Source organism: Hippopotamus amphibius, chromosome 9 (genome assembly GCF_030028045.1).
Source record: "Hippopotamus amphibius kiboko isolate mHipAmp2 chromosome 9, mHipAmp2.hap2, whole genome shotgun sequence".
NCBI classification, from domain to species: Eukaryota; Metazoa; Chordata; class Mammalia; order Artiodactyla; family Hippopotamidae; genus Hippopotamus; species Hippopotamus amphibius.
The window spans coordinates 11,478,802-11,767,159 of record NC_080194.1 but is presented as its reverse complement, the minus strand read 5'-3'; the positions used below and the strand labels follow the sequence as shown (position 1 = coordinate 11,767,159).

Genomic DNA, 288,358 nt, shown 5'->3' with positions numbered 1-288,358 from the left:
GCTAGTTCCAACATTTGCTTATCAATTTTTTGATGTAATATCCTCTACCTCCTTTATTTTTCCTATTTATTTATTTATTTGTTTCTTTCTTTGTTTGTTTTTGGCTGCGTTGGGTCTTCCTTGCTGCATGTGGGCTTTCCCTAGTTGCAGTGAGTGGAGGCTACTCTTCATTGTGGTACATGGGCTCCAGGTGCGCGAGCTTCAATAGCTGTGGCTCGCAGGCTCTAGAGCGCAGGCTCAGTAGTTGTGGCGCACGGGCTTAGTTGCTCCAGGGCACGTGGGATCTTCCCGGACCAGGGATCGAACCCATGTCCTCTGCATTGGCAGGCAGATTCTTAACCGCTGTGCCACCAAGGAAGTCCTCTACCTCCCTTATTCAACAAATATTGAGGCAATGCTTACTAAGTGCCAGCACTGTACAGACATACCTTGTTTTATTGAGCTTCACTGAATTGCCCTTCGCAGAGTCTGTGTTTTTTTGCAAATTGAAGGTTTGTGGCAACTCTGCATTGAGCGAGACTATCAGCGCCGTTTTTCCAACAGCATTTGCTCACTTTGTGTCTCGGTGTTACATTTTGGGAATTCTCACAGTATTTCAAACTTTTATATTATGATCGTATTTGTTATGGTGACCTGTGATCAGTGATTTTTAATGCTACTGCTACAACTTGCTGAAGGCTCAGGTGGCGGTTAGCATTTTTTTGGCAATGAAGTATTATTTTCAAATTAAGGTATGAGCATTGCTTTTCTTAGACATGATGCTATATTGCCCACTTAATAGATGACAGTATAGTATAAACAGAACTTTTATATGCGTTGGAAAACCAAAAACTTTGCATGGCTCACTTTGTTGTGATACCTGCTTTATTGTTGTGGTCTGGACCCGAACCTGCAATGTCTCCGAGTATCCCTATACTGTGTATTGATTACCCATGAAACACTTATCTACTCTGTGGTGCTGACAGCTTTGGAGAAGTGACTGGTATTAAACATATAATTGTACAAAGGATTATTTAAATAGCTATTGTGATAAGAGCTACTGTGGAGAATCACAGGGGATGTAGACCTGACCGGAGGTTATGGAAGAGCTTCCCTGAAGAAGGGGTGTTTTGGCTGTGGTGCCTGGTGGGGAACATAGTCTGTTTGAGACAAATCAAAACCCTCATAGGCTGTGTTTTGTAAACTCTGACCCCACAAGCCCAGCCACTTTTAGAGTCAGCTGCTTGCGAGACCGAAGTGACTCCAGTCCAGGCCTGCAGAAAGGGGCCACGTGGTCCCGGGGACATTCTCTCCTGAGGTCAGCCAGTTCTAGTTTGATAAAGCCAAACATTTTTCCTAGAATTGAATGTCACTGGGAGGCATATTCTGTGACCTGATGTCATGATACCCCAGAGCGGAGAAGGCATTTGGCAACGCACCAAGTGCCTTGGTCTCTTTCTCTGACTCCACCCAGGGCTCTGGGACAGAATACCAATTGCTGAGCCTCTTGGGGCCAGACGTGGCCTGTCCATTGGAAAACGGGCACACTCCACATTTTCGGTTTTGAGGATTATATCAGGAATGAGTCTCTCCAGCACAAGGTAGAGAAAAGCATTTCAGGTTGCTCTGGTCATTCTCAAAGTGACTCACTACTGCAGTTGCTCCTTTCATCCCCCTCCCCCCACCCCACCATCACACCATGACGCTGAAACAGATCTTCCCTGGGCAAGAGTTTCCAGGATCTTGGGACTTTCATCTGTTTTAGCAGCAGAAGCCAGAGAATGATTATACTGGTTTCTTCCTCTTTGGAGGATTCTAGACAAACTCTGACACTGTGTGAGATCACCCACTGGCCAGGTCCAGGGTGCTAGCAAGCCTGGCCACACTACAGATGGAGAAGAAACGCTTTTTCAGGGGCTGTAGAGCCTAAAAGGAGGACAACCAGGGCTCTGTCTCCAGGGCCCTGTCCTAGTGTCCTGTCCAAGGAAAGCCCACAGCGCATACTGTGCCCTGTCCACCAACTGGTTTTCTAATCAGGAATGCTGAGAGCACTTTTAAAATCCATCTTTATGGAATATTTCCACAACTCTGAATAAGCGCCCATAGCAAGGCAATGCAGTGCGATGACTAGGTGAACAGATTCTGCAGCCAGACTTCTTGGATTCAAATTTTAAACCTTGTGACTTCAGACAAATCATCCTCTAAGTTTTTCTTTCCATATCTGTATGTGGAGCTAGTAAAAGCACACCTTTCATAGGTTGTTGATTTTTTTAATTAAGATATAATTGGCATATAACATTATATTAGTTTCAAGTATCCCTATCGTAGGTTCTTAATGTAAAGAAATTAATGAACGGGTGTCGGTAATGTATACAGCACAGGGTCTGAGCTCCATCACGGATGTCATGTCTCCTGCCCTTGCTGCCCACTGCTGAGGATGCTCTAGTCCCTAGCTAATGAGCACAGGTGGCCACGTGATCACTGGAAGGGTTTACAGATGGAAAGCAGATCTGTCACCCATTCTCCCTGTGTCCTTGGCCAGGACACTACATCTGAAGAGGAAAAGAATGAAAGACAAAGGACTCTAAGATTCTAATTAGCACTTTATCATTTTCCAAGAGGGCTCAAATTAGTCAATGGGAGGAACATAAAAGTTTCAAATCAGTGGTGTCATTTTTAAGGCCTCCTTTTCCCTTTCAGCATCTTCATCCCACAGGACATTCCCACCACCCCATGCTTCCCAGGTGCTCCTGGCAGGAGGAGCCCAGTTGCCCATGGCAGAATGTTCTCTACTGAACATTAGAACTATGGGTAACTCTGGAGATCACCTGTCCTGGCTTTTTCTTTGCAGGTGATGAAACCAAGGTCCAAAGACATGAAGGGATGGACCTATCATCATACAACTACGGGGCCCAGAGCCCACACTGGAACCTGCCTTCTCTTACTCTAAGTTTGCCACACCTCCTTGCTTCTCCTCTTCCACCAAGTAAGTAGCAGGGGCACGGGGAAGGAGGCATGCCTGGCTCCTCATGTGAGGAGCCTTGCTGGGAACAGAATAACCACCAAAGAGGCCAAAGCACAAGAATCGGGAGGCCTGTCTTGCCTCCAGTTCCGGGCCAAGCTGGATGTGTGTTTCGAGTCAACTACCTAATTCCTCTGTGTCTTGCTCATCTTAACTCCAGCTGCCCTTCAAGCGTGGCTTTCCCCTACCTATCCAATCACATGAAAACGCCCTACGGTGATAGAAACTTGTTTCATATACAAAGTCACTCAAAGGGATTATTCAGCCCCTGACTCCTGAGGGAATCTGTTTGAAGATTTAAGCTGTCTTCCCAGGATATCGTGCTCAGCTTTGGCACTTTCTCTTCCAGTGAGTGAACAAAGCCCATTGAGAAACCCAAGCCTACTCCCCAGCCCCTCAGGTCCAGGCCCAGCTTCTGGATTTGTGCAGCCCAGAGAGGAAAGTGCCTGCCGCCGGCTTGAATGAGCCCATTATGCATGGCTAATTCCACAGCAGAACACTGTGTCTCTGAGGGCTTGGCAGCAACTGGTCCTACCTGTTTAGAGTCAGTACATTCTGTTTGTAGGAAGGATGAAGGGAGCGCAGCACATACCACCTCTCACCATCGTAAATGCCAGTTCGGGTTAATGATTACTACCTACAGTAGTACTGTAGTCAGACTCTGCACACACCAAGCACCCTTCCCAGGGAGGCCGGCGGGCAGCTCATAAAGGGGGTTATTGTGTGCGCCAGGTGAGGGAGGGAGAGGCGCCTACAGGTGCCAAGTGTGGTCTCATAGCTCATATGCTCGGGAGGGAGAGGTTGGGACACTGCGCACGTATGTTCTCATTTTATAAGACAATCTATTTACATCCACTGTTGACACTGGGGTACTGTTACTGAAGCTGGAATTTGGGTCATTCAATAAAATACCGTATCAGACTCACCCGACATTACAGCACATCAGTTAGATCCCACAAAAAAAAAGTTCCCAGCTTTGGCCAGAGCTGACTCTTTCGTAGCCAGAGCCAGCTCCTTCCGCTGGGGAGCCGTGTGGACCTGCCTGCAGACTGAGAGTTGGGGGGTGTTTCTCACCACCTGAGTAACTGAAGTTGACGGCTCTCAGGCCCCAACCAGCCTCTGCTGTCTGCCAGAGAGCAAGCAAAAATGTTCCCCTCCTGAGATCTCAATTTACAGGCTTCAGGCTTTTCACACTGACAAACAGACACGGTTTGCCACCTGTACTCCTGGTTAGAGGTTCCTCCCAAGAGAGTCCTGACATTGCCTTGAGTCAGCCCAGCTGTGACTCCACCTGTTTCCACTGCCACCTCCAGAAAGAGGGGATTGCTCTAGGGCTAGAAGGCTGTGACCTTGGCCAACTTTATAGGTCCGCAAAACCAGGTGGATGACTTGGCAGGACCAAGGAGATCCTCCTCGCTTAGGGGAAAAAAAAAATCCCCCAGCGCCTGAAATTCCATCTTTAGTGTACAATTACTTTGTGTCAAGCCCTGCTCTCTGTTGCCATTCTCACTTTAAGTCCAAGGAACTCTGGGAGAATAGGAATATAAATGTTTAGCGTTGAAATACATTTGTCAGACTGGGAAAGGTAGCATGAAAATCTTGGGTGTTGGAGGAGGTGGGGGCTGACTGAAAACAGGGGAAAGAAGTCCAAGGAGCTTTGAAACAGGCTGAGTGCTTAGGAGGAGCTGAGGCATTTAAGGCACAATGAGAATGTTTCCTGAGTGGTCAGAGTTGCAGATTCTTGTTTCCCCTTCCCCCTTGAAAACCTAAAACAAAAACATAGGCTTTCATGCACATGAATTCATAGTGACTGCAGTGGACACTGTTGTTTGCCCACTCAGCAAACAACATTCCCCCTTCTTTTGGGAACTTTTCCTTCTGTACTTTAAGTCCATGTGGTTCAGGTGAAGCTGACTTCACCCCCAGCCTATAAGCATCATCTAGGCTTGGTGCATCAGATAACTGCATCCCACAGGCCCACTGGCCACAGTCACTGTTACATGGATTGGCAGACATGTGGCCTGAGCTAAGCCAGTGAAGTTCAAATGTATGGCTTTTGATGAAACTATTGGAAAAGGGGACCTGCCTTTTTGCTTGTGGGGCTAAGCTGATCCAATGTGGGCCTAGACCAGCTAGTGATCTTCTAATTATGGTATGTGAAGAGCCTGCCTGGGAGTGAAACCAATTTAGAGGAGTACAGAATTAAAACTTTCAGAGAGCCATGTTGCCTATGATAGCATTCAAACACGTAGATCCAACCACACCTGCAGCCAGTATAACCTTGGAGTTTTTACTTACATGAGCCAAAAAATGTTCCCCTCTTCCTTAGGCCAGTTTGAGTTTCTGATACAATAGAACATGTTCTCAGTATTACATGGGCTCTATAATACAGTTCAAAATGGTGCATGTCCCCAGCTGCTGGCAGCATTCTTTTCTACCTGATTCTGCCACATTCCAGGGAACTTGGCTCAAACCTGAGCCTCAGTGTACCCATTAGCCAGCTGGGGGTAATAATAGGGCAGATAGAAAGGAGGAAAAGAGAATTACTGATATGGAAGAACTTTGCTCTCCTTAGAAGAAATACACTGTAGAAATCCAAAGTCTTATGTTGATGAAGGTAGACCTCACATTTTGGCCTTGAGAGAACTCTGGAGCTTTGCCACTCAAAGTGAGTTCCCTGGAAAAGCAGTGGGCATCATTTGGAACTTGTTAGAACTGCAGGACCTCATCTTTATTCCAGACCTACAAATCAGCATCTACATTTTTATAAGGGCCTCAAGTGATTTGTGTACACGTGAAAGATAGGGAAACACTGCTCTCAAGACCCCAGGAGGATAGGGCCCCAAGAACACGTCTATTTTACATGCTGGGGTACCATGCATGATCTCAGTTAAGAGTACATTCCCTTGCCGTCAAGTAGTTTGAAAATACTTATCATTTTAATCTCCACATTTCACAGAGGGGTAAACTAAGGCTGAGAAAAGATGAATGACTCTATAATAGGATGAGAATCAGCTGCTTAGTCAGGATGAAGAGTAGGTATTCTAAACTTTGTGACCTTGGGTAAAGGTTTCTTAGATATGACACCAAAAGCACAATCCATTCAATTTTTTTGATAAATTGGACTACCTCCAGACATAAAACTTCTGCTCTTCAAAAGATACCATTAAGAAAATAAAAAGACAAGCCATAGTCTGGTAGAGAATATTTGCAAAACACATATTTGTTAAAGGACTTTATCCTCTCAAACTCAAAAAAAAAAAAAAAAAAAAAAAAAAAAAAAAACCTGATTAAAAATGGGGAAAGCACTTGCAGATACTTCACAAAAAAGTTATATAGATGGCAAATGATCACACAAAAAGATGCTCAACATCTTTAGCTATTAGGAAAATGCAAATAAAACCACAATGAGATACCTGTACTTAGCTACTGTTGGCAAAAACAAAAAACAGACCAAGTGCAGCGAGGAGGATGTGAAACACCTAAAATGTTCATGCATTTCTGGCAAGAATGCAAAAAATGGAACAGCCAATTTGGAAACAATTTGGTGGTTTCATACAAATGTAAACATATACTTATCATGTGACCCAGGAACCCCACCCTTAGGCATTTATCCAAGAGAAAGGCAAAAAGTGTTACATGTGAATATTTATGGAGGTTTTACTCACAATATCTGGACATCACCTAAACATCCTTCAGCCAGTGAATGGATAAATAAAATTGTGGTACATCCATAAAACGAATCCTCCTCAGCAATAAAAAGAATGAAAAAAAGAAGAAAAAAGGACTGTGGATGAATCTCAAAAGCACTGTACTGTATGAAGCTAGACTCAAAAAGCTACATACTACATGATCCCACTTACATAACATTCTGCAAAAAAGCAAAACTATAGGCACAAAAATCGGATCAGCACCTACCAGGGGCTGAGATGGGGGGAGGTGGTGGACTGTGAACGGACTGTGTTAGTTTGCTAGGGCTGCTCTAATAAAGTGCCACAAACTGGGTGGCTTAATCGATAGAAATGTATTATCTTACAGTTCTCAAAGTCTGAAATCAAAGTGTTGGCAGTGTTGGTTCCTCCTGAGGGCTCTAAGGGCAAGATCTGTTTGACGCCTCTCTCCTTGACTTGTAGGCGGCCACCTTCATGTTCACATGGTGTCCTCTGTGTGTGCGTGTGTGCGCGCGCGCGTGTGCAAATGTCCCCTTTTACAAGGAAGCCAGTCATACTGGATTAGGGCCCCCTCTAATGGACCTCATTTTGACTTGATTTCCACTGTAAAGTCTCTATCTCGAAATAAGGCCATATTCTAAGGTACTGAGGGTTAGGAGTTCACATAGGAATTTTGGAGGGACAAAATTAAATCCTCAAAAGGGGGCACAAGAAAACTTCTTGGGACTGAAGAACTGTTCTGTACCTTAATTGTGGTTGTGGGCCCATGTATGTATGCATTTGTCAAAACTCACAAAACTGTGCACTAAAAAGGATGCATTTTACCACATGTAACATAATTTCTAAACTCTAAAAAATATGGTACATCTCCTAAATTCTTCTTCAAAAGATCGTTACTCTGCCCAATCTGCTGTGCTGTCCTGACTATACCATGTGTTCCAGGCATCCGTGAAGGTAAGGGATTGTTTCTCAGGATCCCAAAGAGCTCACAGTTTCACAGAAAAAGCTATTTTTCCACTGTGTGAATTTATCTAAAGCAATATTCCGCCAAAGCATGAAGATTCCATCTCATCAAATAGCACGTTTAATGAATTGTCCTTCTTGAGGGGGGATGAAGTACAAAGGGAGGGTCAGCTGGGACAATCTGGTCTGGGACCTGCCCAGGGTAGCTGGAGCTGGGCTCCACTCCCAACAGGTAGAAGCTGCACATTTTGCCCACAAGCCTCTGGAGTCTCACCTGAGGCCACTCAGAGGACACCTGCGGGAGAGGGAGACAGGCGATCAAACAGCCTGCCAGCTACACTCAGATGCACAGGAAAGAACTCAGGAGGTGACCTCATCTTCATGGAGGGGACTGAGTGGGTGCACCTGCTCCACACACTTCATTGGGTCTGGGGCTGGGGCTGGGGCAGGGGCGGGGGCGTGGGGTGGCTTAGATACGAATAGACGTGGCTTCATAATGGTGGAAATATGTTCAAAGGGGCCAGAGATAACAAAACTTGGAGCCCACCCACCAGTCCCTGGCAACTTTTCCCGCCCCTCTGCTTTCTTATCTGTCTTATTCTGCCACCATCTGACTTTGAGCAGTCCTGCAGGTCACTGACCGTACCTGCCCAGGCCAAATGGAATTGCTTGACCGTAGTGGAATCAGAGAGTCAGTCTCTGTTCCTTCTTCTTTTTCTGTGCGTGTGTGTGTGTGTGTGTGTGTGTGTGTGTGTGTGTGTGTGTAACCCAAGTCAAGGTATACAGGGATGACTGGAGAAGAGGAGCCATGTTTCTGGAAGGATCTAGAATGTGCTACAGCATATGCTGATTCTCTGGCCCCCAGCTTTCAGAAAAGATGTTTTCTTTGCAGACGGTGCCTTCTGAACACCCCAGCTTCATCGTCCACAGGGGAGGGTGTCGCTGAGGACAAGTGCAGCCAACAGGGAGCTAACTGGAAAAAAGGGAACTCAGAGTGAAACTTCTTGAGAAGCTTGATAGGAACACCCCCCAGACCTGAGCGGGGTAAGGAGTGTGCAGGCTCACGGCAGTGCTCGGGGTGGGGGAAGGCACGGGGGAGTGCTGTTGGCGTGTCGGCAGCTGCCGGGCCAGCCCCTGAGGGGTATGACAGCACGGCTTGTTCTTTCCGGTTACCTGTCAGAAATGAGCTCACTGTTTTGTTAACCTTCTCAGACTTCACATTTTCGTGGATGCTCTGTCTAGCTTCTATTTAGTCTGGCCCTGCTGTTTTGTCTCTTTTTGTTTTTATTTCAGGTACTTTTTTTTTAATCTCCTAAATTTTATTTTTCCTAATTTTATTTCCTAAACTGAAACCAAAAAGGTTTCCATTTTCATGGGCTTAGTTTTCTTGTCTGTAAAATGGGGCTAGAGGAAGGGTGCTTCTTTCAGTCAATTCTGTGTCCATAAAGCAGGACATTTGGACTCAGAAGTTCTGGATTTCCAAGGTTTTATTTCCCATACATTCATAAAGACTACAAGGGACTATGTGTCCCCTCCCATTTAGTCCTCACAGTCTCACTATATGGTACATTATTTTTTTTATGTTTATTTATTTATTGGCTGTGTTGGGTTTCATTGCTGCACATGGGCTTTCTCTAGTTGCGGCGAGCAGGGGCCGCTCCCCACTGCGGTGAGCGGGCTCCTCACTGCAGTGGCTTCTCCGGTTGCGGAGCACAGGCTCTAGGCACGTGGGCTCCAGTAGTTGCAGCACATGGGCTCAACAGTTGTGGCTCACAGACTCTAGAGCACAGGCTCAATAGTTGTGGCGCTCGGGTTCAGCTGCTCCGTGGCATGTGGGATCCCCCTGGAGCAGGGATCGAACCCATGTCCCCTGCATTGGCAGGCAGATTCCCAACCACTGTGCCTCCTAGGAAGTCCTATGGCACTACTATTATCTTTACTTTATATGGGAGTAACTGAGATACAGAATTTAATAGACTGCCCCCACATCACACAGCTAGTCCAAGGTGGCAGGCAGGCAGGATTTGAACACCAACGTTCATACTCTTTTTTTTTTTCAGCTTTATTGAGATACAATTGACATTTAACAATGCATTAGTCTAAGGCGTACAATGTGATGGTTTGGAATATGTATATATTGTGAAATGATCACCACAGTAGTGTTAGTTTACACATCCATCACCTCACCTAGTTACAATTTTGTGTGTAACTGAAAGTTTAAAAGTTCAGATATACAGTGCAGCATTGTTAGCTCTCGTCACCTTGCTGTACGTTGAAGAGTTATCTGTACTCCTCATGTTTATTGCAGCATTACTCGCAAAAGCCAGAATATGGAAGCAACCGACGTGTCCACTGATGAATGAATGGATAAGAAAATGAGGTATGTTTGTACAATGGAATATTATTCGGCTGTAAAAAAGATAGAACTCCTGCCATTTGGGACAACATGAATAATCCTTAAGGGCATTATGCTACGTGAAATAAGTATGACAAATACTGTATGATCTCACTTACATGTGGAACCTAAAATAAATGAACTCACAGAAACAGAGAATAGATTTGTTGTTGCCAAGGATGGGGGTTGGGGGCGAGGAAACAGGCGAAGGCGGTCAAAATGTACAAACTTCCGAGGTTCATACTCTTAACCACTCCATTCCGCCATTTCAAGGCCAGTTTTACTTTTTTTTTTTTTTTTTTTTTTTGCTGTGTCATAGCTGGTACATCATTTGGACTCTCTGAGCTTTCCACTTTCCTCATTTGGCAAATGGAGACAATTATATAGTTCTTGTTAGAAATAACAAGCAGGGACTTCCCTGGTGGCACAGTGGTTAAGAATCTGCCTGCCAATGCAGGGGACACAGGTTGCATCCCTGGGCCAGGAAGATCCCACATGTCATGGAGCAACTAAGCCTGTGTGCCACAACTACTGAACCTGTGTGCTGCAACTACTGAAGCCCATGCACCTAGAACCCGTGCTCCTCAACAAGAGAAGCCACCACAATGAGAAGCCAGTGCACTGCAATGAAGAGTAGCCCGGGCTTGCCACAACTAGAGAAAACCTGCGTGCAGCAATGAAGACCCAATGCAGCCAATGAATAAATAAATAAATCTCAAAGAAAAAGAGAGAGAAATAACAAGCAGTTGATCGTTAAAGGTGGTGCCCACAGTGTCAATCTCCCATAAAAGCTGTCTTTTGATTCTTAACGCTTCTCTTCCCTTGTTTCCATGTTGGTAGCCATTTGGGTGATGATAATATTGCCATTCCCTGACCATTCTACGTAACAAGAGCTAAACATTTGAAGCGCTTACTATATACCAGGTACTGCGCAAGGCACTTTGCATGGTTTCGAAGGAAAGCAGAATTATGCCACCCCAAAATATGTCCCTTTGGCAAAGGATTACCTTGAGCTGGTTATTTTTAAGAAATTGCAGACACAGGAGAAGCTCTGAAAACCAAATAGAAGTGACCCTTTTGTAAAAGACATTTCCAAATGAACTCTCCATTTGAAAGGAGAGTTCCCTCTCTGTACCAGGAAGAGGAAGATGACTCTAAATCCCTAGAACCTCTTCTCATTGCAGAAGGCAACAACTTTAAGAAATCTGAGTAACAACCTTACCCTTGTTTACTTTGCTTTTCCTGGCCGCCTCCCATAACTGACTCCACCATCCCAAACATCTTCTTTTGTCTTTTTTTGTCTTTAGCTGAAGACAGTATTTAAGGTGATGACTGAAGCCGTTTAGGAGAGTTACTCAGTTTTCCTGGGAACCTCTTATGTATACAGAAGGTATACACGTTATTGTCCTTGTTTTTCTCCTGTTAGTCTTTTTATTACAGGGGTATCTCGGCCAAGAACCTAGAAGGGTAAAGGGAAAATTATTTTTCCTCCCCTACACTTTGCTTCCTGTCTTTTCTTTAACCTCACAACTACCGTGGGAGGCATGTGCCACAATTATCCCCATTTCACAGGTGAAGTTGAGGCACAAAGAGGCTGAGTAACTTGCCCAAGCTCCCAGGACCAGTTAGTGGCAGAGCCAGGACTCAAATGAGGTCTGTTTGGTCCATCCTATTACCCAACTATGCTGTAGCACCAAGAAAAGCACTAGGGTGAGGACAGGGGCATATTGTGTGGCTAATATTAGGGGCATCTTGTAAACTTTACCCACAAGAAAAACAAGAATCTAAGGTAGGGAAACATTCTCATTTTTTTTTTAAATAACCAAACCTCTCATCTTTTTTCTGATTATTTATGTTATCAGTCAATAAGTGGAATTCTCTAAACATGCAGAGAAAAGACAAGTAACTCGTACATGAAATTTTGTATATGCACATCCAAATATGTAAAAGTATGGAGAAGAAAATAAGCTAGTTGATCTCTCATAGCCTGTGGTCCTTTTTTTTTTTTTTAATGAATTTATTTACTTATTTATTTATTTTATTTTATTAGCTGTGTTGGGTCTTCGTTGCTGCACACGGGCTTTCTCTAGTTGTGGTGAGCGGGGGCTACACTTCATTGTGGTGTGCGGGCTTCTCATTGCAGTGGCTTCTCTTGTTGCAGAGCACAGGCTCTAGGCACATGGGCTTCAGTAGTTGCGGCACATGGGCTCAACAGTTGGGACTCACAGGCTCTAGTTGCTCCACAGCATGTGGGATCTTCCTGGAGCAGGGATCGAACCCATGTACCCTGCATTGGCGGGTGGATTCTTACCCACTGCGCCACCTAGGAAGTCCCAGTGGTCCATTTTTGAGTATAAAACAAGGTTGAAAATACTGCCTCTGCTGTGTTTCGATGTCAACTCTTCACTTTCAAATCCCGACTTAGCACTTTGCAAAAAGACGCTCTTTAATAAACTGGTGGCAGAGTTTGTTCCCGCCTCTCTTTCCCATCCACTACCGAGGATCTGGGTTACCCACATTCTGGACAGGAATGAGGCAGATCCAGTAGAGTGGCCCAAGTTAGCAACATGGTGGGCTCTGCTGGGCTCACAGACCCATGATGCCAGGGAGCCCTGGGATGGTGGGCGGAGGGCTGTCATATAACTGAGCAGTAAGAGTCAGGGCCTATCACAGGCAGGGCCCAGCCCAAGATGTAAGATGGATAAATCTAGCAGCAAAGCCTGGCCAGACTTCCCTTAGAGGTGCCTGTCCTTCTCCCTACCGCCTTCTCACCTCCAGGCACTCTTTTTCTAACTAGCCTGTGAGGCTTTCCTCCCTATCAATTAATTTCTGCTAAGATGTTTATCTGTGAATTGGTTCACATGAACTAGCTACCTGACAGTATTTGAATTTTAATGGAGGATTTCTGCAGACCCCAAAGAATTTATCACCAAGTTACAGTCTCTGAGAGGGCAACGGATTGAACCATTAGCTAATCCAGGGGTTACAGAGTCTCATGTCTCCAGGGACAGGCAGTAAATGCAGATGTCTGAAGCCAGCACAGGACAGCAGGGAGTGGTGGGAGACTGTGGCAGAATGGAGAACCATGCCCTATTTAATGGCTTTCAAATTCCAGCTCTTAAAAACATTCTTCAGGCAAAATAACAGAAATACGAACAAAGCAAAACAAACAAAAACAGCTACACCCTAAATGCAATATGGTATCCTTGCTTATATCCTAGGATAGCAAAGGGACATTAGTGGGAAAACCAGTGATATGCAAATAAAGTCTGTAGTTTAGATAATAATGTATCGATGTTAATTTCTTAAATGTAACGTAATTGTGTAGATGTTAATATTAGAGGGAGTTGGGTACATGGGAATTCTCTGTTATCTTTGCAACATTCTTATAAATCTGAAAGTATTCCAAAGTGATAGCTTTATTAAGAAAACAAAACAGCTACATCCATAGGGTAAGATCTTTGATAATAGAAGCTATCACTTATTCAGATATGAGGGTTATGATGTATATGAGTTCTCTATATACGAATCTACTTAATTCTCACAACCATTCTATCAGGTAAATAGAAGTGCTTACCTCCTTTTATCAATGAGGAAACTAAGGCACAGACAAGTTAAGTATCTTGCCCAGGGCCACACAGGTAGAAACCAGGCTTCTAATCCAACTGCACAGTGTTTATTCCTACACCAGCCCACTTGTGGGATGTAACACGTCTGTCAGGAGGTCAAGTTGTAACTAGGGGGCAAGGTGGGAACTACAGTGAGATGAGTGACACACCTCTTTGGGTGCAAAATTTAAGAGGCACACCCACCTCACACCCACCTCACATCATCAGGATGGCTACTATCAGGACTTCCCTGGTGGCGCAGTGGTTAAGACTTTGAGCACCCGATGCGGGGGGCTGGGTTCCATCCCTGGTTAGGGAACTAGATCCCACCTGCATGTCGCAACTAAGAGTTCACATGCCGCAACTAAGGAGCCTGCAAGCTACAACTAAGACCCGTCCCAACCAAATAGATAAATAGATAAATATTTAAAAAATAGAAATGTATTTCTTATTTTTTTTTTAAAAAAAGGATGGCTACTATCAAGAGGAGAGGAAAGGGAAGGGAAGGGAAGGGAAGGGAAGGGAAGGGAAGGGAAGGGAAGGAAAACTTGTTGGCAAGGATGAGGAGGAACTGGAACACTTGTGCAGCCACTCTGGAAAACAATATATTTCCTCAGGAAATTAAAAATAAAATTACCTGAGGATTCAGCAATTCCACGTCTATGTGTAGAAAAGAATTGAAAGCAGGATCTCAAATAGATATGTGCACACCTATGTTTATAGCAGTACTATTCCCAATAACTAAAAGGTGGAAGCAACCCAAGTGTCCATGGATGGATGAATGGATAAGCAAACTGTGGTCTATACATGCAATGGAATAGTACCCAGTCTTAAAAAGGGTGGAAATTCTTATACATGCTACAACATGGATGACGCTTGAAGACATTATGTTAAGTGAAATAAGCCAGTCACAAAAAGGCAAGTGTTGTATGATTCCACTTCTATCAAGCATCTAGAGTTGCAAATTTATAGAGACAGAAAGTAAAATGGTGGCTGCTGGGGCTAGGGGGGGAAGGAACAGGGAGTTATTGTTTAACGGCTATAGTGTTTCAGTTTGGGAAGATGAAAGCTGGTGATAGTTCCACAACAATGTGAATGTACTTAATACCACTGTACAGCACACTTAAAATTAGTTAGGATGGTAAATTTTATGTTAGGTGGGTTTTACCACAATTAAATATAAGATAAAGTAAAATAAAATAAAATAAAAATGTAAGGGGGCCCCCAAATTTGCAGTCATCAAGATAAATAGTATCCTAATGCAATATGTTTTTAAAAATGCAAAATAATGCAAAAAAGTCCACAAGGAAAAAGATGCCAAAATTTTAAATAGACAGGATCAGGGACAGTGTCGTATCAAATTACACGGGTGAGTCAAAGATTATCCGCACTCCAGTTATATGAAAACTTCTATAGAGGCTACAGCCAGAGTGCGGATAATTTTTGACTCACCCTCGTCTATTGGAGTCTGAGGCAAGAGGAAATGTGGTGACACTGATCCTGAAGGCCACACCCTCTTGAGAGCACATGGGACTCTTAGGGCTGACGGGGCGTGGGGTCTACCCTGAAAAATCTCCCTCCATGATTCTGGTATTCAGCATTCCCTGCCCTACCCTCCACCACCCCACCCTGCCCCCCAAAAAAAGAAAAGAAAAAAATTTTCAGCGTGGACTGGAAGAAAGTGCAATCCGAAGTGGTTAACTTTCACTTACTGGCGATCCTCGCTGGTTAGCAAATGAATTCACGGAATTCATTGGAACGTCTGGGAGCTGAGTAGCCCAAGAAGGAGGCATCTGGGGGCTGGATACCCTGGTGCCCCGTTCCAGGGCAGTTCTGTCCCGGGGACCCTGGGACCCAGACTTCGAGGTGCTCGTTACACACGTGCGGCCAGATCTTTTGGACATGTCGTTATCCACCAGCTCCAGGCTGATGTTAAAATGTTTCAGACCTCACCACCCAGCACCCTGCTACCCTTTGCCAACTCCCTTGGGAGTTACAAACGGGGAGGCAGCAGCGGGACAAGTTTCTGCAGCAACACCTGGGGTTTAGGTACCGCCATTAGCAATGCAAATGCCGGGGAGTGTCAGCTGATTTATTAGTGGGGCCCTTGGCACGTCTTCTTGCCCCCCTCGAGTCCATCTGTCATCCTCTCATCAGCTCTGGGAGCCGGGTGCATAGCCTACATGTGCTAACCCAGCTCAGCTAATATTGTCTCAGGGCTCTGGATTTATGGAGGCTTATTTCTTAATATTTGGATTCCAGTGATGAGAGTCATGAGATCCTGTCAGTACCCTGGTAGGCTCCCACCCTCTCTCTCTCTCTCTGCGATTTTCTGTTTTCTTTACCAGGGAGCAGACAACGCATTTCCTCCTTTCTCAGCCTGCAGAGTTTGACCCTGTCCACCCGCCCCTCCAGCCACGCTGCTTTCTCACCTTGGGGTCTTTACAGATATGGCTCCTTCCTCCTGACACACTTTCCCCTTCCTGCCCTCCTGCCTTCCCCAGACACCTCAACTATTCTCGTTGTTCAGTGGTTCTCAACTGGGAGTGATTTTTCCCTCCCGGGGACACTTGGCAATGTTCAGAGACACTGCGATTGACACAACTGCGGCCTGGGGGGCGGTGCTACTAACAACTAGTGAGTAGAGGTCAAGCCTGCTGCTAAAGCTTGTACAGTGCACCAGACAGCCCCCCCACAAGCAAGAATTATCTGGGCCCCAATGTCAACAGTCCTGAGGTTGAGATACGCTGGCCCAGCTAACCAGATCCATCAGCTGTAGCGCGAGCATCACCTCCTCCGACAGGGAAGCCATGTCTGACCAAACTTCCCTGACATCCTCACTCCACCCCCAGCCGCACCCCAAATACACACCAGACGCTGCGATATTCAGGGCATGCCCCTACTTTCCTTTAGAGTACTTACTGTCATGTGTCGATATATTTTTGTGCTTTTGTTTCATTAATACCTGCTCCCAGCTTCCAAGCTGCACAAGCTCAGGGACCTTGTCTATTTTCACACACCTTTGCAACCCCAGAGCAGAGCAGGTTACTTGATACATAGTAGGTTCTATGGGATTTATTGGATGAGCCAATGGATATATACTCCGTCCATATTCTCTGTGAAGGACCCTCCAGTTTCAAGGCAGTCCTTAGGACCTGCTGGACCAAAATAGCTGGGAAAGGGCTCAGCCTGTGTGTACCATTGGCTGCTGAGAATGAGGTGGGCAGATCCTGATTAAGCCTCTCCCCCTTCTTGACCCTCCCTCCCTCTCTTTTTCCTTCTCCTCCTCTTCTCCCTCTCCCGCTTTCCCTCCCAATAGGCAATTATTTACTGAGCATCTCCTGGATATCAGGAACTATTGGGTGTTAAGCATACAACGATGAATAAGACAGACACTGAACTTGGCTTCATTGATGATTTTCACAAGGCAGTGGTTAAACAAGTTTCCACAAGTGTGATGAATGTTTCAAAGAAGGAAATGGGGCTATGAGTGTCTATGCCCAGGGAATCTGAACTGGGTGAGAAAGATCAGGGAAGGACTCCCTTTTCTTCTTTCTCCTCCTCACAGTCCTCCTACCAGTCCTCAGTTCCTATCCCGGGGCTGGGATAAATGTTGAATAATGTGTTCATTTCTAAGCCTTTGGAATTATCTCCAAAGTGTGTAGGCACAGCCCAGTGTGCACAAGAAAACTGCTGGGTGTAAATAGAAAATGTTACAGCTTTTCATATTTATTTTCACCCCACCCCTGTCTGAGTTTTAATTTGGAGGTCTATTTGATTGGGTCTCCAGAAACAGACTGAAATATAAAGCTGCATGCAGCTTTACTGGGGGGTGGTCTCAGGTGACACACCTGTGAGGAAGGGAGGAAGCCAGGATTGGGCAGAGGGGGAAGCTGACCTGAGCGCACGTGTGACAGAGGCCTCAGCCATCTATGGGGAGCTCTGGAGCTGGGATGGCCCTCAGAGCAGTCCTTAATTAAAGCAAAGGTGTTGGGCTTTTGCACCCCTGTCAATCACTGGCTGCAGGCCGCACCCTGGGAGGGCATGACCTTGGATGAGCAGTTTCCTTCAGCCAAGGGCAGTTCCCAGTGAGGACTGCAGCTGTGAGGTTTCAGCAATTGACCTTCCCACTTCTATGAGATGGAGGCATCAGCTCTAAAGAGGGGGTCTGGGCAGATCACCACAGTACCTACCACAAGGATCTAATCATACAGCCATGCATGCGAATTTCACACAGATAGACACACACACACAGACACACACATACATTCATGCTTTGGGGATTGTGTGCCCCCAAATTGAGTGTTATGCTGATGGGGTCATGCCACTCAGAAAGTTTGAAGACCACCAATTTAGAGTAGGGGTACCCAGTTGTTAAAATGACCAGTTTTTCTCAGTTTATCCCTACACTTCCATTTCTAGCATGGGTCCTATGTTTTAGAAAAGGTCCTTCCAAACTGCTGTAAGTAACGCATTTATTTCTCCCTTTTGAAATTAATGAAACAACCCTGGATGATGGAAACCAAGAGAGGGAACACCGAAAGCAATCCGATTTGGACTCTTACTATGATTAAATTTTAGGTACTACAATGGTTAAGAGTGTGGGTTTGGAGCCTAGCTATCTGGGTTCAGATACCAGTTCTACTAGTTACCCTGTGAACTTGAGTAAGCGAATTGATTTGCCCCATTCCTGTTTCCTCATCTACAAAACAAGAATAACATAGCACTTATTTCATGGGATTATTGTAAGGATTAAACGAACTAATGCACTTTGTCCTAAGTGCTTAGACAAAGTCTGAGACATAGTAAACCCTCAACAGATGTTAATCAATATCATGAAACGGCAAGGTTTTTTCCCCAGGGAAATGGAGGATTTTTGGCTTTTAAAACTATTGAGGAGGCCCTTTATCAGTTAAGATTAAGCTCCGCGGTAAGTGACAAAAAACCCAAAGTAAGAGGTAGAAGTTTAACGCTCTTTCATGGCATTGCCACCTAGTATGGCAACTCCAGTTTTCAGAGACCAAGAGTTCTTCTAGCTTGTTGCTCCTTTACCTTCAACATGAAGATCCTACCTCATAGTCTCGTGCGGCTGCTCCAACCCCAACCATCACGTGTACATTCCAAGCCAATAGGAAGGAGAAGGGCACACCCCCTACCTTTAAGAACATTTCATGGAAGTTGCACACTGGTTTCTGCATCTATCCTATGGGCCAGAACTTAGTCTCACAGCCAGCCTTAGCTGCAAGGGAGGCCGGGAAATGTAGTGTTTGTTCTGGGTAGTTGCATGTTCAGGGAAAATATGGAGCGTGGTCTTCTGCTTAGGTAGAAGGAGAGAATGGATATTAGAGAATAACCAGCAGTCTCTGCCAAATGTCCTGACTTCGCTCTTTTTTTTTAAATTTTTTTTAGAGATTTTTATTTTTTGTTTTGTTTATTTATTTATTTTTGGCTGTGTTGAGTCTTCGTTGATGCGCTTGGGCTTTCTCTAGTTGGGGCAAGTGGGGCTACTCTTGGTTATGGTGCATGGACTTCTCATTGTGGTGGCTTCTCTTGTTGCAGAGTACCAGCTCTAGGCTCTCGGGCTTCCGTAGTTTTGGCACTCAGGCTCAGTAGTTGTGGCTCGCCGGCTCTAGAGCACAGGCCCAGTAGTTGTGGCACATGGGCTTAGTTGCTCTGCGACATGTGGGATCTTTCCAGACCAGGGATTGGATCCATGTCCCCTGCATTGGCAGGCGGATTCTTAACAACTGTGCCACCAGGGAAGTCCCGTGACTTCGCTCTTAATATCGGAAAGGCAAAGAAGTCACAGCCCCTTACCTGCAGTATTGCACTGCTAACTAATGGTGACCCCAGCACACATAGAACGGTCCTTTCCTTTGGTTTGAAGCTGACCACTGTGGTCCCTCAGAGTCCAGAAATGGATTCTGACTAAGACACCAGTTGAAGGGCATCTCTTCTCCTTGCCCCGCAGGGAACCTCTCATTTTTGGGGACCTCTCTAATCACATAGCCCTCTCCACCCAAGGACCCTAGACCCCTAAATCCTTCTACTCTTGTCCTCATCCTACCTGTTCCCTTCCTTGGCCTGTAAGCTGGTTGGCAGTGTTGTGATTTTCCTCCCAGGCTGGAGATGGAGTAGCCTTAGAACGGGGGATGAGGCAAACCTGAGCACGGGGTAGTCTGTAGTGCTTCCTACAGCCACTCCCATTGCTCCTCAAGGTTGTCTCAGTCTCTTCTCCACCTTGAGGTCCTTTTGACAAAAGTCTCCTTTCATCAGCCTGCCTGGATGTGCGCCCACCCCAGAAGGAGGTGGTGGGAGTTCCCAGCTACGTCCTGGAACAGGTTCCCCACACCCCACTTCAGGAACCACTGAGGACCCCAGCTGAGAGTTGAGCACATGGCACTCGCATGGCCCAAGTTACTCAAAAAACCCCACAGGGCAGCAGACCTTATTTCTTTCCAAGGCCCAGGCAAGTCCCTGGTCCTGCCAGCCTTCGCATGGCCTTTTCCAATAATTTGTTACTACAGGAAACTAATAGTTACTGGGTATCCACTACATGCCAGGAACCATGCCAGGAACTTAAATTAGATCTCTGAATCCTTACAGCAGTTCTTTGAAATGGAGGATTTTAACTCCACTCACAAATGAGGAAACCAAAGCTCAGAGAGGTTGAGTAACTCACCCAAGGCTATAGGTCTTAAAAGTGGTGGGGCCAGCACTAGGACTCAGGTCTGATCCTAGACTCTGTTCTTTAGTCCAGTAAGGGTTGCCTGTTACTTAAGCGCATGTGATTAGTCAGTGGTGTGGGGTGTAGAGAATCAACTAAATTAACGCCCCGGGTATTTGCCAGGCATTGGGGAGACAAAGAATAAGACACAGCAGGAATTTCCTGGCCGTCCAGTGGTTAGGACTCTGCACTTTTACTGCCGAGGGCCTTGGTTCAATTCCTGGCTGGGGAACTAAGATCCCACAAGCTGCGCGGCGAGGCCAAAAAAAAATAAGGCACAGCCCTTCAAGGAATGTCTGCTTAGCCAGGGAGACAGTCATAGATACAGATTGTTTGGAATCAGTTTATGAAGGGCAAAGCCATCGCACAGGGTATTACAGATACCCCCCAGCATAGTCCATACCTGGCTGGGGATTTAAGGGGTAGAGGGTGGCAGGAAGCATAGGGGGCTGCCTGGAGGGCATAATCTCTGAGTCGAGTCTTAAAGGGTGAATTTGATGTAGCCAGGTTAAGAGTGGAAAGGCCTTCAGGAAGAGGGCACAGCACGTGCAAAGGTCAGGAGGTAGGGCCAACATAACATTCCAATCATATGCGCTACAGGTATTGGCTGCAGTGTAGCATTCTAACACACACTCAGCAAACGTCATTCACCAAATAAATCCATTTTTCTCCTGCAGTGCCTGAAAAAACCTTTCCAGTCACTCAGTTGATTTGTTGGTCACGTTCTTCTTGACGTTTTCATTTGTTGGCCTGGTTCCTACTTCCACCTGCCACCCCCACCTCCTAGTTCTTTATGGAAAGTATTCTTATTCATCAGCAGACATTTTTTGTCATGTTCCTGGGACTCTGTCTTGCTTGCGTTCATTGGAAGCAGAATGGATATTGTACTGCTTGGGGTTCTGCTGAGATGGGTTAATGAAAGCCGCCATCTTGATGGAGCAAGGTTTTCGCAGGGACTTTGACCGACTTAAGGAAGACTGAGCCCATCTGCTTCCTCCATCCTTCTCAGACATGGTTTCCAGGGAGCTCTGGTGTCGGCTCAGCTTGTTAAGAGAGCTTTGCCTTCTACTAGTTCTCAGATTTCAGTTGCCAGGACAGCTGGGAGGGAGAGATGGTTGTTTGTGTCTTCAATTCCTCCAGCTTCTTGTTGCTATGGCTCCTCCAGACCTCCATGGTGGGTCCTAACCTCTCCATTTCCCTTCTCAACTTACTCCAGGTTCCTTCTTGCCTCTTCCCGCCTCCTCCATCCCCACACACATTGTAACCTATATTCAGAAAATTATATCTTACAAGTTTCAATCAGAAGCAGGAATTTCTAAGGGTGAGATTTTACAATCAGAGTTCCAGGTGATCTTTCCCGGCATTTTGGGCTGGTGGCCTCCTCAGACACCCTGAAATCATAGAAGCCTGTTAAGAAGGTGGAGTCAGGAACATGAGCTCTGCCCTTGGACAAACCTGAATTCAAACCTGTGCTCTGCTATTTCGTAGCTGGGTGTCCTCGAGCAAGTGACTGAAACTCTCTAAGCGTCTGTATTCTTGTCTGGAAAGTGGGGATGATAAGAGTTCCACTTCAGTGAATTACAGGTGGTTGAGATGAGACCATGTGTGTAAAGCACTTGACATGGAAACTATTATTATAGCGCCTCTTGCCAGCTTGTAGACGGCTCTCACTTACGCATTGATTCACTTAACAAATGCTGAATGCGTACTGTGCATCAGGTGCTGTACATGGCCCTGAGAACACAGGCGTAAACACAATAAAGGGACCACGGATTGTGACCATGTGGTCACAATACATGAAGACTCTGGGAACAGGCTTCTTTGCCTCTGCGGCTAAATTGCTTATAAGGGCGAATGCCCCCACTCTGTGCCTAAGCACGTAAGAGAAAGTCTGCCCATCAGCAACTCTCCCAGTCTGACCTGGCTTCTTCCTGAAAGTTTCTAAAGCATTTTCTTTAATAGATTCTTGGATATGTGAAAAGCATCCTAAATAAGTTCAATTATAGAACCACTGGTTCCTGTGTTCTTGGATGTCTCACAAAATTGAGGAACACGCTTCTTGGAACTCAGGAAAATGCAGGGCTGTCATTTACATAAAAGACTCTCTGATCTAACTGACTGTGTGTTTACCTGGCATAACTATAATAAATACATTTTTAAATTATGCTTACATTTTGTGATTATAAAATCATATATGCTCATGATAGAAATGTTGAAAAATGCATAAGATAGTAAAGAAAAATATATAAATGATTTATACTAGTAGTTAGTGGTTTAGTGCAACATTCTCAAAGTGTGGTTCAAAGACCCTCTGCGGGCCCCTAAGATTCTTTTAGGAGGTCCACAGGGCCAGAATTCTTTTAATAATAATAATACCAAACCATTATTTCTTTGTTCTACTCTTATTCTCTCTTGAGTATACACTGAGCTTTCCTGGAGCTACAGGACTTGTGATGACATTATCACTCTAAAAGCTTATGTGCTGGTGCATACCTATGTTTTTAAATTTTATAATTTTAATTTTTTTAATTAATTTATTTTTTATTTATTGGCTGCATTAGGTCTTTGTTGCTGCATGCAGGCTTTCTCTAGTTGTGGCAAGCGGGGGCTACTCTTCATTGCAGTGCACAGGCTTCTTATTGCGGTGGCTTCTCTCGTGGAGCACGGGCTCTAGGCTCACGGGCTTCAGTAGTTGCAGCATATGGGCTCAGTAGTTGTGGCTCACGGGCTTTAGAGCGCAGGCTCAGTAGATGCGGCACACAGGTGTAGTTGCTCCGTGGCATGTGCGATCTTCTCAGACTGGGGCTCGAACCCATGTCTCCTGCACTGGCAGGAGGATTCTTAACCTCTGTGCCACAAGGGAAGCCCTTCTAATTTTAATTTTGAATATAATACCTATCCATAGATATAATTCAAACAAAATTTCTTTGTGATAATTTTCAAGAGAATAAAGGTGTTCTGAGAGCAAAGTGTTTGTGGTTTAGTGGTTTATTTCCAGTCTTTGACTATGAATATGTCTAATCATAAAAAAATTGGTACCCTTTATATGTACTTTGTATCCTGCTTTTTCACTGAGCTAATATATTATATAAATAGTTACATAAGACATTAATATGTCTTTATGTTGCATCTCCTAAACAATAGTAATAACACTTCCATGAGCCAGGCACTGTTCTAAGTACTTCACATGGCAACCCTCTGAGATAGGAACTGTTATAATCTCCATTTTAAGAAAAGTAATTAATGTTAATTAATTCTCCCAGGGTTATAGAGCTAGGGAAAGACAAAACTGGAATTCAAACTTTGGCGATCCTGATGTATGGTAGTTCATCACCTGAATGTTCCAGAATTTCTGTACTCATTTCATAATTTTTGGACATTTAAGTCTTCAACTGTTTTCAATTTTTCACTAACACAAAATAATACCATGTGAATGTCCTTGAACATACAGTTTTTCTGGGATCACTGGTTATTTCCTTGTAATCAGTTCTTAGAAGTAGAATTATTAGGTTGGGGGAGGGGGGTATCAATTTTTTCAGAATTTTGATACGCATTGCCAAATTATCTTCCAAAAAGTCTGTGCTCATTCACACTTCCACCCTAGATACTTGAAGAGCATTTTTCTCACTTCATCCTCACTGATATTTTTGCAAACATGATAAGCAAAGGAAAGATAGCTCCTTTATTTACTAGATGTTTCTTTAATCTCTGGAGAAGCCAAATGGCATTTAAAATCTTTTTTCGGCCATGTGCTCTTCTAGTGTAAATTGTCCATTGTATGATCTATCCTTATCTAATGAGAATAACCTGACTTTCATTCACACATTCTTGTGTTTATGCCTCAAAGTAAGTGTTGCCAACACCAGAGTGATCACTTGGACACTTAGTCTAACGATAATACCACTTGATAAAAAATATTTGGGACTCCTTTATGGGACTTGCATGCAGAGTGGTTTATAAGCCACAAAGGAAAAGAGGAAACTCTTTGTATAAAACCTTATTATCATCTTTAAAAAATGTTATTTGTATATAAAAATAAAAACCCATAATGCTATATATTTACTAAGCTAAGTTATCAGGTGGGATCCAAAGCACTTTTTGGCTGTCTGCTAATATCAACTCTTCTCCCACGGGACTAGGAGTGATAACAGAAGTTATCTGGAGTGGACACCGTGGGTGCCCTGCCTATTTCCCCTTCACCTAGCTGGTGTGCCCATCCCCCAGGTAAAGCTGCCCCTTCTGCAGAGCACTCTCGGCTGACCAAGAGTGGTCAGCCCCACAGGTTAGACACCCCTTCACACTGAGGGCAGCCAATAGCCAATGACTAACACAGAGATACAAAAGGCTGACGTCCTTGCCTCAAGGGAAACCCAACTATGTGGTGCAATTCCTGCTCCAGAGCTTTCTGTGGGGCCAGAATGATGCTAGGCTTCAGCTGAAACCATATTCTTACCTCACTTTTTCTCTTGTCCTATTCTGTTTCCCTCACCTCTCTTCTCCTGAGAGCACTTTTTCAATAAAGCATCCCTGCCTTAAGCTCTGCTTTTAGGGAATTCTACCTAAGACAGTTTGTAGCAACAGTGGCCATCGTCTCCAGCTTGCTACAGCAGTGCAATGGCTAAGAATTCTGCCTTTGGTGAGCAGGGGCATGCGGGAGATAATGTCCCTGGCATTTGAGAGGCACGGAGCAAAACCAAAGACTGTGGAATTGGAAGATTGCTACGAAGTGCTATTGATTCACTGAAGAGAGAAAATGCAAGGCTCAGATGTGTTACTCAGCAACGTAAAGCCGAGGGCCTCTTGGGTGGCACGTAGAGACGGTCCTCTTCTGCAGCCAGAGAGCAGACGAGCTGAAGGGCAAGCACAGAACCTAATTACAAGGGTAGCAGGACTTTAGAGTCAGCTGAATTCTCAGCTTAGGCAAGCATCCTATGCTGAAGACGGGACCCTGGTAACCATAAAAGAACCCTGAAAAGAACCCTAAGGCTTGGGATACAGATACCTGGGGACATACACTTGAGAACCTTGAACTCCCAGATTTCGGATTTCCCTAAGTACCCTCGGCATGAATGGCTCAATCCCTGTTGTTAGAAGCTTGAGTCCCCCTCCCTCTTCTTGAAGATAACACTGTCTTAAATGAGGCTGGTGCCGTTAAGAGATAATGTTTGCCCTTCTCAGGATCAGCTATCATCTTCTTCCTCTAGGTCACCACACCTATAATTATGGTCAAATCCCAGCATAACACCACTAGGGGAGTGACAAAGCCTGCAAAGGGAGGAGAGGAATTATATGTCAAAGAAGGTACAGAAACTGGTTAGTATGTATCAGCAGGAACTGGGGGAGTATGTTTAGAAGGGGATCGTGAGGATGCTGGATTAAGGTGGAGGCTTAAGGGAACACTTGTCAATACAGGTGAAGGGCCTCAGGAGACCTCAGCAGTTTAACATACTGCTGTGGGAGTTGTTAGCATCTTGCAAAAAGTGATAGGTTGAATTAATGAGATAGAGATGCCAGGCCGGCTGGTAACTGCAGGGAAGGAATTAAAAGTCTCAGAGTTCAACTTGCTAGAATGGGTCAACTACTGAGAAACCAGGAGCTGACTCTTTTCCTCCATTTACGAAGGTGAAAGGGAATGCGCTGGAAGGGGCTGTACGAGAACCATGGAGAAGCGCTATAGAGGCTGATTTCTTAAGTCTGGGGCTGACAATAGAAGATGCTGTTCCAGAACTAGGCTCCCTAGTATTGGTGAGAATCATAGGGTCCCAGAAGAGCAGAGGCTAGCTGGTAACTCTTAACCATCAGAAGCAATGTGGATGTAACTACTGAATGCCATATGATCCGAATATCACCCAGGGAGATCTGACCTGAAGCTACCTATGAAGGTGGCTAGTAGGTCATGTTTCTAGGGCCAAGATAGATTGTAGTCAATAAGAATATTTGCATAACATATAAAATCAAAAGAGGGGCTTCCCTGCTAGCACAGTGGTTAAGATTCCGCCTGCTAATGCAAGGGACAAAGGTTCGATCCCTGGTCCGGGAAGATCCCACATACTGCGGAGCAGCTAAGTCCGTGTGGCTCCAGAGCCGGCGAGCCACAGCTAATGAGCCCATGCTCCGCAGCTACTGAAGCCCGCATGCCTAGAGCCAGTGCTCCACAACAAGAGAAGCCACTGCAATGAGAAGCCTGCGCACCACAACAAAAGAGTAGCCCCCATTCTCTGCAACTAGAGAAAGCCCACACACAGCAAAGAAGATCCAAAGCAGCTAATAAAAATAAATAAATTTATAAAAAAAAATCAAAAGAGATCAAGAATGGATGAAAAGAAGGCTGAGGTCAGCCATCCCAATGGAAAATCAGAATTTCTTGCTCAGTTTCCAGGTATGAGTCAATTCTCAGATCCAGAACCCATTGACAGCAAGAGAGGTTGGGTTCCCTTGTGAGAAGATACTGCAGCATCAGCATAAGTGTAGATACTATAGAGATTCGCCACCACCTATGGCTATTTACCCAGGTAACTATACATAGGGAAAGGGAAGTACCCAGTTCTTTCAAGTGCTTTTGGATGTAATGTCAGAGGTGATCCTGATCCTGAGAATCGAAAGTGCCACCATGACCCCTTTTAAAGTAGGGGCAGAGGTAAGTCAGGTGATAAGTTGAATCGTGATCCAGGTTTGTCTCATTATTAGTAAACTGAGCCCATGGATCCACCCAGTGATCACTTCCTCAGCTCCCAAATGTATAAACGGAATGGACATTCTTAGCAATTTGCAGAATAATTACACTGGATCTTTGACCTATAGAATAAATGTAATTATGATATGAAAGGCCATGTGTAAATCTCCAAAACTGCACCCTTTGGTCAGATAGTATATCAAAACACTGTGCATGCCTTACAGGGAATGGCAGATTGGTGCCAACCTAGAAGACATAAAGGATGTAGGAGTGGTGGTCTCCATCATATCCTCATTTAATTTATCAGTCTGGCCCCTGAAAAACTGGATCATGGAGGAAGACAGTGTACTGCTGCAAACTTAGCCAAGTAAGACCCCCAACTGCAGCTATTTCTCACTGGAGCATATCAATACATCTTCATGTATACGGTATTCAGTTATTACCTGGAAAATACGTGGTTTTAAATACCCATCAGAAAGAAAGATCAGAAGCAGCTGACATGTATATGCATTGAACAATAATATACATTCACACTTTTGCCTATGGGCTATGTCCATGTCCCTCCTCTCTGTCACAGTGTAGTCCAAAGGGACCTAAACCCTCTGACAATTGTGCAGAATTATAATGGACCTTGGTCCACTATATTGATGACATCATGTTATTAATGATGAGAGGTGGCAAATTCTCTGGATGCCTTGGCAACATTCATGTGCTTCAGGGGGTAGGAGAAACACACTACAAAGATTCAATGACTTACCACAATGGTGAAGTTTTTAGGGGTCCAGTGATCTGAGCATGCCGGGTTATGCTATCTAAAATCAAGGTCAAGATTTTGCACTTTGTACCTTATACAATTAAGAATGGGTCTCCTTGGGTTTAGGAGAAAGCATATTCCACCCCAAAACTGATGCATTTATTGGGTGACACAGAGGGTCCTCGACTGAGTGGGGTCTACAACACTCTTCCAACAAATCTCCTATACTAGAATTCCCATCTCAGGCTCTGCATCCAGGGAACAAGACCTGAGACAGGTGCTTCAAATGAGGCCAAGTTGTTCAGAGCCAGAAAATAGGACACGTGGGTCTTAGTTCTACTGGGTTTTCTTCTGGCTAAGTGATCCAGACATGTTATTTTGCCCCTCCAGGCCTCCATGTTCTCAAATGCAAAATATGGTATTTGTGTTGGTTCAGCATTTCTTAACCTTATTTCATCAGGTAACAGACGCGACAGAAAAGATTTACATGCACGACACACTCCCAAGGGTGTGCCCCTCAGCACCCATAAGAGAAGCTGCCGCTTATATGCGATTCCCAGCAGGCTGGTTGTAACCCCCTCCCTCCCTCCCACTGAAGAATCCGTATTGGACTGCAGTAGGGTAGATACAGGATAACGCAGCAGCGTAACATCGACCTTGTTCTAATTCATTCTTAAAAACATTATTCACAATCTATAGTACTTTAATGTGTTTTAAAAACATTTTCAACGAGTTTCACCATGTCTTGACACCATGGTTCAGAACTGGTGGTTAAAAATGTTAAGATGACTTTCCACCTCCAAACTTTTAGATTCTGAAAATTAATCCCCAAAAAACAGAGTTCCAAAAGCTTTCTATGTCAGTGCCCCTCTGATACGTGAAGCAAGAGCACTCACTTGTATATAAAAATTTGAATATAAGTGAATGTACATTTGACAGGAGCTCCACCTGTTGTGACCGCCTGTATGGAGTCATTCACCCCATATTTACCACTTGCTTACTCTTGTGCTGTTTCTAAGATTCTGGAAGTCTAAGTTGGGATGAGTTGATTAAAATTTAGTGTCTTTATAGTAGCATTTCAAAAAGTGCAGTGTTAAGTGTTAAAAAGTGCAAATTAATAAATATTAAGAAGGAAAGGGGTTCTGTGATCAGAGAATTTTGGGTCAATTAGGGATAATAAGATTAGTTTTCTGCAGAACTTCTCAAGTCCTTTAATCTAATTTGTTAATATGTCTTGTGAATCTCCAGGAGAGAAATTTAGTTTGCAGTGTTTCCCAAAGATTTTGAACATGGAATTCCATAGAACAGATGTTTCCAGAAACACACTTTGGAAAAGTCTGTTCTGTACTCTTAGGAGGTTTCAATGGCTCCCAAGTAGTTTGAGGTAATGCTGCAGTGATACCATCCATGCTGGGTTACCCACCACCAATAGAATGATGTTCCTGAGTGGTAAACAGTGCTGCTACTAGACGTGCTTCACTCTCCTTCCCGTTACCTCTTTCCCCACATGTAGAAAGTGTATTGCTACCTTTCTCAAGTACTGACAGACATACATGGGGTAATGTACCAGTGGTCAAAACACCCAGTTCTGGACCTTGCTCTGGCACCCAGCAGAAAGGCAACCGGGGGTAGAGACTAAGAATGAATGAGATACAATAATTAAAATAAGAGTGGTTTTGTTTGTGAAGTGAGTTGACATTTTTTTTTTTTTTGCAACACATTTACAGGGATTGTTTATTTAATGTAAAAATTTCTTTACGTATTTTTTTTCTTTTTCATATATACATTACTAATAAGAAAAAATATCAAGTCATACACTTTAAATATATGCAGTTTATTATATGTCAATTGTATCTCAATAAAAGTGTTTAAAAAAAATAAAGCACAGGAAGAGAAGCATTGATTTTTTTGAATGTTGTTTAATAGATATGTATTTTTAAACATAAAACAAAGCACCTACTGCATTTTCAGGCATATCGTCTATGAGATGAGAACCTGGAAAGTAATATTATTAATGGGTCTTTTATGGAATACTCTATGTTTGAACTATGCTAAATATTTTACAAGCAGGTCTTCGCTCAGAGGCTACCTCCTCAAACAAGTCTTTCTTGACTATCCTATATCAAATAGTTTCCCTGTCATTCTCCACATCCTAATCAGGCTTTATGCTTTATAGAATTTGTCTCTGCCCAACATTATATTGTTTTTCTGCTTATTGTTCATTTCCCCAGCTAGGATTTAGGCTCCATGAGGACAAAGGTTTGGGGCATTTTGCTCTGTTCTATATCCCTAACATCTAAAACAGTGCTTGACACACTACAGTCCCTCAATAAAGTATTTATACAAGGAAGCTGTACATGAATGATCTTGTGGAATTCTAACCACAGCCCTGTGAGCTAAGTCCTATTATCATCTCCATGTAGTAACTGAGGAGACTGGGCCACAAAGACATTAAGCCACTTGCCTAAGGACGTAGCAAGTGGGAGAGCCTGTGTTCAGATCCAGGTGTGACGCGTGGCTTCAGCCACCAGGCTGTACAGCCTCTTAATGAACGCAATGTTGCTTCTCAGAAGGTGGTATCTGGCCTCCCTGGGGACTCATTAAAACGTAGCTTAGTGGGCTTCACTCTGATACATTGAAACAGAATGAGTGAGGGAGGGCTGGGGGAGAATAAAGGGTAGGGAAAGGGAAGAGGTGGAGAGAAAAAAAGCATATCTGTCTCAGGTATCAGTCCCCAAACGGACAAGTCTGATCCCTTGGGACTCCTGTCTGAACCCTCCCAAGAGAAAAGAAAGAAGACGCTCTGTGACATCTGGGATGCTTTGTTGCCCAGGTAAAAAGATACTACCAATTTGGCCCCTTTCAGGTTAGCAGCTCTGGCGGCACCATGAGACAAAGCCTTGGCCCAGATGCTAGGATTGCATGGAGCCCATAGAGGCAGGCTTGGGAACTGGACATCATCAACGGAGAGACTGGATGGAAAACAACAGAACCGTATGCAGATGCCTGTGGAACATCCCCTGGGGGCTCCCAGAAAAGCTTGGAAGGGGGGCAGCATTTGCTGGGATCTGAGGTCCCACGTTTAAGGAAGCGTGGGCCAGTGCTAGCTACGGATAATTGAATTGTTATTGTTACAGTGATTCCATCAGTACCTATAAATACTGTTTTTCCTCTTTGAAGGTCCCTTTGTCTGGCTGGACCTGGGGGGGTTCTACCCCCTCAGGTCTTGCTGGCCTATTGGGCTTTCACTCTGATGTGAATCAGAGGGCAAGACACAAGTTCGTCACTGACCTCATTTTCTCTGAAACCATCTGTAATGCTCTGGTGTTTTTAAACAGGAAAGAAAAAAAAAAAAAAGTCTGGGGAATAGAAATGACATGGGAGGATTCAGAGTCAGCTCTGGAGCCCACATCCTGGTGCCCCGTCTCTATGGACGTGGGTGAGGCTCCAGAGAAAGGAGCCCTTTGTCCTCCCCTTGGTCCAGGCCCAACGACCTAGCTGAGCCTAAATTCCAGTGTCACAGGATTTGAGCGAAGTTGCCCTTGAGTTCTAGTAGCTGAGCTTTCTTGAGAGGTCCCTCCAGTATTGAGCTGTTCCCTCACCACTCCTTTATTTACATATTAGTTCCATGAAGTACACCCACTCAGATTGTGAAACACCATTCATTGTTTTTGGCGAGTTGCTCTCAGGTGTTGTCAAGAAGTCTTATTCTGAGGGGTTCGAAAGTGTTTCATAGCAATGTCAACTCCGTAGTTATGGCCCTAAGTAAAAACCTTGACCCGAGAAATGAGAAAAACTCCCAATAGGTGAGGTAAGTAATTAAGCAAGGGACTGCATTTTATTGTGTAAATTATAGTACATTTACTGTAAAGCTAAACTTCCAATAACCCTTATAAAGTCCTCACAGGGCATGACTTAACCATGAATAGTGAGTTCCAAGGCTGCAGAACAGAACACGTCTGTCCTTTAAATGCTATTGGGAAAGAGAAACTAGAAAATTGAAAAGAGCCGTTTTCCCAGGTTCTAGTCATTGGCTTGGGTTCAGGGGTGGAATCCTGGTTTTTCCCCCAAACCTCCCTAGTACTGTATGCAAATCTTAGGTGTAGCAAGAGTTGGGCATGAAATCAATTGCAGTTCTGGAATGTCTGTAACACACACATGCGACTTGGTAGAATATTCTCTCTTCTCCTGGGCCATTTTGCTCCTCGTTTTCCTGGAAATGAAAGGCCTGTGACCCATTGCTTTCAGACCCCCAACTCCAGGGGGCACCGTGACCTTGTGTGAATGTTACCCCCCAGAGTTGTGCAAAATGCCAACCCTGATTCCTGTGTAATGGAGCCATTCATACCACTGCCTGCAAAAATGAAGTTCATTCCAGCTAGCTGTTCCATTCCACGATTCGTTTCCCACAGCCTGCTTCAGGTTAAATGATGTGTTTAACCTCATGAGTCTATTGTTACCTTTTCCTGGGCATCATTCAAAGATGGGACCTTTCCTCCATCCCAAGCGATGTGATACACCACATCTAGCACAAGGGCCACCGAGGGGTGAAAAGAGGAAAGGTTCTAAGTTGCTCCAAAGAACCTAAACAAGGTATGAGAATTTGTCCCGGAAAAGGTGTAAGAACTGGCTCTGTGATAGAAAATCGTATCTGAGACCCCAGACCTTGCATCTGGTACTGAGTGTTGATAGACTTGGACATGAAGTGAGGGCTTGGGGCTCCTGGCAGGGGATGCGATGTCCCCCCCACCCCCACCTCCCAACTGAAATTGGTTTTTTGTTCTTTTTGCAACAGGCCTTACTTACAGAAACAGCGGGTTCCCTTAGGAAGTATGCACCCAACTCATCCTCCACATAAATCCTTGGCTTCAACAGAGAAAATACGTTTGTCAGATTCAGCATAAAACTTGATTGCACTTGTCTCCAGGCCTTTGAACAAGTAGGGCTGTTTTCCCCATGAGGCACCGCAGACATAGTGCCTAGGCTGGGGCCCAAGAACATTTCAAGAGCTGATTAAAATACCTGAAACCAGGAAAGAAAGGAAAGAAAAGAAAAGAAAGAAACTTTTTGCTTCCAAAATATGGAAATTGTGAAATCAGAATTTTCAAATATTTAGTGTCATTACTGCAAATTATAGCGTATGTCAACTTTGATAATTAAATTCAATATTCATAAGCATCTCATTACAATTAAAAATAATTTGTGGATTAGATTTTATTACTTAAAATTTCTTGTGGGTACCCAATGATGGCTGAGAAATCATAACCAAGTATAAATTGAAGGAGTTACTCACAGAAAATAATTTCGAAAGCCAAACTGGAAACTGCCTGTCAAATTTTTTTGTCCCCAAATTATGGTAGATGTGGGTCTTTTTGAAGGTTTGGTAAGATATATGTGGAGCTGCCTAGGACTTAAGAGGATCCTCAAGTGGCCCCATATGTGGGTCATTTCCGCTGCCTGGGATCTCTTCAATTGTCTCTACAATCCTTATTCTTTCTCTGCTTTAAATCTTTAAAGGAAATTCCCTCGAGAACTTTTCTTTGTTCAGCTCCACTGGTCTCCCTGACTGTTTCTTCCACAATCACAGATAGAAGGACCTTGTACTTGCTTGTGTTACAAACAACTTACATTTCTTTATTTTCATTTTGAGGGCTTTCTTAAATTTATTTTATGTATTGATACTGTGTTTCAACTAAAGCGAGAGCCTTGGAAAGGAAAGCACTTATTCATTCTTTTACTCATTCTATGAAGCCACCGTGTATTGTGTGCTTGGGAGACAAAGTTGAGTGAAGCACGATATCTGGCCCCTTCCTTCGTGATGCTCACAGTCTAGGAAAGAAGACAGGAAAGCAAATAAATGATAGCACGGCTGCCTCCTGGAGGTTTTCTCTCTGTTGCTTAGACTGGAACTGGGTTTGATATGTTTTTATTTATATAATAAGCATTTTCTCTGTGTCGGACACTGTTGTCAACACAGGTACTGGTCAACCCTTTTGCAACTATTAACCTGTTTAATTCCTAAAGCAATCCTATGAGGCATTATTACCACCCCCACTTTACAGATGAGGGCATTAAACACAGAGAAGTGAAGTAATTTGCTCAAGGTCTGTTGCACAGCAAATAAGTAGCCGAGCCAGGATGTGAACCCTGATAGCCTGGCTCCAGAGCCCATGCTATTGCCTAGGTTATGAACTGAGCCAGAGGGGTTTGCAGAGGGGTTTGCAGAAAATGCTACGTAACTAATCATGCACAGAAAGATGAAACAGGCAGGGAATTCTTCACAGAGGAGATGATATTTGAATCGCTTTGAATGAAACAGGAATTTGCCCATTAGATAAATTTGGAGTACAGGACTGAGAAATGCTTTCCAAGTAGAAAGAAGAGCCTATTCATCATCTATATGTATGAAAAAAAAAAAAAAGGAAGAAAAAAACCAAACAGATATGAAGACTTGCTTTGGGAAATGCAAATAGTTTATTTGGCTGGAACTTTATGTGCTTGGGGAGGGTTTAGAGAGATGGGGCTTGAAAAGGCAGCAAGGGAAAAACAGACTTGTTGGTTATTTTGAGGAGTTTGGCTTTTGTTCAGTTTTGACTTTGGTCAGTTAAATGTCGATGGCCTCTCCTCACTTCCACCCATTCAAAACCATGAAAGAAAAACGTGGTAAATTCAATTACGCAAAAGAAATTTTTTTAACATGCTTGGAAAAAAATGACACAAAGTCAAAATCAAACAACAAACTAGAATAAAAATATTTGCACTGCACAGCACAATTTTTCTAATGTACTAAGTGTGTTTACAAATCACTAAGAGAACTATGTGCAGTGATGGATGTGAACTAGAATTATTGTGGTGATCATTTCGCAATACGTACAAATATCGAGTCATTATGTTGTGCACCTGAAACTCATATAATGTTATGTGCCAGTTATACATCAATGAAAAAAAATAAGGAAAAAAAAAAAGACCAACAGCTCGAGAGATGAAGGACACGAACAAACGGTTTAAAGAAGAGACATCTAAATATTTGTAAAAATGCTGTTTCCACTTACAATAAGAAAAAGCAAATGAAGTCAAGAGTAAGATGTAATTGTCACTGTTGGTTTGGCAAAAATCAGAAAGTTTGATAACATACTGGCCCTGCCAGGGTTTGGGGAAACAGCCTGTCTCATACCCTGGTAGGAGGGTAAATTGGCAAACCTCTATGAGGATAATTGGGCAATATGTATTCAAATTACTCGTGTACATTTTTTAACCTGACAAGTTCTCTCTGAGGAATTTATTCTGCAGGTATATTCATACATGGATATGATGTTGTACATACAAGGACGTCTATCTTACAACATTGTTTGTAATAGCAATAGATTGGGACAAAAACCTAAATGTCCTTCACTAAGGAACTGGTTGGAACTGGTTAAGTCCATTATGATGCACTCATACCATAGAATTCTTTGATGTCTTTAAAAAGAGCACGTCCTGTATGTATTGATGTGACAGAATCTCCAACATTAGTGAAAAAAAGCAAGGTACAGAGCAGTGAGTTACTTTTGTTACCATTTGTATGTGCATGTGTGTTAAAGGAAATACATGCACGTGTAGGCTTGAATATGCATTAGACACTTTTAGAAGAATCAAAAGAAATTAATAACACCAGTTGCCTCTATGGAGGGAAACTAGGTAGCTGGGGAGAGGGGAATTAGGTAAACCTACTTTTTTTGTATCATTGTGGTTCTTTGGCATTTTTTTTTTGCCATGTGTTTTTTTTTTTTTAATTTTTATTGGAGTATAGTTGCTTTACAATGTTGTGTTAGGTTCTATTGTACAGTAAAGTGAATCAGCTATATGTATACATATATCCCCTCTTTTTTGGATTTCCTTCCCACTTAGGTCACCACAGAGCACTGAGTAGAGTTCCCTGTGCTATACAGTAGGTTCTCATAAGTTATCTATTTTAAACATAGTATCAATAGTGTATATATATCAATCCCCTCTCCCAATTCACCCCACCCCCTTTCCGCTTTGATATCCATACATTTGTTCTCTACATCTGTTTCTTATTTTTAGTTTTTTTGCATATATTATCTGATTTTTAACGGTGAAGTTTTCAAATTTTGATTGACCGACTCCCATCCTTCACCATTACCTTGTTTTACATTTGGTAGGACGATCAATTGAGATATACGTTTCTAATTTTCTATAAAACTCAAAACTAAGCTATCTCCTTGCAGGAGGGAGCAGAGGGAAGAACTTTGCTGCAGTCAGCTGGAACTGCAGGTTGAAGATGGCGTGGGGAGTTGGCTGCTTCTGTTCACTTAGTGTGAGACCAGATACTTGGCCTCCCTGTAGGTGGGGCAAGTCAGAGAGATCATATGTCAGGGCGGGTGGGGGGGGAAGGTGTGCAGGAGAGTTCGTTGGGAGTCTTTGGTTTAAACACCTTTCCAAACCCTGGCTTTCTGGTTCCTTAAACCCAGAGACAAATTTGTGAAAGTCCTGTCTGGCTTCAGTTTTGGTTACAACCCTGGGTATGTGTTCGCTGACACATTCTGGGGTGGACATAATCTGCACTGACCTTAGCTGGAGCAAAGTTCAATTTTGCTGAAAGGGATGAATTTATGTATCTATTTTTAGTGAAGTATCTGGTATCACTCTGCTTTGCTTTCACATGCTTATGTAACCTCGCCAAAGGACCAATTTCCTCAGCAAATAAGACCAAGTGCCGAAGACCCAAGTGCCCAGAGACTGTGTTTAGACCTCTCAGAGTATAATTAATAAAGAGAATAAAGGATCAAAGATGATTTTCAACTGACAAGGCCAGGCCCTTCTAATTAGTGAAAACTGCCCAACAGCCTTGCAATATTTTCTTTGCCAGGAGACAACTCCTATCCTAAATGTTTATGCGACTTCTTGTTGATCTGGTTTCGGAGGATTAAGCTCAGTGTAATTTCATCTTTCCCAGGTGTGAGACACTTGTGTGTGCAGTAATATGATTCTGTACTGTCAGGGAAAACAGTGTGTCTTTGTCAGCACTGTTTGACAGAGTCAAACCCCTGAATCACGACCGCATTCTCGACAGGCCTAAATCCTGTGTGGTTGCCAGCTTGCCCTTCTCCTGAGCGCTGCGGGGCTTCAGCTGCTGGGTGGCGATCCCGGTCATCAGGGCAGAGGTGGCGGATACCAGCAGCCATGCTAGACTGCAGAAAGCAATTCCTTTCTGATTCCTTTGGATTCAGCATCTAAGGGCTGAGCGATACTACCTCTATTTTCGTCAAGGGTTAAAACCAAACACTCAGTAATTAATGTGCGTTTGTGTTAACTAGTAAGTGAAGTCAATTATTTTTCTGATTCTTTGGGTAATACCCTCAATGATGATTTCCTGATGAATATTTGCGTTTTTGATATATAATATGCACTCTAATATAAAAAGTATTAGCTACCATTTGTTAATAATAACCACTAACTCTTATTGAGTGCTAGGAGTCATGTACTGTTCTACGTGTGTACATGGATTATTGCTTTGATACCCACCACTGTAATTATAATGTCCATTTTACAGATTGGAAAGTCAAATGCAGGGACAGTTAAGTAACCTGACCAAGAGCTCAGGGCTGGTAAGTGGTGGATGTGGGATTTGAACCCAAGAGTCTGAGTTTAGCATTTTAGCAGATAACCACAAAGTTATCTACTGCTGTTTATTATATGCCAGGGCCATGACAACCCTGAGAGGTAATAATTGTCATCCCCATTCTACAGATGGGCAAAGAGAGTCTCAGAAAGTTGAAATAAGTTACTCTGCTCACACAGGTAGTAAATGGTGAATGCTAGGTAGCTGAGATCCAGATCTGAGCTCTTCACTTACAAATCATGTGACCAAAAAAAGGGAAATCTATTCCTGTCTTGGTCCATGTGGAACCTAGCATTTGTGATGCACAGAGAGATATGGGCCGTATGGTTATTTGTCTGCACCTGTCCACATCGAGAGGAGCTGGAAGTGGGAGATAGCTGTATTCTGAGCTGGGGATTCCAGAAATGTGTTACTCTAAGTCTTGCTGTCTTACAGGAGCAAGAAGCAAGAAGAATCTTGAAGGGATGGAACCTAAAATATCACAGCTCAAACCCCACAGTTTCACAGATGAGGAACTATTGTTTCAGAGACGGAAAGCAACTTATGCAAAGTCACAGAGGAAATGTTAGTGGCCTTGCTGGGGTTAAAGCCAAAGTCTCCTGACACCAAGCCTAACGGGTCTTTCTTTTATACCTTTTTGTTTCCACAGAGTTTTCCTAACTCCTGTCCTACAGTAATACTGTGTGGGTGGGTTTCCTCATCACGTGGTTTAAGGTCAGTGTGTTCTTCAACATTGCACGTTAAAGTTCCTTATCTGAAGTCTCTATATAGGTAGCCCAATCCACATGAATTTGCTGCTTTCATGGTTCAAAAAGATTGCTTAAGATTCCACTTAATGATTTTTCATTTAGAAAGTAGCAACTAGCCTAGTCCGCCTTGAAGTTAGTACATCAAGAAATCATGTTCTCTTGTTGAATAACTTCTTTGTCCAAATGTATCCCCTAAACCTATGTGGATACTTTCTAGCGTTTCTTTTCCATCCAGAAAGAAACGTGGAACAACTTGACAATAGAGGCGGGTCATCATAGCTAAGACTTGCCCAAGGCTACCAAGTGTGATGAGCTATCAATGGCCTCTGTGTTCTTGGCAATTCAACTTTAAGATATTCCTTCGCTCTACCATCATGACCACCAAAACCAGGTCAAGCTTCTTTATCATACATTCTCATAGCACCATAGCTCTCTTTTGTAGCACGTACACTCTTCTATTTGCTTGTGAGATGATTTGACTAATTTCTTCCAGCTCCATGAGGGTAGGAACCTGATTGGCTTCACTCATCCTGCACCTCCAGCACTTAGCACAGTACCCAGTACATAGTAGGTACTCAACAAACACATGTTGAATGAATGAATAAACAAAAATAAAACCATAATACTTTGTTTTACTCCTGTCTTCATCATCCAACAATGTAATGTTAGAATGTTTTATTTAAATTTAAATCTAAGAGTAGAAATCTATAGGAAGATCCCATTTTATTACTTTGAGAGGCTCACATGTCTCATGCCAGTCAATGACCTACACCAGATGTCAATGTACTCAGAAGGCAGGCCTGGAAAGGATTCCCCTTGTATGGCCATGAGGCTAGTATGTAGATTAACTTAAAATTTGGATCTCAAGCTTTAGAGGGCTTTAAAACCCAACAGCCAGACATCACCATAAATATTTGGTCATCATGCTTTCTGACCATTGGGGAGAATATTCTGGAAACTTCCCTTACCACCCTGACTGGCGTATATGCACACACAGCAGATCAAAGGCAGACCCTGTGGTAAATTCAGCCATGTAGACATGGGCTGGTAGAGCCACTCCAGCAAGCAAGGGCAGGGATTGAAAGTGAGAATAGCAGAAATGGAAGGTCCAGTCTCTCCTAGTTCATTAAAGTCGGAGTTAGGACCAATTGGGGCATAGTGAAAGATGCTCTGGAGTAGATTTGGGATAGGAGCCCATTACTGATTAGTCTTTCTTTGAGAAAATGATCTTATCCTAGAGTTACTCCATAGCCTGTCAGTGATTTAGAAGGCCAAATCCACACAGATAACCTAGATACTGCCATATCTGCATCCCAGAGTAGGACCTGACGTGAAACCTGGCGTCACTGCAGAGACTTATAGTAATTATTTATTTTCCTAAGCTAAGGCATAGAAAGAATGCTCTTTCCTCAGTTGGAATGAGGACAGTATGACCTGGCGCCTTAACTACTCTTAACTGCCTTGTAATCTTCTAGTTGAGATCATTATCTGCAGGCTGGGCATACTAGAAAGTAGAGTCTTTCCACTGACATCTCAGCAAGGATTATGACCCTCTCTGCTTCAGGAACATGAGAAAGCCAGGCCCTGGGAAATAGAGACAGATTGCTTGCTTGAGACGCCAACCCATCAAACAGAACTTGGTTTAAGTAATTGGTCAAAGTCTAGGTTGAATTTGACAGCAGCGCAGCCAGAAGTCTCTGTCTCTGTCTTTTCACTACCAAACTTCTGCCTGCTTCTCAAGGTCTTCTCCTTGACCCTCAGGCGTCTGCCTTCTATTTTTTCAGCCTTCCCGGAGCTTGGCCATCTCCTCTTTGGGATCCAGGTTTGCCGGCTCTTTCTATATTCGCCCCTGCTGTTTCTCTTAATGGTTCCCTGCTACTATCCCTGACTCTAAAGTCCAAGTAAGGGTGAGAGAAAAATAGTTTGTAGCTTTCTAAATTGAGGTTAGTCTGATGCTTGATTTATGGAAAGGTTTATGAGGAAGAGCATATTGAATTTTGAAGTTTAAGGACTTCAGGCAAATTTCCTAGAATGCACCAGTTCTCCTTTTCGCCAAATTCAAAGGTGCCCCCAAAAAACAAAATAAAAAACCCAAACAACCCTTTATTAAGCAGTATACTTGACGCTTTGCATAACTTATCTCATTTATGCAGTCTTTAAATGAGGCGTTTCCACCCTCACCAAAGGCACATCACCGATAAATGGTAGAGGTAAGACTCACAGTTATGTATTTCTGAGGCTAGAGTCCATGTTTTTAATAATACTATCTACACTTCTTTTTAGCAGTAGATATTTTACCTTTTCTCTCCTTTTGAAACTCTCACATCTTAAACTAAATGCTATGCTCTTCTGGTTTTCTACCTACTTCCTCTTTCTCTATTTCCTTTGCTAGTTTCTCTTCTCTCTTTTACACTCTGGAATGTGCCCCAAAGTTTAGTGTTTCTCCACATCCTTGGAAAGATCACCTATACTGATGGCTTCAATGAACTCTTCCATGATCCTATCAGAGTCTAAATACCAGTATAACAGAGACAAGATCTGTCTTATTCACTGGAAAATCTTGAGCACCCTGCAGAGTGCTTGACACACAGTAGCCGTTCAATAAATATTGCTGAATAAATGAACGAATGGAAGAATCGTTGATCTGCTGAAAATTCTCAGATACTCTTTTCCCCAATGTCTAGACCCATATCTGTGGCTACCTACTGGATATTTTCACCAAAGTTTCCTGCCATTGCTATGAAATGGCAGTACGAGTTTTGTGAAACCATTGAGGGTTTAAACAATTTTCTGGGAAAGCCACAACAGTTGGAGCCACTCATGGTTTTCCATTGGAGGCAGCTGTATTACCATAGTGGTTTATAGACTTTCTACAGGGCAGAATAGAAGCTTGGTTCCTTCCAGTGATGCGGGTTTGGGCGCATTTGGGAGGGCCCCAATACAGCTTATGGGTGGAGTCCTTGCTAAGACTACATGGATGGAGAAGGATTTCTGTATCTGAAGCCACTGGTAGCTCATTTAAAGGTGACAATATCACCACACTTGTCGGGTAAAAGCATCTTTGTGTTGAGTGCACAGGGAGACTTTAATGCCTGGTCAAGTCTAGGCGTGGAAGAACAATGAGCTCATAGCCATGAAGAGTCACGATCCTATCAGGGCCTTCAGATCTTGACTCTTGGTTCCTCCTCCTGCTGTGAGTCCTCAGATATTCCCATAAAGCTTGGCCATGAGTGCCAAAGTTGGTGGCTGTCCTCAGTTATTACGGGTGTGATCAACTGAAGATTTGTTTAGTCTGAAGTAATTAATCAAATGACTTGTGGGAGGTGCTATCACAGAGAGACTTAGATGCTGGATGACATCTACTGGCTGAGTCGTCCTGCCCACTTAATTGTCTCATACCTGTTCTGCAGTACGTGCCCTGTGGTCGGCTTTAACCTGTGATTCACAGATCTTTACACTTCATGCTGCTGTCATAGGTCTCTCCTCATGCTTCTACCTCAGACCAATTTGATCCCAGTTTTTCAGTCTTGCTGCTTCCAGGCACCTGAGCAGCCAGCCAGGCCATTTGCCACTGCCAGTGAGCCTGTATATATTTTAACCTTGACCACTTCTTTTGTCCGCGCAAAGTGAGTGACCAGATTCATCACCTGACACTCTTCCCCCGGAAGAATTTTTGCCTCACCACTATTTTTCGAGCATAGCCCTGGGTGAGGATATAGTGCAGTTTATGGCTGTTTCTGACTTGCATGCACACGCTAAGTTAACCATCCATAAGTCAAGCCCAGGCTTTTCCTCCTCTGTCAGCTGGTTGAGGAACTCACCATGTGACCATAGGTGTGCGATAAGGGAGAAGTGCTTGTGCAACAAGGAATGGATGAAAGCCTGAGCTCTCTGCTATTGCAACTGCCTTGTGACCTCTGGCTCAACTCATGCTTGACTCCAGAGGTACCACAGCCATCTTATGTGTTGTGGGTGTGTCTAAGCGACAACTCGGTGGGTCTGACAAAAGCCAGCTCATGACGATGATGGGTGTTCTGGATGCATGGTCACTTGGTGTATTAGTCAGGGTTCTCCAGAGAAGGAGAACCAAGAGAATGTGTGTGTGTATATATATACACTCGCACGCACATTTATACACACACATACACACATATATGTATATACCCATACACACACACACACACACACACACACACACGGAGATGGAAAGAGAGATTTATTTTAAGGAACTGGCTCACATAATTGTGGGGCTGTCAAGTCCAAAATCTGCAGTGCAGGCCAGCCAGCTAGAGACACTGGGTAAAGTCAGTGTTGTAATCTTGAGTCCAAAGCTGTCTGGAGGCAGAATTTCTCTTTAAAGCGCTTCAGTCTTTTCCCTTAAGGCCTTCAACTGATTGGGTGAGGCCCACCCTCATGTGGAGGGTCATCTACTTTACTGAAAGTCTACTGATTTAAATGTTAATCACATCTAAAAAATACCTTTAGAGCAACATTTAGACTGGTGTTTGACCAGCCCTCTGGGCACCATAGCCTAAGCAAGTTGCGCATAAAATTAACCATCATCCTTGGTATCTCAAAGGCCTAGGAGCACACTGTGGGTTTTCAAAAGGCAAATAATCCTTCATTGAGAACCTCGGGACCTGCACAGAGATTCTGCCATTGGGACTTGCCATAAATGACACTTGATAACTTTTTCCACCACGAATTCTCAAATATCACAGAATCTTGTTGGTCCTGTGGCCCAAGTAGCAGGACTGCTTCCACCGCAAGCTGGAGCTGCTGCAGAATTCTTTCCTGCTCTGGGTGTCATTCAAAGCTGGCAGCCTTCCATGACAAGCAGTGTATATACTGGAGCAGTATTCCCAAGTGTGGAATATGTTACCTCCAGAACCCAAAGAGATCTATGAGGCATGTGCTTCCTTCTTCTTAGTGGGAAATACAGGATGTAAAAAATTGTCTTTCACTTTAGATGGGATATGCTAGCATGCCTCTGACCATTGGACCTTTAGCATTTTTCCTCATGTGTTAAGCTCCTGAGTCTCCATAAGATTGATCTTGCGCCACTGGAGCAGATGCTAGCTAGTTCTTGCTCATCTGGCTCGTTTAGCATAATGTCATCAAGCTAGTGGGGCAATACGATGTTTTGTGAGATACACAGAGTCCAAATCTCTTTGGACAATCATTTGAAAGTGAGCGCTAACACAGCCCCAGGGGAAAGTATTGCCTGTGTCACACAAAGTCGAACTGTTTGTGATCCTCTTTTCTGATATACAAGGGTGAGTCAAAAATTATCCGCACTCCAATTATATTAAAACTTCTGTTGGCCGCACTGTCTTATCAGCACTTTCCATTCAAGGCTTCTGTCTCCCCAGTCACTGCTGTGCAGGTGTGAACGTGCTACATCAGTTCATTTGTACCTGCGTTGTGAGCCAAAATGGATGCCCCGCTTGTGATTTGCACGAAAGAAGAGCAACGTGCAGTGATTCTTTTTTTGTGGTCTGAGGGTGTGCGGGGTATGGTTATTTATGGAAGACTTTGTGCGCAGTATGGAGAAAGTGTTTTATTGCGAAGAAGTGTGTATGAATGGGTAGAGAAGTTCAAGGAAGGTCACACAACTGTTAGTCATCAACAAGGAGCCGGATTCACTTCTGATGAAAAAGTGAAGACAGCGGAGGCTTCGTGGCTCTCAGCTCAGCCTAAAATATTTTTAAATGAGGGAATACGAAAGCTTATTGACAGATGGACAATGTGTATTGAAAAGCAAGGAGATTATGTCGAAAAATGATGTATTTGTCTTTTCTAAAAGTTAATTAAAAAAAATTCCACAGCCAGAGTGTGGATAATTTTTGACTCACCCTCATAGAAATTGGTGGCTCCGTAACATGTATCCGAGGCCACGTTCACCTTCTCATATCTGTCATGGCAGCTGCAGTTGGATTTGTGGTAGTCTGTTGTCATCCTCCAGGACATATGACTGATTTCTGCAAGGGTCCCAATGGGTGAATTAGGTGGAGATGAAATGGGGATCTCTACCACCTCCTTTAGATCCTTAAGGGTGGCATTCATTTCTGTCATCCCTCTGAGGATATGAATTTGTTTTTTATTTAGTGTCTTGGCTGGGAGCAGGATGGGAGTAGGTAGCAGTTTCAAAGGGTTCTACTTGGTCTCCTCTACTCTGATAGATGGTTTTTACCCCACAGGCCAAAGATCCAATATGAGGGTTGCATCATCTCCCAACTGTGTCTATTCCAAATATACATCTGTAATGTACAGGGGACCCACAGGCAGCCAGACCTGGTCAACAGGCTGTTTGTAGCCCGGCTGCTTCTGAACCCACTGTAACAGGGAGGCCATGATACTTTGGGTCTCTAGCTACCAATGTCACCTCAGACCCTGTGTCCAACAATGGTTAAGTGCTTGAGTGTTCCCCCCTGCTCCCCCCCCCCCCCAAATAAACCAACTCTCCCATAACCCGTCTTACATCCCAGCTGTCTTTGTCAAGCACTCTTGGAATTCATTCCCACCGAACTTCCCTGGCCGTAACTACGCGTTGCAGCTCCTTGGGGTCCATTTCTTCTCTTACCTAACCTAACACAAAGCCTGGCTGGATTATTCTGTGACTTAACCCTACTTATGTGCCTTGTGGCCAGGAGGGGAGGTAGGACAGATCCTGGGAGATGCTGTCTTGAGTGCGGAGAGGCAAGGGAGGAGTGCCAGCTCCTAATAGCAGAGGAGTTCACTTCTGCAGGCTCAGAAAGTTCAGAGAATCTGGGAATTAAAGATTTTCAGGGACATCTAAACTGATTTCTCTGTTGACTGTGTCAAGGTCCCATTCTTTCCTAACAAAAGTTTTGAACACTCTTTGAATCTCAGATACTCTGATAATCAAAACCCAGTCCTGTTCTTCAGCTTTCTTTGCTTCGCTACTGCAGGAGATGAGAGTCTCCTGGCTACCAAGGAAACGCTTTGGCTTTCACCATTGACTTTCAGTTGCCTATTAATCACTGTCAGCCTTTTGTTATCTTTTACTGAAGCAATTATCACAGTAGCTACCCAATCCCATTGTTGTTATGGTGACTAATTTCCTCCATAATTTTCAAATGCCCGATTTACTGTGGGAGCCAGTGCTTTCCCTTCCTTGGTATATAATCCCACTTCACCACTGGTGAAAGTTCACAACTGGACTGTCCCCTTGTGTCAGGGGCTATTTGCTCCACCTATAACTTGATGGGGTCTGCAATGCCAACCTGCTGGTAAGAGATTCAGCTCTAAAACTGGCTTATACCTACTTTCTCAGATCACTCTTGCTGCTGACTGTCACAAGCTGAGGACTCCGGGAAGCAGACTCTGAGACCGAGTTTAGTGTACCTGATATTTATTAGGTGGTGTCTTTGGGATCAACATATGTGGTTAGGGTGACCAATTCATCCTGGTTTTCCTGGGACATTTTTGTTTTTAGCACTGAAAATCCAGCATCCTGAGAACTCCCTCAGTCCTTGGAAAACCAGGACTGTTGGTACCCTACCCGTGGTAGACAGGGGGCAGAAGCAGGGCTGAACGAAGGGAGAGGCCACGCTGTAATGCAGGACGGATGGTCTCAGCTGACCCCATAGAGAAAGAATTCTAGAATTAAATGGGCCCTTCAGACATGTCCAGCATCGGGCTGAAATGGCCAGGCCTTTATACTCCTGTGGCCTCAGACATTGGATGTGGGCTGCCCTGGGAAGGACATGGCTTTGGGTGGGCAATCTCTGAATGGGGCTGACAGCTAAAGGCTATCTGCTGACAGCACTTCTAGGAGTCTGGGCCACAAACCCTTCCATGGAAGGGATCTAGGTGTTGTGTCTAATACAGATGTATGTTGATATATTCTTATATTTGTATACACTATCTGTGGAGGAATGCACAGGAAACTGATATTAGTGGTTGCTCCCAAAGAGAGGATGTAGGTGATCAGGAGACCAGAGTAGGTGGAGGAAATATTCTCAGGAGATAGTCCTTTGCACAGTTTGAAATTTTCTATCATGTTAAATGTACGTGTACATTGCAAACATGAACTTGAGTTGAAATATCAGTAAATAAATAAAAAGAAAACTAAATTAAGAAATAATTCAGAACCTGAGGAAATAAAGTGTTTTGTTTTTAAAACACTTTCATTTAACAGGTATTTATGGAATACCTATTACACGCCACGATCCTGGAGACCCAAACGCGACATATAGACAAAACTCCTGTTATTATGGATCTAAAGATCCCTAGTGACATCCCTAGTTAACCAAACTGGTACAAATATTTAATGCTACCAAGTTTACATTCTTATTTTTCAATTCAAACCAACATAGCCATTTGGGTTACAGGAGATGGATAGTTTGTTACGGAATTGCCACCTGACTTCACACAAAATCCAAAGAGTATATCCACGCCACAGGGCTTTACAACATTCATTTTGTCTTAGCTTTAACATTATCCTTTGACGTTAATGCCTGTATTTCTATTTCTTCCTTTCCCTGTTCCCGCAAATCATCTTATTATGTGAATTTTTATATGGTCCTCAATCCTTTTCAGAATGAGTGCGGGTATATATAAATGAAATATAAATGCTCTAATACCATATTTATGTTCTGTGTTGTGTTGAATAGAATAAGACATATGGGATCAACGAGGCTGAAGCGGACCACTAAATATTTATGGTACCATGTAACTAGAACACCAGTAAAAGCAATATTACTACTAATAAAAATGCTAGCAGTTAGCTCTCTTCCAGTATTTGCACCAAGCATCACTGTTAGTTAAGCATTTACTTCCTTATAATTCCATGAGGTTGCTCTTCTACCTTTAAGTCGTGGGCCTTAGAGAGCATTTGCTTCGAAAAGACTATTTTCATCAAATTTAGAAATCTGAACCAGTCTGAAGCCTTCTTTGACCCATTGTTTTGTACAGGAGGAAATGTAGCTTAACAGGTGGAAACACTGAGGGCGTGTGAAGCTACTAAATCAGCACCCCCCTTTTTTTGCAATAAAGAATGAACATGTGTCCACTTTTCAGCTTTCCTTCCAAAGTTTTCATATAATTCTAAAGCGTCCCCATTCATTGTGAGAGCTTGTCCTGATTGCTTTAAACAATGTGCTGGAAAAAAAAACTGCACGAACCAACACATTTTCCATATTATACCAATATACCAACATCATGTCTCTATTTATCAATTCTGTAGAAAGTAATGTGTATACAAAACTCTGGTCCCATTCACATTAATGTGAATTAGCGTTTTTATTTCCTGCAGTCGCATAGCATCTACTCTTAGGTATCGTATCAGTTAAGACTCTGTTAGGAAAGAACTCATCTCAAAATAACTTAAGTTAAAAAAATAAAAAGCAAATTTATTCATCCCTTCTGACTTAAAGGTTGAGGTGAATCCGAAGACATGGCCGAAATGAGGTACTGAAACTCACTATTTCAGTAGATAGTTCTCCATTAGAACTTTCTATTTCTATATCTGCTTTTAATGTTTCTCTTTGTGTCTGTTTCATTCTCTTCCACCGAAGACACCTTTCCTCTATGTGGTAGGGAAGCTGGACCCTGGCAGCATTCCTTGCATCAGGAACCTCATACTTGGAACCATCCCTATGGACAGCGGAATAGTGCCCCATAGTTGGCCAGGCCTGGGTCATGTGCTGAAGCCTGCAGCCAGAGGGCAGGCAGGGCATTGCGACTGGCAGTCATTCCAAAGTTTCATGGGATGGCCAGGATGTGGAAGTGCGTCCAGTGAATGAATAGAACTTGGCAGAGAGTTCAAGCGACAGTTTACCACTACATGAGTGCCAATACCTGAGTACTGAAGAAGTTCTGAGTATAAAAGAAGAGTAGCTGAACTTAGGACTCAACCAATCTTTAGTAAATGTCAGCCAAGATATAGAAGAAAGTTACGTGATTCTTCTCAAGGTCAATGTCAAAATATTAAAAATGCTGAAACATACGCAGAGAACACAGATGTGCGGAGAGAAAGTAGAAGTCAGGACGGAAGACTAAAAGAACGAAATAAAAGATATATGTTCAAAGAATAAAAAGGGAGACAAACAAGAAAAAGGCAAGAAGGGGAAAAAAAGTAATAAAGAGTAAAATCTCCCTTGTTAGGAAGGACAGGGAGGAGGAATTGAAGAAAAGGAAAACTAGTAGGAAAACCTCAGTCCCCGGGTGTGAAAGCATTCAGAAAGATTATAAGCATAATAGATACTTTAGTATAGTGTGAATTTCTTTTAAGGTAAAGTTTTTTTTCATATTGGAACTATAGGTGGTGATTTGTTTCTTAAGTAAATAGGAAAAATGCCTGAAGAATATATGAATGGTGCTGCATGATTGAAGATAAACATCTAGAGGCAGTTTAAGGCCTGGGTTAAATCACATTTATCTGTAAGCTTGGTGAGTCAGAATCATTGTAAATGCTAAATGAAAATTCTTATGAAGTTACCCGAGGGGAAAGTATTATCCCTAACACAACACAGCAAGGTTTTAATAGGCATTCTTGGCTGGGAATGGAAACCAGCACTGGAAGTAAGAATCCAATTTTGCTTTCTGGATAAAAAGAGACAAAGGAGAAAATTATAATAGGTTCTGAAATTTAGGAAAATGGAGGAAAGAAGTCTTTTTCAGAGACTTTCTATAAAAAGCACATGTGATTGCTGGTGTGACATTGATGAATACAGATTGAAATGAGTGTATTCATTCCGTTTTGTGATCAGATCACTCACTACTTAGAGATGCCATGCAATTAAATTAACTGCAAAATTGCTAACAACAAGGGAATTGAAAGGGCAGAATTCTACCTGACATCCTGTAAAATGAATGGCTTTGAAAGTGTCATTGGAAAGTGTCACTTAAGTGCAAAGCCTTGGAGGTTGGAATTTAAAACAGAATGAACACATTTCTAAGTTATATGAGACAGCAGTTATCAGGGTCCTCACATCCATGAAGAGCTACTAGAAGAAGATGGAAATGGCAGAAATACACGGGTTTATCAACTTGTGTAAGTTCATTCTTAAGAAACGTAGAGGGATATAGGGAAATAATTGCTTTTTTAATGATATCCTATATGTGTATAAATGAATTACTGTGCTGTACACTTGAAACTAACACATTTTAAATAATTATTCAATTAAAGAAAGTTAAAAAATGTCAGTCTGAAAATGTCCCTATGTGCATTATGTTGAACAATTATAAAAAATTAGGCATCAAATGCATATGTCTACATTTGCTGGGATATATTTGTTCACCCAGGTTGGGCAAATGTCACAGAATTTAGAGCCAAAGGCCTAGGACAAATTCCTACCTCTACCACTCACAGGCCTTGGACCAGTTAACTTTTTGGAACCTATGTTTTCATTTGTAACAGGGGGGATTCTTCAAGAAACAAACATTTTTGATTGTCTTACTACACGTGGGCACAGGGATACGGAAATCCACAGGACATGGCTGTGGTTTGCTAGAAGCTTGTATTCTTTGGCAGATGGTGATAATACTGCAATCACAGGATTGTCGAGATGACTAGAGGAGTGAAAGTGTTTGCTATACTATAAGATTTTATGCAATTGTTATTAATGAGTGAAGTGATTCATAGTTTGTTAAAGGGAAGACATAAAAATTATACATTTAATAAAGAGATATTAGATAAGCTTTATTGCCTCCACAAGATTTTATAATTCTATTCTTCCCAACCCCTTCCTTTGTGATGCAATATAACTGATTTGTTTATTTATAACCCCCCCCCCCTTTTGATTCTGTTCCAAACAGGGATTTAAGACTCTCCCAGTCCTACTCCATTATATTATGACCAACTACGTCCATGATATAAAAGCTAACATAACATTTATTCTTCCAAGGCTCAATTCTTTCCCTGTGAAATTGGGAGGAGGAGGTGAGGAAGACATTTTATCTTACTCCTAATTCCCATCTGCTTTTTTTTTTTAAAGCTCTTTATTGGAATATAATTGCTTTATACTATTGTGCCAGTTTTCGCTGTACGACAAAGTGAATCAGCTGTGTTTATACATATATCCCCATATCCCCTCCCTCCCGTGACTCCCCCCTACCCTCCCTATTCCACTCCTCTGAGTCATCACCCATCATTAAATTGATCTCCCTGTTCTATGCAGCAGCTTCCTACTAGCTCCCATCTGCTTTAATATTGTTGGCAGGCCCAGAGATATTCGTTCAATATCTCTTGACATCTACTTACTATCCTAGGTTTGCAGCAATATCATTCGAGGGGTAAAGATTTCCCATTTGGGCAGGAACACTCAGTGCCCTGGGGATGTCTATTCCACTCTCTTGTCCATGGTGTCTTCTTGTGGCGTCTTTTAGATCGTTTACATCAAACTGACAAGCTTACAGATGGGCATTAGTGCTTCGACTGGGAACCTTACGGTTGACACTAACACAGCTGCCTGCTTCGAGAAAGTACTTGCTATCCTAATATATTGTATTTCCTTGGGATAGGGTATTTTGGTTTTCACCCAGTTTTTATAAAATAATACAAACCTAAATAAGCATAAGATTTTTGTATTTAGAGCATGGGAAAGAAGTTTATTCATTGCCAAGCATGCATAAGGGAAGAGCGCAGATCTTAGCTAGCCAGTGAGTTCCAATTACAGTGGTATTGAATAATGCTGAAGTTGACTTAAAGAGATCATACACCAGGGCAATTCCCCTTTTTTCCTTATATTAAAAGTGATGATGCAATGAAACCTGAAACCAAGAATGAACACTTCTAAAACAAATGGAAACATTTGTGGGTAATTTTGACACATTGTTCTAGTAGTAGATAAATGGTTGGTGATGGCTTGATAAATATCCTTAAGAAAGGAAACAAGTATGATTGAGGGTCATAGATAAACACTTACTATTGAAAGAATGAAAGAAACTAGGTTAAATTCACAAATCACATGTATAGGACTATATGGGTGATTTAAAGGGTTTTTAAAGGTAATTTTGCCTATTGGAGATTTTCACTTTACTCATTAATCTTCAAAACTAAGATAAAGCTTTGCTGTATCCAAAAAAAAAAAAATCTTAGTTTCATTTGCAAAGATGTGACTCTTATTGCAATAAAAAATAATATCAAGTATGAAAGTAAAATGTACTTAGTAAAATTATAAGTAAAATAATGAAGAAAGAATATATTTTAAAAGGGTAAAAATTAATCATACAGTTGAATAATAAATGGAAACCCAATGCATGATTAGCAAATGGTACCCACAGAAATTTTGAGAACTATTAGATCAGTAAAGCCAAAGAGGCTTCTCTTCCTAAGTCCCTAATGCCTATCTCAGAAGCCACATATGCTTTAGGAGGAAAACTTTCTTTACACCCATAAGAGCAATTAGTATCATATTGATGAGAAAAAATTAAGTTGAGTGGGAAAGTGTAGAGGGCTTGCTGTGTGGTCTTGGTAAATATTTTATTTGGGTAATTTAACCTCTTAATTTAATTTTCTTCATCTATAAAATGGGGGTAATAATACCTTCAAGGGTTAATATAAGAATTGGGTATAATGGATTTAAAGATCCTTATCATACTGCTTGGGCTCCAAAAAATAAAGACTGCTATAATTATTACAATTATACCTGGTCTGGGCTGGGCACTGTCTAATGACTTTAAGAAATTCATCTTATCCTCACAACATTTACTTCAAAATCAGAAAGTTTCAAGAATAATCAGAGAGGAGATTAATACAATATTTAATCTTGTTTATTCTCTGACTTCTAAAATTCCAATAATAAAAAAACTATAGAATTTTAAACAAGGAGAAAATAAATGGAGGAAAACTGTATTTTTTCTTTAGTCAGGTTTATTTCATTTTCAGAAAACATGTTTTCAAACAATAAAATCACATGATTAGAGACAACTGTGACAGATAGAGAGATGAACACTGCTTATAACTTATTACCACAAAAGAAGAATACTTATTTCAGTGATTATCATTCAAAACACGATGACTCAGTGATTATAGATTTTAGGTCAATAAAATCAATACCAAATTCTCTTCTCTTTTAGTCCTGTTTTAAAGAACTTTGGTAGAATTCTTACTGCTTGTTGAAGTGATGTCAGTGTTATAAGTCCCATATCTGACTACCTTGACTGGATTGCTGATGAGACACAGCAGTTTTCTTCATCAAAAGGGAAGTATTTGAGCCAATTGAAATATGAGATGAAACTCTCCTTAAGGTTATGACTTTACTGTTCTGATTGTTTGAGACATTCTCTGGGGAACTATAGTTATTCTGAGTTGCTTCTCACAAAAGAGAGCTGGGTGGAATCAGAAGGCTCTAAAATCATTTGAGAAAGAAATTGCATACTCTTGACTAAAACGTTAATCCCTTATTCAGTCTAGAAGTGAATGGAATGTTCTGCACTTAATGGAATAAAAGTGTTTGATCTAGATCTCTTACCAGTGTAATCTTTCATTCATAACCCACCTTTCCCCTCCTTATTTAAAGAAGTGGGGATAATTGAGAGAAAAACAGACACAAGGGCATGTGAAGAATGCCTGTTATTCCCTTACACAAATATTCACTGAACACCCATGTGCCAAGAACTGAGAATAAGCCCTCCCTGAGCTGTACGTGTATCACCTTTGGACCTCAGCTCCTAATGATCACATTGTAGGCATCATATTCTTCTTTAAAACACACCTAACTGGGAGACACAGACTTCTACCAGCCACCCGCCCCCACCCCCACCATCTCTCAACCAGTTTTCGCATATCTTTTCTGCGTGTCCAGTGGTTAAAAAAAAAAAAAAAAAGCATACAACTGGAGACATGCTGTCCTACTGCACAGCTTAAATGACTTACTTGCATAACAATTACCTCGAGGGTACCTAAGTGAGGGGTGTTTAGGAAAGGAACTTTATAGTTTGAATGCTTTCCTAGTATATGACAGGCACTGCAGTAAGACGTTTACATCCTTTCTCTTAAATTCTGCATATTTATTATTCCTATCTGAGCTCAATTCCCTCATCTAAAAAAAGGGGATAATACCTCAAACCCTCTCATGAGGATTACATGGGACTTATAAAAAAGGAGGGTGGTTAATATTTATTGAATACCTACTATGGGTTGAACACTGCGGTTTGTTCCTTCACATACTTTATCTCATTCATTAGCTCCATGTTAAGAATGAGGAAAATGAGGTTAAGCAGAAGTGACCAAAACGGTTTGTCCCTGGTGGAGGGACCTTCACCAAGAACCCAGAAAACACTTATTTATGGAGTGCTTAGAATGTCAGGCATTTTTCTTGGTTGTAATGAATAAGACAGAGGTCTGTCTCAAAAGAGTTTTTGGCATAGTCATCCAGAAGATGTTTGGGGGTGGGGTGGGGTGGGCGTTAATGGCTCGTACAGAAGAAAAATCAATGGCACTGGTTTGGGCCACGGTAGGTTTAAGATGCCTATAAGACACCCAAAGGGGGAGGTGTAGGAGGTGGAGAGATACTTCTGGAACATCAGGGAGACATATGGACTAGATATAAAACACTGAGGCATCAGGATATAGATAATATTTAAAGCTATATGCTGAAAGAAATTTCCTGGAGAAAAAGTATAGGTGGAGAACTCGGTTAAGGGAAGAGAGCCCCGAGGCCCTCCAACATTTAGACGTCTGATAGAGGAGACATATTCAAGAACCACAGACGTGACCACTGAGGTAAGTAGAAAATCATGAGTTTGGGGTCATGGAAGCCTTAGAGAAAACAGTTTCAAGGAGGTTGTCACCACCAGTGAAACTACCACAAAGTCACATAAAATACAAAGAACTGACCACTAGTTTTGGCACTTTCATTGAGCAGATATTTATTGAGTACCAGCTCTGTACTAAATACTGCTCAAGGGACTAGGGATACACCTGTGAACAAATAAGAAGAAAATTCCGTGGTGGCGCAGTGGTTAAGAATCTGCCTGCCAACACAAGGACCACAGGTTCGAGCCCTGGTCCGCGAAGATCTCACATGCCACGGAATGACTGAGCCAGTGCACCACAACTACTGAGCCCACGTGCTACAATGCCCCACAAGAAAAGCCAGCGTACTGCAATGAAGAGTAGCCCCACTGGCTGCAACTAGAGAAAGCCTGTGCGCAGCAACAAAGACCCAATGCAGCCATAAATAAATAAATAAATAAGAGGGGATATATGTATATGTATAGCTGAATCACTTTGCTGTATAGTAGAAACTAACACAACATTGTAAAGCAACTATACTCCCATAAAAATGGATTAAAAAAAAGAATTTTAAAAAAAAAGAGGAAAATTCCTGTCCTCATGGGGTTCACATGCTACAGAGGGAAAAAATACAAACAATTAAATCATCGTACGCTAGTTGACTCTGAGCACTTTACAGAGACTGAAGCAGGGGAGAGAGCACCAGGTGTGGAAGGCGGGGTTGCATTTTAAAATAAGCGTAATCAGGCTCTGGACCGGGAGCTTGTGCCTGTTCATTACTCCATCAAGAATGAAACTTTCCTTTGCTTCTAAACCTGATGTGGTCTCCTTCAATTGGCTTGAAGGATACCAGGTGGAAGGGTCCCTGCTGGGGTCCAACTTGAAAGATTCAGCCTGAGCAAATGGAATCTTGCCCGTAGCGTTGGGAGAGCAAGCCCTCCTCATTGTCAGTTGCTGGCGGTCGGAGGAGGATCTCATACAAGGAAGACCTTTAGAAGATAGCCGTGGAGCTACACACAGGCCGGGCATCCCAGCAAGAGGGGCCAGCAGGGGCAAAGGCTCTGAGGCTAGAGCTAGCAGGCATTTAAAAAATAGATAAATAAAATAAAATGATGGCACAGAAATGACCTCTGAAGTCCTGAATGAGCAGAGGGAATGAGCTATGCAGCTGGCTGCAGGAAGAGCATTTAAAGAGGGAAGAACACGTGAAGGTGCCTGCTAAGTTTAAAGACTCAGGAGGATGCCAGAGTGGCTGCAGCAGAGTAAGTGAGGAGGAGGGTGAGTGAATGAGGTCGCGGGGCTGGGACAGGGGAGGGAGCCAGGGATACTGTGTGGAGCCTTCATTGTGAGAGAGGAAGCCCAGGTTTTGAGCAGAGGAGCACCACGCAGGCTGCTGTGTTGAAGCAGATACCCACAGGGATGAGCGTGGGCAACAAAGGCAGGGAAATTGGTTAAGAAGCAACTGCTATAATTCAGGCAAGAAATGATGGGCCTTGGGCCAGGGGGTAACTGAATGCAGTGAGAAGTCGAGACTATTCTCAGTGTAAAGCTGATGGGATTTGCTGATTAGCTGGATGTAGCCTGTGAAAGAAACCACCAAGCAGGATGCCAAGATTATCTGCCCGAGTGACTAGAAGGATGGAGTCACCATTGAGTTGGAGAAGACACCAGGAAATTTGGAATTGGAAGGACCTCTACAGCTTAAAGGGAGAGGCTGGCCTTAGAGGGAGGCATGGGCAGTGCATCATACAGTACATGCAGGCAGGGGACAAGCAAGTTCTCTCTTGGTGGTTTCTGTTTTTTTCCGTGACATAGCAATCCAGGTCATCAGCCAAGAGTGAATACGCAGGGAGGTGTTTGAAGTTTGAAGAGAGAAACAGCTGTCAAGGGGAGGAGAGGGAATGAAGAGACCAGGGTAATTAAGTCAAATTCACGGGTAGCATTGAAGGCCCACTTAACCTTGATGTGGCTGTTTTCCTTCAGCCATATTAAGGTGCACAGGTATGGGTTTGGAGTCAGAAGAGAGCTGGAATTAACTGTGATTGACATTTATTGAGTACAATGGAACAGGAGGGGGAAGGCATTTAGTGTTCAAGGAATTTACTCACCCCACCCCAGGGGTAAAAGAGGAAGTGAAAGCAACCACCACTGAGAGCTTCTGGGAAAATCCTGTTCCCAGGGGAGAGACAAGTTTCACTTAGAGCAAAGAAAGCAAAGGAAGCATTCAAAAGGATGAAGACATGGGGGGTTTCTCATTCCTGGTAAAGCAGTTTCAGTGGCCCTTGTGCGATGGGTTTGGAGTGGGTCAAGGAGCGGGTGAGAGAACAGAAGTTGACAGAAAGAGGGTAACTCTTTTAAAAAGCTTTGCTCTAAAGGTGCTGGAGTTAGCTGCAGGTTGGTTGAGGGCAAGGTTAAGATGAAAGGTATTACAGCACATTTTTATACCAATGGAAGAGAGTAAACAATTGATAATGAAAGAAAGAAATGGGATAAATGTGGGGATCTTTGCAGACACAAGGCCCTTGAGAAGGTCAGCAGACATTGGATCCGAGGCCTAAGTGGAAGAACTGACCTTAAAATTTGGTGGAAGGAACGTGGCAAAGAAGCCTGGAGGCAGGAAGGTTGGCAGAAACATGAAATGGGAAGATTGGTTCGTTCTTTGAAATGAATCTACTTACCTGTAAGAGTATGAGGTTATCATCTGAGAAGTGATGGAGGGAAGAAGGTTGGGTATTTGATGTCAGATAAATAAAGCTGTGAGGAGAAATGGTCACCAGGCAGGGAAAATGAGCTTACTAGGGAATTGGAGTGGGTTTGGCTGGCAGCATCAAGTGCCCACCCGAGAAGTGAGATCAGTCAACACAGTTGTGTACTTTTTCCGGTCAGGACTTGCTCCTTGGGTACAGGTGCCAAATAAGTGGCTCACAAGGACTGAGGGTTTTGCCAGGTGAGTATGATGGAGGGGGTAAGGTGCAAGGGGATTGGGATGTCTGCAATAAAGTGGCACAAATGCTGGGCCACCATCTATGCTTCGTAAGGAAGGAAGCAAGGATGTGAAGGGAGGCACGGACAATGACAGACGGTAATATCAAGGGACTGGAAGTTTGGATGATGGTAAAGACTTGCTGGAGTGAAAGAACTGGGGTAAATGAACTCAAGTGGTTGAAAATGGTAAACTGAGAGGGGGGTATATGAGATTATGATTTTGAAGATGGTGCATTATTTTCTCCCCCAATTAAATAAAAGCATTAACTAAATAAAACCTCATAATCAAGATGCCGCTGCTTTTAGCTACATTAAAAAAAAAGCACTTTCTGATTACATCACTGGGTTGGTCACAGCTTATTCTGCCAGGAGATTTTGAGTTAATATCACTTGATCTGAATTTTACAACCAACCCCAATATAAAGTGAGTGCCCTGTGTTACAAAACAGGGAAGCACTACAGCATATAGGAGAAATCTATAAAATTGTTTTGACATCAACATTGAGGGATACATCTGGCCTTAAGTTTCCATATAAATTTATGATACCAATATTTTAAAAAGAAAATGCTCATTCTGTAATTAAGTAGAAATTTTCCAATGAATTATATCATCAACAACAACTTTAAAGAGTAATAGGAATTCTCTGGGAGTACATATAAAAAAAGTTAAAGGAAAATATTTTGCTGTTAAGCAATTTAGAAATAAAACATAAAAAACATTCATTATAAAATTTTTATTCCATTGCATTGTCATTTAAAATTACAAGAATATAAGCAAATATCATCCAGTGTCAGAAGATCTGCAATATTTAGTGATAAATCAATAGCTTCATGGAAATTTTCAATTCATTAAAAAAAAAAGTCATATCATTTAATAATTAGGATAAGATTTGTCTCTCTATATCATAAACTCCCACTTGGCTTATACAATTCCATTTTCTCCAACGGGAAGCTTTGTAGGATCCAGTCCTACTTTCTTCATCGATACGGCAATATCAAACAAATAGTCATAACACTCACACCTGTAAAAAAAACAAAACACAAAAAACTAAAACTGTTTGGTGAAAGAGAGTTCTCCAGTCCTCTGCATCAAGTTAACCCTGCTCCCAGCAGATTTTTTTCCTCTCAATTCTAGGCAAAGTTTTTCTTATTTTGTTTCCAACATTATTAAAACATGGACTCATACTAAAACATGCCACCATACTATATACTTCTCAGGAAATGAGAGTTTAAAATATACTACTCATATAACTTTACTTTTTCTATTATGTGCCGTTTTTTGAAATAAATGCAGCAAGTCATTTTATAACTTGGGTTAGCTTTATTCTAGCCCTCAACTCAGAGAACAAGAGCTGTATCTCCTCTGTCTAACAGAGCACGGTGCTTTGCCAAGTAACAGCTCATCCGAAAAATATTTCTTAACAAAAGAATATATAATACAAATAAAATATCTAGAAATAATAATGATAAACTATTTAAATTTAAATCAGTTTGACCAGTAACACACACACAAAATCATACTTCATTTTAAATCATAAAAGATATTTTGTTCCCTTTTAGAGTGTAGTGACTTGCCCCAGAGGCTCTTTGGTTTCCACTTACATGGTTTTAGCCTTCTCCCACGTGTCTCCCCAGACATAGACCCCATGCCGTCTGACCAGCACTGCGCAGGAGTCTGGGTAATCATTCATTGCCCGAGCCATTCGCTCTTTGAGGTCTTTTTCCTCAGGTGTATTCTCAATAATGGGTACTACTAGCATATCGTCATATCTGTAAGACAAAACAAACCATTTGTTTTCCTTTTTAAAACAAATAAAGATATTCATATACAAAATTTATAATTTTTTCAAATAACAAGTGAGGCACTTTCTTCATATCTGAAAAGCCAAATTATGAACAAGATGTTGCATGTTATTCTGCCTATCTTGCATAAACAACTGTAACAAAAGACGCCTCGGGAATTTGGCAGGCATTGTTCTAATCCTAAGTACAAGTGGCAGACATGTGCACAGGGTACTAAAACTTAACACAGAAATTGTCAAGATCATACAAGTATTTCTTTGAAGCATAGAGAATCATAGTATTTCTGATTGGAGAAATGATAAATCTCAGAATTAGAAGTGTAGGAAGGATTAACAGTTGAACTACTTATTAAAGCAGGAATTTTCCAACGATACGAAATCATTATATTCTATCTTGAAGGACCTGTGTCTTGGATAGGCAAATAAATAAATGCAGGTGTGGTTTATGGCCCTGGGATAGCAAAAAGCTAACTATTCTGGAGCTAACTATTAAAGCTATGATAATATTTTCAGAACATTCACAATTCTGTGATGTTAGAACTCTATCTTATTTTTAGTACGTACATGTGAAGACATCAGAATATGCATTTTTCATTTTTGTTTCTGTAATATTTCAGCAAATAACTTGTTACTGGTAAAATTATGTCTGTTTCTGAGGTCATTTACAACCAATCAAAACTCAGACATGTTTTCCTTTTAATATGAATTTCTCTTGCCTTGTTAATGTAACTTCTGTTTTTTCACTACCTCTGTAATGGCTAAACTTTACCAAAATAAATTCCATCCATTTATCATCAGCAGTTACTACTTTAGGGAAGGTACAGACTAAGTAGCTGCCGTGTGTTAAAGAATTTGGCCAGCCATTATCACTCATAGTACGAGGTTACCTATTATTTCACTTAAGTAAAATAGTAACTGTAAAATATCCTTAAAGATGGAGGGAAGAAATTGCTAGTCCCAAATCTTTCTCAGTATTGGCCAGGAAAATCACAAACTTATATTTTCCTCTACTATATACTGAACAGTCAGAAGTATCTCCAGGTGCAAAATAATTCACAGCAAAATAAGACCTGAAAGCTAGCCCATTCTGATCTACCCATTTTATAGGAACAGAGCCAGGTTAGTCATCTGACCATCAAACAGTGTTCTTTTCACTCTATCATAGGCATATTGCTTCCAAAAGTTAGGACAATTATACTTAATACGGTAAGCTCCCCTGATAAGAATTAGGCATTTGAAAGTTTTTTTTGTTTGTTTTAAAGATGGACTTAAAAACTTAAATAGGAGAGAAGAAAATGTAAAAACTCCATCCTTTCTTAATTCATCCAGCTTTTATTGCCCCTTCTTTTGACTGGACACTTAGGATTCTCCCCAAATACTGATGAAATATCACTGCCTCTGCGCTGTGATAATGACCCTGTTACTGATTTCCCAGCCAGGCTCAAAGAGAACTGCAAAAGCATCTCAAAACACTTTGTACTCTTTCAATTCTGAAATATTCAAAGTAATATATAAAGTTTATACATTGTGATGCATAACAATTGGCATCTTCTCATTCACATCATTCTTTTTTCCACAAAGTTCCAAAGGTTCTCTATTGTGCTCTGCTCCTCTCTCCATCATTGCACACATTCTTCTGACCTATTTTTATTTCCTCACCAAAGTAATCAAATGCCGCTGAAATTAATAGCACACATAATGCCGCTCCTTCAAGACCTAGATATGGAAAAGGTAATATGTGGCCATGCTTTTTTTAGTATGTACACTTTCATAATTTAAATATTTAACTCTTGTAAATAGGTGTTTCCCAGTGCTGAGGAATGCTTTAGGCACACAATAAATATTAACTAAAATGAAGTCAAATTAACTTCTTAGCACACTAGTTTAAACACGTACAGTCTATTATGTGTAGTAACAGTAAGATACTGCTTGAAGAACCCTTTAGAAAAATTGGCACCCCTTTTCTCTGAAACAAGGCAAAGTGGATTCAGCCCCTTTAGGAAATGAAGAAGGGTGAAGGCTCAGGAACAAGAATGCCTGTACGTTCAAACCAAGTGCTGAGCTTGTCCCTGAGCCCGGGAACATGTTTCTTCATGTCACTATACTCTAGATTGATGAACAATTGCTACATTTTTGTGGGCTGGTGGATCGAGTTGATTTTGTCCAGAAGGCCTCTGTTCTATACTATCTATGCCACCTTCCACACTGAAAAATTATAAATGTATAGTGATCTACTTAATTAAAATAATTATGAAACTTTCTTTAAAAATGAAAATAGTCCAGAAATACTCCATGAAATCAAAATGAAGTATAAACTTTAGTCAGAGCTGAAACTTCCTGAAGACAAAGTGAAGGTGAGGAGAGCTTGCTCTTGGGGTTCTTTAATAGAGGAACACAATCTTTCCATCTCTATAGAAATCTCGGCCAAGGTGTTTTCATTTTACTCTGACAAACATTTCATTATTCATGTTGGCAATAATTTACCAAGGCTGGGCTGGGGATGGGGAGGAGGAGGGGAGGCATCCGATTGGTGTCACTGAGAGCAGCTCTGGGAGTATAATATTAAGTTACCTAACATTACCTAACACAGAGCTGAAACATCTCATTAACTACACAAAAACATCAGTATCCTGTTCATCACAAGAGGGAGAAATACTGTTCCAAGTATTTAAGCAAAAAATAGGGGGCAATACCTGTAATACCCTCCTGAGGTACTTTTCTTTATTCCCTTGATCATCTCTTGATGTGTAATTTTAAACTCCCTTCCTGGAAAGAGAAGGGTGGCCATGACAGCAGCTTTAGAATGGGTATGAATCACAGCACCTGCTCCTGGAGGAGGAAGAATACAGTCACATGCTCAGTGAAAACCAAATTATACCTTTTAAAGAAAAAAAAAATATATATATATATATATATATATATACATATACACACATACATACACACAAACACCCACACTTATTTGTATATGGTTATGGAGTTGTTTTTCTTGGCATGGAATAATAAGTTGGCAGTGGGTAGGAGGCGAGAAAGGGAGGTAGGAAGGAGAAATACTAATAGAAGAGTCAGAAAGCAAAAAGAAAAAAAAAATTAAACTTTAGCATCAGGACAATGCACAATACTTTACACATGCTCAAGAAATATCTTTTAGATGGTCTGAAGTACAACTATAATAATCATGGAAATCATAATCGTAACACTACTGCCACTCAATTAGGGATTCCTATTGCCAGGCACTGGGCAAATCCCCTTTATAGATGTCATCTCTTTGTATCATCACAACAACCATCTCCCCCATTTAATGGTCAAGGACATGAGGCTCAGAGATGTTAAAAAACTTGTCCATGGTTATTTAACTACATTGTCCAACTGTAGACACTCATTGAAGAACTTGGATTTGAACTCAGTTCAGTCTGACCCTTAGTCACCAAGATAGGCTTCATAGTGTAGCCCACATGTTGGTAACATAAGGGATGGTAGGGATTTTAAGATATAGATGCAAGGGATTTACCTAAAAAAGAATTTGTATGCTCTGAAACTCAGTAATGGCTGTTTTGGCAATTGGAAGTTTATTTAGCTTTCCGCTAGGAAAGATTCTTCATGCTGTTAGAATCTGTTGCTGAAGTTTCATCCTTTCAGTAGTAGCTGAAAATGTCTGGGAACGGAACACAGCATGATTACTCACTCTGTATTTATTTCATTCAGGGAATGTACTAAAGCATGGTCCCAATGACTTCACTGCTATAGCTGAGCCAGTACTTCAGTTATTCTTTCCTATTTTTACATTGTCCTCTAGGTTCAACCTTTTCAGGTTGGTTTTCTACCACAATTTCTGGCAATTAAGAGTCCTTTTATCATAAAGTAAATTTATCAAAAAAGAGGACCACTCCCATTTAAGTGAAGAAAAGGCCATGATTTTCTCTCACTTGTATTTTGATTAACTTATACTACAAGTTTCCAGAGGTATAACTCTAAGAGCAGGAACTGGATTGTAAATATAATATTTAGTTGGTGGACAATCCACTAGAGTCATAATGATCTAGGTTGGAATTCTGGCCTCAGTACTCACTAGCTGTTTATTTTGGGAAAATCTTCCCGGAACCTCTGTCCTCTCATATATAAAATGAAGTAATAATGGACCTTCCACAGAGGCTGATGTGAGAACTGAATGAGTTAACATATTTAAAGTTCTTGCACATAGTAGGTATTCAAGAAATGTGAACTACAACAATAATTGCCATTATTTAGAGGAGGCTACATTGCAAATATTCTTTACGTTGAATACATTTTCTGCCTACCTCTCATTGTGTAAGCATTCATGAAAAGAGGAGTACACTGGCTTTTTTTAAGATTCTTATATGGCGGAGGTCCACTTATGTCCCGTTCACTGATGTCACAAACAAACATGTCTTCAGGCTATTTAAAGGGGGAAAAAGAAAAAAAGAAGCCTTATACAATATCAGCTAGAAATGTCCCCTTTCTAGAATGTGTGTGTGTATGTATACACACAATTCCATTTATATATAGTATACACATACAGTGCTAATATATATACACATATTTAACTCATATTTTAATCATTTATATAATTATAGTTCCTCTCAAAATTTTTCAGCCACTTTGAGAAATAAAAAAATGTTCTCTACTAATAAAAATAATCTCAAGAAAGTTAAAAAGAAATCAACCTTTAGAATTTGAAGAAAAAAGTGATATGGAAAATTTAATATGCATGCAATGATGTTGTCATTTAATTCTCAGCTTTGCCACATAATCACTGTATTCAGAGAGACTAATCATTTTAGAATGGGTGTTATAATTTTTTTCACATTTCATAATATAAGAGGGAAAATACACAGTAAAATTTTCTTATCCTTTGAGAAACTTAAATGGTACTCAGAAATGTTCATCTCAATGAGGTACATTATATTTAAAGTTCTAAGGATTATGTATATCCACAGGTTTTTCCTAGTAATACATGCATATTTCTGACTTGTAACTTTCATTTGCCAGGGTTTATTACAAACTACAATGTAAATGTTTTATTAATGAAGCACTATGCCTTAGATAGAATTAAGTATTATGTGCTTGTTTTAACTCTATAGTGGGTATTATTCTAGCATTAATACAGAATGGATCTCAAAATTTTGAAACAAAGTTTTAAAATTTCAAATTGAAAGAGCTTTCCCGTTATTAAATATGAATCAGTTTGGTCCATTTGAGACCACCAATCTGATTACCCCAGCAGCCTGATAAAGATGGTATTATAATGCTGCAAAGTTAGAATCATTTTTATTATGACTTAAGATTGCACTATTCACTTTTGCCCTCTAGAGGCTGAATGAGAATTCAAAACACCTGGCTGCATGCAGGATCCTTACCACCTTAAAAAAGTTAATAGTTACTTAACAAATGTTTGTTGATTAGTTATTTAAATGATCACAATATAACCTCCCTTAAAAATTAACATCTCTTTTAATATTAATTTCATTTCACGAAACAATAATCAAGTGGAGAAGAACAGACATTTGGGTTTAAGAAGGATCCCTTTTTCATACCTGAATCCGTTCCTTTTGCACTCCTGAAGGAGCAATGTAGATTTCATTGCTGGTAACACAAAACATAGAAATTGGTATTTAACTCTAATGTTCTGCTTTTGCAAAAAGAAATGCACATCCTTTCAATCGAATTATTAACGATCTTTATAAACCAAGTCATACAAATAGCTGCTTTATTTAATTAATGGTATAGGCTGTATAGAAAGAATACCAAATTACTTTAATGTCTCTATAATGCTGGTGACACAGTAAAATGTTGATAATTGCTTTTGTTATATCTTCATATATATTTCTTTATTTCTTTTTATGGTGCAAAATCAATGCTAACCAGGCTTTTATCTGGTTAGGGGAAATAAAAATCTGAAAACACAAATCTTTAGCATCTTTAAGCATGAATAAGCGGAGTTTATCTTAGTATATATGGAACACAGTTATTCTAAAGTCTAATCAGAGGAAACATGCTCACTTGGAGTAGATCTCTGTCTTGCAAGGAATTAGGTTTAAGTTTACTGTTGGAAATGCTATTATAAAACATGAAGTTCAGAGACCTCTGCTGGACAGTTTGTTAAATTACAGCATTAGCTCTGGGCTACTTTCTGGGTGGAATAGTAAGCTTCCTGATTGAAAAACACTCTACCTTGTGAAAACATTTGGTAACAAAGCTAAAACAATTGCAGACAGTTAAATATATAAAAGACATGGCTACATCTGGGGATCTCTCTGTTAAGCAGCATGTTGTGCTAAGGGAGATGCTACAGCGTATACCGTTCACTACAGGTGCTTTCAAATTTGATTTGGAAATTAATGTACAATCTCCAAATTCTCTCACCCTCAACAAAGGTCCTTTGGCTCAGGTATCAGTTTCAGTTGCTGCCAGAGGGTGGTAAAGAGCTGTCACATAATGCAAACGAAGGAAATACCAGCACCTGCATGCTCCAGCTTCTGCCCCGGAGGTGTGGATGTAGGGATGCTGAATGAATGTTAACTGTTTCTCAGTGGAAATGAAGATGACTGACTGTACTGCATCGAGCCGTTGAAGTTGGGGTTTGGTTACCGATAAACCTACAGACTTGGAACTGACAAAAATGTAAGAAAGTTCCTTTAAGGGTCTACTCATTAACTTAGGTCTAGGAAATAAATGCCTGTTAACGGGAGTAAATCCAAAGCACAGTAAGCTTTGTTCAAGCATTCGTTTTCACAAAGTAGCTATTGCTTTAGAACTCGGCTGCATAAGAAAACCATAAAGTGGCATTCCTCTGGAACCAGTGGGAATGCACAGGGACCATATTGTTACAAAGGGCCTCTTATAAACACCACGGATCCAAATATTTTGTCCGCATGTAACATGAAAGAGACTCTAGAATCATGTGTGGTACGTAGTCCAGTCACCTCCGCTCTAAGCGCATTTGCAGGTCTTCCAGTATGGGGAGATATTTATGTAGTCCTGGGAACAGACTCAAATAGAGTTCAAAACAGTGTGCTGCTAAATAAACTCTACCTACAAAGTGGAAAAATCCAGGGATTTTATTCAGTTTGTTCAAATGATTTGGAATGCTAAATCTCACTCCCCCCCCCCCCCGCCCCCACCTTTTTTTTTTTTGGCCGTGCTGCACAGCTTGAGGAATCTTAGTTCCCCGACCAGGGATTGAACCTGTGTCCTCCAGTGAAACTGATGAGTCCTAACCACTTAGCTGCCAGGGAATTCCCTAGTATGCTAAATCTATTTTTATTACTGTCTTTATAAAATGGAAATCAGTTTAGACTTTGATCAACTTTGAGTAATTAAAAGATTAGCTGAATAGATTTTAGAAAAAAATATACTACAAAGAAGGAGATACCTGGATAAAAACGAAGATGACAGAGCTCTTATTTTAGGAGCAAAACATGCCAAAGACTAAAAGTGAAGTATTTACTTAGTATTGTAAGCCACAAACAAAAAGCATTTTGAGTTTCAAGTATTAAGTTTTGGAATTTATTTTCTCTATACGCCCTGCTCGTTCACAATGTGGTGAACAGGGGGACAAACCCCAAGAGTTCATAATACAGGTTCTGTTTTTATTTACTTAAAAAAAATCCTTTAAGTCTTACTATGTTTCAATTATCTAGTCTACAATATGGGTTTATTAATTTTAATTCTAATAGCCTACAACAGGATGAGTGTCTCTGATACATAAAAATATTATGCTGTGAAAAACGGAAATGCTAAATCTGAAAGGTAGGAACCCAACCTAAGCACAATGGCTGCTCAGTACCCTGGAATTGCCTTGATTACTGTTATTTTCTTGGCCCTCCATTTCTTGCCTCTGATTTAACTCTTATACATGGCTTAAGCTGTCTTTCATTGTACACATCCTTTGGCACCATCCACCAGTAGCATAAGCTGCCAAACCTTGGAATCAGTAAATAATTTCATATTCCCCAAAGGGCTTGTTGCCAGAATTATTCCAAATTTATATGCTTCATTCCAAATTTATTTGCTCTTAGCATCAGATAAAGAAAACCAAACTTTCACTAACATGAGAATAGTATCGCTGATAAAATTATTGACATGTGTCTGCAAAGTCATTTAAATATTAGGGAGAAACATCAACATTTTTCTACAAATTACCCATTTTACTTTGTGAAGCACAAATTTAGCCAAGATTCCTCTTACAGGGCCATAAAATTGTGGCTGTTTTCACCTGTGACCTCCAGGAGGCGCTCCTCACCAATTAAGAATCTAAGGAGAAAGCATTTTACAAACACAACGCAACTTTCCTATAAATTGACTGTAATGCCATAAAGCCAATTAATTTTAAAAGGTGTCTGTGAGTGTTTTAGGGTGACCACACACAATTGTAGTGCATGGCTCTACAAAGAATTTTAGTTTTACAAAGAATATAGTCTTTTATAAGTCTTTTATAAGTCTTTATGATCAAAAAAAATTTCCTTTTGAGATCTGTAATGGTCCCTTTACTGCAATCTATTTTTAACTTTGCTGTTTTCTTTTTTAAAGAGTCAGTTGGAAAAAATTATTTTAACTCAGTTTGGTAGAAAGCTCTCTTTTGCACGTATACAAACTATTTCTGCAAATGCAAAAAAAAAAAAGCAGTTTAATAAGGGCAATGTTTAGAATATTACAGGAGAGAAACCAAATTACTAGGACTCAACTCCTAAATGAATAAAACAACAAGTGTTGTTATCATAGGACTTTGCTGTGAACAGGTCAACTTGAAAGTTTTGGCAAAATAATCTGAAAACCTGCAAAATGCTGATTGACACATCAGCACTGTGTTGATGGTAAGAGAGGACGCATGTGACAGATGTACTGTGTACCATGTGGAGCAGGACCTTTCCAGACTGACAGCCTCCTCCTATTGTATCCCACAGTTTGATGAGTATTTCATGAATTCCTTGGTAATCTGAAGCAGATGAAATTTCAATGGCATAATCTTGTGTTGTGCCATCAAATCCCTTTTGTTCAAAATGTTCTGATTCTATTTTACATTCCATTCTTTTCTAAACAATGCACCTCCTCAGGGGCGGTACCGTATATATTCAATATTACATAAACATTGTAGTAATCCAGTTTTGTTAAAGAAAGTGAATTAGGATAAAGAAATAAATCAAGTCACTCAGTTTAACATTCAGCCTCCAGACAATAATATTCCTAAAATATTTCAGGAAGAAGTACATTAATCCTGTTCCAGCAACACTTAAAAGAATGAGATTCTACAATCTCTATTTTCATTGTTAGTAGGTTACTGATATCTTCACCCCCTTAAAGGAAAGACAGTGAATAAGTCTAAAGAACAATTAAATACTATTCATTCCTTCTGTTTTAAGTCCAGTACCTCTTGTTTCGTCCTGTGAACGACATGGACCTGTAGGTGCTGTGTCCGTTAATAATGATACATGCATTTAGAAATAAATAATGCCTTTTTTTTTTGACTCAACAAAATGTAATTTTTAGTATTTTGGATGGTTAGTAATCTGTATTTAAGTGACTTTAAAATACGTATCTAAACCTTTGAAACAAATCCTGTCTACCCAGAGGGGACCCATTATAATTCCAGACATATGAACACACCTGGCAGCATGTTTTTTAACTTTGGTACTCAAAGGACTGAGGACCAAATTATTCTAACTAGAAATTGTGGTTCTTAAAGCCTTAGATATTTATTAATTCTGCAACATTTGCAAACTTATCCCATTCAGTTATACAAATACCTATTTCTCTATTTAAAAACGAAATACCTTCAGTATCATATAAAACTGATCATCAGTTGGTCTTTGTACATAACACGTTTGGTTCTCTGTGGTATACTTAACAGAGAATTCTCAGAAATGAAATCAGCCAGAAACTTACCCATGCTTCAAGCTAATTCCTCCTCCAGTCCCAGTGACCCAGCCCAAATGGTAAAACTGTTTGCAGAGTTTTGGGATCAGGTATCTTGGATGTTCCTTGTCCTTAAAAAGAAAATAACGATTTCTAAAATACACATTATTTTATCAAATGACTATTCTAGATGATCTCTATTAAGAGACCAATTTAAGAAAGTTTAAGAAAATCTACCATAGAGAGGGTACCGTGAGGGAGAAACTTATTACAAAATATACTTTGTTTTTATTGCTTTGAAAGTGGATCTACTATATTATTTGGCAACCTGGAATTACTCAGCTAAGGGCCATACAGTCCAATACTATGGAACAGGTTGCAAGAACAAAGTGGAGAAATGCACAGATTATATTACAGTGCATCTACTGAAATGGCTGAAATAAAACAGAATCTAGTGCTGAAAGGAACATGCTTCAGTCCGCCCAGAAAATTTCTTCACACTAAACATCTTATTCAATTAAGGCAAAATATACATGATATACTATGATAGTTATTTGTTCATTTTCTGTGTTGGTTCAATTTTATTTTATTTTTATTTATTTTTTTAAGCTCTTTATTGGAATATAATTGCTTTACATTCTTATACCAGTTTTTGAGGTACACCAAAGTGAGTCAGCTGTATTTATACATATATCCCCATATCCCCTTCCTCCCGCAATTTCCTCCCACCCTCCCTGTCCTGGCCCTCTAAAGCATCACCCGTCATCGAGTTGATATCCCTTTGTTATACAGCAGCTTCCCACTAACTATCTATTTTACATTTGGTAGTTTATCAATGTCTATGCTACTCTCTCACTTCATCCCTACTTCCCCTTCACCCCCCACCCCCCACCCCAGCCTGGTGTCCTTAAGTCCATTCTCTACATCTACATCTCCACTCTTGCCCTGTCACTGGTTCATCAGTACCATTTCTTCAGATTCCATATATATGAGTTAGCACACGGTATTTGTTTTTCTCTTTCTGGCTTACTTCACTCTGTATGACAGACTCTAGGTCCATCCACCTCATTACATATAGTTCAATTTCATTCCTTTTTATGGCTGAGGAATATTCCATTGTATGTATGTGCCACATCTTCTTTACCCGTTCATCTGTTGATGGGTCTTTAGGTTGCTTCCATGTCATGACTATTGTAAATAGTGCTGCAATGAACATTATGGTACATGTTTGTTTTTGTTTTTGTTTTTGTTTTCGTTTTTGGCACAGGGGCTTAGTTGCTCCGTGGCATGTGGGATCTTCCTGGAGCAGGGATTGAACCTGTGTCCCCTGCATTGGCAGGCGGATTCTTAACCGCTGCGCCACCTAGGAAGCTCACATGTTTTTTTTTGGATTATGGTATTCTCTGGGTATATGCCCAATAGTGGGATTGCTGGATCATACGGTAGTTCCATTTTTAGTTTTTTAATGAACCTCCAAACTGTTTTCCATAGTGGCTGTACCAACTTACATTCCCACCAACAGTGCAGGAGAGTTCCCTTTTCTCCACACCCTCTCCAATATTTATTGTTTCTAAATGTTTTGATGATGGCTGTTCTGACCAGTGTGAGGTGATACCTCACTGTGGCTTTGACTTGCATTTCTCTAATGATTAGTGATGTTGAGCATCTTTTCATGTGTGTGTTGGCCATCTCTATGCCTTCTTTGGAGAAATGTCTATTTAGCTCTTCCGCCCATTTGTGGATTGGGTTATTTGCTTTTTCAGTATTAAGCTGCATGAGCTACTGGTATATTTTGGAGACTAATGCTTTGTCCGTTGCTTTGTTGGCAAGTATTTTCTCCCATTCTGGGGGTTGCCTTGTCTTGTTTATGGTTTCTGTCGCTGTGCAAAAGCTTTTAAGTTTCATTAGGTCCCATTTGTTTATTCTTGATTTTATTTCCATGATTCTAGGAGGTGGGTCAAAAAGGATCTTGCTTTGATAGATGTGATAGAGTGTTCTGCCTATGTTTTCCTCTAGGAATTTTATGTCTGGCCTTACACGTAGGTCTTTAATCCATTTGGAGTTTATTTTTGTGTATGGTGTTAGGAAGTGTTCTAATTTCATTCTTTCACATGTAGCTGTCCAATTTTCCCAGCATCACTTATTGAAGACGCTGTCTTTTTTCCATTGTATATTCTTGCCTCCTTTGTCAAAGATAAGGTGCCCACATGTGTGTGGGTTTACCTCTGGGTTCTCTATTCTGTTCCATTGATCTACCTTTCTATTTTTTTCCCAGTACCATACTGTCTTGATCACTGTAGCCTTGTAGTATAGTTTGAAGTCAGGAAAGCTAATTCCACCAACTCCGTCTTTCCTTCTCAAGATAGCTTTGGCTATTTGGGGTCTTTTGTGTTTCCATACAAATCGTAAGATTTCTTGCTCTAGTTCTGTGAAAAATGCTGTTGGTAATTTGATAGGGATTGCATTGAATCTGTAAATTGCTTTGGATAAGATAATCATTTTCACAATATATATTCTTCCAATCCAAGAACATGGTATGTCCCTCCATCTGTTTGTGTTGTCTTTGATTTCCTTCATGAGTGTCGTACAGTTTTCTGCATACAGGTCTTTTGCCCCCTTAGGCAGGTTGATTCCTGGGTATTTTATTCTTTTTGTTGCAATAGTAAATGGGAGAGTTTCCTTAATTTCTCTTTCTGCTCTTTCATTGTTAGTGTATAGGAATGCAAGAGATTTCTGTGCATTATTTTATATCCTGCTACTTTACTAAATTCATTGATTAGTGCTAGCAGTTTTCTGGTAGAGTCTTTTGGGTTTTCTATGTACAATATCATGTCATCTGCAAAGAGTGACAATTTTACTTCTTTTCCAATTTGGATTCCTTTTATTTCTTTTTCTTCTCTGATTGCTAAAACTTCCAAAACTATGTTGAATAATAATGGTGAGAGTGGACACCCTTGTCTTGTTCCTGTTCTTAGAGGGAATTCTTTCAGTTTTTCAACATTTAGAATGATGTTGGCTGTTGGACTGTCATATATGGCTTTTATTATGTTGAGGTAATTTGCTTCCATGCCCATTTTCTGGAGTTTTTTTAATCATAATGGATGTTGAATTTTGTCAAAAGCTTTTTCTGCATCTATTGAGATGATCATTATGGTTTTTGTCCTTCAATTTGTTAATATGGTGTATCACATTGATTGATTTGCATATATTGAAGAATCCTTGCATTCCAGGGATAAACCCCACTTGATCATGGTGTATGATCTTTTTAATGTGCTGTTGGGTTCTGTCAGCTAGTATTTTGTTGAGGATTTTTGTGTCTATATTCATCAGTGATATTGGTTTGTAATTTTCTTTTTTTGTGACATCTTTGCCTAGTTTTGGTATCAGGGTGATGGTAGCCTCATAAAATGAGTTCGGGAGTGTTTCTCCTTCTGCTATATTTTGGAAGAGTTTGAGAAGGATAGGTGTTAGCTCTTCTCTAAATGTTTGAAAGAATTTGCCTGTGAATCCATCTGGCCCTGAGCTTTTGTTTGTTGGGAGATTGTTAATCACAGTCTCAATCTCGTACTTGTGATTGGTCTGTTCACATGTTCTATTTCTTCCTGGTTCAGTCTTGGAGGATTGTACTTTTCTAAGAATTTATCCATTTCTTCCAGGTTATCCAATTGATTGGCATATAGTTGCTTGTAGTAGTCTCTCATGATCTTTTGTATTTCTGTGGTGTCCGTTGTTACTTCTCCTTTTTCATTTCTAATTCTGTTGATTTGCATCTTCTCCCTTTTTCCTGATAAGATTGGCTAATAGTTTATCAATTTTGTTAATCTTCTCAAAGAACCAGCTTTTAGTTTCATTGATCTTTGCTACTGTTTCCTTTATTTGTCTTTCATTTATTTCCGATCTGATCTTTATGATTTCTTTCCTTCTGCTCACTTTGGGGTTTTTTTGTTCTTTAAATTTTTTAGATGTAAGTTTAGGTTGTTTATTCGAGATTCTTCTTGTTTCTTGAGGTAGGACTGTATTGCTATAAACTTCCCTCTTGGAACTGCTTTTGCTGTGTCCCATAGGTTTTGGGTTGTTCTGTTTTCATTGTCATTTGTTTCTAGATATTTTTTGATTTCCTCTTTGATTTCTTTAATAATTTCTTGGTTGTTTAATAGTGTATTGTTTAGCCTGCGTGTGGTTGTATTTTTTACAGTTTTTTTTCCTGTAATTGATATCTAGTCTTATGGCGTTGTGGTCAGAGAAGATGCTTGATATGATCTCAATTTTCTTGAATTTACTGAGGCTTGATTTGTGGCCCAAGATGTGATCTATTCTGGAGAATGTTCCGTGTACACTTGAGAAGAACATGTATTCTGTAGTTTTTGGATGGAATGTCCTATAAATATCAATTAAGTCAAGATGGTCTAATGTGTCATTTAAAGCTTGTGTGTCCTTATTTATATCCTGTTTGGATGATCTGTCCATTGATGTAAGTGGGGTGTTAAAGGTCTCCTACTATTATTGTGTTACTGTCAATGTCCTGTTATGGTTGTTAGTATTTGCCTTACATGTTAAGGTGCTCCTATGTTGGGTACATAGATATTTACAATTGTTATATCTTGTTCTTGGATTGATCCCTTGATCATTAGGTAGTGTCCTTCCTTGTCTCTTTTAATAGTCTTTACTTTAAAGTCTAATATGTCTGATATGAGTATTGCTATTCCAGCTTTCTTTTGACTGCCATTTGCATGGAATATCTTTTTCCATCCTCTTATTTTCAGTCTATAAGTGTCCCTTGGTCTGAAGTGGGTTTCTTGTAGGCAGCATATAGAAGGGTCTTGTTTTTGTACCCATTCAGCCAGTCTGTGTCTTTTGGTTGCAGCATTTAATCCATTTACACTTAAGGTGATTATTGACATGTATGTTCCTATTACCATTTTCTTAATTGTTTTGGGTTTGTTTTCGTAGGTCTTTTCCTTCTCTTGTGTTTCCTACTTACAAAGTTCCTTTAGCAATTGTTGTAAGGCTGGTTTGGTGGTGCTGAATTCTCTTAACTTTTGCTTGTCTGTAAAGCTTTTGATTTCTCTGTCGAATCTGAATGAGATTCTTGCTGGGTAGAGTATTCTTGGCTGTAGGTTTTTCTCTTTCAGGACTTTCAGTATATCCTGCCACTCCCATCTGACCTGTAGATTTTCTGCAGAAAGATCAATGGTTGTCCTTTTGGGTTTTCCCTTCTATGTTATTTGTTGCTTTTCTCTTGCTGCTTTTAATATTTTTGTGTGTGTGTTTAATTTTCATTAGATTAATATGTGACTTGGTGTGTTTCTCCTTGGGTTTATTTTGTATGGGACTCTCTGTGCTTCTTGGACTTGATTATTTCCTTTTCCACGTTGGGGAAGTTTTCCACAATAACCTCTTGAAATATTTTCTCAGACCCTTTCTTTTTTACTTCTTCTTCTGGGATGCCTATGATTCGAATGTTGGTGTGCTTAATGTTGTCACTAAGGTCTCTGAGACTGTCTTCCATTCTTTTTATTCTTTTTTCTTTTTCCTGCTCTGTGGTAGTTATTTCCCCCATTCTATCTTCCAACTCACTTATTCATTCTTCTGCCTCAGTTATTCTGCTCTTTATACCATCTAGAGTATTTTTAATTTCGGTTAGTTTGTTGTCCATTACTGTTTGTTTGCTCTTTAGTTCTTCTGAGTCCTTATTAACTGTTTTTTGTATTTTCTGTATTTTGTTATTGAGATTTTGGGTCATCTTTACTATCATTACTCAATTCTTTTCCAGGCAATTTTCCTATTTCCTCTTCATTTATTTGGTCTTGTGTATTTTTACCTTGTTCCTTCATCTTTTTTTGTTGTCTCATCTTCCCCCCACTTTGAATGGGTGGGATTGTGTTCCTGTCCCACTGGGTGTTTGGCCTGAGGTTTCAAGCACTGGAGTTTGTAGGCTGTTGAGTATAGCTGGGTCTTGGTGTTGAGGTAAGAACCTCTGGGAGACCTCACTCTGATGAATGTTCCCTGGGGCTGGGTTTCCCTGTTATTCCAATGTTTTAGACTCAGAGCTCCCACCTCAGGAGCTCAGGCCTGACCCTGGGCTTGTGAATCAAGATCTCACAAGCGATGTGGAGCAGGAAAACGAAAAAAAATTAAAAAAGAAAAAAAAGTAGGAGAACAGCAGAACAACAGCAAGATAAAAAATATGATAATAGGGAACTAACAGATGTGTTAGAAGAAATTAAAAAAAAAAAAAGATGGAGTAACAACTGGAAGGTAAAACAATTGCAATAGCCTAAGTGAGGAGGTGGGAAGAAAAAGAAAAGGAAAAAAAAAAAAAAAAAGCCAGAAAAGGCCTTGGCTGTGGGGGTGGGACTTAGACAGGGGTGGGGGGGGGAGGTTAGGCAATGGGCAGGGCCTACGCTTACAAAAGGCCCTGGGGGTGGTCGGGAATGGGGCTTAGGCCCAATGAGGCAGAGGGGCCCAGGAATGCCTCTGGTTCTGGGGGCAAAGAACCAGGTTGAGGTACCTCATGGGCTCCCTGGACCCGAGTTGGTGGGAGAAATGCTAGGCACCTCTCCTAGTCCTCCAATCATAGAGGGTCGTTCCCCCTTGGGTTCTCTTCTTCCTCACCCCCTCTCTCCTATTCCCCTAGGACCCTCACAGCTGCAGAGGGCACTGGAAGGCAGGAGACCAGACTCTGATGCCCAACAGGCTTCCCAGGGCCAACTGGGCTAGGGTAACACCTGCGGCACTTCCCCAGATCTCCTAGTCTTGTAGGGTCCCTGTCTGCCTCTCTTCCTCTCCTCCACCCCCACCCTCCTAGGTCCCAAGCAGCTGGAGGGGGCCCTGGAGTGTGAAAGACCAGGTCGGTGAGCCTAGCAGGCCTCCCAGAGCTAGTGGGCAGGGGAAGTACCTTCTCCATCTCCCTTGTTCCTCCAATCCCAGAAGGCCCCCTCCCCTGCCCACCTCTCCTCTTCTCCCCTGCTTTCCTTCTACACCCTTAGGACCAGTGAGACCTAAAGGGGCCCCTGGAGGACCAAAGACCAGGCCTGGAGGCACGACAGGCCTCCTGGTGCCAAGTGGGTAGGGATACTTCCTGCAGCGTTTCCCCTGATCCTCTGGTCCTGCAAGGTCCCCCCCACCACTGTCTGCCTTTCTTCCTCTTCTCTCCTCCCTCACTCCCATGCCTGTACGACCCACTCAGCCAGAGAGACCGAGGGACCAGACTTGGGAGTCCAGTAGGCCTGCCAGGCTCAAGTGGGCAGGGGAAAGGTCCTTCGCACCTCCCCTGGTCCTCTGCTCCTGGAACGTCCCACCACCAGTCTGCCTCTCTTCCTCTTCCCCTGCCACGCTCCAACGTCCCCGGGACCAACATGTCTGGGAGGGAACCCTGGAGAGTTGGAGACCAGGCCTGGGAGCCCAGCCCAATTTTATTTTTATTCTTAAAATGTCCTTTGTTTCATAGTAATTGTATTGTTTTCTCTTATTACAAAAGCCATATATACTTATTATGAAATATAAAGTCAAGGAAATAACACAAAAAGCACTTAGAAACAATCATAACTAATGTATTCTAGGCCCAGTTCTATGAAGATATATGTTGGGATAAACATTGAGCCTTATTTATTTATACAGAGGTATAATTGACATATAACATTATATTAGCTTCAGGTATACAATATAATGATTCCATATTTGTATACATGGCAAAATGATCAGTACAATAAATCTAGTTGAAATAAGAGCCTTACTTTTAAATAAACCTAATGATTACTTCTTTAGAAAACAAAACAAAGCGTTTCCCCCTCTTTTTTAAAGCTAAAGTTAATGAAAACAAAAACAATAAAGAAAAACAATGAATTCCATTTTGGCAGTATGATATACAACCCCTTACCTTGAAAACAACTAAAACTGCTGAATAAATCAGTCAAAAAATATTACAAAATACACTGCTGAGCTCGCAAGAAAATAAGGTTTCACGGGGGCCATAAAAAAAATGAGAGTGAGTCTACCTGGGAGGGGTGAGATCCAAAGCCATAATTGCCCTGAAGGTATTATCAAAACTCTGGTGACCTTGCTCTTCAATTTTCATAGCTATGCATGTCACTTGAAACACAACCTAGGGTGTGCTCAAAATGGGGCATCTAACAGAAAATCCCTACATATGTGTGGGACTCCCAGGGGCTCTACTTTCCATGTAAAAGTGAACAAGAAACAGTCACTGTGCAGAAAAGCACAGCTAGCAAACCTGCGTATATAAATCGTGGCACTGTGTAAAGGGAGAAAACGTCTTGGAGTCCAAAGAGGGATTATGATTGAACAGACTAAACTTTCAGCTACTTAGCTGGATTTCTGAAATTATGATGTTTTCCAAAAGTCACTGTTAACATTTTACACACACATTTTATTTTAGGGAAGTATTACGAATGATTATTTGATGGAGTAGACTTAAAAATACATTTATGTTGCAGGAAGGGAGACCCCTTCTAGGGCCCGAGAATGGGCTCTTGTGTAACACTTGGAAATGAATTGTCTGAGGAGACCTGTGTGCAGGTAAATGAAGAGACTTTATTGAGAAGGGGTGCCCAGGTGGAGAGCAGGAGGGTAAGGATACCCACGAGGATTGCTCTGCCACGTGGCTCGTAGTCTCGGGTTTTATGGGGATGGGGCTGGTTTCCGGGTTGTCTCTGGCCAATCACTCTGACTTAGGGTCCTTTCCGGTGGCGTGCGCATCGCAGCCAAGATGAACTCTGGTGAGGAGAATTATGGGAGGTGGGGAGGACATGTGGACTGGTATTTCTTTTTGACCTTTCCCATATTCTTCCAGTTGGTGGTGACTTGTAAAATAACTTACATGAATTGTTACTGTCTGCCTGGCCAGGGTGGGCGGTTACAATCTGTGTTTCCCCTAACACTGGGAACATGGGAAAGTTGACACTGTTTTAAAGTTCTGATTCAACACAGGCTTAGGAGTTAATGGACATAAAGGCAAATCCATATTACATCAATTATTGCTTACATGACCTTGGGCCTCAGTTTATTCATCCATTAAATGAGAACATTATGAGAATTAAAATGATATAAAGATATAAAGCACGCAGCACAATGCATGACACAGTCAATATTCACTTCGTTCCCATTTTAACAAGTTAAAAATTCCTCAATTAAAATTAATAATAAAGCTATGTTGGTTTTTCTTATATCTTTCCTTATGAAATCCAGCCTAAATTACCCATGCCCTGTATAATTTGCTATTTCCTTTTTTTAGGGATATAAATGATATTTTAATTACATATTAAAGTACAGTTAATGAGAAGACTCCTGCACTTTTCCAATCCTTAAAATCATCAAATTGCACAGCACGTTGCAAACATTATAGAAAATAGTCTGTTATTAACGGCCTCCCCTTTCACTTTTGTCTTTCTGGTACTGCGGTACTAGAACAATTACCCAGCTTCATGCTACAGGAATAACAATGATAAGACAGCTGTTGTTAATAAAGGTTCATTCAGTCGTTCAAACCCACAAAATTACAATTTCAAGAAAAATAACCACTTAGCAGCAGGAACCAACAGAGATATATTTAGTAAAAATGCAGTCATTTAAGTTATCCAGAATGGTAAGAAAAGTAAAAATCACAATATGCATTTTAATAAGAATGGACAAGAAAGAAAAGGTTTAGTTAGTATTTACCTCTCCCTTAAGTGTCAACAACATGACTTGTCTGTTATTGTTAGGTCTGGTTTTCACTTAGAATAAGAATTTTGAAAGACACATCTAAAGATGAATTGCAATCAACTTCTTACAGTAGAGATTTCATACAGTGAGGGAGAAACATTTAACAGTATTTTGTATATATTAAAAACACTAAAGCTTAAACAGTTTTTGAATCAATATTTCATTTTCCCAATTTTTCAATCTAGTTTTTTTAAGCAAATCAGCCTTGAATGTCACTGAGATACCTGCTCACAGCCAACAATGGCTCTAATCCCCTCCCCACCTTTTCTTTCCCTTTAAGCATAATAGAGGCCTGCAGTTCTCAGAAAGAGGTTTCCCTGGAGGCTCTTACAAACATAAAATGAACATCACGTGTCAAATGTATTTAGCCCATCAACTAATGAGGGAACCAAAAAGATGATACAACTGTGTCCAAAGAGAATTCAAAACACACACACATAGAAATAATCAGGCATCCTGGATTTACAAGTAAATAATACAGAAAAACTGAACAACACCCACTGCAGCAAGAGGCTGAATCTCTGTAACACTTGCATCTCTATGAACGATAATTATCTGCGTTATGCCAGCATTCTACAATGTACAGATCTATAAATTAGTGTAAAGATAGCCCCAAGACATCCCATAGTCTTTTTTGCTCATTTCAGTCTTTCAAAATTTTTCCTGACACTGGCCCAAGAGTGGACTGGACACAGGCACAGCCAAGTCGTCAGTGTTTTCTCTGTCTCTGGTCTTTGTTTCTTTCTGCACTTGTGATTCATTCTCTTCTCTGCATATTGTTTTTCTTTGCAACTTCACCTCCACTCAAAGCCCTATTTCTCCCTCCCACCTTCACTACACTTAAAAACTCTTCTTACCAGTTAAGCACTGATTAGAAATCAGAAGACAAAAAGCTTGGCTTTAGCTCTAACCCCCACTTTGGCAAGTCAGTGACCCTTTCTGGGTATCAGTTCCTTTATATTAACAATCTGGATCAGTGATTCCTAGACTTCTGAATTTCAAGCCCAGTAGTTTCTGTTGCTGTTGTTTTTAAATTTTAGGGACTGACGTAGGTTGTCAATTTATGGCATTACTTATATTTAACCTTCTATTATCACAGTCTTCAAAAAAGAAAGTGCATTTTTAACATAAAAGGAGTAGGAAGGATAATGTCGAAATGAAAGGTAGTCCTTTAAATTGAATGCAATTAATTTTGGGAAGTTCACTTTTCCATTGTCTTTATTTTTCTTATTTTGCAAGAATCAAGTAAAAGCTCTCAAGGACTCATATTTGGGGAGAATTAAAGTTATCTTTTCCTATTTGGTCTCCTTGCCTACAATTTCTCCTTTTTCTTCCCCTTCTTCTCCAGCTTACCCTTCACTCTATTATTAGTACTAAAATAATACACTGCTTTGATCACTGAACTCCCTTTCTCAAATCATTTAATGCTGAAATATCAACTCCTGGGTGTGTTATTTAAGTCCTTCTCCTTTCTTGCTCCAATTTAACTTTTCAAATATTTTCTTTCGCTTTTCTTACATACGTCTCTCAGTTCTAGTCAACGCAGTTGTGGTAATCAACCTCCAGGTTGGGTCTTAACGGTCCCTGGTATTCACATCCTAGAGTCCCATCCCACACGGTATCGGGCTGGTCTGTGTGAAGACAGACTAAGAAGTGAAAGTAGGTCACTTCTGATGGCAGGTTACTAAAGACTATAGCTTATGTCTTGGTTGCTTTCTTGGATCACCTGCTCTGGGGAAACCAGCTGCCATGTTGTAAGTGTACTCAGCCTATGCAGAAGGCCACACAGTGAAGAACTAAGGCCTCCGGCCAATAAAATGTGAGGAACAGAGAGGCCTGCCAATAACTTCGTAAGTGAGCCTGGAAGCAGATCCCAGCTGCAGTCAAGCTTCAGGATGCCTACAGCTCCAGCTGACAGCTTGACTGCCAACTCGTGAGAAACCTTGAGCCAGAACCTTGAGCTAAACTCTCCTGGATTCCTAATCGTCAGAAACTGTGTGAGACAATGATTGTGTGTTAAGCCTAAGTTTGGGAATACTTGCTATGCAGCAATAGATGACTAAGACACATTTTTTTTTGCCAGCCAAGAATACATCTTTTCCTCTTTGCACTGTTATTGCTCATGCTGGATCTCCCAACTCCAGCGGTCAAACTCTTGTCTTTACACCAGGCTTCCTACCCACTTCCTCTGATCCCTTCTCTCATCTTCTCAGCAAGAAGTGACCTTTCTCAGACTCTGTGCCATGACATTTGCTCTCTATACCTTTTTTCGGGTATTATATAGTTCTCTCATTCCTTCATTCAACAAACTTATACTGACAGCCCTGAAGAAATAAATACAAGTAAGATAAATCCTTACCCTTGAGGGCACAAACTCTAGTAAAGAAGTTAATAGCTGTGAAACGAGAAAGCAATATATAAAATAAGATGCTCCAGTGCATTGTGGGAAGAGAAGTTCCTGGTGGGAGGGAGGAGGAGTTGGGAAAGGCTTCATAGAGGAAAGGATGCTCAGCTAAATTTTTATGAAGGGTGGCACAGTGTGCAGGTAGGTGAAGAGGAGAAAAGGCACGTCAGTCAAGAGAGAACTCGAAGAAGTTGCAACTGGAATTAGGTGCTATGGGATGGAGGGGGAGGAAAAAAGACTGTAAGGATCTTTCATGCCATGCACAGGAGTCTGGACTTTATGTTGTAGCTAGTTGATAACTGCTGAATAGTTTTAAGTAGAAGATGTTAGGATTGTATTTTGTTTTCTAAACATTTCTACAGTGGCAGTAAAGAGAAGAGGCTGAAGGGTGATGAGCAAGGAGGCAAGAGACCAGACCAGAAGAAGGCTGTGGAAATAGTTTCAAGGTGGAATTGTAAGGTGGTGATGGTGGAGATGGATTTGGAAGATAATGAATAAGTTAAAAAGAAAGGATGAGCTCTGGGTGAGAAAACTGAAAAAAAAGTAAGGATTCAAGGAATTCTAAGTGTCAGTTGGCTGAGTAGCTAAGTGGATAGTGATACCAGTCATAAGTATTCCTTGAGTGTCCACTAAGCACCAAGCACTTCCTGGGAATTCAGCCATGAACAAGACAAAGTCTCCGCACTAAAGGAATTTATACTCTAGGGAGAATTTTTTTAAAAGCGATGTCAACTGAAAAGAAAAAAAAGAAAAGTGAGAGTTAAGTTTAATTGGGGGCAAAATGAGGACTACAGCCTGGGAGGCAGCCTCTCAGCTCTGAGGTACTGCTCCAAAGCGGTGGGGGGGAGGTGAGTAGATACCTGATTTTAGTGAAAGCGGTTACATGGAATCAAGCGCACACGTTGGCAGAGGCTTGCTGTCAATCACGAGAAGTCTGCTGCTAGTCACAAGGAACGCATTCCTCCATTAATCCTACAGTGCTTTTCCAGATAAGATGCAAGAAATTGGGCTCATAAAAATAACTATCTGAAGGCCTGTTCTGCCAATTTTTCCTAGAGTATCTCATTACTCTCTCCTCTCTGAACGCCTTCCAGGGTGTGCGGAAGGTCAGCAACTCCAGTATCCAGTAACCTAATCCTTACAGAGGCAGACAGTGGGCAACAATTTTTAGTTGGCAGTGGAAAGAGGGATAAATAATCTGTAATAAGTGGAAAGAAGAAAACAAACAAGGGACTTTGCTAATCTATGTTAAGTCACTTATTCACACAAGACAGTGGTTGGCAAGTATTTCCCAGTAAAAGTCGGCCACGTTATTACTTCTTAAATGGGATCTTCAGCCCCAAGAGAGAATAACAGGAGGAATAAAGACTAAGGGAGCGATTTCAGCAGGGACTCTCTCATACTGTAAAACTGTTTACTCGTCTAGCTCTCCTGCAGACCCCAGGCGGCTCTTAATCACCACCCTGAGCACGTGGGTGTTCCTTAAAACTGTTGGCGTGCAGAGTGAATTAAAAGTTACGTGCAGCCCGAGGGTGGATCTTCCTTTAGACCGAGGCACGCTCAGAGCCACTGCGCAGGGGGAAGGCGCCGGCCGAGGTCCGCGGGTCCGGCTCGGCGGACATGCGCCGAGCGCCGCCCGGGCGGCAAACGTCGGGCTGGTCGCCAAGGCCCAGAAAAGAGGCTCGAGGGCACAGTCTCAGCTCCAGTTCCGCTCCGGAGCTTCCCGCTTCCCCGCTTGGCCTGTCTTCACGCTTTAGTCGGTTCCAAACACACAGGAAAGACGCCCTACTCTCTCCCGTCAGTTTTCCTCCTTCAACGCCTAGGGCCCAGCCACCGCCATCCGAGAACCCCAGCCCCGGAAGCCGAGCCCCCCCCGGGGCGCCAGGGCCTCAGCTCTGCCCGAGGAGCGGAAGCGGCAGCGCGCGGGGGTCGCGGCGGGCCCGGCCCGGAGCCCCACCAGGCCTGCCCCCCGCTTCCGCCGCCGCGCCCGCGCCGCGCCTCCTGGGAACGGAGGGCGTCGGCGGCCCCGCCCCTACCTGCGCGCAGCACTGGTGTGAGCAGCGGTCTTCCTCCGAAGCGTGACAGCCGGACATGGCTCGGAAGAGGCGTACTCGCGCCCTCCAGCCCTCGCGCGGCTTTGCTCCTGGCGCTCCGCCCGGGCTAACCCGGCGAGGCCAGAACTGCAATCAGGCGGCACGGAGGGCAGCCCGGGGGCGGGGCGGACAAGCCGAAAGGCGGGTCTGGGAAGGGCCTCGCTGTCCGGAGACCCAACCGCAAAGCCTCCTGGTCGGGGGCGTGGCCAACCAGGTTGGAGGCGGGGCCAACCAGGTTGGAGGCGGGGCTAGGAAGGCTCTACTCCAGGGCTCAGAGGCACGCCTGGCGTCCAGGGGGCGTGCCCAACAGGGTGGGAGGCGGGGCCCGAGAGGGCCTTCATGACTGCGCGATCAGGCTGTGCGGAGGGCAGCCCAGGAGAAGGCCGGGAAGATGGCGGCCTCCTGGAGGCTAGGCTGTGACCGGCGGCTGCTGCGTTGTCTTCTGGGCTTGGACAGTGGCCGAAGCTCAGGGCTGGTTAAGGGGGCTGCCGGGTGGTCTGTCGGCCGTGCAGCTAGTTGGAGATGGTTTCACAGCACGCAGTGGCTGCGGGGTGAGTGGCTGGGGCTCGCTTAGCTTCTCTGTATCTGAGCCGTGGGCCTGGGACAGGGGCTTTCTGATTGAGGGCCTGCATCTGGGTGTGGCGGTGCCGGGAGCTCACTGTTCTCTTAGCCGTTTCTCGGGGAGGGGTCTGCCTACTTGGCCCAGTGCATGCCGCAAAGGGCTTTATTGGCAGCTAGGAGACCCTGCTTCCGTGCCTGGCCTCCTGGTTGATACGGCTTCTCGGTGACCTTGCCTTGGAATTTGGGTTGTGAGGCCTCTCTCAGGCCCCTTCCCAGTCACATTTCAGGTTCCTTTAGAGTTGTCAAGTTGACCAAGTTTGTTGAGATTCAAACATCACCTTTAGCTGTTTTTATTCATTCTCCTGACTCGTCTCTATTGGGAGACTTTCGAGGCCACTTGGGTTGGTCCACGCGACGACTGGTAGAAGATCTAACTTGTAAATGTCTAGCCATCAGACGTAGGTCGAGAAGAATGTTTTAAGCAAAACACGAGCTTGAAAGTGAAAATTTAGGAGGGGAATCTTATTCCAAGAAGGTGTCGACTTAAAGACATACAACATAAGGGTTGTGAGTTTAAGTTTTATTCAGGGTCTTATTGAGGATTATAGCCGGGGAGACAGCCACTCTGCTCTGAGGAACTGCTCTGCGGAGGTAGGGGGGAAGCCAGATTATATATGAAGTTTTTTGGCCGGAAAATACAGTCAGGCATATATCTTGGTAAAAGATTGCTGCTAATCACAACAGGTATCTCATGTTAATGATTTTACTATTTTTCTATGAATGGAAAGATGATTGTAGTATTTTTCTATGAATGGGAAGAATGCAGGGTCATTGAAATTCTTCCATAGATATGCTTCAGACTATCTAAGGGCCTGTTTATTCAAAGCAGAGTGCTTCATCCTGAATTCCTCCCAGGTTCCGCTGTTGCTGGGCAACTGCAGTGGTTTATGACTTAACCCTTGTAGAACTGAATAGTCATTGAAATTCTTCTTTGTTCACAAAATTTATTATAGAAAGTTGTCATTAAAGAGTGATATTGACACAACACAATTCTTCCAGTATTTAATAGTCTGTAATATAGTGTGCCCGGCATTATTTTTCTTTACACGCGGGTCAGGCAGATACTGAGTGTGATGTGTTGCTACCTGCGGATCATTCAATCACTCCACAGGATGAATTGTAATGTAAATAATTAGGTGCAGTAGGCATTGCCTACATATTCTGAGCTCCTTGAGGCTCAGAAAAAAATGTTACACCAAGTTAATGGTAAGATGAGTATGCTGAGATTTTAAGATCTGGTGATGAGAACAGTTTATTTCAACATAATGATTATTTCAGCATAATGTTTCATAAAATACCTCTTGGAGCAGTGACTTTTTTTAAACTGTGTTTAGAATTCCCTGTCCTTCCTTGCTCTAGTTTGTTAAATAATGAACTTTCCTACAGCTCCCAGAGATTTTGTGGGGTGGAACTCAGCAATCTGCATTTTACAAAAAACCTTTGTTGAGTTTTTTTTTTTTAATAAATTTATTTATTTATTGGCTGCATTGGGTCTTCGTTGTTGCACGCGGGCTTTCTCTAGGTGGGGAGAGCGGGGGCTACTCTGTTGCGGTGTATGGGCTTCTCATTGCAGTGGCTTCTGTTGCGGAGCACGGGCTCTAGGCTGGAGGGCCTCAGCAGTTGCGGCACATATGCTCAACAGTCGTGTCTCACAGGCTCCAGAGCGCAGGCTCATCAGTTGTGGTGCACAGACCCAGTAGCTCCGCGGCAGGTGGAATCTTCCCCGACTAGGGCTCAAACCCGTGTCCCCTGCATTGGCAGGTGGACTCAACCACTGCGCCACCAGGGAACCTCTTTGTTGAGTTTTGATGTTTTATGTTAGTGTTTGATGGGCTGCAGTTTGAGACTCACTCTTTTAGAAAATTGTGGAATAAGTAAAAGCTCAGTGTTAGAAATAAATTAGGGAAGAGTGTTCTTAACCATGTTAGTAAAGCAGTTCCTTTTGAGAATCTTTGAACATTTTTGACTCTCTCTACGGAGAAAGGGGCAAGTGTGGTTATACTCAAAAATGTGCATGCAGTTTCAGGGGTTTTCCTTAGACCCAATTTAAGGAGCTCTGCCTTTGGAAACTCTCTTAGGCAATCCTTATCTGATGTGGATCATGACATTTTATCTACCTCCCAACACACCATAAACAGCTTGTCTAACTCTGCTTGAACATCATCTATAAGGAATCCCAAGGAAGCTGTATTAGTTTCCTAGTGCCTCCTTTGATGTATGTACAGGACCCTGGTGATTTATATTGGGCCCACCTGGATGATCCAGGATTCTTTCCCCATTTCAAGGTCAGTTGTTTAGCAATTGTAATTCCTTTTTCAACCTTAATTCCCTTTTGCTTTGTAACATAACATATTCATAGGTCCTGGGGTTAGGATGTGGTACATCTTGGGGGTAATGGGGCACAGGCATTATTCTGTCTACCATGGAAGCTGATTACTGAATGTTATTGGGTAACTCCAGGTTGTTTGGAAATCCTGGATTTTTTCTCTAATTCTGAGCCAAAAGTTGCCTCCTAATTTTTCATGTACAGGTTTTTGTTTTGCCACGGTGAATACACGTGCCAATCCTTGACCTACTTGCTTTACAAACCATGGATTATGTGATGTTTGTTCCTTTTCCTCTGAGCTTGGTAGAAATTGTAGTTTCATAAAACTAAGCAACTATTTGGTAATCTTTAGACTGAATTAGACACAACTGTTGAATTATTTCCTCTTTCACTTATCTATCCAGGATTTATCAATTGGGAAGCCACTTGGAATTTTGGTTTCCTTACAAGGTGTTTTTTGGCAGCATTTTTGTGGACTACCACATATGCCATGTGCTTACCATTTCCTAGAATTCCTTATTCCCTTCTCACAGCAACCTAGTAAAGTTGGCATTATCTGTATTTTTATTGGACAAAAATACTAAGGCTCAGAGAAATTAAGTGGAACTCGCAAAGCACCACACAACAATAATGATAATGAACTGAAAAGGAGATTTTTTTTTATTTTTATCTTTTTTACTCTATGTTTAATAGATCTTTAACTTGTTTCATTCTTTGAACTGAAATGTTTATTGACAGGACAGAGACTGTCATTCACCATTCTACTAATACTGAGTGAAGGAATGAGCCCTCGGTGCGAGGTACATGGTAGCTGCGAGGAAAGGAGTCAGCCACTGAGGGAACAGATTCTCTGTATTCTGACACATGGCCCAATTAGTCATAGTTAGCTTCTGGAGATGGAATCCTAGATTCTGTGTAGGCTTTATCCTTGAGATATGGGGAGGTAAACCACAAGGGCATGATTTCTGTAGTGTGTGCAGTGAGCTCTGAGGGGGTAAGTTCAGGATCATAGGGGAGAACATAAGAAGGCTTCTTGGAGGTGGCAGCCCTTCCAGGCTGAAAGAGTAAGCAGCATAAAGGCCCAGAGGCTAGCTGTGATATTTCCGTAAGTGGCAAAGCATTTGTAAACAGTTTTTCAACATACTTTAGGCAATTCACTTTGAGGAGTTTCCATTGCTGCCCTTTCAGAGAAGATGGCTTGGTATGGAATTATTTAATAGTTAATAAGATTCAATAGTATTGGTTTTAAGTTGTCCCTGAGGCATAACACATTGAATTTAAAATAATATGTGAGGAGAGAAACAAATGAGGTTCAGCCTTTGTAGTGCTTTGCCCAATATGTAACTACAGGCCTTGCATATATAGATATTAAATAAACATATCTGGGAAAGCTAAAAATCTAGCAAGTTATAAAAGGACAAAGAGGTATATAGTAGGATTGCAAGTTGGCAGCCAGTGAACCAACCTACATCATTTTAGTAGAAAATTTTGAGTTCTTTAATTGTGAAAACAGAAACACATAGACTAGCTGAGGTAAAAACAGGCTTTCTTAGAAGGATATGACGCAGAATCTATGAACTGCGGCTGGGGAACCACGAGGATTCCATCCCTTTCTTCTAGGGCTCCCATTGTCTGCTCTCTTTCTCTGATTTACTTTTTCTCACAGACTTGCCAATCTGCTTACTCATGGTTTTTCTTTCTCTATCATGTCAGCTTGCCCTGTCTTAATGCTGATTTAGGCCCTTACGCTCCATGCTCTTTCAGTTTAGTTCAAGTGCACACCATCATTTCTGTGATCTAATTCCAGATTCCCTGGGCAGAGAAGCCGATGACCCAATGTAGTCGGTTGTTGTATAGAGCACACAGGGTTGACTTCATCAAAGATTGCAGTTCAGACATTTTCTTTAAAAAGGAAATGTGAGTTGGGAATCAATGATGTCTGTTATTCTGACAATCTGATTAAAGTAGAAGAGTAGTGAAGTCCTTCACTGTAATTGTTTTGGGGTAAGAAGTATTGACTAGAGAAAATGATCACCTAAGCAAGGCAGATGTAAGCTACTCAGTAGTTGAGATGTGTGGTCATCCAAGGAAAATAGGAAGGGGGTAAATGAGATCTTAGTAGAGGCAGCAGCAGGAGAAACTGATAAGATTTGGGTTATCGGGAAGTGCTTAGTATGTATTTGCATTGCTTTAAAACATTTCATTCAGGTTATGAAAGTGGGACGTTCCAAGGAGCCAGAACATATTGAGCATTCACTATTTGCCAGGCTTCATTTTAGATTCTTTACTTCTATTGCTTCTAATCATAAGAACCATGTAAAGGTTAGTTGTATTTTGTAGGTGAACAAATAGAGACTCAGTGAGGTTTAGCTATTTGCCCAAGGTTAATAAGTGAGTGACTACTATGGAATTATGCACATGATAATATACAGAGGAAGAAAAGGGGTCCTTTCTTGTTGGGTATCTTGGAATGACTTTGACTAATCAAGGGTTTGGATGCTATAGACTGAATATTTGTGTGTGTGTGTGTGTGTGTGTGTGTGTGTGTGTGTGTGTGTGTGTGTTTCCCCCCCAGCCCCATTCATATGTTGTAACCTAATGCCCCATGTGAGGGTGTTAGGAGGTAGGGCTGTTTGGCAGGTGCTTGGGTCACGAGGGGCGCCCTCCTGAATGGGATTTAGTGGCCTTATAAAAGAGACCCTATAGAACTCCTTGGCCCCTTCCACCATGTGAAGACAGAGTGAGAAGATGCTGTCTGTGAACCAGGAAGTGAGCCCTCATCAGCCACCACATCAGATCGGCAAGCATCACGATCGTGGACTCCCCAGCCTCCAGAACTGTGAGAAATAAATGTTGTTTATAAGCCAGTCTCAGGTATTTTGTCATAGCAGTTTGAACGGACTAGGACATGGGCAGTGGGTTCACTAACTCAGGGCACATGTTCATGCAACAGGGATACAGCCCGAACAGAGTTGGGTCTCTGCCAGCAAGACAGACATAGGAAGAATGGGTTTGGGAATAATAAGTAGCATTTATTGGGAGCTTACCGTGTACTATGCCCCCTTCTCAGCACTTTAATGAATTCACTCAGTACTCACAGCAGCTAATGCTATGCTCTGGTGATAGAAATCCAGTTTCAACCCAGGGCTGCCTGACACCAAAGCCTGTTTCTTTCCCTAACCATAGCCCTCCTCAATCCCAAGTAAGAGTTTGACTATAGATGTCAGCAGAGCATTGTCAGCATGCTGAAGTTTTGTCCACTGTGTATGTTGTAAGTGAACACCTCTGTTTTTGTTTTTGTTTTTTTGTTTTTAAAAGAAGTGAGGCATTTTAGTAATACCTACATTGTGAAATGTATTTCAGCAACAGTCGTGATATCATTATAATAGTTTAAGATACTAAATAACTTAAGATACTAAAATTCTAGACTGTGTATAAAGGATGGTAGGACCATTCAGAAGTTAAAGTATATGTCAGTGTCTTCTTTGTAAGTTTCTAAGGTGATATACTCTTAAATATACCTATTGTTGTCTTGAGTGTCATTTGCCTTTATGACAAAATGTGTAAATCCCCAAACTGTTATGCTTGTGTTCATGCTTCTGCTACACTCTTGAGTGGTGATTTCTTTTTGCCTCTGTTCCAAGATTGCAAAATAAACTGGGATTCATGTAGAATTTAAATTTTGTACTTTAATACCAAGAAGACTGATATTGCAAGCTGAAACCTCTTCTGAAGTGCTTGGTTTATTTCACTCAGAGGAAATAGTTTTGCAACCATACTGACATGCCTTACAATTTTAGCAGCCTCTTTACAAATGTATCATTGGGTACTAAGTATATGAAGGGATCAACAGATTTTGTGAACAAAATGAAGTGTATGGTGACTCTGTAGTTTTTGTACTTTAAGCAGTACTTTTACTGTAGCCAGTGATCTACTTGGTACTTTTCTGCAATCAAGGTCTTGTATTAGCGAACATTTCTAGGGAAGAATAAGGTTGGTAAATTTATAATTCAGGAAAGTCTCTTTGGGAATCTACTAACACTATTTTTGGGGGGGCCTAAGTCTATTTGAAAACTGATAAAAGCTTCTTCAGAAAAATGCATACATACAAAATTTTGTATGTGATTCCAGGAAACTTGTAGTTTTCCCTGTAATTTATCTATAAATGCCTAGTCTCCAACCTATTGCGATGAACATTTTGGTTATTTCCTGCAGAAAATAATTGTGCTACTTAGTAGCAAGGGTATTTGCCATATCTGAGAAAAAGAAAAGTTTTTTTTTAAGCTCTTTATTGGATTATAATTGCTTTACACTCTTGTACCAGCTTTTGAGGTATACCAAAGTGAGTCAGCTGTATTTATACATATATCCCCATATCCCCTCCCTCCTGCGACTCTCTCCCTACCTCCCTGTCCTGGCCCTCTAAGGCATCGCACATCATCGAGTTGATCTCCCTCTGTTATACAGCAACTTCCCACTAGCTATCTGTTTTACAGTTGGTAGTGTATATATGTCTATGCTACTCTCTCACTTCGTCCCAGCTTCCCTTTCACACCCCCCACCGCAACCTCGTGTCCTCAAGTCCATTCTCTACATCTGCATCTTTGTTCTTGCCCTGTCACTGGGTTCATCAGTACCATTTTTTTAGATTCCATATATATGAGTTAGCATACGGTATTTGTTTTTCTCTTTCTGGCTTACTTTGCTCTGTATGACAGTCTCTAGGTCTATCCACCTCATTACAGTTAGTTCAATTTTATCCCTTTTTATGGATGAGTAATATTCCATTGTGTATATTTGCCACATCTTCTGTATCCATCCATCTGTTGATGGACATTTAGGTTGCTTCCGTGTCCTGGCTATTGTAAATAGTGCTGCAGTGAACATTATGGTAGGTGTTTCTTTTTGGATTGTGGTTTTCTCTGAGTATATGCCCAGTAGTGGGATTACTGGGTCATATGGTAGTTCCATTTTTAGTTTTTTAAGGAACTTCCAAACTGTTTTCCATAGTGGCTGTACCAGTTTACATTCCCACCAACAGTGCAGGAGAATTCCCTTTCCTCCACACCCTCTCCAACATTTATTGTTTCTAGATGTTTTGATGATGGTCATTCTGACCGGTATGAGGTGATACCTCATTGTGGCTTTGACTTGCATTTCTCCAATGGTTAGTGATGTTGAGCATCTTTTCATGTGTTTGTTGGCCATCTGTATGTCTTCTTTGGAGAAATGTCTATTTAGGTCTTCTGCCCATTTGTGGATTGGGTTATTTGCTTTTTTGGTATTAAGCTGCATGAGCTGCTTGTATATTTTGGAAATTAATCCTTTGTCCGTTGCTTCGTTGGCAAGTATTTTCTCCAATTCTGAGGGTTGTCTTCTTGTCTTGTTTATGGTTTCTTTCGCTGTGCAAAAGCTTTTAAGTTTCATTAGGTCCCATTTGTTTATTTTTTATTTTATTTCCATTATTCTAGGAGGTGAGTCAAAAAGGATCTTGCTTTGATGGATGTCATAGAGTGTTCTGCCTATGTTTTCCTCGAAGAGTTTTATAGTGTCTGGCCTTACATTTAATCCATTTGGAGTTTATTTTTGTGTATGGTGTTAGGAATGTTCTAATTTCATTCTTTTACATGTAGCTGTCCAATTTTCCCAGCACCACTTATTGAAAAGACTGTCTCTTTTCCATTATATATTCTTGCCTTCTTTGTCAAAGAAAAGGTGCCCATTTGTGCTTGGGTTTACCTCTGAGTTCTCTATTCTGTTCCATTGATCTACCTTTCTGTTTTTGTGCCAGTACCATACTGTCTTGATCACTGTAGCCTTGTAGTATAGTTTGAAGTCAGGAAGGCTAATTCCACCAACTCTGTCTTTCCTTCTCAAGATTGCTTTGGCTATTCAGGGTCTTTTGGGTTTCCTGAAAGTTTGTTTTAATATAGGGGTTCGAACTCTAAACAGATGACTCCTGGATACATTTACATTAGTGACTACAACAGAGGCAGTAATTTGCAAATCTTGATTCAGATCTGGGTTTGGATTAAGTTTACCTGTGCACTTAGGCTAATCCGATCATTCACCTTTAGCTAAGCATCTGTACTTCTCTTTCCTTTCTTTGTTCATACTGTTCCTTCAAATGGAGTGACCTTCCTTGTGGTGTAAAATTTTTCTTGTTGCATAAGTGCTACCCTCTTAAGTCTTTTTATAGGGTCCCGTCAGGGAATCGATGACACACTAAAAATGGATAATTTGAGGAGAGTTTAATAAGTGACCATTTTTGTAAATTTAGGGTGTAGAGATGGTGCTGTACTAAGGGGCTGCTTTGAGTAGGGTGCTGTGACCCCCCCTTGGCTTGAAGAGGCATAGGAAGGGAGCACATCATGGAGCTGGGAAGGAGGGAGCCTGTGGGAGGACCTCTGATGGAGCTGTGCCCTTCAGTTAAAGGATCCAGCCAGGCCAGGCAACCCCACAAGGAGGGACTGGGGAAATAAATAAATACCTGACCTCATTCTCCTCTCTCCTTTCAGTCTCCTGCTTATGCTGTCAGTTGGCAGAACCCAACTAGAGGCCTAAGCAAGGAAGCCTGTTGATGTAGCCCAGATAGTAGTGTGGGGGAGGGTTGACAAGTAGATCTGGGAGGGCAGATGGGAGATACCTCCCAAACCCACCAGACTCACACCCATCAGTCATTACACTTTATACCTCAGTTTTCGCACTGAGCCGATCAAGTACTGGCTTGTGTGTGTATGTGTGGTAGGTCTCATGCTAAGAGAGGGGAAGAGAGAAAGTTTAGTTTCCATACTTGGAAGAATCAAATGTAGTTTCCTTGGATTGTTTCCTTAGGCCAATGCTTTGCATAAGAGTAAACACAGGCTTTTTATAACTGACCTGGTTTTTAATGGGATTTTTCTGTCCACATTTGAATAGCTGAATAGGAATCAAGTCTATGTAGGCTTTTGGGGCACTTTTTATAGGAAGAAAAAATGTTCTTTTTTGGAGCTATGACATCTAATTTGGATTTTTTTTTTCCTTGTACTCCTAACTTAAGTCATCCTTGACTCCTGAATTTTGTAGGCCACATCCAAACTATCAGAAATTGTTGTTGGCTCTGCCTTTTACATGTAATCTGACCACTCCTCAACACTTCTGCTACCAACTAGAGTGCTGCCAAGCTACCACCACCTCTAATCCAGATTACTTCAGTAGTGTCCCAGTAGATGTCCCTACCACCACCCTTGGCCCAGTACAGACCATTCTCCGTGCAGCTTTCAGAGTGCTGCTTTTCAGTTATAAGTCAGATCATGTTACTCCTCTGTTGAAAACCCTCCACATGGTTCTTACTAAACTCAGAATAAAATCTGATGTCCTTACTACGGTTTATAAGGTCCAATATGATATGAATCCTCCAGCTCTCTGAGTTCAGCTCTGACCACGCCTCTCCTCACACTCACTCCACACTCTAGCACACAGGCTACCTCGGTGAGCTCTGAACGTTACCAGGCATGCTCTCTGCTCATTCTTGTGCTTGCTGTTTCCTCTGTTTAGAAGGCTCTTCCATCAGACATGTGCATGGCTTCCTCCATCCAGCTCTACTCACTTTGTCAGAGAAGGCCTTCTCTGATCAACCAATAAAATAGCTCCTCTCCTGCAACTGGGTCCCCTTACCTTCCTTTCTTTTCTTAGAAGGATGTGGTCCTTACATGCCTTTTCAGTATATCAGGACAAGTGTTCTAAGTCAGTAAAGGAGAACAGGTAACACATTCATGGGTATCTTCACTTTGTATTCAAAATCCCATTATTTTAGCTTTTCTGCAGGGTTGCTAGTTATGACCATCTTAAAGCATGTGCATTTTTTCTTCTTTACTTTTTTTGTAAATTATAGCCTTGTGAACAGAGTCATGTATGTGGAACTGCAAACAAGTTCCATTTTTTTTTCTTTTTTTTTTTTTTAAGTTCCATTTTTTTATTGTAGTTATTTCTTTTACTTGCTCAAAATTATTTTCATGCCTTTCCATTGCTATTTAAATAATGTCAAACCATTAACTAGGTATTAAAGTGTACTAGAAGGTCCTATGGCTACCTATTATAAGGTAGTATTCCCAACATTTTTAAAATTTACATGGCCCACTTTTCATTTCATTATGTTCTGCTTTTTAGCCAAACTAAACTATAATTCTCACCTCTTCGTTTGCATATGGCATTTTCCTCACCTGGAATATCTCTGCTGGTCCCTTCCTCACCTTGTTTTATTTGCCTAGCAGATTTTTTTAAATTAAAACTTATCTTTTATTGTGAAATATGTGTAAAATTTATCATTTTAGCTATTTTTAAGTGTTCCAGGCCATTAACAGTGTTCACAGTATTGTGCAGCCATTACCGCTGTCTCCAGAACTTTTTCGTAATCCCAAACTGAAACTCTGTACACATTAAACAATACCTCCCCATTCTCCCCTCTCCCCAGCCCCTGGTAACCACTGTTTTACTTTCTTTATGAATTTGCCTGTTCTAGGTACATCATAAAAGCAGAATCATAAAATATTTGTCTTTCTGTGTCTGGCTTATTTCACTTAGCATAGTGCCTTGGAATTTCATCCATGTTGTTGCAGGTATCTGAATTTCATCCCTTTTTAAGGCTGAATCACATTTTTTTCCCCTCTTTTTTTAATTTTTATCTTTTAAGCTCTTTAATGGAATATAATTGCTTTACACTCTTGTACCAGTTTTTGCTGTACAACAAAGTGAATCAGCGGTGTTTCTACATATATCTCCATATCCCCTCCCTCCCATGACTCCTTCCCACCCTCCCTATCCCAGCCCTATAAGTCATCACCCATCACTGAGTGGATCTCCCTGTGTTATGCAGCAGCATCCCACTAGCTATCTATTTTACATTTGGTAGTATATATATATGTTAGTGCTACTCTCTCACTTTGTCCCAGCTTCCCCTTCGCCCCCCACTCTGTGTCCTCAAGTCCCTTCTCTACATCTGCATCTTTATTCTTGCCCTGTCACTAGGTTCATCAGTACCATTTTTTTTTTTTAGATTCCATATATATGAGTTTTAGATTCCATATATATATACGGTATTTGTTTTTTTCTTTCTGGCTTACTTTGCTCTATATGACAAACTCTAGGTCCATCCACCTCACTACAAATAACTCAATTTCATTCCTTCTTATGGCTGAGTAATAGAGTCACATTTTATGGGGTGTATATACCACATTTTTGTTTATCCATTCATGTATCAATGGATGGTTAATTTTTTGAGGAACTGTTGGGTTGTTTTTCCACAGAAGCTGCATTGTTTTAGTTTCCCACCGTCCATGCACAAGGGCTCTAATTTTTCCATATCTTGCCAACACTTGATTTCTCTTTTTTTTGATAATAGCCATTCTAATGAGTATGAAGTGGTACTAGCACACAAATCAAGATTTCCTTTCTTGATCGGCTAGAATCTTGGCTCTCAGCTCTTTGGCATTATCACAACACGTTTATCTACTGCCTTGTAGTACTTGTGTATTTGTCTTGACTTCCCATTCAAACTGTAATATTTTAACACAGTAGTACATGCATATAGTTTAAATAGTCAAATGGTACTAAAAGGCTTAGAACAATACCGTGGGTCTCTGACGCATCTCTCCCTCCTCCCCTAGTCAGTCTTCCTCCTTAGAAGCAACAACTTTTGTCCCTTAACTATCCTCTGGCATTTGGTCATCTCTCTATTTTATGTTATGTATTATCTGTGGATGACTTCTGATTAGTCGCCCTGCTGTTTGCCTTCCCCCGTTCTCCCAATGTAGTTATTTTGCAATTCTTAATTAAATCTATATTCAGTGTTTACATCAACCAAAAATGCTTAACTGAGATTTGTCATATATTGTCCCACATTATGATTGTTATGTTTCTTACCTTTTGCTTTTTTTCGTCATTGCCTTTAAATTTTTTTCCTTAGTTTTCTCTGTAACTATTATTTATTCATCCCGCACCATCTTATAGCTTCTTAGCACTCTTTCTAGTATTGTCAGTCACTTCAGCTAATCTCTTAGTTAACTTACTTTTGCAGTTTCTGTGTACAGTATCTCCAGGTTTGTAGGTTCAACCTCTGTTCCAAAGTTCTTCCTTTAACCTCTGCAGAGGAAACAGTCTCCAGTCTCTGTTGAATGAGGGTAGTGTTACCCAGCGCTTACCTAGCATTCACCCAAGTCTACCCCGCACACGCCCCCCCCCCCCCCCCCCCCCCGATTTTCCAGAGGTCCTTAGTGCTGCCAGTTCATGGGCCTTTGGGAAATTCTTGTATAAACCGGGTTGATTACCTCAGCTTTCTCCACTTCTGGTTTAGCATTTGGCTTTCTAGACTCTCTTTAGTCAATTATTACTTTTGACTACATTATTCACTTTTCTGCTTCCAAACTCATGTTCTATTGTTCCTTCTTTTCTCCCTGTTCTTGTGGGTGTATCTCTGAAAGTAACAAGAAACAAAGAAATAAAAAGCACATATAATAAAATCATCAATTAGAGATAGGTACTAGTGTCATTTTGGAGTATATCCTTTCAGTCTTTGTGTACATACAAGCTAAGAAGGTAGAAATTAGATTATGCCATATATACTATTTGTGGGGCATCTTTCATTGTGTTTGTTTCTCTAAATGCTATTTTCACATGAACTAGTATGCATACATTTTCTGTTGTTGTTCATTGATACTTTCAGTCTATTCTTATACCAAAATAAGTATTTGAATAAAGAAGACCTATATGACAAGGACTCATCTCTTAAAAAATTGCTTTGCCTTTCTTTATTCAAAACTGCAGTGTTAATATTATTCTGTGCTCTGGTATTGATTTTGAAATTATCTGTACTTCATATGGCTTTATTTCATCCAGCCTGCAGATGGCAGAATTGTTTTACCTAAGCAGAAATTTTAAAGGTCAACTTTATTTAATGAGTTCTTGGGCTGGAAAGAGAGGTGATTAAATGAGCAGCATCTCTCTCTATTAGAAAATAAGCAAATTAATGTAAGGAATGGAGAGCTGCACTAAAAAAGTACTGGGTAATTTATTTCTTCAGTTTGTCTATGTTCATTTCATGATTTTTGTGTTTGGATTATAGTTGTACAGATGGACTAGAGCATGATGCTTAAGCAGTACCATATGTAAGTTGTGAAATTCCCTTAATTTAGTCAGAGTAATGGAGCTTAGATCTGCTTCATGTTAGCTACAAAGCTGTTTGTTTCGCATTTGTATTTTAAGAGTTTGCTTATATTAATCTTTTTTTTTTTTAGTCTAGAGACCTTTTAGAAGTGATGTACAGATCATCAATTTAAAGCTTTTATAGGTTTTGCTGAAGTATGAATGTTTTGAGATACTTTAGAGAACAAGAAATTAGTGTACCATTAGATTAGTGTACCGTATTTGAAGTCAAAGAGAGAATTATGCTTTAGAAAGATTGGAAGAGCAGATTTGAGGAAATGTAGGAATTGTTTAGAAAAACTGCTATAAGATTCAGTGATTGATCAATTGCTCATGTGCCTGATGAGAAAGGTAAAGCAGCAGTATACTGAGTGGAAAATTTTATTGTGTCATTCTATTGAGACAAAAAAAAGAGAGAGAGAGATTACAACAGTTGTGAGGGATTTGTGAGACTTTTTAAAATCAGTGTGTTTAAATATAAACTGGATGTGTACGTCACTGTAGTTACCTTAAAAGTTTTTAAATAAGTTTTTTAACTGCTATAGAAGGACAGACTTTGTAAGCCATTAGATATACTTTGTTGGCTTGATAAAAAGAAATAGAACACTAAAATGACTACAACAGGGTTAAAGTCTAACAAAATTGGGGGTATTTTTTGAGTACTAATTGAAATAACCTGTAAGACCAGTGGAGTAAAAAACCACATTTCCTTTATTCTTACTGTAGTTGTGCCCACTTATGGGTAGGAATTGTAATTGGTGCCCATGTCAAGGCCTCCTCAGTTTGACAGGAGAAAGGTAGAATATACGGCTAATTGGAATGAGAAGGGAAGCTATATATAATTTCTAATGAAATTACAGGTTAAAATTCCAAGGAGTCTAGAAAAGCCCGCACTATTTTCATTAGAATTGACAGCAGCCAGTAAAGGCCAGATAGTACTTATATGCAGCCCTGTCATTCAAAGCTGATATTATGATCACATAATTACTTTCCCCTGGAAAAAAATATATTTGGAAAAGACGTGTATAATGTTCAGGTTGAAAGAAGATATACCAGAATGAAATATGCATTATTATTAATAAATTAATGCTTCCTTTTTAAAATGATTTTTCTAGCATGAGAGTCTGAGGATAGATTGGTTTAGATTAATCAGAAAACGCATTGCACATTTTACTCTCCATAAGAAGGCAGTATAATCAATCAAGAGATAGTACTGAATAATGGAAGTGTCCAAAGTGTCTTCCTTTGGTTTTTGTCACCTTCATTTCAGAGTAAGAGTAGTGAGCTATTACAGAAATTTTATATTTTATTGTCATTATTCAGAGAAGCAATTTCAATTCATCCATGAAGGGTGGCTGTATGAGGAATGATTATGTTCTTTTTATTTTTAAAATATGAAACTTATTAGGGTTTTTGATGTGGCAATTCATAAAATAATAAATGCAAAAGTTTCATAATAAAGGACTTAATGTCAAGAATAATGGAAATGTGAAGATCTTGTAGGTGAGAGATTATAAATAGGAGAGAGATTCATAAAATAAATATTAATTTTATCATGGCAACTAGAACCAAGATATAAAAATATTGAAGAGAGACTTTGTTTTGAGAGAATCAAGTTGGTTGTCATAAATTGGAATCTGGACATAGAATCATTGAAGCTTATTTATTTTGCTTCTTGGTAGTGGAACTCTATCTGCTGTATAAATTTACTGTGTATATGAAATATGAAATATTCCATCTTGTAATGCCAGGCTTGAGCTTTCTAGTAAAGACGGATTGTTAGGCTGTTAGGACACTTGAAGAATGCGCACATGGATTCGATATGTCTGGTTTTCTGTGTCTGCATTTCTGGATGAATAGGCTATAAATAGCCAATGATTAATGAATTGATAACCCATGTTGGTAAGGACCGTTGGTGATGAGCGGTAGTGCAGTGTGGGAGAGTACAGCCTGGAGAGCTAGGCAGAATTCAAATCCCTTAATCGGTGGCTTGTAGTTTTCTCATTGATGAAATGGGCGCGTTGACTTAGAAAATTTGGTTTGGACTCTATCATTGTTGGGGTATTAAGAGTGATGATTCCACATTTCTGTCCTTGTAGACTGGTACCAATTGAGAAAGAGGCAAAAAACCAGACAGATGGAAACCAAAGTAACAGTTTTAATGCTGATGGTTTTGTTGTATTGGAAAATGTGACTTAAATATGTGGGCTTCTACAGTTGGACTCCTTAGTTTAGATTTTGGGCTTTTTGAGAGAGAGAGGGTTTGTGTATACAAAGCAAACACACATCCTGAATTGCTTGCCAACACCCGCTGGGTGGGCTTGCTATCTGCCTTTGAAAGGCCGGTCCAGTTATGCCTAGTGCGTAGAGGAACTGAAAGGAGAATGCAGATTCCCTATAGGCAGGCAGGACTTAAAATGAGGGAAAGGCTGACGCCAGTGTATTCGCCTGGGTCCTTTTCCCAGTCCTTTAGAGGCGAGTGATTGAACAGTGGAGGGAGGATAGAAGCTTCCTTCCAGATGCTTCAGAGATGGAACTCCTTTACCATGAAACCATAAGAACTCTACATTTGAAATTACAGTAACATTAGTTCATTTTCCCAAAGGAAATATTTAACTTCATTTAACATTAGTATTCAGTTCCCTTACTTTTAACCCTAAAACATCCACTGGGGGGGGCAAGGAAGAAGCCCTCTTCTACCCTTTTCACATTTGAAATATGTTAGATGTGATGTGTTTTGCTTTTTGGGGTCAGAGAGTTGAGGAGAGAATAGGTTTTGTGGAAGATGTCAAGGAATGTAATTTGTTACTATGGCTACTGCTAAATAAGCACTGGAGCACTCTCTGAACTATTTTATGAGTATAAACTTTATGTAAATTGTAATCTAACAGCTGTGTGCTCTTTAAGTGTGGTCCTGGACAGTGGAATTATTGCGAAGCACATCTGGCTAAATATATAGAGTGTCTCCTTTTTTGATATCTAAGGAAAAAGTAGCCATGCTTTATTGAGAGGTCATCCTGGTCTAAGTCTATCTTTCTGGATCCTTAGTTGAATTGTGGTGTGGAACACAATCTGAAATTAATTTAACTACTTAAGTTCACTTGCCCTATCGTTCTTGACAAGGCAGACCTCTCCTTTTCACACTTAGCAGCAAGAATCTTTGAATTTTGAATAGTATAATAGATGAAAATAAAAACATAACCAATTTCCTAAAGTTTAATCTTGATTATTCTGTTGTAAGTCTAATAGTAAGTATTTTGTTGTAGGTTATCAGAACTTTAGGTTTTTTTTTCTTTTTTTTCTTTGTCTTTCCCTTTGGTCATTTTACTTGTAAATACTTTTTTGCAATGACAAAAGGGGAAGGAGAAGAAGATGAAACGTAAATCAACTTTTCTTTTTTTTAATTCTGTAAGCACCTGGCTTGAAAATATGCATAGAGGACTTGGGGAACTACAAAAAAGAAGTTGAAAACATTCCAGAAAAAAATTACTGAACACTAAGTTTGACTAGTTGGGTGTCTTTCAGATTTGGATTTTTTTTTTTCTTAAATTGAATTCGATATTAATTTTCTTGAACTTTTTTTGCCTCATGAGGTGTGTTATTTTTTGTGTTTAATCTTTCCTTTTTTCAATTTCAGCTGATCCTATTAAGATACTAATGCCATCACTGTCTCCTACAATGGAAGAAGGGAACATTGTGAAATGGCTGAAAAAGGAAGGTGAGCAGCGCATTACTAATACCTGTGTTATTTGATCATTTTGGTGTTTTCCTAATCAGCTGATTTATACAATACATGATATACATGAAACGACTGGTACCTTTGCTTGTTAATCTTAATTGTTTAAATAAAAATTTCTCATGGTAATGTAGCAAAGGTTTTCTGAGTTCAGCCTCTATCTTTTCACAAGCAGAGAATGATAAACTCTTTTAAGGCATTTTTCCAAGTTTTAGTTCTTATTCTTAGCTTTTAGTTTCAGTATCATAAATTTGTCAATCCTCTGAAGTTAATTTGTGACTTTATGATTCTCTGTGTGTGCTTCCTGTAGTTAGGCAAGCTGATTATAAACTTCATTGGAAAGAATAAATAAGAATAAGAAAAACTTATTAAAGAAGAGCAGCAGAGGAGATTTGTAGACCTACTGGATATTAAAAAGTCTTTATAATAAAAACTGTGGTGTTGGTGCTTAAAAATACAGACTAATAGAACCAAATAGAAAATGAGGAAGTAGACATAGTTGCACATGAATATTTAGTATTTAAATAATGAAGGAAGACAATATTAGATTTAGTCTTTGTACCATCCCAAAGATAAATTACAAATGAGTCAGTCACTTAATGTACAAAAATGAAACCAGGCAAGTGCTGGGAAAAAAGCTGGTGAATTCCTCTGAACCTGGAAGTGGAATCCAGGTACAATAAGGGAAAATCCAGATACAATAAGGGAAATACAGATAAATTTGATGGTAAAAATAATAACTTTAGTATAGCTGAAAACATAATAAATAAAGTAAAAAAAAAGTAACAAATTGGAGAAGGGTATTTGCAGTTTTTAATCACAAAGGTTAATACTTCTAAAAAATAGAGAGTAAGAAAACAATTCAACACGAAAATGGGCAAGATATAGGAACAGATGGTTTGCAAAAGAAGAACTGCAAATTGCCTTTAAACATATGAAAAGCTACTTATTGTTTGTACTAATAAATATGCAGACTTAATACTACACTGATACATCATTTCCTACCAGTCATATTGACAGAAATTTGAAAGTTTGAGAAGTTACTCTGTTGATGAGACTGTGGAGGGAATGGAGGGAAGCAGGCACTCTCAGACTTTGCTGGAGGAAATGCAAAATAGTATAAGCCCTAGGGAAGAGAATTTGTCAATGCCTAGAAAAATTACATTTGTATTTACCCTTTGGCCAGGCAGTTCTATTTCTAGGGATCCTATCCCAAGGCAAAAATAAGAAAAGACACACATATGAGGCTATTTATTGCAACAGTATTTGTAATAGCAAAAGTTAGAAACAGTGCAGCTGTTGGTCAATACACAGTTTGCTGAATAACGTATACTACATCCACAATTATAAAAAGGAATGGGGACTTCTCTGATGGTGCAGTGGTTAAGAATCTGCCTGCCAATGCAGGGGAACGGGTTCGATCTCTGGTCCGGGAAGATCCCACATGCCATGGAGCAACTAAGCCCATGTGCCACAACTACTAAACCTGTGCTCTAGAGCCCATGAGCCACAACTACTGAGCCTGAGCGCCACAACTACTGAAGCCTGCGTGCCTAGAGCCCGTGCTCCACAACAAGAGAAGCCACTGTAGTGAGAATCCCGTGTACTACCCCCACTTGCCGCAGCTAGAGAAAGCCCACGTTCAGCAACAAAGACCCAACGCAGCCAAAAATAAATAAATAAATAAGTAAATAAATTTTAAAAATGGGGGGGAATGAAGAGTGTCTCTTTATACTATTGTAGAGTGATCTTCAGGGGAAAAAAGTAGGGTGGAGACTAGAAGATATAGTTTGTATCATTCATTGAAGAAAGGGATGGGAGTACTAATATTTGGACTTTTTTTTTTTTAAAGGATAAAACTAAAATTTAACAACAAAGGGTTATCTGTAGTGCGGTGGAGGAAACAGTGTGGTGGGTGGAGAGAGGAGCAGAAGCTAGACGTCTCTGAATGCATCTTATTTTGTCTCCTTAACTTTGGAACCATATATATATTTTGCATAATTTTAACACAAAATTTAATTTTAAAAGATCCCTAAAAATGGAAACCAAATGAAACAGAAGAACCTAATTATATATTGAGTTGCTGATATAACAACCATGCAGAGAGGGGCTGTTTCAAATGTCAGTAAACTTGACTATATATCCCTACTAGATTGTAAACAATGACGTCTCTAAAAATAATCTTAAAATGTTTAGAGTAATAGTATTATAGTGGTTATGTTGCTATTGTTATTCCAAGGTTTTTTTAAAATGTATTTTGTGGGATAAAGCACATGAGTGATTATTGGGAGCCCAGCCTTTGGGTGTGGTTTTAAGGAAAAGCAGATGAAAGATAGCTAAGGTTAAGGAAAGATTCTGTGATGGTAGATTTTCTACTTCTTTTCCATGGCAGGGCCTGGAAAAATGACAAACCTACTAGTAATGAGCATCCCTAACAATGAGACTGTAGTCTCTACATGCCATTTCCCACTAAAGTAAACCAAAACTGCTTGGAAAATAGCTACTTCCATGTCTGGGGTAGGAAATGTACAAAATGAGCCTGGAACATCTTGTCAATTTAGAAGGCAAAGCAGTTATCTGAAACTCCTGAGGGCATCTTAAAGGATTCAGGAGCCAAAAATGGGACAGTTTGAGGATCAGTAAGAATAATATCTATGGTGTATTGAAACATATTAAGTATATTTGAATTCAAAGCTCACAATAATACTAAAGGAAAATACTAACAGTTAGTCTGCTTGGGGGATGCTAGTAAATTTACTCATTTTGAAAACCGGTACTAAGTGGAAAGACTCAAGTATTTTTCCCTGCCTTTCCTATGTCAGCAGTAGCTTGGAGTAACCAAGTAGTTGGTGAGAAGTTTCTAATTATTGGCATATCCCAACTCTTAAAAGATGGAGGAATGATAGAATGTCATTGTATCACAATTTGGTGATCTCTGATGAATTAAGAGATACAGCCAGTGACCATCAGTGTTTGCCAATATCACACAAAGAGAGAAAACCAGATAGTACACCCCACCAGCTATGAGCTTATCTTGCCAGAAAATTGAGCTGAATGTGATCAGGCCTGTAGTTCTAACTACCAGTTTCCAAGAAATATAGGGTAAAGAGGGATGTATTCAGTGACCCCATGAGGAGTGTATCAGCATAACCCAGAGTGTGGGAATGTCTACAGGCCAGTTTCTTCAACAAATAAATGTCGAAGGATGGGAACATGGGCGAAGGAAGGAGGTAGGGAACCTATACCTTAAAGGAGATTTAAGAGACCAGTTCCAGTGAGGTACCTTATTTTGTTTATGATTCAAGCGAATAACACATGGGGAATTTGAAAATTATATGTTTAATGAGATTAAGGAATTAATCATTTTAGAGGTTTAATGATACTATGGTAATAATTTTTAAAATCTCATCTATGAGAGATATGAGTTGAAATACTTATGTATGAAATGATAATACGTCTGGCATTAACTTAAAGATACCTCTGGTGGGAGGATAAGGGTATAACTGTTCATGAGTCAGTTGTACAATTGTAATAGTTGTAAAAGTTGGTTCTTTAACTTTACTTATAACTTTTGTATATGTTTGAACTTTTTGTGCTAACATATATAAAGTTGTCCAATCAGTAGCCTTTGGGATATAATGGAGTGGGAAACTACTCTTTCCTCAGCTTTTTATAAGCTCCATGTGAATTTGAATCTTGCCGTTACTAAGAAAATATTTGCTACAATATTACCTACAAAGCTGTATTAATCTACTGTTTATAGCAACCATTTTGCCAGATTTTTTCAAATTTATTTTTTTACTTAGGTACATAGGTTATAACATGGTGTGTTTCATGTGTACAACCTTATATTCCTACTTCTGTGTATGCTACAGCATGCTCACCACCAAAAGCTTAGTTTCCATCTGTCACCATACAGTTGATCCTCTTTACCCATTTTGCCCTCCCCTCCTTCCTCTGCCCCTTCCCCTCTGGTAACCACTACTCTGTTCTCTGTAGCTACGTGTTTGTTTTTGTTTGGTTTATTTTGTTCATTTATTTTATTTAGTTTTGTTTGTTATATTCTACGTATGCATGAAATCATACAGTATTTGTCTTTCTTTGACTTATTTTGTCTAGCATAATACCCTCAGGGTCCATCCATGTTGTTGCAGATAGCAAAATTTCATCTTTTTTATGGCTGAGTAGTATTCCATTATATATATATGCATATGTCTCACATCTTTATCCATTTATCCATTGATGGGCACTTAGGTTGTTTCCATACCTTGGCTATTGTAAGTAATTATTTTTCCAGATTTTAAGTACTTAGTATGGCACTTAAAAAATAAGACTAAGCCTACGAAGGCCAAAGAGATAAGGATGCTACAGCGCTCATGGTACAGAAAGACAGAGGAAAAATTACTGTGAAGGAAGTTGGAGAAGGAGACTTTTATTTTTCCGGCAGCTGCTTTCCTTTCCTTTTTCCTTCCTTAGGTCATTGCCATGTGTGTCTGTAGAGTAACCAGGTATTAACTGTGGGATGGTTTCTTTTAGTCTTCCTATGGTTTACTCATTCTGTAACATGTTAAACTCTTGGGGAGATGCGTCTCCAGTCCCTATTAGGGCTTGTTGGACAGACGTACAGAGAAATTGACCACATAAGTTCCCCATAGCCATTATTATTCTTCGGCTTGAAAAATGGTAAACCAAATGTTAAAAACGGAAGGAGAAGAGGGAAGAGTGAGTTGAGAATGAAGGACGTGGTTAGGGAGGACTTGACTGATTCCAGAGACTAGCTCTGGCAGGGACTTTTGGGGTCTCTATATGTGTTTCAGTGGGCACAGATGTCATCTAGGCAAATGTTGGTGTTGAGTGGTCCAGCCTAGTGCTTATAAAATTGTGTAAGAGACTTGGTCAGTGAGCAGGAGTTCAGAGTCTGACAGAATGATGCTGTGATTCCAGGAGATGAGCCATTCGTGGCAGTGAGGACAAGTGTTGGGGGTCGGGAAGAAGGCTGCAAGTGTTCAGTAGCTTGCAAGTGCGAGAGAAGGCCCCCGTTCTTGTGGGTGGGGCCAGGCAGGGCTGGGGTGCTAGGGAAGGCAACAAGAGAAATCACAGAATGGGCCTCACAGCAGGAGTCTGGAACTATGGACTGGGCCAATATAGAGATTGGAAGATACGGCACAGTGAGCTATCCAGATGACCGTGACTGGTCTTTGAGGTGCTGTACCACCTCTGATGGGAAGCACTACTTAATTCTGTTCCTTAGTGGCAGACATGTCTGAGTTTTGATATGTTTCCTTTTCGGGTTATGACTAGCATAGCAATTAGAACAGACCCGGCAGCACTGTAAGTGGTTGATTAGTAAATATATTGGCAGAGGGGAGAGTAAGGCAAGAGCACGAGATGTGACAGGCGTCTGAGAAGGCTTTGCAGATGAGGTACTATTTGAGTTGGTCCTTATATTATTCATGGGCTTTTTAAAAAATGAGAAAGAAGGACATTATAAGTAATGTATGCACTTTGGCAAAATCTTGGAAGTGAGATGTCATGACGTATATTTTGGCATCCTCAGGTAGTTCTGGCCTCATTAAGGGCATATTGGGTGTGAGAGAAGATAGCTTATAAGATCTCGATGTCAAGCTACAGTTTATCAGTCTGTAAGTGTCCTTATCCTAAAGCCAAAGTGCATTGACACTCATGGTTATTTTGTAGGAAGTAGTTTTTACGTGCTTTCTTGCGCCCTGTTAGTAGCCTTGCACTGAATGGAACAGGCCCTAGGAGTGCTCTGGTATCAAGAGGTAAACTAGGCAATTTAAGTAGCTCTGTTTACCTACTTACATTTGAGAAGCCAGTCTTGAGGACTTCTAGTCAGTATGACCATCTAAACAGATGCGGTCAGAGTTCTGCTCACTTCTGTATGGAAAATTATAAGACAGATGTTTTAAATGTAAGTTGAGCTTAAACACAGGAAAGAGGAATCACCAAATATCAGCAGTACCAGAGTGGTGGGTGGGAGCTGACCACATGCCCCGCTGGGCCTGAGCTGGAAGGGTGGAATCACTGAGACTCGGTTTTTTGTGGGGAGGAAGGGAAATCAAGAATTAGGTTCAGGTTTGGATGTGGTAAAGTTTGAGTTGCTTATTAGATATTCAAGGAAAGGTGTTTAATAGACAATGGTTATAGGAATTAAAGTTCAGGAGTGAAGTCTGACTTGGAGATAGAAACTTGAGAGTCACCACCATATGGATGGAATTTAATGCCATACGCTAACAGACAAATATATTTGTTTGCTTGGAATAAAAATGCCTACTCTGTTCTCTCATAGGCCTCTCCTCCTGAGGCTTTGGGGTTCAGATTTGTAGTATTTGCATTTTCTGGGAACCCCTAAGTAGAGGTAAAGTGGTCCTGGGCTGATAATCTTACTGCGTTACTTGGCAGAAGCCATTATTCTGGAAGAACATAGCCTCTAATCCAACCCACACAAGATTACCAGATAAAGTCCCACTTACCACAGATTCACAATTCCAAATTTAATAATTGACATGGAAGCTGCCTTTTAGGAGCAAACATTATTGAACATAACAAGCAACAGGATTAGACCTCCAAGAACTTCAGTTAATTGAAATTACTAGATACATAAAAACATATTTTTGAAATAGGAGACATGTAAGAGAAGGAATTGAAAATATGAAAAAAGACACACTATCCAAAAAGTCCAGATTTGAAAAGAACAAATAGAACTTCTAGGAATGAGAAATGTTGTCTCTCAGATTAGAAAATGAAAAAGTCAAGGTTGGGTTAAAGTGTGATTAGATGTGACTGACCAAAGGATTCATGAAGTCCAACCTGAAAAAGTTAGCCTGCGTGCAGCAGCGAGAGATAAAGCAATAGAAAATATAAAAGAGAAGCTGAGACATGAAGAATAAAATGAGAATCCTCTACTAACCCAATAGGAGGACCTCCAGAAGGAGAAAAAAGAGAGTGAGGAAGAGGTAATATTCAACAAAAAAAAGGGCAGAGAATTTTCTAGAATTTGAGGAAGACATGCCACATAATATAAACGGAAGAGCCAGTGCTTCATTAGGAAGCATTTGGAGCAGTCGGCTCCCCGTGGCTGCTACCGTCTTTTAAAATAATTATCATTATCTAAGAAAGTTTCACCTTTATAAATAATGCAGCCAGTTGGAATCTATTTTTAAGTTTCTGTTTCCTGATGAATTACAGAGCTTTGGCTATTTCCGTATTCAGTATTACAGAGTGTTGGTGTCATTAAATAATGATTCAGACACAGACCAGCCTTCTAGGATTATTATAAAAAGATTAAATTTCTTCACACTTTGAGACCTGGTAGGCAAGTAGATAAGAGGATTCTTTGAACTACATTATCTCTCAGACGTCTAGCTCACTGACAGTCTGATAAGTTATTCACACCCATTAGAACATGGTGAGTATGATGAAGAGCCAGGAGACAAATGGTTTCATCATTCTGTTCTTTTTCCTTTTGGTTACATGTGCTATTTTCATACAGGACAAACCAGGGTTTACTTTAAGCCCCTGGAGCCTGTTTCCTCGAAAGTTGCTTTTACAATTCTGTGTTCTGCCGGCTGAGGAGAAATGTTTACCAGTATACATAAGTAATTGAGAGCAATCTAAATCCTTGGTTCTCCATAATTCACTGGCTTCTTTTTCAAGTTTATCACCTTTGTGATTTTTATGGCCATAATTTAGTTCTTAATAATTTTTTAAAATATTTATTTATTCATTTGGCTGCACCGGGTCTTAGTTGCAGCACATGGGATCTTTAGTGGCAGCATGCAGACTCTTAGTTGCGGCATGCATGTGGGATCTAGTTCCCTGACCAGGGATCCAACCTGGGCCCCCTGCATTGGAAGGGCGGAGTCTTAACCACTGGACCACCAGGGAAGTCCCTCATAATTTAGTTAAGATTCATGTGTTGTACACATGGGTATGACTATATATGTCTAAGTATGTTTGGTGCTTGATACATAATTTGGTTCAATCATTATGTATTAAAAATATTTATATTCTACAAGAAAACTTTTTATATACCTTTTTTTCTTACTAGGTATGTTTTTAAAATTTTTTATCCTGAGATCTTTATTGTATGGTCACTGTTATTTAAAACAGTGAGTTTAGACCTTCAAACCTTAAGAGGATTAAATTTTTTTTAATGAAAAAAGAAAAGCATTGTATCTAATTTTGAATCTAGTTTATTTTTAAGCTGAGACTAATTATCTGATAACCTTTAGTGGGTGGCAGTTTGGTCTTACAAAACTTTATGGTTTCTTGAAAATCTGAGACTCTGTAATTCACAACTGTTACCTGTGTGTGTGTGTGTGTGTGTGTGTGTGTGTGTGTGTGTGTGTGTGTGTGTGTGTGTTTTAAGCCAAGGCAATACGTGTGCAATGAAATGAACTCTGGCTTAGATTTGTCCTTTGGGCTTCCTACTCTGTCATGAGATAATCTGGGAGTGAGTTGAACTAGATGAGTTGAACTAAGATATATCCTTGACTTTAGAATTCTATGATAACTCAGTTTCCTTTTCTTTTTTGAAGTCATAGTGTTGTTTCACAACCTCCTCAGGAGCTTCCTGGGTATAATTTAAAATCGGCCCAATACATGGAGGGTAGAGAGAGATGGAGGAAAGAGGCTCCAGATTGGTAGGTGGCAGGTTTAATAAGCAAGGGGACTTTCATGTGAGGCTTGCCTCAGGTGGCCACAAGATGGGTAGATTCCCACACCACCCGTCCTTAAAAGTATACAAAGGACTTGACTGGGCTCAGTCACATACAAGGTCCAGTGGTCTCAGCACCACAGTGCTATCTCAAGGCTACGTCCTTGGGCAGATTCTAGTGCTGGGAACCAAGCGGAGTGCACATTCCACAGACAGGGAGCAGGTGAGGGACCTCCGATTGACCTTGCCCAGCTAAGTGGTCACATCCTCTTGGTAACCTCTCTCATCACAGGGCAACATGCAATAATATAGCATATAAAGTATTCCCATCTTTGTTGATCTAATGAATGTCAGAAAAGTAGTTTTATAATGAATATTAGAATACTTAATTTCAATCTGAGGATTAAGTAAAGAATAGGCATCATTAAGTTAGTGGAGAAAACAGTTCAGAAGTGCTAGGTAACATGTACAGTTTCAAAATCTCCTGAAAGGTGAATTGAGCTATAATTCCACATTTTTATTACAAGCTTGTTATTTGGTGGGCGACATGCGTGTCAGATTATTTTTAGTTTAATTAAAGTGTATGAGGGTGAGTCAAAAATTATCTGCACTCTGGCTGTAGAATTTATTTTAATTAAGTTTTAGAAAAGACAAATACATCATTTTTTGACATAATCTCCTTGCTTTTCAATACACTTTGTCCATCTGTCAACAAGCTTTCGTATTCCCTCATTAAAATATGTTTTAGGCTGAGCTTTGAGCCAGAAATGCACTGCTGTCTTCACTTCTTCATCAGAAGTGAATCTTTGTTCTCGTAGGGCTGATTTCAGGGGACCAAACAGGTGAAAGTCTGATGGAGCAAGATCAAGACTATAGGGAGGATGCTTTAGCACCTCAAAACGAAGTTTTTTGCAGAGTGTCGACAGTGTGGGTAGAAGTGTGCAGACATGCACACCCTCAGACCACAAAAAAATGAATCACTGCACACTGCTCTTCTTTCATGCAAATCACAAGGAGGGAATCCATTTATGCTTGCAGTTACAAATAAACTGATGTAACACATTCACACCTGCACAGCAGTGACTGGGGAGACAGTAGCCTTGAACCCAAAGTGCTGATAAGGCAGTGCAGTCAACAGAAGTTTAATATAACCAGAGTGCGGATACTTTTTGACTCACCCTCGAATATAGAGTGTCTTTTTTTATCAGTCGAAAGGTCAAAGCTGTTCAAATAACCAGAAGGAAGAAAATATTCTTGTTCCCCCCTTTCGTGAGAGAATATTTGACTGTGTGAAAAACATTGTTTTCTTTCTTGAGATATTTAAGAGCATATCCTGAAACACTGGAACAAAGCTAGGCTGAGGTGGTTAGGTGAGGTGCTTGGCCACACGTCTAGAACAGACGTGGAACTTGCTTCTTCAGCCGTGTTACTGCTGCTGCTCTCGGTGTTTGTTACCCTTCAGAGACTGTCGTTTTATGTAGACTTTCCTTCTGTCATGTGACTGGAAATCTTGAATGTTTCAAAAAAATTTTGTGTAAATCTTAGACTGTATTTGATGTAGTGTGTAAAATTCAGAAGTAAAACTGTCTTGAAGGAGCGGATAGCTGTTTCTCTTGTTATCGCCAGATGCTGCTAGAGAGTTAAATGGGTCTCTGGCTTCTACTGTAGATGAGGCTTTGGTTTCTGTTATTTCTGGGAATTTGTATACATGTTTGGATGCTAAAATGGAAAATTTCTGAAGTGTGCATTTCAGAAACAACTTCAATGTGTTTTCAGTATACTACTATTTTAATAGCTTTTAAAGTATAATTCACACACTGTAACATTCACCTATTTTAGGTGCACAACTCAGTGATTTTTTTTAGTGAATATGCAGAGTTCTGCAGCCATCACCAAAATCCAATTTTAGAACATTTCTATCACCTCAAAAACCTCTAGTGCTTGATTGCAGTCACTTCTTTCTCTTATCCCTGTCTTCATCGCTTTCCGTGTCTAAAAATTTGCCTTTTCTGGGCATTTAATGTAAATAGGATCATGTATTATGAAGTCTGTTGTGACTGGCTTCTTTGACTTAGCATGATTTTACAGTCCATCCATGCCATAGCATGTATCAACAGTTCATTGCTTTTATTGCTGAATCGCGTTCCATCATTATGCTTTTTTACATTTATTGTTACTATTTCTGTTATTTCAGAACGATAGAATTGGTGAGTGGAATTACAGATTACACTATTATTCAGTAGAGCTTTCTGTGCTGATGGAAACGTTCTATGTCTGCACTGTCCAATGTAGTAACCACTAGCCACGTGTGTTGAGCACTTGAAACGGGCAATGCGGTAAAATGTAAGAGCCAGAAGGATGTAAAGGAGGTTAAGTTTGCCTAGCAGTTTCCTTATCAAACTACGCATGCCTTCAGTCCCCAGAGCACAATGGACTAGGAGCTGGTTGCCTGGGGTCTTGGGCCATGCAAGTAGTGTCTTTTCGGGCATGATGAAAGAGTTGGCAAATGCTGACTAGAGGCCCCTTCTCTATCCTCCCTCACTGCCGGAGGCACTGACTGGTTGGGATTGGCATTGCCTGCTTGTTTGTACTCTTCCTCAGTCAGACTGGAAACTTCTTAAAGCAGGTCTTTCTTATTCTTTTTTATTATTTTTGCCATAGGGTCTTGCACAGTGTCACTCACGTAGGGGCAGCTGGTAAATACCTGTTGATAAACGAATTATTTTTGTCTGTAATCATGGGTGTCATTATCGTTCAACTTTAGCACTAAGAAGAGTTTTTTCTTTAACGTTCGTGTAGGTGTGACTTCCTCGGCCTCCCACCACTACCACCACACACACCTTTTAAATAAAGACTTTTATTCTTAATTTTCGGGAGAACAGAACTATTTTGTGAAAGTCATAGGATGTGTGTACTTGATAAACATCACCATTAACTGTGTTTGGTCAAGACTATACTTCATACCCAGAATTTAAAAGAGAAAGGGAAGCCTCTGTGTACTCCAGTCCTCAGCTCTGGCAGCTGCCCACCTGGACAAAGGCACAGGATGATGATGCTGCTGGCTTCGGTGCTGGGGAGCGGCCCCCGGGCGGGCCTCTGCTCTGGCCCCTCCTGGGGCCCGCACTCTCGCTCCGGGCCCGCTCCACCTCGGCTGCTGACACGCACCACGAGGAGATGGCGCAGGGACATGCAGGAACACGGCAAGGCTGCCACCTCCTTCTGCAACCAGTCAGCCCTCAACGTGGCAGCTGAGGAGCCGTGCCAGCCGTGATGCTCTGTACTAGCTTCTCAGTCTTCTTCTCTAGACTCTGAACTCATTGTGGACAGAACCCTATCTTATTGTTGTGTTTATACCCAGTGCTTACTTACAAATGCCTTATATGCTGATGTACATGGAATGATCTGTCTGAAATGATAGAGTATGGAGTAGGGAGCTAGAATGAGTCTTGGTTTTTAATGGTTATTAATAACATACCTAACTTTTTAATCTAAAGATGTTGTGAAGTGTTATTTGAAGAGAGATGTGAAGAGTTAACATTTGCAGTTCCATGGTTTTTTGTTTTGTTTTTTTTAAATACCTGCACATTCAAAACCTTTCTTAGAGTCAGAGAGGTTAAGTAACTTGGTCAAGATTACCAGTAAGTGTCAGAGCTTGGAATAAACCTGTGTCTGAGTTGGAAGAGCTCCTTTTAACTACTGTGCCTTGCAGGTTTTCCAAATTATAGCACTAAATTGTTGACCAAGGCTGAAACTGAGTATATTTGGAATCTTCATGGCTCACTATTTATCTCAGAATTTTTCTTTGGCATTCACGTTACATTTGATTATTGACAGATAGAACCTTAGTTTTGTGGTATTAGGGGTAATGTGCCTTATATAATAATACAATGTTTTAAACCTTGCTGTGGTTCCTGGGGAAAGTTCATCACACAATAGGTGCTTTTCTCTGTTTCTTTACATTTTGTCTCTCAGGATTCTCATACAGCTAATATATATGTCTATGTTTTATGTACATTTAATTAAAACAAGATAAAAAGGAAACAGGATACCTAAATTTTTAAATGTCAGAAACATGCTACAAATCAGATGTTAGAACTGAAAGAAACATAAAGGACAGTTTGATGTATATCTTATGAGGAAATGAGGAGTTGTGATGTTATTGCAATTTTTTTCTGAAGTGTTTTAATCTCAAACTCATTATGTATGAAGCACTAGCTGGAGTCCTGGGGAATGAGGTAGAATATAAAACACTTAAGCTATGTCCTGTTCCTATTGTGAAGAAGCTCATAGTTTGGTAAATAGAGGAAAACCAATTTTTAAAAAAATAGTTAATAGCAGTTAACATTTCATAATTAATTTATGATTCATTTCAAATTAATAACAATTACTATAGGAATTCAGGAATAGGAACAAAATCATCTAGGTTGATCTATGGCTGAAGTAGAATTTGTGAATGGTTCTCAAAAGGTGTTTGGAATTTGAAATAGGCAAGCACAAGTGATAAAACATTATTTTATTGTTTTCCTATGGCCAGAATTTCTTTTCTAGGTGAGTAAAAGAAGTATTTAATTGCTAGGTTGCCTGGTTCAATTGTGTTTTCCATGGTTACAGCAGAAACATATTAGGGTGTGATTCCTTTCCTTTTGAAATATAATCTATCTTAACTACCGTAAAATATCTGTCATATAAAGAAGTAATGTGAGATTGTATAATCTGGTACTGTAGCATTCTCTGTAAAACAGACAAGGTTCCTTTTTGGGTCAGATTCCTGCTTACCTCACCAGCCTAATCTCTCATCACTTCTCTCAGGTAGTATTAGCCAGATCCTCCGAAGTTTCTTGTTTTCTTTGCTTTGAGGGCTTTGGGTATTTGTGCCTTCTGCCTGGGTCACTTGCCCCTTTACTTCATTGTCTCCTCATCTTTTCAGGCTTATACTAGATGTCTTTTTTTTTTTTTTTTTTAGGAAGCCCTCTCTCACTTCCAAAAGCAGAATTAGATGCCCCTCCTGAATGTTCCCATAGCATCCTGACTTCACATAATCTCACTGTTATTTCCAAATAATTTGTCACGAGATAGTAAGGAAGCTTCTGGAGGTCAGAAATCTTAACCATTTTTTTCCTCACACTGCTATCGCCTCAGTGCTCTAGTACATTTTCAATAAATATTGGTTGAGTAGGAAAATCTCTTTGGGGTTAGACCAAGCATGTTTCAGGTGTTCAGTAAGTATCTAACATAAGTTTATTTTATTAAAATAGTTTGTATTGGTGGTTCTGGACTATTTTAGCTGAGATATAGTGTAACCATCTATATGAAAATCTTGGTATACAATGAAGAGTTTCAATACAGTGAACTTTTAGAGCATATTTGTTATTTCATTGTTTTAGATTTTCCTTCATGTTCTTTTATTGAGTGTGCCTGTTCATATTGCTGTACCAGCTATTTTTGGTGTGTTTGTGAGGGGGTGTATTTGTATGTTTCACATTTTTATATCTCTTACTTTTTATTCTGTTTCTGTTTTAGGTCTGTCTCTTATAAGCAGTGTTTACCTAGATGTTATTTCTTTATTCATTTTGATAATCTCTTACTTTTAGTAGGTGGTTTTAACCCATTTATGTTAATTGAAATTACTGATATGTTTGGACTTATTTCTACCATTTTTGTGTTTTCTCTTTTTATCCTTTTCTTTTTTCTTTTCATGCATCTGCCTTCAATTGGATAATAGTTTTTATTATTTTCTGTATCTCCTGCTTTTTTGAATGCTGTAGGTTGTGTTTCCATTTTTATATATTTTGGTAGACACCATTAAGTTTTTAGGATACATATTTAATTACCTCTTGGCAGTGGAGTCTAGAATTATCCAGTATTTTTTCCTCCTATCTATATCAAAATTCTTAGCATGTTTTATCACCTAAAAATATTCCTATCCATCTTATTTTTTTAGTGTTTGAATTGTAAACTTTTTTAACTCCTCAGAAATTACCTTTTAAATGATTGATAGTTAACACTTTATCAATTTCTGTGGTAACTTGTTTTGTGTAGCCCAAGGATCCCCTCTGTGTCTACTTTTCTTTTTGAAAAACTGTGTTTTGTAATAGCTCATCAATAAGTGGTAAACTTTCTTAGCCTTTGTATGTCTAAAGAATACTTTTCCTTCATTCTTAAATGATGGTTTGGCTGCATATAAAATTCTAGACAGTTATTTTTCCTCAGCTTTTTGAAGATATTACTCCGTTGTCTTCTGACCTCTATTGCAGCTGCTGAGAAGTGTGCTCTCAGTCTGTCATTCCATTGAGGTAATCTATTTCTTTTTCCCTCTGATAGCTTTTAAGATTGTGTTTCTATTGTTGAAAGTATATAATTTCTATACAGTGTATCTATAATGTGGAGTCATGTTTTATACAGTCTGATACTCTTTTTTTCTGTTTAACTCTTTTTATCAAGGTATTACCTGCACAAAGTGTAAGCTTAATTAATTTTTACGTACACATTTATCCAGGTTACCAGCATCTAGTCAAGATGCATAATATTCCCAGCAAGTTCCAAGGCTCCCTGTGCCCCTCCTAGGCAATACACTGTAGGTAACCACACTCTAAACTCGTTCAGTAGTCTTTGAAGGTATATATCTGAAGGTATATATCTCTTTTCAGTTCTGGGAAGTTTTCAGCAATTATTCTCTTCAAGTATTGCTTCTCCACTATTCTCTCCCATCTCGTCCCTTGGAATGCCACTGGACAAACATTGCAGCCTCAATTTATGTCCCTTAACTGCTCTTTCCTAAACTTATCTTTTTGTCTGCCCACATTAAGTTCCAGGTAGTTCATTGAAGCTATCTTTAATTTACTAAGTCATTCTTTCACTATGTCGACTGTAGAGTATATCTCATTGATTGTTTCTTTTTATTTCATTCACTGTATTTTTCATTTCTAAGATTTCTAATTAGTTTTTTTTTCCTTTTCAACCTGATAGTGTTTTATTTCTGTACTTTTTTTTTTATCTCCTGTTCTTGTGATGGATCATATACCTTCATTTCTATTTCTGAACATCCTTAAGATACTTATTTTAAAATCTTTGGTGGATTGCACTAAATGGATTGCATCTGAAATGAATTTCTGTGCCAATTACTGATTTTTGTGGTTTTCTTTCTTAGCATTAAATTTCTTCATATTTTGGAACTTTGTTCTGTAATTTACTTTTGAGTGAAATGTTTTTGTTTTAGTTTCGATGTCTTCCCACCTGTCCCCTGAGTCTCCCTTTTCCTACCCCTTAATCTAGGGATTTTGCTATTAGTATTTGGGCTATTGGCAGGGGCAGTAATGGAACCAGAGGGTGGCTTGGCTCTGTTCCTGGTATTGAGGTAGTGTTTTTGTTCCCTACCTTCTCACACGCACATTTCTGATTTAAAGCCATAGTTCTAGTCAAAGGTTTGATTGCTTGTTTTATCAGCCTGCTGTTATGGGTAGAGGAACCCTGATCCAGCCCTAGCTTTAAGGGGAGAATCAGTTTGAGTCCCCTGCTTCAGCGGGCCACTTTTAGTTCACCTTGCTCCATAGGAAACCACTGTACTTCACCCTTCCTCCCCACCACCTGCTTTTAGATCCAGAAACCAGCAAGTCAGGTCATGCTCAGGATTTTTGAATATCCGTACTGTTTACACTGTTGCAAAGAAATGTTTCTTATTTGACCTTACCCTGTGACTTTCATTTTCTCTCTTTATGCTTAATATGTTTTTATTCATTTTATGCTCTGTGGTGCTGACAGGGTTTCTGAACTCACCTGCAGTGTTAACCCATAGGTGCTATTAATTGTAAAACTGTTTTCTTAAGGAATAATAGTCAAGTAAAAAGGAAGGAATGTGGGATCTGGAACTGATTTGTTTGGAGGAAGATCTGCATCCCTTGCTGTTCTCTATAAATGTGATTTCATTTTTAATGTTTGCTCAATAATCTCTATAATCACTTTTTTATTAAAACAGATATAATTTATGTCTTTTATAGAGCTTTTGGAAAATGCAACAAGGATACATATATACACACACAGAAACACACACACAATATGAGAATTACTTGTAATTCCGCAGCCCAGAAATAGCTATTGAGTGTTTTGGTATTTATTATCCAGTTTTACACACTTTACACACACCAACTAACATAGCTAATATGCATATTTAAAACAACAAAACAAACCCAGTCTTGTTTTGTAGGTGAAGCTGTGAGTGCTGGAGATGCCTTATGTGAAATAGAGACTGACAAGGCTGTGGTTACCTTAGATGCAAGTGATGATGGCATCTTGGCCAAAATAGTGGTAAGTTTTTATTTTGATTGTCTTCAACAGGATGAAGATTTCTTAAATGTAAAGTTCCTTGAAATTGTTACTGTTTATTTTTACCTCTTTGTTTATAATGCTGTAACATACCTACACAATACATTTTAAATTCAGATGTTTAAAATATTTTAATGTTAAGGTCTAATAGTAGCCAATGATGATCAAACAACATAGAACTATTTCAGCCACAGCAAAGATTCTCAGTGTTTTGGGTTCCCTAGTGGAAAATGAGAAGCATTCTGGCCTGAGGGATGAGAGATATTTGAGGTGGAATTTGAAGGCAAAGAAAGTAATCGGTTAAAGCTTAGAACTAGCAATTTCCAAGTTTGTAGTTGGTAAAACTTTTAAAAAGGAATGTTTTACTGTGATGTCATGAAAACAAGAAATCCTATCTTCATCTGTCCCCAGGACTCCCAGGCCTGGAAAGTGTATAAAATGACTGTGTACTCAGCTCCTTTCTCTAGACAAGACTATTTGAAGTCGTCCTGTGCAGAGTCTTGCCTTTGGGTTTCATAGCCTCACTCAGTGTCCTGGTCTACTTCTTACTCATTCTTACAGTTTTATTCATCCTTTAGATTTTTATAATTATTTAAGAATATAATTACATAAAAAGATATGTGTAAGGAATATTTCACTTAGTTGAATGTAGTTGACAATCATCTTTTTATTTATTTTATTTATTTATTTTTTTGGCTGCATTCATCTTTGTTGCTGCATGGGCTTTTCTTTTGTTGCGGTGCGCGGGCTTCTCATTGCATCGGCTTCTCTTGTTGCAGAGCACAGGCTCTAGGTGCACGGGCTTCAGCAGTTTTAGCACGCAGGCTCAGTAGTTGTGGCACATGGGCCCTAGAGTGCACGAGCGTCAGTTGTAGTGCGTGGGCTCAGTAGTTATGGCTTACGGGTTCAAGCTCGAGGGCTCAGTAGTTGTGGTGCTCGGGCTTAGTTGCTCCATGGCTTGTGGGATCTTCCCGGACCAGGGATCAAACCAGCGCAGCCTACATTGGCAGGCGGATGGATTCTCAACCATGGCGCCACCAGGGATCTCAACAGTCTTATCTTTTGATAGCACGTTTTCTATTCCATGTGCAAAAGATAATATATGCTTGTGGGTCTAGCAAAACCAAAGTGATTTTGTTTTAGATCCAAATTTTAATATTGTAGTAATTTTGAAAACTCTTCTCTGAAAAATCTTTGCTTTATAACTAATTAAAAGTATGAGACTGTAACTTGGATACTTTAGTGGTATTATTACAAACTGAAGTTAGTACAACCCTTCAACCAAAATGTGTAGCAATATGAGAGGTTACTTAATTAGCAGAAGGAAATATGGACTATCATGTAGCCATTAAAAAATTGTTTCTAGGAAAAAAATATAATTTCTTTATAAGTTAACAAAAATTCAAAAAATTTTTGGAAAAATGCTTTTACTGTTGTGTATGGACAGTGATTACAATTTTGTAGAACTTTAAAAACATAAACATAGAAAAGATTAGAATGATGTGTTATAAAGATTTGAGTGTCTGGGCAATGGAACTACGTGATTCTCCTGCTTGGTTTTTTCTGTTTTTCTCTACTCTAAATTTTCTATAGTAAGCATGTTATTTTTATAATGGAGTATTAGAATTTATGTGAAAAGTAAATAAAAGAAGATGTTTGAAGCCTGTTTAAGGTTACACAGTATACTCACTGATGGAGCATGTTTGTTTCTTAACTTCTAGGACATTTACTAGATAGCATGGTGTAGCAGCTAAGATTGTAGGCTCTAGAGTCACACTGCTGCCTGATTCTTACAGCTAGTAAGTTCTGCGGGTTATTAGTTTCGTCATGATTGGCAAATTCTTTAACCTTCCTAATGACGTGGAGGTAACTATAATGCCTAGGCCATGGGGTAGTCATAGAGATTAAGTGAGATAATGCATATACATACACTCATCACAAGACCTATCAGCCACCAAGTGTCAATAAACATCACTGTTCCCATTATTATTGCAGTCATTCATTCAGTCTTGGTGACCATAAGCCCCCATTTCAGTCTGTATCTTTGTCTAATAATTTGTGTTGGTTGTGGCTAGACACTCAGCATCCACTCACGCCTCTGTAGTTTGATTTGTACAGATAAGCTGTGCATCTGTTAGTAGTCCTTTGTTGATGGGTTTAATTCTGAGGCATCAGCTCACCTGTGCTTTGACCATGGATATAAAGCCTTCCTTTGTATATTCTGTCCGAAGGCCATACTTTGGGATGTCATACTCACTATTTTATTTTTTACATTCTAATTTGTCAAACTTCCTTTGTTTGCCATCTTTGAATATTAATAGCCACGTTAAAACACATTGTTGACAATACTTCCTAGAAGAAAATATGAATGGAAGGCTAAAATTTCTATACCTTTATAACTAAGAAAAAATAAATATTCGTACCAAAAATAGTTTCTTTCACTAATTTATGCAGCATTTTGAAGGAAAAAGGTTGTTTGAATTACCGTATGTAATAAACCCAGCTATATTTTATTGTGTGTGCTTTTGGCAAGCTGTGTTTTTGGCCCTAGTTCTGGATTATTTGGCTATGAAAGTCTTCCAGAATTGATAGCATTTCCCAGTCAGGTGCTTTACTAATTCACTTCAGATTACTAATGATGTCATAGGTCAGTAGTGCCTATTCATCTGGCCCCAAAAGCTCTGAAAAGGTGTGTGGGAGGTATGATTGATAGCAGCTTTAGTGGCACAAATAGCTATTTCTTTGCCAAAGACTATATGTATGTAGTTTAGGGCTTTGTAGCTTTATTATTATTTCACATGCATTTTGGATAATAAGAATGGGAGTCTATTCATGTCACAATGTGTACAATTTTATGGGGAAGAATGGAGAAAAAAATTAAGGTGGTATTAGTGATGGGGTTTTGTGTATTGGGGTGTTTTTGTTTGTTTTCTAGCCTTTCACTCCACTCCATTCTCAACCTCCCCACTGACAGGTTACACCCTTGCCCTTCATTGTGGAATAATTCTTATATTAGCACACATAATAAAATGATTTTTGTAGGAATACTTATGAGAGATTTTTACTTTTAGAATCAAGGAGCTGGATAATTGAACTTATTAAAAGGCAAGTGATGATATAAAACTCTGGTTTTTAGTTTGCCCTAATCTTTTTGAGAGATTAAGAATTATAACCTATTTTTGCTCTTCGTAGGGATTTATTTCCATAGGCTTGGAGAGGTTTTTATGTTCTCCCCTCTCCAATTTTATTCTTTTTTGTACTCGCTTATTATTTTTACATCTGAATTCCATTTTAAATATCAAATAATATTAATTATTACATCTCAATTACAGCCAGAAAAAAAAAGCTTAGAAGCTCTCAATAATATTAATGAAGAATAATTGCTGTCAGTGTAGATAATTTTATGATTTATTTCCAATTAAGTTAATGGGAGACTTGTTAAATTCTCATTTAATCACTAGTAAGTTGTCATGCAGAAACCTTAAATCATTACACATGTCAGTTCATAAGTTTAGTCTTAAATTTATTCAGCAAATTGGATAGCAGATGTTTTAAGTGGTAAAGTAATGAAATAGAATATTAGGACGACATTTTTGTAGAGTTTATTAGGGATTGTCTAGTTTGGTTTGAAACATACTTAGGGTTACTATATAATTTGTCATACAAGTCAGGATACTTTTGAGGGTGAAGAGGGGATAGGATGTTAGGATTATTTAAACTTATATAATTAAAGAAATTTTAGTTTATTGACAGTGCAGTCATTGATAGATTTTTATTTTTAATTTTTTTTTGTTTGTTTTGTTTTGGCACACAGGCTTAGTTGCTCCGCAGCATGTGGGATCTTCCTGGAGCAGGGATCGAACCCAGGTCCTCTGTATTGACAGGCAGATTCTTAACCACTGCGCCACCTGGGAAGCCCTAGATTTTTATTTTATTGGTAGGCCATTACTCTTCAAAACAATTTTCAAAAATAGAATTCTTTCTGAAACATAACATCCATGGATATTAAAAGAGGTTTTTTTAAAAAAAACCTCTTATTATCTGAATATTACAAAAACAACAGATCATAATTATTTTGGATATTCCTCTAAGTCAGTTAATTTCTTGATTGTATCTCACTCTAATACTGTGTCACTGGTGTTTTCTAAAGAATGGATTTTTTTCAATATGGTTTTATTTTATTGTTAGATTTCCTCCTCCCCTCCCTTATTTTTTATTAAATTGCCTGCAGTCTCCTTCAAAGTTGCTTTTTGTAGTTTGAAAGTTAATGGTTGAAATTTGAAGTTGTGAGACCTTCAGTTGATTCTTCTCTGTAGACTATAATATTTTTTTTTTTTACTTTTTTTTTTTTTTTTTTTTTTGGGGGGTACACCAGGTTCAATCATCTGTTTTTATACACATATCCCCATATTCCCTCCCTTCCTTGACTCCCCCCCCTCGAGTCCCCCCCACCCTCCCCGCCCCAGTCCTCTAAGGCATCTTCCATCCTCGAGTTGGACTCCCTTTGTTATACAACAACTTCCCACTGACTATTTTACAGTTGGTAGTATATATATGTCTGTGCTACTCTCTCGCTTCGTCTCAGTTTCCCCTTCACCCCCCGCCCCCTCCCATACCTCGAGTTCTCCAGTCCATTCTCTGTATCTGCATCCTTGTTCTTGTCACTGAGTTCATCAGTACCATTTTTAGATTCCGTATATGTGAGTTAGCATACAATATTTGTCCTTCTCTTTCTGACTTACGTCACTCTGTATGACAGATTGTAGTTCTATCCACCTCATTACATATAGCTCCATCTCATCCCTTTTTATAGCTGAGTAATATTCCATTGTATATATATATGCCACATCTTCTGTATCCATTCATTTGTTGATGGGCATTTAGGTTGCTTCCATGTCCTGGCTGTTGTAAATAGTGCTGCAATAAACATTATGGTACACGTTTCTTTTGGGATTATGGTTTTCTTTGTGTATATGCCCAGGAGTGGGATTACTGGATCACATGGTAGTTCTATTTGTAGTTTTTTAAGGAACCTCCAAATTGTTTTCCATAGTGGCTGTACCAACTTACAGTCCCACCAACAGTGCAGGAGAGTTCTCTTTTCTCCACACCCTCTCCAACATTTGTGGTTTCCAGACTTTGTGATGATGGCCATTCTGATTGGTGTGAGGTGATACCTCATTGTAGCTTTAACTTGCATTTCTCTGATGATTAGTGATGTTGAGCATCTTTTCATGTGTTTGTTGGCCATCTGTGTGTCTTCTTTGGAGAAGTGTCTATTTAGGTCTTCTGCCCATGTGTGGATTGGGTTATTTGCTTTTTTGGTATTAAGCTTCATGAGCTGCTTGTATATTTTGGAGGTTAATCCTTTGTCTGATGTTTCATAGGCAATTATTTTTTCCCATTCTGAGGGTTGCCTTTTAGTCTTGTTTATGGTTTCTCTTGCTGTGCAAAAGCTTTGAAGTTTCATGAGGTCCCATTTGTTTATTCTTGATTTTATTTCCCTGATTCTAGGAGGTGGGTCAAAAAGGATGTTGCTTTGATGTATGTCATAGAGTGTTCTGCCTATGTTTTCCTCTAGGAGTTTTATAGTGTCTGGCCTTACATGTAGGTCTTTAATCCATTTGGAGTTTATTTTTGTGTATGGTGTTAGGAAGTGTTCTAATTTCATTCTTTTACATGTAGCTGTCCAATGTTCCTAGCACCACTTATTGAAGAGGCTGTCTTTTTTCCATTGTATGCTCGTGCCTCCTTTGTCAAAGATAAGGTGCCCATATGTGTTTGGGCTTACTTCTGAGTTCTCTATTCTATTCCATTGATCTTCCTTTCTATCTTTGTGCCAGTACCATACTGTCTTGATCACTATGGCCTTGTAGTATAGTTTGAAGTCAGGAAGCCTGATTCCACCAACTCCATTTTTCCTTCTCAAGATTGCTTTGGCTATTCGGGGTCTTTTGCGTTTCCATACAAATCGTAAGATTTCTTGCTCTAGTTCTGTGAAAAATGCCATTGGTAATTTGATCGGGATTGCATTGGATCTGTAAATTGCTTTGGGTAGTACAGTCATTTTCACGATGTTGATTCTTCCAATCCAGGAACATGGTATGTCTCTCCATCTGTTTGTGTCGTCTTTGATTTCTTTCATCAATGTCTTAAAGTTTTCTGCATACAGATCTTTTGCCTCCTTAGGCAGGTTTATTCCTAGGTATTTTATTCTTTTGGTTGCAATGGTGAATGGGAGAGTTTCCTTAATTTCTCTTTCTGCTCTTCCGTTGTTAGTGTATAGGAATGCAAGAGATTTCTGTGCATTAATTTTGTATCCTGCTACTTTACTAAACTCATCAATGAGTGCTAGCAGTTTTCTGGTAGAGTCTTTAGGGTTTTCTATGTATAATATCATGTCATCTGCAAAGAGTGACAATTTTACTTCTTCTTTTCCAATGTGGATTCCTTTTATTTCTTTTTCTTCTCTGATTGCTGTGGCTAAAACTTCCAAAACTATGTTGAATAATAATGGTGAGAGTGGACACCCTTGTCTTGTTCCTGTTCTTAGAGGGAATGCTTCCAGTTTTTCCCCATTGAGAACGATGTTGGCTTTTGGTTTTTCATATATGGCTTTTATTATGTTGAGGTAATTTCCTTCTATGCCCATTTTCTGGAGAGCTTTTATCATAAATGGATATTGAACTTTGTCAAAAGCTTTTTCTGCATCTATTGAAATGATCATATGGTTTTTATCCTTCAATTTGTTGTTATGATGTATCCCGTTGATTGATTTGCGTATATTGAAGAATCCTTGCATCCCAGGGATAAACCCCACTTGATCATGGTGGATGATTTTTTTAATGTGCTGTTGCAGTCTGTTAGCTAGTCTTTTGTTGAGGATTTTTGCATCTACATTCATCAGTGATATTGGTCTGTAGTTTTCTTTTTTTGTGACATCTTTGCCTGGTTTTGGTATCAGGGTGATGATAGCCTTGTAGAATGAGTTTGGGAGTACTCTGCCTTTTGCAATATTTTGGAAGAGTTTGAGAAGGATAGGTGTTAACTCTTCTCGAAATGTTTGATAGAATTCGCCCGTGAACCCATCTGGTCCTGGGCTTTTGTGTGTTGGGAGATTTTTAATCACTGCCTCCATTTCCGTACTTGTGATTGGTCTGTTCACATGTTCTATTTCTTCCTGGTTCAGTCTTGGAAGATTGTATTTTTCTAAGAATGTATCCATTTCTTCCAGGTTATCCAATTGATTGGCATATAGTTGCTTGTAGTAGTCTCTCATGATGTTTTGTATTTCTGAGGTGTCCGTTGTGACTTCTCCTTTTTCATTTCTAATTCTGTTGATTTGCATCTTCTCCCTTTTTTTCTTGATGAGTCTGGCTAATGGTTTATCAATTTTGTTAATCTTCTCAAAGAACCAGCTTTGAGTTTTATTTATTTTTCTTATGGTTTCTTTCCTTTCTTTTTCATTTATTTCTGCTCTGATCTTTATGATTTCTTTCCTTCTGCTCCCTTTGGGGTTTCTTTGTTCTTCTTTCTCTAGTTGTTTTAGGTGTAAGGTTAGGTTGTTTATTCGATCATTTTCTTGTTTCTTAAGGTAGGACTGTATTGCTATAAACTTCTCTCTTAGAACTGCTTTTGCTGCATCCCATAGGTTTTGGGTTGTTGTGTTTTCGTTGTCATTTGTTTCTAGATATTTTTTGATTTCCTCTTTGATTTCTGTAGTGATTCCTTGGTTGTTTAAGAGTGAATTGTTTAGCCTCCATGTGTTTGTATTTTTTGCAGTTTTTTTCCTGTAATTGATATCTAGTCTCATGGCGTTGTGGTCAGAGAAGATGCTTGATATGATTTCAATTTTCTTGAATTTGCTGAGGTTTGATTTGTGACCCAAGATGTGATCTATCCTGGAAAATGTTCCGTGTGCACTTGAGAAGAAAGTGTAGTCTGTCGTTTTTGGATGGAATGTCCTATAAATATCAATGAAGTCGAGATGGTCTAATGTGTCATTTAAAGCTTGTGTGTCTTTATTTATTTTCTGTTTGGATGATCTGTCCATTGATGTAAGTGGGGTGTTCAAGTCTCCCACTATTATTGTGTTCCTGTCGATGTCCCCTTTTATAGCTGTTAGCATTTGCCTTATGTATTGAGGTGCTCCTATATTGGGGGCATAGATATTTACCATTGTGATATGTTCTTCTTGAATGGATCCCTTGATCATTATGGAGTGCCCTTCCTTGTCTCTTTTAATCGTCTTCACTTTTAAGTCTAATTTGTCTGATATGAGTATTGCTACTCCAGCTTTCTTTTGACTGCCATTTGCATGGAATATCTTTTTCCATCCCCTTACTTTCAGTCTATATGTATCCCTTGGTCTGAAGTGGGTTTCTTGTAGGCAGCATATAGAAGGGTCTTGTTTTTGTACCCATTCAGCCAGTCTGTGTCTTTTGGTTGGAGCATTTAATCCATTTACATTTAAAGTGATTATTGACATATGTGTCCCAATTACCATTTTCTTAATTGTTTTGGGTTTGTATTTGTAGGTGTTTTCCTTTTCTTGTGTTTCCTACTTCGAGAAGTTCCTTTAGCACTTGTTGTAAGGCTGGTTTGGTGGTGCTGAATTCTCTTAACTTTTGCTGGTCTGGAAAGCTTTTGATTTCTCCCTCAAATCTGAATGAGATTCTTGCTGGGTAGAGTATTCTTGGCTGTAGGTTTCTCTCTTTCAGGACTTTCAGTATATCCTGCCATTCCCTTCTGGCCTGCAGAGTTTCTGTAGAAAGGTCAGCTGTTATCCTGATGGGTTTTCCCTTATATGTTATTTGTTGCTTTTCTCTTGCTGCTTTTAATATTTTTTCTTTGTGTTTAATTGTCGTTAGTTTGATTAATATGTGTCTTGGTGTATTTCTCCTTGGGTTTAGTCCGTATGGGACTCTCTGTGCTTCTTGGACTTGGTTAATTCTTTCCTTTCCCATGTTGGGGAAGTTTTCCACTATAACCTCTTCAAATATTTTCTCAGACCCTTTCTTGTTTTCTTCTTCTTCTGGGATGCCTATAATTCGAATGTTGGTACATTTAAGGTTATCACTGAGGTCTCTGAGACTGTCTTCTAGTCTTTTTATTCTTTTTTCTTTTTCCTGCTCTGTGGTGTTTATTTCCCCCATTCTATCTTCCAACTCACTTATTTGTTCTTCTGCCTCAGTCATTCTGCTGGTTATAGCATCTAGAGTATTTTTAATTTCAGTTATTTTGTTATCCATTGCTGTTTGTTTTTCTGAGTTCTTATGAACTGTTTCTTGTACTTTCTCTATTTTGTTATTGAGATTTTGTATCATTTTCACTATCATTACTCTAAATTCTTTTTCAGGCATTTTTCCTATTTCCTCCTCATTTATTTGGTCTTGTGGGTTTTTTTCCTGCTCCTTTGCCTGCGTGGTGTTTCTTTGTTTCCTCATGGTTGTCCAAACTTTTGGGGTTGCTTGTCCTGGCGATAGAGGTGTTTATAGAAGACTGTCCAAGCCTCAGACTAATGTCCAAGTATTGGATTAAACGAATATTAAGTCTAGGAAACACATACATGTATAAGACACACAATTACTGAGTCTGTTAGGACATAAGGCTCTAGAAAGACCTGACAGAACCCTAGTGTGCTATCAGATATTCAAAGAGAAACCCAACAGAAATTGACAACTGAAACAGAACAAATCAGAGACAAAAGCAAAAGCAAACAAACAAACAAACAAATAACACCCTACACATACAAACATCAATCCGGGGAGATTTTGTAAGCTAGGATCAAATATAGAAAAGAGCTAGAGTACCACCAGAGAGAATGGAGATTCTCAGAATGTAATTAGACAACTGTACTAAGAACTAAGATAAAGACAAAAGCCTAATATTAAATACCAAGGCAGTGCGTTATCTGGAGAATAGAGCAAGGAGTCTGAGCAGACCGATCGTGTTGCTTATAAGTATGTTCAGATAAAATAAACTTAAAAAGGCTGGAAGAAAGGGGAACAGAAGAGCGTAATGTGGTTGGAAATATGCAAATAAAAAGAAAGGAATAGAAATGTATAAAAGATAGGGATGAAAGGAAAGTATGAGAGGTATATTGTCCGTACTACCAAAAACTTAGCTAGATATAGAAGTATATAAAAAGGCAAAAAAAAAAAAAAAAAGAATAAAAAATATCATTAAAAAATTATGTTATAAAACTTGTAGATCCCTTAAGGCTAAGATCGTATTTAATAAAGAAAAAAAAGAGAGAGAGAGAGAGAGAAAGAAAAAAAAAAAAATCCAGAACTGATCCCAGAATGGACCAGTTCAATAGGTATTGATACTACTATTTCTGTTTCCTTAGCGTCTCAGCTGTAAGTGTCCTTCTCCTTGCCTTGGGTTTTTTTGCATTATTCTGTGACCAGCAGAGGTTCCTTTATTGTTCATCTGTAAGCATCGGTGTGTGGGGAGGGAGAGGGTACAATAGTGGCTCCTTCTCCTGGGAGGGAGTGAGCAGTGGCGCACTGTTGTTTCAGTCAGGCTTGGAGGTGCCTGTTGCAGAGGGCGCTGGTGGCTCAGGCGTACACAGAAAGTCTTAGAGTTGGACCTCTCTCGGGGTTTTTTTCTTTTTGATGCTGTTGTTTTTTTGTTTTTTTTTTTTCTCTCGGCAGCCTCCCTGCTGCTGGTGTTGCAAGGGGTTTTAATCTAGCCCCGCCCGAGCGCCTGAGGGTGCTTGTTATCCCTGATCACCTTAGGTGGCCCAGGGGCGTCTCTCCACTGCCTGTTGCAGAGGTGCTGAAAGAGAGAGAGAGGCTTCGCGCGCGGCTCCTCCCCCACTGCCCGTGAGCCTGCAGCCTCCAGCCGCCATCATGGCCGGGCAGCTCTCAGGGACGGGCTCTCCTCTCCGCGGACCTCCTCCCTCCTGTCCTCTCTGTCCGTCACCCTACCAGCAACAATGTTTCTCCCCCTGAACCAGCTCTCCGGTTCCCACGCTCCCGCTCCTGGACCCTCCGTTCAGCCGCGGATCGATGTCTCGGTCCGGGAACGCTGAGCTGCGCTGGGGACCCTCCGTATGTTTCTCACTCCCTCCCGTCTGCCACAGCTCTGCCGCTTCCCCCTCTTTGAGCCCTCGTAGATGCCTCCCTACCGGCTATGTCGGGCTCCCCACAGCCCTTTCTGGTGTCCGAGGCCGTCTGCTGGTGTTCAGCTGGTTCTCTGTGGGAATGACTGCGTCCTTCCGTGCATTCCCAATGCATCTGTGGAGAGGGATTCACTCCACGTCTCTCTACTTCACCACCATCTTTTCTCCCCCTAGGCTATAATATTTTTAATGGAGAAAATACCCTCTTGAAGCTCAGAGCAAATTCTACTAAATGGGAGATATTCTCACTTCTAATTTTTTTTTATATTGAAATGGGTAAATGACATTGAAGTAGTAAATGAGTCTGTGTTCCCCATGAGTTAAAAGCTAAATCACTTATAATCTACTCTTCTTTTTTAAGCTTCTTTGTAAAAAGAGTAGTGCTGTCTTGAGGTGCTATATGATCATTCTGATCATGTGAATATCATTTACAGATTGGATGATGATCATATTGAATGTTGTCTCTAGTTTCACACTGCATTTGACTCCTGGCTCTCTAGCCCTGGGATCCTGAGCGAGTTATTTAAACTTTCTCTGCCTTGGTTTCCTTATCTACAACTGGGAATAATAATAGCACTTCATAAGGTTTTTAAGAGAATTAAATGAGTTAATACTGTGTTAGAGCAGTGCCTGGCACTTGAGTTGCAGAAAAACTGGTATTCAAAAGACTGGTATTGAAGGTATTCAAACTGGTATTCAGGGTAAACGGTGAATGTTTCTTCACCCCTCTGCATTTTAACTTGTCATTGATTTGTTTTCTGCTTCATTGTTTCTTATATGTCTTACTTTTAAACCAAAGTTCATTGTGCATATAAGTTAAATATATATATTAAAGAATTAAAACAGTTTAAAACTGTATAATGGTTCAAACTGTCATGGAAAATCTGTACTGTTTTCAAACCAAGTCAGTCAGTCATGTGACTCAGCTCATCCCATAACCATTGTGTGAGCTCCTTCAGTCTCACTTAGCTCTCAAACCGTTCTATTTTAAAGAAGAAAAATATTTAAATATTTTCTTAACTTATTATTTTTTGATGTCAGAATCAAAGCAGGCAGTATTTATCAGCACATTTAATGGATGAACCCCCTCGAACCATGTCTCTTGAAAAATACTGCTGTAGATATTTTCTGTCTTCAGCATCTCATATCCTTGAGTACACTGATGAGCTTGTCAGGGGTGCTGAATTTAGCACATTTGCAGATAACACATTTCAGCTTGTGGGGATGTCTCTGGTGAAGAGGACTCGTACCAGGGCTCTGGGCCTAGGGATGGAATTCAGACTTTATATGTATGTGTATACTGAGAAATAATTTGTCACAGGCCTTAATCACCTCAATGTCTCACATGTTGCTATTTACCTTCTAGTGCTGCCAGCCTCATGCTGGGCCTTTAGGTATGAATTTCCAACCCTTACCAATGGGGGACACTCCTCTGTAGTTCAGTCTTGATCCTTGTTGAGTATATTTTTTTGTTTTAAAAATAACTTGGAGGAAAACACTACCACAGTCATCATCATACCATCTTTCCCATTTATGTAACAGTTAGTAGATGTCTGGTACTAGTCTAAGTGTCATATATAACTCATTTATTTCTTATAATAACTCTGTGAAGTAGTTACTATTATTATTTCCATTTCACAGATGAAGAAACAGGCATGGTGAGATAAAGAAACCTCACCAAGGTCACATAACTACTAAGTAGCAGAGCCTGCACTGAAACCCAGGGAGCCTATAGAAAACTGGGAGGGAAGACTAATGGTTTAAATGACAGACTCCAGATCCAATATTTGAGCATTAATGAGCTGTTTTGGCAGAACTAAGTGTAAAAATCTTGCATTTAATATTAAGAAATCAGTGACACAAGAGTAGGGGAAGTCTTGATCAAGTAAGTCAAATGCCTGGGAGAAGACCTGCTCCTCCAAGGTGTCATAAAGCTCCAGATGCTGTAGTGGAGCAGAGCACATCCACAGTGCTAACTCAGGGAGAGCAGTAACAAAGGCTCATTTGGTTTCTCAACACAGTTTTGAAAAGAGCATAATTTATTCTTTTGTTGCTAAGTCTACACCAATTTTAAATATTTCCTGACCACAACATAAGCAGATGTCTACAGGAAACTAGCACATCTCTAAAACATCTCTTATCGCACTAAGGGAATAGAAAAAGAGAAGTGATCTTAAATTTGTATAGTGATTTTAATGACTTTGAATGGAACTATAATGGACATTATTGTCTTTTAATTTCTATTAATACATTCAAGTTGTGTGGTAGTATATCATTGTTCATTGTACTTGGGTTTCATGTTTCGTTATGTCATTTTTTAATGGAAAAAATATGAGTAGTTAAAAATAAAGTTTACTTGATATTTAAATATGGTAGAAATGGAAATGATATTAAATGCTCATTATTGCTCACTTGTGAAGGTGTCAATAAGTAGGGTATATACAGAATCATTTATATGAATGATTGTAGTAAATGAAACAAGGTGAGGTGTCAGTTTCAAATTCAATATAGTATCTGATTCAGCTTTTAGAAACCTATTGATATTTTTAAAATAAAACTTTTCTTTTTTTTAAAGAATGCTTTTTATTTGAGTGATGTTCTTTAAACTTGAATATTGATCCTATTTCTGGTTCAGTTTTGATAGTAATTGATGTCAAGTGTACTTCATATCACTTAATGCTGTTTTCTGTCAGTTTTTTTTAGAGAATCATTTTACTTTGTGATTTTGAGTTAGCAGTTCATAAGCAGGAAAGTAGACATTTTTAGAAGAAGGAAAAGTATGAACCTATTAATAATCTTAACTCATCTTTTTGACACAGTAAAGAAAGATGAGCAGTCCACAGGAGTAAAACTTGTTTAGTATGTGACAAACAACTAAACCAATTGTTCTTGGGTTGTTTAGCATTTTTCCTCAGCTGCAGTCCATTAAACATCCTTATTTAGCTTTATATACCCATTTCTTAGATATATTGTGCTTCATCAGAGCATTATTCTTGTTCTTCTCCATCAGTAATTAGTAAACTTAGAAAGCTTCCTAACTCTCAGAACTTATGCCTTATTATTTTAATAGTGTATATACTAATAAGCATGAAAATTAGTGTTACTTAGAAATGTCAAACCCATTCTGAGTTATGCTTTTACTTATAATTACTGTATTAGTGGACATCCTGCAGTCTATCATTCTATTAGTCATTAAACTGCATCTCTAATGAACCTTATTTAAAGTAGTTGAAAGGGAATAATAGAAAATTGTAAAGGAATGACATTTTCTTCCAGTACTGAACTTATATTAGCATCTGAAGATTCTCTTGGGATTTCTTTTAATAAGTAAATAAGAATCAACTCTTTTAAAATTAATGCTGCTGAAATGCTTAAAATATAGTTGAGTTTAAAAAAGTAATCTTTGATCTTATTTATGTTAATTGGCATTATCTATGAAAAAGTGATTCACTGAGATACCACCCTGTTTCTCATGTACTTAGAGAAAATTCATGAGGTTTTATTTTGTTTCTTAAATCTTGCAAATATACATACAGGGAAAAAATTAAATATAGAGAAATGTGGAAAGTACACATTAACATCATTAACAAGAGTAGTTAACCAATTCTATCTATACCAAGGGACGTTCTTTTCTTCCAGAGACAAAGTTTACTGAAAAGATTTTACTTTAATTTTCGGAATAACTTATTTGAAGGAGTTATGTGGTCTTGGAATTCCTAAGCCATTGAGGAAACTGTCTGGGAAAGACAAAGACAAATAGTTAAGATATGTAACTACAATCTCCTGTTTTGGATTTGTACTGAATGACATCAAAAGGAAGATGGTGATGGTAGCTCTTACATATTTGAAGCCTGTCGGAAAGAGGAGAGATTCTAGATTTTTTGTTTTTAATTTCAGGAGGTAGCATCAGTAACTGGGAGGAGGAAAGTGGTGAGGGAAGGGGTAAGTGAGGGAAGGTAGGCGAGGAACATGGTGAGTGGAAGGAGGAGGCAGGCTGGCTCGGATGTAGATTTTAGCTCATGTTAAGAGATATTTCTAACTGGTACAGAATTATCCAAGGAATAAACTACTTCATGGAGTCATGAGTCTTTCCATCTCTGCAATTATTTTCTTTTTAAAATATAGGTTACAGAAGGATCTAAAAATATACGGCTAGGTTCACTAATTGGTTTGCTAGTTGAAGAAGGAGAAGATTGGAAACATGTTGAAATTCCCAAAGATGTAGCTCCTCCATCACCAGCTTCAAAACCATCAGTGCCTTGCCCCTCACCAGAACCACAGATTTCTACCCCTGTCATAAAGGAACACACACCGGGAAAACTGCAGTGAGTATGTTCATTTGAATGATGTCAAGAAAAAAAAAAATGTTACAGCAACTTTTAGAGTATTTAATCATTATCCTATTTAAAAAAATCTTTGTACATTAAGTAGGAAGTTATTGATCTTCCCTTTTTTCTCTTAGGAAACTGAGGTTTAGGAATGATTATTTTACCATCATGGTTTATTCCACAGACAAATAGTATCGAATACCTACTATATTCCAGGTGCTATGGAGGCCCTGCACACCCTGTGGAGAACAAGGCAAATAGTCTGTTTCCACACTGAGCTTGAGTTAGGTTTTAGGATTCCAGAATGGAATTCAGTGTACCAAACTTCATGTTGTGTTCCCATTAGTGGAATCCCAATTACTGTAATGTGAATTCCAGTTTCAAATGTATAATTGATATAAAGTGAAATTAGCATTTTACCATGCATTCCTTTTCTAACTATCCTGCATTTGAGTTTCAGACATGTATTAGAGCTTGATTTTGTCCAGTTGTTCTGTAACAACACAGATACTTAGTAAACATCTTTTCACTTTAGCTTTCTATAGCTTTAACTGATGGACTCTGAAAATTATAACAAGTTTTATTTATTTTAATATTCTCTGTAGTTATATGAAATTACTTTTTTTGTAAAAAAAAAAAGTGCTTTGTAGAGAAAAAGTGCTATTAAGAATGCTTTTTAATATAAATAAAAATGCAGACCCTTTCATTTTTATATTTTTTCCTGTCATTTACCATGGTCAGTTCTTATCAGAAAAAATTCCGACTGTGTTTGAAGTACTGAGTTTTAACTTTCCGTTATCACACGCAATATTTCTGACTCCATTGCCTTGACTCCTGTTTATTTTCCATGAAAATCACAAGGTAGGCTCATGGATGCTTTGTACTTAATGCTCTTTTCCCCTTTGCAAAGGTAATGGTATATAGTCTGTCATTTTAAAAGCCCTCATTAGAAATTTACATAGGTCTGAAACCCCATGGTGCAGTTTAAAAACCAGCTGACCTGTGAAACTGCACAGTGTTGGCCCATGTAGTGATTTAAAAAAATGTTTTTTTTTTTTTCAGTTGGTTTGTTACTAGTTCATCTTACATTAAAATCTGAAATTTCAGTTTCTCTTGAAAAATCTGAAGGTTTGGTATCACTGAGCCCGTATCAGCTAGAGCTGTTTCCCTGAAGTGCAGCAAGTGCCACATTTATTCCTCTCTATTTCAGAGTTATAAACTTTTGGATCCAGCCCATTTTACTCAAGTTTAAAATCTGACTGTAGTTATTTGTGTTTGCTACTTGGCTTAAAGGTCTTATTTGAAGAGTAAACACTTACTAGTCATGTGATCTTTTGGTGTGCCTCAGTTTTCTTGTCTAGAATCAACATAATTGTTTTTGCCTCTCTTCTGTAGTATGGATAAAGTAAAAATTCTTTCATGTAAATACTAAGTACTTTAAAAAATATGTTAAGGATATAATTCAACAACAACAAAACTAAGAATCCAATTTAAATGGGCAGAGGACTCAAGTGTGCATTTCTTCTAAAGAAGATGTACAGATGGTCAATAAACACATAAAAAGATGTTAGGGAACTACAGATTAAAACCACAATGAGATATCATTCACACTAATTAGAATGGCTATTATTAAACAACCCCCCCCCCCAAAAAAAAACAAACAAAAACAGAAAATAACAAGTTGTTGCTGAGGATATAGAGAAATTAGTATTTCTGTGTACTATTGGTGGGAATGTAAAATGGTGCAGTTGCTCTGGAAAATAGTATTGCAGTTCCTCAAGATATTAAAAATAGAATTACCATATTATCCAGCACTTCCTTTTCTGGGTATACTCAAAAGAATTAAAAGCAGGGACTTGAAGAGATATTTGTATACCCATGTTCATAGCAGCAGCATTCACAATTGCCGAAAGATGGAAACATCGCATATGTCTAAAATGTGCTCTTTCTATATGTACACAATGGAATGTTAGTCTTAAAAAGGGAGGAAATGGTGACACATGCTGTAACATGGATGAACCTTGAAGATATGCTAGGTAAAGAAAACCAATCACAAAAGGACAAATAATGAATGACTTCACTTACATGAGTGACCTAGAGTAGTCAAATTAGTAAGGACAGAGAGTAGAATGATGGTTGCCAGGGGCTGGGAGGAGGGAGGGATGGGGCGTTATTGTTTAATAGGTAAGTGTTTCAATTTGGGAGAATGATAAAATTTTGGAAATGGGTAAGTGGTGATGTTGCACAACACTGTAATTGTACTTAATCCCACTCAACTATAGTACCTAAAAATACTTAAAATGGTAAATTTTATATGTATATTACTGTAATAAAAAGATACATGAAGGAACAATATAGTTTCTTATTGATGTATGTGGTGAGGAGCTATGTGAAAAGTGATTAGTCAAAATAGAGCTCTCTCCCTATGAATATTTATTCTTATTAAAAGAATATTTTGAAATACTGACTAGTTAAATGTGTATAAAAATGTTTTATAGTAAAATAAACCAGATTAGTGCAGATTAATTTCACTGTCACTATCTGTGGGAGTCATTGTAGCTGTATTGTAAGTTTTTATTTTTCTAGTTATCAGCAAAACTGTTGACATTTAGATATATTTGAATCAAATATAAGTGTTAATTGGTTCCATTAATTTTCATGTTTTCATCTTAGGTTCCGTTTAAGTCCAGCTGCCCGCAATATTCTGGAAAAACACGCACTGGATGCTAACCAGGGCACAGCCACTGGCCCTCGGGGGATATTCACTAAAGAGTATGTGTGTGCTTTTTGTAATAACCAGTTCCATTATTTACCATGATCATCTCTTTCTGAAAGGATTTAAAGAAGGGCTTATTCAGTGTTAAGATTTAAAAGGAAATACACCATTGTTTTGTGCTTTTAATTGCTTTTGTCAGCATAAAATTACATTTTATGCAGGGGTTGTTTTTTGAATAATTGCAGCATTACTGAAAAACAGTTCTCATTTGATAAGCCAGAATCTTAGAAATGATGATAAATGGAGAAAATTAGAGTACAGAATGGTGAATCTTTATATTGTTTTAAGTTTGTATGAAATAATCATGCAGTCAGATTTAAATTTCTGAAACATAGTTTAAGAAAAAGTTTCGTTGTTATCCGTTTGGATTTTGTTCACATGTATGATCAAAGCAATTTCCATATGCAGTTGGGTCTCATTTTAGATTTTCTTTTCTATTCCATTGATCAGTCTGTCCATAAATTAGTACGTCACTTTTTTAAGACCACACTCCTAATTAGAAATACTTTATAGTAAGCTTTAAAATCTGATAGAACTATACTTGCTCTTCTTTTTCAGTAAACCAGTTTTCTTGGTTTATTTTTATTTTCTTATTCTTCCAAATGAATTTTAAACAATTTGTCTAGCCCTACTGGCGGGGTTCAGCAGGATAACTATGATACTTTTATTGAAATTGTGTCACATTTTATATTAATTTAGGGAGAACTGACATCTTTGTGATGTTGAGTCTTCCTGTTCAAGAACGCGATGTCTTTCTATTTGTCTGAATTCTGTGTCTTTCAAGAATGTATTAAAACAGATGGCTCCTGCTCTGTTGAAAATTGGTCTAGTGGGGAAGACAAAGATTAATCAAATAGGCATGTGAGCTAATGTGAAATTGTGGTAGTGGTTTGTGCCACATTTCTACTAGAGTAATATTAAATTTTCAAATTGAGTCAACTTTTAAAGCAATATGCTTATTCTCTATTTGTCTAATATTGATGAAAAGTGATCAGTAATTTGGCCAAAATTTTTACAAGTTGAGGTAAGCAAAGTTATGAAATTAAAGCATTGGTTTATTGTTGGATATTTCTTTTAATGAAAGCAATACAGCCTTAATTCTTAGATATCCTCATTTAACTGTACTTCAGCCTTACTGATTGTTAATCAGACAGGTGTGTGTGGTTTTCTTAAACACACGCTGTGAAGTTTGTGCCATACTCACATGAGTTGGAAAGCAGCTCTTCTGACCCCTGGCTGAAAGGCAACGTCCTGGACTGTGGATTTTTAATTAAAGGACTGTAAGTTTCACTTAGCCATAAAAATGTAAAGAATCCTGATAGGTAGTTAAGCCTAGTTTTTTCCCCACATTAATCCTTATGTAGTATCTACTGCTTCTATCTTAATTTTGTTAATCTTCTACAGTCTATACCTTAGTAAAAAAGTATCTGTGAAAATGGGACAAAACAACTTTCTGTATAACATGGTAGACCTATCTATATATCTGAGGGGTAAGATAAAGAGTCTATATTTAATTCATTAATTGTTGAAGATTTGGTGAAATGTAAAATAATCATAGGTGTACCTTAGAAAGATCAGTTTTGCAAATTTGTGAAAGATAAATTAGAGCAGAAAAAGATTTGAGGTAAGGAGATAAATTAATAGGCTCATAAAGTAGTCTGGAGTGTGGGTGGGAATGTAAAAGGGAGATTGCTGATGGAGACAGCATTATAAGGAAAAAAGGATGGAATGTAGAGCATAGACCAGGATCGCAACGAGTCAAGGAATGCACTTGGGGTTCTGTGCCAGGTGATGACATTTTGGCCCCACAAAGAGAAAAAGGGAATTTGTGGAAGCATTTGTCTTGGTGGAGTAACTAATGTGTTTGATTCGAAGCTTACTGTCAGTGCTGACAAGCCAGATTCCAGGTATTAGGATCAGTGAGGTGAAGATGCATCTCGGGAGATAGTTTGGGACTAGAGAGGTAGGTTTGGTAGATAATACAGTGATAGTTATAATTGAGATCATCAACAGGTAAACGTTTTAGAAGGCAAAAATTTCTGTGTTGGAGGATATCAGGAGATGGGTATAAGTCAAGGAAGAAGGCATCTGAGAAAAGGCTCTTGAAGTTGATGATTAGTGACCTTTAGAGGGCATATCAGTGGTGTGACATAGCTGGATAAAGAAGTAGTTTTCTTCTTCTTTCTCTTCTTTTTCCATATGTGCTTAATACATATTGGATGAACAGATATCTTTTATAAACCCATGCTGTAAGTTATCATAGTAGTCTGACATTTCCTTAGGGGGACAGAATGGTGTTATCTTGTCGGATGCCCTAAGGAAACAGCATTACAGAGTTACGTTTTTGATGTCTTTGCCATCCTTGTCTTCCTGTTACCCAGTCCTTCCCTGCCCTTATTCTTTAACTCCTTACCATAAAGAGAGTCAACCTTTGCTCTTTAAAATATGACGTATTACAAAAGATTTTATAAGAAAAATGGATCCTTAAAACATGCATTGTTGAGAAGTTTTGCTTTGAATACTACTAAAGTTGCCTATGTTTTAAGTGAAACACTGAGATGAGCTTTGGAAAAAATTTTGTCCTTATGTCATCTATAGAAATGTCATCTTCTGGTTAAGATTGACAAATTGCAGGCTTTGGCATAAGCTGCTCCCCAAATACCTTAGCACACATTCTTAAAATAGTGAGCGGCATCCTTCCTCCTTACCTTGTCAACGGAAAGTGCAAGCAGAAGAGAAAAGTCAGTTCCAACGGCTGAGGAGGTGCCTCTGATCCGTTGTATTTATGAAGAAAATCATAAGTGTTACGGTTGCTGTTTTAATTTTGCCTGAAAGCAAACGTATTGCTCAGAATATATGTTGTACAAAACCATATGGACTATGTAACTATTTTAAGAAAACAAGTGCCAGGGACACTGTTGGAGACAGAACACACTTAGGTTCTTGGCCTGTGGCCTAACTTCTTTGGTATATCTACGTTGTTATCATAGTTGTAGCTAATGTTTGTATTCATATCACAGCATCACAAATATAGTAGGCATGGCAGTCATGTCTAGTATGTTTTCAGTGATATTTCTTTTCAAAACTAATTTATAGCACACCCAAATGAATTCAGGGATCTGGTAGAGAAGGTTCTGCCTCAAGTGAATGCCCAAAGCATCCTCTGCAGAAGTGTATGGTGTATCAGTTTTTCTCTAATTCTTATAGCTTTTGATGTCCACCTAATTCTTCGATCTTAAGACTGATTATGTAACAGACAGAACTCATTAAAATCATTCTCTGCATTACGGAAACTAAATTATTGGCTGTTATTAAACAGTAATTAACATTCATACTTTATGAGGTATGTAAGTGTAAAAACCAGCAGTAGAAGTTTACTGGGAGCCCATGGCCAGAATCAATTTTCTGCTTACTTGTTTATGACTGATGACTCCTACTTACTTTTAGGGATGAACCTAAACTGCCTTTTCTTAATTAAAATAGTAAGTAATAGTTATGCCGATAGTGAAATAAAAATATGTCTATTTAGTGTGACCAACCTTTGTTTAAGTAGATGTATTCAGGCATTATTTTAGATTTTTCAGTCTCCTCAAGTGTACAGTGTTTTTTGTTGTTGTTTGTTGGTTTGTTTGTTTGTTTCTAACCGATTACAGAGGGCATGCTAGTGATGCCTGTATAAGGAAATCAGTGTTTTGTATATGCCATTCTGATGCTAAGCTTTAATTTGAAACCCAGATTAATAATAGGTTTTGTTAGAGAGATATATTTAATTACCTTATATGATAAGAGGGGACTAGTAATGTTAGACTGTGACTTGTAAGAGCTCTTAAATGCTAAATATCTTTTGTTGAAGGCATTTTTCTAAATCAGTAAAAGCTCAGTGCTCACACTTTTATCTATGTGGCCAAGGTTTTGATGCATGACATACATCCCCAGGGATTGTAGAGCAGTCATTTACTTCACATGTAAATGTTATCACAATTAACTGGTTATAAATATCATAAGTAAATTAAAAATCAACTTCCAAACAAGAGTAAGCTTGTTATTAAAGGCCTTACCAGTACATAAGCTCATTCCCTAGGACACTTGGTCTTTCTGTCGTCACCACCATGTTGTGGCTCATCCTTGGAGAACCAGTGTTGCCTCCAGTTATGTTCCTGTTATTTTTTGTGTGATGGGTGAAGGGAGGTTCACTGTCTTTGTCAGAAGGTTCTACTTTTATCTACATCAGACTAGGTAGATAACAATTCTTCATTCAGTCCCAGAATTGCTGTTCATCTGAGATACGCTTATTTAATTCTATTCTAGCCTTTTCTTTTTTAAATATTTTATTATTTATTTATTTATTTATTTATTTGGCTGTGTCAGGTCTTAGTTGCAGCATGCAGGATCTTCGTTGAGGCACATGGGATCTTTTGTTGCAGCACTTGGGCTCTTCCTTGCGGCTCACGGGCTTCTCTCTAGTTCTGGTGTGCAGGTTTTCTCTTCTCTAGTTGTGGCACACAGGCTCTAGGGCATGTAGGCTCTGTAGTTGCAGTGCACAGGTTCCAGAGCTCGTGGGCTCTGTAGTTTGTGGCACTCAGGCTGTCTAGTTGAGGCGCATGAGCTCAGTAGTTGTGGCGAACAGGCTAGTTGCCCTGCGGCATGTGGGATCTTAGTTCCCTGATCAGGGATCGAACCCGTATTCCCTGCTTTGGAAAGCAGATTCTTTACCACAGGACCACCAGGGAAGTCCCTCTAGGCTTTTCTTAGGAGAAAAAAAATTGTTCTGTCTCTGCCTTAGTTTAATTGGCATACTCTGCATAGGTATTAGAAAGGTAGTAGGAAATACAAAGGCTTTCGAGTTGGTCATACTCGAGTTGGTCCCAGCCCACAGCAGCTCCTAGCTGCCTCCCTCTTCAGCTTCATCTTTAAACCCTCTCTGCTCTGTTCACTGCACTCCTCCTGTCACTGGGCTTCCTTCTGTTCTCAGCAGCCCTAGCTTCCCTTTACACTTGCTGTACTCTGCCTAGAAACATACTTTTCCAGTTGTTCTTGGGACTTGCTCCTTCATGTCCTTCCACAGAAATATTGTTTCTTCAGGCCTTCCCCGACCACCCTGTTTTAAAATAAACTTGCTCTCATCCATGACTCTCAATCTCATTACTCTGCTTTATTTTCTTCATAGCACTCACTATCTGTTCATTTGTTTACTTTATTAATGTATGACTCTCCTATAGAATAACACTCCTTGTTGGGAAGTGTTTTGTTTAACATATTTTCAACACCTAGAATTGAGTAGGTGCTTGAGAAACACTGACTTGGAAATGGAATTTAACCTCTTTGAACCTACTTACTCGTTTATAAAGTGGGAGTAATAGTACCGCCCTCACATGGCTGGTGTAAGATTACATAATTAACCACAGTACATCCACAAGAGGCTCATTTTCCCACTTATATTCCCTCTTTCAGTACTTAAAGATTGAGGATGATACAACATTTAAGATTTCTTTGTCAGTCTGACCTCTTAAATGTCAGCTCTTTAATTTTGAAACAAGTAACTTGCACTTAATGTAAGTCCACGCATCCCTTTATGGACTTGATGTAAAAAGCATAGACTCTCCTTCCTTGAAAATGTACCAGTACCCACTGGGAGATCCCTTCCATGATGCCCCCCAGGCTGGAGCATTCCTGCCTGTGTCAATTTTCTATTGCTGCATGACAAATTGCAACAAACTTAGTAGCTTAAAACAGCACCCACTTATTATCTAACAGTGCTGTGGGTTGGAAGTCCTGGTCCGGCATGGCTGGATTTCCAGCTCATGGTCCCACAAGGCTGAAATCAAGGTGTCGGCCAGGGCTAGGGTCTCATCTGAAGATTGGAGCCCTCCTCCAGGCTCACATGGTCGTTGACAGAATTCAGTTCCTTGGATTAGTAGGACTCTGACCCCTGTTTTCTTGCTAGCTGTCAACCAGGGATTGCTCTCACCTCCTGGATGCCTCCTTCAGGTCTTTCCCACGTGGTCATCTCCATAGACGGTTCATAAATGCCTGTTTGCTTCTCCAGTGCAAGCAGGAGAATCTTTTTCCGTTCAAATTTCTTCTGTTAAAAATTCCCGGTTCCTTTTAAAGAACTCATCTGATAGGTCTGCCCTTCCAGGATAGTTTGCCTTTTGATGAACTCAATGTCAGCTGATTTCGGACCTTAATTATGTGTACCAAATCCATCACCTTTGTCATGTAATGTAACCTAATCATGGGAGTGACATCCATCATATTCACAGGCCCAGCCTAACTCAAGAGAGATTATGTGGGGTACGTACACCAGGAACAGGCATGCTGGGGCCGTCCCAGAGTTCTGCCTACCAAAATTAACTGTGTTTAAGAAATCTTAAAAATATAATTTGGCTTTAGATTTGTGTCACCCTGAAGTTGTTTTTAGATTATGTAAAACCTTTTTTGTTTAAAAAAATTTTTAGATTTAAAGTATTTTATGTAAAACTTTAAGTACTTTTGAATTGTCAGATTAAAATTTTCGAACAAGCAATTTTGTTTAAGGAAATACATGACTTTATACCACTGTAACGTTGAATGGATTGAGCTTCATAGTAGTCTAATTGGTTTAATAAACAAACACACCTTTGTTTTGCAGAGTAAAGTAAAGACCAGTCTGTTACCCCTTTAGTTATTTTTCATTCTAAGTGATGCTGTGGGTTAGGTTTATTACTTTAGATTGTGCTGATAACATTTGAGAAAAATTTTAAATGGTATGATTTCCTGGCCATAAACAAGCTAATTTGCACCAGGATAAACAATGCTTTAGTAAATATCTTAATGAAAGTCAGAGGTACAGTAAGCTTGACACTTTCTGAATGCTATGTGAAAGTTACTTCACAAGTGCCAAGAATGAGGGTATCACTTAATTTATGAATTGTTCATCTACCAAAAGACACCCCCACCCCCAGAAAAAAAGACTGATTTCCCTTTCAAGAATAACTGTCTACACCCAATACTTTGATAAAATCTATTTGTTGTTTGGTTTTTAAAATGTGCAAATGTTGTAACCATTGGTTAAATATGAATCCATAGAACAGGTAAGAGACAGGATTTTCTTGTCTAGCTCAAATTGTTTTGCATTATAGCCTTGACATCTATATATTTCTTTTTCTTCCCTTCACATCTGACCTCCATTTTATGAAAGTTCTTATATTCCTGGTTGCTAATCATGGTTATCTAACTCCCTTCTTATCTCCAGGGATGCTCTCAAACTGGTCCAGTTGAAACAGATGGGCAAGATCACAGAATCCAGACCCACTCCAGCCCTGCCAACCACTCCCATGGCGCCTTTGCCCCCACAGCCCGCAGCTGCGCCATCTTATCCCCGGCCAGCGATCCCTCCAGTATCAACTCCTGGACAACCTAATTTAGCGGTAATGTCATCCGAGTAGATTATTATTTTCCAGATTTAAGTGAGGGAGAAAATAAGAAGCGTCACTGTGTTTTACGGGTTCTTCTACCGTCCATTGTGGTAGTAGCTCAAAGTGACGAAGATGAAAATGCCCCGCTGTGTTTTGCCCATTTCCGTAAACAAAATGTGTTTGTACAATGCTGGCTTCCCAAAAGAATTATGATTCCATTTAAATTTGCCACAAGTTCCACAGTGTCAGCGCTGTGTACATGCTCTAGAGTCATGATACTTATCATGTCTTTTTTTCTTGGGTTTGATGCTAACAATCGGTAAGCTGACACCAGCACCCTTTTGTGGATATGTCCTATTTTTTGACTGAGGGAGCTGATAGTCTTACTGTGAAGAACCGTAGAGATTGTATAGCTAATCATTCTTTCCTCCTTGGATACATGTAGTATAATAGCCCTTTTTTGTTTTTAAATTATTCTATTTTGCCTCTCTGTCTCCCTTTCTTAGTACCTTTTATGTCATGTGCTTCCCTTCAGAAGAAATGCAGGTTAATCAGGTTTGTTTAAAGTTGAATGGGCACTGAAAAAAATAAACAAATAAACCTACACTGCTTTTTCTGATGGAGAAATATATTTCAATATAATATTTTAAAAGAATTAAAAACAGTACGAGCTTCATGAGAAACAGATTTTTAAAATGTGTATTAATGATTCATGATGACGTACATGAATCAAATCTTATTTCTTTAAAAAGTAAGTTATTCAAATTTTTAGGATAAACCTTACTTTAAAATTCTTACAGTATGTAGATAGCATTTATTTTATTTGATCAAGTATTTTGCTAATATAAGATATTTAATTCCCAAAGAAAGCATTTTTAAAAAAAGAAGTAAGCTGTACTTTTGGCTGTTTTGTATTATCCTAAGTAATTGTAATCCAGTCGCAGGAGGAGTGAAGGACAAAGAAGGAATTAGACATAATTTCAGGTCCATCGTGTTTTTGTTAGAGGTTTAAGGAACAGAATGGAAAAGCTACAGTAAAGTTACAGGAAGATTTTATTATCTCATTCATACTTTATGAGTTTCTTGGAAATAAGATGGGCATGTAATTTTTTATTTTTAGTTACAAACCAAAATAGAAATAATTTGGCATATTTATCTAGTACTTTGGATTATCTTTTTCTCATGTGTGCCATTTTTATAAGTAAGAATTGCCTGTAGTTGTTTTGTTGATTTATTGATTGCTTTGAGTTTTATTAAGAAGTGATGTTTGTAACAAAAGCTACTTAAAGGCTTACAGGTGATATCTCAATAAGCAACCCAAGAGGGGATTATTCATGATTAGGTATCAATACATTTCTTTTTAATCATCCTAAACATAGTAACACAGATATTCCATTCACAACTGAAATACAAGTTTTTCTGCTTTTTTTCTACAGTCATGTACTATAAAGTTAAAACTCCTCAGATTTCTTATTCCTTCTTATACTAAGAACTTTTAATAATATTTTTACTATATTAATCTCTATTTTCATAAGTTAGGTCACTGAAACTGGATTTCAGTTACAGTTTGTTTGCTTATTTTTTCCACTTCTGTTTATGGTTTAATGGACATGTTGTTCTTCTTTGCAGGGTACATTCACTGAAATCCCTGCTAGCAATATCAGAAGAGTTATTGCCAAGAGGTTAACTGAATCTAAAAGTACTATACCTCATGCATATGCTACTACTGACTGTGACCTGGGAGCTGTTTTAAAAGTTAGGCAAAATCTGGTCAGAGGTTAGTAAAGTTTAATGTAATACACATGCTAAACTATTATGAGATCCTTTATTTATAAAATATGCATTGTATAGCTTTTTCCTTCAGTTTCATCATCTGGGTATATTTTAGTACTAGAAAAGAATTGGTTCTCTTTTCCTATAAGAAATAAATTTGTTCCAAAGTACATCATACTTTTTTGGTATGATATCTGAAGAAGCAATTTTTAACATTTTAGGAAGTATAAAATCCAAAACTGATTTAAGAATGTTTTAGATTGTAAATATATCTTAGATATCACTCTTTTTTACACATTTTCATTTTTAGTTCCTCTTCAAAATGTACTTTCATTATTAAATTTGTAATGTTCCCCCCCCAAATCAATTAAAACTAAGGTTGCTGAGAGACATATAAATTTTTAGTATGATCTGATGTTTTATTTCTTTCTTTCCAGTCTATGGCTTTATTTCATTTTCTTGCCTTATTGCACCATCTAGGACCTCTGTTACAGTCATGAAAATAAGTGATAAAAGCAAACATTCTTGCCTTATTCTTGATGTTGGGGGAAAGCATTCAGTCTTTAACGTTAGCTGTTGGTTTTTTGGAAGATTCCCTCCTTCATGTTGACGAAATTTGTATTCCTAATTTGCTGAGAATTTTAAGCATGAATGGATATTAAATTTTGTCAAATACTTTTTGTGTATCTTTTGAAATAATCTTTCCTTTCCTTGTTAATATGGTGAATTATGTTGGTTGATTTCCAAATGTTGAATCACCTTTGTTTACATGAATGATTCCTCATTCGTGATTGAAACTCATTTAATCTTTAAAAATTTTCTCATATGCTTGATCCCATTTTCTAAAATTTTGCTAAGAATCTTTACACCTGTGCACTTGAGAAATACTGGCCTGTCATTTTTCTTTTACTGAGTTTTTGTTTTTTTTTGGTTTTTTTTTCCTGAGTTTTTTATCAGATCACAGAGTAAGGTGGGAAATGTTTCTTACTCCTTTATTTTCTGGAAGAGTTTCAGTAGAATTGGTTTTACTTCTTTTTTAATTGTTCGGTAGAATTTACCAGTGAAGCTATTTAGGCCTGCCATTTTCTTTATGGGGTTTTTTTAACTACAAATTCAGTTTTTAAAATAGATTAAAAGTTATTTATTTCTTCCTGAATGAGCTTTGGTAGTTTGTTTTTCAAGGAATTTATGTCTTCTAAGTTATCAAATTTTTTGGCATGAAGTTGATCATAATATTACCTTATAAAAACTTTTAACATCTGTGTATACAGTCAGCCCTTCATATCCAGTTTCTGCATCTGTGGATTAAACCAACCATAGATGGGAAATAATTTTTAAAAATCCCTGAAAGTTTCAAAAACCGGAACTTGAATTTGCCATACACTGGCCCTTATTTACATAGCATTTGCATTGTATTAGGTATTTTAACTATTCTAGACATAATTTAAAATGTATGTGAGGATGCATGTAAGTTATATGCAAATACCTACACCATTTCACACAAGGGACTTGAGCATCCTCAGATTTTAGTGTCCAAGGGATGTCCTGAAACCAGTTCCCCTCCGATATCGAGGGATGACTGTAAATGAAGTGAGATTACCAGTTTTTATATTAGTAGCTGGTCTTCTCAGCTTTATCAGTTTTTGCTTCATGTATTTTGAAGGTCTGTTATTAGACATATACACATTTAGGATTTTTATGTTTTCTTGATGAATAGATCCATTATGTAATGTCCTGTATGTTCCTGGTATAATATTTTTATCATCAAACCTTCTTTGCCTAATATTTATATAGACATTCCAGATTTCTTTCTATATCATGTCTTTTTACATCTTTTTACTCTGAATGTATCTGTATCTTTATATCTCACAGATATCATGATTCAGTTCCAGACCACCACAATAAAGCGAATGTTGGCTTGACCAATATTTCAATAAAGCGAGTCACACTTATTTTGGGAGGTTTTCTTGTGCATATAAAGTTATGTTACACTATACTATAGTCTATTAAGTGTGCAATAGCACTATGTCTAAAAATACTTTATTGCTAAAAGTACTAACCATCATGTGAGCCTTCAGTGAGCTGTAATCTTTTTGCTGATGGAGGATCTTGCCCTGATGTTGAGTGCTGTTGATTGATCAGGGTGGTAGTTGCTGAAGGTTGGGGTAGCTGTAGCAATTTTTAAAAAATAAGACAATGAAGTTTGCTTCATTGATTGATTGACTCCCCCTCACAAACAATTATATTTAACAGCAATGCTGTTTGATAGCTTTTTATCCACAGTGGAGCTTCTTTCAAAAGTGGAGTCAATCTTCTCAAGTCCTGCTGCTGCTTATCAACTAAGTTTTTGTAATGTTCTAAATCCTTTGTTGTCATTTTTACAATCAGCACAGCATCTTCACCAGGAGTGGGTTCCATCGCAAGAAACCACTCTTTCCTCATCCGTAAGAAGTCACTCCTCGTCTGTTCATGTTTTATCGTGAGATTGCAGCAATTCAGTCATATCTTCAGGCTCCACTTCTAATTCTAGTTCTCTTGCTGTTTCTACGACATCTGCAGTTACTTCCTCCACTGAAGTCTTGAACCCCTCAAAGTCATCCATGAGGATTGGAATCAACTTCCAAACTCCTGCTAATGTTGATAATTTTGAACTCTTTCCATGAATTACAAATATTCTTAATGGCATCTAGAACAGTGAATCCTTTCCAGAGGTTTTCAACTGATTCTGCCTAAGTCCATCAGAGGCATCACTATATTTGGCAGCTCTAGCCTTACGAAAGAAATGTATTTCTTATAAAGAATGGAAAGTCAAAATTATGTTTGATCCCTGGGTTGCATAAGGGATTGTTAGCAAGCATGAAAACAGCATTAATCTTGTACATCTCCATCAGAGCTCTTGGGTGACCAGGTGCATTGTCAGTGAGCAATAGGATTTTGAAGTGAATCTTTTTTTCTGAGCAGTAGGTTTTTACAGTGTTCTTAAAATATTCAGTAAACTGTTTTGTATACAGATGTGCTGTCATCCAGGCTTTTTTGTTCCATTTATAGAGCACAGGCAGAGTAGATTTAGCAGAATTCTTAAGGGCCCTAGGATTTTCAGAATGGTAAATGAGCCCTGGCTTCAACTTAAAGTCACCAGCTGCCTAACCGGAGAGTCAGCCTAGCCTTTGAAGTTTTGAAGTCAGGCAATGACTTCTCCTCTCTAGCTGTGGAAGTCCTAGGTGGCATCTTTCAATAGAAGCCTGTTTCATCTACATTGAATGTCTATTGTTTGATGTAGCCATCTTTGTTAATGATCTTAGCTAGATCCTCTGGATAACTTGCTGCAGCTTCTGTATCAGCACTTCATGCTTCACCTTGTGCTTTTATGTAATGGAGATGGCGTCTTAAACTTCATGAACCAACCTCTGCTAGCTTCAGACTTTTCTTCTGCAGCTTCCTCACTGCTTTCAGCCTTCATAGAATTGAAGACAGTTAGGGTCTTGCTCTGGATTGGGCTTTGGCTTAAGCGAATGTTGTGGCTGTTTTAATTTTCTATGCAGACCACTTAAACTTTCTCCCTTTTTGCTTTATCATTCATGTGTTTGTCCTCTGGAGCAGCACTTTTAATTTCCTTCAAGAACTTTTTCTCTGCATTCATTTACAACTTGGCTAATTGTTCAGCACTAGAGGCCTACCTTGGCTTTCAACGTGCCTTCCTCACTAAGCTTAATAATTTTTAACTCTTGATTTAAAGTGAGAGATATGTGACTCTTCCTTTCACTTAAACACTTAGAGGCCATTTTATGGTTATTAACTGGCCTAATTTGAGCATTGTTGTATCTCGGAATAAGGAGGCCTGAGGAGAGGGAGAGAGACAGGGAAACAGCCAGTCAGTGGTGCAGTCAGAACACACGCAATCACTTATCAGTTAAGTTCACCGTCTTATATGTGTGTGCTTCGTGGTACCCCAAAACAGTTATAACAGTAACATAAAGATCACTACTCCCAGGTCACTATAACAAATATAGTAATAATGAAAAAGTTTGAAATATTGGGAGAATTATCAAAATGTGACACAGAGACATTTCCCAAATGCTGTTGGGAAAATGGCACCAATAGACTTCCTTGAAAGCAGGGTTGCCACAAACCTTCAATTTGTTTAAAAAAAACAAAACAAAAAAAACACCACACACACACAATATCTGCAAGAGGCAGTAAAGCAAAGCACAAGAAAATGTTATGCCTGTATTTAAACTGGTTCCTTGCAGATAGCATATAGTTGATTCTCAGTTTTTTAATCCAGTACTGTGGTTTTTGTCTTTTTAAGATTTAAGCTATTCACATTTAATGATTTGTTCTTTTTTTTCCTTTGTACCATTTTCTTTTGTACCCATTTATTGTCCTTTGTTTTATTTGTCCCATCGTTCTTCCTGTTTTCCCTGTTTCTTATCTCATTTTGGATTACATTTTTATTTATTATCCTGTTTTATTTTTCTCTATTTTTTCTCTCCTCTCCCTCATTATTTATTTATTCATGTATTTATTTTTGTAGTTCCTTCAGGGTTCACAGTATAATCCTTTCTCACATCTACCTTCACGTTTTTATTGCACCACTTCATGTATAATGTAAGTACCTTACAGTATACCCTATATTCCCTCCCTCATCCTTTATGCTGTTATTCTCATGCTTTACTTCTACATATGATGTAAGCCCCAGAACATATGTATGATTTTTTTTTACTCTAGCAAATCAATTATATTTTAAAGAGTTTTTAAAATGAGGGGAAAAAATGTCTTTTTATATATGTCCATATTTTTACCAGTTTTGTTATTCATTATTTCTTTGTATAGAAGTGCTAGCTATCTGATATACTTCTGCCTGAAGAACTTTCTTTAATGTTTCTTGTAGTATATAGCTTGGCTGGCAATAAATTCTTTCAGTTTCTGTCTGGAAAAGTCTATTTCTCCTTCATTTTTTTCCCTCCCTCTAATTATGAATTCTAGTAAAATATACGTAAAATTTACCACCTTAACCACTTTCAGGTATACAGTTCATGGTATTAAGTACATTCATATTGTTGTGCAGCCATTGCCACCATCCATATTCACAAAACTCTTCAAAACTGAAGCTCTGTATCCGTTACAAAGTAAATCCCTGTTCCCCTTTCCCCTCAGTCTCTAGCAACCACTGTGTTACTCTCTGTCTATGAATTTGATTACTCTGTATCTCATTTGAATGGAATCATACAGCACTTGTCCTTTTGTGACTGGCTTATTTCACTTAGCATATTGTTCTCAAGGTTCATTCACAATGAGCATATGTTAGAATTTTCTTCCTTTTTAGGAATGGATATTCCGTTTTATGTGTATACCACATTTTGTGTATCCATTTATCTGTCAGTGGACACTTGGGTTGCTTCCACCTTTTGACTTTTGTGAATATGCTGCTGTGAACATGGATATACAAATATCTCTGTGTCTCTGCTTTCAGATCTGTTGGTTGTATCCCCAGAAGTGTTATTGCTCAATCATATGGTTATTCTGATTTTAACTTTTTGAGGAATTACCATACTGTTTTCTGTTTTCATTTTACACTCCTGTCATCAGTGCACAAGCGTCCCAATTGTTCTGTATCCTCACTAATACTTGTTATTTCTATGATTTTGATAGTAGTCATTCTAATGGGTGTATCTCCTTCAGTTTTGAAAGATATTTTTGCTGGGTATAGAATTTTGAGTAAACAGTTGTTTTTCTCCCCCCGGTATTTTTACTTAAAGATACCATTCCATTATCTTCTGACTTGCAGAAATCTGCTGCCACTCTTAATCTTTGTTTCCCTGTACATGATGTTTTCTTTCTCTCTGGTTGCCTTCAAGATTTTCTCCATTAGCAGCGTGACTGTTATATACCTAATTTATTTGGTTTTGATTTTTTTTTCCCTATTGCATTTATCCTGTCTGAGTTTCTCTCGGCTTCTTAGATTTGTAGTTTGTTCATTAATTTTGGAAAACTCCCAGATATGGTTATTTTTAACTATATCTTCTGCTTCTTTAACAGTCCAAGGAACCAAATGAAAGCTATTTTAGACAGTGATCAGTATTCAGAAAAGTGTACCTTGGAAGCTCCCCTGATAAGGTCTCAAATCATACTTGCTTAGTTAGGATATAGAGGTTATTGTGGAAATAATTTCCCTGGTTCCTTCCTGTCATGAGGCAGGACACAGTACTATTTCAGTGGAGGTATGGATTAGTGTAGTATCTTTGCATGGCCCAGGTTTGGTATGTCGTTTCAGTTAAGGGTTTTCAGATGAGTCTTCAAAGAGCCCACATTATCTATGTATTTCCACTCCTCTTTCTTATATAAGGTTATAGTATATAACATTTTATAATATGTTCCACACTTTGTTTTGTAACAGTATGCAAGTATTTCCTACTCTCAATAAATATTACCAATGGTCTCCTTTCTGTATGTTTGAAAATGTTCATGATAATAATTTAAAAGAAAAACAAAACACTTTTCTGTATGTTTTAAATTTTATTTAAAAACAAAGGAACTTGAAAAAAAATCTCCTTTGTACATATTAGATTTGGGTTGCCTATCAGACACATAAGTAGAAATGTGAGAAAGTGGGTGTATGAGTTTGAAGCTCCAGATACATCAGGATTGGAGATAGAATTTGGGGGAATCATTATCATATAAATGGTATCAAAGTGAAAGTTTTCACCTAGGGAGATGTCAGCATTGAGAGGAAGGAACTGAAAGTGAGTGAGCAGAGAGTGGAAGAAAACTAGGAGAGTCTGTGACACAGAAGTCAGAAAGAGGACGTGTTTTAAGGTGAAGAAAGTGGTCAAATGTAGGAGTATGATGAGGGCAGGGAATTTCAGGTGAGGACTGTGGACTTGGGCAGTAGACTTAGAAATCATCAGCTGGTGAATGGTTTGGGAAGTCTTCACCTGGGCACCTGTGAATAGTAGGTAAAGTGAGAAAGATGCTGAGGGAGGCATGAGACGTAAGCACAGTGAGTTCATAAAATATTCTGTCCACATATTTGAATTTATGCAGACCGAATTTTTTGTATGTGGGTATCATTAGAAGTCTCTAAGCACTGGAAATCCATTTATTTTTCTGCTCCCAAAGGAGTTTCTTTTGTTGTTTTTGTTTATTTTTGTTTTGTTTTTTAATTAATTGATTTTATTTATTTATTTTTATTGGTTGCATTGGGTCTTCATTGCTGCGCATGGGCTTTCTCCAGTTGCAGCCATCGAGGACTACTCTTCGTTGTGGTGCACGGGCTTCTCATTGCGGTCACTTCTCTTGTTGCAGAGCACAGGCTCTAGGCACACGGGCTTCAGTAGTTGTGGCACTCAGGCTCAGTAGTTGTGGCTCATGGACTCCAGAGCACAGGCTCAGTAGTTGTGGCTCATGGGCTTTGTTGCTCCTCGGCATGTAGGCTCCTCCTGGACCAGGGATTGAACCCGTATCCCCTGCATTGGCAGGCGGATTCTTAACCATTGCGCCACCAGGGAAGTCCCCCAAAGGAGTTTTAAACAAACAAAAATTTTTGTGTTTCTGGAAATCTGAATTATAAGAGCTCTGTATTAGAAGAGCAGCTGATAGTTACCGTAGCAGTTTGGCAATATTCAGATTTATGGTAGTACATCTGATCCCTTTCTGAAATCTTAGCATGCCTTTGGAATGAACTATCATTCATGTAAAATTCCATGATACTATAGTAACAGGATTTGTGTATTCTGCCACATACCGTCAACTGACTAGATACTGATCTTCAAAGTCTTTTTCTAGAAGCCCTTGCAAATAAAGTATCAAATGTAGTTTACATTTTCTGACACTTTTCATGCGCACTGGGAAAAGCAGAGGTATAAATAAATGCTTTCATTATGATCAGCTCTTTGGGAAGGGAGGGGACCCCTGCTTTATCTTAAAATCATTATGTATACTGGAAGTAAATTTAAATGGATTTGCCATAAAACTAGACAGAGAACCTTATTTTTTTTCATTGCATTAAGACTCACACCAACATTGCTTCATCTTTGGTATTTGCTGTATCCTGTTTTAAGTTAAAAAGCAGCTCTTGTTTATTGCAGTGATCTTAAGTTTTTTCATTGTACAAGGAAATTTCTGAACATCCCCTCTATGTATGTTCGTTTCTTTAAAATGACTACAGTTACCACTGTTCTAATACAGTCTAATATAATCCATGTATTATAAAGCATACACAGGATACGGACGTTTGAAAAGGATGTGGGAAATAAATGAATCATCTTGTAAACTTCCTGACTATACACACCATGAACAGACCATTTGTCTTTTTAGAGACATAAGACCTGGTTCTTTTCTTTCTGATTATGGCTGTCATGTATCTCTCAAGTTCTGTGTAGGATATCTGAGCAATTTAAAAGGATTATAGTCAGAATTAGGAGAAAACTTTTATATTCATGGTTAATATTATTTATCCAGGACCTCATATAATGCCGAGTTTTCTACTCAGGAACCCTGACTAAGCAAACGAAACCTGTAATATTTTTTATTATTGTTTGTCAGTGCCGTCCATAATTTAAAAGTTTGAAATCATAATGGTTAATTTAAAAGTTTTATTATGAATGCTAATTTTAATATGCTTGGTTTTTTTTTTTCAGATGACATTAAAATATCAGTAAACGATTTTATCATCAAGGCAGCAGCTGTTACCCTTAAGGTAAGTAGCAAACCCCAAATAATTTTGGCTTCCAAAGTAGTCTCACGTCTTGGGATTTTATATAATAAATAGACCTCTTTTAAGTCACAAAAATTTTATAATTTTAATGCTAAAATATTCTATCATTTAATCTCACTCAGTTTTACAGATGAATAAACTGAGAATCACAAAGGCTTACAACTAATTACAGCAGGATAAGGACCTGCTGTATTAGTGTTCTACAAATACTAATTGATCCCCTAGCATGTGCCAAATACTAGATGTTAGAGATATAGTAGTGAGCAAAAGCACATTTTCTGCTCTCCTGGGGCTTATATTCTAGTTGGGAGAGACAAACACATATATATGTCAGATAGTGAAAGTGCTGAGGCAAAAGAGAAAGCAGGGTAAAGGGACAGAATAACTACAGGTGTTGTTTTCAAAAGTTAGGCAAGGAAGGTTTCTCTGGCAGGATGATAACTGAGACAAGGCCTGTGGAAAGAGAGGGAGAAAGCCAGGTGGAGATGTAGAAGTTGTTCCAGACAGAGGGAACAGCAAACACAGAGGCTTTGAGGAGTTGGCTCGTGTCACTCAGAGACATGGCGCTGGGGGCGAAGTGTGCCTCAAGTGGAGTTAGCCAAAGTAGGAGGGTAGGAGATGAGATTAAACATAAAAGAAGAGGGAGAAGGGGGTAAGGGGGTCCCGAAGTACACGAGGCCTGGTGACCATGGGAAGGAGGAGGAATTTTATTACGAATGAGAAGGAAGTCTTTGGAGGGTTTTGAACAAAAGATTAACATGATCCAGCTTAAAACTTGAAAAAGAAAAAGGAAAGCCTGCTGCGGTGGTTGTGTGGAACACAGCTTGCGGAAAGGCAAGGGTGGACGTGGTTACGTTTCAAAGGTAGAACCACCAGGATTTGCTGGTGGGTTGGATGCGGAATGTGAGAGAAAGAAGGATGAGGATTTTGACCCAAGAGTGGGAGGTGTGGAACTGGGAGAATGTACTAAGATTGGGAGAATGGGAGCGGAGCAGATGAGGTGGGGAGTCTAGAGTTCGGCTTTGGACAAATGAAGTTCAGGAAGCCTAGTAGTGTCGCAGTGGGGTGGCAGGAAGGCAGGTGAACACGGGAGCCTGCAGGTCAGTGAGAGATCTGACTAGAGACGTAAATGCAAAACCCAGGCTTCCCGACCCCCTGCTGTCATTTGCTGTCATGCCTTTTTTCTATAACTAGGCTGTTTTCTGGATCACTGCTTGTTAAGTGCTGTATTTAAAAGTCTATTTATAAGGAATTTATTTTTATTTCTTAGAGAGTACAATCAGAGAATTCTGAGGGCATGCCTTTTCAGCCATTTGGTATCTAAATGTTCATGTTTTTCCTCTTTCGACCAAATAATGCTTTGAATTGTATTAATGATTTTCTAATTATGAATCATTCTTGCCTTCTTCAAGTGAATCTCTAGTGTTCGTTAGCTATTTATTTGTTAATATTTCATTTTATAATTTATATCAGAAACAGAAGTAATTTAAATTGTGTGCTAGCTTTTTTACGCTTTTCATTTTTTTAAATCACTTGCTTCATAAAATGAATTTGGACGCGTTTTTCCCTTTCCTTTCTCTCTGCTTGTTTCAGTATCGTAAAGATTTGTGTTTCTTAAAGTTTTATAGAATTCACCAGTAAAAACATCTGAGCCTAGTTCTGTTCTAAGAAGGGGCCTTGACAACTTTCCCATTTTTCCCCCCATAATTATCAAGCTATTTAGTTTCTAACTTCTTTTCTAATCAATTTTAGAAATTTGTATATTCCCAGGAAATCATTCATTTCACCTGGATTTCCAAACTTACTAGCCTAGAGTTATTTGAATTTGTTTCTTATAACTATTTTAATGTCCTCAATGCCTGGGTTTATTCTGAACTCTGTCTCACTTTTATTGTTGCATATTTGCATTCTCACTCCTTTTATATTGTTTCATTATGTGTTCCTGCCTTCATTTCCCTAGGTCTATTTTGGTTAGAAAAGTTGAATGTGTAATTCATTATAATTATTTTTATTAATAAGAAAGTTTAAGATGAATTTTCCTTTGAATACAAGTTAAGCTTTATCCCAGAGGTTTTTGTTACATAACTTTCTAATTAAATTTATTTGCGAGACATTCTTCATTTGTAAGGGTTTGTTTGTTTTGTTTTGTTTTCTTTCAGTTCATTGTCTATCTTCTGGGGGATTGGAACTTTATTATTTTGGCATTGTTGAATGAAAGAGTTGAGCCTTGAAAGAAGGAGAAGTGAAAATTGAAATTGAGCAGTGATGAAATGGAAATGAATATAGCATAACAGTGAGATGCCTGAGGAAGTGGAAATTCATCTTAGGGGAGTGGTCAGGAGTAAAATTAGATTGGATGGAATCAAATTGTGGATTGCTGTGCTTAAATGACATTCTGGGAGGCTTGGATCTTACTCTGCAGAAAGCAGTGAATTTTTGAGAAGAGAAATTACTTTTTGATTTCTGTTTTTCAGCATCCTTTTCTCCTATGATGTCTGGCAACGTTGTCAGTACACACTGTTTCCAGGGATTTAGTCATTTCTTCTGGTTTTTTCATCTTCAGTGTAGTTGTATGTATATTAAATGTATACGTGCTCATATATAGTACATAGCATATGTTTATGAAGCCTAGGAAATCTCTCTTAAATAGGGAAGTCATTTATTAAGGACCTGCTAATATTTCCCAGGGCTGCACTAGAAAGTCAGGAGGCTTCCTCATGCCACAGGAATAATGTGGTTGAATGTCACTACCCCTCTACCCTCCCTTCTTCTCCTCAAGGTCATGTCCCTCATCATATGAGGCAAGGAAGGTTAACAAATGTTAAATACTTCCTAACAATTAGGTTTAACAAAGGAAGTCCTTTTCTTAACCATGATATATATAAAGAGATCAAAACATGTACGTCATCAAAATTGCCTCAAGCTTGCTTCAAAAAAGATAGTATGTTTATTCTTCCCCAACATAAAAGATACTTAATACAGAGGTCCAAACCACTTTTTTCAAATCAAATTTTTATTTCTTTCCTTCAGCCTAGCTATATTCACTTTCAAAACTACATAATAATGTTTGTTGTTTTCCTGTAATAACTTTGGTCTAAAGCTACTTTAGCAACATGTATTTTTTTTTTACTTCTGCTTTCCAGCAAATGCCGAGTGTTAATGTAAGCTGGGATGGAGAGGGCCCAAAGCAACTGCCCTTTATTGACATTTCAGTGGCTGTGGCAACAGATAAAGGTTTAATTACACCAATCATAAAAGATGCTGCTGCTAAGGGTCTACAGGAGATTGCTGACTCTGTAAAGGTAGGTCTTAAGAAATACTGTGCTTTCAAAAATGTTAGAATTTACTTTCTGGTAAAGTCTTAATGTAATCTTATCACACTGTGAGATAGATTGTGTGTGTGTGTGTGTATAATATATATTTTTGGTATTTCCAAGTGATTATCAATTATGTGTATAGGTTTTTAAGTTTTTATCCAGGTACAACTCATTTTAAGAACATTTAGCATTTAAAAATTCAGAAAAAACATGCATACAAGTTAGGGCTAACTGTGTTCAAGCCAAAGACAGCTGCTTTATTTCCCAAAGCTTATTAATTCAACTCTAAAGATGATATGTTAAATAGATTTTAAAGTTAAAGCTGAAACTGTATTTCTATCAAAGTGGTAATGGACAGACCTCACTTTTCACAGCATTTTATTCTTGAAAGTTTATTCATTTCCTCTCTAGAATTGAGACCACTAAAAGGACTTAGCATTCCAGATGCAGAAGTACATTATTTTTCCTGGGCTCCAATATGGAAGAATCAGCTCTCACCAAAAATATCACTTTGAAGAGGCAGAAACACAGGCAGTAGGTCCGCTTTGACAGCCTCAGTGATTTCCAAGGGTAATTTTCTGCAGAAGTGTCGTAGGTCTTGAAGTGTTAGCCTTGAAAATTTCAGATTCTTTAGATAAGTGATTCTTTTTTCATTTATCAAGGACATCTGATTTGTATAGTGGTAAAACAAGTTATAAGGGGGATAAAAGGTAGAAGATAAGACTTCTTTGGGGAGCTGTGTAAATGTGTAAACCTACTTGCCCCAAGTAAATAAATGAATGCAATTTAATCTAGTTTGAAAAGCATACTCTTGGATCTTAGAGTTAAATATAATTAAAGGTGACCTTAGTGGAACTGGCATATTTAGGTCTTTCTTCACTCCTCTTTGGAAAGATTTGCAGAGTGTTTGTATAGATAAAAATGCAACTGTTTTGCTTAATCGATAGGTGGTATTTATTTGGCCATTTCAAAAGTTATAGAGGTTGGTTTACTAGGATGCTACACACCTTTTTTTTCACGAACAGTTTTGAGCAGCAGTGAGAATACATGTATTTTAGTGTTTTAGTGAAGTTCATGTGAGATAAGATTAAATTGTAAAGTTAGAATTTCCTGTAACTGTAGAGTTAAAAATTAACTATTAGAGGAAGGTTTCTTTGATTCTAACCAGTTTACCAATTTTAGTTCTGTAATATTGCTCTTAAAGTAGCTATGTTAGCATTCCCTATTCCTTGCATCTTAAAAGAAGCTAAGTTGAGGTGGTGAGGAAGCAGTGTCAGCAGCCTCCCAGCAGGGGGAAAGGCACCACTAACCCTAATCCTTTGGATCGCCCCAGGGCCTCTGGCAGTCCTTGAGCATCTCCTGTAATTCCCAGCAGCTCTTAGGTTTGCTGTGCTCTGGCCACTCGTCTGAGCTTCCCATTCTACCTGCTTCTCTCCTGCTCTGCAATCTGTGATCAACACTCCACTCTCCCTTATCTTGTGATGTACCAGACACTAGGCTAAGTGCTTCATTTGATGCTATTAGCCCTATGTTATAGTTGGAACCTTAATTTACCCATTTTGAAATTGAGGAAATTGAGTTTTACCTCCTTTAATAAATTTGCCTACACTGTTGCATCTAGAAAGCAGTAAAAGTGAAGATTTGCTTAAACCCAGGTATTTCTCAGTTCAAATGCCACTTTCTTAGGCCTTCTGTGGCTTCCACAGTTAAAGTAGCTTCCTGAATAAACAATTACACTGTTTATTGTCTTCGTGTGGTTTATAAATCTTTGAATTTACCTTGTTTATTTATTTGTCAACTCTTATATGTTCCTTAGTGTCTGATCTTGACTGTCTTATTCATTGCCATATATCTAATTCTGGAAGGTGCTTGGAAGACAGTAGTGGCTCAGTGAATTTATTTAAAAGAAAACTTTCAATAAAACCTCTTCTGTTAGGGGAAGCTGGGACAAAGTGAGACAGTAGCATTGACATATATACGCTACCAGATGTAAAATAGGTAGCTAGTGAGAAGCTGTTGCATACCACAGGGAGATCAACTCGATGATGACTTAGAGGGCTAGGTTGGGGAGGGTGGGAAGGAGTCACGGGAGGGAAGGGATATGGGGATATGTGTATGGATGCAGCTGATTCAGTTTGTTGTATAGCAAAAACTGGCACAACAGTGTAAGGCAATTATATTCCAGTAAAGAGCTTAAAAAAAAACCAAATACTTCTTCTGTTGAAGTTAGTTTTTTAAGGAATTTGTGGGTTCCTGAATATCTATCCTTGGACCTCAGGTTAAGAATGCCTGTTATGAGTACTTCTTGACACTTAGTAATCCCAAGGATGTCAACATATGGGGCTAAAGGCATGCCTCAGCCAAGTTCAGGTTCATATTCCCTAAGTAAAGTAATATAGTAACAAGCCTTAGATACCATGCTCTTCATTAATTATAACAGTTTTAAGAGGCAGAAGCAAAGTTTACCTTGTTGGTACCCAGTAAATTTTTTGAATGAATTAGTAAGGCATGTGATATATTTTAGAAATATTTGCTAGTCAGCTTGTATTATGTCCTGTCAACTGGATGTTTCAGGGAACGTGTGCTTTGATTGTTAAGTTCACATTACCAGGAAATACCAGTGAGAATTAGTGACTTTCAGAACCAGTGATCCTCTTCAGAATTTATTCTTATTCCACGCTCTTAAGAGTTCATTGACAGGAATATCCTGCTGATGTATTTTGGGTCTATAGAGATTTTCTTAAAGTGTATTATGTGTGCTTGCAGTCTGTTTTTGTTTTTTTTTAATGAATATGTTTTTTATATGTTTTAGCCTGGTAACTCCTCAGGATGTGTTGAGATCATCTGCCTTTAGAGAAATGCTTTTCAAAGTTCTTGTGATAATGTGCTTGTTCAGATCATGTGAAGTTATATTGCTTAAGGCAGGAACAATGTGCTTGTAGATTGTCCTCTCTACTTCTGATATTCCAAGGACTATACAAGTCTAAATTCATCTCTTAATTTTTCATTCTGGATCTAAATAGTTTTATAAGTAACTATATCCTAATAATATACATCTGTAATTGATTCATTTGGCAGTAAGTCACAGTGATATGTTGAGATCATTTTTAGATTTTTAAAGAATGTTTTATTTTTCAAAAATTAAATCATTTGTGGTTTGAAATTAAGTAGTTATCAGTGGGGATTGTAATTGTACCTTTGTTAGCTGTACAGTGTAAAATATTAAGATTTATATCATCTACCCATTGGCAGTAGCTTCATTTATCTCTACTCTCCTCCTCAAAATTATTCTTCACTCATTTTTCATATGTAATGACTTCATCTCTGTCCCCTTGCTTTTGAAGGATTGAAAAATAAAAATTAAGATGTGTGGTTAATTGCAAGTGCAAGTAGAGGAAAATTCAGCTACTTTTCCTCATGTCTCTCTGAGTATTATCCATCTTTTCCTCTGTAGGTTTTTAGACATCAATTTTGTTGAGGGTGATATGAAATTACTGCATTTTTACATTCCTTGTAGCAGTGGAGATAGCTCATTCAGGAAATGCTTTAGCTATAGGACCAAGAACAAAAAAAAAAGCCCATTTTCTAGGACTTTGTAATTCCACTAATAGGAATTTATATGAAATGATTCAAAAGAAACAAATGAACCAAATTGCAAGAGTAGGAAAATGACTGAGTTGTGGCAGATAGGGTATTTAGAGTGTAAATCAGACATTTAAAAATCAGTTATAAAGACCAACAACACAGAAGATACTTATAATATTGAAAAGTAAATGTAAAATTCTCTGGTTTTTTGTTAACAACTGTTTGAAGTTATGTATATGTTATGGGTAAAAAAGAAGTAAACACTGAAAGATGAAAATCGATGTGTTGATTGTGAGATTATTGCCATTGAATAATTTATTTAAAACCTGCCAAACTAATAAGAAGGGCTCTTCTAATATTGTCTTAAAAGAAAAAATTTTATAGGGAAAATAGAAAATTGCATTGTATATATAAAAAACTGAAATTCTGCATAGTGTACAAGGTAATTCCCATATTTGAAGAATTTTTAAAGGGGAAATGATCTTTCTAGAGTTTTGATTACATGTTTAATAGCTTCTTGGATTATCTGTGCTCTAACTTACTCATTTTTTTAAGCGTTAGAGAAAATTATATGTGTATAATTTTAAAATATATATATATGCATATGTATATATAGGCTTTTATAAAGTCAAGGCATATCAAAGATGAGCGTGTACCCTATAAAAATAAAGTGACAAAATCAGCTGTATAATGTAGTGTTGGTTGTCATGCTGTCTGTATTTTTCTTAGGCTCTGTCAAAGAAAGCCAGAGATGGGAAATTGTTACCTGAAGAATACCAAGGAGGATCTTTTAGGTAAAATTTAAACTCTTAGTCATTGGTAGCATCAAACAGACATAAGACTTATGATGTCCTTGTTAACCTGTTTCACTTGTTTTCTGAAACATTTCTTTAAAAATTTAAGCTATATATGATACTTTATTAAGACCAGAGAATGTGTGAAAATATTCTTTGGACTAGTTAGGCTTTCACATCAAAGCTCGTAGGAAGCCATTAGGGTTAGCTAGTTAACCCATTCAGATGTTCATAGAAAGACATTCAAGGTCTGACATACAATAGATTTATAAACCTCAACTGTTTTTGTCTACTTGTGATTTATTTTAAGATCCTCTGGGATACAGACTTGAGTTATTATCAGCTCTGTTTTTGTTTAAGTGTAACTTATGTGCAGTAAAGTACACTGAGTGTAGCGGGAATGCTTTACAAAGTGAAGAAACCCGTGTCACCAACCAAAGCAGGATAATGAACATTACCTGCATCCTACAGGCCTCCCTTTACCCTTCCTAATTCTCACCCCCTCGAGGGTAACCATGATTCTGAAAATTATCACCAAAGTTCTTGTTTTGCCTACTCTGATCTTTATATAAATATGTATTTTTCAGTGTCTGACTTCTTTCAGTCAGCATTAATGTCTGTGAGATGAACCATGTTGTGTGAAGCAGTCGTTCACTTATTTTTGCTGTAGTCTTCTGTGGTGTGCTCTAGTGTCCATTTCACTTGTTGCGCATTTGCATTGTTTACAGTTTAGTGCTCTTACAAGTAATGGTGCCATGAACATTTTTGTTAGTGCCTTATGGTGAATATGTGTACGTATTTTTGTTGTATAGACCTGAAAGTAGAATTGCTGGGTTTATAGCTTTAGCAGATCCTGCCAGATAGTTTTCTAAAATGGTTCTACCATTTTTTGCCTCCACCAGCAGCGTATGAGAATCCCCGTTGCCTCATATTCTTGTTAACTCTTAGTATTTTTAGGTTTCAAATTTTAATGAGTCTTGGTGTGTGTAGTGGCCTTCTCTGTGGTCAGAGAAATGCAAATTAATGATGTTGAATACTGTTTTCATTTATCTCTCAGCCATTTGGGTATCTGGTAACTCATCAGATAAAATACCTGTTGAAGTCTTCTGTTTTTTTAAAATATTTTATAGGAGTTCCTTTTTCCTGATACACAGACTTTTGTAGGATATATAGTATTTCAACCACTTTGTACCTTGCCTTTGAAACTTTCTTGATGGTGTTTTTTAATGAACAGAAGTTCTGAATTTTAATAAAGTCCTATTTATCAGTATTTTTCTTTATAATTAGTACTCTTTGTTTTCTGCTAGGAATTATTGTCTATCCCAGAATAACAGAATAACATGAGGCTATTCTTCTGTGTTATTATCAGAAGCTTTATAACTTCTCACATGTAGATTGCAATCCATCAGAAATTAGATTTTGTCTATGATATGGCGATAAAGGTTAAGATTCTCTTTTTTCCCCCATATGGATCATTAATTGACTAAGCCTCGACTGTTGAAAAGATTACTACTTCTCTGTAGCATTGAGGAGGTAACCATGTGTGTTTGGTCCTTTTCTGTATTCTCTCTCCTTTTCAGTTGACCTGTTTATCCTTCCCTTGCTTAATACCAGCAAACTAAATTTTGATGTATGGTAATGAAAATCTTCCAAATTTGTTCACCATCAAGATTGTCTTTCCTGACTTTGTATTTCCAAATAAATTTTAGAATCAACTTGTCATTTTTCACACACACACACACACACACACACACACACACATCTTGCTGGGATTTTTATTGGGATTGCATTGAATTGTTTGATCAATTTAAGTTCAAGGAGAATTGACTTCTTTATAGTGTTGAGTCTTCCAGAGAATGAGCATGGTATAAACCATTGTGTACTTAGGCCTTTGGTTTCTTTCAGTTGTATTTTATAATTTTTTGTTTAGAGGTCTTATATATGTTTCATTAGATTTAGTCCCAGATATTTTGTATGTCATTGTAAATAGCATTATTTTAAACTTTTTTCTAATGAAAGCAACTTGTATATAGATATAAATTTTTATATTGACTTATTATCTAGTGACTTAGCTAAATTCACTTATTAATCTTACTAGTTTATCTGTAGAGGCTTAGATATTCTTTGTACACAATCAGTTCATCTGTGAATAATAAAATTTTATTCTTTTTTCTAGTCCTTATGCCTTCTATTTCTTTTCCTTGCCATATTCCTCTGCTTAGGACTTCCAGTCCAATGATGAATAAATGTTTATATTAGATGCAATATTTGTGTGTTGATATTTGTTTTTTTGATCCTGTTGTAAATGGTATTCTTTGTCTTTGTCTTTGAGTAACTTGGAATAAGTTTCTGTGGCACAGTTTTTTAATAAAGTAAAAATATATGACAGGGAAAGGGTTCTTTGATTAAGGATATGCCACCTTCAGAGCTTTTTGTTTTCCCCTAGTATTTCCAACTTGGGGATGTTTGGCATCGATGAATTTACTGCAGTGATCAACCCTCCTCAGGCCTGCATTTTGGCTGTTGGGAGATCCCGACCTGTGCTGAAGCTCACTCAGGATGAAGAGGGGAATGCCAGACTGCAGCAGCACCAGCTCATAACGGTCACAATGTCCAGTGACAGCCGAGCGGTAGATGATGAACTGGCTACCAGGTTTCTGGAACATTTTAAAGCAAACCTAGAGAATCCTATGCGACTTGCGTAATCCTCAAAGATAAGAAGTTGGTCTTTGGCTTAGTTGATCATAACTGTAACTAATAGAAGGAAAAGAGCATTTGGTTAGTCAGATGCATTTTTAATTTAACCACTGGTGCTGTACAAAAGGGTTGTTAAACTAGATGTAAATTAAATTAGATGTTTGGCTCATTGGAGCATTTTAGAATATTTGAGGATGTATGATAAACCTTAAAATGAAAAAATTTTAGAACTCTACCTTAATTGTGTTGAAATTAGAAGTGGTCTTCAAAGAGATGCCCATTAAAGTAGCAGTGAGACCTCACTTTTACAAGCACTGCTCTAGATATACTTGAACAATTTAATATGTACAGAAGTTTATTCTGGATACTAGTAAGTAAATAAGAATCACTCTGTATTAGGGGTTGTGGCAACATTATTGACTTTTTTATGTATATAAAGCCATATGTTTTAGAATGGTTTCTGTCAATCTTATTTTACACTTCTATGACACTGTGAACTAAAGAAGAATTAAAAAGAATCAAAGGTGAAGAAAGAGAGCAAAAAGTTTTGTTTTGATAACAAACTATAGTTAAAACACCTAAACCTTTAGAAATAAACTGCTCACCTTCATACTGAGTTGGAATGTATTAAATTATGCTATTTCCTATCAAATATTTTAAGTTAGTGTTGATTTAAACGCAGAATGTTGTTGTTTAGTGCATTTTAATCACATTTATATTGTGCAATAAAATACGAGAAAATATAAAAATTTCTACTGTATTTTAAACATTAGGACACAAGTTTAGCACCTTGAAGTACATGAGTAATTTCCCTGGAACAGCTTAAAAGGGATTCTACAGGATGAGAACAGGAATTTAAAATCACAGTTAATCCTTGAACAACTCGGGAGTGAGAGGTGCCGATCCCAAGCTGTTGAAAATCTGTATGTAAGTTTGCAGTTGGTTCTCACATCCACTATTCTGCATCCATGGATTCAGCCAACCGGGAATCAGGTAATACTGTAGTCAGTATTCACTGAAAAACCTCCATGTATAAGTGGGCACGCACAGCTCAGACTCATGTTGTTCAAGGGTCAACTGAAATATGACATTAGGAAAATAATGGATGTGGAATGTAAAGGTTTGGAAAGAGAATAGAAGGCCGATGAGGCAGGTGAGAACTATCCTTTTTATTCCTTTGATATGAAAATTTGACTAATTGTTGTAAAGGTTAGAAGAGCTTATTTCTCTCTTTTAACAACTCTGCTGTGACTGTCAAGCTAACTGTAACCGGAATTGGATGGTGATTTAAGTAACCAGCCAGAGACTCGTGCTGCTTTCTGCTGATGGGAATCACCAGAAGAAAGACTGCGTGGTACATGTTGTATGCTATGACATGATGAACTACTTATGCTCTAACAAAAGAGCTTTCTAAAATAATTAGAGTCCCAGTATATCAGTTGCTAAGAAGATGCTTAATCCAATTACTCAGTTTTGACAAGCCATTCTTGTAAAAAGTCTTCAAAACTTTTGTCATATTAACAGTTATACTAAAAATTGTAACCAAATGCTATTTTCAAAATAACTTTCATGAGTTACATTATTTTCAATCCGTTTTAACTGAAATTATTTGATTTTTTTGTTTTTCTAATTTTTGTATCTGGGGAATAGAATGTGAAACAGCCGTAAATCACCCTTGGCTTGGAGTTCTGTTTTTCCAGTGGACTGAGGACACTTAAACTGTATTGCATCTGTTTCCCTGTAGGTGAAATGGGCGATGATCCCTGCCTGCCTTGCAGAGCTGTCCTGGACTGCACAGGGGAAATGCTCTATAAATCAAGACATTGTAACTCTTCGTGGGCATCACAGCCAGGCTTTTCCTATAATCAGTTGCCTCTCATGGTTTGCCTTTTCATGGTTTGACTTCTCATGGTTTGACTTCTCAGCTGTTGGCACAAATCCCTGTTCATTCTGACTAAAAATATTTTCTCTGATATTTCTATACCGCTTGGATTTATGTAAGGAAATTGACATTTCTAAAACTAATTCTCTTGCAGCATGGAGTCAGAGAATAACACTGATCTGAGAGAGGGGTATGGTGTCCTTGGTTGATATCATTACAGGGAATGAACTGGGTGCTGTATGAGCAGGCTGTCTTCCATGTTATAAATGTGTATTTATTTGTAGTGCTGATAGGCATCACACTGAAAGGATATAAAAATGAATTTTATACCGGTTTTTGTTTGTTTTGTTTGTTTGTTTGTTTTTCTTTTTTTTCCCTCATTTAAGCAAGGAAAGTGACTAAAATATTGGGAAGGCTTCTAAGGAAAGGCAACACACATTCTAGTTAGCACTTGGGCATGAAAATATCAATGAAGATTAGAATTTATAAGTCACAATGTCCCTGCTTCTCCCTGACTGCGACTTCTAGTTAACATTTTCAGGCACGGTGTGTTCACTGTGTTGTGGCAGATTAAAATCTTCAGTATACTGCTGGCCAGACGCCTTTGTTTGAAACATGACTAAGAAATTGATGTATACCTGTATAAGTGTTTTATATATGTGTCAAGTGGAACTTCTATTTTTAAATTTTTTTTCTTTTTTGCATTTTAGACTTAATTTCAGGCTAAATTTTACAGGCCAGATATTTGGGCATTGCGCTAAAAGTAAAATTAGTTTCCTAACCTTGTTGAAAGATAGGTGGTGCTATGAGTTAATATATTGTAGTTATAGAGTAGGAGAAAAGTAAAAATGACAATTCTTAGTTTTCAAGGAAAATTTGTCCTCATTGCATCATGATGGACTTTGTCTCAGGTGAAGTGGGGAAATGAAAGAACCAACTGTGTTGCAGGTAAGAATAAACCATTATTTTAAATGTGACGTTATTAATGGGAAACTTTTGTTGACTTTTGAAAAAGGAAGTAACAGTGCAGAGTTACTTTCAGGTTAATCTGGCTACCGTATGCAAGGTAGGTCAAAACAGGGAGAGGACAACCGTCAGCAGGACCAGCTGGAAGCTTTTTGCTATAATGAAAGTGTCCATTGATTAGATTCTGTACCAGGTCAGGGGCTTTAAAGAAGGGAGAAACGTAAGAATATTCGACATGTTCATTTGCTGTGGTATGTTATGAATATGTGGGGTGGGTGTGTGCTGTCAGATAATGCAGCTACAGTGATGCAGTTTCCCAGTCCAAAACACAACCCTCGGGGCTTCCTAGGTGGTGCAGTGGTTAAGAATCCGCCTGCCAATGCAGGGGACACGAGTTTGAGCCCTGCTCCAGGAAGATCCCACATGCCGCGGAGCAACTAAGCCCGTGTGCCACAACTACTGAGCCTGTGCTTTAGAGCCCGTGAGCCACAACTATTGAGCCCATGTGCTGCAACTACTGAAGCCCATGGCAATGAGGAAGCCCGCATACCACAACAGAGAGTAGCCCCCACTCACCGCAACTAAAGAAAGCCCGCGCACAGCAAAAAAAGACCCAACACAGCCAATAAAATAAATAAATAACTAAGTAAATAAATAAACTAAAAAAAAATAGCTGTCATTATTTAAAAAAAAAAATCCTCCATGGCCCCATCACCAGTGTACAAAGGTTTAGGGTTCTGATAAGTTTTGTACAGCAAATGTTTGTTTCAGGAGACATTTAAACTTTTTGTAAATGGGAAACAAAACAGTCTTCTAATAAAATCATTTAAAATAGTTTTGTGGATTTTTAAATTTTATTTTCTAGTGTCTCTATTGATTTCAAGAGATGGGGGCAGGCAGGATTGAAGGAAGATGTGGTATGTCTAGACTCGTAGTACTGAAGACACCATTTAATTGAAATTGTAGAGTACAGAAGATATATTTTGAAAAACCATTTGCCTCTGTTAGTGGCAGTCTTTTATTTCTTTGATCATATAAAGTTTACTTTCACATTTTATCACTCACCTATAATTTTTGCAACAAATCCAAGCGACCTTATTCTTCCTAGCAAAGTGGCTACTTTTTAAACCTCTAATTTAACCTCTTCTATATGTAATATATATACATTTAAAAGAAACTTGGGCTTTTATTAAAAGTTGAGAAATTATTAGCAAAATCATTAGTCATGATTTTCCTTTATTCACACCCAAAGTAATTTATTTTTTCTGAAATTTCTTAATTTATGAAACTATTACTCCTATAACTAAAAAAAAATAGGTCTTTTAAAGATAAGGCTATTGTGGTCAGATTATATTAGTCATAACAATTTATAAAGCACAAAGTATTGCATAAATATGTTAAATTTTTAATCATATAAATTGCTCTTGTTCTACACTTCTTATGGCATTTATCAGGCAGCTATAAGATGGTACTTAATAAATTACTATCCTTCTCAGTGGAGCTACTGGTCTTTAGTACATACTTCGTTTCCCAAGTTTGCATGCTTAAATCAAGAGTGTTTCAAGCCTAGTTTCAACTTTATATGTAAATTATTGTGCTCTTGGTAAAAACCGTATTTCTGTGCCTCAATATTCTCTTACCTATAAAATGAGGAAACAGGAGGGAAAATTAATCACACTAATAGCTGTTTATCTTGCTTAATCTTCTCAATTTTATAAGATAGGTATATGTTACTTTACAACCATCATCACAAGGCAGGATAAGGAAGCAAACTCGGGGATTATGTTATTTGGCCAAAGGCACACAGCTTAGAAGTGCCACAACTGGGACTTGAACACAGGTCTTTGCAAGTGCCCATCAAGCTCACCACACTGCAGTGTATAACTTTCTAGGCTGTATTATTGCTGCTGGGATAGTTCTGTATTAACAGATAGGATTTTACATTTGCAATAATTGGAAAGTCCTGTTCTTCAGTAATAAAATGTGTCTACTACGTGACCACTCTTAATTCATATTTTCTCTGTAGTAGTTCTCTTTGTGCCTTTCTGGTGATTGATGCAGAAAGTGCTGAGGGGTTTTTGTTCTCATTATGGACAACTATTAACCTGAAATACTAAAGTTAAGTGTTGTAACTTCTGCCTCTGAATAGAAGGCTTAGAAAAATATAAGCTTAAAAAAGTTAGGGGCTTAGTTTCTCTAAGGATAAAAATGTGATATAGAACATTTTACTTTAAATAAATATCTTTGGTCCAAGTTCAGAGCCAGAGGTAATTAATTACCTCAGTTTTTATTTTGGAAGCTCCAAGCTTCTATATTGACAACTGTATCAGTCAGAGTCAAGCCTTCTGTATTGACCACCTTATCAGTCAGCATCCAATGTTTGCCACTCTCCAGGGCACAGGTCAGCCTCAGCTTCTGGACTGGTGCACTGAGGGGGTCACAGTGCCACTGTAGGTGGGAGGCCTGGAGCACATGGTACCTGTGTCGGGAGGGCCATGTGGGAAGGTGGTCACCAGGCTGAGCTGGGGCTGCCGTTCTGGGCACATGGCAGGGGCAAAGCATCACTGGTTATGATGCTTTATACCCTGCTGCTCGCAAAAATAAAATATTCTTTGCCAGCTCATCATGCCTAAAGAAAGAGGTTGATTTAGAAGGAAAGAGTCATGCTTTGTGTGATGGAAATGGATTTTAATACCTCCACTGTCCTACCCCTCTCCAGACCCTACTTTTTTGATGGTGTCTTGTGTGTGCAAATGCATTTTGTTAATAGGGTAAGTCATCTGCCAGGAGAGCTACGTCTTTAGGTACATCTCCACACCCGTTGTTTTGCTTCTCAAGGGAGCATCTGTCAAATTTATTTTCAGAGAATCGTGATCATCTTTGAGTTCTCCAGCTGAGTGAGCAAAACTATAGGAGCAGGTAAAAATCAAGTTTTACTTTTACCATTCAGTATTTCTAATGCTAAATATCAAGTTACTTTGTTCTTTAAATTTATTAGTTCAGAATGAATGTTTGTGAAGTGGAGGCCAACTTTATTCAGCTGTGATTACCATGTAGCTTTTCCTCTGTTACACAGCCCCCACAGTTAACTAGGTTTCATTACTTACTAAGTATGTTACGCTATTTGTGGGCATTTCATTTTGACACCAAAATATCCATTAATTATCGATGAATGAATAAGAATGTATTTTATCTCAACCTGTTAATTGAGTTTCCTGGTATTCTCTTTATACCTATGCTTTGATGCAACTTTAGAAGAATGGAAATATGTGCTAAGAGTTATAGATGTAAGTGTCCCTAAGAGCAAACTCTAACTGTCCTTTTAAATTTTTCAATTTTAGTCATTTTCCAGAGAATGCGTAAAGTCATTTCTTTCAGCTGAGAGAATATTAGCCTATGAATTGGGCAGAACTGGAAACTTGGTATTCAGCGGGGTTATACAGGGCTTTTGTATGTTTTGTTTCCTGAATGAGTCATCTCAACTTTGGAAAATATTGAGAGGAATAGCTTCCTAAAAAGTCTTAAAAATGGAAAAACTGATAAAATAAATTAATGTTTTAAAAGTATCATTTGAGAAATTCTCTTCAGTACTCTTATTTTCTAGGTAGATATTTCAATATAATTTTCTAGCTACCTAGTTAACTTCATTCCCGTGAAACTGATACAGACCTTTTCTTCAAACTATACATGTGCTGACCATGAAAATATAGTAAGACAATAGAAATAGCTAACTTACTGTGTTTCAGGCACTGTTCTCAATGATTTTAGATTTTTTTGATGTGGACTGGTTTTAAAGTCTTTATTGAATTTGTTACAGTATTGCTTCTGTTTTATGTTTTGTTTTTTTAGCCACGAGGCACGTGGGATCTTAGCTCCCTGACCAGGGATCAAACCCGATTGGAAGGCGAATTCTTAACCACTGAACCTCCAGGAAAGTCCCTGTTCTCAATGTTTTATATGTATTATTAACTCGTAAGTTTTCATCATAACCTTGTAAGATAGTCATTAGTATTAACAGCATTTCATGAAAGACACGTTAAGTAACCTGTCTAAGATTACACAGCCAACAAGTGGTGATGACAGGATTCAAGACAGGCAGGTTGGTCCCACACCCTCACATGGGATTCTTCTTTTAAAAACATCAGTTTAATAGGAAATCCTGGAGGTTAACACATTAAAAAGACTTATGAGTTGGGGAAATGCCTCCGTGTTAGTGTAGTGAAAACACCTTGTTGAACTTCTCAGCAGCACCTGCTACAGGACTATAGAAATAAGAATATTACAGAAATAAGTCTGTGGCTAAAGCCGCAGCAATCTTAATGTCTCCTAGATTTTAATATTAATGAATGATATATATACCTTTAACCTGATTCTTGAAGAGGTGGTAGCTGGTGTGGATTAATAATTAAGGGTCCAACAGGAAAACACCTCAGTGTTCTTATTTAGATGTCAAGTTATTGGGTAATGACCAAAAAGTTCTTTAGTTTTGCTATGAGATAACAGGACAAGAAAAAGAAATGTCTAAAAAAATTTTTTTAATAAATATCTTTGTGGTTTTTCAACATGTTCAACATGTTCTTTCTATGCAGATACCAGAGCTTGGTAATTAGAAGTATCTCCTTGATTTCCCCCAGATTGTCTTGAATATGTTTTTCTTTCAAGGTTATCGCTCCTCCACCCTGCATCCTTCTTATCACCGATGCAGTTATTAATTCGTAAAATATAACACAAGGCTCATACCTTGTAGAATGCCAGGCTGATTGCATTTCTCCCACTTTTCATCCCTCACAAGCTCTAAATCTATCAGTCTGACCTTCACTAAACACATTCCTTTTTTAAGGACCTGGGGGATCTTGTTGGAGCAGTTCTGTGTCTAGGTTTAAAGAACATACTGATTAAGTAAAAGTATTACCATTTGTCAGGACTAGCCCATAACATTGTGTTTCCTCTAAGATGTTCTGAGGCCAGTTTCCCTTTTATGGTGGGTAAATATGTGAACATTTTTATGATGGTAGCATTGACTCATCTTTTATTAGGAGGTCAGAGAAGTCTTTTGTGCATTTATATTTGCTCTACCGTAAGACATTCAAAAACAGTTTACCCGAAGACTCCTTATCTGCATCAGTTGTGTTTTTTCATAATTGAAAATTTACACTTTAATTGGAGAATGACTCTTTAGTAGAAGTTTCTGCCACATGGTACTCAGATGAAAATAACAGGTGTTTGGTGGACTTGTGCTGCTTTTGTTTTTAAAGAGAAATTAAGAAGTTGAAGGGGGGCTAAGACTTTGATGAGCTGAGCAGTACTCATACTATTGAACAGATCCATGCGCTGGGACACGCAGGTAACGTGGACCGTCAGAAATCTGATTTGATTAGGGATGGATTTTGTTAAAAGAAAACTTCAAAGTTTCTTTGCCTTTTTTTTTTCCAGCACTGAAGGAAACCCCTTAGTAGTTAGTGTTGGCTATTGGCGTTGGCCTAAAGTTTCAAACAATAAGATTACCAAGCAATAGAATTATAAAGATTCTATACATCTTGGTTTGGTAATTGCATTTTATTTCACCTTTAGAAAGATATGTTTAAATCATAAGCAATGACAATATTAAAATGTGTAAGAAACCATGATATTCGTGTACACTTCGCTCAGTGAAAGGTAGAGATGCTCGCTGACCCTTATGTATCCCAGACATTTTCCAAATTTGACAAAAAGATCAAACTTCTTCACTAATTTGACACCTCTACCCACCTCTCCTCTGCTCCCAAGAAGCCATTGATGTGGACTCAAGGGGGAGGACGTTTATTAGGCTATGGTGCCAAAACTGCCTGCCACCTGTTAGGATTCTGTCTTATTTTTTTCCACATGGTCAGATCAGCCTAAAGCTGTCCCTCCTTGGAAGACGGCCACCTTAGGAAGGGTGGGCTGGATTAGGCAGGTTCAGTTATCTGTTTTGCATTTTCAGGAAGATCTCTTTTCCTTTTGATTTGTGTTCTTGTACAATTCTTCATGTTTTTCTTGACAGGGGGAATGGTAAACTAAAGAGCTGAGATAAGGGCGTAGACCTATAGGATAGAAAGGCATAGAAGCTGTTCAACCTGTTTTTGTTCTTGGCTTAGGCAGTGATGTGCTGGTAAATGTATTAACAACCAGCTCTGTGGAAAACAAATGTATATACATATATAATCAAATATAAGTCTGTTAGAAATTTTACTGATATACAAAAAATAATATATACAATTTGCACATTTAATAGAATATACAATACTATTAAACACAGCATATTATAGATACAGTAAGAATTCAGTGAAATATACAATTCACACAATAGAATATACAGTACTCTTTATTGTAAATTTCATATAGCTCACTGATTCTCAAAGAATGCTTTCATTGATTTTTATGGAAGCCTTGTATCTGTAGCCAAGCTGTGGTTGCAGTTGATGAATAAGTCTGGTTCCTAACATGAATGTTGGTTGATGTTTTTTTCTTCACATGAAAGGGCAAGATGATAATTAACGAAGATGTATGTTGGAATTTCACTTGCTTGTCAACGAAGAGAGTAACATCTTTTCTAAAATCAGACAATTTTCAAATACTTAACATTTCCTCAAATTTTGTGCTACTCACAGTGTATCAGCTACAGGCATGACATATCTTTTTTTAATTAATTTATTTATTTCCTGTGTTGGATCTTTGTTGCTGCATGTGGGCTTTCTCTAGTTGCTGCGAGCGAGTGAGGGCTACTCTTCGTTGTGATGCGTGGGCTTCTCATTGTGGTGGCTTCTCTTGTTGCAGAGCACGGGCTTTAGGCACGTGGGCTTCAATAGTTGCAGAACGTGGGCTCAGTAGTTGTGGCCCGTGGGCTGTAGAGTACAGACTCAGTAGTTGTGGTGCATGGGCTTCGTTGCTCCACGGCATGTGGGATCTGCCCAGACCAGAGCTCGAACCTGTGTCCCGTGCATTGGCAGGCAGATTCTTAGCCATTGTGCCACCAGGGAAGTCCCAGGCATGACATATTTTTAAGTTTAATGTGCATTATTTACATTTTTCCATCACTTTCTTAAGTCTAGAGACAATCAACAATAAGTCAAGCCCCAATTCTTTAGCGTTTGCTGATTTCCATGATATAAATGTTCTGATCTCAAGCTACCAGTGTGTTGTTGCTGAACACAGAATTGGGAAGAGATGCATGACCAGGCACCATTATAAAGCATTTCCTACAACAGAGGTAAAAACCTCAAGAACGTAGATAATAGTAAAATGTAGTAAGTGATTAGGACATGATGAGCTTTGTGTATTAGCTTTGTTTTTGATATAATTTATTTAATAGTAAGCTTATATAGTCTAACTTTTTTTTTTATAAATTTATTTATTTTATTTATTTAATTTATTTATTGGCTGCGTTGGGTCTTCGTTGCTGCACAGGGGCTTTCTCTAGTTGCTGCGAGCGGGGGCTACTCTTCATTGTGGTGCGCAGGCTCCTCATTGTAGTGGCTTCTCTTGTTGTGGAGCACGGGCCCTAGGCACGTGGGCTTCAATAGTTGCAGTACATGGGCTCAGTAGTTGTGACTCACGGGCTCTAGAGCACAGGCTCAATAGTTGTGGTGCACGGGCTTAGCTGCTCCGTGGCATGTGGAATCTTCCCAGGGCAGGACTCGAATCCATATCGCCTGCATTGGCAGGCAGATTCTTTACCACTGCGCCACCTAGGAAGTCCTAGTCTAACTTTTGATAAGGGTTTGCAAAATTCCTGAAAATTCAACAGTTAGCTTTTGTGAGCTGGTACAAGCCAGTTTCAGCACACCACTGGACTTACACCTTCCAACTCAGACTAGGTGGTTCCCTAATGCCAGCAGTGATGGGGGCAGGAGAAGACATGCCAGTGTACCATGCTTTATAATATACAGAATCCAGGCCCTCACCCCTGGAGATATGTCTGAGATGAGACTTGAAACTACAGTTCAGAACAAAACCAGACCTCACCGGGTGATTCTGATGTGTGACCAGATTTGAGAACTATTCCTCTGGCAAGAGTGCTTATAGGTCAAGCCAGCTCACCCGGACCCATCACATCAGGGTTTGAGGCAGGAGTCCCGTTAACAGTATGTGTTTCTTTGCCTGACCTTGTTCTCTGCTCATATGTTGTTGCCCTTCGGAACCTCATGGGGGAGAGAGGAGAGTGGCGGCTGAGGAGAACGAGTTCTTGTGTTTGAGATCCTGGGGCTCAGCCACCTTTTCTACCACTGTTAACTCAGTGTATCTTGGCTATCACCACCGGGGATCCTACAGAAGTAGAATCCACCCCACTTTCTCAGTTCCTGACCAGAAAGTAGACCCTTAGAAACTGCTGAAAAAGCAGAACTAGATATGAAAGACTGTGGGCTAATTAGTTGGAACCATGAGATCTTTGGCTGGCTACTGACTCATGGGGAAGTTCTGTCTCAGTAGCCCCCGTTTTTATGTTTTTGTTGAGTAAAGCTTACAAAGCGTGATTGGCTCTTGTGTTGGAGTGGAGCCTGCTCAGCAAATGTAAAAGAATGGTGGCCTCATCATTCTTTGCAATTCATGAAAATCTGAAATTGGAACACATGAAGTAGGGAATGATGTTATTTGTTCAAAAGGGCTTTTGCTTTATGAAAAGGAGAAAGTCACTTAGAAAATATAACTTTAAACTGTGCTTACAAAATCCTCAGTGATGTCTATTTATGGAAATACTCCTATTGCATTAAACATACTGACCCTATATTCATTGTACAGTATCCAGAACCTTTCTTCTTGTAGCTGTGAAATAGAAAATATGATCCAGTTGAGGCGGGATGAGGAGGGAGAATCAGGGAATTACATACTAGCATAAGTGTATCTTTGGAGACAGTCACAACACCAAAACCTTTTTCTTTGCTAGGTTGAGAGTTATTTGCAGGCAACGAGACAGCCAGCAATTTTGCATCTGCTTTTGTCCGTGTAACACTTCCTTGCCAATGAAATTACTAATGCAAATTAAGGAACCTTAGCTTGAGTGAAAGTTTTAAACTTTTCTTTTAAGTTCTGGAAAAATCCATCATAAAGCATATACATGGGGGGAAAATTATGGGTTGTGGAGCAGGGAAGCCAGTACGTGAAATCAGATAAACCTAAAGTTGCATGCACTCATGAAATTCTGTTATTTATTAATTCACTCTATGCAAAATTTCTCATGAAGTACTTAAAAAGCCAGTGTCTGGGGTGGGAGGTGGTGGTGATATTTCAGGGATCATTAGGAGTCAAATTGTTTTCCTGAGCAGTTTGCAAGTCCTCTAATGAGCCTTAAGTACGTTAGTGCACATGAGCTATACTACAGATAGAAGCGAAAATAGGAGATGATTAGGGCATTGCTTAAGGGGGGGTATTTTTTTGTTTTTTTTTTTAAGTAATGACATTTCTATCAAAAAGCTTCCTTAAGCCCTGTGAATGCATAATTTCAAAGGGAGAATGTCTAACCTGATGTGACAGGCAGGCTGCTCATGGCCGTGGAGAATAGGAATTGGAAACAGAAGCAAGCAAACCATGTGATTTGCTTTACTGATTTACTAGTACCTCACATCTGAGCTGAGACCATTTACTCTACTTCCTTCTGCCTTAGCTGTTCCAACCTGGAAGCGTGTAATGTTCTGTGCACCAGCATGTTCATGGGACAAAGGGAACCAACAGATCTGATCCGTTTCACCACGTTTCCTACCCCTTCCGCTACCCCTCTGTATCTGACATGTCACACGTGGGGCTTGCTGGCTCATGTCTGTGCCTCTGCACATCCCCTATCTTCCCATCTACAACTGCCCTCTGCCACCTGGGTCCCTCATTTCATGACCTTATAAAAAAGAGATCCTGTTCCAGGAAGCCTTTCCAGGATGGTCACTGTCCTGTAACCCTCTGCAGACCAGACTACAGAAGAAGCACAGCTCTCTGTGAGAGCCTGAGGAAGGTCATTGCTCCAAGTCTCTTGGAGAGGTAGACTGATTCCGTGAACTGGTGCTAAGCCCTGACTAGTCTCCGTGTGCTCTGTGTGCAGTCCCTGGTGCCAAGAAGCAATGCCAGATGCCAGGGATACAGTCTTATCAAGAACTTAGCAGGGATATTGTCCTTTCATGATACCATTCTGTATTACAATCCTGCTGTCTCTTTCCTTCTATGACTCCTCTTTAAGATAAACTTCAAATTTCTTAGCCCAAGGGACGACAAAGACCTTCATGACCTGGCCGGGACACTCCAGCTTCTCCCGTAATTGTGTCCCTCTGCTGCATCCACATGGGTCCATCTGTTTTTTGGACTCCCCCGAAATGACCACTACTTGCCTTTTAAAGTTAAGTTCAGGTCAAGCACTATTTCTTGGCTCTTGGATGTATTCTTCTGGGATCTTCCAGGTGGAGTCAGACAGTCCTCTGCACACCTGTAAATGCCTCGCAGATCTTTCCTTAGAGCACTCCTTGCTTTGTCTAATCATGACTTTTCTTATTCGCCATATGGTGAGCTTCCTAAAAGCAGACGATGTTTTTTCACCTCTGTCTCCAGCACCCAGCAAAAGTGCCGGACATGTGGTAATTCCTCAACTAGCGGTTGAAAAAATGACCTGTTGCATACTTGGGAATTAAAATTAATGAATATGAAGAGAGGAAAGAAAGAAAGAAGGTAGGAAGTTGTCTCTGAGCTCAACTCAGACATCGGAATTTTAACACTGTTCGGTGACCCCTGGGAGTGACCGCCGCCTATGATTGATGAGTGCTGGCAGTCTGACAGCATGTGACTCAGGTATTCCTAGGAATAAAAAGCCTTCAGAAAGGGCAAACATACTAGTCAGGAAGAGCTTGAAATAAAAATTATCATTAAATAAACACTGAGGGAGAGCTGTCTTTGGTAAGAAATAATGCCCTAAGAATGCATCAGGATTCAGAACAAATCTAGATAAAGAAGAGATTGTATCAAAAGGAACCTGTTTTGTTAGCTGGAAAGGCAAGAGGGGTGAGTCATAGCTCTCCTGGGTTAACAAAGTACAGCAGATAAATCAATGACATGGTAGCAAAGAACCTATGGCTGGTTATTACAGTGTACTTTAAGCTCAGGGGAAGAAAGGTGTTTCATTCAGTATGATAGCATGTATGCCACATGGCCATTTGGTTGATAAGGCCAAAGTATCAACATATAGGACTTTTTCCAAGTCGGTGATAGTATATATCAATGACCACTAGCAGCCTAAAGCTGCGTAAAGCAGCACAGTTGTGTTGGTTTCCCCCAAAAGATAGTGTTTAACTTGTGGATGTGCTGGGTTGCATAAGGACAGCTGCAACCAGGGTTATATTGTGTTGTTCCCAGCCCAGCCCCACCCAGCTCCAAAAGGATTAATGATGGAAAAAACCCAAAGGGCACAGAACTAAACAGTGCTCAGTTCAATGAAACTGTTCCATTGTAATTAAGTATTGAAAAGAGGCCCAATTCAGGATCTTGGGCCCTAGTGCTATGAGCTTAGAGTCAAGATAACATTATAAATTCTCATCACTACCTTTCTGCAGTGAATTGGCAAGAATTTTCCTGGTAGAGTCTTGTTGGCTTTGGGGTTCTTACTGGACCTTTTAAAATAATCAAGCATATTGTCGTTTCCTCTGCGAAGATCTTGCTGGACTGGTGTTGGGCTCAGTGAAAGGCACTCGCTTTTGAGGAAGCTAAAACTAGGAGTCCAGAATAGGGCAGTCAGGACCTCAGTGGCTTTGTTTGGAAGGCCCCTGGCTACAGCTTATTTTTCTAAACTAGTCTTGAAAGCATATCTCTTTGCCTTGCCTCTTGCGTTCCCTCATTCAATATCATTTGACTCTTTCCCCCAAATCACCTCAATGCACTGATAGGTCAGTAGGTGGCAAAGAGATCCCAAGCCGATCAATTTATTTTTAAGTGATTTTAGGCTTTGCTGCCAGAATCATCCTAATTTACACCATTGCCACGAAGTGCTCATGGTTGTCTGTGGTGATGTGTGCAGTAAATAATGCCGGGGACCCAGCAGGTAGTAGAGGGGGCACCGTCTGCCTTTAGTCTTGGCTCTTTGTACGGGCTGTTGACTGGCAGGTAAATTGTGATTCTCACACTTCCTCTCTCACCTAAGCAAGTGAAGGAGAGGGAAGCTGAGTCCCCCAATCTGCCTGTTATCCTGTATCCATGGTGGTTACAAACACTTACCTTAGAGCCAGACTGCCTGAGTTCCCTACCCTCACTCCACCGCTACTGTGTAGCAGGGCAAGCTGCTCAATCTCTGACTTTTCCCCCATCTGAAAATTGGGGTCATCATTACAATACCGTCCTCGTAGAGTTCTAGAGAGGATTAAGTGAGTTAATACATGTAAAGTACTTGAGTGTTAAGTGCTATTATTTTTAAGCCCTTTTGGCATGCACAGATTCTCAGATCTTCAGTTGCAAAACAGAACTTATAACTGAAAGAGGCAGAGCTGATTGTCTAGACAGCTTCTCTTTTTTAATAAAGGAGGAAACTTAAATCCAAAGAAAAGACAGGCCTTTTCCCGAAGTCAAATGACTGTTAGGGATAGAGGGAGGACTGGCCTTTGAGCTCTCTGACATCTGAGGCATCTTTTTAGTGGTCCATGGTTCTTGGGCAGTGAGAGAGGATTGGATTTCCATAGAGTAAACTGGCTATTTCTCAGACTAACGAGACTTGTTTGCTTAGGCTTTCTGAATGGGCGTGAAAGGGAGGACTTTATAGTTTAAGAATATAATGTCGGAGTCTGTGTGCAAAGTCAGGAGACACAAGGATTTCAGAGGGCAAAATTACAAAGAGCCAGAACTCCCATACATAGAGGGCCTTGGAACTCTGCCTTGGTGGGAACCGATGGCTGCGTAGGGATCGAGGGGGGCTGCATAGGAGGAGCGGGAAGTGGATTTGCCAGCCGGGGCTTAAAAAAAAAGACGTGTGGTTCATACACATATTCAGCTTGGCAGCCAGGCAGTAAAATGAGTATCTTTATTTTATAGTCCTGTCTCACCTATTACCTACACAAAATGCTCAGCATTCCTCCCCCAAGATCATGACTGTCCCTGTCCACCAGACAAAGTAGGTATTATGGCCCCTCTTCACTGCCTCTCCCTCCTTCCCCCATTTGTGGCTCCTCCTTGACCACCCTTAATGTCCGTTTCAGTGTGACTGAACCTCAGTATAAAGATCAGGATGAGGCACCGTGTGAACTGCCACAATAGGAAAGAAAGAATTAAAAATCCCCCTTTGAATAAAACTAGTCCACAGGCCCAAATTGCAAGTGGTTGCAAAGGTGCTACTCGTGTGTGTGTGGCGGGGAGTGGGGTGCAGCTGTCAACCTTACTGGTCACGTGGTCTCCCAGAGCCAGGGACACGGGGGCACAGGGACAGGAGAGTTCCTCTCCACGTCTGCAGAGCACACCGTTCCTGTATTTCTCTTGCATCAGGACAGTCTCTCCATCCACCTGCAGGGTGAGGATGACTTACTGTGTATCTCTCGGGTTCTCAGGAGCTAGCAGTTATCAGATGTTGTCAGCTAATCTATTTAATTGATTCTTTATGCCTCCCTGAGCGCTGGTAGGTTGGGAAGTAAGTGTAGTGTTTTCTTATAGGGCTGAGCCTGCTGACATTTTGAAATAGCCTAGGACAGCCTTGGTGTTGGCTTCCGGGAAGAGGCTCCCTCTTTCCCTCTGAGGTCGGGGCAACCTTCAGTAGACCTTCCACCCCTTTCCTTCAAACTAGGATGCTGCCGTGGAAGGTGAATGTGGTATGAAAATGATTAGCCTGAGAAAGCCCAGCAGGATGTGAGTAAATTAAAGAATTGGGTTTTTTCCCCTGGGTTTTTAGGCAGGGGGAACCTACCTACTATCAAAACTAAATAAAAAGTACCAACATGAATGAATGTAGGGGCAAGTCCAAAGCTGAGATACCATTTTTGCTCTAAATAAATCCACAAAGGGACTTTCCTCCCTTTAAAAAAAAAAAAAAAAAAAGGCAAGCAAACTGTTAGAAACTACTGCTTTCACCATTCTCTGTACACCTAATTTTCCACTTTCTTCTGGGGTGGGGTGGGAAGGGCTCTTGGAAGCTAATCAAGGAGAATACTGTCAGTGTTACGTGGTTGGGGAAACTAATGATTAAATATTTGGAGCCTTTATTGAAAGGGAAAGCAACTTGCTGCAGTTGACATGGGCCAAGGCACTTGAATACAAGACCAAAGTGACAAAATAAGGATGAGGCTGCAGTGAGGGGGTATACTACCATGTTACTAATAAGTCTGGTGGCCCCGATTTCTTAGAGGGAGAGGGGTCTAGCTTTGGAGTTGCCTGCCTCAAGCATTAGAAGACATTTTACCTGCTGACTCTGTCCAGAGAGATAGACCTGGCTAAATATCTCAGTAGCCCAAATTCTAGGTCCCTGTTTGTTGAAAGAAGTCAGCCAGCATTCTGACCCTACTCAGGTTCCTGATTACTTTGAATTAGGTGGCCTGGAAAACCCCAGAGATTTCACGTCTGATATCTGGAAGTCAGTTGAAAGAGAAACTTAGCAACACGATCCCCAAAGAAAATATGAAAGTCAGCACCCTCTAACAGTGGGTTCTTGGTCTCCTGAGTCTGTGTCTACACGTGGCCAGCCCCATGAGGAGTCATGCCCCTTGGCTTCGGGAAGGACACGTGGCATCGTCTCACACTGGGCAGTATAACTTCTACTTTCTCTCTAAGGTTTGCTTGCCTGAGAGAGAGATTGCTTCCTTTATTGTTGGTGCTTTGAAACAGTTGTCTTTTATTTTGTTCTTGCCATGGAAACTGTAATAAATAGAGAGAAGCGTGATTTCTTAATGGTCTCCATCTTCAGAGGCACTTCTCTGCCCGATTACCTCAGAACATACAGCTCGTGGGAAGAAAGAAGAAGCGGGAGAGGGCAGGTGAGTATTGGCAGGACTAGGTAATGTATTCATGTCAGTAAAACAGTGCACTCTTAGGCCGGTTTCTGACATTTGGTGTGGTTTTGTTTGCAAAAGGATACGTTGTGTGCATTATACCATTTAAAAACATTTTTTTTGAGAATTAAGTCCAATTTTTGTGTGTGTTTTGGCTGTCCTTCACGTAACTGTCTTTAGAGGGGTGGTTTTCATTTACTTCAGCGTGGTGTCACACAGACTCATTCCAGTGGCATCCAGTTAGATGGTCCGAATGCTTTTGTTACAGAGGTGGATGTGTTTTGGGTTACATTGTGCTTGGATGGACTGTGCATATGCTTCATGCCTGTGGAAGACATAATCTGCAACAGAAGACTGCATCCTACTTGCAAAGCTATTGAAGGAAAAAAAAAAAAGACTTTCTGATTAATTCCAAAATCTAATACTGCTCTTCAGGTAGGTATACCATTTCAGGTAGTTAACCCAGTGAATTCTCAATTCTGGGTCTGTGACAGCCTCACTTCAGTGGAACATTAATCCCGCCCACCCTTATTCTACCCAATCCCATCACTCCCAGTCCCAGAGAGTCCCAGTCTGTCTTGGGTGGGGGCCTTGGGGTGGTGGGGTGATGGGGAGAGAGAGATTTTATTTTTTTTTAAACTTGGGTGGGTTTCAGCCTCAGCCATGGTTGAGAAACTGAGTTAAAAGGTGTGTTTTTTTTAAAGGTAGTTTGCTTTAATGACAAATAATAGATAAACCTAAGGATGCAAAAAGAAGGAGATGCTTGTGGAAATAAAGACAGCCATGTAATATATAATGTCCATGGTCACAAGGCACCTTGCTTTTATAACCAACGGCTGCCTTATCTCGTGGGCTAATTTGACTTTACATAAAGGTAAGTGCTATAAAACTACGTGTATAAAATCCCATTACGTTTTTGAAATCAACAGCATGGGAAAAAGTCACCTCCAGCCATTAAAAAAAAAAAACAAAAGACTGCCATTTCACCGGGCTGAATCTGACCTCACACACCAAGGTGACATGTATTAGTCCACAAGTAAGGAGTTGTTAATGATCTGGATAGGGGTTGGCTGGTTCCTGGTAAATACAGTTTCAGTTGGATACGGACCCAAGCTTTATAAGGCTTGTTCAGTACATACAGCAGATGAGCTGATAACAGCCGCTTACCGCATGCTGGGTTCTCTTCTAAGGCTTTACTTCCATCACCTCACAACATCTCTACGAGGTAGGTGTTGTTATTCCTGTTTTACAAATGAGAAAGTAGGGACAGACATTTGTCCAGGTTCACACAGCTAGCTGACAGGGATTGCAGCTTGGATCTGTGCGCCCGCAAAGCCAGGCTGCAGCCACCATACCACCTTGCCTCACCCCCTGCCTTGTGGAGTGGACCATGTTGCTGACAGCTGTGCAACCACTACAGAGAGAGATGTCAGAGATTTACACTCCAAGATGTGTTCATAAGGCATGTTATAGCAAAAGGCCAAATATTCTTGTAAATGTGGCAGTCATGACTGGAGGGCTTTATTAAAAATACCTTAAGTATGTACAGTGGAGATTAACCTCTGTTAAATCTGGGTGGTTTTATTTACCTCTCTTTTTTTTCTGTATGTTTGAAATATTTCATTGCTAATCATTCTTGGGCAAAAGGAAATGGAAGAAAGCTGATAAGCTCTTCCGCATTGAGCTATTCAAGTAGTTTTGTGTTAACTGGAGGGCAGATAATTGCTAATATGACCTCAAAAGAGATGAGGAAGAGAAAGGAATGTTTACTAATTAGCTACCAAGAAGAGAAAAATGTGAGACACAATTAAATCACCTGGTTCTGTGTACTCCTCCAAAGCATGCTCCCTGCATGTCTCTTCCGACTTAATGACTGAGAGCGATCAGCCAACAATACACTCCGGGAGAAAAGAGATCTTGTTAAGCTTTGAGTATCATGCCAGGGATGCATGTATTGTTTTCACAAATTGTATTAGTGCGCATGAACTGGAATTGCTCCACTTTAAACACTCAAAATCATGAGACCAGCTGTCCCTGGTGGTTGCCTGGTTTTGGGAGTGAACCTCAAAGGCGATCCTTGGCTACGAAAGATTATTCCAGATTCCAGCAGCTTTTGTTCAAAGCAGGGCATATCTTAATATTGATGCTTCCTTCCAAGTTCAGCGTGACACGGATGGTTGTGCTTTGATTTTTTTTTTTTTTTTTTTTTGGCTCATGGAAATTATAAATGAAGTTTAATTTTCTACTCTTGCCCTTCAGAGCAGCTGACACATCTCAGCCAGTGTTTGTTGTACGTGCAAAATGTAAGGAAGGAGTAGCCGTTTCTCTCTCAATGTATTTGGCTGTGGGGCATTAGCGTGGATGTCTTATTCATGGGAGCCGTTGATTTTAACAAGGCTACTTATATGAATAAGCTGTGATGGAGGAAATTCATCCAAGTTTTAACGAGACATCTCAACTCTCCCTCTGCTAAATTAATACATCTACTTTGAGACTTAAATCTCCAGAAAAAGTGACAACGGAAAGAGCAGGTGAAGAAACACTCCTTGTAAACATTCTCAATTTTATAAAACCAAAGTTGTAATGTAATTCCACTTTTGTCTAAAAGAAAGTGTATAAATGCAATTAAGACCAGAAGACTGTACAAACCAGAGTGTTCATAGTGGCTAGTTTTCTCTCTCTCTTTTTCTAAAAATAAATTTATTTACTTACCTGTGGCTGTGTTGGGTCTTCATTACTGCGTGTGGACTTTCCCTAGTTGCGGCAAGCAGTGGCTTCTCTTGTTGTAGAGCAAGGGGTTCCAGGCATGCGGGCTTCAGTAGTTGCAGCACATGGGCTCAGTAATTGTGGCTTACAGGCTCTAGAGCACATATTCAGTAGTTGTGGCTCACGGGTTTAGTTGTTCCGTGTCATGTGGGATCTTCCTGAACCAGGGATCGAACTCGTGTCCTCTGCATTGGCAGGCAGATTCTTAACCACTGCATCACCAGGGAAGTCCGTGATGAGTTTTCTCTTGAAGGTGATATTTTAGATGATTTTTATTTGCTTTTACTTTTCTGTGTTTTCAAACTTCTCTGTATCAAGCCTATATAACTAGTTTAAAAGAAGAAAAAATACAATAGATGTTTAAGGGTCAAGAGAAAAACAAAAAATGAGTATGCACCTACATGTGACAGCTAGACCGTTTCTAGTGATGGAACGTCTCAGGCTTCATTGCTCACCTTGCAAATGAAAAACACAATGCACCTGCGAGAATAACCCCTCTGGTGGCCAGGAGTGACTTCTGACTGACCTGTAGCTTCTACAGTAGAAAGAGTCTAGACAAATCTTCCTCCCCAAGGAAGGCTTTGAGGAGTGGAAGTTTCAGGAGGAAAGGGCAGAAGTCCACAGGCAAGTCTTCTGCCAACACACCGTGAGCAGCATGAGGGCAGGACAAAGTGCAGCTAGTGTGATGTCTCCCGCAGAGCAGGAGCTTGGTGGTGGTGAATGACTGCGATGTCCCGGCTCTTCCAGGACACACCATGGAGCAGACATTTATGGATTCATAGGAAGTCACTCAAAGAAAAGATGTAGTAGGCAGCTGGTTCTGCATTTTCTCCATCACTCACAGAGATTTGGGTTCAGTGTTTGTTTAAAGCGTCCCAGGTGATTCCCACACTTTGGTTTGTAGGATCTGCTTTAAGACAAACTTTCCTTTTACAGACAAGAGAACCGAGTCAGTGGAACTGACTTTTTTATGCTGGGTATTCTACATGACCTTTGCCCTTCATCAAGCGTCTTCCTCCAGAAGTGCCATGGTTATCCCATTGCCTTTGCTGAAAACATTGCTGTGACTCCCTTTTTAGAATTGCTTTCAGAACACATAGCATTCTTGTAACTGCCCTCAAAGGTAGGGTGACAGCATACTTTAGAGAGGAAAAAGGAGTGCTAAAATATTTGTTACATATTTTTGAAATATTTATTGACTGAGAAAGGTTTAGTTACATTGATAGAATGATAAAAACTGTTCTATTCAAAAACATTTTCCAAAATTATTTCTAATAAACGGAAAGTAGCATATTGGGTTGGCCAGAAAGTTCCATCTTATGGAAAAACCCGAAGGAACTTTCTGGCCAACCAAATATATCCATGTATATATGTATGCAAAAACCTTAAATGTCTTATCCAAAAACTTTAAATGTGTAAATGTTGGTTTTATGACCATTAAAAATAAAAAATAGAATAGTTATTCTTGGTATCTATCCTGGTTCTTCAGTCAGTTTCGTAGCAATGTTTATCCTTTAAAATATATATTTTGTTATTGAAGTACAGTTGACTTACAGTATTATATTACTTTCGGTTGTATAACATAACAACTCGATGTTTTTATAGGCTATACTCCATTTAAAGTTATCATACAGTGTTGGTTATCGTCCCTGTGCTGCACATATATCTTTGTATTTTATTTAGTAATATTTCACACCTGGTAGTTTGCACATCTTGACCCCCTTCCTCTGTATTGCCCCTCCTCCCACCCTCCTCCCCTCTGGTAACCACTGGTTTGTTCTCTGTGAGTGTTTCTATTTTGTTATGTTCATTTGTTTGTTTTAATTTTTTCGATTTAACATGTAAGTGAAAACAGAGTATTTGTCTTTCTCTGTCTGACTTACTTCACTGAGCATAATACCTCCAGGTCCATCCATGTTGTTGCAGATGGCCAAATTTCGTTCTTTTTTATGGCTAAGTAGTATTCACAGCAAAACTGAGCAGAAGCTGTAGAGATTGCCCTTACACCTCTTTCCCCCACACATGCACACATCCCCCATTACCAGCATCTCCCACCAGAGTGGTCCATTTATTGCACTGACACATCATTACCACACAGAGTCTATAGTTTATACAAGGGTTCATTCTTGGAGGTGTACACTCTATGAGTTTGGACAAATGTGTGATGACGTGTATCCACCATTATATACTCAGGCAGAGTATTTTCACTCTGTTCTCTGCCTGTTCATCCTTAGCCATTCTTAACTCTAAAAGTGTCACTAGTATTTTTCCGAAAAATTTTTTTTCAGTACATTTCTATTTTTGTGTGGATTTTTTTTCATAAAATTTCTGAGATCTTCAACTTGTAATTTATGGCTAATTTGAAATTCTTGACACTCAGTTGGTTCAGTTGTGGTAAAAAAAAATATTTTTTAATTGAGAAAATAACTAACAGATGCTGGTAAGATCAGGGAGATTTCAGCTGGATGAAGGGTGGTCTCCAAAATATTTTTCTATGTTGAAAGAACCAAATAGTTCAATCTAATATTTCAGATATTATCCGCTTGCATTTGGAGTAACTTTTTTGACAAATATTTTTAAAGAGAGAATTCACCATGATGATCGCCTGTATTTATTATTATTTTTAACGCTTCATCAAATTTAAATGGTGAAAAGTCATAGTTTTTGTTTGTTTGTTTGTTTGTTTTTTACTTTTACTTCATTCTGGCACAGAACATCAGTTTATCTAATAAGATAATAGAAGCCCCATCAAATTATTCTTCCTACGTGTTGAGATTTTCCAAACTCAATTACCAGTTTTCCAAATCAAATCTCATATATCATGTACTGTTTGAGTGATCATTATTGTATTTGTTTGGTTCCATCTTTGCTTTAGTAAGAAAATATTTCAGTGTCTTCTTGTTTGCAAGCTTTGCTTTTATTCACGGCAGTTCTCCAAAAGTTTCAAAAGCTGCATTTTGGGAGCTTTCCATTTATTGCATACTTTAAAGATTTCCAACTGATTTTAAATTAAATTCAATCAAATTTTAGAGCTCTCATTTCTAAATAAATAAAAGTTCAATACATTGTAGGACACTTGATTTACGAAATAAAAGTTAAAGACTTAAAATTGCTTTAAATCTCATTGATTATGAGCAGGAAGGAGATAAAGCTCATATTACTACGCCAATGTTTTGGGTTTTTTTTCATTTCACCATTAACCTTGTCACAAAAATTTGGTAGTTTAGTTGTGTGTGTGTGTACGTGTGTACCTAAAGTTTGACAACTATAGCTTCTTTTATTTATTTTTTTAATTAGTAAAATGCTGTGACTTGTTTGTACACAATTACGGCTTGTGTGTTCACGTGACCAATTCTGAGTACCACTTGGCTCTGCAGGCTGTTTTCATTCAGTAAGAACACTGTTTTTCCTGTAAGGCTATCCTTCACCAAAATTTGCTTTTATATTATCAGTAGAAAAGCAAATATGTTTATCATCATTGTTAAGCATTTTAATTGAATTTATACTAACATTCAAAGAAACCTCAAGTGTTTCACTTTGGGCAGGATGAACTTCCAAAGCTTTCCTTGGACTCCATGAGTTGGATTTTAAAAGCAATCCAATATTAGAAAATATCTAAACTGATTTTCTAGCTGACTTATCAAGTGACAGTGGTAAGTAAAATTGGAATTATTTAACTGTTTGCAAAGTTCCCCATTTTTCCCTTTTCAGTTTCCCAGTACTTTACTTTTCAAATGTGCACAAGAAACCTGAAAGTGAAAACAAGTAAAATTAGTTTAGGAAAATATTCAGTTGATCTAAGTGAAAAAGCTATGCTTCGTAAAGTGATTAGTAGATGTACATTCTGTAGCTGCAGTCATTATCTATGGGCACATTCTTTAAATATCCACTTACGATTAAATAGATCCTGATGCTTCTTCTGCCCTGGATTTGTGCCTTCTGGTTTTCAAGTGGTTGGTGATCTTGCTATGACACCCTAATTAAAAGGGATATTACCCTTAATAGTGAGGGATTTGTTAGAAAATGCCAGAAATATTTTGTGCACGTTACACTTTCATCATCATTTGTCCCAAGACACAGAAGCTTAATGTTTAATTGTTCACTAAATGTATACTTTTAGTTTTTAAAAAATTGACTCATTGCCTAGATTTATTGCAAAATAAAAGTATTATCAAACAATGATAGTTGCAAATTTATACTGTCTGATTAATGACAAAAACCACTGCACAAGACAATTTTGACTCCTCCCTATGTACTCTCCAGTAGGATTGGGCAGTGTCTGTTTCCTGCACATGTTTCATAAATGCCTAACCTATGATTTCCATTTTCCTCTGACCCCAGTGAACGGTGGCCTGGCATTATCATCAATTTCACAGACTGTGGCCAGACCACACACAACTAGCTGCTACATCAAGTGGCCAGCAGGGGTGGCAGCATCAGCAAATGTGTCTCAGCACACTGGAGACCAGAGGAAGTAAATGGTTCCTAAACTCCTCTATTTGAGCTGATGAGTAAGAGGGTTAGTTGTGCTGAGTGGACGCATGATCCCACTTGCATGAAATTCTACAAAAGGCAAAACTAACCTATGGTAGAAAAAAGATCAGAGCATTTGTTGCCCCTGGGGAATGAGGACAGGGGTGATTGGGAAGAGGCATGAGGAAACTTTCTGGGGTGATGGTAATATACTAGAGCCTGGTAGTTTTGGATTAAACAGCTGTATGCATTTGTCAGATCTCAATGAATGCCCACATAAGATTTGTGCATTTCATTGTATATAAATTTTATGTCGAAATAAACAAGTTAAAAATATGCATGGTGAAATATTTAGGGAGATATGTACTGACATCTGCAATTTACAAAATTAAGAGGGATTGATGGAGAGAAGAATAGAGATACATGGAATAAAGTAAGCATAACAAAAAATGTTAATGGTAGAACCTAGGTGGTGGATACACAGTGTTCGCTAGGAAATTATTTCAACTTTACTGTTTGTTTGAAAATGTTCATAATAAAATGGGGGAAAAACAGCCTCCATGTGTACAGTGGTCCAGAGGGTAGAAAGGGCCACTCTTGTCTGTTCAACCCTGTCTGTACCCACAGATAAGAATTCTCATTGGTAATGTTGTTTTTGAATATGCGTAGACATCAGTATAATTATAGGTAGTAACACATTACTGTGACTACAAGTAGAATGGCAGGACCAGTGTGGGCAGATAAGAATTTGTGATGTCTTTTCATTTTATAAATGAATATCTTATGGTAAATCAAGTTTTTGTTATCTGTGTGTGTGTAACACACATATAAATATATATACACATATATGCATGTGTATATATATGTGTGTGTGCGCACACACACACACATATATATATATTTTAAAGGCTATACACCAAAAATTAGCCATAGTTATCTTTGGATGGCAAACTATGGGTGGTTTTTGAATGTATTTTCTTACTTTTGTTTGCCCATATTTTGTGAATTTTCTACAATGAGCATTTATTTCTTGTGCCATGTTGTAAATTTTCAAAGATGTTCTTTATTAAATGCTTTTAATAAAAGCAAACAAAAATTTTCCATATGGATATAAATACTTTATATTGATCTTTTAGTTAATCTCCACCTCTTGAATTACTTTTCTGTGGAGCATACTTCGATAATTTTTCAAATGATGGTAAAATACACATAACATAAAATCTACCATTTTAACCATTTTAAAGTGTACTGTTCAGTGGTATTAAGTACATTCTCATTATCGTGCAACTGTCACCACCATCCATCTTCAGAACTCTTTGTGCAAAACTGAAACTGTATAGATCAAACAACTCCCTCTTCTCTTCCTCCAGCCCTTTGCAACCATCATTCTGCTTTATGTCTCTATGCATTCTGAGTACTCAGAGTATCTCATATAAGTGGAATTATACAGTATTTGTCCTTTTGTGACTGGCTTATTTCACTTAGCATAATGTCCTCAAGGTTCTTCCATGTTGTAGCATGTGTCAGAATTTCCTTCCTTTTTAAGACTGGATAATATTCTATTGCATGTATAGACCACATTTTCATTATCAATTCATTTATCCGTGGATACATTGCTTCCATCTTCTGACTATTGATAATAATGTAGCTATGAACATGGGCGTACAAATATTTCCTTGAGTCTCTACTTTCAATTGTTCTATATATGTACCCAGAGGTGAAATTGCTAGAGCATATGGTAATTCTGTTTTTAACTTTTTGAGGAACTGTCATGTCAGTTTCCATAGTGGCTGCGGCCCTTTTACTTTCCCACCAACAGCACACAGGGTTCCAATGTCTCCACGTCCTTACCAACTGTTGTTATTTTCTATTTTGTTTTGTTTTTGTAGTAACATCCTAATGGATGTGAAGTGGTATCTCATTGTGGTTTTGATATGCATTTCCCCAATGATTAGTGGTTTTTGAGCATCCTTCATGTACTTATTGGCCATTTTTATATCTTCTTTAGAGAAATGTCTATTCAAGTCCTCTGCCTATTCTTTTAATTGGGTCATTTCTTTGTTATTGAATTGTAGGCATTTTTTGTAGATTCTGCATCTTAACCCCTTATCAGATATATGACTTGCAAATATTGTCTCCCATTCTGTGGGTTGCCTTCTCACAGTGTTGATTGTGTCCTTTGATGTACAGAAGTTTTAAATTTGGATGTAGTCCAATTTATTTTTTCCTTAGTTATCTGTGTCTTTAGTGTTATATCTAAGAAATCATTGTCAAATCGAATATCATGAAGACTTTCTTCTATGTTTTGTTCTAAGAGTTTTATAATTTGCTCTTATATTTAGGTTTTTCATCCATTTTGAGTTATTTCTTTGTAGGTGGTATAAGATAAGGTCCAACTTCATTCTTTTACATGTGGAAATTCAGTTTTCCCAGTACTGCGAATTGAAAACACTGTCCTACTCCCCCTATGTGGTCTGGGCACCCTTCTCAAAAATCATTTGACCATATGTGTGAGTGTTTATGGGCTCTCTATTCTATTAAATGGTCTGTCTGCATGCCTGAACCACACTATTGATTACTGAGTTTGAAATCAGGAATTGTGAGGCATCCAGCATCGTTCTTTTTCAAGGTTGTTTCAGCTGTCCAGGGTCCTTTGAGATTCCATATGAATTTTAAGATGGATTTTTCTATTTCTGGAAAATACATCATGGAGATTTTGAGAGCAATTACATTGCATCTATAGATCACTTTGGATAGTATAGACATCTTAACAATGTTAAGTCTTCTAATCTCTGAACACTGAATGTCTTTCCACTTGGTATCTTTTATTTCTTTCAGCAACATTTTGTAGTTTTCAGTGTATAAATCTTTTGCCTCCTTGGTTAAGCTTTTCCTAAGTATTTTATTCTTTTTGATGCTATTGTAGATGGAATTATTTTCTTCGTTTCCTTTGAAGTTCTTTTTTAGTATATAGAAATGAAACTGATTTTGTAAGTGATTTGGGGGTATTTCCCCCCTTTTTTTGGAGTTGGAAATGTTCTCTATTTTGATATGAGTGGATTACACTGGGGTACACATATAAAAATTCACCAATCTGGACAGCTAACGTTTTTGTGCTTTACTGAATGTAAGTTAATCCTCAAAAAAGTAAAAAGTTATTATGAAATATTCCAACCATCAAAAAAAGTGTAAGGATGGTCCTTTTTCAGAACACTTTAAAAATAACAACCAAGTCAGTTGAAGTCTTAGGTATAGACTTTCTTTCCCACTCCATCCCATCCCAGGTAACCTCCAATCTGAAATTGCTGGGTATTATTCTCATCATGGTTATTATAATGGAAAGTTCACATTATGGGTTCTCCACCCAAACCTAGGAGTCCTTATTACTTTTTTAAATTTTAAGGTCAATTTATTAAGTTCAGTGTTGAAAGTTATCAGAAGAATATTTTTTCCTGAAAATTATTTTTTCTTATAAAAAAAAAAAAAGGAAAATCAAAACCCTCTCAACGTAGCCTCAAATGCTGTACAGTCTAGTCTGCCTGCAGATGGGGATGGGCCATTGGTCATTCTTGGGTCAGCAGGATTGTTACCTGGACCATTCTTTCCTCAGCCTCTTGCTCTAAGTCACCCTTATACTGGCACAAAGCCTCTCTGACCTCCATGTGTTGGCAGCACTTTCTGCAACTGGATCTCAGATGTGTCAATATCATGATTTGTTTTAAATCACTGTTTACCACTTAATATTTTTTTCCTGCTTGTTGTGCTTCTTGCACTCATTTCTTTTGACATTTTTCTTGTTTCCTGAGGCTGGCTTGCATCACTATAAACTTCCCTTTTAGAACTTATGTTGGGGCTTCCCTGGTGGCACAGTGGTTAAGAATCTGCCTGCCAATGCAGGGCACATGGGTTCAATCCCTGGTCCAGAAAGATCTCACATGCCATGGGGCATCTAAGCCCGTGTGCCACAGCTACTGAGCCTCCACTCTAGAGACCGCGAGCCACAACTAATGATGAGCACATGCTCCTCAGCTACTGAAGCCTGTGCGCCTAGAGCCCGTGCTCTGCAACAAGAGAAGCCACTGCACTGAGAAGCCTGCACACCACGATGAAGAGTAGCCCCCACTCTCCACAACTACAGAAAGCCCGTGTACAACAATGAAGACCCAACACAGCCAATAAATAAAAATAAAAATAAATATATTTTCAAAAAAGAAAGAAAATAAAGCTATGAAAAAAAAAAGAACCTATGTTGTGTCCCACAGATTTTTTTATTATGTGTTTTTATCTTCGTTTGTCTCCTGGTATTTTTTATTTCCTTTTTGATTTATTCAGTGACCCATTGATTGTTTAGTAGCATTTTGTTTAGCTTCTTTTTTTAAGAACTTTTATTGAGATATAATTGACATACAAAAAACTGCATATAAAGTGTAAAATTTGATATTTTTCTCTTATTAGTAAGTATATATCACAATTCCAGTCTCCTAATTCATCCCACCCCAGTGTTTAGCTTCTACATGTTTGTGTTTTTTGAAGTTTTTTTCCTGTAGTTTGAATTTTAGTCTCATAGTGTTGTGGTCAGAAAAGATGCTTGGTACGATTTCAGTTTACTGAGGCTTGTTTTGTGGCCTAGCATCATGTAATCTATCCTGGAGAATGTTCCATGTACACTTGAAAAGAACGTGTTTTCTGCTGCTTTGGGATGGAATGTAATATATATATATTTATATATATATAAAGTTCAACTGGTCTAATGTGTTGTTTAAGTCCAGTGTCACCTTATTGATTTTATGTCTGGATGACCTGTCCATTGATATAAGTGGGGGTGTTAAGAGTCCCTTATTATTGTTGGGTTACTGTCAGTTTCTCCTTTTATGTCTGTAAATATTTGCTTTATGTATTTAGAAGTTTCTATGTTGGGTGCATATACATTTACAATTGTTACATCTTCTTAGATTGATCCCTTCATAATTATGTAATGTCCTTCTTTGTCTCTTGTTACAGTCTTCATTTTAAAGTCTATTTTATCTGACATAAGTATTGCTATCCCATCTTTCTTTTTGTTTCCATTTGCGTGGAATACCTTTTTCCATCCCCTCCCTCACTTTCAGTCTTTGTGTGTTTTTAGAGCTGAAGTGACTCTCTTGTAGACAGCATATAGATGGATCTTGTTTTTGTATCCATTCAGCCACTGTATGACTTTTGATTATAGCATTTAGTTCATTTACATTTAAAGTTATTGATAGATATATACTTCTTGCCATTTTGTTCATTATTTTGGGGTAGATTTTGTAGTTCTTTCCTGTTCTTTTGCTCTCTTCCCTTTTGATTTGATTACTGTCTTTAGTGTTATGTTTGTTTTCCTTTCTCTTTTTTGTCTGTGTATCGAGTATAGGTTTTTTGTTTGTGTTACCATGAGGGGGGTGTGTGTGTGTGTGTGTGTGTGTGTCTTGCTGATGTCTTAAGTTTGAACACATTTTAACAACCTTGCATTTTCAGTCCCCCCACCCCCACATATAATGTTTTTGATATCATATTTTACATATTTTATGTGTGTGTGTATCCCTTAACTACTTATTGTGGATATAGATGATTTTGCTACTTTTGTCTTTTAACCTGCCTACTAGCTTTATAAGTGATTTATCTACTACCTTTACTGTATATTTGCCTTTACCAATGAGATTTTTTGTTTTCTAATTTTTATATGTCTAGTTGTGGCTTTTTCTTTTCTTCTTAGAGAAATCCTTTTAACATTTCCTGTAAAGCTGATTGGTGGTGCTGAACTCTTTTAAATTTTGCTTGTCTGTAAAACTTGATCCTTCCATAAAATCTGAATGATAGCCTTGATGGGTAGAGTATTTTTAGTTGCATGTTTTTTTCCTTTCATCACTTTAAATATATTGTGCCACTCCCTTCTGGCCTGCAAAGTTTCTGCTGAAAAGCCAGCTACCTGATAGCCTTATGAGAGTTCCCTTGTACATAACTAGTTGCTTTTCCCTTGCTGCTTTTAAGATTCTCTCTTTAATTTTTTTTATTTTAATTACAGTGAATCTTGGTGTGGTCCTCTTTGGGTTGATCCTGTTGGGGACTTTCTGTGCTTCTTGGACCTGAATGTCTGTTTCCTTTCCCAGGTTAGGGAAGTTTTTAGCTACTATGTCTTCAAATTTGTTCTCTGCCCCTTTTCTCTCTTCTCCTTCTGGGGACTCCTATAATGTGAATGTTAGTATGCTTGACATTGTCCCAAAGGTCTCTTAAACTGTTCAAATTTTTTAAAATTCTTTTTTCTGTTCATTTTGAGTGATTTCCACTACTCTCACTTCCAGTTTGCTGATTTGTTCCTCCTTATTATATAATCTACTATTGATTCCTTCTAGTGTATTTTTATTTGTTGCTGTGTGCTTCAGCTCTTTTGGTTCTTATTTATATTTTATTTTTGTTAAACTTGTCACTGGGTTCATCCATTCTTCTCCCAAGTTCGTAAAGCATCTTTATGATTGTTACCTTGAACTCTATTTGGTAGATTGCTTGTCTCCACTTCACTTATTCTTCTTCTGGGATTTTATCTTGTTCCTTGATTTGGAACATATTCCTCTATTGTCTCGTTTTGCCTAATTCTTGTTTTTATTTCTATGTATTTGGTAGGTCGGTTACACTTCATAATCTTGGAGAAGTGGCTTTATGTAGATGTTTTATGGGGCCCATCAGTGCACTCCCCTTTGGTCACCAGAGCTGTATGCACTAAGCGTGCCCTCTGTGGGCTGCATGACCCTTCTTTTATGGTGGACTGACTACTGTGGGCATGCTGGTAGGTGTGACTGGGTCCTGTTCTTGCTGGTTGCTAGTCCCTGCCTAATGCAGAGGCTGCCTGATTCTGATGGGTTGGGCCAAGTCCTGGCACAGCTGGCTGCATGGCCTGAGGAGTCCTGGCCCTAGTCCTAGCCCATTGGTGGCCAGGGCTGTGGAGCAGTAGGGGTCCTGGGGCTAGTTCTGGCCCACTGGTATGCAGAGCTGTGTCCTGGAGTATCTGGCTGCAAGGCTGGGGGTCCTGAAGCTATTATCAGCCTGCTGGTATGCAGGGCCAATTCCTGACATGGCTGACTATGGGATCCAGGGTATCCTGGAGCTGGTGTCAGCTCACTGGTTGGTGAGGCCATGTCTCTGGGGTGTTTGGGGGCTCAAGGGGTCCTATGAAAGCTGGCCTGCTGGTGGATGGGACTGTGTCCCTACCTGGCTAGCTGCTTGGCCTGGGGTGTCCCAGGACTGGTGGCTACTGGCTGGTGGGTAAGGCCAGGTCCTGGTGCTAATAAGCTAGAGGGAGGATTCCAAAATGTTGCTTAACAGTCTAGTGTCCTCATGTTAGAATGAACTCTCAAAGATGGCTACTGCCAGTATCTGTGTCCCTAGTGTGAGTCCCAATTGCCTCCTGCCTCTTCTTAAGGCTTCCTAAGGTCAGCAGGTGTCTGACCCAGGCTCCTTTCAAATTACTTCTGCCCTTGGTCTCAGAGCACGTCAGATTTTGTGTGTGCCCTTTAAGAGTGGAGTCTGTTTCCCACAGCCCTCTGGCTCTACTGAAAGTAATCCCCACTGGCCTTCAAAGCAAAATATTCTGGGGCCTTATCCTCCTGGTGCAGAAGCCCTGGGCTGGGGAGTCCAATGTGGGATGCAGACCCCTCACTCCTTGAGGAGAACCTCTGCAATTGTAATTATCCTCTCATTTGTGGGTTGCTTACCTGGGGGTATGGGTCTTGACCATACTGCCTCTCTGCCTCTCCTACCCATCTTATTGTGGTTCCTTTATATTTTTAGTTGTGGAAGATCTTTTCTGCTAGTCTTTTTCTGTAGGTCATTTTCATAGATAGCTGCTCTGTAAATAGTTGTAATTTTGGTGGGCCAATGGGAGTAGGTGAGCTCAGTGTCTTCCTACTGTGCCATCTTGGCAACCAGAGATGTGTATTGATTTTGTATCCTGCAACTTTGTTGAATTTGTTAGTTCTAATAGTTGTGTGTATGTGTGTCTATGTGTGTATGTGTAATTTCTAGGGTTTTTACATAAAAGATCATGTCATCTGCAAATAGAGATAATTTTACTTCTTCCTTTCCAATTTTGATGACTTTTATTTCTTTTTCTTGTCCAGTTATTCTAGTTAGGACTTCTAGTATTATGTCAAATAGAAGTGGCAAAAGTGGGCATCCTTGTCTTGTTACTGACCTTACAAGAAAAACTTTTATTCTGTCACCATATAGTATGATGTGAGCTGTGGGATTTTTATATACGCCCCTTATGATGTTGAAGTAGTTTGTTTCTGTTCCTACTTCCTTGAAAATTTTGTCTTTAGCATGAAAGTGTGCTGAATTTTGTCAAAGGTTTTTCTCTATATCATTTGAGATGATCATATGGGTGTTTTTTATTCATTCTGTTGATGTGATGGATTACATTGATTGTTCTTCATGTGTCAAACCATCTTTACACTACAGAAATAAATCCCACTTGGTCCTAGTGTGAAATCCTTATAACATGCTATTGAATTCTGTTTCCTCATATTTTTTTTTTTTTTTTTGAGGACTTTCGTATCAGTATTCACTGGGGATATTGGTCTGTAGTTTTCTTTTCTTATAGTGATTTGTCTAGCTTTGACATCAGAGTAATTCTGTCCACAAATGAGTTTGGAAGTGTTTCCTTCTTTTCCATTTTTTGGAAGAGTTTGAGAAAAATTAATGTTAATTCTTCTTTCAGCATTTGGTAGAATTTACCAATGAAATCCTCTGGTCCTAGACTTCTTTTGTTAAAAAGTTTTCGATTGCTAATTGAGTCTCCTTTCTAGTTAAGAGGTCTGTTCAGGTTATCTGTTCATGATTCAGTCTTGGTAGGTTTTGTGTTTTAGGAATTTGCCCATTAAACAAAAATGTTAAAGGGGTAATCAGTGATATAATCTATAATCTGTGAGAAGTTTGCTTTCACTTTTATCCTCATCCATTCAGTTTCTCCATTCCTCCACAGGTAAACAATTATATTTATTCCTTGAGTAGTGTGCCAGTGTTTTGTATACTATAAATTGAAGTATCTACTTACTTTTCCGCCTTCCTAACACAAAAGCACCTTTTGCTTTTGTTTGTTTGTTTTCTGTTTAAGAATGTGTTATGAGGCTCTCTCCATTGTGAGCTTTCTTCGTGTGAATAAACCATACTTTATTGTTGAATGAAAATATATCTTAGTTTAGAATTTTTAAGTGACAGAACTGTTGCCTCGGCACTTTTAAGATAATGATTTTATTGTTCTATGGCATATGCATTGCTGCTAATAAGAAGTATTCAGTCATTTTGATAATCTTTTTTTATTTCTGGTTGTTTTTCGTGTTTTTCATCGTCTTTGTTGTTTTTCATTTTCCTCACAAATTGTTTAGGTGGGAATTTATTTTTATTTATACTGTCCAGGACTCTTATGTACTTGTTCTCTCTGTGAACTGAGAAACTTGTGTCTTTCTTCAATTTTGGAAATTTCTTATCTATTATCTTTTTTTCAAATTATCGCTTTATCCCATATTCTCTATTCTTGCCTTCTGAAATTCCTATTAAATAAAAGATGACATGTAAAAATCCAAGCAACACCATTTATGTTGGACGCCTTGTGAATAGTAACCTTTAGAACTGTACAACATAGCAGCCTAATTTTAGATCTGCTGAATTTTCTCAGTCTACCCTCCATATTTTCTCTCTGTTCATTTGTATTTGCCATCTTTTCTCGGTGATATGTTCTAGGTAGTTTCATCAGTTTTATCTCACAGTTTGCTAATTTTCTCAGCCGCTTTGTCTAGCATTCTATTAATTATTTATTATTGACTACATGTCCTTTCTGTTTTGTCAACATGTCCTATTTCACCGTCCTGTTCTTTCACTGTGGGTCATATTTCTTCCTCCTCTCCCCCTTAACACTTCTTAATTATTTGAAACATGCTTTCTTTAGATGAGTCGCTCTTAGATTGTTCTTCTAGGTCTGGCTTCTAGGGGGCTGACTTTTTTGTTTGTGATGCCTTATGACCCCTATGGTAGCTTATTTACTCACATAGTTTTTCATTTACTGCTTTTGATGTCATGAGCTTGTCTTCAGCAGGAAGTCCATGTGCTCTGGATTTTGGAAGAGGGCTGTCAATAGTTCTACACCAATTATATTTCATTCCTTGCGTAAGATTTTTGCACAACACAGATGGTTTAAACCCAATCACAATACCCTTGTTCTACAGGCTTAGAGTATTTATATCTCAAGTGAAAATTTATTCATTACCTATGACCTTGGCAAGTGACCGACTTCCTTTATTTTTTTTTTTAACTTTTATACAAATCATTGTGCTTTCATACAATAGACATATTCTAGAAATTTTTCATGAATATCACAATCATACTTTAAATGCAATAGTAGATGTTTCCAAAAAGTAAATAATCCCTTTATAGTCTACCAAAAAAGTAAATAAGGACCCAATAAATAGGATGTTGTTTTAAATTTAATTTGGTATTGCCCATTTAAAAAATGATTGGGCCATCTTGATATATCTCGCCATACCCCTCACCCCCCTACAAAGCAGAAAATTCAGCAGAAATTTGAATGTTGTTCAGTGACTCTCAGCTCTCATTGAATACTGTGGAAAAAATTCACCAAAAAAAAAAAAAAAAGTGAACTAAGGGTTTGGGTTTGCATTTGAATTCAGAGGTAGCCTGGAAATTTGGGGTTTACTGACTGTGGGTCCCCTGAGCCCTCTTTTTTTGGTAGTACTGACAGCTTGTGAAAAGTCAGAATGCCTGTGTTTTGGGTGTGGCTCCCAAATTTGCTTCTGTAAGTAGTGTGACTCATTTGTTGGGCTCACTTAATATGAAGTGGTGGGAAGTTGTGGGAAGTGAGCTACTTACCGGGAGAAAAATATAGTACTTTGGGGGTTTCTAATGGCTTTCCTGAGACGAGGTGTCTGCTGAACTGAAATGGCATTAACACTTTGAAGGGTGTGTTCTGTGCCTGGCAGAAGACCTGAAGCTAGTATCATCTGATGACTTCTCCTGGCAAGGAAGGAAACTGACACTGACTGAACACCCACCGTATGTAGGATCCTGAGCCAGGTGCTTTGCATTAAAAGATTGTTTTTTAATCCTTATAAAAACTTCATTTTATAAATAAGGGGATTAAGGTTTAGAAAGTTTGACAGTCTTGTTCATGGTCACACAGCCAGCAAGTAGGTAAGGGAGCTGGGATTTTACAGTTCGTGTTCTTTCTGAATCCACTGGGCCTGGAAGGATGTACAGTAAAGTCATAAATTCAGTTCACTGCTGGGAAAGTATGTGAAGGGCTTAAATTAGCAACTGTACCCCCTTAAGAAAAATTAAAGAGAAACTGTGTGCAGTGAAGGGAATTTTTTTTCTAGTAACAATTTTTATCACTTCGTCTGTACTTCCTGTGCCTGATGCTCTGTCTTCTTGGGGAGGCCAGGCCCAGCATGAAGTCCTTGCGCTCCATGAATATTACTCGTCTCTAATGTATTCCCTCAGTCCTTGTACGAGGCTGAATTCTGACGCCTGGGACGAGCCTCGGCAGACGTTAAACTGGTGTGTCATTTTATGAGTGAGAGCTTCTGAGCTAACTCCCATGAGCTGTGACTCAGTGGGCTTCTAATTATAACTTGTCATGGCTTCTCAGATAATGGGTTTGTCTCAATGGTTTCCAGGGACAGATTAGATCAGTCCTATATTTTGTGGATCTTGGGTGTTGAGCCAACTCGTGATATCCTTCGTGGAAATAGAGGAGACTGACACGCTGTCCAGAATTTGAGTGGTGCCTCTACAGTGTTCACAGTAACTTGACAACGCCTCTTAGCAGGTGCTCCCAGGGTTCGGATGTCAGTGGTGGAGTCTGGCAGTCTTGCTTCAGGTCTCAGTGTAGGAGTGTACAAATCCTGAACGAGCTTTGGCATCACGAGCGGTTTAATACCCCATGGCTGTGATGGTGATGATGGGTGATAGACTTTACGCCTCACAGAGCCGGCAACTCGGGGAACACGGGAGGCAATAACGATAGAGAAGGTGAATAGAGGGCAGGCCCAGAAGAGGAAAGAGTGTCACCTGACCCGCGGAAACTGACAAAACACGTACTTGTAGGGCACCTCCTTGTGACTTTTGGGAGTCATTGGGAAGACACTGCCAGCAGTTAGTGGCCCTGCAAAGCAGATAACAACCGCCTCTGAAACACAGGCTACACTGACACATAATGCTGGGTCTGAAAGGGACCTGAGAGGTCCAACATTTAATTGGCAAGCTTTACAGACCAACCACAGCTCAGAAAGGCTAAGTGATTCTCCAACATTACACATCTGCTTAGAACCCACTACTTTTCAATCCCCCAATTAGTTTTTTCTTTTTCTTTTGGCCACACCACAGGGCATGAGGGACCTTAGTTCCCTGACCGGGGATCAAACCCTCACCCCCTGCGGTGGAAGCATGAAGTCTTAACCGTTGGACCATCAGGGAAGTCTTCCCAATTAGTGTTTTTGATGCTTATCAAATGCCTAAGCTTTTCCTCCAAAATTAAAATATTTTTCTGTGTTTATGATTCAGTTGACTAAAACTGGGTGGGGATGGGCGGGGGGGGGTCATTTAAAAAAACATGGATAGTTTAATTCAGTGATATATTTCCAATTGCAGGATCTTCAGAATGTGACACCACGTCTGAAGCTCTGTATCGATACGATTCACGCAGAAAGTTTTATAGTGGGCACGGAACTCAGGATTTGGATGAAACTGCACTGAGACTTTTCCTTTTCTGTCATTCGTATTGCCCCTACTTTACCCCTGCCCTTCAGGTGCCTCCTCAACCCTGACCAAATAGCTACAATAGCTCATGATGGGGTGGGGATGATGAGGAACCAGAAAAAGGAGAAGAGGGACCTGGGGGCAAGTCTCAGCCTGAGTCAGACTTGAAAGAGACCAAGACTCTATGCCAAGGATAAAGGCCCACAGTCAAAGTAGTTGAAAACTTGGGAGCAGGGCAGAGACAAGGTTCAAGGAGAACAGGAGCAAGCAAAGGAGAAGGGTCTGTGGAGGGACGCGCAGAGAGCTTTCCTTTCGCCTCAGCAGAGAGACTGCCAACACCTAGCAGCTGATAGGAGCTGCCGGAGCTATGTTAGGGATCCAGCTTGCTGGGCTTGTTCTGTGATTGACCAATGATGTCCGCTTCGGACAACAAAGAACAGTGAGTGCACTGTGTGCTTGCAGTATATGGCGATATTGCCAGCTGGTTAAACGTGCAAACTCTCCAGACTTTCTCATCTCTACCCCTTATGGCTGGTGACCTTACAAGCCACGTACCTTTTCAGTGTCTTATTTTCCCTGTTTGTAAAATGGGATTAAAACCCCTCAAGGATTTGTGAACGTTAAATGCAATGACAAAGGAATATTACCTAGCACAGTGCCCGGGACACCGTCAGCATTTAATAAATGTTAACTGTTATTACAGTGCTATTCCTTTTCTTAGACAATTGCCCTGAACAGCTTTGGGGTGTTCGCAATATGTAAGGATGAGGTCGGATATAAAAGGCCGCAAAGAACATGAATTGGACAACTTTGCTTTTTCTGACAATGCCTATAAGGCATTTTGAGTCCAGAGTATTTAAAACAAAACTTAAAAGTATGTTTTGAGCCTGAATGCTGGAGTTGGGGGGAGGAGGGGATGCTCTCAAAACATGTGGATTTCCCAAAAGCAGCCTCCACCAAATCCACACTGGCGCTCTGTGTGGGCTTTTGTTTAAATCAGTCATGACATTTAATTGGCTTGCTCTCTGGTTATTTTTAGTCTTCAAGCTTTTGAAAATCTTCGGTCTGCACTGGAATTGGGGGATGGGGAGATGGGAGTGAAGAAGCGTTGACCATGCAGGCTTGGACCTCTTATTGTGCAACAGACTTTGCTGTGTGCAGATGGGGGTTGAAGGTTCTGTGACCTCTTCTCTGAACTCCACTTATCCTGCTGGGACTGGCAGCCTGTGAGTCCACCACTCACCTCCAGGTCTCTCAACTGGAGACTTTGTTCGAACTCCTCATACTTCAGGTCAAAGAGGGGAGGGTGTATCCTACTGTTCCTGCCTGTCCCTTTAAGATGTATGCTGTCTTGCTGTTTTTTCTCTCTCTGCCTCTCTCTTTCTCTCTGGCTTTCTGTGTCTGTCTGTCTGTCTGTCTGTCTGTCTCTACCTGTCTCTCAGTGTTTCTGCCCTCAATGTCCAACCTGCTGGCCTTCTTAGGACTTAAACCTCTGCCCTCCTCTTTATTTCAAATCCACCTGTTAGTCTCAGCAACTCATCTTTCAAGTGGACAGTTGTCCTGTTTCAAGTTCCTTCGTTCTTTGCATCCCTCCTGACCAGTGACCACCCACTCGTCTTCATTCCCTGGACACCGTCATCACCAGAGATTATACCACCTTTGAAATCTGCCAGTGCTATTCTCTGTGAGCATCACCTCCTACCTTCCATCTCACCTCCTCTATCTGAGATATCATACTTTACCTCAGAGACAAACCTTTTATTCCCCATCACTCCCTCCTTTCTCAGCAGCTCTTGTCTTTATTCACATCCCATCTTATCCTAGCTTAGATTTCATGGTTCTCCATTATAATCTCTCTTGCACATACTCTCAACTCCCCTGCCTCATCCTGTGTCCTATTCACCTGGCACAACTCAAACTCCTTAACGAATCCAGCATTCTACCTTCTGCCTTCTCTTTGCTTATATGTGAACAATTGGGCGTTGCAGGAGAAAAATCAAAGAATGCTGTTCACTGGTTTCACTTAAAATTCATGATCACGAGTTTTAAAAGATATCTAGCAATCCTACCACTTTTAAAAATAGAAGTCTAGCCTTCCCAGTTTCCAAGGTGACTATTTCATATTCATATTTTCCTCTCCTCATCTCTGGGGTCCGTCCCTCCAAACTTCACTAATGAAAGTGGCCAGAGACGCACAACGTTCATCTCCCTAACATAACATAAAAGCTACAGTCCTGTCTACATGGTGTCCCTCTTCTCCTAGCCTCCTCTTTCAAAGCACAAAGTGTCTCATCTCATCAAGGACCACTCTGTCCTGTCTCCTGTCATTTTCTCAAGGATACTTTACTTATCTCCTTTCCCTCCTATATAATGTATCTTCCTTCTACCATGTTAGATGTAATGTAATAGTATTTACCGTAAAAAACAAAACAGAATATCTCCCTTCCGTCACTAACAGTCGTCCCCCAGTTCTGCTCTTCTTAGCCAAAATTCTTAAAAAGCTCCCACGTACTCTGTCCCGTGTCCCATATCTTCTTATATTTCATCTTCAACTCATTTTAAGACTGGCTTCCATCCCCACTTCTGAAATGAAATTGTTTTATCAAAGTGACCGATGAACTTGAGATTCAAGAGATACTTTTCTAGCCTCTTCTTTATCAACCCAGTGGAGCATCCGCTCCTCCAAACGCTTTCTTTTGCTGACTTTCCTTGCCTTACCACCTGACTCTTCTCAGCTGGTTTCTTCTCCTTCCTTCAATATCCTAATGATAGGACCCAAAATTCAGTCCTAGACATTTCCTGTCTGCATACTCATGTCAAGGCCTTAAATGTCATCTGTGTTGGCATAGCCGTCTCTGTGGTGATGGTCCCCAAATTCGTATGCCCTGCTTTGATAGCTCTCATGAGGTTCAGACTCTCACAGTAGTAATAATGTTAACTACATTAACAACAACAAAAGTACCTAACACTTGACTGTTGACCACATGCCAGGCCTGTGTGAAGCAGTTTATATGATTGAATCAGTAATCTTCATCCCATAGATTTGAAGTAGACCCACTGTAATTTTCACCTTATAGATGGGAAACTGAGACACAGATGCTTGTGCATCTTGCCGCCCACAATTGGTAAAGAGTAGATCTGAAATTTTAAACTAAGCAATTGATTTTATCTACTAGACAAATTTTTACACCTATCCATCCAACATGTTTTCATGACAGGTTACTCAAGACAGAAATCTGAAAGTCATCCTTGGAGTATTTCTTTCCCTCACTCTCCACATATAATTTGTTTGGAATTCCTGGTCATTTCAGGTTAAACATGCATCTTGAATCCAATTACATCTTTCCATTTCTCCTGCCATCACCTAGTCCAGGATTTGTCTGCCTTGGGACCATTGACATTTGGGGCTGAATAAATCTTTGTGGTGGGGAGCTGTCATGTGCATTTTTAAGATGTTTAGCAGCATCCCTGGCCTCTACCCACTAGATGCCAGCAGCCTGCCCCTGTCCCCCCAGCCGTGATCACCAACAGTGTCTCCAGACATTGCCAAGTGTCCCCTGGAGGATTGAGAACCACTAAGTTAATCCAAGGCCTCACCATTTCTTGACTGAACTACACAGTAGTCTCCTGCCTGGCCTTCTTGCTTCAAGTTTTATTCCTATTTTTATTTTGTCCTCCACAAAAACAAACAGAAAATGAAAATAAGATTATAGTATCCCTCTGTCTAAAATGCTTTAGTGCCTTCCTATTGAACTTGGAAAAAAAAAAGTTTAAGGAAAAATGTCGCATTTTTTAAAGGCGTTGTGTGATCTGGCCTTTGGAACGTTACCAGTTTCATCTCATTAGTACCTTCCCCTGTGCTTCACCCACATAAGATTTCCTTCAGCTCTTTGAATCGGCTGAGTTTTCTACCAACTTGCTCTTCCCTCTGCCAATAAAGCTCCTGCCTCCCTCACCACACACACACCATACACACCACACACACACCCTACACACTACTCCTGCCCTATCCTGTGTTTTGTAAAATTGACTCCTTGTCATTCTTCAGGTCTCTGCTTTGATGTCACCTTCATGGAGAGACCTTCTCTACTTCGTCTGTGCAAATATGTTCCCATTGACCCTCCCATCGCTCTCCATCACTGCACTCTGCTTCATTTGTTATGTCACTCCTTGTAGTTATATATTATTTGTATGCTTTCCATCTCCCACGTCAGGCAGACCCATGCAGGCACAGGTCACGTCAGTCTCGTTTTCTGCGATGTTCCCGATGCCTGCCTCTATAGATGATAGTCACTCAATGGAGAGGCTGGTACGTGCATGGCACTCAGAATGATGGAATAATTTCAGAGTCTTCCCCCAAACCCATGATGGTGGAGCACACTGCAATTTGGGAATAATGATATGAGTAAAGGAGGGGAATTTAGCCACAGCCAGTTTCATCAGAGCCAACATGGTTTGTCTTGGAAAACAAGGAAATCCTGGCTGGGCCACTACTGTGCATTCCCCAGCTGTGAACTGGTCTGTTCCAGGTCAGCCTTGTTATTTCTGGCCCCAGTTACCCACCACTGGCTAAGTCCTTGGGTAGCATGGTTTTTTCCCTTTCAGTTTGTGGTTTGTAACTTGGGGGAAGTACCCCATTATCAGTTCTGCTGGGCCTCACACTCAGGATGTTAGGAAACAGGAATCAAGTATAACTCCCTGGGGGCCGTTTTAACAGCTGTGGTTTTTGAGGGAGTTTGTCTCTCCCAGAGCCAGCCTCAGAAGAGAGGAGATGCACAGCAAGGATAGTATCCTGTGCCTTCCTTCTTGGAGTGTCGCATCACTCCCTCCATCACCCCTGGTGTGGCTGTGTGTGTGTGTGTGTGTGTGTGTGTGTGTGTGTACACACGCGTGCATACACATATGCTGGAAGTGGCCTCATCGTTTCTAAAGCTGGAAGAATCTTCAGCAGTATTTAGCGTAACCTTCTCATTTGATGGAAAGAAATTGAGGCCTTGAGAAATTTGACTTGTTAAATTACAGCTAGTTAATGAAAAAGCTGGAGTCAAACAAAAGTCAGGCCTCCTTCCACAAAACATAATATTTGATTTTTTTTTTTCTGATTATAGAGTAACATGTAGAGGAAGATTCTGAGTGCTCTGGGTTCAGTTAACCCTTGGAAGAACCACCTGCAGCTTCCCTTCTAAGCAGCAGCACTTGGCAAAGGCCATAGTCATAGAGCTAGGAGCCTGCCTCTAGGTGAAGTCCCAGCCTTGCTCTCTGACTTTCGGCCCAGCCCTTGCACTCCTACCCTGTTGATTTCTTTGGTTTCATCCATGACTTATCAACCACCAGCTAGCCTGCTGGGGTTTCTCCTCCAGCCCGTTGTCGGTGGTCCTGCCTTCACCACCTGGTCAGTCCCCACCATGACTCCAGCCCCCTTAACTGGCCTAGTTCTTGTTTATCCTGAACATGTCTTAGTCACATGCAACACCTTGGGACCCAACCAACCCATCAGCCCTTTTCCTAAAAACTCACCTATCAGCCCAGACCCTTGATCACCACGGGCACACAAGAGCCCAGGCTGACACCCCCTTTCTTGTCAGTCTCCTGCTTCTCTGGAAGTCGTGAGAGAGTGGCTACCCCGCAGAGCACAGGGCATTTCACGTAGGTACAAACTGTTTTGCTTCCATTTTTCGTTGAACTCTTTTACAACGCGTGAGATTTCGTGAGCCACCTCAAATCCTTCTTGGAGATGCCCAAGGGAATAATAGATGTGAGCATAAATAATGTATTTATTGTGCCAGGATTTGCCAAAGGGCACCAAATAACGTGAGAGAGAAGGGCTGTACTCCACAGCTCAAAACGGGGCCTTTGATGTGTGCAATATCGGATCTTTAGATGATCCAACTGGAGAGACAGTTGTATAAGGAATGAACTGTAGATTTGGCTTTTTTGGAGAAGATTGAAATATGTGGTGGACACTTACCATTCTGTTTTTTTTTTGGGGGGGGGGCATTGTCCACCTTTCTCCTCCCTCTATTTTGGGGCATTTTCTCACCCTCATGTGTTTTGTGTTGGTAGAACCCGGTACCCTACCTCTTCCTATAGAAGTTGAAAGAGGGAACTTCTGCGTTCTGGCACGGGGGCTTGTAACCTATACTTATCCAATCAGGTGCTTCTCTGTAGGATGTGGAGTGTGACACAAGGTGGGGGGGGCACACAGAAATAAGTTTATCACAGCAGAAATGAGTGGGACAGCAGCAGGAGGCAGGAGCTACACCACTGGCCCTAGCCTGTCTTAAAGGAGTTCTTCCTCAGGTGTGGTCTTGACCGTGCTTACTGTTCCCTGAGAGTAACAGGGAGCGTCTCTGGTCTTTGCCTTTTTCCAAGCCTCACTCTCTCGCCTTCTTTTCTATCCTGTGAGCTTCCCTGAACTCTCCTGCTTCCGTGAACCCAGAGTTGATTTCTGTTGCTTGTGCTTAAGGATCCTGGATCGTACAACGTAAGTGAGGTGATCCACCCTCCAGACCCTTTCTGTATGGAATGCTAGAAATTCTCAACGGCACGCTTAAGTCACTGGTTTTAGAAAAGAAAAAGGGGGTGGGGGTGGTGCTAGAGAGGTGCTTCCATGATCTGTGCTCTCCAAGGAGATAAGAGAATCGGGGCATCAATAACTGCTTATCCTCAAATCTGCATGACTGCAAACATAATATTGAATGAATAAGTGAATAAATGAATAAATGAAATCTGTCTCCAGAGAAAATATGGCTCATCTTTGAGTTTCTTGCCCAGTTGGGAATGACTGTACCCAGCACTCCATATCTTTACGAGATAAGAACCTCCGAGTCTTACTTAACAGCAAAAATACTCTTTATCTGATATACGTCTTGAGATGCAGAAGGCAGTTGGATCCTGGAAGTCCTGATTCCTTAAGCTCTGCTTCCTTCATATGTTCTAGAAGTAAGACGTCAGAAGAGGGATCGATTTGCCTGTGGTTACTTGAATCATTGTAATTATCTAGCCCTGGACTTAGGACTTATTCGTGGATCAAGCCTGAAGCAGGCTTCCGTACTTCTGGGAAACTCTCCTGAGCTGGAAGTTAATTGCTAAATATGATTGAACATGTTTCAAAAAGGACATTAGATGACCTGCAGTGCACCATCTGTAAGCCACATGGAATGTGAATTCTTCTTTGAGAGCTGGTGACTAGGCAAGCAGTCTACCTCCAGGGGCTGTACCCCAACAATAGTCCCACCAACATCATTTCTGGTGAAATATCTCATTTCATTCATAGGGGGCTGTTTCACACACCCTCCTTTTTTTGTTTGATTTGTTTTATCTCAGTGGTCTTGTAATGGGCATGTGCGGGAATCCCTTACTAAAGGCGAAAGGTGGCATTTTCTCTAAAATCTAAGCCAAGACATGAAGAAGTTCCAGAATATGAGAAGGCACTTCATTTTCTGGAAAATGAAGGCGTGGTGGACTAAGGAATTTCTCAATACATTCCTCCACAAAAGCTGGTGCGCGACTACTCATCAGCTCTGAGGAGTTTTAAAGGCACCGGCTGCTGCACGTGCTTCCCTCCACTTCCCAGATCAAAGAGCCAGGCAAGTCCTGGGACAGTGAAACCTGAGGGCATGCTGGGGTCACTGCTGGAATCAATAGGGAACAGGCTTGGTCTTGATCAGAGAGGTAGGGGTATGAGGGAGTCTCCTGAACTAATTCTGAGTCACCGGGGAGGCGGACTTCTCAGCTGGGGAGGGATCTGAAGCATCAATCCAGAGAAGAGGGAGTGTCGGGAGGTAGGAACACGCAGTTCAAGCTGGTTCAATAGGAACTTGGGAAGAGTTAAGAGGACAGTCTGATTGCTTTTGCTGAATAGCATCTTTCTCATCTATCACATGCCACCCTCGAATCCGTGTCTTAAAGCTGCTGCCTTGCGTGGATCTGATAAAGGAGTATATACACATATCTAATTGAAAAACTTGAGAACTTTCATCTTCAGCTTTCCACATTTAAATCTCTTGCTGCTCTTCACTGGGGCTGAGATAATAGCATCAGACTCACTTAGCTACCCAGTTCACAGGGAACCTTGGCTTGTCTTCAGGTTATATTGTTCCTGCCCAGGTGGTGCAGCTAAAATGGAACTGCCTGTGCTCTCTCCTATTTTTACTGCACCATTTCTCTAAGGATCTCTGAGTCTTATTTTAACAGCAGAAGTGTGTTTTCCTTTTTTGATCAAAAAACATCTGATATACAGGAAACAGTGGATCCTGAAGGGCCCTAGTTCCTTAAGCTCTACTTCCTTCTGAAATTTTGGAGGGCAGGCATCAGAGGAAGGATGGAGAGTGAGAGCGTGTTGGGAAGATGAGGAGGGAATCCCCTATTAAGTGTCTGTTTACGCACATGGTGGCCCAGACCTACGGAGATTTGGGTAGAGACAGGGTGAAGTAAGACTGTGTTTTGGAAACTGTGGTAAGAAGGAGTCGATGAGTCAGTGCTTACCATCCCCAGAAAAAGATATTGCTCACTGGGGAGGCTTTGGGGCAAAGCCTGTACATGTATCTGGGGGTGGGGTCAGAAAGGCAGATTGGCAGGTGGGAATTTGGAGGGAAAGGAGTCGGGGGGAGAGAGAGTGTGAATGAACAAAAGGTGGGAAAGCACATTGGGGAAATAGTACTGAAAGTGGGACTCCGAGCGGAAAGACCTGTCAAAGCAGAAGCAGAACTCCTATGTTGTGCTGACAGGCAAGGGAGATTTGCAGGCTGTGTGGGAAACCCACAGACTTCTTTTTTTTTTCATGCTTCTAATTTTAATTTCTTCTCAATTCAACATTTGTGAAATAATTGTGGTTTAGAACAATGTTGTCTTGTTCACCTTAGGGCTATACTTAATGTCCAGGTTTAGGCTTTAACCAAATATAGCCTACCTGGAAACAGTCCTTTATTTATCGGTAGCTGAAACAGAAGCTGAGTCACAGAAGTGACACAAACACATCTGGTGCCTGTCTCAGACCTCCCGATTCCCCAGGGTGCTGACGAGCTTGGCCTTGACTTGCTTGGGTCTTCAAGTCTGCTCTCTGTTGATATCCCCCCACCTAGCTCAGAGATGACCCCCTTTACACTGGTCCTTCTCTATAGTTGTTCTCCCAGACGTCAGTGACTAAATATTTATCGTTGACTTTCAGAGTTGAGCTGTAGAGCCTTTGATCAACTGAAGTGTCAGCAATTCCACTCACTGTTCCACACATGGGTGATGGAATAGAGCTCAAGTTTTGAACCCTCAACGTCGCTTAAATTGGACTTGAGCTGTGCTCGAAAGGAAGGGGAAGGCAGAATCCATCTGGTTTGGAAAAGGACGTGTATCCTTTTCCCACCTTGTAGCAATCAACTTCAGTCACTGTCCACTCTCCCCTCCAGGCTCTAGTGCTGGTGCAGAGGAAGGAATAGGCTAGGATGGAGAGTACCACTATCTCAGTGGCTCAGAGTCCATTAAAAAAAGTGGGATGAATTTACATCTGTAAGTCACGGTAGGTCATCCCCTTATTTCCCCCACAGTCTTTCTACCACAGGTGAGACTGAGATAGTGCTCCAGTGTAAGCTTTGCCTGCATCAGGGGAAATCAAGATGATCCTCTGGGTGCAAGAAAGTACCAGAGCTTCTATTATATTCATTTTTTATCTCACCCTTTAAAAATTTTTATTTTTGTGTATATGTTATAGTACACATTACGTATTATAATACACAATAGTATATGTATTATATATTATTTTATTGCATATTAGTATATTGGTAAATGTATGTTATCTATCATCTGTCAGTCATCTATCATTTAATATCTGTCTATCTCATTTGTTATCTCTCTATCCATCCTTCTATCACAAGGTTCATTGAGCAGCATTTTTGGAAGGGCTAATTCATGCGAGATTCTATCAGTAGGCTTCACGTGAGACCTAGGAAACTATAGTTATCTGATTCATTTATTTTCATTAAGGAACTTTTCCTTAAAGGTAAACTTACACAAAACCCTAACATGTAAAGGATAGAGATGGGACCACTCTTTTGAAGGAGGGCTGGAGGCAAGGGTCGGGGATAGTTCCATCCTCCAAAGTTTCCCTTCCTTTTGTTCTCCTCTCTGCTCTCCTTGGTCTGTGTAAACTCCCACTTGGAAACCACCTTGGTAGCTTCTGAAAGATGCATCTTTGGAGATTAACTGGTTCAGTGTTTGAAACCAGATTAACAGGACATGGTTCCTGTTCTCAGGTTTGATCTTGTAAATATTCCTACTGGCTGGATCCATCCCAGTCTGTTTTCATGCCACATGCTGAACAGCCCCTCGCAGCCCAGGCTAAGCGAAGGGACTGACTTTGTAAATAGACTCCTTCTTCCTCCTAAGAGAAGGCTCCCCCCAGGTGATTTCCCACCTTGCACTTACTGCTTCATTTTCCCCAACATAGTGACTTCCCCACTGTAAACAGCCAATATATTCATGAAGAGTCATGTCCAATGCAGAGTATGATAAGACTTCTGCAGCAAACATTTCTTCGATCTTATATCAGACTTGCAATTAGCTCCCTCTGCAGAAGGAGGTTCTGCTTAAACTAAATGCAACCCCCTATCCTAGGAGCACCTCATCCTGTAGCTAATGCAATTATGCCTATGTATGGTTATAATTTTCTTTCTGATTTTGTTTACAGGTTGCCTGTTTCCCAAGGGCGATTCACACTGTCGTTTATAAAGTTATGTTGTCTTCATGTTTAACCTTGAGGGACAAAACTGCCTATAGAAATGGGGGAAACGTAGGATGTAGCGGAGGGAGGTTAACTACTCAGATCCCCTTTTCCAGAAAGGATTCACTACCCAGCTACCAGGAGGATAACTAGGTGACAGCCTCCCTTGTTAGCAGCTTTTGAGCTAAAGTCACACTCTACTCAGAGTGGCCTTAGCCCATAGCTGAACAAGGCCATGGGATAAAGTCACGGCTATTTCCATCTGATGGAGATCGGCTCCAACAGGCAACCTTGCTCTGGAGTCACCTTTGGCGCTGACAGAGCCTGTACCATGATCAAGTGGCATCCTCTTTGCCAGTCCCGCTACATCACATTTCCTTTCACGGGTGTTACTCCCTGCACAACCTTATGTATTCCTAACTCTGTGTTAGGATCTGCTTCCCAGAGAATTAGAGGGTTGGGTGGTGGGGAAGAAGCAAGAACCAAATACAGGTTGCAGTATTCTCCTAGATTCCTTGAGTTTACTATTCCCAGCCTGTGGGTGTGAATAACCCCTGGGGAACTTCAGAGTTATTGCAAGGGGTCTTTAAATATACCCATGTGTCCAACATTGCCTATAGCCTGAATACATAATATGTCCAAATATTTTGAAAAATACATATGCTACTTTTCAGATATATGAAAAACAATTCACTAAAATAGTTTTTAAAATAGTGCGTTTTTAGATCAACGGGCTCTGATAGTTATATGCACACACACATACACACATTCAGGGAAACTTTTTGCATTGAAGAGGTGTCCTCATGTTAAAGGGGCTGAGAACCACTGTGTTAGATGATGTGGCCCTCTGGTCTTCAGGAATGGACTGGGAATTTCCAATTTTATTTCCAGATAAACTTTAGGAAAGACTGCCTAATCCTGAGATGGAATAGCTCTAATTTGAAAAATTAGATAGCTGCGGGGTGCTGAAATGGCCAACGTCAAAGTGTAATGAGTTATTGTGTGGCCTCTTGGTACAATCTCAGACCTCCTAAAATGTGCTTATGTACTGACAACCTGGGGTCTTAACCTTGCTATTCAGAGACATGACTAGGTTAAAAAATGTTTGACTTGCGTTCAACATCTCTATTTGTTTTGGGAAAAATTGCCTTGTCTTAGCATACAATAGTCATCTTTAGGGAGCAGATACCATGCAATTTGGGATTACCATTTAGGTAGAACCTTATATCTGAAAGAGACCAGCCATCCTGTCATACAGAGGAGAACACTGAGACTCATTCTAGGGAAGTATAACAACTTGTCCAAAGCCACAGGTAATACGTGGCACACATCTCTCTTAACAGTAGATAAGAACCAAACTATGGGTTATGATTTGAGGTGTAAAAGCTATTAGCTCTAACAGTCAGGGTGTGCTGAACTATGCTGCTATAACAAATAACACCAAAATGTTAATGAATTAACATGAAGCTTATGACTTTTTCATCCGAAGTCCATTGTAGGTCTGGGCGATTCTCTGGGACACCTGTGCCCCAGGTATCCTGCTTTGATCTTATGATGCTTCCATTTCAACAAATGACTCCATAGTTGTCACAACAGAGGAAAAGCATGCTGCAAGGTCTCTTACTGGAAATTAAACACCTTGGTCTATCATGGCACAGATGATGGACTGTATCTATAATAAAAGGCCAGGAGAGCTGGATAAAAAGAAGCACTCACCATCCTTACCACACTGTCCTCCCAGAATGCCAGAAAAAATCTCATTAGTTATTTTTAGGGTAAATTTCACGAGTTCTCTGAGAGTACTAGTTGACCAAGTCATTATCACTCAATAGCATATATCATGAATTAGTTTATCAGTTTTGGTTTAGTCACTAATACTTTGAAAAAAATGAGCAGCTGTGATGGAAATACACTTTAAGATCTCCTCTTAGTAAAAGGCAGTCAAGGGTTTGGTCTGGCAGGACAGAGTGGTGTTGGAGACACTTGGGAGGCCCCAGCTCTGGTGATGGATGGTAGTTGAGGGCAGTGAGTGGCTGAAGGAGAAGACTTTCTAAGGACAGAAGAGGCACATGGGTAGAGGCTACCCATGACCGACTTCCTTGAGTTCACCACTTTGCCTCAGGCTACCCCTGTGAGCAAAGCAACTTTCAAATGTCTGTGGGTGTATTTGAATGATACCAAGTCTTATCAGACTTTTGATCTTATGTTTGTCTTCAGTCTGACTTCCTTCCCCAGCCACCAAACACTGCTTTGAAAATATGTTGCTAGCCTAGACTCAGGTTTCCTGCCATGTTTTGGTGTCTGCAGTGCTAGGGAGGGCAGAATGGCACAGAGAGACACTGCAGAAGGAAGCCAAGCTTGGTCTCAACGTGAACTGCTCCTTGCCATTTTCCAGGCTGCTACTTCCATTGGCCTGGCACACCCGGCTGATGTCACCAGTCACTGCTGGAAGCTTCATTAATTTTCGAGCTGAGTGTTTACCCAGGTTCTTTAAGCCATCTGGGCCTATGGAATGGACTTGGACACCATCTTTTCTGAGCTCTTCCATGTTTCCACTCCGAGCTGAAAATATTAGTGAAGAGACACTTCTGCCCCTAGTGGATAAGTGATGTTTATTCTCAGACTAAGAAGTGTTAGAAATGGGGGTCAGTTTAGAATAGAACAAAGTCTAAGGGTCTGGAAAATTTACTCTAATGGAATTTTTCTTCAAAAACGGGCTAATAGACATGTGATTTTCTTTTCCTTCCTTCCTTCCTTCCTTCCTTCCTTTCTTTCTTTCATTCATTTTTTATTTATTGGCTGCATTGGGTCTTCGTTGCTGCACATGGGCTTTCTGTAGTTGCAGGAGCAGGGACCTCTCTTCATTGCAGTGTGTGGGCTTCTCATTTTGGTGGCTTCTTTTGTTGCAAAGCATAGGCTTTAGGTGCGCAGACTTCAGTAGTTGCGGCCATGGGCTCAATAGTTGTGGCTCACGGGCTCTAGAGTGCAGGCTCAGTGGTTGTGATGCACAGGCTTAGTTGCTCCGTGGCATGTGGGATCTTCCCGGACCAGGGCTCAGATCCGTGTCCCCTGCATTGGCAGGCGGATTCTTAACCACTGCACCACCAGGGAGGCCTGACGTGACTTTCTAGTCCAGTTCATGACTTTGGAGTGAGACTGCTTGGGTTTATATGCTGATTCAACCATTTACCAATTATATGTTTGTAGACAGATCACTTAATCTTTCTGGGCCCCAGGTTTCTTTAAGAACAATTGCATCTACTTCAAAAACTTTGAGGCCCTTAGGGGCTCTCAGTAACTATGAACTATGATTGTTTTCATTCTGCTCTAGAGAGATTTGGGGAGAGAGGTCTGACAGTTTGATGTCTAAGACCACCGTTATTATTGTCAGTAATAATACCACAAGATCTAACATGACGTTCTGGCAGTTACTTTAGTTTCTTCATCTATAAAATGACACTGATGTTGCTGGCCCTTCCTACCTTACTGGACTATGTGGTGCATCAAATGAAGTAAGAGATACCTTGAAAAATAAGTACATGCTATGGAGATGGGAGATCTTGTTTGTGCTGTGCAAAGCAATAGCAGTGGTAGTTGTAGCGTGTCTTTGTCCATCCTGTTGCCACTTGATACAATCTCTGCATGTGACTGCAACTGAAGTGCAGGATTTTGTCGGGGAGGGTGGGGCTGGTTCTTACTGCACTGCTTCAGCAGAACCTCGTGCTGATGAGGGCATTGCTTTCTTTTCTTTTCTTTTTTTTCTTTTCTTTTCTTTTTTAAGCTCTTTATTGAAATATAATTGCTTTACACTGTTGTGCCAATTTTTGCTGTACAACAAAGTGAATCAGCTGTATTTATACATATATCCCCATATCCCCTCCCTCTTGAGCCTCCCTCCCACCCTCCTATCCCACCCCTGTAGGTCATCACCAAACATTGAGCTTATCTCCCTGTGCTATTCAGCAGCTTCCCATTAGCCTTCTATTTTACATTTGGTAGTGTATATATGTCAATGCTACTCTCTCACTTCGCGCCAGCTTCCCCTTCACCCCCCACCCCGTGTCCTCAAGTCCGTTCTCTACATCTGCATCTTTATTCTTGCCCTGTCACTGGGTTCATCAGTACCATTTTTTTAGATTCCATATATATGAGTTAGCGTACGGTATTTGTTTTTCTCTTTCTGGTGCTTTCTTTTTTCTTTTTTTCATTTTCAAATAGTATTTATGGATTTTTTCCAATTTGAAAGTAACACATAATCATTATTGAAAAGTTTTAAAATATGGAGAAGCTTAAAGAAGGGAATTAAAATCACCCATTATCCCATTACTAAGAGACCACATGACTTGCTCTGTCTCTCTCACTCTGCCCTCCTTCCTGTCTCTGGTTCTCCATGCAAGTGCGCGTACACACACACACACACACACACACACACACGCACACACGCATTGTGCTGATGGTGCAGTTTTATAGGCTCTTGTCAATTAAAATGTCAGGAGCATTTCTTACCTTGCTAAATATTTTTCACAACATTCCTTCTCCTCACCCACCTCCTAAGTGTATGGAACCCTACCTCCTAAGAAAGGTCCCCCCTCCCTACCACCCCATACCTCTGTCCCACCCCACTGGCCTTGCACGTATCTGAGGGCATTGTTTTCTGACACCCAACACTTCTATCCATAGAGTCAGAGGTGCTTCTGCTAGGAGCTGTCAGTCTCTGAGAGGTCAATGCCACAGCCTGGTTTCCAGTTCAGAAAACCATGGGATGAGCAAAGCCAGGTCCTGCAGCACCAACACACCAGACTTGGGTGGTGGGCGGGTCCTGGCATCCTCTCTCATCTAAAGAATCTTTTTGAGGCTGGATTTTCTTGGCTGCCCCTGATTAGGAAATAGTAAGAAGCTTGCATTCTTGGAAAAAGGAAGGAAAAAACAATCACCAATGCTTTCATAAAACTCGGCCTGTCACATTTCCTGTTTAAGGAGGAGGACTCATTTTACCATAAGTTGAAACTATTTGAGCCAGGATGGGAGGGTGGGGTGGGGATGAGGGGAGAAATTGCCCTTCCATCCAGAGCCAGGCAGAGATTTGCATATACAGTGAAGTATGTCGAGGTTCTCATTTTAGGGAGAGTTCTTTGGTTCCAAGCAAAAGAAACCAACCTAGCTAATTTAAGCAAAAAATAAAAAATAAAAAAATCTAAAAATACACACACAAATGCACATGCCACACAAACATACATGTTAGAAGGCCACAGAGTAGCTCACAGAATGAAAGAAAAAGCAAAAGAATCTGGCTTTGTACAGAACAGGAAACTAGGGGATCTAGGTAGGAGAGGCTAATGGACTCTCCATTAGGTTAGGAATCCCTGTGTCCCTTCACCCAGGATTTCTGTTCCCTGGAGAGAGTAGACGGGCCTCGCTCGGTGACATGCCAACTGCTCGACCCGCAGAAGGTGGGACACCTTGCTCCAGGCTCTGTTAGAAGGGAGGACAGGATGCTGAGCAGGCCGTAGAGCAGATGTCTACCAGAGTCTCTGCTTTTTACCATCAGCCTCATTGTTATAATTAGTTCCAGAAACTGCCCGGACTTACATTCATCTAAATGGAGTCAATGTGTCTCTGTTTTATAGCATCATTGATAACATTAAACCATGTAAAAAGTGGATTATAGTCTTCTCACTCAAGACAGGATCTCTGCCTTGTCTTCGTGGTCCTCCTGGAGAAAAAGCACTGAGGCCTTCCTGAGGCCAACTCTTGCTTCACCTGGCTTCTCTTCAATTGCTCCACACTATGGATTCTGGAGGTTTGCGCCCCAAGGGTCCTGGTTATCCAGCCTAGTTCTTGCCCAGGCAGCAAACTAAAAATAAGTGTCCCCAGGACCGTTCGTGCTGGCAATGACGGTTGGGCTGCCACCTCACCGCAAAGACACTTGTCATTTGGGGCTTTGGAAAAGGGAAACACTTAAGTGCTAGTTTACCAGGCAAAAGAAGCTACAACCAAAAAAACACAACACCCGTCCCACCCACAGACTTCTGGTCACAGTATCAACTTACCGGGGAAAGTTTAGCCTGTTATAAATGAAAGACATAGAGGTGGTTCTTTATTTACACATTTGCGGGGCGGGGGGTGGGGGGGGGGGAAGGAGGGACAATGTGAGCACATAGCCACTGCCTTTTAGAAGTTTCCAGGGAAACTTTTAAAGAGAACAAAGCACTGTTTTTTTAAAGTGTTAGAACATTTGCAAAGTACAGAGGAACAAAGAAAAGCCTGCAACAATGTACAGTTTTAATATTTTGGTGTGTTTCCAATCCTGGCTTTGATATCGGGAGGACAAGCTTAGGGAGGACAAGCTTAGGGGTCAATTAGCTTCCACGCGTGTCCTACTTCTCTCACTTGGGAAGGAAGCGTGGAAGAAAGTAAAAGCTTAATCAGTGTAGCTAGTACACTGACAGGTTTTAATTCAGGACATTCATAGGCCTCCTTTATCCACCTAATATATTATAACACAAGGTTTTCCCCATGTTTGAAAATTTTTTTGCCAGTGTTATCTGAATGGCTTTATAATATTCCGTCAAATGGTCACTCTATAACTTACTGAAGCTGGCCTTTGACACTGCACACGAGATATTACAAGTAATGGGTATGTTTGTGCCTAAACTGGGGGCACCATTTGTCAAAGAAAAGTCCAGCCCCACCACTTCTTGGATGTGAGGTCTTTATACTGTCACCTTTTACTTTCTTCAAAGGCAGTTCTTCATGGGACAAAGTCTAAATATCCAGTTCATAAGTGATTCTACCCTAATTATTCTTCACTCTTTTCCCCCCTTTTATGTTTCTGGAAGTCATTTCCTTTGTTAGCAGGGCACTGGAAAATTAAAGAGAGCACAAACTTTGTTTTAAGTACTTGTTGCTAAGTCATAGAAAAAAACATGCTGGGGAACTGTAAGAGCCAGAATGAAACTTACTTAGGAAAATTCATCAGACAGGTCTAGACGCTGCTTTAAAAATATAGGAAGTGCTCTTAAATTTTCTCAAAATATATTTTACATTGCTATTATAAAACACGCTCCCATTAGGCATATGGTAATTGTGTGTTTGACAATAATAGTAATAACTATTTCTTTAAAGGAAGAGAATAGGATTTACAAGCCCACATTTTTTTTTTTTCCTCTAGAAGTATCTAATTTTCTCTCTTAGAAGCTCCTGGGAGATTTCCCTGGTGGTGCAGTGGTTAAGAATCTGCCTGCCACTTCCTAGGTGGTGCAGTGGGTAGGAATCTGCTTGCCAATGCAGGGGACATGGGTTCAATCCTTGCCCCAGGAAGATACCACATGCCGCGGAGCAACTAAGCCCGTGAGCCACAACTGTTGAGCCCATGTGCCACAACTATGGAAGCCCACGTGCCTAGAGCCTGTGCTCTACAACAAGAGAGGCCACTGCAATGAGAGGCCCATGCACCACAACGGAGAGTAGCCCCTGCTCACCACAACTAGAGAAAGCCCATGTGCAGCAATGAAGACCCAACACAGCCAATTAAATTAATTAATTAATTAATTTAAGAAAAAAAAAGAATCTGCCTGCCAATGCAGGGGACACGGTTTGAGCCCTGGTCTAGGTAGATTCCACATGCCCCAGAGCAACGAAGCCTGTATGCCACAACTACTGAACCTGCGCTCTAGAGCCCGCGAGCCACAGCAAGAGAAGCCACTGCAATGAAAAGCTCGTGCACCGCAACAAAGAGTAGACTCCTCTTGTCGTAACTAGAGAAAAGCCTGCGCGCAGCAACGAAGACCCAACGCAACCAATAAATAAATAAATTTTTTAAAAAGAGAAGCTCCTCCACCCTCCCCGCCCCAGTCCTCTAAGGCATCTTCCATCCTCGAGTTGGACTCCCTTTGTTATACATCAACTTCCCACTGACTATCAATTTTACAGTTGGGGGACTCGAAGGGGGGGAGTCAAGGAAGGGAGGGAATATGGGGATATGTGTATAAAAACAGATGATTGAACTTGGTGTACCCCCAAAAAAATAAAAAAAATAAAAAAAAATAAGAAAAAAAAAAAAGAAGCTCCTGGGGGCTCAGATATTAACAATGTTCATCTTTCCTACTCCATTTATCTAGTCACCTAGGCACGTATATGTAGAGTATTTACTAGAACAACGATCAAAACAAAAACAAGAACTATCATTAATTGAGTGCTTGCTGTATGCCAGGCGCTGGTCTAAGACCTTGAAAGGGAGACTTAACAGGGGGAGGATGTGTGTACTGCATATTCAGTGGATTTTTTTGAGGCGATGACAGCCCCAGGAAGAGTGGGTATTAGGATGCTGGCGTGGGTAAAGAATCCCAAGTGTGGAAGAGCATGACCTATTCTGCCATGAACGGGGATTAGTGAGAGGGCAGGAAAGTGGCCTCAACTATAGCTGGAAGAACATTTAATAAGAAAGGGACAAGATTCAATTCATATCTTAAGAAGACATCTATATGGAGATAGATCGTGGGGGAAGTGGGGAGTGCACAGGAAGGAACTGTGGTTGTGGTTGGCACAGTGGATGGCGGTAGACTGGACTTGGGGGCTCTGGTGGAAATGAACAGAAGCAGATGCATTTGGAATGCATTTTGGAGATAGAATCGACAGAACTTGCTGGTAAATTGTAAAACGGAGGTAGGGTAAAAGAGACATAAAAGCCGAGTCCTGCGTCTTTCTATTTGAGCACCTAGGCTATGGCAGAGCCATGCTCTTTTGATGTGAAAATCTGGGGGAGTAACTGATTGACGGGTAGGAAAATGGAAATTTCTATTCTTACCTTGTCATTTGCCAAAATGGACATGCTGACCACAGTTAAAAAAAACACAAAACTAGAAACTTAACGCTTTAATCGTTTTTGTGTAGTAAAAGGAGACCAGGCAGACCTAGGACTGCCATTTTTAAGTTGTGTGACTTAAATTACTTAGCCGCCTGCCACTGGATGCTTTAACTTCTTAACCTTTGTAAGGGAAGTAATATTGCCTGTCCTGCATTTTTGATGACATAATATACGTACAGCTCCTAGCCCAGTCTCTGGAACATAAAATTCCATTTCCTAAATGTTAGTTGCAGTTCTTAGAAATAACCTGAGCAAGATAGAGCTGTCATATGCAATAAGCCTTCCTTGTGAGGGTCTTGTACACACCTTAGCCTGGGTGACAGGATGTATCGCTGTTACTCTCCATCCGAAGTCCCACATTTAAATGTTTTATTCCTTCAGTGGACAGCTTTTTTCCTTACTGAAATAGCAGTGGTCTCGAAGAGAGAATAGTTTAAGGTGCATTTGTCAATAATAGAAAGTCATCCTGATGTAGTGATTAAGAGCATGGATTCTGGAGCCCAGCTGCCTGGGTTTGAAACTTACCTCTGCCACTCATGAGCTGTGTGACTTTGGGCAAGTTAGTTGACTTCTCTGTGGCTGAGTTCCCTCATCTGTGAAATTGGGATGTTGATTCCTACCTCATAGAGTTGTTACAAGTTTTGATGGAGATAATACATATAAAATCATAAAACAATGCCTGGGCAATAGTAACCACAACGTAAGTGTGTGTTAAATAAAATACAAAGAGTTACGGTGTTAGAAAACATGGCTTTGAGAAGGTGAGGAGAGAAGAATGAGGTTGGGGAGGAGGAGGAGGGCAGAAGAGATGCTGGGCCTCTAGAAGAAGCAGAAACAGTAAGACACAGTGGGCAAACATGAGAAGAGCTAAACACAGGCTTTTCTGCTTTTTGGTTTTATCTCGTCAAGTCCCCAAAGAAAGAAAATTCCAGAATGGCCCTACCCCCAAATATTAGGTCTAAATTTTCCCCTCTTAGAAGCAGCCTTTCATCCAGGTTGGGCTCATGCAAGGTAGCATGCACAGAAACATACATTTCTGCTGTTGCTGCTTCTGTGTGCAGCATTTCTCTTCCTGGCCTTCATATTGGGTCAAGGTGTCCCCCACCCATCTGATCTGGCCTAACGATGTAGTTTCCTACAGCGTGTCATGGTCTCAGCTGAAATCTGGCCCCAGGCTGCCCCTCCAGAGCCTCGAGGGATGCTCCATCATCTCTGGTGTTATTTTCAGTGGACCGGGGAGTCCAGGAAACGTGTGGGTTTCCTTTCTTATCATCCTTTCTTTAAGGAAAATGCTTCATGAGCTGTTGCATCTAGATGACAGTCGGCTCTTATCATTAATCTCCGTCTGAGCTGAACTAGGGACAGAGCATCAGCCTTTTTGAAAAGTGGGGCAATGGAAAGGATGTGAGTGAATCCCAGACTCAGCTGGCACTCCAGCAGCATCTAAAGAATGTCCCTCAAGTTTTCCAAGTGTGGTGAGGATGCAGAGAAACTAGATCACTCACACATTGCTGGAAGGGATACAAAATGGTACCACCACTCTGAAAACAGTTTGGCAAGTTTCTTTACAAAAATAAATATGCAACGGCCACATCACCCAGAGATTGCACTCTTGGCCATTAAAATGAAAATTTAATATTCACACAAAAACCTGCACTCAAGTTTAGCAATTTTATGGGTAGTAGCCCCAAACTGGAAATGACCCAAGTGTCCTTCAGTGGGTGACTGACTAAACAAACTGTGGTCCAGCCACACCATGGAATAGTGCTCAGCAAGAAAAAAGGAATGTGCTGTGAATTATTCGTACAAGAAACAACCTGGATGCATCTTCAGAGAATTATGCTGACTGAAAAATCCAATTCCAAAAGATTATATACTGTATGATTCCCTTTATATGATATTCTTAAAACATAGTTGAAATGGAGAACAGGTTAGGAGTTGCTAGGGGTTAAGGAGGTGGTGAGAGCAGGAGAGAAGTAGCTGAGGCTGTAAAAAGATACCATGAGGAGTCCTTATGGTGACAGAGATCTTCTGTATCTTGACTGCATCTGTGTTAATATCCTTCTTGTGATATTGTACTATGGTTTTTACAATGTACCATGTGGCCAAACTGGGTAAGGGTATCTGCATCTTTTCTTAAAACGGTATGAGTGTCTACAATGATCTTAAAATAAAAGTTTAATTTTACGGACTTCCTTGGTGGCGCAGTGGTTAAGAATCCTCCTGCCAATGCAGGGGACATGGGTTTGATCCCTGGTCTGGGAAGATCCACATACCATGGAGCAACTAAACCCACAAGCCACAACTACTGAGCCCATGTGCTGCAACTACTGAAGCCCACGCACCTAGAACCTGTGCTCCGCAACAAGAGAAGCCACTGCACTGAGAAGCCTGTACACGGCAATGTAGAGTAGCCCGGCTCGCTGCAACTAGGGAAAGCCCGTGGGCAGCAACAAAGACCCGATGCAGCCAATAAATAAATAAACCTATTTTTTTAAAGTTTAATTTTAATAAATAGAGACAGAAAAAAGACTGTTAACTGATCCCCGAATTCATCCTGAGCTCTACCAGGACCTAAGTAATGCCCTTCAACTTTCCCACCTTGCTCTATAAGAACTTTTAGTTGTAGAAAGACGTAACCAGATGCAAAGTTAGGTAAACAGAAACATGGCTTGGCACACACAGGCCCTCAGCACCTACTATTCATTCTGTCACTCATTCAATAAACATTTATGGTGTCCCTTCAATGTATCAAAGACTGTTCTAGGTGCTGTGGATACAGGGAAACATAATAGACTCTGTACCTGAATGCAGTTTGTATCACAGCGGGGAGGACAGAAGATACATAACTTATGTACAACAAGATGATTTCAGAGAGTGGTAAGAAATAAGGATGCAATAAAACAAGGTGATGTGGACAGTGTAAGGAGAGGGGAGCCTCTTTCAACAGGTGAGTGAAGGAAAGCCTTTCATAGTGGGCGATCGGATCTGAGAGTAAGTGATGGAACAGAGCCCAGAGCTGGGGAGAAGAGCATCGCTGCATTACAAAAATCACTCTTGTGCTGAAGAACACAGGGACAGGAAACAAAAACCAGAGGGAGGGGGCCAGTTCACAGCCATTTCAGTGGCCCGTGCTTGAGGTGATAGTTTCCTCCACTAAGGTTTAGCAATGGAGAAAATGGTGCCATTTTCTGAGATGAGAAAACCGTGGGGGAAGTAGGAACCAGGTTGGCTGGGAGAAAGAAATTGAGGGTTCTGCTTAGTCATGTTCATTTTGATGTGTCTAGTAGACGTCTGTCTGCACTGGGCCACAAACGTTGTTCAGCCTCACTCTTTGTCTCCCCCGCCAGTGCTCCAGCAGCTCTGGGTCGCTCTGCCACGTCCAGACGTGAATGCCGTGTCACCCCAACAGTGGTTCCAATTCCGCACACCGGAAGTTTAGCGTTATCTCCCTCAGGGTGACCCTTGAACAAGGGGGAATGGGAGCTAAAAGGGAACCAGACAGATGAAGTCTTCCTTTTTCCCTCTCCTGTGGGTACCCTAAAGTACAATATCTTCAAACCACTCTTCCAGAGAAGTTCCCTATGCTGAGTGAACACAGCTTCTGGGTGACTGCTAGGTCTCTGTGAGGTGGAAACCAGGATGGGAATGCAGCTCATCATATTATATCATACCTTCCTTTGCCTCCTTTCTCTTTCTCTCCTACACCCAATACCCTGGACATACATCTCCCAATTAAACAAGGACGCTCTTAATCCTTGCCTTGGGCTCTGTTTTATAGAGCACCCAATTAGGACAACATCCAAATGGAGATGTCAAGTAAGAGGTTAAAGTTTAGGGACTTCCCTGGGGGTCCAGTGGTTAAGACTTCGCCTACCAATGCAGGGGGTGTGGGTTCCATCCCTGGTTGGGGAGTTAAGATCCCACGTGCCTTGTGGCCAAAAAACTAAAACACAGAACAGAAGCAATATTGTAACAAATTCAATAAAAGACTTTAAAAAAATGGTCCACATCAAAGAAAAATCTTTAAAAATGAGTCTAGAACTTGGGAGAGAAGTCAAGATTGGAACAACTAGCTCAAGAAACATTAGGAGATATATTTAGGGCTGTAGGGCTGGTGAGTCACTTACAGAGAGTGTGTGGTTGGAACTATGGGTTTGCAAAAGAGCAAACCTGGGACACTTTAAAATCTAATTTTTAGGTTGAGAGAGTGGATCCAGCCAAGAGGAATTGAGAATTAATAGTCAATGAGTTAGAAGAAAATCTGGGGGGTGTAGTGACATAGGTGAAAAAACAGGAGAATGTCACAAGAAAGATGAGAATACCTAGGTGGGTGGATGCTAGCTAAGGGGTCTAGTAACATGAGAGACGGAGGAGACCGTGGGGCTGGCAACATGGAAGCTGCTGTGGCCTTGATAAGAGCAGTTTCAGTAAGGAAGTAGCATCGGAGTGGGTCAAGGATAGAAAGGGAGATGAGGAAGGGGAAACAGCTAATATCAGAGATCAGTCTTTAAAGAAATTTAAACAGAAATGGAAAGGAAATAAATCTGGTAACAGCAAGGAAGTCTGTTTGATGGTGCTATAACCAGGAAATGACAGTGGGAGAAGTGTATTGTCTGGGAGTCAAGAGACCTAAGTTCTAGTCCTTTTTCTGCCATTAACCAGCTGGGGATGCCCGGGGTAAATCAGTTCCCTCTCTGGGCATTAACTTCCTCATCTGTCATGTCAAATATCTCTCAGATCCTTCAAGCTCAGAAAAGTTATGTTCTACTGCTCTACTGCACACACACAAAAGTGCCACTTGGAGATGAAACAAGAAAGGAAGGAAGAGAAGTGGGGATGGATTGGTAGTGCCTGGTGTGCAGTGAGCACCACACAGGAGGCAGCCTGTGGACTGAGGTGTGGTATGGGCTTTACATCAGCTCCGAGCTGGTGGGCTTGCATGAAGTGAGGGTCCACCAAAATGGGAAGATATTTTACCTTTAAAGATGCTTTCTATTCCATATGAAAGTAAGGTAGGGATGCAAAGAGCCAAGAATAGTCAAGACCACCTCAAAGAAGAACTAAGTTGGCGGGCTTACTGGACCAGATATCATGGTTTATAATAAAGTGATGGTAATCAAGACAGTGTAGCATTAGCACAACAATAGGCAAAGTGATGGAACAGAGTAGCGAGTCTAGAAACAGACTCATGCGTATATAGGCACTGGATTTATGAAAAAGGTGACACTTCAGAGCAGTGGTACAAACTTATCAAAAAACAGTCTTAACAATAAATGATGCTGGATCAAATTGATATCCAAATGGAAAAATAAGAATAAAACCCAGCCCCTGCCTTATATAAGTGCAAAAAAAAAAAAAATTGGTTCTATGTGGTCTATAGTTCTTAAGTATGAAAACTTTCAGAAGATAACACAGGTCAAGAATAGCTTCTTGGGGCTTCCTTGGTGGTGCAGTGGTTAAGAATCCACCTGCCAATGCAGGGGACATGGGTTCCACCCCTGGTCCAGGAAGATCCCACATGCCACGGAGCAACTAAGCCTGAAAGCCACAATTATTGAGCTCATGTGCCACAACTACTGAAGCCTGTGCACCTAGAGCCTGTGCTCCGCAACAAGAGAAGCCACTGCAATGAGAAGCCTGCGCATTGCAACAAAGAGTAGCCCTTGCTCGCTGCAACCAGAGAAAGCCAGAGCGCGGCAAGGAAGACCCAATATAGCCAAAATAAATTAAAAAAAAAAAAAGAGAGAATAGCTTCTTGACCTTGAAGTAGGCAAATATTCGTAAATAGGACACATAAAATACTAACCATAAAGAAGAATATTTATGTGCTAAATTTTATTAAAATCAAACACTTTGATTCATCAAAGGATACCATTAAGAAGGTTAAAAAAAGAGTCAAGTTACAAAGTAAGAAAAGTATATCACAGTATATATAACTGATAAAGGGCTCAATTCAGAATATACTAAGAATTACAAAAGAAAAGACAGACCACCCAACTGAAAATAAATGAACAAAAGATCTGAACAGGCATCTCACAAAAATAGAATGCAATGAACACATGAAAAGGTGCTCAACTAGTCATCAGGGAAATATACATGAAAATCATATTGAGATATCACTAACCACCCACAGAGTGAAAGTAATTAAAATGAAGAACAATGCCGAGTGATTGTGATTATGTGGAAGAACAAGGACACATACATTACCAGTGGGAATTTATTTATTTTTTATTTTTTTAATGTTTATTTATTTATTGGCTGTGTTGGGTCTTCTTTGCTGCACACAGGCTTTCTCTAGTTATGGCGAACCAGGATTACTCTTCATTGTGGTGCACAGGATCCTCATTGTGGTGGCTTCTCTTGTTGTGGAGCACGGGCTCTAGGCACATACACGTCAGTAGTTGTGGCACACAGGCTTAGTTGCTCCATGGCATGTGGGATCTTCCTGGAGCAGGGCTTGAACCCTTGTCCCCTGCCCTGGCAGGTGGATTCTTAACCACTGCACTACCTAGGAAGTCCCACCAGTGGGAATTTAGAGTGATACAGCCATTTGCGGAAAAGTTTGGCAGATCTACCATATCTAAATATAATATGTTCAAAACCTGTCAAGTCTATTCCTGGGTATACATCCAACAGAAGTGAGGGCTTATATTCATCAAAGACACGCACAGAAATGTTCAATGCAGCATTAGTCATAATAGCCTTAAGATAGAAAAAATCCACATGTCCATCAAGAGTAGAACAGATAAATACACTGACGTATTCATAGAGTAGAATGCTGTACACAATGAAGATAAATTAACCACTGCGTCGCACGACATTGGTGACTCTCACAAATATAATGTGGAATGAAAGAAGTGAGTTACAAAAGAACACATATTGCCTGATTCCACTTATACGAGGTTGAAACCAAGCAAAATTCACCTGTGATGTTATACGTCGAGAGGGTGGTCCCTTTAAGGAGCAAGAAGGAGGTAGTCATGTGAAGGGGTATGAGGAGGGCTGATAATGCTCTATTTCTTAACCTGGGAGGTGGGTACATGGGTGTATTTACTTTGCATTAATTCATCAATAATTCATTTCAGGTTTGTGCACTTTTCTGTGTGTATGCTCTACTCAAAAAAAGTTTAAAAAAATGAAATGAGAGGGGTAATCGTCATTTTAATAAATGATAAAAATGTTTCTCCCCTCTTTGTTTCTGACAACACTGCATCCAAGTTCCCCACTGCATGGGAACTGGTTCTCACCAAATGAATCAGTCACAATGGAACAAATTTAATGGATTTCCAAAGATTTTTTTTTTTATGTGTAATGTTTTCCTTGTAAGGTCATTAAAAAAAAAAAAAACTCTACCTTTAAATAAAACCATCACACCTTATCCTCCTTCCTTTTATGGTGAAGAAAACTGAAATGCTAGATCCAAGAACAAGAGTCCTTCTGGAACCAGAGGGTGAAAGTGGATCAGAAATTCATCTGACATTTATTAAGCAGCTGCTAAACGTCAGGCATTATTCTCGGCACAGTAGATACAGCAGTCAACATGAGAGAAAAGACACTTGTTCTCATGGAACTTAAAATATATTCTCCAAATGAGCAAATGCCATGGAGAGAAACAAGGCAGGAGGCGTGGGATGGTGAGGGCCAGGGGTAAGTTTTGCTGTCGTGTAGAGGGTGATCAGAGAAGGCCACCTCCAAAGGCGAGAGCCCTGAAAAAGAAGGCAGAGAAGAGTGCTCCAGGCTGAGGGAGGCTGCGGGGGTGGGGGAGGGTGGGGGACCAGTTTCTGTGCAGCAGGAGGGGAAAGAACAAGGACCAGAGCAGCAAGAGACAGAGTCAGAGAACACGAGGGCCCCCCAGGTCATTGTGAGGGCTTTGGCTTTTCCTCTGAGTGAGGTGGAGCCACTGGAAGGTTTTGAGTAGAAAGAGCAACATGATCTGACTTAGATTTTTAAGAATCACTTAGGCTGCTGGGGGAAAATAGACAGAAATGGGGAGTAAGAGAGAAAGCAAGGAGACCAGGAAGTCATTACAGTGATATCTGCGGGAGACCTGGCACCTTGGAGCGCCAGTGGAGGTGGTAAAAACTGGGTGTATCTCATGGTAGAGACGAACAGCATTTGGAAGTGGGTTGTGAAACAGAGAGGACTCAAGGTTTTTGGCCTCAGCAGCTGGAAGAAGAGAATTTCTGTCAACTGACACATGGGTGGAACGGGTGTGAGTGGAAGGTTCCAAAATGCTGTTTGTACACGTCTAGTTGCAGATGTCTGTTAGACATCCCGGTGGAGATTGTAAGGAGGCAGTTGGAGATAACGAAACCAGAGCCTGAGGGAGAAGCTGGGACTGGAGATGTAAATGTGGGTGTTGGTGCTTAAAGCCATGAGACTGGATGAGGTCACCTAGGGAGAGGACATCGCCAGGAAAGAAAAGTCATGGTCTGAGGAATGGCCTTCTGAGGTCAGCCCTGCCCCAAATCCTGCTGCTGCTGCTGGAAGGGGATATCCTTATGCTGGAGGAATTGGCCCCCATTCGCCTGGTGCCAGGTGGCTGATGTGTTACAGGTGTGAAGATAAATGGGGCAATGCCGTGTCCTGGAAATTGGTCATCAACAGAAAACAAACATCGTGTGAGGGAAACAAGCAACCGTCTTTAGCATCCCCTCCTATCCCTGTCCCTAGCTCACTTGGGATTTAAAGCAGTGGTCTGGAGAGCAAGCTCCTCCATCCTAGTCCTGGTTTACCAAGCGCCTATGGCCTTCTCTTCGACTGTCTGCTAATCCAGCCCAGGACATTCTGCTCTCTCGGAAGACTGCCTGGTCCCTGGGCAAGCAGAACATCCTTTCACACTGAGCCAGAGACTGGGGGCTGAAGGAAGGCAGCATCCAAGGCAGCAGAGGCTTGGAGAGGAGCTGTCCTACACGTTTTTACCCGTTAGCTGAAAATCCCTCACACCGTTTTCCATTCCCCTTATAATGAATTGTCAGATGAACAGGGTCCCTGCTGGAAAGTTTACAAAAAACCTTACGGGATTTTAATTTTCTTTTTTAGAACTTTTATTGAGATACAGTTAACAGACAATAAACAGCATATATTTAGAGTGTACAATTTGGTATCCCAATCTCCCAATTCATCCCCCCCAACCCTCCCTGCTTTCCCCACTTGGTGTCCATGTGTTTGTTCTCTACATCTGTGTCTCTATTTCTGCCTTGCATTTCCTCTTTCATAGTTGTTAGCATTTGCCTTGTGTACTGAGGTGCTTCTATATTGGGTGCATATATATTTATAATTGTTATCTCCTCTTCTTGGATGGATCCCTTGATCTTTATGTAATGTCCTTTCTTGTCTCTTGTAACAGTTTTTATTTTAAAGTCTATTTTATCTGATATGACTATTGGTACTCCAGCTTTCTTTTGATTTCCATTTGCATGGAATATCTTTTTCCATCCCCTCACTTTCCGTCTGTATGTGTCCCTAGATCTGAAGTGGGTCTCTTGGAGACAGCATATATATGGGTCTTGTTTTTGTATCCATTCAGCCAGTCTGTGCCTTTTGGTTGGTGCATTTATTCCATTTACATTCAAGGTAATTATCGAGATGTATGTTCCTATTACCATTTTCTTAACTGTTTTGTTTTTGTTTTTGTAGGTCCTTTTCTTCTTTTATGTTTCCTGCTTAGAGAAGTTTCTTTAGCATTTGTTGTAGGGCTGGTTTGGTGGTGCTGAATTCTCTTAGCTGTTGCTTGTCTGTAAAGCTTTTGATTTCCCTGTCAAGTCTGAATGAGATCCTTGCTGGGTAGAGTATTCTTGGTTGTAGTTTCTTCCCTTTCATCACTTTAAATATATCGTGCCACTCCCTTCTGGCTTGCAGAGTTTCTGCTGAGAAATCAGCTGTGAACCTTATGGGAGTTCCCTTGTATGTTATTTGTTGTTTTTCCCTTGTTGCTTTTAATAACGTTTCTGTCTTTAATATTTCTCAATTTGACTACTATATGTCTTGGCGTGTTTCTCCTTGGGTTTATCCTGCCTGGGACTCTCTGTGCTTCCTGGACTTGGGTAGCTGTTTCCTTTCCCATGTTAGGGAAGTTTTCAACTATAATCTCTTCCAATATTTTCCTGGGTCCTTTCTCTCTCTCTCCTCCTTCTGGGACCCCTATAATGTGAATGTTGGTGCATTTAATGTTGTCCCAGAGGTCTCTTAGGCTGTCTTCATTTCTTTTCATTCTTTTTTCTTTATTCCTTTCTGCATCAGTGATGATCACCATTCTGTCTTCCAGGTCACTTATTCGTCCTTCTGCCTCAGTTAATCTGCTGTTGCTTCCTTCTAGTGTATTTTTCATTTCCGTTATTGTGTTGCATATCTCTGTTTGTTTGCTCTTTAATTCTTCTAGGTCTTTGGTAAACTTTTCAATCTTTGCATCCAGTCTTTTTTCAAAGTCCTGGATCATCTTCACCATCATTATTCTGAATTCTTTTTCTGGAAGGGTGCCTATCTCCTCTTCATTTAGTTGTTTTTCTGGGTTTTTATCTTGTCCCTTCATCTGGTGCAAAGTCCTGTGCTTTTTCATTTTCTCTATCTTTCTGTGGCTGTGGTTTTCAGTTCCACAAGACGAAATACTGCTGATACTGCTTGATACTGCTGTCTGCCCTCTTGTGGAGGAAGCTATCTAGGAGGCTCATGCGTGCTTCCTGACTGGAGGGACTGATCGGGATTTTAAGTTTTGAACAAAGAAAAGAAATGGCTGACTGGGGCTGTGGCAGGCTCCAGTCAGAACCTCTTTCCCTGGTTGGTCTTTATTTCTAAAACTGGATTACAAGGGAAATGAAGAAGGGTGTTGGGGAAGAAGCTTTTGAAATGCTTCCCCATTTTCTCCCTTCCTTGGCTTTACTGTCACCCTTCAGGCTCTCCAGGACTCATCTGAGGGAGTCCCAGCCAAGAAAAGCTCCTACAGAGAGGAGGAAAATTGGAAAAACAATAGCAGCAGGGATGGTGTTTATTGACCTCAACTTTCCAGTGCCCCATCTCACTTTTCAGAAACTCCCATCATTTTCCTACTTTTGCTGCCATTCTTTTGCATGATTCTAACATAAACTTGAATTCCCTATCCACTCCCTCCCACTCACTGCATGATCTTTTTTTTTTTTTCCTCTTTGTGGTAAAGGAGCAGTGGACAGACATAGCTATTCCATGGTCTTCTGAAGTCTCCATTAGCTGGTGCCTCTCTGAAGACCTCCCCTCCCTGCCTCCTTGCACAGTCACTAGAAACTCTACTCTCCGCTTTTCCACCTGAGAGGGAAAGTGGTCCAAGGAGCCCATTACCTGAAAGTGAGGGCAGTGTTTATGCAGCTGGTACCCACCTATTTCAGGATGGGACTCCCTCTGGGTCAGCTCTGGGAACTTGGCACACAGCAGCGAAAACTGGGGAGTTTGAGATCCCTGGAAAATTGGAAAGACAGAACTCTCTCTTGATTGCAACCAAAAATTAAATTCCAATTCACTTTCTGTTTCTGTGAATTGTAGCTGGTGAAAAAGCAACTGTGTTTGGTATAGTTAAACTCTGCATACAAACACTAATGGAAGTCAATGGAAAGGGTACATTTTTTTGGGCCTTCTTCTCCATAGTGTTCCCTGTTACGTATCAGGCAAGCATTGAAAATAATATTTTGTGCTCAACAAAAACTAGTGAAGACATTGATAGTACTAAGTGCCTTTTCCACTCCAAAGATTTCCCTCATAATTCCCTAATCGACAATTTTCATTTGCTCATGTATTTGTTTAGTATATTTTTATTGAGGGTCTACTGTGCCCCAGGCTGGCTGCTGTGTGCGTCAGAAAGAACGGACAAGGCAGGTGAGTCTTACAGTAAAGGTGATGGGAGAAGCAAATAAATAAAAAGATACATCCAAATCATTACACATTTTAGTAAGTGCTATGAGATCTTTGTGGGCTGCTAGCCCAGAGGGTGAGGTTCGAAGAACTACAGGCTAAACATAGAAATAAAAGCAACTTGTATTATTTAATGACTTGCTTTTACATGTAACTTAGGAAATATTCTTTGGAGAGTCACAGCAGAATTTTTAAATGGAACTAGGACATCAGCAATACCCATGATCTCATGAAGGCAGATCGCATCTCCTAAAATGCCTTTCAAATGATGTGGCTTTGCCTCTATGAGGGAGATAAACCAAAGGAACAACCCAACTGCCTCAGCCACAGACACTGCTGGTTGTCTACCCAACAGCCATTTCCTACTTGCCTACCCCCTTTGCCATCATCTTGTGTAATATCTGGGGAGGTCTTTGTGACCTTGTCCCTGAGAGAATGGTCTAAAACTCACTACTGGGCACCTATTTGGAGGAAACGTGTATCACGCCATCCCCTTGAGAGAGATGATGTTATGAAGGTCCCAAGGAAGTGATGTAGGTTGACATTTTCCCTTCTCACCTTGCTTTCCTGAATGTAGAGAATGAAATCTACGCCATAGCCCTCTGCTTTCTCAGCTTCTCTTAAAAGGACCCACAACCACCAATTCTCTTCTGTGGCAACCTGGCACGATGGCCATTTTCCTACTCCTTGATAGCTTACAACTGAGGTTCTGCCTGGTAGATGAGGTGAGCAATCCTATTTTCCAGAAACCCATAAACCTGGTCACCTTCCCCAAGCCATCCCATTTCTGGAAGAGGATGGAGATGATTCTACGGTAAGTCAGGGTAAGAAGACCAAACTTAAACTAAAGCTTTCCTCTGTTAGGTAGGGAGATGGCCTCTCTCTCCATCCAAAAAGGTGTATCTTTTCTCTACCCTTTTCCCACCAGCTCAAACCACATCTCTACACCTTCTTGTCCTTAGATCTTAACAAGCAGCACCCCCTGATATTTGAACAATTTGACCATGACCCTGCTTTATTGTTCTCAATCTGCTTCTATTTCAGTCCCTCCAGCCCTTCTCTGGTCCCTCCAGATGTGTTATTCTTCTATGACTCTGCCCTTATTTGAACCCCCTGCTTTAGTTCTAAGGAGAGCTCTATACTTGACCCCACTCGACACAGATCCCATCAGCCCAGGACTTGCTGACCTGCTCCAGCTCTTTTTTGTTCTTCTATGTCACCACCGCCAGAGGTGAGCTTACATGGGTGGTACTTTCCCTGACAACACACACCAAGCTGAGAATAAGAGGGATGCCTCAGTGGTTGGGTCACGCTTGTAAAGTTTGTTCCTGAACTGGTTTGCAGGCTTTCCACTTCTCCCCTCATCTCAATGGTCTCCTCATTATGTTGGCTGCCTATCAGTGCTGCCCTGGGAAGCCCCCCTACCAGCTAACTTGCTCCTCAACCTGCAAGCTCTGCAGACTCAGACTCACATGTTCCCTCCTGACCTTGTGCAGTGGGCTTTTGTATTTAGCTGCTCAGCATCCTTTGTTAGGGAGAAAACACTCCTTTTTCTTCCTCCCCTCTGTCTCTCTCCCCATTGATGCTTGGTTACAGGGTCTTGTCCACCTTTAGACATTAGAGTGGGAGTGAGGACAATTACACAATTCAAATTTGAATCTCTCTGACTTCAAAATTTAACCAGTACACAATCCTGCCTCTGTTGGTGAAAACTGGGTAGAAATGGTTAGAATAGGGTTGGGCTGATAAGCTCTGTGGTTGAAATAAATGAGAAAGAGCCCACAGAATACTGTAGATGACACAGCAGCCAGTGGCTGGTCCACCTGGAAAGGCCACCAGGCTGGTTCTCCACTGTGAAGTAACTTTGTGTCTGAATAGAAGCATATCTTTATAGTTCCTGCTCAGCTATAACCTCATCTCAAAGCTGCTGCTGAACCACAATACCTCTAGGAATGAGCTCACATCTGAACAACAACTGTCCTATAAGGAATCACTCTGGGGAGTGATTATGCAGCTATTAAACTGCCTCCTAGAATACACTGTCATTGAAGGACCTTTTTTCTGGACACAGGTAAGTAAAACTTTTTTTTCTTCCAGTTTTATTGAGATATAATTGACATGCAATGCTGTATAAATTCAAGGTGTACAGCATAGTGATTTGACTTACATACATCATGAAACAATTGTCACAATAAGTTTAGTGTACATCCATCATCTCATGTAGATACAAAATTAGAGAAACAGAAAAAAATTTTCCTTCCTTTTGATGAGAACACTTAGGATTTACTCTCTTAACTTTCATATATAACACATAGCAGTGTTAATTATACTCACCATGTTGTACAATACATCCCTAGTACTTATTTGTCTTATAACTGGAAGTTTGTACATTTTGACTGCCTTCATCTAATTCCACCTTCCCCCAACCCCTGCATCAGGTAACCACAAATCTGACTTGCTCTTCTATGATTTTGTCTGTTTGTTTGTTTTGAAGTATAATTGACCTACCACATTGTGTTAGTTTCTGTTACACAACATAGTTATTTGATATTCCTAAATTCTCAGTTCAAAATGATTACCATGATAAGTCTAGTTACAGTCTGTCACCATACAAAGGTATTACCTAATTATTGCCTCTATTCCACACACCACACATTTCATACTCACAACTCATTTATTTTTCGGGAGGAAGTTTCCAACTCTTAATTCCCCTCACCTAGTTCTCTCCTCCCCCCAAACCCCTCCCCTCTGGCAACCACCTGTTTGTTCTCTGTATCTATAACTCTCTTTCTGTTTTATGTTTGTTTTGGTTTTTGGATTTCATGTATAAGTGAAATAATACAGTATTTGTCTTTCTCTGTCTGACTTATTTCACTTAGTATAACACCTTCTAGGTCTATTTCTTGTCACAAATGGCAAGATTTCATTATTTTTTATGGCTAAGTAATCTGCCATTGTGTGTATGTGTGTGTATATACATATATATATTTACCACTTCTTAGTCCATTCATCTACTGATGAGCACTTAGGTTGCTTCCATACCTTGGCAATTGTAAATAATGCTGCAATGAACATAGGAGTGTGTATATCTTTTCTAATTAGTGTTTTTATTTTCTTCAGATATATATCCAGGAGTGGAATTGCTGGATCATACGATAGTTCAATTTTTAGTTTTTGGAGGAATCTCCATACTGTTTTCCATAGTGGCTGCACCAATTTACATTTCCACTAACAGTACACAAGGATTCCCTTTTCTCTACATCCTTGCCAATGCTTGTTATTTGTCGTCTTTTTTATCATGGTCATTCTGACAGGTGTGAGGTGATATCTCATTGTGGTTTTGATTTGCATTTCCCTGATGGTTAGTAACACTGAGCACATTTTCATATGGCTGTTGGCCTTCTGTATGTCTTCTTTGGAAAAATGTCTAGTCAGATCCTTTGCCCACTTTTTAATCAGGTTGTTTGGTATTTTTCACTTTGAGTTGTATGAGTTATTTGTATATTTTGAATATTAACTCCTTATTGGATAAATTGTTTACAAATAACTTCTCCTATTCAGTAGGTGGTCTTTTCAATTTATTGATAGCTTCCTTTACTGTGAAAAAGCTTTTTAGTTTGCTGTAGTCCCATTTGTTTATTTTTCCTTTTTTCCCCCTTGCCTGAAGAGATAGATCCAAAAAAAAATACATTACCAAGACCAATATCAAAGAGCATACTGCATATGTTTTCTTCTAGAATTTTTATGATTTTAGGTCTTACATTTAAGTCTTTAATCCATTTTGAATTTATTTTTGTGCATGGCTTGAGAAAGTAGTCCAGTTTGATTTTTTTCCATGTTGCTTTCCAGTTTTCCCTGGACACTCTTAATTGAAGAGGTTGCCTTCTCCACACTGTATATTCTGGCCTCCTCTGTCATAGATTAATTGCCCATATAAATGTGGATTCATTTCTGGGCTCTCTATTTTGTTCCATTGATCTATGTGTCCATTTTTTTTTGTGCCAGGACCATACTGTTTTGATTACTTTAGTTTTGCAGTATAGTTTGAAATCAGGCAGCATTGCTGCCTCCAGCTTTCTTCTCCTTTCTCAAGACTGTTTTGGTTGTTTGGGGTCTTTTGTGTTTCCATACAAATTTTAGAATTATTTATTCTAGTTCTGTGAAAAATGCCATTGGTATTTTGATAGGATTCCATTGAATATGTAGATTGCTTTGGGTAGTATGGTCATTTTTATAACATTAATTCTTTCAATCCATGAGCATGGTATAGCTTTCCATCTGTCTGTGTCATCTACAGTTTCTTTCATCAGTGTCTTATACTTTTCCAAGTACAAGTTTTCTATCTCCTTAGTTAGATTTATTCTTAGGTTATTTATTCTTTTTGATGTGATGGTAAATGTGATTGTTTTCTTAATCTCTTTCTGATAGCTTGTTGTTAGTGTATAGAAATGCAGCAGATTCCTGTATATTAATTTTGTATCCTGCAACTTTACTGATTTCATTGATGAGTTCTAGTAGTTTTTTGGTGGCATCTTTCATATTTTCTATGTATGGTATCAATGACAGTTTACCTTAATCCTTTCCAGTTTGAATATCGTTTATTATTTTTCTTGTCTGATTGTTGTGGCAAGGACTTCTAATACTATGTTGAATAAAAGTGGTTAAAGTGGGTATCATTGCCTTGTTCTTGATCTTAGAGGAAATGCTTTCAGCTTTTCACCATTGAGCATAATGATAGCTGTGGGCTTCTCATATATGGCCTGTATTATCTTGAGGTATGTTCCCTCTATATCCACTTTGCTGAGAGGTGGTTTTTGTTTAATAAACAGATGTTGAATTTTGTCAAAAGCTTTTTCCACATCTATTGACAAGATCTTGTGATTTTTATTCTTCAGTTTGTTAATGTGGTGTATCACATTGATTTGATTTGCAGATATTGAACCATCCTGTCATTCTTGGGATATATTCCACTTGATCATGGTGTATGATGCTTTTGATGTATTGTTGAATTTAGTTTGCTACTGTTTTTTTGAGGAATTTTGCATCCATGTTCATCAGAGATATTGGCCTGTAATTTTATTTATTTATTTATTTTTGATATTTTTGTCTGGTTTTGGTATCAGGGTGATTCTCGCCTTATAGAATGAGTGCAGAAGTGTTTCTTCCTCTGCAATCTTCTGGAATAGTTTGAGTAGCATAGGTGTTAACTTTTCTCTAAATATTTGGTAGAATTCACCTGTGAAGTCATCTGGTCCTGGACTTTTGTTTGTTGGGAGTTTTGTTTTTTATTTATTACTGATTCAATTTCATTACTAATAATTGGTCTGTTTATATTTTCTATTTCCTCCTGGTTCAGTTTTAGGAGATTGTATATTTCTAGAAACTTCTCCATTTCTGCTGTGTTGTTCATTTCATTGGCATATAATCGTTCACAGTAATTTCTTATGAACCTTTGTATTTCTGTGGTGTCAGTTGTAACTTCTCTTTTTTCATTTCTAATTTTATTGATTTGGGACCTCTCCCTTTTTTCTTGATGAGTCTGGCTAAAGGTTTATCAATGTTGTTTATCTTTTTTAAAAAAAAACAGCACTTAGTTTTATTGATCTTTTCTATTTTTGTCTCTATTTCATTTATTTCTGCTCCAATCTTTATTATTTCTCTCCTTCTACTACCTTTGGCATTCTCTTTTTTCTTCTTTTTCTAGTTTCCTTAGGTATAAGGTTAGGTTGTTTATGTGAAAACTTTCTTGTTTCCACCAGCATCCTTGTGGTAGAATGAGCTCTAAAAAATGGCTGCTGCCAGTGCCTATGTCCCCAGCGTGAGCTCTAGTTGCCTCCTGCCTCTCCTGAAGGTTCTCCAAGATCAGCAGGTAGGTCCAATTGATAGTTCCCTTTCAAATTTCTGCATCTGTCTGAGGTCTCAGATCACGTGAGATTTTGTGTGTGCCTTTTCGAGGGGAGTCTCTTCCTACAGCCCTTTGGCTTTCCCAGAAGTAAGCCAAACTGGCCTTTAAAGTCAAATGTTCTGGAGGTTCATCTTTCCATTGTAGGACCCCCAGGCTGGGGAGCCCAATGTGAGGTTTGGACCCCTCACTCCTTGGGGGAGAACCTCTGCCATTATAATTATCGTCCTGTTTGTGGGTCACCACTTGAGGGTATGGGTTCCGACTATGCACCTCTGCCCCTTCTACTTTGTGTTTGTGGTTCCTTCTTTATGTCTTTATCTGTAGATATTTCCTGCTAGTCTTCAGGTCTTTCTTATCAATAGTTGCTCTATAAATTGTTGTAATATTTATGTACTCACGGGAGGAGGGGAGCTCAGAGTCTTCCTACTCTGCCATGTTGGCCACGCCTCTGGTAAGTAACACTTTAAGAAAACCCAGTTAAAAGATTTCGCCAGGAAAAAAATTAGTAAACTAAGTGACTGTCTGCTTTGAAAATGGGAGTACTGTGTAATTCTTTTAAATCTGGAACAAAAATATTACCTGTTAGAACATATTTTTTTTTCACAACAAAATTTGAGACTAATTCCAACAAAACAAATAAGTGATTCCACTTATAAGAAGGTAGAAGAGATGTAATTTTTCCTCTTTCTTTCACTAAGTGCAAGAAAAAACCTGAGTATTACATATAAAAGAAGCATAAGGAGCATCTGAAAGGAGAGAGAGAGAAACAGATTGGTTAGGGATATTGGGACCCACAAAACAGAAGACTGGTGAGTTCCCTGGGTTTTCCTATTGCCTCATATATCCCAGACTTGGAGCTGATGAAGCCAGCAACTTGGAAATGCCAACAGGCACAGACAAAAAAAGTCACAACAGAAGTCTGCTCTCTGCAGCCGAAGTTGTAGGAAATTGGTAACCTAGTGAGACAGAGAACTTTTAGATAGTAGCACCTCTGCTCTAGCCAAACACTACAGAAAAAGCTATGGCCCCACCCTTACTCATTCCAGCAAAGATCTGGAGGGAAGCATAAATTTCCACCTTCACCAGGCTATATAGCAAATCCCCTTAACACTGCAATTCTATGTCCCCACCACATTACCACTAGGGTGATGTTTAGAAAAAGCTAAGTTGGAAATGTCTATGTATAAGATACCAAGGAATATACAAAAACCTCCTAGCTTGTTCAGCAAGATCACGAGATACAAGATAAACATAGAAAAGTCAATAGTATTTCTACGTACTAACAATGAACATGTGGATATCAAAATTTTAAACATAGTACCATTTACAATTGCTCAAAAAATATTAAGCACTTAGATGTAAAGGTAATAAACCTCCTGTAAAGGAATATGGGGATATGTGTATAAAAACAGATGATTGAACTTGGTGTACCCCCCCAAAAATAATAAATAAATTAAAAAAAAACACAAATGTATGAATTTCAGGATTCTTAAATAAAATGATTAAAAAAAAAGGTAATAAACCATGCACAGGATTTGTATACTCAAAACTACAAAACGCTGAGGAAAGGAATCAAAGAAAACCTAAACAAATGGACAGGCATGTTGTATTTGTTTACTGGAAAATTCAACATAGTCAAGATGTTAATTCTATGCAAACTGACATTAAGGTTTAACACATGTCCTGTCAAAATTTCTCCAAGATTTTTTGTAAATATAGACAAGATTATTCTAAAATTTATATGGAAGGGCAAAGGAACTAAAATAGTTAAAAACAATTTTTTAAAAGAAGAATGAGCAGTACGAGTCATTCCACTCCAATTCAAGACTTACTACATGGCTACAGGAATCAAGACTGTGTGATGCTGACAGAGGGATAGACATAGAAATTAATGAAACAGAACAGAGAGCCCATAAGTAGACCTATACATATATGCCCAGCTGATTTTTGACAAAGGTGCAAAAGCAATCCAGTGAAGGAAGGGTAGCTTTTTTAACAGGTAGGAAGGAGCAATTAGACACTTATAAGCACCCCCCAAAAAAGTAATCTTGATCAAGTCTCATAATTTATATGACAATTAACTGAAAATGGATAAACAGATTGTGGATTTTTAATGTAAAGTATAAACTATAAATCTTTTAGAAAAAAATATAAAAGAAATTCTTTGGGATCTAAAACTAGGCAGAGTTCTTAGATGACACCAAATGCACTATCCATAAAAGAAAAAATTGAGAAATTGGACTTTATAAAAAATAAAACCTTTTTCTCCATGAAAGCCTCAGTAAAGAGATGAAGACTGGAAGAAAATATTTGTAAACTATATATTTGTAATGTAATTTGGATCCAAAATATTTAAAGAATTCTCAAACTCAAAACAAACAAAAATTTAAAAAGTGGGCAAACTCTTTGAATAGCCATTTCACCAAAGAAAACATCAGATGTCAAATAAACAAATAAAAGGTTCAGAATTCTGAAAAATATCAAATGTCAAGTAAGAACATGAGAAGGTTCTCAACATCATTAGTCATTAGGAAAATGCAAATTAAATCATAATGAAATACTACTACATGCACATGAGAATGGCCAAAAAAGTTTTTTAATGGCTGTACCAAGTGTTGGTAAGAATGTCGAAAACTGGAACTCTCATATATGACTAGTGGGAGTTTCCAAAACACTTTGGAAAGCAGTAGAACTGTTTCTTAAAAGTTTGGACAGATGTGACATATGATCCAGTCATTTTATTTCTAGATATTTACCCATGGTAAGTGAAAGCATGCAATCATATAAAGACCTATTTATGAACGTTCATAGCAGCTTTATTTTTAACAGCTCCAAATTGGAAACAGCCCAAATGTCCATCAACAGGTAAATGGATAAACAAATTGTTTTCAAACAAACTGGAATATTATTCAGTGATGAAAATAAGTGAATTGTTGATGCACATTTCAACATGGAGGAATATAAAAATAATTTTGGTGAATGAAAGAAGCCAGAAAAGAAAGAGTGCATTGTGCATGGTTCCATTTATATAAAATTCTAGAAAACACAGAAAATAGATCGGTGGTTACTCAGAGATTGGAGAAGGGGAGCATAGGAGGAGGGACAGGAAGAAGAGATTTAAAAGGGGCATGAGGAAATATTTGGAAGTAATGTGTTTATTACTTTGTAGCGAACTTTCATGACAAATTCATACAAATGTCAAAATCCATCAAATTGTATGCTTTAAATATGTGCAGTTTTTGTATAACAATTATACAAAAATATACCTGTTAAAAAGTTCATGCTAATAAAGTTTTGACCACTGATCACTATTATTACAGAAACACTTATCTCAGTTAGTATTTGTTGAGCACCCATCTTATGCAATCAGCTATAATCAAACCACAAAGTGGCAATAATGTAAAGATCTGATAGTTTTAGATTTATTCCAAAGTCATTAATAGCAATTAAATTATAATAGTTGACTGGTTTAAAGGAGTTCAGATAACTCAAAATGTATTCTTCCTAAGCAAGTATAGGCAGTTTCAATTTTGGGATGTAATGGTTATTAAAAATTCATTATAATGAAAGAAAATAAATAGAAAACAGTTTTTTTAAATGAGAGAAGGAAGACTCCAAAATTAAAGAATAAACTCTATTTAAAATAGGATTTGGCTTACAAAATCTTCACTTGCACTCAACTTTTGAGAGAAATACTTATCTCATAAAGTAAAAAGACGTGTAGAACAAGGTAGTCAAACTCTTTCAGAGCAGGGACTGCCCTTGTGATCCAGTGGTTAAGACATTGCCTTCCAATGCAGGGGGTGTGGGTTTGATCCCTGGTCAGGGAGCTAATCCCCCGTGCCTGGCGGCCAAAAACCCAAAACATAAAACAGAAGCAATATTGTAACATATTCAATGAAGGCTTTAAAATTGTACACATAAAAAAATATTAACAAACAAAACAAAAAACTGCTCCAGAGCAGCAGCCCGTGTCAATTAACATTATTTGAAAAGGCTTGTGTGGAGTTCTTTCAAAATTGTTGTCTTTTTCTAATTTAAAATCTTACTTTTGAAATTTATGAATTACCTCCAAAAGTCCTACGCTTGTGAAGAAGTAGATTTAGTCATACGTGTATTGAGTTGCTTGCGAAGTTTGCTTTGCATTTTCATACCATAGGAAGGTCTTTTTAAAGTCATATTGTTACTTTTAATAATAGCACCAATATTATTCATAATGTTAACTTTTCTTCATCCTGAAGCACTGAATGTATAGTCCTAAAGCCACACACTGACTGCCTTTACCTGCTTCTGCCAGAGTTTTTGAATCATCTAAGAGAGAAGGGTTTTCTCTAAATCCATAGGTATTATAAGATATCACCTTCGTAGCACTGGCAGGGTGGTCTCATTGACTTTTTGCAGCAGTGATGCACAGAGGAAGATTTCTCAGGCAGACGTCCAAAGAGAAGACAGAACCAGTCCAAAGTGTTGGCAACTAAATCTTGAACTAAGATAGTGTTTATGGAAAGAAGGAGAGTGAATCCTGGCTGCAGTGTGGAAACAAAAGCAGACGTTGGCTCACTTGATTGTACTCATTCTCTAGACATGCTGGGACCTCAGAGGCTGACAGAGGGAAAGGCAACAAAGCTGGGAACTGCCAGGCCCAAGACCAGGGCAACAAGACTCTAAAATAGGACTGGCCCCTGATGGAGTGTGGAACATCCACCCAAATCCTGTCTAGTAGGAAAGCCTCCACATTTAAGTGGAAACTTTTGGGGAGGAGGAGCAAGACCACAGGATTTTCTAGAACAGGGGTCAGCAAACTATGATCCGTATGCCAAATCTGGCCCATGACCTGTTTTTGTAAATAAAGTTTTATGGGAACACATGTCTGTTCATGCTACAATGGCAGAATTGAGTAGTGACAGAGACTTGAGGTTTACAAAGCCAAAACTATTTTCTATCTGGCCCCTTACAGAAAATGTTTGGCAACTCCTGTTCCACAAGAGGGTGAGGCTTGGAGTCAGCATTGTGGTCCCAGGTGATGTGTTTGATTTGGAGACACACCCTGGGCATGGGCTGAGCAGAATCCATGGTCTAGGCAGGATGTCAAAACCACAACAGAATGGCTTGGAGTTCAAGACCTCAGGTACAGGTAGAAACCAAGGCAAAATCTCGATCCTATTGACCAAACATGGTGGCGATTAAGGCAAGAATAAGGCTTCTGAGGCTTGTGGGATCCAAGCTTACCTTTAGTCATAGAAGACACCCAGTCTAGGACAGCAAGTCCAATTTCAGTGACCTGCTGGTGGGTTTGAACCAATGGTCAGTTTGAAGTACTCAGTGTTGAGCAGCCCTGGGAAGGCAGAGGCTGACCCAGAAGGAAGGAAGTTTCAAGTCCAAATAAACTGGATCTTTTTTGCTAGAAAGTAGGAGGCTGGTGCTATACTCTCCATTTCCTCTTCAATATGTAGCTTATCACCCTCATCAACCCAGCATGATGAGACTGAAATGTCTCCAGGATCAGGTTGCCATATTTAGCAAATAAAAATACAGGAGGCAGAGTTCAATTTGAATTTCAGACAAAGAAAAAATTTAATAAATAAAAGTATATCTGACATATAGCATTGGACATGCTTATGCTAAAAATTGACTCATTATTTGAAATTCAAAGTTAACTCAAGTCCTGTAATCTTTCTGGCGACATTATTTCCAGGAAACTGGCTTTCTTTATGATAAATCCTGACTAAACGAAGCAATATTTTGACCCTTGAGACAGCAGGAAATTTCTAGTCTTTTGGTTCCTTCTCCAGTCTTTTTTACTTCTCCCTCTCTTCACATACAGACTTCTTTGCACCTCCTTCCATTTCCTCTCTACCACTCCCTTTCCAAGGGCTGCCCAGGAAAGAGGACCAGTTACATCTATCGACACTTCCAGTAATTATAATATGGCTTCAACTGTCCTTGATTAAACCAGAAAAGGGCTGAAAACTGAGAAAGAAGAAGTCAAGCTTTTTAAAGTGACTCACAGGAAGGAAACCTGGTGAACAGACGTTAGATGATTGGCTTCTGACTCATAGAAGCTATATTTGCTAGAGATTTGTAGCCTCTATCACCATTAGTTTGCTATCAACAAACCACTGAAATTTCCCCAGCAGCACGCAGATGGTTGCCTTGGTAGAGGACTTGGGTTTTAGAGGAACCACTTGCTGGTTCCCAAGGTTGAATTAAAATGGACATTTTAAAAAATTTACAAAAAGACTCAGGATAAAAGCAGAGGGCTCTGTCAGTGGCATGCTCATGGTTTTATAGCATTATGCCAGCACCATGTTCGGTGAAGAGGTTCTTAGGAAAGGTTCAAGAATAGTCACATCTGAGTGACTTGCTTTATGCTGTGGTCACAGTGGATTAAACCTCACCTGCAGGGAAGAGGATGTGGGCTAAGGTTATGCTCAGTGATAATTTGGGTAATAAGTAAAACGTGTAGAAAATATCAATCTGATATGCTTTTCATTATTCACCCCATCAATCATTTCTCTAGTAACATTTCCCCCATGGTAGCAGTATTAGAGGTGCCCGTTTGGGTCTCCCTTCAAGAAAGAACTTGCTGTTTAGCAGTTAGCTTACAGCCTCCAGTGGTGCTATAAGTGCCTTAGGACCTATCGGTGCCTTAGGATCCACTGCACCTTTAGAGCAGGGCCGTGTTCTTCCTGGTGCAGCTCCCAGCCAATGACTGAGCACAGAGCAGGTTCTAGGCCTGGCCAATCTCTTCAACACGGAACTCCTCTGATGAGCAATCTTTGCTCTGGAATCCCTCACTGGGTTGGCCAAAATGACTCAGATCTGCATCTTGGTCTGAGGCTCTCCCTGTTCAGTCCTACTTTCTCCCTCTTTTATCTTCACAAGTGTTACTTCCCCCCAAAACTCTTGTAATCACTTGACCCAACCATCATGGCCCCAAGGAAGTGGATGGAACGGATACCATTTTAGCAAGGAAACAGATATCTTGAGGGATACATTCTTACCCAAAAGGGAGAGGGGGAAGACCACACTCATTCCTGTCCGGCAGATCACAGGAATGAGAAGAGAAGTGGAGGCAAGGTAAGACCCTCACATATCAAGAGTCTTGCCTCGCCTCTTCCTTGGGGCCAAGTCTCTTTTGGGAAGGGAACTATGAGAACATTCAGAAAGGTAGGGAGAGTCTAAAAATATTAGGGCAAGTGACCTACTTTCCCACACACAACCTGGAAGAGGCTGAAAGCAAATAGAAGCCCAACACGTATCTAGTACCATGTGTAACATGGCTTGGGCGGGACAGTGAAGCATTAGTAAATGGAGAGACCTTGGTAGATAACCATGTGATGTGTCCCTGATTCCCAGGTGAAGGTCAGGAAGGTTCAAGACAGATCACTGGAAATATAGAGGCCTGAAGTTGGAAAGTGGAGGCCAGTGAGATCAAGTAGTTTGACTTCTAGAGGCAATAGGCAGTGTCAATATCCCATGGGTAAGTTTGTCCACTGCATTGCCAATGAACAAGCTAGACTGGGAGCACCTCAGGGGACAGTAGCACAGGACCTAAACACCCAGCAGGGATGCCCCTCAGGACCAGAGGTCACTATGTTAATTCCCACACCCATGGCCATATGGTAGTGACACCCCCACCAACCAAACCCCAGGTGGTAATGTCAGGAGACAAAGGGATACCGGAAAAGGCCAAGATACACCAGCTGACCGTGTAAATCCAGTCTTTTCCTTCATGTTCCTCAGGGTTGAGGGGACACAGGGAAGGTGTGATCAGTTGTAGAAAACAAAGGACCTGCATGTGCTGGCATGTCTGAGTGTGTGTGACTCACTCTGTGACCCCACTGCACTTGAACGAAATGTTTTGCATTTTGAATTTTAGTCCAAGCTGTGGAGTTAAGGAGGGTCAGACTTAGTGTCTCTAAACCATATCTGAATAGCAGCTTCCTGCCGAGAACCTCCACGGGCCGGATAAATTATAGCATCTATGTATGGGGAACGTTTGGTTTCTCTCTAGACCACATTTTCCAAGGGGTGGGAGATAAACCACTGGTGATAGCCACGATGATTTTAGGTTGTGTGCAAACACCTCTCATTAACCCTGAATCACACCCAAAACGTCCCGTTTCCAGTTTCTCTCTGTCCTCTTGATCACGTAAGAGGAAGTCTGGGTGCTTGTCTCTAACCTCCCCAACACTTGCCAATTTCACTTTTTAACGAAGTGAGAGCACATTTCAGCTTCACAGGATCAGCCCCCCTCCACCCTCAATCTGTTCTCCATGAAGCAGCTACAGGGATCCTTTCGCCGAAATCAAATCACGCCACTTCTCTGCTGAAGACCCTCCCGTGCGTCCTCATTTAACGCAGAGGAGAAACCTAAATCTTTTCAGTGGCTCCCAAGGCCCTACCTGATCTGACACGTCACACTGCAGCCTCACCCTTTCTCCTCCCCCCTTGCTCACTCTGCTTCAGCCACAGTAGCCATCTGATTGGTCTCAGGATGCTCTTTGCCCAAATACCAGCCCAGCTCAAGTCCTCGCCTGCCACAGCTTGACTCAGAACCGCTTCCGTAGTGAGGACTCCCTTGGTTCTCCTCTCCTGGCTCCATCTCCCTGTCCTCCATCTTGCTTTGTGTCTGTGTGTGCACACAATACATTTCGCATATTCATCGTGTTTTGCTGTAATTTTGTCACTTGAAAAAACAAATTTGCCATCTTTATTGCCTGCCTCTCTCCCTTGAATGTAAGCGCCACGAAGTCAGGAATTTCTGCCTGTTTTGTTTACTGCCATATCCCCAGCATCTGAAACAGGGCCTGGTACGTAGTGGATGCTCACGCAAAATTTACTGAATGGGTAAATGAATTCTTGGCTCATTCCTATTTGTTATTATCAGTATCATATCTTTCCTTGGTCACGCCTCCCTTTTAATTCACCTTCCTTTCCTGGCAAAGCAAATACAAATGAATACAGACACACAACGAAAAAACCCACAAGATGTTATTGGTTCACCTCTTCTCAACTTCATGGAAGTTCTAAAAATCATATATATTATATATATTTTATATACACAGATGTATATTATATATACATTATGTATTATATATACATTTTATCTGTCTATCTCCATACACACACATGATGTTTTCCTTTCAGATGGGAGATTTGGGTGTGGACTGCCAAGGGAAAAGAATTTGGAGACTCCTTGACCTGGCTGACCTCTGCGCTTCCCCCAGCTCCAGCCCATCCTTCCCCCCTACCTGCCTGCCCCTGGCCGCCACCCTCCTCTCACATTCCTGCCTGGTGAGCTCTGCCCCCAGCAGCCTGTAGCATTTGAGCTGGGATGGTTGGAGTCCGCGGGCTCCGCATTTCCAGGCTCCGCTCATTGACTGAGTGGGGAGCACAAGAAACACATGTGTCAGGCTGCTGCCTCTGAAGGCCAGAATTTGGTGCGGCGGTTCTGCCTGAGTGAACGACACATCACGAACACACATCCGGAACTCCGGAATAGAGCGCGAGCTCGGTGGAAGGAGAAGCAGGCCTAGCCCCGACCGCCGACTGGTTCTGTTTGTTCTGTTTCATCTTGTCACCACAGCACCGTGTCGGGTTACCAAGGAGACAGAAAGGAACAGACTGATGAGACGCTCTCCTCCGCTGGAGCGTGGGAGGCAGCAGACAGCCTTTGAGGACAGCACCCTCATTCTTGGCTCCGCCCCTCCTCCCACACCCCAAAAGAAGTCACACGGGAGCTGGAATTTGAGGGGCTGCCTTTGGAATTCAAACCAGAGCTTGTCCACACCTCCTCTCTGGCCCTCCGTGCCTCCTTGAAGAGGAGGATCTCCGGGCTTGGATCTTGCTGCTGGATCTGCCGGCTTTTCTAAGCCTTGGGGGTGTAGCTGAGTTGTAAGAAAACACCTGGGTTTTTTCAGAGGTCGGGAGCGATGGGCGGCTGAGCTCTTCTGCTCTCGTGTGGATGGAAGGCTGTGAGATGGGGCCCTTGATCACCGCGGAGGCCCTGGACGATTGGAAGGAGACGTGCCAGGCCCCAGGCCCCATGGCCTGGATTCCTCCTCTGAGCTCGCCTGCCTTCAGCGGGACAAAGTGATAGCATGGGGACATCCACACCGACCTTTAAGAAGGAACAATACCTTCTAACTGCTAACTCTGATGTTGAGCCGGCCCTGTTTGTACATGCCAGTGTCTAAATGAGACCATGATTGGATTTGATAAGCTTTGTGGAAAATACGGTAATTCCGGTAATTCCGTAGTCACGCTACTAAACACACATAGTGCTTTCCTCTTTGCAAAGTTATCCTGTTCATTCTCAGTCTTCTCCCCACGAGAAGAGGGCGTTATTTCCCCCATTTTAGAGATGAGAAGGTGAAAGTGGAGGAACTTTCTGCTACCATAAGAGTAGCAAGAAAGCATTTCAAACCCAGATCTCATGACCCCACGTGTGGGGTGTTTCCCGCTCGCTCCTGGTAGACGAGTTCCTTAAACAGGAGCCACACGAGTCTGGGGCCTGAAACCACAGGGTTTACGGATGTAGCTGCAAACTGCAGCTCACAGCCAGAAAGAGAAAAGCCAAGAAGAGAGAACGCATTGCACTGGAGGACCTTAGCGTGTCTCGCACAGACGGAATATTTACATGTGTTCCCCACACGGTCTCCATAGCAACTGGCAGAGGTGCAAAAATGCTTCGTCGGTATTTGTTAGAGGATGAGAAGAGAGCGCTTGAGATCCGCTTTCTCCCAGTGGGCAGGGCTATTTCCATCCACTGGCTTTGTGACTTCTCCCAGCAGCCACTTGGCAGGAAGTTTTTAAACAGCAGGGAGCCGGTGAATCAATCCAATCAGCATCTAAACCTTGCAGGAGGGAGAGACCTCATCTCCTGCTCCCTCTTCCAGGCAATTATGCACGGAGTCAGGAAGGGATTTTGTTATTAAGAAGTCTCAATAGTGAGGAGCTGAGAGGTTGTGGTTTCCAGCTTTTAACCACAACATTTAGGTGTGGCTCCATTTTCCTTATAGTTTCCAAGTGCGTATCATTACTTAATTCTCCCTGGAGAATCGAAATTGCTTTATGATGCATATGTACCAGTGATGTGAGCTGAGGCTGGGAGCCAGCAAACCATGTCTTTCTCAGAAACCTCCCTCCCCAGCCTGCTTTCCCACGATGCACCTTGAAATGATGCCTTCTACCCTTTCTACCTCACGTGCTCCACGGGCTCCTTGGTCAGGAGTGAAGTCTACGTTGCTGCAATGAAAACTGTAATTCAACTCCCCGTATGTGCCCCAGGATATTTTATCTCCAGCATCTCAGTTTGTGACTTATCATATGTGATTTATGTGCTGTAGGTTAGTGTATCATGTGTCAAAATCTTCTAAATGCTTTGGGAGAAACAGGAATCAGAGAATTCCTGATCCCGAAAGATCTTACAATCTAGTTTAGCTAAGCTCTTATGTGGCATTCAGCCCAGAATTACACACTCAGCAGGAGACCAACACATCTATTAAGTTCCATGTAAAAAACTGAGCCCCTACACAATCATCCCTGGTGGGGCTGAACTCACGGCCAAGCACCTGGTGCTGTCGACCAAGATGCGTTCTCAGATGGACTTGCTTAGGGTTTAACGTCCTACCACTGCTGTCTCATATTTCTTAGTTTGTCTTTGTATTTGCGTCTCACAAGTGAAGTCTGATGGGACATGGAGCTCAGCTCACTGATGGGCCTGCCCTCCACCTCCAGCCCCTGGTGTCCCAGGACTTGACCTTCTCTTCCCCACCCCCGTTCCATGACAGCTGCTACCCTCCACCCAGGGTGGCTACCAGGTCCTGTTAGCATGTGGGGAGCCCCCTTCTACCTCTGCTCCCTGTAGGAGACCTAGGAGCTGATGCAGGAAGGGTGGTGGTTGGGTGTGTACTCCATGACATCTTGGGGGGGCGGGGCATGGCAGTGCCGTCCCTGCCCTGGGCTGGCAGTGCCATGGTGCATGTGACTTGGTAGGGGGGTCTCTCCCCCACCCTCATCAATGTACCCAGTGTAGGCTGGAGGCTGAAATCCCTTGGGGGGCACTGTGGGTTGAGGCGGCAGGCAGTGGGAAGGGGAGATTGACTTCCCTGCTACATTTGCATTTTGTACTTGAACCCCACAATTATGTAGCCAGACCAAATGGACTCCAGCGACTCCTTCCTTTCAATCCAAGCGGGTGTGAACAGCTGTTATGATCAAAGCTGGTGGAAGCCAATCTTGCTTTTCTATCAGTTCAATGAAAAGCAAATTGTATCCTGTTCCTCAGAACCCACCTCAACCATAAAAATACCAAAATTATGGAAGTGAGATGTGAGTACTATGAAGTCACTTCCTAAATGTATTTCATATATTTGGTGTATTTAATATACTCAAAATAATCATGATGTTTACAATTTACTATTTTATGTCCCATATCTTAAGCTTTTGCAAGCATTTGTTTATTATGGAAAACCAAGCACAATGTAAAATTTACATCATAAATGTGCATTGTGGGAGATTTTCCTACAGAGACTGAACTGACTGAAACTTTGTTCTCTGAACTCAGGCAGACATTTTAAGTGTTGAAAAGTGTCATTTTGATGATGATTTCTTTCAACGCTCTTGCAGCTTTGGAAAGGAAGAGTTACAAATAACAAGGCATGAGATTCTCCCCAGAGGTATATTTTTAGCAAAATGACACCTTGTAAATTTTCCTGTCCTTGTACTTAGCAGCCAGGCGATGGATGGCATAGGAAGTTGATCCAAGCTGACATACGTTCGTTGGACACCTGCCATGTGACAAGCTGAACCCTGGTCCCTGGGCAACATGGAGGATGTAGAGATAAATAGACGGTCCCTGCCTCTAAGAAGCAAGTAAGACCCTCAGCTGGAGAAGAGATATAAATTTGTAGCTGCTGAAGGGAGTTGGCTAACAGCTCATGGGCGGCTGGCAGGCCTTTCTTCACGGCTTACTCCACTCTGAGCACTGTATTGTCAGCCGAAGGCTACTTGGCCCAGACGGACTGTGGACAGGACTTGATCACTTACAGGCCATTGGGAGTTGCTGTCCACAGCTTGACACGTTGAGAAGCCTGGCTTTCTATTCACTCTCTAGCATAGGAATTGCTTCTGGAAAAGCACCATTTCTTGGGTCAACATGAAGATTACCCGGTGGAAGACCCTGGAAATATGAACTGTTATTATTAGTGAGGGCTTGTTATAGGTGAGACACCATGCCAGATTCCAGGCATATAGACCCTGCTTTCAAGGTGTTATGGTAAATTAGAAGAGATATAGATGTAAGCAAATGACTAAAGTGTGGCATGGGGAAGTGACAGTCAAGGGACCTAATATGAAATCTTAGCTCTGACCAGCTGGCTTGTGACTTTAGACATGTCCTGTAACTTCTCTGGGCTTTGGTTTCTTTATTTGTAAAATGGGTTTGTGGCTGGGAGAAGAAAAGTTGTCTATTTGGTCTCCAAGGTGCCTTTCTTTTTTAAAATTGCCTGTCTCTTTGAACCTCCTAGAAGTAATCTGTGCTCCATAGGCAGGATTCTTTCTGACCTTGTATTAGTTTTCTAGGTCTGCTGTAACAAAGTACCACAAACTGAGTGGTCTAAATAACAGAAATTTATTTTCTCACAGTTTTGGAGGCTGGAGTCTAAGATCAAGGTGTTATCAGGTTGATTCCTTCTGAAGGCTGTCTTAGTCTTTCCATCCTCTTCCTTAGTTTCTGGTGGTTTGTTGACAGTCTTGACATTCCTTGGCTTATACAGCTCTGTCTTCATGTTCATATGGTGTTCTCCTAGGTACATCTATGTACAAATTTCTTTTTTATAAGGACACCAGACTTACTGGATTAGTTCATATAGCTCAGCATAACTTCATCTTAACTGTATAATCTCAAGTTAACTAATGACATTTGCAATAACCCTATTTCCAAAGAAGTTCACTTTCTGAGGGATAGGAATTCAACATATGAATGGGGTAGGGGACGAAGTTCAACCCATAATAACCTGTTTTACTCATTTCTACTGTGGACTTTTTGGTCCATCCTTATCCAAGGTGGTACATCTTTTTCATCTTAGTTATCAGCTCTGATCAACTGGAGTGATTACCTGGGGTGTTGTGTACAGAAAGGTTATGAATTGACATCCAGGATTAACGGGAAAGGTGACTAAAATTGTCTCAGATCTTCTTTTCGTGGGTAGAGGATATAAGGAATGGGGTTTTGTCATGTGCCTGCTTACCCAAGGAGCAGAAGACTTAAAAATCTTGCTGCTCATTCCTGAAGCAGGGACCTCACTAAAAAGTGAAAAAGAATGGCTTTTTTCAGATCTCTCCATTTGAGATGATATTCAAAAGGTGATTGCCAATTTGCAATTTATTATTATACATTCAATCATCCTTGTAGGGCCTTTTAGCCCAGTCCATAAAGATTATCTAATCTTCAACAGAATTCAACTATTCCATAGGGAGACGGAAGGGAATTAAACTTTTAGGAAGACATGATCAGTCTGGGCTTTCTGAATATTTTCTGGAACCAGATAGGAAATGATCTTCTGAAAGCACCAAAAATAATTCTTGCTCCCACTCTTGACACCTATGGCACCTATAGCATTAAAACCACCAGATGCAGACAGCTGCTGTAGAAATCTAAGCAAGTGGAGGAATGCTCACCTTTAGCTAGCCAAGCTTGGTACAGGAGCCAAAAGATGGGGAATGACAGGGAGCCAGTTGTCTGTGTCATTGTGGATACAAAGGAATTACTTTTAGGACAAAGAAGGGAAGTGACTGTGGACCCTAAAGGTAGCTTGGACTCTCAAGGGAAGTCCTTCATTTTTGTTTCATCTTCTGAGTTCCTGGATAAAAACCTGGCAGGCTGACCAAAACTGAAGACTGCTCACCACCAGAGAATATTTTGATTGCAGCCTTTGTATTCAAGACATTATCTGACATATGATTGTCACTGATTTGAAACTTTTCCCATCATACAAGGGAATCAGGGTCACACTCAGTCACCATTTCAAATGTTTCCCGCTAGTGAAGGCTACATTCTCTTCTTGTCTGAAAGCCATATTTCTGCTTGACACTGGCCCTCACCATAAGAATATGCCCAGGCTAGTCTGATGGAAATAAGTAAGAGACACCTGAAAAATAGCTAGCTCATCCTAGATGAACTATCTCCTAGTCACCTAGCAAACTGGCCATAGGCACATGAGTGAGCCCAACCAACATCAGCCAAGCCCAGTGCAGACCAGCAGAACCACCCAGCTGACCTATAGACTTGTGATAAATAAGGAATATTTGTTTTTTTAAGCCAATAAATATTGGGGTGGTTTGTTATGTAGCAATAGCTAGCTGTTACACATGGTCTTTCATGTGTAACATAGACTAGGCATAAGCTGTGTCCATTGTTGGAATTCAGCCGTGACTAGGAAACTGAGAAGCTGATGGGGCAGGTCCATTAGAAGGCTATTTGCATAAGATGCCTCCCAGGAGAGAATTCATCCCAAGGGATGAACAAGTCAAGCCAAGAAGCTTGACCTGAGAACAATGACTTAGCCATCAGAGGCTGAGAAAATCCACCAGTGTCTGTTATTCTAATGGGTCTTCTGACTTAGGGTCAATGAATTCTTGCATGACTTTTTTAGTTGAGGGCACAGCTCCCCAGCTTTGGAATCGATATAGAAAATTATAAAGCTAAAGCAGCATTGGAGGAACTTGTGAATAAAGCACAAGTTTGGTACTGAGAAGATTCTAGCACCTCAGTCAAAGATAGGGCAAAGATAGGGTACCCAGAAGAGGACTGAGTCACATCTGTCTAAATAGCTACGTTAATTCATTATTTCTTTCATTTATGTGTTCAACAAACATTGAGGGCTATCTAGATTACACTGTGTTAGGTTATGTTTAAGGGGAGACAAATGCTTTCATAAGGTGGGGTCACTGCCCATAAGGAGCCCTCAGACTGGTTCACACTTAAAAATAGGTTTTATATTGTATGCTCTGATGGATTGGTAATGGCTGCCTAGGGTACTCGAGGAGCATTTGAGAGGCCAGATCCTGATTCAGAGGAGTGATGTGATTGACTAGCAATGTCTGCTTTGGCCAATAGTTGTAATCCTGGTGGTCTAGTTTTATGTCCTGACTCCATAGTGCCATTTACTCATAGATGCATAAACTAAGCCTTTTGCATGTGTTATATGTAAAATTCATCTCTCACTACCTCTTCCTGCCTTGACTGAGTGACAAAGGGCTGTACTGATGTTGGTTCTGAGTTGGCATTCCTTTTTGATAAGCAAAGGAGCAGGATATTTTCTCTGTATCTCTTTTTACTCTCCCCCTATAAGTCAGAAACGTAATCCTCAGAACGGGGATGGGGTAGAATGGAGTATGGAGGGAAACCCATGTACAGTGGCAAAAAAGACTCTACCATCCTCCAACAGAGTGATAAAGGGTTTGGGGGTAACCCAGCTTTGAAGAGCAGCTCTGAAATAGTACCAACCCATCCGGACTTGGCCTCATATGGGCAAGGAAATAAAGACAGTCAACCAGTCAGGTTTCTTGTATTTATCTAGTATGAATGTGGTTAATCTGTTGACAGCCTTGGTGAGCCTGTGGATTCTGGAGAGGCCCAGACAGTGCTCCCAACAGGTGTTTATGAACACCATGGAGACTGTTCAGTAGCCCCCCTGGCGAGCCTGGGTGGATTGGATGCACAATACTGGACAACTATGAGGACACAAAAGATCTTAAATTCACCACTCTGCCCTGTTCCTGAAGGTCTGTTCATTTTGGGAGCCATCTAGAACTCAAAAGGCTGAGTACTTAATAAGGACTTAATCAAATACAGCTTTTGTCATCTGCAAGACCTGTTCTCAAGTCCGTGCTCTGTCCTTCTCTACTGGTATGATTTTGGGCAAGTATCTTAACCCTCAGGGTCTTTATTTAAAAAAAATAATGGATAAGAGGAGATAATCCAATAATTTTTTCTCAGCTCTATTGTCATTTAATTGACATATAACACTGTGTAATTTTCAGGTATACAATATGATGATTTAACTCTTCAAGAATTTGTAGTAAATATGAAGTTGCATGATACTAATAAGGTAGTCTGGGAATATATAAAGGGAAAATAAACAGAAAGCATGAACAAATCTACAGTCAGAGCATAGTAATTTAACACTGTCTCTAAAAGAGAATTAATAAAAATTGAGGAGGGAAGTATTTGAACTAATAGACCCACATGACTATTTTGAAAAGCCATCTCATTCATTCTAAAGCTGTAAATTTATCCCACTGAAAATGTTTACAATGTGTCAAAGGCGCTGAAGGAAGTTCCAGAAGAAGACATCTCAAAATGCTTTACAGAAATAGCAGGATCTCAGCAATAAATTTGTAATTTCCTCAGATTTCACCTTCGATGGGAATAGCACTCATTGGACTGTATCAGTTCTGTGTATGTTGAATCATACTACTTTATTTTTGTGCATTAACTTTCCAAACCCTGTTAGATAGTAAAACATTGTTATCGTGCACCTTATTCTCTGTGTCTGACACACGTATGCATTCATCTAGTGTTTATATGTGGAATAAATGAATGAATGTCAAAAAAAAGGGGGGTGGTAAGAATAGTGCTTATTGTGGGGGTTTTGTGAAGAGAGAACCAGTATGTAAAGTGCTCAACAGAATGCCCAGCATATAGTCAGTGCTCAGTAAACCACAGCCATGATTATTAGCGATTAAGTTCTGGGCTCTTTCAGAGCATCACCCACACCCCATCCCTTCTCTGCCTTCTTCTTTCTACTCACAAGCGGTAGTATCGTGCTCTAACTCCCCGTAGCCAGAACCTCTTGGTGCAGGCCCCTGATGGGGACCTGGGTCTCCCCTCTTCTTTCCCCGGGCATGGCTTCAAGCTGCCCCGCAAATACAGGCCTTGTGGGGGTCACGTGATGCCCAAAGGCGATGCTGCTTTCTCAGCAGCTCAGCTTCCGTTTCCAGACCTCTTTGGCTTGTATCTCTGTAGACAAAGCCCAGTACGTATGTGAGGCCCTGGCCATTTTGACACTGAGTAATGAGAGGGCCGGGCAGGGTGGGTGAGAAATGAAGCTGCTGAGCCAAAGCCAACATGTGCTCTTGGCTGTTTACATCTGGCTGCGGACGGCACCTGCAGCCCAGGGGGAGGGTTTCAACACCGGAAGTCACAGGGCCCCGCAGAGCCACGCCTGTCAGACTGCCTTGCTGGGTCACCTGGCCTGGACAGGGTGGTGGGGATACGTTTTAGAGCAAGGGACGTTGGATAGGGAGGTGGGAAAAATGTCCTCTGGTTCTTGCACTCTGAGCTTCTGTTTCCTTTACTCGACAGGAAAACAGAGCACGCACCCAGCATGGGACAGAGCAGGAGGGGCACAAGACTTGACGAGACAGCTTGGCTTCAACACTTGCCCCCACTGCCTTCCACTTCCACGTATTTGGAGAAGTCCCGTCATCTCTCGTGCACCCTCAGCTTCCGTATCTGTAAGATGGGGACCGTCACAAAATTAACGCAAGGATGGTGTGAGATAATGTATGTCTCAGCCTTTTTTAGGCAGGCAACTACGTGCACAAAATTTCTTTTGCTTACTTGTCCTCCTCTCTGTGCCTTCTTTTTCCTTTGTCCTGCCTCCCTCCTATCTTCATTTATTTCCTTTTGTTCCAGGCTTATCCCTGAGGCCAGGGATTTTCAAACATTTCCACCAAAATGCCCTTAACAACCAAAAAGGGTAAAAAATATTTAGCCTAACGTGTCCGTTGCAGCATGAAATTTCTTTGGCATCTCATGTTTATTTCTAAGATTCCTGTGACTCTCGTGTTTGGCTCTGTATCTATCCACGGGTAGCAGTTAACCGTTGTTCTTAGCTGAAAACAGCAGAGCCCATTCTCAGTAGCTCAGGCAGAACAGCAACTGAAGGGCAACTGTGGATTTTGTAGGCCAACCAGAGAGTTGCACTCTCCCCATACAGGAAACATGCCCAAACCACCCCTCAGGGGCTGCCCCAGCAAATCCCCAGTGGTGTTGGCCTTGAACACAGACACCACAGCTGCCAGACAGCGCTGCTCACTCTGAGCCCACTGGGGACCGGATACTGAGTCTCTGTCACTGCTGCGTATGGAAATCGGCATCACTGCCACGATGCTGCCAACACTTGGATTCCTCAAGGCCCCTATCCCAGTGGCTTTCTGCCAGGTTGAATCCTGTGTGAGTGTCTGTATGGCCTGGCCTAAGACACAGCCCATAGCCCAGCTATAAGGGAAGATGGAAGAGCCAATGCCGACAGGACCCACCACGTGGGGCATTTTCCTAATAGACAAAATGCTTTCAGAACACTTTAAGTGGTTATAAGAGGCCTCACCTATACACTCTCTATTTTATTTTTTTAAATTAATTAATTAATTATTTTATTTATTGACTGAGTTGGGTCTTCGTTGCTGCGTGCAGGCTTTCTGTAGTTCTGGAGAGCGGGGGCTACTCTTCATTGCAGTGCACGGGCTTCTTCTTGCAGTGGCTTCTCTTGTTGCGGAGCACAGGCTCTAGGTGCGCAGGCTTCCATAGCTGCAGCGCATGGGCTCAGTAGTTGTGGCACACGGGCTTAGTTGCTCTGACGCATGTGGCATCTTCCCGGACCAGGGCTCAAACCTGTGTTCCCTGCATTGGCAGGCGGATTCTTAACCATTGCGCCACCAGGGAAGCCCTACACTATCCACTTTAATATTATGTTTTAACCACCAATCTGCAAGTCATACACTCTGTTTTCTTAAGCTTTGTGTACCTGTCACAGTTTGTGTATGGTCTCAGGGGCACAGGTGCTCCAGCTTAAAAAGTCAGGCCTTAGACACTCCAAAGGCATTCCCCAGCCTCATCAAGTGTACTCAGGGTTAAAGAGTTATCATCTCCAGAAACAGTGCAGTTTCTATCTCCTAGGAGCAGAAGCATGTTCGAGACATTTGAGTGATGTCGGCTATGTTACTGTCATATTGGACCAATGGAGCTGACCCTTTTTCACTGGGTTGGTCACCAGTCCCACTGTGAAGATCATCTAGCATTTCAATTGATGTTGGTTTCCATGGTTTCTTACCACCCTTTCCCATGCAGCCTTAGCTCCTATCTGGTAAAGGTAATTCAGGCCGACTCAGCCCATCTCATGTCCAGTTTTGTTCACAGTAAAGGATCAAGCCCCTCCCCTATCCTGGTCCATAATTCATGTTGGGAGTGAAACCCACTGGGAGAAAGCCATGAAAGGACTGTGGCTCTTTTTCTTGGAACTTTGACTTTTCTTACCTGTACATCCCCAAATCTCATCGTGTTCGTTAGCAGAAAGCCCCAAGGCCATTGATGAATCTTTGAAAAAAACACAATTCAAATTTCCCTGTGGCTGAAGGTGGCAGGGTTCGTGCCGCGGAGGTTCACATCTTCTCTGCAAAATGCAGGCTGACGTTCTCCTAAAGGCAAGGGCCTGTCATTGTTTGGAACCGATTCTCTCTTGCAAAATCTCTCCAGGGAGTGGACTCTGAAACCACTGGCCAGATTTCAAATATGTACATGCAGAATGAGAGATATTTTTCCAGTTGGTCACTAGAAATAGAGTCCAGGCAAGAGCCCTAAAATTGGAAAGTACATTTCATAGCATTTTTTTCCCCTAAAAATAGAAAAGAGGCTTTGCTGCGCAAGAGGCAGGACGGAGGCCCTAGCCCAGGAAGGAGAGAAGGCTGCCTTGTCTTGACCTGATGAGACCTGCTTCCCTACTCGGGGAGGAGCCCCACCTCCTGAAATCTGACTTCAAGATCCGGAGCATGGCCTTCCTGCTGCCCAGCCGTGCCTGTATTCCACACAGAAGGTGTGACCCCTCCATCTCTCACCATCCTGCCCAGACCTGTGTGCTAGGTTGCTGAAGCTTGCCTGCCTTTGGCACAGGTCTGGGGTCACTGATACTCTGTGTACCACCTCCAAGAAAAACCACTGTGCTGGAGGCAGTAGGTAGAGACATAAGGTGGTGCAGGTGTATCGGCTGAAAGGTCTAGGATGTCGGTCTGTGTATTCTCGCATGACTCCGAAATGTGACTTGTGTTTTCTGAGCGCACACCAGACAGGGTGACAAAAATGTGATGGCGTTCACAGCAATACATCCCATTTCCCTGGTCTCACCTGCTATGACATACTTCAGCTTTTCTCGAAGTGTCACTCAAGTATTTCTGAGCTTTCTTGGGTTCTATCAGATGCTGTCGGAAGAAGCCCTTGTTGTTTCCATTCGCTGCCTGCAACTGTCCTCCTGTCCCCCTCTAGTCTCTTCCAGTGGAGTCTCACGTCCGTGATTCTTCAGCCAACAGCCTCGGCGGGAACGGTCAAGCCCAGGACTTCCTCTGTGCACTCAAGGCTACTGCTTGGTCCCTTGCACCTGGAAATCGTTTCTGCTTAGGTTTTTCTCACAGCTTGTCTCTCCGCGCAACTGTCAAATTGAGTCCCTATGGAGCTAGATGTGCCCATATGGCCAAGTGACATCGCCATACTGGATCCAGAGTCATGCTGCCCTTCCTAGTATGACCGCTTTGTTATCAAGCCAAGCTTCTCTTTCCTTCGGGTTCCAGTCCCAGCTCTGCAGCTGACTTGCTGAGTGATCTTGGGCAAAGCAGCGAACCTCTCTGGGTTTCAATGCACTTCTCTGTAAAGCACGGGAGACATGCTTCCTTGTTTCTACAGTCCATTCTATTCTAGAATTGGTGACCCTTTGGAGGCACAATACCTTAGTGACCGACACTCATGAGCCAAGCAGGGGCCAGGTGCTCTGTAAACAAGGAACTGCTATTTCCTTTCCTCTCTCCGACAAGAAACAAGCCTCACTGCTCATCACTCTGTTTAAAACCCTCCAGTGGCTTCCTGTCATACATAGAAAAACTCCAGACTCAGTGGCATCCTATCTTGGTGACATCAACTCATACTTTTTCCACTCTTGTTTAATGTATTCCAGATGCAGCAGCATTCATTTCATCCCTAGAACATTCCGTGTCCTTGATTCCAAGGCGTTTGCACGTGCTCATCCTTCTATCTGGAATTCTTTTCTCCCAGACCACCCATGACTGGTCCTTTCTCATCATTCAGGTTCCTGGGGTGCCTGGCTTAACATCCTCCATCCATCGCCCCCTCCCCCGCCCCCGCCCCAGACCAAGCTTGCCCTAACCCAGGGCTTGGCAAATTATGGTCCAAAGGTCAAATCTCTTCACACCTGTTTATTCATATGTTGCCTGTGGCTGCCTTTGTGTTACCCCAGCAGTTGAGGACTGTGAATGTGTTGCAGCGGCAGAGGTCATACGGTCCATAAGGCTGAAGCTGTTTACCATCTGACCTTTGTCAGGAAGAGTTTGCCAAGCCCTGCCTTTCTCATAGCCTCTTTTATCCGCAGCACCTATCAGTATCTGAACTGACAAATCATCCTGCTTCCTTGCTTTTTGTTTTTCTCCCCCACCCCCCACTAGAATGTAAGTATCATTCAAGTCGAAGGACTCATCTGTCTTGATCTTAGTGCTTTCATTATTTCTCAGCACAGTGTCTGACACAGAGCCAATAAATAACAGAGGCCCAGATGGAGTTAGGTCTATTTCCTTTTACTTTATTGCAGCAACAATGAAATTCAGTACAAATCCCAAGACACCCCCACCAACCTCCATGGTCACTTTCACACCCCATCACCAACTGCCCAGCTCTCCTCTGCTCCCACCTCTTACCCCCACTTTCTTCCTTTCCTCTTCTGCTCTGACACTCCCAGCTGCCTGTGTCTGTTTGGTTTTCACCCTGCATGCTTTTTAAACCCAGTTTTCAGCCCTCCAGAAACCAGCAGCCCTCCCAAAGCAGCCCAACACTAGGAGGTCAACCAAGGGCAGCACTGCATTCCTGTCAGATGGCTCTGGGTGGGGCTGTGAAGTGTGATGTTTTGAGGCGTCTCAAAGACTCAGACACATTTTTGAGAGAGCTTCATACGTTCATACCAAGCAGAGCTTTACTATTTGGGGCTATTTGAAAAATGAATCCAGGCTCTCGGGGAACGGAACTCAAGGGCCAGGAGAAGTTAATCTAAGAAGCTCTGGATGTCAGATATGGAAGAGCTTTTTTGAATCATCTGGTGCTTCTCAAGTTTCTCCACCAAAACCCACCCCAGTGGCAAGTGAGAGTGATGCATTTCCCCAGCGGGGAATGGAGATGGTATTTAAACTTCACCTCCAGAAATTAATTTTGGGTCAACAATCTATTATAACATTGTATTCTGTTTCACATTCACATTGGATTTTTAAAGAAATGATGATTTTATTTTTTAAATCTTCAAGCAAAAATCAGGATTCATGTCACACCATGCCTTTATCCACCCCTAGAACTCTCCTGCCTTTGCCCTCACCCCCACAGGTACTGGGACAGTTTGGTAAGTATAGAGACTAATCTAATGTGTCCTTTAACAGATTAGGATGCTGAAGATTCAGCAGAGATGCAAATAGAAATGAAGTCTCCTAATCTTTAAGCCAGCTCCCTTCCTACCTTCTTGGGAGGAATAGCTCATCTGCAGTGGGATTAGGTGTGTGCTGAACGGTCTCTGTGTGCCCCTCCAGATCCACTGCCGCCCTTCTCCTCGTGCTCTGTGGCCCTGGAGGCTGATATTTACGTGCTGCATCTGTGTCTCTCTTGCCTTCTCACTTCTGATCGGTGGCCAATGGCAGACAAGTTCAAGGGCAAGGAGAGTGGAATGCGAGAGTGGTCAGGGTGCCTCCCTGCCAGGCTTCAGGCTGACAATGGCTGTGCTTCCTACTGAAGCCAGCACCACTTACAGCCACAGACCCCACCAGGGTCTGGGAACGACTCCATTCTTCTCCTCCTTCAATCTAGCGGTGGCGGCAGCTTCTTCCCTTGTCACTACAGAGTGCCTCGCTGCCCCAGCCACACATTTGTCTATGGTGCCCTCATTAGATTCTCTTCCACCCCCTTTGTCAGAGTGTCATTTGTGTCCTGCCAGGACACTTATAGGAAATGGTGCCAGAAACAGCTCCTGGAGATGGGATTCTGGGATGAGGCTGCTGAGGGTTTGTTCAAGCATACATGTAAGTGTGTGTGTGCGTGGGTGTATGTGCATGTGTCTTTCTGTCTGTGTGTGCATGTGTGTGTGTGCGTGTGTCTGTCTGTCTGTCTCTCTATGTGTGTGTCCACATGTGTGTGTGTGTGCATGTCTGTGGGGGGGCTGTGTGTTGTGTCTGGTGTGTGTGTGTGTGTGTTGAGGTTGGGGGGAACTGCTTGTTGTGGTTTGCAGTGCCCTCATGATTACTTAAATCATTACCAGTTGTGGCAGGGGATGGACTGGAATGCACAGAGAGGGTGTTATGTGCTGAAATTGGTGGCTGTGCTTCTTCGTCACTCTGGTAACAGTGCTGATTATTCAGATGGTGGGGCAGGCTGGCTGCTTCTGGAGACCCTAAAGAGTATTCACAGAGAAAAGAAGTAGTTAAAAGTTCTGAATATCCCGCTGAGAATGCAGATAGAAAATCAGCAAGCCTCTGTGGTCTGGAAGACACAGCGCCTTGTCTAAGCAAGTGGCTCCGGCCCCCATGGCACATACTCCTGCTTACAACCACACATGGCACCGAGGAAGTTTCTCATGGCTAGTTAAAGAAGAAAAGACAATGACAGACCAGCTGTGTGGGTGCATCTACATCGTATCTTGGCACCAACAAGAAGTGGATCCTGCTACCTACAGACCTACTCAAGGGTGGCCCTAAAAGATGGTGGCGATGGAAAATCCTCTGAGTGGGTAGACCTTCTGGCAGCACAAGGACTTTGACTTTAGCAGACTTAGAAGCCTGACAACAAGGGGGTCTGGGGAAATGGATGTAGATGGGTCTCTGGGAATGTGTATAACCTGTAAAGACATCTGTGTCTTGTGAATTACTCCCCAAGGCCGTGGATGGCAGATGAGGTTCCAAACAATCAAATGGACAAGATGATCTGTCTGAAGGATGTCAGTCCTTTTTCCAGATGACCCTGTGCTCGTTCCATATGCATGGTGGTCATGGCAGCAGGGGTGGCTGTCATACATGGGCCCAACAATATATGTCCCCTTATCAAGACTGCTCCGGCTATCACCATTGCCAAGGCAACTCTGTCAAAAAAAGAAGCCAATATAAGCCTCGAATGTGGCACCATTCCCCAGGGACTGACAGCCGGCTGGTAGCAGGATAATTACACTGGACCCCTTCTATGATGGAAAGGGCAAGGTTTAGTTCTTGCGGGAAAAGATGCCCATTTCATTTATAGAATTTGCGTTCCTTACCCACAATGCATTTGCCAGCACTATCGTTTGGGGATGGATACAGAGCTTTTCCTATTACCATGGTGTTCCACACAACATTGGCTCTGAAGAAGGAACTCATTTAAGACCAACAAAATTATAGCATGGGGCTCATGCCTGCAGAATTCACTGCTGTTTCCATATACCCTATCATCCAGAAGGAGCTGACTGGATATATTAGCTATCTGTTACAAATTATCCCAAAACTTAGCATTTTAAAACAACAAACATTATCTCCCAATTTCTTAATGGGTCAAGAATATGGGCATGTCTTAGCAGGGTACCTCTGACTTAGGTCTCTCACAAAGCTGCAAGCAAGATATAGGCCAGGGCTGTGGTCTTCTCAAGCCTTGAGTAGTGGAGGAGTCACTCACTCACAAGACTGTTGGCAGGCTTCAGGGCCTGGCTGGCTATTATCTGGAGACATCAGTTTCTTGCCATGTGGACCTCCTCAGAGAGCAGCTCACAGCTTAGCAGCTGGATTCCACCATGGCAAGCAAACAGAGAGCATGATGAAGCCAGCAAGACAGAATCCAGAGTCTGTAATCAAATCTTAGACATGACATACCATTACTTTTGCTATATTCTATTTATTGAAAGCAAGTGACTCACTCCAGCTCATATTCAAGGGGAGGCAAATATACAAGGGCATGTATACCTGGAAGCAGGGATCTTTAGGAACCATTTTAGAGGCTTCCTATCACACTGCAAATAGCAGTAAGACCACCTGCTAAAGCCTGGTTCTACTTGGCAGACAACAACCTATAGATTAGTGTGCTGTCCTATAGTCTGTAAAAATGACTAACAGCTAACATATGGTACCACCTTTCCCATCCAGAGAATACACAGGTCTGGAAAGCCAGGGGTGGAGGTTGAAGTACCCCCTCTCACTATTACAAGAAATAGCCTACTTAGAAAAAATTTGCCTCCCTTCCCTGTGTCCTTGAGCTTAATGGGTAGGAGGTCCTAGTGCCCAAAGAATGCTTTCCCCAGAGACCACAACCTTGTTTCTAATAAATTATAAGCTGAACCCGCTGCTGACCATTAGGGGTGCCTTATACACCTGAGCCAATAAAGAAGAGAGTCACTATTATTTCTAAGGCAAAAGTGGGGTACTGCTACACAATGGGGGCAAGAAGGATGGCCATTGAAACTTGGGGGATTTCAAACATAGATGACCATGGTCCTCTCCTAGTACTCTTTGCCTTTTTGACATGATCATTGGAAAATAATGGCATCCAGGACTTAGATGTCGTGGTAATGAAGGTTTGGCTTGCAACAGGTAAAGGACCTCATCCAACCAAGGTGCTGGCAGAAAGCATAGGAAGCATAGAATGGGTGATAGAAGAAGGAAGTGATGATTAACCCCTTAGGCCTGATGGCTAGATGTAGACGTGGGGTCTGTAGAAGCTATATTTTATGTTAATTGTTCCTTTGCCTCTATTTTCCTCACTACCTTATCAGAATAGCTCTGGTGATGACTAAAGTTTTAGGTTTCAGGTGACAGCGTGACGGAATTTATCATCCTGACATGATGCAATATTTGAAGGACTTCGAAACTGCTGAGGGACAGAAGGGATAGACTGAAGTGAACAGTTTCTATTTGCCTGTCCCAATCCACTCTGCCCTTCTCCATTCTAGCCTTCTCTGTTCCCTGTGAGACTGATCTTTAGAGACCCTATCACTGGGTTTCAGGTAGGGTTATTTATTCCTCCAGTTCCTGCCAGGTCAAGTCTCAGGTTGGCAGTGACTCTGTGTCTCTGTTGAAGGTTGCTTTTCTGTGTTTTAGTTTGAGTGCCCTTGAAAGCAGCAACTGAGAAAAGAACTTGAGTGTTGGGAGTTTACTTGGGAATTGATCCCAGGAAGCAGAAGGAACAATGGGGTGTTTATTAGTAATCTGGTTATTGCCCTGGGCAACTGGGACTCAGTCACTTTGGGGACTCTCTGAGGAACTATTAGCACGTGTCCCAGAAGGATTTTCCATGGAGACTAAGCCTGGCCATTTATCCATTGATTCTTATTCACTTTTTTTAAGTCTTTAATGAGTTTGTTACAACATTGTTTCTGTTTTACGTTTTGGTTTTTGGCCCCGAGGCATGTAGGATCTTAGCTCCCCAACCAGGGATCGAACCTGCACCCCCTGCGTGGGAAGGCGAAGTCTTAACCACTGGACTACCAGGGAAGTTCCTCCTATTCACTTTTGATTGAAGTTGCTCCTACAAATATCAACTCCATGACTGTCTGTGTTGTACCTGTGTTGGCAAAGTGATCTTCTGCAGCCTTGGGGAAAGCCCCAATCAGCAAAGCAGAGACATTCCTTAAACAGCCTCTCTTTCCCTGTCTCATTTACTTCAGTCAGTATAAGAATCTCTAGGTCCCTCCGTGTTGCTACAAATGGCATTATTTTGTTCTTTTTTTTATGGCCGAGTAATATTCCATTGTATATATGTACCACATCTTCTTTGTCCATTTCTCTGTTGATGGACATTTAGGTTGCTTCCCTGTGCTGGCTATTGTGAATAGTGCTGCAATGAACAGTGGGGTGCATGTATCTTTTCGAATTATGATATTCTCCAGATATATGCCCACAAGCAGGATTGCTGGATCATATGGTAACTCTATTTTCAGCTCTTCACCCTTGATGTGGGACTTTGACGTGGAACTGTCCATGATGTGGTGCTAAAGTCAGGTCGACGAGGGTGGAGTATGTCACCAGTGTCTCCTCACTCTCTCATGGCTATAGGACCACTTACATCACAACAGCTCCTGCCCTTACTAGCCCAGGGTGCTTCCTGATCCCTTGTTTGTTTCCACTCATGAGGACCACACTTTGGTAAATAGCCCCTCCTTGAACTCTCTCCAATCATCCTTTAGAGCAGCCATCTGTTTTGTGCCAAAATTCTAACAGATAGAATGAGTGAGTCTCCAAAAATGAACATAGAATGAGCTGAAATCCAGACAGCTAGTCTAGACAAGACCTAGTGTTTCTATAGCCACCCACCATGCACATATCTGTTCCTTATTGAAGTGTTCAGAGCCACAGAATCAATTTTCTGGCTCCTCAAGATCCAGAGACTTTGAGACAGCACTTTTCATGCCAAGGAAACACATGCTTTCTTTCAGAGCTAGCATGCAAATTTATTATTAAAATTTTTTCCGTATGACTTTGAAATATCTCAGGAGAAGTTTTTTCTTTTGTTTTTTTTTTAAGGAAATGAAAATCATGTAATGTTTAATTTCTTGAAACTAGCAACACTGACATCTATCATTTTGTGTGACTGCCCAGGATCTAAAGCTCTTTGCTACGTATGGAGAATTTCCCACCTTATGACTCTTAGTGGAAGGGAGAGACTACTTCTCCGACTCCTTTGCAGCAAGGAAATTTGCATGTGACTCAGGCTCCACCAATCAGACACACCTATCCAGGCATCCACCAGAAGGAGGCCTAGTGAGGCAAAGAGGCAGGAGTCTTTGTAACAAAGATGGTGGCAGCAGGAACGGCTTCATCTGTTTCCTCAAAGCAGCAGTGTTTCAATGACAGCATTAATGTTCCATGCCCAAAATTGGAGGTAGAAGCAGCACAAGTGGTGCCCGACATTTGCAATGGAGGTGACTGGTTGGGACCACTCTGGGCATGATTTTGGATATTGTCCATGGCTATGTGGATTCTAATCCTGGTTCATTGCCCCTTGTAGTTTTTTGAGCTTATCAGTACCGTTTAATAAATTCTTTCTCTCCCCTCCCCTTTTCTGCTTTCATAGCCAGAATCTGTTTCTGTATTTTGTAAACAAGTACCCTCAGATATGAAGGAATGTTTCATTAACAGCTTTTTATAGATACATAGTATTTTATAAAAATAATTATTTGAATTTGTAGTGGAACTAATAAGAGTAAAATAAACAGTGTTAGAAATTCTAAGTGCAAAGTTGTCTAGTTTGCTAAATTTAAACAGCTTTACTGCCAAGTGATCATTTATATCATATGTGCCTGTATGTATAAAGGTATACATGTATATGTATGTATGCGTATATATATCACAAGTATAAAATTATGGTTTAATGAGGTCTGCCTGTATGAAAGAAGATTGTAGGCTATGAAAGTTTCTCTATTTAGAGCACGGATTGGGAGTGTGTCCTCCTTTTGGGGAGAAAAAAGAACTCCAGATGATAAAGGACTCACAAAAGTGATATAAGATCCTCAGATTTTCTTACTTTACTCTATTATTTATTTTGTGCCTCCTTGAGATATCCTATCTAATTTTCCCACTCTCCCTATAAATCCAATGTGTGTGTGTGTGTGTGTGTGTGTGTGTGTGTATTATTTTAGGTCATTCTCCTAACAAAACCCTCCTGCCTCCATCTCATTGAGCTCTACTGCTTCTAGTCACAGATGTCCGGAAGTCCCTCTCTCTTTTGGAAGTCTCCCTTCACTAAAGGATACAATAGGGAGAGGTCACCATAGTGCCATGACCATACACGATCCTAAATAAATATTTGCTTCCGCATGCCAGCTCAAACCCAAGTATTTTCTCCCTCACCCAAACATTCTCCCCTCTTCCTGTTCCTACAGAGTATCTCGGTTAGATTGCACAACTAAGAAAACTCAAACTGAATCTATTGAAAAACAAAGTAAGGAGCGTCATCAAGTATAAAGGCCTATTTGTGTTCACTTCAAGTCAATTATATACTCAATTGTTGAGTGGCTAGTGTTTTCTGGGGATGACACCAGTGATTGTTGTTGTTGTTTTTAAGGGGGATTTAAAAGTCTGGACCAGTTGTTCTCAGAGTGTGGTCCCCCAACCAGCAACATCAGCCTCATTTGGGAATGCATTGCAAATGAAAATTCCCAGGCTGTACCTCAGACCCTGCTGAATCAGAAACACTGGGCATGGTGCCCAGAAATATGTATTTGAACAAGTCTCTCACGTGTTGTGATGCACACTCAGTTTTGAGAACACTTGCTCTAGAACAATGGCTCTTAATTCTGGCTGTCCTTAGTATCACCTGGGACACTCTTTCCAAAGAGCAAAGGCTGGGTCCCACCACAGACCAATTGAATCACAACCTCTGGGGGTGAGAGTTTGGGAACGATTGATCTAAATGCTCACATTCGGTATAGTCATGGATTGTAAAGAGCTCTAATACAAAGCAAACTAGGGCAGCATTTTAGAATAAAGATACAAAAAGAGGCTATAGATAAGTAAGGAGTAATCTGAAATAATACTAGTTGCTATAACAGATACACTTCCAAAGCATTGGTACCATAACATTTATTTCTTGCTCCTGCAACAGCCTAGTGAGATCTGCAGATCTCTGCTTCATGCAGCCACTCAAGAGGCCCAAGCATCTTCCATCTTGTGGCTCCATCCTCCTCTAAGTCCTTGGGGTCCTCCCCATTCATCAGGTGAATGAGGAAGGGGAGTAAGGACCTCAGGTTTTATGGTTCTCACTGAACTTCATGGGAGGGTGTAAACCCAGACAGAAGAACCAGAGAGGGCTTTTAGCAGGCAGCCCTGCTGCATTATCTGTGATTTTCTTCAAGGGACTCTTATCAAACATCTTGGACAAATGAACTGCGAGTTTGTTGGAAACACATGAACATTGCATTCTCAATAGTAATATATGGACTTCCCACGCTTTTCCAAAAGAAGGCAAATAAAGAAGTTATATAGTTGGATCTCCAAGTTGGATAACTTGAGTACAGAAAAAGTGTGAATATTTTGAGGACACAGCAAAAATAGCAGGTTTTGAGGAGAAAGTCATAATAAAGGAAAGAGGAGGAGGAGACTGTTAGAACTTTCCAGAAGCCCTGAGGAATATAATTTTACAAGTCTAAAAATAACTGAGATGTTTAGAATAGGAGGACAACCTGACAACTATGTCTGTGAATGTTTCCCTATACACCCTTATGTATATTCAGGCAAGCTCTCCATATGTCGTAGAATGTGCCGTTTCTCAGCTATGATAATCAACTTGGCACCAGAATCCGCCGGAGGGTTTGTGTGAATTGCCTTCTGGGTCATGTAGTGGCAAGTTGAGGGGAGCCATGATGGGATGTGGGTGGTTAGGAAAAGGCAGTGGTTCTGTGGGAGGCTGGGAGAGTTATTTACAAAGCCTTGGGTATTTTAGGCAAACCATTCTAAAAGCTGACTTTTTCAAAGATGCGTCAACAGAGGTTTCAAAATTGGCCAGAGATGATGGTTCCTAATACAAGTTAGCTACATCTCCTGGAATTAGAATTTGAAGTGTTTGTTTCATTCATTGATTCGAGAAAAGCATATAGAGAAGATAATGTTTGCCAGAAACTGTCATGCCCTGGGGATGCACCAGTGATCAACACAGAATGTGTACCCTGCTTTCCCTGAGCTTGCGCCTGGTAGGGATGGTCTACGAGCAACTGGCTCTTATGGTGCAGTATGATATGTCCTTTGTGGGGTCTTAGAGGATGCCCAAGGTGGTACTGACTAGTCTTTGGAGGAAAGTGTGTATTGGTTATAACTGTGCTTGACTGCCAAGAGCAGACTCCATCCCCTCATCTTGACGTCTCCCCGGGGAGGGGGAGAAAACGGTGGCTTTAACAACTAAGAACTTTATACTTCCAGAAGCAGGCAGTCCCAGGTTGTCTGGCAGCCCAAAGATGCCATCAGGGCCTTTGCTCAGTCATTCTCAGCATATGGACCGTGTCCTCATAGTTGCAAAATGGTTTTTAAAGTTCCAGGCAGAAATTCCGCATTCCAGGCAGTAAGAAGAGGAAGATCAGATGGCAAAATGCCAGATGAATCTGCTGGAGGTTTTCCAGAGTCTCAATCCAGTGTTTTCTTATCTTTTTGGCCACAGCTGTGTCCCATGGCTACTCTAGATGCAAGGGTGGTGAGAAATGTAGCTTTTGGCTCGAAACTTTGCCAAGTCAGGCTGATGTGGACTTGCATTCCTCAGAAGGAAGGCAAGGTAGCTACAGCGGAGGCAATTTGTGCCAGGGGCCAAAGCAGGTGGAAGAATCAGAAGCTGGATTCCTCGGCACTGTGTTGTAGCCTCCATGGGTTGGGATTTCATTTTTGTTTTTGCAGCTCTCACTATTCTAGCAGTTGCAGGTGATCACAAGGCTGGAGCAGGTATGGGGACCCACTGAAGCCTGAGATCACGTCCCCCAATTCCTCCATTTCAGGCAGAACCACCTGCCAGTAGGCCAGGTGTGCTCCGTGTTGAATGCAACAGGGAACCAGACAGATTCACCTCCCCCAAGACTCCGCATCTGGTGAAGACGTCAAAAACACAACCATTCCCATTTCAAGCATTTCAGTGTTTTTTCACATCATATTAATTCCTCCCAGCAAACTTGAAGGGAAAGCAAGTGTGTGGTCTCATTTTAAGGATAAGGAAACAGGAGGCCAGAGAGGGTGGAAACTTGCCCTGGGCCACACTGCAGGTTAGGGGGAAACACTGGACGAAGATGCAGGGCTTCTGTTTCTCTCCTGTCCAGGGCCAGCTCATGCCCCCGCATGGATGCCCATGAGTTGCCCATGGTCAGCAGGGCTGAGCCGAAAGCCTGGCTCAGGTGAGCAGGTGGACTGGAGAGGGAGGACAGATGAGCAGGGGTGGCAGGCAATCAGTCTTGGTATCTACCAGGAGAGCTGATCTGTCCCCACTGCCCTGGTCTGCTCCAGCTCCTGCAGGGGAGATAGTGACAGCTTTCCCCAAGGTCAGAAGCTTCCGGTAGGCGTCCCCATCCTCGGCCTGCTAGGATGGCACCTTGGGACAAGTTCTCCTTCTTCTCCCAGTCAAGCCCAGCTGGTTCTTTTCCCTTCGCAGGAGGCTTGGGAAGGTTGGCCTTATTCTCTTCGGTCCCTTCTTGCTCTCGGTTCCTGCGGGGCCTCCCTGGCTGCAGCAGGGTTCAGGGTGGAGCCGCTGGGAGCTCGCCTAGGGATGGAGCAGCACTGGCCATCCCCCAGCACTTTTTTTTCCTCCCTTCCTTCCCAGCCATGGCTCTGGCTGTCTCCTCCCGTCCCGTCCAGTCCTGGCAGCTGCGGCTTCAATGTTCGTTGCTAAGAGGAACTTTCACACTTCCTCCATAGACCATGCCTGGGCCCTAAGCTCAGGCACCAAGCTGGGTCTCCACGGGGGCTCACGAAGACAGCTCTGTGGCAGGGCTGCACTGAGCATTGCCTCTCACCACTGCTCCCACGGTCTGCAATGCTCTCCCGGCTCCTGTGAGGCCTAAGCATGACTTAGGACTCGGTTCAAGTTTATCTCCTTTGGCAGGTCTTCCCTGGCCCCTGCCCCTCCACTGTCACAGGCTCACCGGCACTGGAGGATCCTTCTCCAGGCCCCACAGACCTCAAAGCATCGACCCCCTCGCTCCAGTGTACTAACTGTGTATCTATCTTCCTCCTCCCTCCCCTTGACTGTTAGACCCTTGCATTCTCCAGATCTAAACCGTGCCTGGCACTGAGGAGGCCCTTGGCACATACCAGATGAATCAAGGACACATTACGGTGCAGGATATTATGGAAGCATGTGGGGAAAGCTTTTATCACTTTCTTGAGGTGCCTTAAGCGGAAGCAGTTGCCAAGAGGGTAAGAAATAATCATAGTCCATGTTCCTTGAGCACTTTGTATATGCCAGGCACCATCACAGGCTCTTTGCAGTCATTGAATCTGCACACACCACCTCCATCTCACTCATTAGAAAACAGAGGCACAGAAAGGTTAAGTAACTTGCTCAAGCTCCCACAGCCAGGAAATGGAGAAGGAATTTCAACTGTGGAGCTCAAGCTATTAACCCTTTCCCACACGTGCTGCATCTTTAGTGCCAGCTCCCCACCCTCCCAGCCAAGCAAGAGCCCTCATGTGGATCAATTAGACAGAAAGGCAAGACTCAGCCTGCCCGGCCCTTACCACGCATCCTTGTCCCAGTGCTAATGTGGAGTGAGAGGTGGCAGGGAGGGCTGAGGGCCAGATGGGAAAGAAAGCTGGGGAGAATTCCACAGAAAAGGTGCCTTCTCGGCAGCCTGGGAAGATGCAGAACGGCAGGCCCAGCACTCATGGCTAAGGAACTGGAGCTGTTCCTCCGAGATCCCGCCAAGATGGGGCAGGAGCAGTGGCTGGGTGGAGACCCAGGCGAGGGTGGGAAAGGTGCCACAGCTTCCCCATCACCCGAGGTGAAAGGTGACTCCTGTTTATCAGTCAAGGGTGGGCTGGGAACAGGTCTCAATCACACAGCTCTCTGGCTTTGGGAGCAGAGCGGGTTGCTTCCGCCTGGCAGAACTAGGAAAGAAAACCACCGCAGCAGGGCTCGCTGTCACCCACGAACATCTCTTTCCGTTCAGGTGCTGCCACAGTCTCTGAAACACCACCACTGGCGAGAGATTTGGAAACATTATCCCTTCCTCTTCTTTCAAGATAGAAAGAGTTTATGTCATCTTAGAACTTGTCACGAAAAACATTCAGATTCCTTATCTCCGTGGAATCTCCCAGGATGGCTGTGAAGCCTGAGGGCTTATAATAGTTATTGAAGCACCCAAGTGATGCAGCTGTTTGACTCCCACGCAGACTGCCGGAATCCCACTTCCGACTGGCTGCAGAACTTGGGCAGCTCACCTACCATCCGATAAATGCCTCAGTTCTCTCTGCCCAGAAATGGAGTAATGATTGTGCCGACTCACAGAACTGTCAGGATTAAGTGACTGATGTGACTGGCAACACATAGCATCATTTGGCACACGGCAAGTGGTAAGTGAAGCATCAGCTGTTATCATTATCCCATTTTACAGGTGAGGGAAACTGAGGTTCAGAGAGGTGAAGTGACTTTCCCCAGGTCACACAGACAACTGGCGGCAGAGTGAAGATCCAGTCTCTGTAACTTGATCTTCCAACTTCAAGCCTGATGATTCACAGTGAGGAGGGCCCCTCTCCTTCACCATCCTCCCAAAATAGCAACACTCCTTTGGGACAGGACAAAAGGGTACCTGGTGGGGAGGATTAAAAAGGTGATGAGCAGGGAGAGGAATACTTGTTAATATTCTACCACGTACCAGACTGTTTAGACCAGAAGCTGGCAAAATTTTTTCTGTTTAGGACCAGAGAGTAAATAGTCTTTGTGGGCCATCTGTTCTCTATTGTAACTACTCACCTCTGCTGTCGCAGCCCAAAAGTAGCCACAGGAAATACGCAAATAAAAGTGCATGGCTGTGTTCCCATTAAACTTTATGAACACTGAAATTTGAATTTCATATAATTTTCATTATCATGAAATATTACTCTTTCTTTTTTCCAGCCATTTGACAATGTAAAAACCATTCTCGGCTTGAGGGCCACCCAGAAACAAGCAGCGCATCAGGGACCCCAGGGCGGTAGTGTGCTGACCCCAGAGGTAGTCAGAGGTTGAGAGTGAATGAATCCTGCCAGCACCGCTGAGACTCATCTGACACGAGAAGTTCTGTAACCTGCCCAGGAGATGGGCTAGTAGTGAGAGGAGCCACGGTGCTCTCAGACTTGATCGTTTGGGTTCCCTCTGCACTTGTCACCACCACGTGAAGATGTGGGGTGACCCACCCTTTATGGGTCAAGAGAAGCTGTTCTCATGGAGGTGCCCTTTCAGGGTATGAGGGCATTTCCTGCGGTACTTGGGCCCTTTGGGGAAGCATGAGTTAGCTGATGTCTGGGAAGCAGAGGTCCCCAGCCAGGGCACTGGGCGGGCACCATAGTCCTGACTTGGTATGTGGCATAGGGACAGTGTTCTGTCTAAACAAAACCGTCCCTGACCTCCATGGCACTGGTGACGAGACCCACCATTCCCTGGGCTGTGTTCAGCCAGAAGGCGGTGGGGAGGTATACCTGGCAGGCAGCCCTCACGGGCTGACCCAGAAAGGTGGCTTGCTCTTGAGGACATTGGCACCGTAGTGAGCAAGTGGCAACAAAATGTGAGTGGGATATACATGTCTGAAAGACAAAACTGCCATGAGGTCTCCTGCAGGGTGTGGCTGACATGGGGGGAGCTCCCCAGAGGGCCACCCGGCCTTTACCTGGCTCTTCCCCATTCCCCACACGTCAGGCCAGGGGCATGTGTTCCGCAGAGCCAGCTGTGAGGCCCGGGTCGGGTGTCTGGCCCTTCCTCCCTGGTGCACGCTGGGGACCCAGGGGTGCCCTGAGCCGGAGCTGCTGCTCCAGTCGGCAGCAAATCCGTACCATGCCTGCTGCCCTCAGGCCCGAGCTTGCTTAGGCTTCACCAGAAAGGAAAACGCCCCCGCCTTGTGCAATGGGTGCAGCCTGTTCTGGAATCTTCCACAAGCCAAGCCCGACTGAGCGTGGGTGACCGGGGACCCGGGCGCTTGTCTATTTATTTTGTATCCTTTTTAATATTGTTGTGACAGAAGTAAACATTCCCGAAGTAGAAAATTTAGAAAATGCAGATAAGACAAAAGAAGAGACAGATGAAACCATCCCTAACCCTGCCTTCCAGGAGTAGGCTTGTTTTACTTTTCCTTCCAGTCTTTTTTTCTGTGTCCACGTGCACGTACACGTGCTCCTTATGCAAATGAGACCATAGGATGAATTCTGCTTTGGGAATCCGAGTCGTCTTCATTTCACGCTGTAGGGTGAACATGTTTCTATTTGCCAATAGGTTTCCTCACCATCTGTTCTCCGCAAGCCCTCTTTCAAAGGGGTGCAGCTGTTGGGTTGGGGTCGCAGGTCCCAACTGGATCCCAGGATCTGGCCCTTTTTTAGGTAAGGGTGCCAGGGCGGGCTGTGTGGTTTTGAGTAATGGAAAAGCCCCAGGCTCGCCCTTTGCAGCAAGTGTTCCTGCCCCAGCCCTGCCCTGACTCATGGGCCATCTTAGACGAGTCACTTCACCCCCTGGGCCTCAGTTTCTTGGCCTTTAAAATGGGATGGTAGGTCTAAGGGCTTTGCCAGCTCTAACGTTCCATGACTAAGCACTTGGAGACTCACGGATTCCAGAAGGCTCTGGGGCCGATGTCTGCTGAGGGGGAGTTGCTTCTTCCCAGTGAGTGAGCCAGAGTCTGGGTCTAGGCCAGCCAAACTGGGGGGTCTCTGTCCGGAAGGTCTGAAAGCCTCTCTGGGGTGGACAGTGTCCTTCCTGTGCAATGGTTCCCAGGGCTGGGCTCTCCCCACCCATGTGGAGAGGGAGGCAGCGGCTCGGGTGCCAGTGCTGACCTCACAGCTCCACCGCTTCTTGCTCGTGATATTAACAGCCGGAACCAGGGCCAAGAGCTGCTGGTTACATTTTGAAATATGAACCACGTGACCCGGCAGGAAGCGCAGCCCCAGCCGGTGCCGGGGCCACACGGCAGAGCCGGCGGGATCTGGGAAGGGCCTAGGGAAGACTCATTGGGTGGGCAGGCCTTCTCCACCTCCTTTTTCCTACTCCCACCCTCCCCCCTTGCCTTCCTCCTTGGCTCCTGGAGCAGCAGCTGGCTTTTGTTGATTGGGTTTGAAGAGATGCTGCCGTGAAACTTGGAGGTCAAGGCAGCTGCTGTGTGGAGGCTTCGAAGGGGCAGGAACATTATAAAATATAAGCTGCAGGATCCCTCTCCCGGAGGCATAGACTGTTTGCCTTCTGCATTCTCTTGTAGAAATAATAACAAAGACAACAATCACAGCAACGTTGCTGCCATGTAAGGAGCGTTTGCTAGGGCTAGGAGCCAAATGTTCGCTTGCTTCTGCTTGTCATGGGGAGTCCTCGTTAGATTGCTCCCCTGAGGAGCTACCGCGATTATAATCCCCATTTTCCAGGTGAGGACACTGAAGCTCAGAGGTTAAGCAGTTTACTCAAGGCTCCGCAGCCAATGCAACTGGGCTCAGGACCGTCTGACCCTGCGCTTCCGCCTCCTTGAATTTCATGCCTCCATTGGTCAGAATCCTCCCACCATAGTTTCAGCTTTTTCTTTGTATGCAGAGATTTCCAGAGACTTCGCAATTCTTATTGGTTCTGGACATCTATGTGCCAGGTTCTGTACTCACCAAGGGTATACCACAGATATATGAGGCTTGGTCCGCAAGCTAGAAGTTTAAAATGTCATTGATGAGGCAAGGGGTATAGATCCTGTGGTCCTAGGATGCATTTGTCTTTTTCATGGCATCATGGAAAGAGTGAGTGTTTTAGAGCTATGCCTGTTGCAGTTTGAATCCCACCTCTGCAGCTTACTAGCTGGGTTTCTCCGGGCAAGTCTCTCACCCTTTCTGTGCCTCAGCTCCTTCATCTTTAAAACCCATTTTACAGGTTGACTCTTAAGGATTAAAGAGACTGTATGTGGAGTACTATCATGTCGTAGGTGCTTAATAAATATTAGCTATTGTTATAATGACTGAAAGAATAAGGTCTTGAGTCAGATAGCCTGGATTTGATCCTACCTTATCTACTTACCAGTTACATGACCTTGAATTCTGTGCTTTTACCACTATGTTCCTCAGTTTCTTCCTCTAGTAAATGGGGATGAGAGTAGGATTGTTGTAAGGAGTAAATGAATGCATACATGCGTATCAGAGCAACAATAGGCGTCTTAGCAAATATTAACTAAGTATCTTAAGAAATATTGACACATATTAATTGCTCAATACATGCTAATTTTTATTATTAATTATTTTTACTTTTTTATCAGCATTCTTTTATTTTAATCATTACTATTATTCATCCATCTGATTTACAGATTCAAAGTCTCCTCACTGATTCTCCGAGAGGACCATATTTCTACTCATGGCATTATACATTAAAATCATCCAAATTTACAACTTCAGAACCATTGAAAAATTTTCTTTCCCTGTCTGTTGTCATCCTGTCAATTCTTTCTGGAGTGTTTCTTCCATCAAAACTCTCCTTTCCATTCCCACTGGCTTCATCCCTCATCAGTCGTTTCTACCTCATGGGAAGGCAGCTCTTCTTCTGAGAGCCATTTTTGATGCGGGGAAAAGAAGACCTGGTGGCAGTGAGCACGTAGTTCTTCCGCATCCACGCCCCTCTGCTTGGTTATTTCTAATCAGCACCTCCAAATAATTATGCCCTGAACTTAGTTCTGTCTACTCCCCTGCTGGAAGAACAATCAATGGCTCCCCATGTCTTTTATTTTACATACAGATTCCTGAGTCTGAGATTCAATATTTTCCACAGTCTGGCCCAAACCTGCCAGGAGTCACTGTTGTTGACTCTCTACCTTGCATGTTGATTATGCAATTACTTTATACCATTCATAGTAGTTCCCCTGTCATGGATCGGTTCAGGATTGGGCCGTCCTAAGCCATTCTGCATCAGTGAGATGTGAGGAGAGATTTGCTCAAGCCTTCTGGGAAGGAGAAACTTCTTTTTCCTCTCTCCCTTTCAACATGGACAACCTATTCCCTGGATGTAGCTGGCAGCCATCTCGTAGCCATAAGAATGGCTGTCAAGAGGGCAGCATCAGCATAGAATAGAGGAGAACCAAGAGAAGAACAGAGAAACAGTCATGGAGCCCTGGCCAAACTGCTTCTGAAGTTCCCCTGCCTCCAGACCTCCTGCCTCTTGGCAAGATATTATGGGTGGCAATGATGTTTGCCACTTTCAAGCCTAGCCCCTGAAATGACCCATGCAATTTCCTTGCTCTCTCTCTTGTCTTGCTGTCTGGCTGAAGGCAGAGGTTCAAGTGGAAGACTCTGTGGGGGCCTTAAGGCATGATAGAGCCACCAGATGCAAGAAACCTGGATCTCTGAGTCATCATGTGGAGGAGAACTGCCCGGGGAATACTTCTCCACCAAGAACATCTGCATTGAACCTTATATAAGAAAGAAAGAAAGTCCTGGGCTTCCCTGGTGGCACAGTGGTTGAGAATCTGCCTGCCAATGTAGGAGACACGGGTTCGATCCCTGCTCCAGGAAGATCCCACATGCTGTGGAGCAACTAAGCCCGTGAGCCACAACTATTGAGCCTGTGCTTTAGAGCCTGTGAGCCACAACTATTGAGCCCATGTGCTGCAACTACTGAAGCCCACGTGCCTGGAGCCTGTGCTCCGCAACAAGGGAAGCCACGGCAATGAGGAGCCCGCGCACCACAATGAAGAGTAGCCCCCACTCACCACAACTAAAGAAAGCCCGCTCACAGCACAAAAGACCCAACACAGCCAATAAAATTAATTAATTATTTAATTAATAAAAAAAAATCTCTGGGGGAGTGAGATTTTTTAAAGAAAGAAAGTCCTATTGTGTTAAGCCACTAAAATGTTGGGATTATCTGCTGGTTAGCCAACAGTGCCTAATACAGGTCATAAAGACAGGGCGTCGCAAAATCTTGGGGCATAGGTAGATGAGAGTTCTATCAAAACGATCAGCAAGCGACAGGTGAGAAAACCTTCACCTAATGCCCAGGAGAGGCCTTCACAGTGGAATGGGTCACCCAACTGAGAAGGGATGGTTAGCTCAGTTTCATAATGTTGGCTGCAAACTGCACGTGCTGGGCAGAGGCTGAACAGTCTCTGGACACTGACTCTATTCTTGTTTTGGGGGTCCTACCTGGTCCTATTATATAATGGCCCTTCTTTTAGGTCCCATAGAGCTCCTCCCTCTTCTGCCTTTCATTTTGACAGGTGTTACCAAACCACCATCCAGAAAAAATAAGCCTATTTGAAGTCCCATCAACTGTTAATGGGATGGGGGTGAGTGCTTATTTTACTCCATACTATGCAGCACTGCATATTCTCAAACTTTAATTTTAAAAACTTTTTATTGTGGTAAAAAATGCATGACATGCATTTTATCATCTTAACCATTTATAAATGGACAGCTCAATGGCATTAAGTGCCTTCATGTTGTTTTATAACCAATCTCCGGAACTTTTCCACCTTGCAAAACTTAAACTCTTTACCCACTAAACAGCAACTGCCCATTCCCCTTCTCTCCAGCCCCTGGTAACCACCATTCTACTTTCTGTTTCTATGAATGTGACTACTCTAGATACCTCACATAAGTGGAATCATACAGTATTTGTCTTTCTGTGACTCATTTCACTCAGTGAATAATGTCTTCAGAGTTCATTCTTGTCATAGCATGTGACAGCCTTCCTTTCTTTTTAAGGCTGAAGAATGTTTCATTGCATGTTTACACCACATTTTGCTTATCCACTCATCCACTGGACAATTGCGTTGCTTCTACCTTTTAGCTATTGTGATGGATGCTGCTATGAACAGGGTGTGCAAATATTTCTTCAAGATCTTGCTTTCAATTCTTTTGTCTATACACCCAAGAGTGGAATTGCTAGATCATATGGTACTTCTATTTTGAATTTTTTGAGGAGCCAGCATACTGTTTTCCATAATGGCTGCATCCTTTTACCTTCCCACTCACAGTGTATGAGGGTCACAAAGTCTCCACATCCTTGCCAACAGTTGCTATAGCAGCCATCCTAGTGGGTTTCAGGTGACATCTCATTGTGATTTTGAGTCACGTTTCCCTAGTGATTAGTGATATTGAACATCTTTTCATACATTTGTGGTTTCATCTGCTTCAGCTTTTTATTTCTATTCTTTCATTCTATTTGGAGGTCAAAGAGGAACTTTTATCCCAATGGTGAGATGTTTCCACTTCTCAGTCTTGGAAGGACTACCCCAACTTTGCAAACAACTGCTCAAGTCTGTGATGAGCTGAACCTCAGTGGTAGTAGGAAAAGCTCATGTTCATGATCTGTGTGTTCACCAGATGTAAAGGTTACACAGCACTTTGTAGTTTACACGCTACCTCACTTGGTCATCACAGCAACCTTGCAAGGTGCAGGGGGGTGATGAGGAAACTGAGGTTCAGAGATGAGAACTGAGAAATAAAAGGAAACTGGTTCCTTAAAATCATAAAAACCACGGAAAAAAAAATGTCTAGTGATGCACAACAGACGTGGCTGGCTGCTCCCCCGACATCTGTTCTCTCCTTTTCTTTTGTCAGAGCCCAGATTTTGTTGGGTTATCGACCCTATCCAGTCATAACTCCATGAGTAGGTCTAAAACAGTAGTGGTGGTTCTACCCTTTTGCTTAGAGATTGGTTTCACAGTGGCCAATACAGTGTGAAGGGGATTTTAGGAAAAGTTTCTCATTTAAAAAAGGCAAAACAGTGACTGAGTTCAAGTCCCAGCCCATGGGTTCAAGTCTGAGTAGTGCGATTTCACCAACACGATGCAAATTAGCCATCAACTCACTAAAATGTGCAATATAAACTCCCCAAGCTGTGTTGATTATGTAGTTAATGTTTTTTCATAACAATAAAATATAAACATAAAGCCTCAAAAAAAGAAGAAAGAAAGAAAGAGAAAGAAAGAAAGAGAAAGAAAGAAAGAAAGAAAGAAAGAAAGAAAGAAAGAAAGAAAGAAAGAAAGAAAGAAAAAGAAAGAAAGAAAGAAAAAGAAAGAAAGAAAGGAAGGAAGGAAGGAAGGAAGGAAGGAAGGAAGGAAGGAAGGAAGAAAGAAAGAAAGAAAGAAAAAGAAAGAAAGCAAGCAAGCAAGCAAGCAAGCAAGCAAGCTAAAACAGGGACAGCTTGGTCTCTTTTCTTTTTCTGGATGAGGTGGTTCCTGGGTGGGATGTCTGAAATTTTAGCATCTGTCTTAGGAACACAGGTGGGACCAATTTTAGGATGAAGCCTAAATTTTGGGATGACAAAGCTGAAAGAAACTTGGTTCAGTGTCACTGAGTCATTGATAATACCACATTAGAACTTTTCCTTGTTGTGATGTGAAATAATAAGCTTCCCAAATGTAAACTGGGCCAGTTTGAACTGGGATTTTTGTTTTGTTTTGTTTTGCTTATTTGTTTGTTTTTGGTTTTTTGGCTGTTTTGTTTTTTGTTTTGTTTTATTTTTGGCTTCTGACAGAATCCTATTCTATTATGGATAGAATTACACATTGACAGGAAAATAAAGTGAAAACCTGAATCAAGGGCCATAAATGTCATAGCCGCATCCCCAAGTTGGGGTCCTAGCACTAGGTCAGGGGTTAAGGGGAAGCCCAGGAGAGAACGAAGGAGAGAGTGGGTCTAACCATGGTTGTGGGACAGACAACACAAGGTCCAAATGTTGAGATGGAACCTGTTCTCGTTATGTCCAGCAGGTCAGCACAGGACCAAATATTGGGTCCAGAAAGAAACCTGTCATTACCTGGCCCAATATTTTCTTTCTTTCTCTCTTTTTATTGAAGTATAGTTGATTTACAATGTTTCAGGTATGCTACAAAGTGATTCAGAGATACACACACACACATATATGTTCTTTTTCACATTCTTTTCCATTATAGGTTATTACAAAATATTGAGTAGAGTTCCCTGTGCTGTACAGTAGGTCCTTGTTGTTTATCTGTTTTACGTATCACAGCTTGTATCTGTTAATCCCCAATTCCTAATTCATCCTTCCCCCCTTCCCCTTTGGTAACCATAAGTTTGTTTTCTATGTCTGTGAGTCTATTTCTGTTTTGTAAATAAGTTTCTTAGTATCATTGTTTTAGATTCCACATATAAGTGACATCCTATGATATTTGTCTTTCTCTCTCTGACTTACTTCACTTAGTATGATCATCTCTAGGTCCATCCATGTTGCTGCAAATAGCTCAATATTTTCATGAGGAGGAATTTCAGCCAAAAATACTCCTGGCCTCTCTGATCATCCTTTACCCCCTCTTTTTTGGCCAGTGAGTTTGGAGAAAAGAACATTCTCCACTGAGCTCCTCCCCTCCCCCTCTTTCAGACCCTGCAGTGGGGGGACCATTCTGAGCTTCCATCCACTCTGTGGCAAGCGGGGCAAGCCTGAAGGTTTTTGGAGGCAATGCTGCAAGTTCATTTTGGAGGGCAGCGTTAGAAAACTCTCTCTGGCCACATATTTAAAACATACTGTTTTCTTCAGCTTTTCCTAGTCATAAAGCTACTATCTTGATCTCCATCTATCTGTCTCTTGAATGTATTTCATCTTTGGTTCTGAACTCAGGAAGGAAGATGAAAGTCATTTTTCTTTAGACTCCTAAACCTTAACCCAAACCACAAAATCAAAATTATTAAGTATTTAACTTAATACAAACCCTCACATTACATCTACTAGCCTACTGCTCCTATGTTATATTTCCTGCAGGATATGGAGGGACAGGGATGTTTTAATACGCCTGATGTGATCTGGAGTATGGTTTCCAAAATTCAGAGGGCCAAGGTCCCACAAAGGCCTTTGAAGCACCTTAAAAGAAACCAAGTGAGAACTGAGACTTGACTAAAGTCTCAGGCTCAGGACAGACAGGAGATGTGGGCAGGGAGCAGGTGGCAGGGTTGAGAGTTATGTATGAAATAAGGAGCTCGAAAATAATTTGACCTGTTGGATGATTGCAAACCAGGCTGCATTGGCCTCTAAGAAAATTTTCTGGGTTTCAACCACATGGTGTTGAGTCAGCTGAGTCTAAAGGAACAGAAAAAATAATGTTAGTATTAGCAGTACTTACAGCAGCAGTAGTACTAATACTAGTAGTAGCTAAGATATATGGAATGTATGTTATTCTATTTTATTCCATTATTTTATTGTCACCACAACCCAACGGATTAAGCATTATATTCGCTTTGTTTTACATTTGAGGAAATTGAGGCTTACAGAGATTAAGTAGCTTGTCCAAGGTCGCATGGCTACCAAGTACCAATTCCTGTTCCTGATAAATTTTCTGAGGAAATAATTTGATGGAAGCCAAAACCAACATGCACAAGAATTTCCATTAGAATGTTTTATATAATTGTGACCAGAGGAAGCAACTTACATGGACATCAGCAGGGAAATAGTTTAATAAATTATGCTACATCCGGTCAATGGAATGCTAGATATAATTTTAAAGGAGTAATTCTGGAACTCAAGTTGAAAAATGAGCACTGGAAAATACAGTGCTAAAGGAACAAAGCAGAAGAGAAAATGGTGTGTACACCATGAGGGCAAACAGCGTAGGAAAAAAAAAGTCTGAGCACATGCGATCAAAAACTAAAAATAAATACTAAAAACAATAATAACTTTTAATAACAAGTAGGATTTAGGTGACTTTTTTTCTTTTTACCAAATTTATTTTCCACATTGCAGAGGCACTACCTTGTCAATAAAAGCAGAGCAGATCTGAATGGGCTGCTGCAGGCAGAACCACGTGCTTGTGCATCAGCTCGTTTGTTGGTGGGGAAAAGGGTCCCTGGGAATGTTGGGGAGAACTTGATACGGATGAGCCTCCATCTGACCTGCACATATTAGCCTGATCCCAGGGGTCCTTTTAACTTAAGGCAGCTGCTGAAATCCTGAGCGCAGGCTCCTATAAGAATCCCACAGGAAAGGGAAACTTTGACCCTGACTCCAATCAGCTAGAATCCCAAAGCTCCACGTAGTGGGGGTTTTGCAGACTTGCCCAAGGTGCTGGCAACATTGCTGAGTCATGGGTAGAGAGAGGCATGGGGCAGGACAGGAGAGGAGGTGAAGATATTTACACCATAAACTTTTCTAGAGGAAATTAGATGCAAATGAGTAAAGGGCAGGAAAGAGAGAAACAAATGCTGAAGTGTTGGATAGTAAGAGACTTTCTCGAATGCTTAAGACAGGAAAAGGCAGTCCAGTCACCCTGTTTCCTTAGTCCACAGAGTCCCTCATTGCGGTGGAATGAATAAGCGCTTTGACATGACACTAAGTGCCGCCACTGGCTCCACTGCCCTGTGACTGTGGGCAAGCCACTTACCCTCTCTGATCCTATGATTCTTTATCTTTAAGTGGCCATTCCTACAACACGGAATTCACTGAGATGCCCTGAGGTCACCCTTCTCCCAGTGCCTGTCCCATCACATACGTGGGACTTTCTTTGTCCTCCATCTCTCTCCCCGTGGAGATGAGGACTATATAGCATTTTCTGTGCCTCCATGTTTATCCCATGAGCTAACTCCCTGTCATTCTGTCTTTCTCCCTAGCAAAGGACCAGAGAAGCCTGTCCCTGCTTCCTGAGGGGAGAGAGAGGTGTAAACCAGGCTGCACCCCAGAGCCATCCTCCTCTCTGAAGATGAGTTTCCAGGTTGCGTGTGATGAGAATGGAAACACACGAAAGACCTAAATCAGGCTGACACTGTGGGTGGGGAAAGAGAAAGGGACAAAACCCAGCTGACAAAGGCAGGCAGATGGGCAGAACAAGGTGGTGGGAGGGAGAGTGAAGTTTCAAGAAAAGGCATGAATGTGGTTGGTAGGAGGGGAAACCAGGCGAGAGGTAGGAATGAAGGGAAACTGGGGCGAGGATGAGCAATGAGGATGTAAGGAGGGCAGGGGGAAAGTAAAAGGGAGAGAAGTTGAGGGGGAAACCGAAGTTAAAAGAAGATAGAAAGAGCAGGGAATGAGAAAGATGAAACGTGTCTGAGAAATTGATAGAATACCCGTCATTCCCATGCATCCCAGCACAGGGGCACCATGCATACGACACAGAGGGGAGCAGGCTCCGGTCATGGAACACGGGGCAGTTTCTCCATGAGATGGGGCAATGGAAACGCCATTGTTGGTTGATTTGTCGGTGGAGATACATGACCCCTGTCCTGGGGGTTCCCCTCCTCCACAAGACTAGACCAGAATAAAGAAAGTTTTCGACTCTTGAATAAGAGCAAGCCATGTCTTGCCAGTGCCAGCGTTCACTGGCATGGCCCCATCTGGCCTGGGAAAGGGGCAATGGTTGTTACTGAGAAGCCAGATTCAGTACAATCGGAACAAAAGCCAACAATGTCTTAGGTACAGTTTCTTTCTGGGATTTCTGTCTGGTTTTTCCTGAGCATTCAGAGTTTTCATGCCCTTGTCCACATCCACCAGGGCCAAAGTTCCTGGGGAAGAATGATCTTCTCAAGTCATTGACCCAGAGACAAGAGTGACCGATAAGGCTTTGAAAGTTTAGATGGTGGATGTTGGGGCATCAGCTAGCTGGCAGAAGAGAGGTAGACTGGATCTTCTTTCAGGATGTCACCTGGTGGTTCTGCCTCCTGATTCTCAAGGTGTGACACTGTCCCGTGCATCCCTCTCCAGAGGCCGCCTGTCCATACCACTCACAGCACTTGTAAGACCGGGCCAGATCCCCCTCAGCCCCATTTCCCACAGACTAGGATGAGGATGGGCAGGACTTCCCTTCCAGGTCTACTGCAGGCAGAACAGGGCCACCCAGTGTGTGGTAGAGACTGCCCTCGGGACCTGGGCATTTCCCTAGAGATGAGAGGAAACCACTCAGCCTGCCCGTGTGTGTGTGTGTGTGTGTGCGCATCTTTTGTGCACACACCTGAAGACACCAGTTATGCTTACTGCATCTTAATATGGTTTTAAAATATGATTGTTGTTTGATTCAAAAGTAATATATATATTTTTATAATGCATATACAAACGTCTAGTGGAGACAATTTTAAATCACCCATAATGTAATAACAGTATTGTGGTTATGTTATTTTAGAGAGCTCTTATCTTTTAGACACATACTGAAATATTTACAGATAAAAAGGCATGATGTCTGGGATTTGTTTCAAAATAATCCAGTGATGCGGGAGGAAGTAGGAGGGGCAGACAGATAAAATGGGCCATGAGTTGATAATTGTCAAAGCTGGGTGATGGGTACATGGGAATTCATTATACTTTTCTCACTATTTGTTTATCTATATTTATGATTGAACTTTTCCATAATTAAAAGTTTTTTTTAAGGGTCTCCACCTTCCTATTGTGCCATATGTATCCTCCCATTAGACCTTCGTTGTTACGTTTGGAAAAAAATCACCAATAATCTCACCCCATATGCTTCCAGTTCTCTTTCAATACAAAGATATACACAGAGAGAAATTGTACTCTATTGGGATTTGTGACAATGTATTGAAAATAAGACCTTATTTATTTGGTCATTATTAATATTTGCATACTCTTTTTTATTGAAGTATAGTTGATTTATAATGTTATGTTAGTTTTTGGTGTACAGCAAAGTGATTCAGTTATTTATCCCACAGTTAATTATTTGTGTCATATTTTAGATTCCACATATAAGTGATATCACATGGTATTTGTGTTACCCTTTCTGACTTACTTCACTTAGTATGATAATCTCTAGGTCCATCCGTGTCCATCCATGCTGCGGTAAAAGACGTTATTTCGTTCTCTTTTATGGCTGAGTAGTATTCCATTGTGTATATATACCACATCTTCTTTATCCATTCATCTGTCGATATACATTTACATTGCTTCCATGTCTTGGCTATTGCAAATAGTACTGCTATGAACATTGGGGTGCATATATCTGTTTGAATTATGGTTTTCTCTGGATATATGCCCAGGAGTGGGATTGCTGGATCATATGGTAGCTTTGTTTTTATTTTTTAAGGAAACTCCATACTGTTTTCCATAATGGCAGCACCAATTTACATTCCCACCAACAGTGTAGGAGGGTTCCTCTTTCTCCACACCCTCTCCAGAATTTGTTATTTGTAGACTTTTTAATGATGACCATTCTGGCCAGTGCGAGGTGGTATCTCATTATAGTTTGATTTGCTTTTCTCTAATAATTAGCAATGTCACTCATCTTTTCCTGTGCCTATTGACCATCTGTATGTCTTCTTTGAAGAAACGTCTATTTAGGTCTTCTGCCCATTTTTTGATTGGGTTGTTTGGTTTTTTTTGGTTATTGAGTTGTATGAGCTATTTGTGTATTTTGGAAATTAATCTTTGTCAATCACATCATTTGCAAATATTTTCT

General features: G+C 40.7%; 2 protein-coding genes across 6 annotated transcripts; one reads left to right on the top strand and one right to left on the bottom strand.

Moving 5' to 3' along the window:
- Window positions 1-57,573: 57,573 nt before the first annotated feature.
- On the bottom strand, window positions 57,574-82,895 carry APIP (APAF1 interacting protein). 2 transcript variants are annotated; one of them, XM_057750563.1, is made up of 7 exons: window positions 82,693-82,895; window positions 68,560-68,660; window positions 64,212-64,260; window positions 62,955-63,072; window positions 61,350-61,422; window positions 58,457-58,624; window positions 57,574-57,876 (listed from the first exon to the last, which is right to left on the bottom strand). In XM_057750563.1, exons 1-7 carry the CDS (start codon window positions 82,747-82,749, stop codon window positions 57,777-57,779), a joined length of 666 nt encoding a protein of 221 aa, XP_057606546.1. In that variant the 5' UTR covers window positions 82,750-82,895; the 3' UTR covers window positions 57,574-57,776. The 2 variants fall into 2 exon arrangements, with proteins under 2 accessions (XP_057606546.1, XP_057606545.1); XM_057750562.1 differs by having other exon boundaries at window positions 61,350-61,485; window positions 82,693-82,894.
- A 235-nt stretch (window positions 82,896-83,130) lies between these two features.
- PDHX (pyruvate dehydrogenase complex component X) lies at window positions 83,131-167,746 on the top strand. Of its 4 annotated transcripts, XM_057750558.1 has the most exons (12): window positions 83,188-83,300; window positions 88,436-88,535; window positions 100,512-100,592; window positions 117,491-117,591; window positions 132,863-133,062; window positions 135,739-135,837; window positions 143,076-143,250; window positions 144,868-145,015; window positions 153,651-153,709; window positions 156,871-157,029; window positions 161,359-161,423; window positions 163,870-167,746. In XM_057750558.1, the coding sequence occupies exons 2-12, from the start codon at window positions 88,445-88,447 to the stop codon at window positions 164,126-164,128; spliced, it is 1,437 nt and encodes a 478-aa protein (XP_057606541.1). In that variant the 5' UTR covers window positions 83,188-83,300; window positions 88,436-88,444; the 3' UTR covers window positions 164,129-167,746. The 4 variants fall into 4 exon arrangements, with proteins under 4 accessions (XP_057606540.1, XP_057606541.1, XP_057606542.1 ...); XM_057750557.1 differs by lacking the exon at window positions 88,436-88,535 and having other exon boundaries at window positions 83,131-83,300; window positions 163,870-167,745; XM_057750559.1 differs by lacking the exons at window positions 83,188-83,300; window positions 88,436-88,535 and adding an exon at window positions 83,361-84,054.
- Window positions 167,747-288,358: the final 120,612 nt, after the last annotated feature.

Coding starts and splice junctions, on each gene's coding strand:
- PDHX (XM_057750557.1), top strand. CDS start 83,141: ATGGCGGCCTCCTGGAGGCTAGGCTGTGACCGGCGGCTGCTGCGTTGT. Junction 143,251..144,867: donor CTGGACAACCTAATTTAGCG/GTAATGTCATCC, acceptor TCTTCTTTGCAG/GGTACATTCACTGAAATCCC. Junction 161,424..163,869: donor TACCAAGGAGGATCTTTTAG/GTAAAATTTAAA, acceptor GTTTTCCCCTAG/TATTTCCAACTTGGGGATGT.
- APIP (XM_057750562.1), bottom strand. CDS start 82,749: ATGTCCGGCTGTCACGCTTCGGAGGAAGACCGCTGCTCACACCAGTGC. Junction 68,661..82,692: donor CACACCAGTGCTGCGCGCAG/GTAGGGGCGGGG, acceptor TTTCTTTTTAAG/GACAAGGAACATCCAAGATA. Junction 64,261..68,559: donor GGAATTAGCTTGAAGCATGG/GTAAGTTTCTGG, acceptor TTGTGTTACCAG/CAATGAAATCTACATTGCTC.